Source organism: Botrytis sinoallii (genome assembly GCF_014898435.1).
Source record: "Botrytis sinoallii strain Bc 23 chromosome Unknown BSIN_003, whole genome shotgun sequence".
NCBI classification, from domain to species: domain Eukaryota; kingdom Fungi; phylum Ascomycota; class Leotiomycetes; order Helotiales; family Sclerotiniaceae; genus Botrytis; species Botrytis sinoallii.
The window spans coordinates 835-279,701 of NW_024066030.1; the positions used below are offsets into that span (position 1 = coordinate 835).

Here is a 278,867-nt window from a genome sequence, read left to right on the forward strand (position 1 = left end):
ATAATAATAGGGCAGAGCTGAGTTCTAAGTTTATATACAAATCAATTTGGAAAATTCGAAAATTCGAAAATTAAAAGGAAAAATGTTGTATTATATTGATGTCTAGAGTATAATATTAATTTGAAGATGATAGTATTCTCTATATTGTATTGTTGTAGTATTCGAATAACTAAAAGCTAAAGGGTATAAAAAAAGGGATTGTAGTATGAGTAGAGTAATAGTAAGCTTTATGTTGAAAAGATTTTTCTAAAGAGAAGAGATCTATTATATATTTTATTTCTGTAAAATAATAATTAATAGTAGATATTGAATCTGATTAGAGTTTTTATAATCTTTATATCTGTGTTTAAAGCTAATATTCAATTCTTTGTAAATATTATTGTTATAAAATCGTAATATAATCCTTTGTTATATCTTTGATATCTTTTTTTTTTAATTCTTTCAATTTTATTTGCGACTCAATCTTAGCTCTACAGACTCTCAAAAAAGAGCTGAAGGTTTATAGGATGCATTGCGTACAGGTGTTGAGTCTTCGCATCCCTGAAATAGAATGAAATAGAATGAAATAGAATGAAATAGAATGAAATAGAATGAACTAAACTAAGCTTATAACAACTTCAATATAAATAAATAGCTAGTCAACTACCACCTATATATATATACATACAACTCAACTAACTCCAAATTCCCCAACTATTAAAATACTAATAAATTACAAGATATAATATAAAATAAAAGTATAATATAATATAATAGTATAGAAGAGATCTTCGAATATAAATCTCTAAATCTTAATAATAATATAATAGAAAATAAAAAAGATATATAGAAATAAAGAGAGTAAGAGTAAAAGTAATTAAATAGTAGAGATATAGAGTAACTCTAAAGAATAAGTATAAATTCGAAATATAGGAAAGATGTATTTAGTTAGGTAGATATTTAAGTAAAGAATAACTTACTAAGGTATGAGGAATAGTAGAAAAGAAAATAGAAAAGAAAGAAAAGATATATATCTAGATAGGGAGATAAATCTCGCTTATTTCTTATTTCTTATTTCTTATTTATTTGTTGGTAAATATAACTAGGTAGATACTCGTAGATAGATATGAATAATAATATTAAGAATTTAGCGAGTGAGTTTATTAAAAAGAGTATTTGAGGGAGGAAAGGAATGAAAAAGATAGATACGAAGAGAAAAAGAAAAAAGGGAACAGATTGAGAGGTGAATAATTGAATTTAAAAAGAGAGAGAATATATTATATAGTATCTATGTGAGTGTAGTGTGGAATTGATATGATACGGAAAGGGAAAGGAGAGAGAAATTGTGAATAGGAGTATAGTTATAATATTCGGCTAGGAAGGGGAGGATATAATGAGTAATGAGGAGGAGGAAGAAGAAGAAGAAGAAAATAAATAAATAACAAGTTCTAAATACATAGCTATACAGCTACACAGCTACACAACTATACAACTATACAACTATACAACTATACAACTATACAACTATACAACTATACAACTATACAACTATACAACTATACAACTATACAACTATACAACTATACAACTATACAACTATACAACTATACAACTATACAACTATACAACTATACAACTATACAACTATACAACTATACAACTATACAACTATACAACTATACAGCTATATATTCACACATTTCCATATCTACATCTATATACCTATTCAAATCCATACACCTATACAATATCCTCAAACCATCCATCCTGAAACCATCCAATCCAATCCAATCCAATCCAATCCATTCATCCCGTGCTCCAAAAAGAAAAGAAAAGAAGAGAAGAGAAGAGAAATCCTCACAATTATGTTTCCCTCTGTGATAATATAATATACCTACATATACACTCTCACACTCTCACACCCTCACAACCCACCCCCCTAATCTCCCAATTTCGCAATCCCATCTAACCACGCCCCCCCCCCCCCCAAAGAATTTCTTCATTTAGATTAACTGGCTGTACTATACTATACTGCACTATAATATACATACATATATACATACATACATGCACCAGTACTAAATGCCATCTCATTACTATCACTATAACCGTCGACAACCGAGCATTATATAGTACATTCAAGTTACAAGCCGCAGCACATCCATATAAATCTATCTTCATAGTCACTGTATTCATATCCATGGCATTTTCAATACGAGTACATATATCAGTCAAAACTCTTCACACCACATTCAAGTTCACATTAACAACATGACAGTCAAAGACATACATAACTCAATCAAATCAAGCAAATATCAGCTCTATTAATCTACTAAATTACTTTCATCCTGGATTCAACTACATTTCATGAGTCATAACTCATATGATCATCATCAAACCATTCAGTAAACTAAGGTAAAGAAAGGTAAGGTAAAAATCCTATGCTGTGTTGAAAAGAAAAAGTAGAAATATGCAATCTCACTTTTATTTCCATTCATTCATCAAATCAGTAATTCCATCCCTCCTAAATACAAGTTACACATGTGTAACTTCATTTTCTCGCATAAGAAAGTAAAATCTTCTTGGGTATATGAAAACCATCTATCAATTAGAAAACCATCCGCCGATATAAGAAACCAACCAACGTCCACCAGAGAAAATGCTCAACAAATCCAGAAGATGAAGTTAAGCCCATTTACCAAGAAGAGCCATGATAAATGTTCCGAGTAAAACACAACAGATCATGAATGTAAGTCTCTTCTTATCATGAGTCAAGTCTGGGTTAAACAAGAAATCACGAGCCAATAACTCAACTAAACCAGTGTAGATGAGGATACCAGCAGAGATGGAATCGAGAACACCAGAGACAACATTGGCAGTGAATGAACCAGAGTTATAAGTTCTGCGAAGACCAAGACCGATGGCAATAGCGATGGGTGTGGTGAGACCATAACCTGCGCAGAGAACCCATGGAAGCCAAGAGAAACGCTTGGGGAAAGGAATGGCAGACATACGAGCGCCGATACCAAGACCCTCAAAGGATTGATGGAAGACCAGGACAGGGTAGAGAGTTGCGAATTCATCACCAGCAGTACCAAGATTGAGACCGATGATAACAGAGTGAAAGATGACGCCAAATTCGAGAATCAAGAAAGCACAGATTTGTTGACGGAAAGAACGTTCTTCTGCCATCTCAGAGGAAGTTGTAATCTTCTCAACATCCTTTTCATTGGAGAAAGAGTTGGATGCAGGGCTGTGATCCTTCAATTCTTGAGCTTGGGCGATGTTGTCGAAGAGGGTTGGATCTTGATCACCAGAATGAAGTTGATTGTGTGTAAGGGTTGCGCGACGAGTGGTGTTAGTGCCTGGTTGATTGGTGACAACATCTTCGATAGATGGACCATGTCCGAAGCCATACTTGCGATCAACATATTGTTCAGCAGCAAAGTCCATCATGAAGATGGACAAGACTGAAAGTAAAACAATAGCAGGTACCCAAGAATATTCGGCCCAGCCACCAGTCATTCCAACACACGTGTCGGAACCAATTTCTCCATAGGCGGGATCAAGTAAACTGAAAAATGTTAGATTTCATTGTGTGAAGAGAAGACTTGTTTAGAAGAATAAAAAGAACTTACTGGATGAAAGCAGTTGCGATGATAACACCAGCACCAAAGTAACGAGCGAAGAGGTAGACATAGATATTGATCTTAACCCAGCTGACTCTTGCAGCAATGACGGGAAAGAAGGTAGCAGCCGAGGAGACGATCAAGATAACAAAGAGAGCAGAGACACGACTATGAAGATTGATTAGTAGTTGATTTTAAAAGGATAGAAGGATAGAAGGATAGAGGGTAAAGGACGAAGGATGATAAGAAGGAAGAAACAAGAAACAGGAAACAAGAAATGATAGAAAGTAAAGACAGAACTTACGCTCCCAATTTTCCATTGTACTCATTTTCACCAAGACCGAGATAACAGATGATATCTTTTGGATCAGCTGTGTCTAGATCGACCATATTGGGGTTGAAGTCAGTCATCTTGAAGACTTGAGTGTGATGATTTGGTTTGAAGATGGATAGTTCGGGGAATTGTCGTATCACAGTCTTCCGACGTTGACAATGATTGTTTGAAGAAACAAAGGTAGATCGACTATCAAACAGTTGATATGTAGTCTACCAAGTGTATGAAGTATAAGAGAATGAAGATCCAAGATCGACACTTCAAGAGACGAAGAAAGAGGAAGAGGTGATTGATATGATATGACCGAAAAGGTTGTGATGGTGTATCTGTATGAGTGGATTAAGAAGAAAGTATGTTTTGGAAAGTCTTTTTAAAGTGTGAAGTCGTGCTCGAGAGGGAGATGGGGATCCTTGAATTTTGAGAACCTTGATAGGTAGGTAGGTAGTTGATAACCACTCTTTTTTCTCTTTCTCTTTTCTCTTTTCCTTTTTTGAACTCTGATTTTCACGTGAACCGGAGATATTACTCGGTTGATATGATTTGAAAGAAATCTCTGATCTCTGATGTTGGATGTTGGATATTGGATACGATAGACAGGATGCGTGCGAATGAAAAGCTTTCCAGATGAAATGAGGGAGATGTCAATAAAAACACCTTGTTGGATACCCCCCCCCCCCCAACTCCTGGTAGTGAGAACCTGGATATTTCCTCGTAATTATGGGAAAAGATGTTTTTGATTCCTTGAAAGGAAGGATTAGAAGTTCTTGAATTGTGATTGGATGGAATGGAGTAATTTGAATGATAATACGTATTGTATTGTATGTAATCGATGATGAGAAAAGTTAAATGTGAAAAGGTTAAATAATAAGGGGATTAATAAGATTGAAGAGGGGTAGAGTGAAGAGAAGAGTGAAGAGTGAAGTGAAGAGTAAAGAGTGAAGAGAGAAAAGAATGATGCTTGTAGTGTATTGTATTGTATGTAATCGATGATGAATGAATACCTCGTACACCTTGAGAGTTGATATGAGGTTTTGTTCTCGTATATATTATACTTGAAGTCCCTAGGTACGGCTAGATAATTCTCAAGAGAATCTATTCCGTAGTAGGAAGGTGGAATTGATTGAAAGATGGGATGAGAGTCAAATATATGTATGAGCATGAGCATGAGCATGAGCATGAGCATGAGTAGGTATGAGGTCGATATCTCCTCAATATATGCAGTACTCAAACAGCCCTTCCCTTCCACCTCCACAACCAAAGTCAAGTAACACGACAGAACCACTCATCTTCAGATCTTACGAACCATTCATTACACAAACACACACTCCCACATACATAATACATACAGTCCATGCTGTATCCCGTAAACAATACGATAAACAAGAAAGAGAGAAACGTCCGAAGTTGGTGGGAGGTAGGAGGAGTAGTCACTTGAGTACTGACATATTTACCTACCTAGGTACATATATACTTCCCTTCACTTCACTTCATTTCACTTCTCGTACGCCTTACTATGATACCGAGGGTGGAATGAACACTTGCCAATTACCTAGGTAGGTGGGAGGAATATAAAGATTGTAAGATGAGTGAATCTTTCTATCTTTTCCGTCTTTCTTTCTTCTCTTGATATTCGCGGTGGTGTCTCATTGATTCTTTATCATCATCATCTTCATCATCATCATCGTCATCATCATCATCGTCACCATCATCATCATCATTCCTTCATCCAACAACCGTCTACATAAAATTGCCATGTATAAGATTACCTCGTACCAAGTATGTATCTATGTATGTGGGGCTCTAAAAAACCACCCAGCAATATTTGCAAGGCCATGCCAAGAAGAAGGATCAGCGCACACATGCATAGTAGGTATCCATTCCACCATCCATTCCATCATCCATAAACCATCCATCCATCCATCCATCCACTCACCACTCCATCCGAGAGTAACACAAATCCGACCACATCTTTTTCTTCGTCTCTGATACTATGGATGTAGTTATCGTACCCTCTCCATCGTTCATATGACAAAAGCCATGTTTTTCCCCACGTCCATGAATGAGGCTGAAGATGATATCCATCCATCCTACGTAATATAATGATATGCGAGGTAGGACTCGGGTATAGTATCGTGCATTGGTTTTCGTGGAGGAGGGCGCTAGGAGATGGGTGAGTGGATACTAGGTAGATGGTATTGAACTCGGCGATTTTGAGAATTCTGAGAGATATCTAGTATTCAGATTTCCAAGGTTAGTATGGTGAGTTTACGTAGATATAATCATATAAATCATAATACAATAAACTCATGGCACATCAAATCAAATCACATTATATTACTCCTCAAACCCCTCATTTACTATAGACTTTGATTCTCACTGCTTACCTTTCACCCCTCACTTCTCACCCCTCTCTCCTCACTTACCATATTCTCAATTCTCACTACATACATACTTCAATCCTTACCCTCACTCCTCACTTTTCACACCTCTGTCCTACACAAACATCCTCACAACCATCCTCACAACCATCCTCCTAACCATCCTCCCATCCAAACATCCAAATCTTTCCCCTCACCAAAGCATCCATCACCCACCACCCAATCACTCACTCTCACCACCCAATCAATCACTCCTACCCACAAAACACTAACTACCTACCTAGTACCCTCTCACAAAACCCCAAAACCCTCGAAATCCTCATGAGAATACCTAGTATTATACACCCCATCCTCCTTGTACTACACATATCACATACTATATCCTCGTATCATATTCCTTGTACTACACCATACTCCATATTACAAACCCACACCCACACCTATCTATCTAGTATTTACCCATCTACCTAGGATTTTGTTTCGAACCGATAATGTGATTAGATTCATGAATGTCTAAGGGCGCGTTTGAATCGATTTATTTCAATTTATTTTAATTACCTATGAAATCTAAATTACTAGGTGTCACGGGATCACTTCTGGGAGTATTCAGAAGCTTTACCGCTGAGCTAAACGCCCAAAAGACTAGGAGGTAGAACTGGAAGTTCTACCTTACTCTCACATATATAGCAGGACAGGACAGGACAGGACAGGACAGAAAGGGCTTAGTGTCACCCCGTGACACTAGGTAAATAAACTCAAATGATAGATTTACCGAACGCTTGAGATTACAAAATAAATATATTTACAAAATACTTGAAATTATCAAATAAACCCTGATAATTTACTCGATAGATGATTTTTAAAATTCTTATATATTTATTAAATAAATAAATAAATAAATTATAATACAGCTTTTTAGAGCCTTACAAAGATTAAGATTATTTATCAAAATCTTTATGAAATCTGTATTTTTATTTATCTCTATTATTTTTTAAACGCTACTCAAATATATTCAATGTCGTTTAAATATATTAGTCTGAATACTCTTATCATTTTAACATTATTAGAGATTTCATTAAATAAATCGAAAATCGATACGAACGCATCCTAAGATGTAAAGATTTGTGTTATTATTTATATACTATATATTTCCTATAAATTTATTACTTTTCTCTATATTATATTACTATTAATATCTAGATTTTCATCACTATAAATATCTATAAATATCCATTATACATTCTCAGTATCTATAACCATCACCATCATAATATTTAGATAAGATTCCAATCCTGCGAAATGAATTAAAGATCTTGTATTTCTCGTATATCTTCCCTCTTCCTCTTATGTTTTCCCCCATATATCTTTTCTACCTACCTCCTACTTCCCCATCCATCCATCCATCCAATCCCATTCAATTCAATAAAATCTTCCCAGTCCAATCTCTTATATCCTACTACTACTCAATTCAGTCCAATCCAACCCATCTAAAAAACCCCTCTCTCCCTCTCTCCCTCTCCCAAAACCCTCTTCCATAACCCAATCCCAATCCCAACTACTCAAATAACCTACCTAGTAAGTATTCAACCCATCTTACTTATAACCTATAACCTATAACCTATACCACCTACATCTCTGTTATTCCACCTACACCTCTCTTATTCCATCCTCAACCGAAGTCGAAGTCGAAGTACAGAGTATGGAATATGAAAAATCAGAAATCAGAAATTCGAGCATAGAAGAACCACAAGAAGAAGTAAAGTAAAAGAAAAAGTGAAGGAAAAGAAGAAATAAAGTAAGATCTTACAACAACAAGCGCAATAAAAAAACATCAAACCTCTAGAAAAAAGCTCATCATAAATTACCTACCTACCTACTACCTACCCGAGTAATCATCTCATATCACACCCAGAGAAAACCCCTCACCCCTCACCCCTGACCCCTCAGCAGCATAAAAACAATACATCACAGAGAAGAAATCATATTTCATACTTCATACTTCATTTTACAATTTCATTTCATTTCATTTCAAGTATCATTAAAACCCTCATGAATACATAAATAAATAAACAAATCCCCGAGCCCAAAATCATAAAAACAATTCAGATATCATGATATCATATCCACCCACGCACCCACAAACTACCTACACGACGACCACACGACTACAATTTAGAAGCAGGCGATGATTGTCCCACCGCGGTGATTTCATTATATAGAAGACTGTTTGTTATGTGTTAGTGATTGGTTTTCTTCCCAAAAACATCAAAGAAAAGACAGAGCAGGATAGGATAGGATGTGATGAGACAAAAAACTCACGTAGTCAAGAAATCCGCATAATCCTCCCCAGTAACCTGACTCGAGAAATATTGAGCGGCCAACTGATACTTATTACCCTTTGCTCCCTTACTTGCCAACTGATCCGCCTGTTCCTTGAGTAATCGCAACGCATACGCCTTATCGACTTTCTTTCCCTCGGCCGTGCTCACACCATGCTTAACCCACTGCCATAATTGGGAACGACTCACTTCGGCCGTCGCTGCATCTTCCATGAGATAATTAATCGGGACGCAGCCGACGCCCCGGAGCCAGCCTTCCATGTATCCCAATCCGATATTGAGATTCTTGCGAATCCCCTCTTCGGTAACGGCACCCGGGACATTCATATTCAGGAGGTCATTTTGTCCAATCTTCACATCGGCTCGACGGACGAACATTTGATTGGGGGTAGGCATGTGTTTGTTGAATACTTCGGAAGCGATTGATGCGAGTGCGGGATGCGCGACCCACGTACCATCATGACCGGCTTTGGCTTCGCGGATTTTATCCGCATAGACACCTTCCATGGCCTTGTCATTCGCGGCTTTATCATCCTTGATGGGGATTTGAGCGGCCATTCCTCCCATGGCGTGTACTTGTCTTCGATGACAAGTTTGGATCAGGAGCTTCACGTATGCGTCCATGAAAGGGACGGTCATGGTCACGGCCGATCGATCGGGGAGGACGAAATTGGAATTGTTGCGGAATTTCTTGATGACGCTAAAGATGTAATCCCATCTTCCACAATTGAGACCCGAGCTGTGATCTCGGAGTTCGTAGATAATCTCGTCCATTTCAAATGCGGCAAGAATGGTTTCGATCAAAACGGTTCCTCGGATGGTTCCGCGGGGAATGGCAAGGGTGTCTTGAGAGAGGTTGAATACATCATTCCATAAACGAGCTTCGAGATGCGATTCCAATTTGGGGAGATAGAAATATGGTCCGAATCCACTGGCGATGAGTTCTTTCGCATTGTGGAAAAAGTATAATCCGAAATCGAAGAGACTACCAGAGATGGGCTCGCCGTCGACGGTGAAATGCTTCTCTTCGAGATGCCATCCTCTGGGTCGGACGATGAGTGTGGGGAGTGTACGATCGGTACGGAGCTTGTATTCTTTCTCGCCTATTTTGAAATCGACTTGTCTTCGGACGGCATCGTATAGATTGACTTGTCCATTGATCATATTATCCCACGTTGGAGCACTGGAATCTATGAGCAGGTTAGATTTGAAAGAATATTTTACTACTGGAATACATGAATCATACCTTCGAGATCGGCCATGTATGTCCAAACATTTGAATTCAAAGCATTAACAATCATTTTCCTATCAGTAGGACCAGTGATTTCCACTCTACGATCAATCAATCCCGGCGCAGGTGGTGCTCCCCTCCAAGCATCATTCTCTCGGATGTGTTTTGTTTCGGGGAGGAAATCTGGTAGAGAACCTTTATCCAATTCTGCTTGTCGGATGACTCTGCGTTGAAGTAATTCTTTCCTGGTTCCATTGAAGGATCTGTGAAGGAGAGCAAGGAATGCAACAGCATCTTTACTGAGAATCTTTTTATTCAAATCTGTGATAGATCCGGAAATGTTCACGCCCTGTAACTGAGCTTCGACTTGAGACATCTTGGACAACTCTTTTGATGGGTATATGGATAGAAATGAGATTTGATCTTGTAGGTATATATTCGATGTGAGGATGATATCAGATAGATGTCAAGAGAGATGTCAAATTAGAAAGAATTGAGAAATGCAGAAGATATGAAAGAAAGTTCAACTTAAAACTTCAAAGATGTATGAGGGGAATAAGAGGAAGGATACCTAGCTATGACTATATGAGGAGCTTGGTCGCGGCAATGAGGAGCCACTCGGCATGCAAGTTCCTAAGTCCAAGAGCAGCATGCCATTCGGGTGGAGGGGAAAGATAGCTTTTGGTTAGAAGCTTTGAGATCTAAGCTTGTGAATGTGGGGAAATCCCTTTTGTCGGTTGTCGCCGCCTTACGTTTTTTTCTTTATGGATGGATGTATGTATGGGTGGATGGATGATGGATTTGTTTGTTTGTTTGTTTGTTTGTACCTCCACTAGTACTTCATTCCTGATGACGATAAAGATTCGAGATCTTTGACAAAATAGATGATGTCGATATCGTCTTTTACATTGAGTTTTTAGTCAATGACATTGTTCACTATCAAGTACCCAGGTAGATTCATATATATGTGTGTGTATATATAAACAAATGGTTGAGTAACCAATATCCTCATATCTTCCTCAACAATCAAATCTTCATTTTGATATGATGAGATTCATTCATTTCATTTGACTTTTTTGCATGTGGAGAGACTTTCAGAGAAGAGAACTTCCTTCCAGACCTTCTTCTGCTTCTGATACCAAATCCAGCCCTGCACACCTTGTCAAATGCTGGGCAACAATGTAACCCTGGCTCCTGGCTATCCTCGGGCGATAACCCGTACAAAAGACCGGTTATCTGTTATCGCCTAGACTTTGATAAGCCGAGGTATGTAAATGTAAATGTATTGCATTACTCGATTAAGTCGAGTAACAATGGTCCACGGTCCCGGCATACGAGTACTCAGTGTAGAAATCGTTTCCGGTCTTCCTTCCGCATCTGTCCGATTATCGCATTGGATTTGTATTGCCAATCATTGCTTCTTGATGCTTCCGGGTAACAGGAAACTTGGGACCGAGGTCGGTTTGTTTGTCTCATGTCGCATTCCGATATACGCATGGTTTCATATTATGCCTCCGATCACTTGGTGAGGGGAGAGGGAGAGGGGCGAGGTTAAGGAGGGGATATTATTAACGTGTTCGGTTGTTTGGATACTACCATAGAAGGAAGTGTGAATTCATCACTACATGTGAGTAGATCTCTGGGTTGGATCGACAATAGGATAGAGATACGTCATTAAGAGGCACATAAAGAACCTCTAAAGACCTCTCTTTATCGTACATCCAAGTGTAGGCAAAAGATTATTCCGTGTGTAAAGAAGTATTCCGATTCCAAGACTTCAGTGATGTTTTGGTATAGTTTCATACAATGTTCTATACGACACCTATCAAAAGGATATCTTGGCTTCTCCTATTGATCTATCATTTTTGAGAAGGAAATCTTTGTCCTCTCTTAACCGTCAGTAATGAAGACATCTGCCAGCAAAAGTACTATATTACTTTAAATGCTAGGTAGTGTAAACTAGGTTACACATGGTATGAAATAATATATCAACATCACCACATCGAAGCAATCACAACACCAGCAGCCACCAATCCCACCGATCTATAATTTCCTCCAAATGCAGCTGCCCCAGAACTAGACTCTGTCGAAGTCGACGTAGTATTCGGATTTCCTGCAACTGTCGCTGCAGTAGTCTTCACATCCGTTGCATTCGAACAACTTCCCACAGACACCGATACATTTTTCGAGAAAGTAATATCCGCACACTGTAATGAAGATTCATCAGCAACTCATCCCATCTCCCCCATATCTCTCATCACAATCTCCATAGAAACCTATCAAACTCACATTGTACAACCCCCCACTCGTCCCCGCCTCCCCAGTCACAACCTGAATCGTAGCATTCATCCCCTCCGTCACATTCCACCCCACCCCATCCACCACCAACCCCTCCATACAAAAACTTCCCGTCCCCGTCTCGGCAAAAGTTTGTCGTAAAACGGTATTAAATGCACTTCCGACATGGTTACCAAACCCAATAAGCACCTCGATATTCGCAGATGCATCTTCCATGTCTAGAGCAATGGAACCGCCGGATAGAGGCCAGAGGGTGCGATTGCTAGATACGGTATCTTGTCCTCCGCACGGAAATTGGGACAGTGTGTCTTCGTTAAAACCGCGGGAAGCGGGGTAGGAGAGGAGAAAATGAGCGGTGCTTAGGAGGGGGAGGGAGAAGGCGACCAGCGCGGAGAAGGGGGTAGTGGTGTACATTGTTGATAGAAAGAGAAGAGTGAGCGGTGATTAGGTAGGTGTTTGCTGGATTGAAATTCAAGATATGATTAAATGATATAAGACGATATTGCTACAAAATAGACACAACATACTCTATTATATTTATCCTCACCACCAAAGTCCCCAATAGCAATATAACCGACAATTCTCTCTCACACCCTCCAAAGCACCTGCTCCCACGCACCCGAGAAAATGAGCACATTCAACAAACATGCTCTCTTCTCTCTCTCCATCCCCCCATCCCCCCTCTTCTCTCGAAACCCCCCTCAAAATCCAGCATAAAACTATGCCATGATCAAACAACACCACATCACCACAACACCACACATACCCTAGCTTCTCCCTCATCAAAATCTTACCAAGCTCGCTGCTTGCAAGATAAGAGAGAATAAAGCATGAGGATGAGAGCAAAACAGAGATAATATGAGCATAATATTCTTGGGATCCCATCTCATATCATATCATATCATATCATATCTTATTCACACGACAGAATCATCTCGTGAAGGGTGGAACATGTTCTGTTTCATGTCATCTACCCTGAGTGGGGAAATTTTCTTTCTCAAGGGGTTTGAGGTGCTGGAGGTAGAGGTGCGCTAGTGCGGGAGGTAGGGATATATAGGGATAGAACTAGATAATCATTGGTGGTTTGAATTGGTGGTGTGATCGAAATAAGGTTCCAATGGGATAACATGTTTAATAAATACAATAGTCAAACATGTCGTGTCGTTGATTGGGAATGAGGAAATGGGTTGTTGGATGTTAGATTGGTTATCTAGTAGGTACTGCGAAGTTGAAGTTTGTAGGCGAGGGATTTGGTTTGGTGTGAGGTGAGGTGGGTAAGGTAAGGTGAGGTTGCTGGATTTGTAATGGAATGGACTAGATTGGATCTGTATCTGTATCTATATGTATACATAAATCCGCAGGAAATTCCAAGAACTCTACGATAGACCCCCAAGAGAAGTTATATTCGACGGAAATGGGAAAATCGATTGTGAGAATTCATGAAGATACGATACGATACCTATCCGCGAGGACTCAAATTTAACGTATTCTTGGGTATGGATGGATGATTATCTATAGGTATATATTCATATATATTATTACCTTCTCTGATTGATATTGATGATACCTCATACCTCATAACTATCTAGGTAATACTATTATCTACTTCTATTATCTACTTCTATTATCTACTTCTATTATCTACTTCTATTATCTACTTCTATATCTACTTCTATCCTCTATCCTCTATCTTCTATCTTCCATTTCCCATTTCCAAACCCATTACACCATCTATTCGCACCTTCACCCATCTCCTAATCTCCTCCCTCCCTCACCCCTCAATTTCCATATGCGCGTCGCCTTCATACATACCCGACATATCAACTCTCCTTACCTCGTACCATCACGTATAAGAATTATACACATAATGACACAACATGTCCATCTATATCTTCACATCCCTACCCCCTCCTATACACCCAGTTATCCTCATCCTCATCTTTATCCTCTCCCTCTCCCTCTCTCTCTCCCCCTCCCCATCCATCCAACCCACACCCCATAAAAACCGCAGCACAAAACTCCAAGCAGTATATATTCACAACAGGAGTTTGTAAGACGAGGTTGGTCGTACATCCTGCAGCTGTGACGGGTATTCGCAGAAACTATTTAGTATTGTGGTGTGATGAAAGAAATGATGTGATATGATATAATATAATATGAAATGATTTTACCATAGATTTAGAAATTAGAATGGGAGGGTAGTTCTTTGGAGATTGAATGCGTTTTTCAGATGGTAGGTTGGGTTTGATTGAAGTGCATTGTGAGGACATCATGTTTGTGATCGCCGCGAGATGGGAATAGAGCTTATTTTCAAGTGGGTTTTCTTCTTTCTGATATATGTAATCTGTATGAATTTATACCAGCTCTCGTCTTCTTGATCTTCGTATCGTACCCCTTCCATGCTGATGTTGATGCTGATGCTCATGCTAATAAGCAATACTTATGCCATCTTTTTAATCCCCAACTCCCCTTTCAAAAATCCCAAATCCAGACAAAGAATTATCACATCGTAATCGATCGTATCAGGTAATTTAACAATCATGCTTCATTAACGAGTCATAATACCCAAATTCCTCCCCTTAAGTCAAAACACCAATCATTTCTCTATTTGAAATGATGTGCGCTTTGTCATCCTAAACTCCTCTCCAACCCTCCATCCTTATCTCATGATCATAATCATTAAATTAAATCCCATAAAGCTGCTTGCCTGCCGCAGTACATCTATAGGTTGTTTGTTTGTAATTTGATATGTCTAGTGCTCAAAAGCAATGACATAACGACCTAATGCCAAACTTCCAAGGAATGTACCGCCCAAGACAGATAGGAAATATCCGAGATTCATAGTCATAATTGCGAGCATACTATTTCTCAATTAGTCCATATTCAATAGAAATCAAATAGATTGCGAGAAGAAAACTTACAGTAACCATCCGACACCAGCAATAATAGTATCCATAACCGCTCTCACAGGGTCGACAGTCAATCTCCATGGTCTAACACCCATGCTACGTGTCTTAACAACCATTACATTCTCCTCGACACCATTCTCACTAAGTGTCATATTCTTCGAATCGCTGTCTATGCTTATACGCTCGGATTTGGGGCCCTTCCCAGCAACGGTAACGTAGCGACGATTGGTTTCTTCGGCAAGCCATGCGCTTTCTTTCCAGGCTTTGACGGCGAGAAGTCCGCGGAACAGTGTAGCGAGGAGAACGAGAAAGATACAAGTTCCTGCATAGCCGGCGTCGGTTGTTGGAGTCCACATGGTGGAGTAGAGGGCGGTGGTTTTGGAGATGAAGAAGGTCATTGACATCATGGACATGTCCATTGTGGTTTTGTTGGACATGGTGGTGGACATGGTGGACATGTCCATGTCTGAAGTTGACATATCCATTTTGGCTGAAAGTTGATGGAGAGTTTGATTGGGTGATATTAGAAGTTTTCTTGGGAAAACAAATGTATGGGTATTTGTAGTGATGTTGTATGAACCGCCGGCGGATCGTTTCGTGCAAATAAGTATTAATGGATTACGGTAGTAGTAGCTTGAGTTGATTGAATGCTGATGTTCAGGAAGAGAGGACAGAAACTCTTTAATATAGTTGAGGTAAGAACGATGAGAAGTTATGAGGTAGATATTTGCAAACAAGTGGATCTGAGGCAGTTGGAAGTGTCTGTTTCTAGATTCCTTTGCATGAAAATCCGGGGGAGAAAGGTATGAGGCTCTGAATACCTAGTCCTACCTAGGGATATATTCCGAATAGGCGATGTCGTTGCGAAGGTTTCAGTATGTCCAGTTTGAAGGGTATCTGGAGATCAGATGAAGATGAGGAAGAAGCAATTTGCTTTGGGTGAGTACGGTCGTCAAGGTTGGGTTTGAGTTTGATACTGAGGCTGTCGTTTGAAGTGAATATTCAAGTGAGTGTCAAGCAATCATTGAGCATGTATTGAGAGATATCAATATCAAAACTTTCAAAGGTTACCTATTCCAAAAGAATCATGGCCCGCAATTGAGAAGATTTCGTGGCTCTTTGCATCTTTACCTGGTTTCCCTACCTCTTTTTCACTCTTCTTTCCTCTTTTTGCTCTATCTTGCTCAGATTATTATTCATCGTTGTTTGAACCAGTTCAGAAGGTGGTGTTGAAAAGGTGCCAAGGTGGGTAAATAAAGTGCTCAAACACGCTCAGACTAACTAAATTAAGTTTAAAAGTTACCAAAACTCACTCAATTTGTTGCCGCTTTTAAAACTTTAAATCATTTCTTATCTCATCCCTTACCAATTTCAACCTTTTTTGACCTCAAAGCTTATTCCTAGACAGCTGAAGCACTCAAGAGCGGCATTGGAAACTCATGAAATGTGCTCAAGATCTGCATCACAAACTGTCCACAGCTTCATCATCATGCGAACCGTGATTCTGCGCAATGTGTCGATATCGACCAAAAGAAGAATGGCCGATTGGCAATAACTACCTACCTACCAGTCGGTCTACGGAATACTGGATGGCTTGTTCAATGTGCTCAGTGCTACTCCGTACTTCGTGGAGGTGTCTATGTACCTAGGTACGTACTAGGTAGATATAATTCTCGGATGCATTCAAGGTGACTACTACACTCTTCGTCAAGACCCAGAAATCAGAGATTCTTGAAGCAGCCTTCAGAGAGTTAGACTTTCACGATGCAAACATGGAATGGAGTATCTCTATCATTGAGACTTTTCATGACCGGAAAATCCCATCGCCTGTTCTAGACTCGACGCTTTGTTGTGTGAGAGACTGCTCCATCAGGAAGTCCAAGTCTCCGGGATATTGTTCTGATACAGGCAATAGCAATACACGGTCTGATCTACTTGTGGAATTTGTCCTCACCAGTCTGTATTGAGAGAATTCGAACACACTTAACAGATCATATCAGAGGAGTGAATGAAGATCATGGAATTCCATCTGGCACCCGATCAATGACTTAGGACTACCATCAACCAACCTAAAACAACACCATCGGACAAGGAGATCAACCAAATGCGATGGACGCACTTCAAATTGAGAAATACGGATCTGTATTAATTACAAGTTTTTCGTCGATCTCAAAATTACCAATACAGATTTCGAATGCTTCCAAAGCTCATCCTGGACAATGCTTTCTTCATGGATAATATTCTGTCATGGAAAGACATTCTCTACCTGCCATGCCTTCAACGCTATCCCAAAATCCCCAATTTTTCGGAGTACTCATAGCATTCCCTCGATCAACTTTCTCTTGATATTCCTCTCGACTCTTCAACGCATAGTGATGCAGTGCTATTCGATTTCTCGTGGGCGAATATCGTCTTACAGGTGCCTTGATCCCGTTTTCATCAACAACTATCGCTCCGTCTTTACATCGGACCTGATGGACGGTGTTTGGACCAACATAAAGTGACAATTTGGCAATGGTTTTACCTAGCACATTATGTCCTTCTCCGTCCCATATACAATCAATGTAGGCCTGGCGCACAGACTTGGGTCTGCTTACTAGGCCAGCAGAGGAATGTGTCATCCAAGACACATATACTGCACCGACGTGTTCATCTTCCTCATAAGATTCTAGGAACTCGTTCAAATTTTCTTTTCCAGTCATCTCCAGATATTCGTCGGCGTCTATGAAAGCCATCCAAGTGTGATTGCTCCGGTACTTTTCGACACAAAGTTTGTAGACGTATTCTTGCATGTAGTAGGTATGTTCTGATTTATTGAAGTACTGGAATGTTACATGCTCTCGAGGTATGCCCAAATCCTCCATTTCCGAAAGAGGTGGATCAGAACCATCGTCCATGACGTAAAATCTTTTTATCCCAAGATGATAGTAATGGTGAGTGAAGAATTCGGGTAAGTCTTTTTGCTGATCTTTTACCGCCATGCACACAGAGACATATTCATCATCTCGAGTGTCTTGCTTAGATCCGAGGAATGGTTTCTTCAACCTATGACTGGGTCCCAAGGTTCCTAAACTCGTTGTATCCTCTGAGAGGCTCGCATCTTCTGAATTCGATGTTTCCGTTCCACCAAAGATACCGAGCATTGCCTTGAATTCATCGAAAGTTCCTGCAGAACCTGCATGTTTCGGAGGCGTCGGATTAGGAATTATATCTGTTCCTTCAACTACCTTTGGTGTCTCCGGTATGGCCTCATCATTAAGCTGAATATCCACCAGCATGTAATGAATCATAATCAACGCTGAGATGCATAGAAATATAAATTTCCATGGTACACCGTGTGCTCCCGACAGGAAATTGAAGAACATCTTCGAGAGATGATGATGAAAGATCACAAACCCTAGGGGTGATTTTATGCGGATTGAGGGTTTGAAATGGTTTATCTGGCCCCTTCCTATCTTTATCTTTTTGCTTTTGTGCTGTTGTCTCAGTGGCTTATGCAGGGAGAATATTGAGGAATTGAGGTGGCGTTTTTGATTCATCGTTCTTAAAATAGTTCTCGCTTGAGATTTGCTTTTCTCCTGATCTTTGGTTTCCTTGGTACTTTATCTCAAGCTGTGTGATTTTTTTTCTGAATTGGCAGAACTTACTCCAGTATTACTGTGATTCTGGGGCTCGACGAGTGGTTTTCACAATAGCAAGCACCGTGGTATATACCTTTAATTCGAATTATATTGAAGAGTTTGAAATGAAGTTTTCCTACATAGGACACCACATCCATTGATACCAAATCACATCCGTTAATAATCATAATGATGAAAATGATCCATACTCTGTCCCTAGCTTCGCAGGCGTCATGACCTCCATCCTCACCATTTTTCGACCTTACAGTAAGGAATATGCATTCATAATAAATGCCATTACTCTGGTGAGATGGGCTCCTGCAGTGTTGGCCGTGCGGAATGAGTAAGAGAAGTTGATGGATGGCCATGGTAGTCAGCATTATTCCAAATAATGGTTGAGAAGATATAAAAATATGAATTTATCCATCTTTGAGCGGCACATGCTCGTGTGTTTCCAGTGAATCGCATGTAGTAAAGAGTCAGAGTTGGTAAAGTCAACTTCAAGTGACTGGCTATTACTCATCGAAGTCAAGACCAAATGTATTATGACTCCTGGATTCTACACTAGGCCATACAAAAGTCAAAGAAGTCCATTTCTAACTTGTTAACTTCTCAACTATTACAACACAGGACACCCAAACCTCGAGAATAAAACACGACGACAAGCAAACAAACCATCTATCTGATATTTATCACAATGGATATTCATAGGAAGTTCACGGATAAGGTCAAGACACATCCAAAGTACTTTCAAATATTTCTCGTCATTTTGGTTGTGACGTTCGCAATAATTATTCTCATTGCAGGAGTACTGAAAACCTCTCTCCTAGAGTTACATGCTCCTGACGATGAGTATGATCTATATTTGATTTATTATTTTGAAGGTTGCAGGTCAATAGTTAACGGCAAAAACGACGGATGCTATAGCCTTGGTGGATTGAAACCCCGATCAAGTCTGGGCAGAAAATTGCTAACACTTTCGATCAGCAAATGGTGGACTACCCGCAGTTGTTTCGGAAGATACTCCAATTTCTGGTAATACCCATTTTCGAAATAAATAATCAATATTCTACATCGTTGTGTCACTAAATGTTCCCGCAGGACTTCCAAATCTCAAAATCATCTTCGCCTTATTTTTTCTGAGTGGCCTCGCCCATCTCGCCCATGGCTTGTTCGGCATAAAAGTCCATCTGAATGATCTACATCACCCTAAAATCGAGAATACTATGGCTTTTGTATGTATTCTCTTCTTTCTCCCTATACCCATCTCAAAAGCGGTGTTCTTACATAGTGTAACTAGATATCCTTCTTTACTTTGCTTGCGGCTGCAATAGCCAGTCCATGGATCTTGCTTGATTACAAGTGCCAAATCCAGTCCATTAGCAATGACAACATTACTGTTAAAGTCGGCACTAGCATTATTGGATTGGGGTTCACGGCTGTGCTCTTCAGTCTCGTGAGTAGGGAGATCCTGATTGTGGGGACACTTAAGAATGAGAGAGCGATCCACGCGTTTTCGGATACTCCAAGAAACGGTGAGGATACACGTCGATATTCTCTAGATGACGGGGATTCAATTCAATCTGGACCTGATGATGAGGCTGAACGGTTACAGATCCCGGTCCACAATATTAGGCAAGATCACCTCGGGCCTATTTCGAGAGGGGACCCGGCCTCGAGGGAAATGTCAATGCCCCCTGGAATGAGAATAGTGTCGCCTCCAGATCCATATATAAGGGAACCTCGAGGGCACCCACCTCCACCTCCATCCCCACCTCCACTTCGAGTTGAATACGCACGGGGACCTTCAGGACCTTCAGGACCTCCACCTCAAATGCATGCAGGATACGGACGTGGCCCAGGTTGAAGTTTATGATTATAGAGTTAGTAAAGCAATGTAAAATACCTGGTTTTGATATTAATCTCAGGTTAGGAGTTGGGCGGATATTTCGTAGGATTTAGTTGAAGTTTATGGCTTTGGGATTTTATAGTGAACGACAATGAGCAGTGTATTTAAAAAAGTTGAGAATAGTCTACTTTGAGACTCTTTATGCTTGAGAGCGTTCGAGATGTTGGGGGATTTAATAAACTCGTTGTTTTTCCATCGGCTTTGATTCATATTCATGTATTACGTGAATACTGTTCGAACATCTCATAAAAACATAAGGGCTTTCACGCATTACTTCTTCATTGTGAACAGTATATTCACTAATCTATTTATAGAGGTGTCAAAGCTTGAGCCTCCACCACAAAATAGTCATAATATCGTCATTAAAACATACCTATACATCATCATGCGATTCCAACCATCATCTTCGAAACGTAAACTTTGCATGCGCTGTCAAAGGAGTGTTTTCTCTTTTACCCATTTTTACTCACACTGAGGAGTACATCGACATCCCTGTTATGAATGATACATACAATTCCTTTCTCGATAGAATCTTATTAGAGTTGGAAGGAAAGGGGGCTGGATAGTAGGAATAGGTAGGTACCTAGTTAAAGTCCTGTATCTCCAAGCGAGATTCACTACCTTTATTCGGTCTTACACTTCCTGTTTTCTACTCGCCGTTATTTTGAAGGTCTCTCACCTAGAAGTAGGTGTCTAGAAATAATCCCTCCGCCCGAAGCTTCGTCTAGAAGGTCACTTGAAATGATTACAGTATGTTGACGGATTTTTGAGGAAATTTGGCTGAGGATAAGAACGGCAGATGCACTACCTCTGGGCAGTGTAGGCAATAGTATACTATAATAAAACTGTGGCGCGTATTATTATATTGATATGATAGTTAGACGAGAAGTCTAGACTTGCCCTGCGGGCTTTGAACTGTATGTTGTATGTCGTTTGATATTCACATGATGTACTGAATGATAATGAAGGTTTTGAAGTTCCGAATCGACTATTCTTTCAAGGTCTAGAAAGACAGTCGGAAATGCCGCGGGATACGGTTGATACGGTCTGAGATGTTCAGGATAGCTAGCTCTAAGCTAGCTCGTCTAGATTAATACATTATAAAAGTAATCTATCATAGGCATCAGTCATTCCGGCCCAGTACGGTAAGACTATCAGATACTCTGCGGTAGACCCGGAAATCGACCACATGGTGGATTATTCAGAACATAGATTTAGATTAGCGAAAGTAATTCGATTCAACAAAAAAGAAAACTTTATGAGTGAGCCTACATGAATCAAGAATTCTACACCATCGAAAATTAAAGCCAACCCCAACAAAACGAAAGCATACTGTCACGATGAGACCCCAGCCCCGGTGTCAAAGAAATTCAGCATTGGTTGGGATGCCATCCATCTTGGCCAATATCACTATTATACTTATAATCTTTCTGGGATTCAAGATTAAGCCAATTGTATCATTAGATACGAGAGATCTAAAGCTATTTGCGGGCTCTCCAATATCCGCTTATGATCGGCATGACTTTTATTTTGCACGTGTCTGTAAAAGCAATTATCATACTTCAGATACTCGGAATCTTGTAATTGAGAAAATTTGCCTAGACTATGGTAAGTCTCAGAACAATTGATGTGCAAATATACATACTGATCATCTATATAGAGGGAGGAATGATGATCCTAAAAGATTTCGGAGAAGATTTGCCGAAGAGTGTTTTGGAGCATCTTGAATGGCTCGGTAAGTTTCTGGATTTACTGAAGCTCATACCCTACTGACATTTATAAATTTTTATCTTGACGGAAGCCTGTACACAAACATCACCGTGCTTTTTGTTCTTTACATTCTCGGTTGTATATTTGGTGCCGCGGTTTTCTGGGTGGGCCTTGATACTTTGGAACGTAGTAAGCCTTCCGACAAAGTGGACTTTGACTCAGATGTGAGATTGTACATGGAGATGGTGTGTAGATATTTCTTTATCCTCTCTGAAACATATACTAATTTCAAATATTTAGGCATCATTTCAAGCTCTCATACTTATAGTTACGAACGCCGTTTTTGTATCCGCCTTGGTAGGCCTTGGAGGTCGGTTTCGGTGCACTGATGAGGTGTGTATCCCAGTGCATAGGTCTTGGTTGATGCTTGGATTCTCTACCCTTGCGTTGTTTGAAGTTCTCTTTTCTATGTCAGCGATGGCATATCTGCTGTGTCCAGATTGCAATGAGCGTCGCTGCCACACTCACTGTCTGTTGAAAGTAGCATAGATGAGATTCTATAGGAGCTTCTTTCAAACCAGATAAATGGTGAGTAGTTTTGTTTAAGAGAGAGAGGTTATCTTGATAGGCGTATCATGGTATGCTATGGAATCTTCCCATAAAGATGCAGGGTTAGAGGAGCTTAGACTTCAGGCGTTAGGAGAGAGTGATTCATTTGAGTTGCTTACAAGGATTACAAAGCATAAGTTGATTGCACTCTCGAAAGATTACTCTATGATATTATCTTTTCATACAACATCTTGAAACCGTGATGTCTCCCTAAATCATGTAAAATTGCTTTGTGGTAACGAGTTGACGTTTGAAGAGCGACGACCAGTTATCTCTGATGAACACCGAGACCTGGAATTCTTCATATTGCGCATTGCTAAGTATACAGCTCTTGACTAGAGTGTCAAGGGGGTTGCTGTATAATTAACAGATAGAGTTTTATGAGGGTTCTTGAAACTGAGATTTACTCTGAAAAGTTACTGTTGTGTTTATCTCTAAGGTCGCTGTTTGATAATTTGAGGTTAAAGATACATGATGAGCTAGATACATATCTGCATCGATAAATTAATTGGGTGATGTGCGAGTAAGAGTAAAGTGAGGCCTTGACGCAACATTTAATGATCATTATTTTTGACGCCGAGCAGAGTGAAGGTTTCAAATCAGATTGAAGAGAGCGCCAAGATCAAGATCAAGCCATTTTTGACACTGAAGAGATATGCGTGTATTATATATCTTCTCTGAACGACATGAACGATAATGCTTCGCAACTATTTAGTATGAGGCTTCCTTACTCATCTGTGACTTCTATCGAGATACGGCCCGGATAAGATGTATATATGTCTCCCACTCAACTTCAAACCCCCTGCTTATAGAGCAAGCACAATCTGGCTCTCTCTAACATAATCAATCTCATGCTCCACGTGTGTTCCTTCCTCACATACATTCACAGCTCTCCCTCCTCTCATAGCCAGCATCACCGGTTCACCCATTCTAACTTCCGCTGGGTCTCTGTTGCAATTCATGTACACACCACCATCATCCGAAGTCTCACTACTGTTATCGGGCCTTCTGATCATCCACGCACCCCATCCCCAAGCAGCTGAGGCAACAGAAGCTACTCCAAAAGTAAACCAAATTAATACCAGCAAACCTGTTCCACGATACCCCAGAATTCCAACATCTTCACCTAATTTATTGATAGTCGTAACCGCTCGGTATTGAAGGGCCGTAGTTATGCTATTTCCAACTAAGATGAAGGTTACCGTTAACTATTTTATCTGTTAGTGTTAATTCTCTGTGTTCAACAATGCAGTATAATGTGAATTCTGGCTCAAGATTGGTGATTCAAGCCGAGGAAAACCAGAAGACACAGAACATACGACAGAGAAACCTCCGAAAATCCAAGCAACATCAAATCCCAGGAACGATATAAAAGCTATGATCAACACAATGCCTTCTAGGCAAATTGCAGTAGCATATATGGCGAGTGCCGCATGAAGTTCCGCATGATACGACTTTTTGAACGCATTCTGGATTTCGCCAAGTTGATGCCCAAAGTTGTTGTCTGGAAGTTGAATTTGGACCGAAGAGTTGGGTTTGATGAGTTGGAGATGGACAATGTTGGCGGGTAGAAATTTGACTTGAGGATGTTAAAAAATTTCTTCTTTCATTGGTATTTTGTAGACGAATGGAACATACCGTCAGATGAAGGTTCCGAGCAGGATACATTCTTCAACCTAGGGCTTATACTACGTGTAGAAACATAATTCCCTTCACAGTGAGTTCGAAAATATAGATTCAATACATCGGTGATGGGTAGACTGTAGTTATTGCTCTGAAAGATATTGTCTTTCAACTTGGTAGTATCAAGGGAAATGATGGGGAAGTCGAACAGAAAGCTCTCTTCTTTACCTACGTCGGTGAACATCCCTGTAAGTAAAAGGAGAAGTATTGTTAATGCTGCTGGTAAAACGATATACTTGCGAGGCATATTGACATCTCTGATATGCAACATGTTTGACAAAAAGGAAAATGTGGATTTGTTAGAAAGGTTATATACTGATAGATCGAAGAAGAAAAAGAAAATGTGAGCGGCTATCTACCTTTTCACAATTCACTCATTCAACTTGTTGATTGTGAATGCGGCTTTAAGTCAACGAAAACTGCGAGCATTCACCACTATCTGGTTAATCGTTATCAAGCAAGAACCAATCACTGGAGAAAACGACTGAGTAAAACTATTTTTATCTCAGGATATTAACGAAGGATTGCTTGCAAAAAGTGAGGCTCTCAACCGAAGAATTGAGCAACGCTTATCATCTCACCTCTGCTTTCCTCAAAGTAAAGACGCGAATGTCTTTACGAAATGATCTAGTGTCCCAATAGATGATACTTTCACTGCATTTGAAGAGTCTCGAGTTCCGCAAGTAGCTCGCGATGCGTAATTTGTGTAAGATCACATGGATGTGGGTATTCAGAATTTGGGGATATCATCCCTCATCGTCTGCTTGGTAGAGAATCACCAAGTCTTTCCCTGACGAACCCAGAGAAAGGCCGCAAATACAGAGAGACCAATGGAAGCCAAAAAGCAACGCACTAACGGACCAAAGCAGACGTATTGATGTCAATTTCATAGTGACAGCAAAAGGGCTAAGAAGGCGAACTAAGCATGCCTTTCTAGCTAGCGAGAGCTCTTCTTCTGAGGAGACATCGCCGAGGGATAGGCTGTGTCTGCTCTAGGAGAGAGAGTTTTTCATTTGCATATATGCCCTGAAGGAAGAAGTTAGTTGTTCTGAGCCATGATATATAGGTATCAGGAGATACTTGCTAGGTGGTTTGCTAGGTGGTTTGCTCGGTTAAACATTCTATCGCTGTCATGGTAGGTGGGGATAAATCTCCATGCATATGCATGTGCGTAAGCCCGTATTAAGGTTATATCCGATTCCGATATCCGGTGGACTACGGAGTAATACACCTCTCCACTCTTGATACGCTTTGTCATTTTATCAATCTTGGCATATATGAGTCGAAACCTGAGAGGAAACGTACGCAAGTCAACCAAATATTTTCCGAATCAGACATCAATAGAAACACCCCATAGCGTCACAATGGTTCTCAAAGTTGAGGAATGTAATGATGATGATATGCATCGGGTCTTTGAGATCTTTTGCCAGGCGTTCGGAACCAGACACCCCATGATTGAGGCAGTTTATCCAAATCATGATACTGAGGCTGGTCGAATCAGTGGTGGAAACCGATTCCGGGATATCAAAAATAACGACCCCCACACGAAATTTCTCAAAGTCGTGGATACAGACACAGGCGCTATAATTGCAAAAGCCAAATGGAATATTTGGAAAGGTGTGATCCCACCCGAAAAAGATTTAGATGGCGATTTTTGGGAAACTGCGGAGGAGAAGGAGTGGGCTCAGTATTTGAACCGAGACTTCCTGATCACTCGTCGGGCAGCCATCAAAGAATATGAGGGCCATTTAGTTTGTAAGAGTCTTGAGTTGCTGTTTGTGTTTTCGCTGACCGATGGTTATAGCATTGGATATCCTTGCTGTTGACCCCGCTTATCAACGTCGGGGAGCAGGTCGTCTTTTAGTCAAATGGGGAACTGCAATCGCTGATGAACTTGGATATGCGGTATGTAGAATCTGTCGATCTGAGCATCGACTGGACCCCGCTCTTATTGACAACTGTAGCTAACGTGAGTTCAATTTAGGCCATAGTAGAAGCATCTGTAGCTGGTCGACCACTATATGAATCCGAGGGATTCGAATATGTTAAACATTGCGAAACAAAAATACCAGAAAGGTTCGGTGATCGAAAAGGAGAAGGGTTCATCTGGATGGTGAGGCCAGCGAAGAAGTAGATTTAAGGATGGGGACAATAGGTCTTTTGGCCTCTCTCTCAATGACCTGGATATACATATATATATATATATATAATGTATATATGCATGATCGACTAAAGCTATATGTTGACGTCCAATGAAGTGAGTTTGGTCGAGCACACATATTTTAGGTAACTATGGCGAGTATGCATTTGTATCACGTGTTTCACCAGCCTCTGAGCCACTTTAAAAGACAACCCAAAAAATAACCTTGAGTCATTAGACCTAACTACGAAGAGGAGGGTCAAACGGGTGTTACGATTAGAATCGTCAAAGACACAGGAAGATATGACCACGATTCGTGAATATCCCTTAATACATACCTCCAAATCGAATGCATTCAGTGAGTGCCGACCTGTTAACTTCAAAAAAGGCTAACCAAAGAACATAAAACAGGAGTTAAAAAGCCAATTTATGTCATAAGTTTGACTAAATTTTCTTTGACAGGCATAGCCTTTGTACTGCATCCTAAATAAGACCTCAGATTGCGTTTTTCTAGTCCTGTGATAATGCGTCTAGCTCGAGCTGAGTGATGCAAAGAGACGGCGTTGCCCGACAAAAGTATTCAAAAAGCCTCAAGGTCTTTTCAATAAGATAAACGCGTACCATTTTTCTTACAACGTCTCATCTTGCTTGTTTTTTTGTTTGCTCGTAGTGTTCAATATCTATGGGATACTTTTCACAGTTCTTATTTTGTTAGATGGCAGGCTATTTATGGATCACGCCGCCTCCAATATTCTTGGCTCCGGATTTTACTTTTAACAGAACATTGAGCTCTAGGACAAGAAAAACATCATTGTACCTTTAGTTCAGCGTGGGCAATAAGCGCCACGGTAGAAGCAATCATCATATCCTCTCAAGTGAGAATTGTGGGTTCAGTAAGAATCGTCTCCAAATATCTTGAAACCACGGCTTCACTTGATGGGATGCAAAGGTTTCAAAAGCATCTGATTACATTGTTTAACAAAATCGTCAATATGAGCTCAAATCTTCTGGCTGGAATTCTAGCAGCCCTAAGCATCCATGGTAGCATGATTATTACTACGATATTATTCCCAATGTTTCCAGCCATGAAAAGATTAAAATCTTGATATCTGCCATGGATTAAAACAACCGTCTTTTTCGATCCTGTGTCATAGCAAAGTGTGTATGTCTTTGCCACAGCCATCAATTTGTTACTTAACTTCATTACCAATTCTATCCGTCTCGAGATCCATGACAAACTTTGTTTAGCAATATATCAAATCGACCTATGCCCCTCGAGCTGCTTGTCGCTTGGAAGATTTTCAAATACGTATAATCATATCGCTCTCTTTAGTGATTTTTCCCTCGAACATGGAACACCCAGATTGCTCTGAGTCATCAAATACTCCACCAAGCGTGTACAAATTATTTCTGAATTGTACCCAGACTCCGATTAGCTAACCCATAACTCTTATAACATTTCGCTCCCGTCGCTTCAATCGGCCAAAGGGACAATGAGTATACATCCATTAAAGACCGCTATATCACCAATTATTGGAACAACAGACGTCAAGGATTAAATTAATTATGCCAAGTCCGTGGAACGGCGCGCATGAGCTAGGCTGACAAGTATTTCGCGAATTGGAGGCGAGGAAGACGATATATGCAACTAACAAAGCCATCGCATCAAGCGCCGAGCGAATGAAAAATTTGAGAGCAGCAAAGCAGCAAAGCAGGAAAGAAATCTTGAAATCAACTTGGCCACCTACATGGCCGTTCAAATGCTTTCCAATTCAGCAACCCCAACCTGGCGCGGAATATTGACACCAACAGTTGGTAAAATTGCTGCTTCGATGATTGGCAGGTCTAGGCATTGCAGCTATTCGATTCTCCAATTGATTTCTCCTGTCAGCATCACTTATCGCAATGTTTGAAACAAGAGCTGCAGAAAATGCTACAGAAATATGTACCTACGGCACGGCAAGGCGCAGCAAGGCACCCTAGTAGCACTGCACCCCTCAGTTCATGAACTTAAGCTTTTCCGCCTCTTTTATTGTTCTTGGATTGATTTAAAGCTCTCCTTCATTTCGAGAATATGATATCACGTTTACTGGGGCTGATATGGCTATTTTCTCGCGTTTTTGGTAAGTTGCTTTGTTCTTCATGATCTGAAAAATATTGTGGAAGTCTGTCACTGACTGAAGATTGAAACAGCACAAGATGATGATGCATCTCCAACAGTCATTGAAATAAACTATGGATCAACAACGAAATTGATGAAAATCGCAACGCCTACCGGTACTGCAACTAGTATACCTACCAGGTCGTCTGCAAGTACAAATATAAATACAACTACAACACCCTCGGCTTCATCTACCCACATCTATCGAATAGTAATTCTAGTAGTAACAGCCGTCGTATGCATACCCTGCGGACTACTTTTGCGAAGATATAGACGACAAGGCTATTTCTTTAGACCTCCAAAGAAACCAGAACGAAAACCAAATGATACACATCTTGGGATTGCAGAGTTGCCCCAAGGTAGATATCACGAGACGACGGAATTGATGGCGGAGGATTTGCCGGGGGAAATGGGATTGGGTGGGCATCATGAGACGCTTGAGATGGAGGGTTCTCTTTTACAGCCGAAGGAGATGCCGGCGACGGGATCGACGAGTATGAAGTGGGGGACTACGAGCCCAGAGATTCAAGGGTTTGAGAGGAAAAGAGGGAGTATAGAGATTTCGCCCTGTTGGACTTTTGTATTTGTGTTGGGAAAGAGCGGGATGATAGTCTTGGGCTGGACGATGATGTGAAATTGGCTTTGAGGGCGAACCCGATGGCTCTTCGTATGATTGAATGAATGGAAATACCCAGGACGGAAACACAGGTTTGTAACTAGGTGTGGCGTACGAGAGAATCTTTGTATATAACGAACCAGCGACTTTCATTATTTCCAAGCGAATTCAACCCATCAGGAAAGTTTCGAAATGATCTTGGTCTGGTGATATCTAATGTTGGAGGAGGTACAGCCATCTGTTTTCCATTTGCTATGCCCCACTTTTAAGTTTGTGAACTTGAGAATAACATCATTGATGAGCGGGCGGAACCTTCTCACTATCGTCCTGATTCTCATGACCAATCAAATCGCTCTTCAGGAGTTTTGTTTCATATCTGAGAAAAGCTCGCGAAATATCAAACTCGCTTCGTTAAAGAAGAGGCAACCTCGCCAGGCAAGGTCATCTAATGCCCAAAATCTCAACGCATTGGTACGAAAGACAAGAGTAAAAACTAGTACAAATTTCAACTCTAATCCCCATTCATATATTTCCCATAATCCCCGGTTCTATCTTCTCCAACTCCTGCGATAACTCCATCCAAATATCCTTCTGGGTCGCTATCCCATCGAGTGATGTTGTCCAAGATGATACCCTGATTTCTCGTTAATCCTCAAACTTCACAACAAAACAAAAACACCTGAAGGGGGTACTAACTTCCCAATTTTACAATCATCCAAATACATCCCATTTGTTTCCTCCCCCCCTCCAGCAGCATGCACCAACGTCCTGCTCCCCTCCTCTACACTCCTCGCCATCAATTTCATCGCCCCCCTAACCAAATGCTTCGTAGCTCCTGTCGCATGCCTCATAATCTCCGTATCCACCAACCCTGGATTAACAATGTTCACAACCACAATGCCTCACTCCTCCCCTGCGTCTCCGATTCGCGAAGAGCAACGCGAGTTTCTCGGGAAAAATAGCAAGAGAGATCAGTTTTACTTCACATTATATCGATCTCTCATATCAGCTCTTTCTTTCCACCCTCAACTCTTCAAACACATTCCCTGCTCGCCGTTCCGGGAACGTAGTCAGTTGATGTACGAAACTTCCCGTGAACGTCATTACCCCTCTCGTATCAAATTCTATACTCGTCTCCCTCAATTTTGGCAACAAAAGCAACGCCAACAAGAAAGTATTAACTACATTTACACAAATAGTCTCTTCATTACCCTCTGCGATTTTAAAATCAAAAACATAGATTCCAGCGTTCGAGACCAAGATATCAAGTCTCGGGAGCGCATTTGCTCGATGCGCGAATTCTTTAACAGAAGATTGAGAACACAGATCGAGATTCCATACTTCGAGGATGTCTGGAGAACAGGAGGTACTGTCTATGATGGATTGGCGTGCAGCTTCACCTTTTGAGGAGGAGCGCACGGCTAGGATGACTTTTTGAGCATCGAGACGGACCTTTTATTTTGTTAATATTCATACAATCCACATACATACCAGTCTTTATAGAGGTTAAAAACAAATACATACAACCACCTCGCCGCCTCCAATCCCAATCCACTATTACTCCCAGTAACGATAATAGTTTTCCCTGTAAATTTCTTCTCAGGAACGGGTAAGGTAACTATGGTGTGTGATTTTAAATGATTCAGGAAAAAAGACATTGTAGAAATAGGTCTTGAAAGAGATATTTTGAGCACTGGAGTTGGTAGCATGGAGAAGTTCGAGGGGAGACTTGATATTGATAGCGCATTGATTGGAATCCGTCTGAAACGCACTCGCTCGAGCCCGTTCCCCCACCATTTTGGATGGAGATAGAGGAGAGCTATAGAAAGAAGAAAAATAAGAATAGAGATGAGGAGGGCGAAGAAAGACTGATGAAACAGGATTCTAAGAAAACCTACATGGTATTTGGTGGAATTCGAGTCAATTTCAATATCACGTTTTGTGGAGATGGTTGGATGTAAAAGAATGTAAGGTGGATGTTTTTGATATTGGATAAATTGGCACGTGCACGAAACTTCCAAGTTGATACACTGGTGATAATATGATCATGGAAATGCTTGTCGAGATAAATGGTATTAGCTACAAAAGCTTCTAAATCCACAATATGTATACGCATGCTACTCATGTATGTTCTACCTCTCCATGTAAAAGTCTAATCTCGCTATCCTTCCTTTTTCTCTCTATGCGCCCAAACTCCTTTACCGCCCAATGATTGCCCTATACCAAAATGAAAAACGTACATCCTATCCCCATCAACACGAACAACTCAAAAATATAAAGTATTTGTTACAATATAATACCGAGAAACTGATCTATCAACCTCTCAAGATCATCACGATGATTGCCCGGCCTCTAAATCCCCACCACTTCCACTGTCGCTCTCATCATCACTACTATCATCACTCCAGTCTTCGCTCTCCAAATCTTTTCCCCGGATTCCCCAGCTGAACACGAACCCTACCAAAGCAATCCCACTAAAAACACCCCAGGTGAGGAATCCCCCATTCTTAATCTTTGTTCCCAAAGTAAATAACCCACCACTCAAGAAGGGGCCCGCTGCTCTCCCCGCTGCACTTAGGGTTTGTGCTAGGCCATTCAATGTGCCAAGAACACCATGATTAGGCGCAGAATTTGTAATGAGTAACAGAGCACTGTTAGTCCCTCCCACTGCAGCTACTGTTTTCAATAACAAGACGAACCCAAGCTCAACCCATAGCCATAATTTTCCATTTCCGATGCCGAAAGGTGGAGGAGAATCTTTGTATCCAATCCATGGCATGAGCATCATGGAAATGAAGAAGAGGAACAATCCTGATCTATAAGTTGCTTTATTTCCCATCTTTTCTTTGAGTTTACCAAAAATGCCGATCTGGAAGACAATTGTAACTATTCCTGCAAAAGAGAGTGAAAGACCGATTTCGGAAGGAGAGAGCGCTCGTCCAGCACGCTCGGGAGCCGATGCGAAGATAGATAGAGAGAGTTTGAAGGAAATATTGGAGAGTTGAAAGATAAGATAAGTACCAAGAAGTATTACAGTATCGCGGTTTAGGACTTCCTTGTAGGACAAGTGAGCTTCGTTCGATGAATGGAAGAAGTCGCCCATTGAGAGGAGTGATTCAGCTTCAGAATCGTCGTCGTCCGATGCATCAGAGTCATGAAGCAGTGCACGCTGAGAGGGAGTCCGTGTATAGGTTGGATGTCGAGCTCCTCCTGTGAATTGCCACATCCACGTAAAGAGGCTCTTCATTCGATGCTTCAAAGGAGGGAGATTTTTTGCCTCTTCTAGACTTTCTTCCAGGAAAAATCCCGTCAATACCAAGTCGAGTAATAATATTGATGCCGCAAACAAATTCGGCAGTAAATATGGATAAGGATTTGGATGCCCCTTGTTGAACGGATTCTCTTCGAAGATTAACAATCCACCCAAGGCCGGTCCTGTTATGCCACCAATTCCATAAATGACTGGCAGATAGACAAATGCCTTACTCTGATTACTGCGATCCGTAATCTCTCCCAAACATGTACTGATTACACCCTGATTTCCGTTGACCATACCCATGAGCGCTTGTACCAATACTGCCTGCCATAATGTCCTGCAGAATCCAAAAGCAACAAAGCATGCTGATGTCAAAAGAGTCCCAAGCATTACCACCGGCTTCCTCCCTATCCTATCAGATAACCAGCCCCAGAAAAAATTCGTTGTAAATTGCGCGAACGCAAAACTCGACGCTATTGTTCCGACGTATAAACCTATTTGACTTGGATCGACTTCTGGAAATTTCGACGTCATTTGGGGTAGGTATGGCGATATCGAATTCAAGGCGGTTTGTTCGGTGAGCGCGATGACTGCCAATACAGCGAGTTGTTTTATTGGAAGAGGAGATTGATGTTGTTCATCTTCCGGCTCCCCTTCATTCGAATTCGAATTCGCAGATCCATCGCCACCAGATGATAAAGTTGATGCGACTTGAGGTCTGCCGCGAGACTTGGGTGGTGGGGTGGGGAAGGTGTGGTAGTGAGGAGTGGAGGACTTTCGACGCTCCATCCCGCTGGGAAATCTCGCCCTTTTCATGATGATTGATGTCTCAGATGGCTATCGTGTTGATGTATTCGAGGATAACACAATAGTGGTTTGATTCTTATCAATCTTGTTGGTTGAGGGGTCTTATAGGAGGTCGCGTGCTCAGGTTATGAGCCAAGGTCTAGAACGAACTGGTATTTGGAGGATGGAGGTTAGGTAGGCAACTTGACATCAAGAATAATGGAAACGAATAAATGAAATTGAGTCTTCGAATCAATATCATTGAATTATAACATCGCCTTTAAAGTCAATGAATGAATGAATCGACTGGTTTTTTGTAGTATTCCCAGCAGAAGAGAACAGAAGCAAATTTTGTCATAAGAAAGCCGAGGGAAGCTCTAGCCGCAACTACATCATCACCAGTTTCTCCAATTTCTCACCCGAACTCGCTTACATCAATAATTACTAGCCACCTTGGTCATTTCAGCCACACTCCAGCCTCTTGAAATCAAGCCGAAGTTGGTGCGTGTCCACGTACCTCCAGCTTCCATTAATCAACTCCCTCCGTGCTTTATATAATAAGCATTTCTTTTTTTCTATTAAATGAACTAGAATATGTGTTAAAAGCACTGAGATCACATTCAGCTTCTGCTTATCAATAGAGAAAGAGGCTATCTAAGATATCGAGTTCATAACGTATCAGAAACTTAAGTTGATCCAGAACAGCTCTGGTGGAGTAGATAAAGCTTGCACATCGGCGAGCAACAACCAGTCATTCACTCCACTTGGTCAAGATTATCGTTAGTGTCTGTAGTAGTGGAACGCTATCTCATTGATACATGAACGTTGGAAGATATGGATAAGTGGAAAGTATGTATTACAATAGTCGATTCAACCACGGTAGGTTTAGTAGAGTTGAAAGCTCTGATATGACCTATCTCACGACTGTCAGAAACGTCGAAAACCCGTATGCCCAATTCAAAATCTAATATCAAATCGAGGTTTAACTGTTGATTTCTCCAGTGTAAATCCTCATTACTCACCAATCCCCAGAATTATGGACCGGAAGAATCTCGGAAACTATATGGATGTAGTTGCCATTTCTGGCTGATCATTGATATCGGTAAAAGGGGGGGAATTATTCCGAACGTTCAATAGGTATCTGTGAAGTATTTGTAGAAACGACTCCACTGCAGTGTCCAGCCAATATTTTGCATAACCTATTATTCAATCTCTCAAAAGTACATGATAATACATCTTCAACCATCTTGATATCAAGAACATTAAACACCAGAAGATGTGAGGCAGGGGGGAAACGCAATAAGAAGAGACATCAACAGGAGGGGAAAGCATTTATAATTTCTCTAATATCCTCCGACATTGTTAGTGTTGTCGAATCGAAGAATCCAGAGCCGATACGGAACTCGTGGAAGTAAAGACGCCTCCGGTCAACGTAGTGTTGGCGTGTGGACGGTATACCCATGATGGATCTATTTGACCGCGAGGAAGGTAGCAAACATATGAGGTCGACCAAGATCACGGTAAAATCAAGACTTTTAAGTATATGTGAATTTTCTTAGGTGTATTGGGTCGCAAGCGAAATCCAAACATTGCGAACTTTGGCATGCAGTACGGGTAGTGCGAGTCTTTGAATCATTGCTAAAGCAAAGCCAAGACCACAACGTCGCAGAAGCCAGCTGATATTTTTTGGATTCAACCCAAAATACTTCGAGACCGAAAGGATAGAGCATCGAGTGCAGCAGTGACTGGATTGAGAACATGCTTCGAGGGGGTATTTCAAGGTGCCGATGACTTTCTATGATCACTTAGTAACAAACTTCTGGACATTGATGAAGAAGTGACGGTTTTTCCAAAGCAGTGGATAAATTTCAACAACCATAGTGATATCCTCAGTCTAAATTGTGGTTTCATCATCCTTGGGATGCCTTTAGGCAAATCCGCATGAAAACTTCTTGCAGCCCGCCTTTCTACCGGGCTTTGTGCTTAGACAAATGAAAACTAAATGGATCTTAGGAGAGGTCGAAGTACTGGCGGCTTATGTCTCCCATTTGTGCTCATTTCGTGGACTCTTTGCGTTGTGGACGACAGCATCCAGAAGGTAAGATTGGCTAGGGTATGAATGTTCTTCTTGACCGTATACTCTGATGGGCCATCATGAACAAACCCAATTTTCTGTTCTTCTAGATGAGGTTTTGAGTATGTGGGCTTGTTTGTTCTCGGTTCACACATTTTGACTAATTTTTTCACAATTCATCATTTCCTATGTATGTTTTGATGTGATGTAATTTCTTCTACTTGTGCATCTATACTCGGCAGCACATTTAATAATCATACATATTCGAAATTATCCACGAGACAACCCAATAAATTCCAAGACCACAACCGACTTTCGTTTGGATCAGATCTCAGGATATACTCTCGAGCTCCAAAAACCCCCAGACTCTTGCCCATTGACACTACACGAGTCGCCCGAAATGGCAGTATGATTACGAGTTACCGAAAACGGCGATCAAAGGATGCCGAGACTGAAGGCAAGCCGAGACGAAAACGCCTTCGAACGCCATCAGTTATTCGATCGGAAGCCTACAGTAAATTAGATTAGTGAGGGACATATGCGATGAGAATCAGCTGGGAACTTACCTCTAGTATTGGGTACCAATCTCAATAACCATATCAGTTTGGCGGGTGACCTTGGTTTGCACGTCGTCAGGTAGAAGATAAGCATTATCGCAAGGATAAACGGTGCATCCACTTCGTAACTCGTAGACATCGGCTTGACCGGCTGGGTAAACGAAACGAATACCAGAATTATCGGTACGGTTGTCGATCGCACTGGCATCGTAGTGGGTCTTGCCTTCGAACCCTTGCCATTGAAATTCGGCTTGAACACGGTGGATAGGGTGCACAGCATCATACTTTCTAGCTATAACGGTACCTCCCCAGTTGAGAGGAATTTCAATGGTGAAGTTCTCTCCACCTTTGTGGTGAATGTCCGCAAGATCCTCACACTGAGGGTGGGATGTAAAGGTGATGACTCTGTCTTCCTTGTCGAAAGATAAGAATTCAATTGTGTTGCGAGGGGTGTCGCGGGGGATTGTGCTGCCGGCAAGAGCGGTTGATGCGCTGAGGCCTACAGCGGCAGCGACTACTTTGCTGAATGAAACCATGATTCAGACTCTAGAGCGACTTGATCTAAAGAAAAATGAATCACAAAGGTTAGCTTCATGGGGAGGAAGTGAGTGATGGAACTTGAGAATTACCTGTATCTGAGTTTGATTGATAGTTGTGTGAGGTGGGAGCGAAAAGACAAGATGGACAAAAGAGTTGAAGAACCAGTTTGTACTGAATAGAGTAAATAGAATGGGAACAGTTAACACTTATATAGGTAATCGATTGACTAGGGCTTATATCATATCAAGCAGAACCAACATTGTTACAGTCCATGACGATTGCCTTGAATCAAAGCAGAGTTTCTGTTTGTCTGTAGCCAGGGTAACTAGAGCAGCTCGATATGCACTACAAATGCATCTAAAGATCAGTCTGAGACTAGATTCGTTGTTTGAGGAATTACATGTTTTGAGAATTCCAAGTTGACGATCATGTTAATCGTAGGTCACTTGGCTTGAATACATGTTGGATACATCATAGACTGTGGTGACTTCAAATGCTACTATAGCAACAGCTAGAAAAAAGGACGGTCATATCATGAAGAACAAACTTAATGTCATGGACTAGGTTTTCACTTGCGTAGAGGCTTCAAAGCATATCATTTGATTCAAAATTTAGGTTAAACCCTTTGCGATGATACCTAGGGTGCAAAGGAAAAAAGGAGTAGCGAGGTCACTCACTTCGTCAGTTCATCCAATCACATTGCATACTGTTCAAAAAGGATGTTGAGATATATCAACATATTGACATAGATGAGAACGTCAGATGGCTCAGAATCAATAATCTACATTATCTAGCTACGTCTCGAGCACATACCGTATGTACGCATGTGTTACATATCTAAGTGAGAATTTAACACAACATCCTTGGAATATCTTCTTATATATCATATGTAAGATGTAGCCAGCTGTTACCACATAATCAGACCACGTGCCCATAAAACTCTGGAAGACGAATAGGTTAAAAGTCATATAATCGGAAAGTTTACACTCCCTAGCTCTTTTTCTCACTCCATGCTCAACTTTCTATTGCCTTTAATCTTGACATCACGATATCATGATATACCATCAGCATACCCATCTCAACGAACCATGAGTAACAGTTTCCCGAGTTACATGCGAAACTTCCAAATCTGGACTGTTTACATACTACCTAGGTAGGTAAATATAAGTCACTGATAGACTTTGATCATCGAATCTAGGTTCTATTGGGGTTGATCATGACCATCTAGTCTGTGAGAAAGAACAGATCTGGTATGATTCTGCGACGGCAATGTCGTGATAAACCTTGGTATCTGCCAATCTTTACTAACATGTACTGTATTCTTCTCGGCAAATCACCATCATCTAGTCTGTGAGAAATACTAGATTTAGTATAACTTCGGCGACGACAGTGTCATGATAAATCTAGGGATCTGCCAACTTGTACTAACATTTACTCCGTCCTTTTCGGCAGATCTTAGTGATGAAAAAGTATAAGTCGCTGCTCGTCACCATTTTAGGTCATACTCATATGCAAAAACCATGGTCTTCACTTCCCATAACCTATTTAGTGGCCCTCAATGTTGTCCAGCCGTCGGCGCTTTCAACCTTGCTGCATCATTTATTTGGATCTACCTAATCACAATCCAATTTTCATAGAACCAATCGCTTCTTTATACCCTGTGCATTTTCATTCATACTTCCTCGAACAAGAAATCCTAAATCTGGTCCAAAAAATACTTCCAGTGACGACGATGATGATCCAACCTTCCTACAAAGGTAGAAGTGACGTTATTTTCAAGAAAAATATTAGTAATCTATGTAGTATTTGTAACTCTAGCGCATACAAACTATCAAATCAAGTAACACGCCAAGTCAAACATAGTGCAATCTGTAACAAGTTCCTTGGTCGTCAATCTGTCAATTGTTAGTCTGGAACCTAACTTAAGCTTTTGAAGCAAACGCCGATCCGCTATATTTAGTACTGCAAGCCGCTAAAGAACTTTAGATAATCACAATGAAAATGGAATAGCTTCGATTGAGAGGAGATAAGTGTAGTGGATCTACGAGGACTAATTACGCGAAAAATGCCCCCTTTGGTTTGCAGCTTGACCAGTCCTAAATGGGCAACACAAGAGGCCACGATGCTTTTTAAAGCCTGCAAACTTTAATCTCTGGCACTTTAGGATTTTCCTGGCCTGGATCCAGGTCTAAAACAGAAGATTTAACGCTTTTTGACAAAATCGCTGATCCCAGTCCTGTGAATAAATTTCGGCCTTTCGAAATCTTTCCGAAAAGGTCAAACTCAAAGATCGCTTGCGTTGAAAGAATTATTCTTGTAGGCGTGGAAGGGGTGTCGAATTATGAATAATATGGATCTGGATTATATATCAATCCACTAAAGTCGCACCCTCCATATTTATCCCTAACAACGTGGCCGCTAAATGACATACCTAACACTCGGCCAGACTGACTTGAAATACATGAAGTCTCTGCCTATAACATCCTTTCAGTTCTGGTGGCATGAAATTTATCTTGAGATTAAAATGATAGGAAAGTAAGTCTGTTTCGATTGTGGTTGCACGAGAGTATTTTATTTCACCCTCGCTGAAATGAGCGTTATGTTGGGCATGTACTTTTCAATCTGTCGAACGAATTCGATACTCGCTCTCATGTCATACAGCAATGGAGGGATTTCTCATATATATGCTCTATTAATCACTTCAATATTGGCTTAAAACGGCAGGGATAGATCGCTGGTTGTGAACAGTACAACCTTCTTCATCAAAACCTCAAGCTCAAATTCTACGTCACTTCAAATTTCGACATAAATGTAACACACCAATACTCCAATGAATGATAAATATATTCATTGCAAACTAATTACGAGATAGAGATTAGGTATCGATGACAATTTTCAAAGCTCTTCATTTTTCATATCTTCATCCTTGCGTTCATTTGACTTGGAGTTTTCCCTCATCCTCTGGGGATACCCAGAATAGCTTTTTCAGCCTTCTCTCTTTCTCGTCTCTCATGTATTCATCGAAATGAATCGCAAACTGGATCCAAGTTGCCACCTTGATATGCTTCTGGTGCTAAGAACGCACATTTATCGACTTCTTGTGCAAGATATCTGCAGACATGCATATGTAGCAAGATCGCAACTCGTTGGTTTCCCTTCTCCGTGAGGCGCCATTCTTTCCGTGGACTTTCCTCTGTTTATTGTTAGCAGCGGCTTAAAGTAATTGAGTTCACTTAGACAACGGAAGTTGTTCTACCATCGAGGAAAAAGTCTTGATCTTCTGATCGTCCCTCAAAATCAATATCGGTATTAAGCCAGCCTGAAGTATCAAGCCAGAAAATTGACTTGTCCCCCTCGAATTGTAATTGATCCACTACTGAATGCGTCGCTTGTTCAAGTTGTCCGCGGAAAGGTCTCATCACGAATATCGGGATATCAACTGCTCGATGTTGTGGATAATCATATTGTGAAACTTCGGCCACTGTCCCAGAGTACTTGGGATATGCCAATGTTCTGATTGCTCTGATTAACGAAACGTAGGTTTCCTCGAAAAGCACACTTAGTTCCCATGTCGTCATATTGTAATCTTCATTGTGTACTCGGAACGACTCCCAGTCAGCATTGCCGATATTGAGAATCTGAACATGTTAGCTGCTTATATTTGAAGTGGAAATTGAAGCGGTTACCATTACATCCGGGACATAGGATTGGAAGAGCCATGGTTGCGCGTATTGCCCAGAGCCAAGTGGTCCACTGTAAGCATTAGAGGGTCTAACATAAAACCGGACAACCAAAGAACTCAAGAAGACCTGCAGACGTACCTTTGGAAGAAAACGTCTGCCAATCCTGCTGGACTGCCCCTACCACCGATACAGTCTTGTAGTAGGCACATCCCATCCATTCCAACAGTTACATGATCACTACCAAACATCTCACCAGTCAAGTATTCCCACCCCATACTCCTCCTAATATTCCATTTGCGACATTAGATGCTATCCGGTGCTTTCTTCTATCTAGGCCTGTCATAGAACCGGGTAGATCAGTCAAAATCTCCAACATCTTTCGCTGAGAAGGATTTTCGGGTAATCCATCGTCCACAGCATCTATAGATAGTCCTAATTCCTCATTATCTACATCTCTTTCAGAAAATGGTAGATTTGTGGTCGACATTGGATTATGAACTGGAATCAGTTGTCCATTCTCATCTATCCAGACCCCTAGAAATTGAAAGGTCTCTATCATATCCCTGCCGATCATTGGTGCAATGATTCGAATAATGTGAGGTGATTGGGGATCGAGATCTTTCGTTCGTATAGCCACAAGTGATGTTGCGTTTGGAAGTATAACGTATTCTTCGTCATCAACTTGGGCAAGCAGAGAGATAGGCTCCGCGCTTGTATTGTCTAATAATGGTGGAAATCTAGACGCTATTGTTTTGTTTCGAGCATCTGTCCTCTTAGCATGACCTTGTTGATCTTTGTTATGAAGTGATATTAAGATAGTGCTACTTCCGTTGAAAGCAATATCGAGATAAATGCCTGAGAAAAACTCCGTTAGAAAATCACAGATGAATTAGCGAGAGAGTATACCGGGAAATGACCCATCTTTTCTCGTGCCATCCAATGTCGAAGACCAACGACCTACATACTGTTTTATGTTAGAATACGTTCTGTAAATCTATTTGATGACATACACGTATGTAGGGATGGCTGGCGTCAATGAAGCGAAGTCCTTCTAGTGGTGGCTCTGCTGTAGAAATCTTTGTGTCATATTGATAGAAATGTATTCGCTGCTGTTGTTGGCTCAACCAAAACCAGAAACAAATCATTATTAATACGGTGAGCCATATAGCCTTGTAGAGGTGCTCCAAGTTGGCTTTGTAAAATTGGTGAGGTGGTTCCGACTGCTCCTCTTCGTCATAAGCTAGTGGCGGGCGTCTGAAATCCACTCCGTTCCGCCAATTCTCCATTGAAATCTCTGACCATGGTGTCGTATTATTAGTCGGTGGTCGAAGAGGTGTCTCACTTGTTGCAGTTGAAGTCGCGGTTGGAGTTGATAGAGGGGAGATGTAAACCATTATGAGCAAAAAATCGGTCAAAATCGATCAAAACTGAGCAAAAGAGCAAGATTGTAGCAAAGCAAAGGGCAAAGAAATTTACAGTGATCAAAATGTAGAGATTGTGTTCATGCTCAACGATATCATAACGACAGATTTCAGACTATAGCAAAACATCAAAGGTGGCAGGAGCGTTTCCAGAGATTTTCGTGACTTCTTTCCTCAGACTTGCACTTTCCATATTCCGCAATCACGGTCAACCTCAATATTACCAAGCAAACAGAAGTAAGTTCAAGTAATTTAATGTCTGGTTTGATTCCTTATCTTCTGTTTTATTGTTTCGATCGGCGCGAAATACTGGAATTTGCCAGTTATGAGCTACAGTATACTCATTTTAATCGTTTCTCTTCCTACTTTGCAATTCGTAAGCAATGGCAAGAAAATTCGCGAGAAGACTCATTTTGCCGCTTGCAATTCTTTTCTGGGCTGCTATTATCATCTCGAACCTCTCGCCTTCCCGATATAAACACCAAGTTTATAACCACGAGAAACACAATACCCCCTTGCGAATTCCAATATCTCATCCACTGAGAAATTATTCAAAAAATACGATTCAATCATGGGCCTATTCAGGTAGCGGAAATCTAAACGAGCTCCCGACTCCGAAAGTTACTGTCCCGCGTGCTTTATTACAACTCACTGCGCATTGCTCTGACCCGGTTAATAAATTCACGAACCATCTTAGACTTCCTAATCTACTTTACAATATTTCCATGAGACCCAGGCTTGGGTCCCCCGAGTCAAGAACGTTCTGGAACCCAACAATTTTCTCTCTGCCATATTGGGCAAAGAATCAGTATTTGATCGTGAGCATGGTGTACTTAAAGGACCGTGGCTACCGAGTCAATGTTTTGTGTGAAGCAAATATTTGTCACCCAAAAACTGAAAATCGTGGACACCTCCAAGATAGAATCTGCACAGATGATGATATTGAAGCTCTCGGTAGTAATGGAGGGATGAGATGCGAAAATACGCCTATTGAGGTGACTGTTCCTCCAACCCCAGCAGAAAGTTGCCAGGGGAATCAGGAAGGACTGGCCGATATTCCTGGCTTTCATGATCCTAGGATCTTCTATTCCGGAAGAGGGGAGCCTATTCTTATGGTATCTTCTCAGTATGATTCTCTTTCTTTCTTCCAAAATACTCTTTACTAAATGACTTCCAGGTCGCGATATGCTTGCATCGGACTATGGTCTATTGATCTTCGTTCTGTATACCCCGACCTGGAAGAAATCTTCTCATCACCACCCAAGAGATTCGGAGGACCACTCAAATCTTATCCTGTCCTGACCGAGTTGACACGTAATCCACGAGAGACCCGAAGATCATACGAAAAGAACTGGTTATATTTTCACCAACTCCATCCTCATCATACGTTCATTATGAGCTGACTTCTTCACAACGCACCTTTGCAAAACTTATTGGTAATGGCTTCACCACAACTAATCTGACTGACCCAAACGAGATATCTTGTCTTATCGACGCAACGTCAGAGGAAATAGCTCTCAATAGATACATGGCAAATGCTACTTGGCATCAGGCCACACCTGCTTTAAGACTGATTCTTTGTACTCGTTCTAATAACTCTTGTATGTCAGAGACTCCGGATACCGTTTTTATTGCAGCCATTCATCGTAAACATAAAAACGTGTTGGACCTACCAATCCGTTACGAAAGATATTTTGTGATGTGGGCAGCAACACCTCCTTTTAGTATGCTGGCCATGAGTCAACATCCAATTCTATTCGCAAATGAAACCACCACGGGTTGGACGACCGACGAAAGTTGGGATGACGTTCCAGAAGCTTCGTCCGAAGGTCGTGGTTTTTGGGCAAAGCTCACCTATACCACAACTATAGCGTATGCTTGGAACAGGGAAGATGAGGATCTAAGGGATAAAGGCGTGGGGTTTCTGGATGATGAGATAATTGTTAGTGTGGGTGTGGATGATCATGATCAGGTGTATGGAAGGGTTCTTGTCTCTGAGCTGCTACAGTGTTTGAGAATTTGTCCTAGCTTGATGTGAGGGCAATCAATATGGGACTGAGGAGGATAGGGAACAATCGACATTTCTGTGATTGAGATATGAAGAACTAGATAGATTGGAATGTATGTATCTATGGAGAATGGTTGATTCATGCTAGGTGGAGATAGAATGCAAAATTGATTTCAACACACACTAGTTACATTAATTACCATTTTTCTAGTCTAGGATACTTCAAGGACACAGTGATTCTTCTGAAAATGCTTGTGTAGATACAGCACCTGTGATTATTCGTCCTTTTGACAAATAAATTTGGATGGTTGAAAATGGCACTCTCCTTCCGCAGTGTGAAGGTCATCTTGTAGATACCTCCGGTCGAGGTTTTGGCAAATTCGCTAATGATCTACAACTAGCAGACACGTTTGATATCGATAATTTGACCCAAAGCGCACAAAATTATCGGAACTTCCAAAAGAAGAGTGTGGAGAAGATGAGGTCCTTGATGATTTAATGTTGGCTTCGGAAGTTAGTAGATGTTTAAGGCCATTATAAATTAAGAAGAGTATTATCGGGTTGAATGTGATGCGTAAGGTTATAGCCGCGACAAGCTAACCCTTTGCCTGGTCTGGTGTCAAGAAAAGAATTCTTTGCTTTTCTTGGTGAGGGTCAAATGTTGTTAGAATTGTTGAATATTTTGCGTTGGTGCTGGTCCGCCAACTGTTTGAATCTCTTTCATTTTAGTCAAATTTACGAATGATTTTGCGGGAGTGAATTAGATAAACCCACGATATTTACTTTGAGAAGGATCCATGTGTAGCAAGAGGATAGAACGCATTCACACTTCTTCTTTACATTTCAACACTCTCTTCTCCAATTACCATTCAATGGTCTTCTATTAAATGACTCTTAGGAAAAGCTATTCTTCTGCCGTGCAAATGAAGATACTCATAGCGAAATAATGGCATGGATCGACAACCGAACTAGAGCGAGCTTAAATATTACTTCTGTTGTAGCTCGTATCGACCTCCACGTCTTCGTAACAACCAAAGTCTCTTGGTGATGAAGAAATTACTCTTATATCTGTCCAAAGATCACTTTCAAGACGATGGCCTGACCACTGGAAACCTTTCATATTCGTGGTGATGGGGTGGTATGTTTTGGATATTGGTGTGTACGCGTGAGTACCAAATTATTAGTACTAACCAGACAGTTTGAACTTCTGTGATTTCTCCCTGGGTTCAGAATTTCTTTCTAGTAAAAGTAAGCTTGATCGGAGAGTCATTAAAACACTGTCTACTCATAATTTGCCATGACTAACGTCGAAGTACTTTAAAATGATTCATGATTATCTTGAGAGTCACAAATCACGAAAATATGCGACAAATTATTGAGATCCTTCGGACTCAAAAGGACCTATGGTCTCAATTTTTCTTTTCTCTATTTGATATTTGAATACATCAAAAACATAGCAAGGAAACCCGGCTGTCAACAACGAAAAGCTTAACTATCGATGCCTTCTCCAAGCCTCGACAAAGACACTTCCGGTCCCAAGACCCCACAATCAAGTTTAGAAGACGGAGTAGAGCTCATGGTCCGCGGAACATTCAAGGAATATGTGGAACGTACATTTGGTGAAAGATACATTCTCGAGCATCCAGATCTAGTCTCTCTTTTTGAGCCTTCAAATCCCCGTGAATCGTCCATATCTGTTATTTCACCAGCATTAGAGCTACTTGAGCTTGCTTTCGCGTCACTCACGGAGGCCGAAGTTCAATCCACCGACATTAAAAGCGCTCTTCATACGAAATTTTTCTTTGACGAGACTTTTTCGATACCTTCATCACTTGAAAATACATCGGTGAAAGCATTGGTGCTGGTCATAAAAGCTATAAGTAATGATGGCTTGCCTGTTGAAAGGAAAGAACCCAGAGAGTTCATTAATTTTTCTGAGCCCGTTCGTAATCATCTCATTTATAAGTGTAGTTCCCCGAATAACTGCACGGGGAACACACTGGAATGCATCATCGATTCCGAGGGTCCATCGGTTATCCAGAGACCTACCGAAGACTCACCGGACTATCTTCCTCATCATTCAACCACGAGTAGTGATTTCAAAATAGATTTTGTTCATCCTTGCCACGAGTATACTGAGCTCTCCGACCTGCTTCACGGCACCAATCAAACAGATCGACTCAGTCACCACAACGGGGTACTTTTAGTACCAGAAAATCGGACCCCCAATTATTACAAGTATGTCAAGAAATTGATCGAGAACAAAAATCATGGAATTATTGCAACCTATATGGGGTGCTGTAAGCATAATCCTCGTCTTTGGACGAAGATAAATGACGAAACCATGAGCGAAGAGAAACATAAATTTAACTGTCGTGTTTGCAGTCATAGTTGCGCTTTACTGGATGGTAGAATATGTACTCATTGCAGCAAGGAGAAGGTTTTGCAGAAATTGGATTGCAAAAAGGAGTACGGAGTGCCCCTGACGAGCTATATTCGGCACTGTAGTCCACAGGGACCGAGCGAGGATATACTACGCCACTATTATTTGGACAAAGACGAAGACGGGGTGGTTCAAGAATTGGTGAACTACTCGATAAGCGATATAGGTGTGTATTTTTCAAAGGTTTGAAATCCAGTTTACATTAGAAACCGACTGACTGAAGTCACAGTGGCTGACGCCCTTCAAAAGTCAATCTGATTGAAGAATTTGAACAATTGGAGGATACTATATCATAAGAGAAGCGTTTTAGCATATTGGATTAAGATAGCAGTGAGAATCATGCATGGATGAATTAGGTTTTGTGGATGGCCGTTTAGTTTGTTAAGTAGTCGTTGAGTTCTAACAATATCTCTATCACACGCTTTTTTGTTTCGTGATGTATGAAGTTCGTGAACATATCTGGATACCCTTTTACTAATACGAGGCCCTTGTAAATTACTTGATAGAAAACAAGATAGAAATTTAGCACATTGGAAAGAGAATCCCAAGCCAAGTAATGCGGTCGCACAAAATGGTTTCGGGATGTTTTAAGCTCAGTTGAGGGAGACTCATCACACAGTGCCATGGAATAAGTGGAACTATTTGACTCGCAGTAGAATTTCAGTCATCTATTGACTTTAAAACTAAGAAAAACAACGAAATATCAACCAACCCTTCCGAAAGCCCGTCATACCACGATACCCCCCGTCATCCACATTACGGTATCTCCCAACTCAAAGTATTAGACCCCCCTTGAATCATCAAAACGGTAACCAAAAAGAAATGAAACTCAAGGAAACTAAAGAAAGCGAAAGGAAAGACAAAGGAAATAATCTCTGGGTCCAAAATACCCACTAGATCAACCCACCTCATAGAATTCCTATGCTATGTTGTCTCTGATGCTTCGATCTGCAATTATGTGGCGTCGACATGTGTTTAAACAAAGCTACAGTTTTGTTTGTCGACGTATAATCTTGGCGGGCCTGATCGCTGGGGATTGTGGTCTTTTCTGTGGAATCACCGCAGGAGCCGACAAATTTGGCGTCTCGGATTGTGGTGAACTTTCTTGAAATAGTGAAGCCCATCTGCTCGATGGGGAATTTGGCAAGCTTCCGAAGGGCCTATGTAATCTTTCACTAAGAATCCGATCGACTATCTGAACTTGCTGATTTTCTGGAGGCGGGGTCGGGGGTGGAATTGGAGAATCAGGTGGGGGAGTTGGAGGTGGGTTGTAAGCCGGATGTTTTCGATGCTTACGCATTAGAAGCTTTAGTGCTCTTGTCGGAGTTCTTGTACGTGTAGAAGCCGGTCTAATTGATGCGAGCTTTGCGGATCCCGAATATGATGAGTACTTTTTTCCATTGGATTCAAATTCAGTAGGTCTTGCGGTTGAAAGCTGACGTTGAAGACCTACTGCCTGACCGGCAATTCCACTCATATAATAAAGTCTTTTCTCTTCCACTGAATTTGCACCTGCTTTCATACTAGGATCTATTTCAGATGTATTTTCTGCACGGACTATTGGGTTTTGCGGGCTTTGTCCATCCGAGATTATAGATTCGGTTTCCACGAGAGCCATGGGCTGGAATGAGGAGGATAACGGGAGGATATCTGCACTGGTAACTGGTATAGAGGCCGGTGTGTTCGTGACGGATGTAGATGCTGATCCTTGAACTTCAGAACATTTAGACTGATCTGATACAGTCGTTTGGCTGCTCAATTCTGCTATGGCGAAATCGCTGGCGATCTGTGTGCTGTCTGATCCCGAGATTTTGACACCTGCAATTATAAGATTTCGGCTGTTAATGGGGATATAAGTGAGCTTACTAATATATTCTAGATTATCTAGACTGCTGTTGACATTTTTGATGATATCTATCCCCCTAGAGACTTGTGATGGACTTTCCTGTGAAGTTTTTGTTGGTCTCAAAATTGTTTTTGCGGCTTTGATGGCACTGTCTGATGAGATAGGGCTATCTCTAGATATGAGGAGTTGCGGATCTGCCATAGACTTATCCTTCGAGTCAGTTTGTGAATTTGTCTCGTCCTCGATATGCCGTTCCTCGCTTCGAAGATACTGGTTGGCAATAACCTTGGGTAGCGGTATTATACTTGTTATTTTCTGTCCAGTTGGCTCTGGATCTTCACGATCACGATGCCAAAATGAAGGCTCTGGGCCCTCGAGCACGTTGAAGTTTGGGAAACTGCTTTCAGTGCATTGCCACCGGCAATTATAGCCCATGGAGAAAGTAAGTGCGAATCGTTCGCCTCCTATGATTTCAAGTGATACTCGAGAGTTTCTTGTATTGATATCGCCATCATGGGAACGACATCCGTAGCATTTTCCGTGTCCACATTCTGGATTTGAGCATTTTGTTTTTGGTCTGTAGCATGTAGCGCACGATGTATCGCCACAAGTTAATTCCTGATACCTCCAATATCCTGAAATGGCTTTGTTCTCTGCACCGAGAGCATTGCAAAGATAAATTGGCAGGGCTTCAGGAGCTGCTTCGCAGCGACAGCATTTCCAAAGCATGGAGATGTATCGAGCTCGCATCTTGTTTTTGAGTATGGTATCGAGAGTCATTGTAAAGTTTGATAATCGAAATCGATTTTAGTTGTCGTTGTAAAAGTTGTATGCTCTGCTTCAGAACTGCGGGCAGCGAAAACTATATCGACTTTTGGAAGTAAGATCTTTGACTCATTTTCCGAGGAAATTCATATTAATAATCATTTCCTGCTCAATATTCACAAAAATCCTTGTAGTAAATACTTCGAGTAATGATTCGAGACCTGCATGATTCTACATTAGAATACTGAAGCCCAGTCATATGACGCAAAGTTAAAAATGCGTCATAATGTTAATTAAGGTACACTTTCTTGTGTGTTGATGACTATACGCTCCATGTGAACACTCAAAACCCTTGAATCAAGATTTTTAAACTGCAGTCATTCCAGTAAAGACTTTCTCAATGATTCTTCTCTGACTCGTTCTTTGTTATCTGAATGGACGTTATATGATACGTGTGCGTTTATACCCTCATACCAGTCACACGCGATCTATCTTGCACACTAGAACCATCTATTAAATACGATGTGACAGAATGAAATGAAGGTTGTATTCTGGCCTCTATCCTGATCTGGTGCCTGAAATCCATAGTTCAATGTGGAATGAAGAACGATATGAGATCCCGAAGGCCACATCCAGAATTCACTCGCGAAAGTATTTTTGGGTGAACATGAAGTGGATATTGACCCATCTAATTTTACTATCTCTGCACTTGCTAGATTGTTCTTTCACAAGAAGTACGAGTGACCAGAACTCGATCTATTTAGATTCGCAATCGCTTGTACCATTATTGCATTCTCATTTCATACGGCGTTGTTCTGGAACAACGTTGGTGAATCTTTACAGTACGGCCGTTCTGTAATTGTGAATGATATGCCACGATATTGCAGAATTCTAGCTACTTAATCGGTCTTCTTCACTTCTGCTATCCCTCTTTCATCTTACAACACTTTAAACCCAAAATCCAATTCTTCGATAATCTACAACTCTGTTATTGAACCCTGATCATCCAACTCACCCGATACCAACAAGCTCAATCGTCTCAATCAACTTCATCTTCCAGCGAAACAAAAACTGGAAACACTTAACAAGACACTCGCCATGTGCTATCAGAAGCTCAAGACCATTGTTTCCCAAGACCAAATCACCCCAATTCTTGCCGAATATGTCACCATGAGTGACCTAACCAACCTTGGCGAGTTCTGCGGCCCAGCTGTTGATGCAGCAACCATCATGACCTGTTGCAAATGTGGTCAAAACACTTCTCTCATTGCGGGTGCACCAGGAGCCACCTCTTGCAATAGCTGTGGTCACTATGAATGCAACGACTGCGATTTCAATTAGGTCACCACAAGCATTGGTCAATTTTCCGAACCGCTGAACACGACTAGTGTGGGGGTCCGGAAGAAACTTTGGCTATGGACGGTTTGAAAGTTGGCCTTTCGTCTGATCAACTTCGCTCGCAGGCGTAATGGGGAACGAACTTTATAATAAATGATGTGATTTTTTGCGGGAGTTGGATTTTCTTACTGGGTGGAGTTTGGTAGGAAAAGCGCAAGCGGGTGGGTTTTCAGTTGTCATAGGACTTAACAAGTGTGGGAAGGATGTGGTCTCTCCAGTTGCCTAGATCAGTGTAACAATTAGTAAAGGTTTGTTCTGCGAGCACCTAATACTAAGTGATACTAAGCGCATCAAAAGCTCTCTTGATAATGCCGTGTTGCACTGGTGCATTCTCAGAGCAGAAATAAAGTACCACCATAATTACTTTATACTAAAGTTTCTCTCAAAACCTGTCTGACGTGACATAGTAGCAATCGTGAAATGGGTGATATGATATACACTAAGAATTCGCTTACCTAGACGTACCAGTCGTCTGTAACCATTCTGACGAGAATGAAGGGGTAAATTTCGGCAAATTATTGCGGGTACAGAATAACCATCTTTTCAGAATGATTAGCCTGGCATTAACAAGAATTTATATATCGTATCCATTTGAAGCTAAGTGATGCTATTCGAATCGCTTGAGATAAGGGTGAATAGATTCGAAGTAAGGAATAAGAAATGGCTTGGCATCAGTTTGACACTTGAGCTAGAACAATCAGAGGATACATTGGAACATTTACAAAATACAACGTATGTTGCGGCAGAAAGAACTTGTTTCTAAGATACATATCCAGGGGTATAAAGAATCAAAAAATAAAGTAAAAGACAAACGAGCCTTCTCCGGGTGCCTTGGAACACATGACTTTGCTCTTGGTTCATCCGAAAAATGGCATTATTACAGGCAACAAGGATAATAATTTGACTCCCCATCATTGAAAAGATGAGTTCTTGCACCTCCATCGTCGGAGAGCGAGAAAGAACTTCCTCGGTACCTTCCAGTGGAATCACGAGCGTTCGCAACAGAAGATGAGAACGCGCTCCCAGTGATCCCCAAGAAAAAGTGGCTGTTGAGCATAACTCCCATATCAATAGCACCCTGAAAATCAAAACTCAGTTTGTTGATGGTCTTCAAAGTATTGGCATCCTTCTCTGCCAGTTTCCACTTATGTGTGACGTTCCAACCTCGGGATTTCCCGGCCTCCACGAATTTCATCACTTGATTTTGATCTCCGCAAGCCAAATAAACCAAAGGCTTTTCCTTGCTAGGACTACCATATTTCTGCCATGCGCGATCCAAAGCATCTAGATCTTTCTGAAGCTGAATTTCAAGGGAGCTCCATATTTGATCAGACTCTACTCTGAAATGAACTCCGTAGAAAGGACGACCCATTTGAGTTAAAAGGCGATCGACGACCCGCCGAGGAGGCTCTTTAAACCGGACAAGATATCCCAAGTCATTCCATAACTTGAGATCTTGTCCAGTCGCATCGTCTGTGATTCTGAAAATTAGGAACTGAGGATTAATCTCTATGGCAATTATACCAGCTCCATGATTAAGCTTGTTTCCAGGATTTAACAAGAAAAGTTGTTCTAATTGAGTATATTGAGTGTCAAAGAAATCTTTGAAACCCCTTCCTTTCCAGAAATATCCCTTGAACAGCGCAAGCCCCGGAGCAGTTTTGGCTGAGAGTTCTATTGACCAGCGATGTTGCACAATAACTTCACCAGACTCGATTTCACGAGGCGTGATGATTCGCATCTGTGGACAAGCTTTCTTCATTTGCTCCAGTAAATGAACTTCGTCAAACCATTCGCCATAAGTCATGGATGCCTTTTCATTGAAACGGTTGAGTTCTTGCAAGTTATCTTTATCGCGATAGTGAATCGATGGTAGAATTAGTCCGTGGCCAGACTCCAAGGCCATCTTCAAGCAAACCTTTACTTGAGACACGATTGTTGTCAACCCCGCAAATATGCCACTGCAATCTAAGTACACCTCGTTTTTCGGCCATTCCGTCTCCTCGCATTGTTGTTTTAGAGCTGGAAAATCATAATCTGCCGGCTCATTTACCGAAAATACTTGTTCAAAATACCTTCCAGCTTGAGGATGTGCTGTATATGCGGAGGAATATATGCTTTGGGTAGGTCGCACTGAATTCCAACCATGATACAAGATAACACAAGATATCACAATCAATGGCAAGAATCGGAGCAGAGCTCCAGGACGAACAATCATAGTGTATGGCCGGCATTGAGAAGGAAATGAAGTTGGGGTGAGGTTATGGAGGTGTGGGAAAGCCAATTTTTGGCCTGTTTTGCAATATTCTGGTGGCAAGTAATCTTATCTCACACTTGAACAAAGATTGTGAAGTTACATATGCAAAAGCCCGTCCCCTGTAGATGCATTTTGCCTATTGACCTCGGACGGACTCCGCGGGGTAAACTTGCGAATTTGATAAGGTGGCTTCAGGGGTACATGAATAAAAGCGGCATGAATTGTGTTGACGAACCAATTGTTGGTATTGATTTTAAAGGCACCGCATCAAGGGCTGCAGTCAGACAATTTTTGAGGTAACTGACCGAGCCGGTCTTCGTCATTACAAGGCACAATCCATGACATCTAATCTAATTAAAAAAACGCCTAAACGAGCTGACAATTACATCGATACCCAATATTTGGCTCCATAATTCTACAAACGAGGTGATGGTGCGAGAGTTCTTCTGTATAGCCATTGCGCAAACCTCACACTAGGTTCATCAATCAATCTCGTAACAATCTCCGCAATCCAAATTGTAACAGGGAAGAGGATCAAATGGGGAACAAAGAAGCTCAGCTCCATCCCGAATGGCCCGACTTTCGATATTGGGAATATATTTCTCCACGGTGCCATTTCATCCGACATCTCTTTTGACCAGCCGACCGCGGAGTATAATCTATCGCCCAGAAGTGCCATGATGGGTCCATGCACAAGATAGAATGCGAAAGATATATGACCCATATATTGGCAAAATCGAGTTTCAAAGAAGCTCTTTAGCCATGGGATTCGAGGTATAGATGCCACGAGAAATGTCGCGGCAAAAAACAGGTAGAACCACTTGTAATCAAATACGGCTTGTGGTTTCAGATAGGATAGATAATGCCACCCGGGGGTGTTCCTCAATACCTTCTCATCCAAATCAAAAGTAGGCACACCTCCAAGATACATAGCGGCAACAAAAAGGTTCGAGAAAATGAGCTCTTTCCAAGAATCGAATCTAGAAAAGAAACGTGGCAAGTCATCATTTTCGGCGAGCAGATCAAGATCGCAGAGAAGCATGCCAGCCACAAACATTGAATTGTGAGCGCCATCCGCGATATACATGAAGTAGTATATCAATCCGAGCTCGAGGTAGAGTCTCGCATTTCGTGAGCATCGTGAGAATGCCACGAGAGCCGTATAAATGGTAATGGAACCTTTCAATTCAACTGGTATCGACCACACATGGACATTATAAGTAAACCAAGGATCTCCACCAGTCCTGAAAATGTAGCTGAAGTTCTTGGTCTCCAAGTACCATTTCCATACCTCACCGGTCCAAGTTTTCTCATGTTCAGACCTAGGCAGTGGATAGAGATTAAACATGTGCCATATGGTGAGATATATGAACGTCGTGGCAATTACTGGAAGCCATAATCTTATCCAACGTCTGAATAATGCTGATGCCAGATTATCTCCAAGCTTTGCCAAATCTCCGGATTGAATGAGCATCAATGGCTTTCTGGAGAGGACATATCCTGAAATCACGAAAAACGTGGTCACAGCGAGATGGCCACCGGTGAAGAATGTTCGAACGAAAGGCAATTGAATCGCATAGTATTTCTTCTCATAGCCAAACCCCATCTCCAAGATCCAATTGCCATACGCTAAGGTGTGGGCCCATAGTTCATGATGCAGAACGTATACCAGAAATGCTGCATAACCTCTCAATCCATCGAGCCAGGCAGTTGCATGGAGTGGTTTAGCTGGCGCTCTCGTCCTACTTAGAAATGAAGGCTTTATAAAATCCGGACACAGCTTTTTAGGTTTCCAGTATTTGGTGGGCGATTTGGTGACATTTGGAGACAACAATGGCTGATCTGTTTTGATCTCCTCCATGAATCCATTGTCGAGGATACCTTGATATCCGCTAGGCATTTTCAAAACACCTTTATCATTCACAAGCTTGAAGATTTTGCGAAAGGTGCTGAGAACCAAAATCGATGGAGAAGTTGAAGTTGTAAATGAATCTTAGAGAGATTGTCATGCCAGCATGCTGTGTGAAGCCATGAGCATCCAGAGTTATGCATGTCTCAATTGATCGGCTTTCCACACATAGACATCGTTAGTGCTGCTATTGAGTCGTGAAATACAATCACAAGCAATAATTGACAACGTTTAGTTTTCCTTCGTGAACTTCTTCCCCGAGGTTCGTGCACGTCCAATTATGCGGGGTGTACGGGGTGCAGTCCATATCAAAAGTGGAATATGTTGGAGAAATATTGGAAGATCAGCGGGAAGTTCTCACGGCCTTTTCATCATCTTCATGGGTACCCTCGTACCCCAATATATTGTGTCGTTCGTGTCCATTCACCCCTCTAGTCTGTCGAGTCTGTCTGTTGATCGTGATGTGGGTTGCCGAGAGCTAATCACGGAGATAGCATGGAATATAGGGTTTAGCGTCGGCAAAACCAAACGTTAGAACGATCTGATTGGCGAACGACCGGCAAAGGTACCATCTTCGTAAACTTTTCACCAGTCATTAAATCAAGCTTCTTAGATAGAACCTTCACATGTGTACCGCGGCCGCTACTTTAATATTGTATTGTTACATTCTTTTTGCAGGATTTTGCACAAGTAGCCTGCATTTGCATTTGCATCTGCATGGACATTGACATGGCACTTCCCACCTTATCTTAGTCTGGCCTCGAGCAGGTCTACTGAGTAATAACATTGATCGGCAATTCAAGTTCTTTTGACGGACGGTACTTGATCCTATCTCAAAAATCTTCGCATATTATCGCATTAGTGTGCATATATCCAGGTATTATTGAGCAGGCACAATGAGACACCCCCGAGAGCCCCCTGCCAAGTGCAGCCATCAACTTGCAATTCTTCACTCACAAGCTTGTGAAACCCGAGTTGTTTTTGTGATACTTCCCAATAAGTTTATTTCCATGCTTGACGTCAGGTTAAATTGAATACCACCCTGCACCTCAATCAGTCAACCAACAGAAAGTCCGTCCCGCTTTTTTCACAAGTCAATTATCCAGATCTAATTTGTCGATCTATCGAAATTTCGGAGAGAAAAACCTCGGAGTAACTCTTTCTTCTTTCATCTGATTTATCTCTTAGTATAATCGTTGAAAGTTAACATGCCACTCTTCCTCGCACATGCAGAATGAGTTCAGAATCCAGTGATACAATGATGGAAAAGTTACGAAGGACCAGATCACGAAGTATGCAAACGACCTCTCAATTCGGTGGTCGGCTACCGAAACAGATACAGAGAGCTTTACCGATTTATGCCATTCTCGTCTTGTTGATTCTAATCATCTCAAATGTCGATACTCTGAAATCATCTACAGTTTCACATGCAAAACGGTCGACGCAAAAAATCCTGAAAGGTAGCACAGCCGCAGCATTTCCAAGGAAGATATGGCAGACATGGAAAGTTGATCCACTCGGCTTCGCAGAGAGAGATCTTTTGAGTGCCAGGACTTGGACTCAGTTAAATCCAGGACACCGATACGAGGTCTTAACAGATAATAATGACATGTATTATGTCGAAACGCACTTCGGACCAGATGAGTTGGATAGGCCAGATATTGTCGAGATGTATCGATCACTGAAAGTACAAATCATCAAGGCTGATCTTTTGCGATATTTGATAATGTACGTTGAAGGTGGAGTCTATACAGACATTGATGTTGAAGCGCTCAAGGCAGTTGATGCCTGGATCCCTGATCGATATTCTGTGGGAGATGTAGATATGGTTGTTAGCGTGGAAATCGACCAACCTGATTTCAAAGACCACCCAATTCTTGGTCAAAAGTCACAATCATTCTGTCAATGGACATTTATGTGCAAGCCTCGACTTCCAGTCATGTTGGCACTGGTCGATAACATTCTACTGTGGTTGAATGCTGTTGCTGCAGAACAGAATGTTCCAATATCAGAGATCAAGCTTGACTTTGATGAAGTCATCTCGGGGACGGGGCCTTCGGCATTTACTGGTGCAATTTTGAAAGAAATGACTAGTAAGACTGGGGATCAGGTTGATTGGAGTACCTTCCACGCCATGCGAGAATCAAAGCTGGTGGGAGGGTTTTTGGTTCTCACTGTCGAAGCGTTTGCTGCCGGACAAGGACATTCGGATTCTGGGAATCATAATGCGAGGGGAGCTTTGGTCAAACATCATTACCATGCCTCAGAGTGGCCTCTACTGCATCCCCGTTTTAGTCATCCAATATATGGTGAAGTAGAGAAATGCAATTGGGAGCCTGAGTGTGTTAGGATATGGGATGAAAACATGGCTGCGTATGAAAAGCTGTCACCGGAAGAGAAAGACCAGCAAATCGCAATAAAAAAGGCCTTGGATGAACATGATGCACTTCATGCTCAGATGGGGGCTCAGAAATTTGATCCTAACGCATTGAACTTGCCTCAACAGAACATGAATCCAATACCTCAAGCCGCAATTCCAATGCCACAGCCTGGATTTCATCCGGATGGTTCTCCTGTGAGGAACTTGGACGGTTCCATCATGAGGAATTTGGATGGCTCGCTACCTGTAAATCCAAATGCTCCACCTCCGGCCCAGAAACTCGAGATCAAAGACCTACCCGCTGCTAAGGTTGATCCGGCTCTTCCAATCCAACCTCAAATCCAACCAGCACCCGAAGTCAAGGCGAAAGATACAAAGACAGAAGAAAAGAATACCCCCGCAAACTTACAGGCCAAACCGAAAGGCGAAGTTTTGCTCGGCGCGGTGTGATTCTTTGTGGGTAACGGATCATGCGTGCGGTTATAGATGAGAACACAGAGGCAACAAGGATTTCATGGCAACATGCTCTAGATTTGGGACTTTTGCTTTTCTTCAGAGCTTACCCTAATAGATTTCAGATTTTTGAGGGGGGAAATAATGAGGGTGATAAGAGACACGCCTTGAAAAAGGGCTCGAATGTCTGATGGTTCCTGTTATCTTTTTAAAGTTGGAAGTTAAAGATGGGGGATATTTTCGATCGCTTCAAGGAAGTGATGGCACGTCAGTGCGATTGAAGTTGAAGTTTAATGATTGAAGGAGGCTTCATATGGAAGAATATCTCTACGAATTTTGGATGTCGCTTACGAAGTCATCTGCCACCCACGAAGTATATAGTTTATGTCCCATTTCATAAAATTGAATACCACATTATGTTCACTTGTGAGCCAGCTAAAGCAATTGACTTCTCCATAACTACCCTTTTCGTGATTGAAGATCGTTGCGGGTTTCTACTAAAGTGGGAAATCCGCATCATCACTAGGCACTACTCAATATACTTTGGTCAATGATTGTCTAGTTTACAGATGAGAAGTCAAGCTCAAGGCCTAGAATGTACTGCCGAGTTTGATCATTTGACTTCGACCAATCAACTTGTGAAATGACCTTAAAATAGCACAGATCACGACCGTGCTGCTACATAGAAACAAATTCAAAGAACTACGAACTCGCCAATCGATTTGGAATACTCATTAGTCTTTTGAGATTGGGTCATCTTTAGCTTCCGTCAAGCCACTCACGTGCTACAGAACGTGGGGACATCATCCGCTCGATGCGTCATGAATCTGGGAAAGTTACAGTGTCTTAGAATAACATTTGAGCTGCTGTTAGAAATTGACTACCCGACTCTCTCAATCTATTTCAGGGCTTTTAGCATAAAAGCTATCTCGGGACCCTCTAGGTCACGTGTCTCGTGAGGACGTGAAAATCCAAGACACAGCTTTATGGTACAACATCTTTGAAATACTTCACTTAATGATCAAGCATTACAGGTTCAAGGAAGAAAAATAGAAGTTTGACCCGGAACGTTTGGTCAAAATAACTTTGGGGCCTGGGAGTGCTGCAAAATGAGAAATACATATTGCGGGGTAACTAGCCTTGAGTTGGTGCCATGTAGTTGTGTATAACGCCAAGATATCTTCAGATCAACAATCCGGCAATGCATCTCATGTATGTAAAGTACCAGCGCTAGGTGAGCGGAAGTTGTATTTGGAAAGGCGCTACGATCGAAGTTAGATCCTCCATAAACCGCTCGGATAATGAACTAACATAACCTCAAAATTCCCACCCAATATTCTGCAGATAACAATCAGCCTATACTTTCTATGTGGAAATGATTTGAAGTTATTCTTGTATCTCCCTTTAATAAACAACGTGTCACAATGTTACGATACTTCGTGATTCGCCTCAAATGCTCTAGGCCGTTCAAAATAACGCAATGCTAAGAATTCACCCGATTAATCATCCACTAGAAATCCTATCGAGGAATCCTAAAGGGAAGGTGACGACTTCTTTTGAACTATCCAATACTCAAATCTTCATGGCAATACCATCTAATCAAGGCTGAATCCCATCATCTGACGACGTGTACATCAATACATGCAAGTACATAGAATAACCATCTGCACTGAGGCACACCAAATCAGATCATCAGCCAACGTTATTGGTGCCCAAAAATAATTTCTATGTGATGCAACGGAAGAATGATTGAAGAATAACTCCTATAGGGCTTTCGGTATGATGAGGCTCGAAATTGAGGGCTGTGCAAAGCCTATCATTATTGATTAACGATTTACGTGCAGTAGCGGGGCGATATTGGGGGCTCGTGGATATGCTGAAGATATCTATCCTTAGCACGTCAATGCAACCTCATCAATGCCGACCGTGGATATTCTATCGTGAATCATTATTGCAACCAGAAGTTCAAGAAAGGAAATCCGCAATAGTATTCCGGTAAATGGATTTATGGTTATCGCGCAAATCTCGGAGGGAAGGAACCTTCTCACGGTAGTGCGATTCCGATACTACGTGGGGGACGAAAGTGTTTGTACTCGGCCACCCAACGTTATCCCATCAATCAGTACTCGCTCAAGGTACATCATCGTATCGCCATCGAATCGCTCACATTTGCGAGCTGTTTCGAATGAACAAAATTCGAGAACAACTGATTAAAAGTTGGTATCTGAAACCCATTTTGCCCCTCCATGTTATATCCAACATCTCCACTATCTGACTGCCAACACCACGTTTTAACCACGAAAGCTAATCTTTGTGACACTGTTCTACCACGATATGGATCCTTTACCGCGCCATTAGTCTTTTGTTTTAGACGTGTGGTTTTTGACTACGATCGCAAGTGTGTTCGTTGGGTCTTATTTTGAGGCGTGGCGCAGCCGCAGCGTTTGCAGCTCATCCATCCAGTGATGAACGCTCGCTTCAGCATCCGACAGGATTAACCGGATTTGATGACCTCTCGGATCAGCTTCGTATAGGAGCCACATTGATAACCATAGAATCTGACCTGCATCTTACATGATGCCATGTTTGAGGAATGCGCGTCCGTGAGGTTCCTCTGTATCTTCGTCAGAAGAATCCCTCAAGATGGTGTGGTGCAGTGGGGTGAATATACCCGTACCTGTAGCTATTTGAGGATCCACACATCTTGGGATAAATACCATGGTGGCTTGTGAAGGAGAAATTCTGTATCTGATCAGATATTAATGATGAAGTTAAATACTTCATGGGTCAGTGTGAATATCTAGATGTTCGATAGTTTGTCTGCATCCGTTCTTGTTGTACTCTGTTCGCATTCCATAATCTTTTTTACTGCATCAAAATCCGGTGCCTTTCGAAATCCACAGATCGTGTACCCTTTAGTATCCAACCGCAGCCAACATGTACACATCATTGCCTGGAAGTAGAAATTCCGAGACCCATCTACCCCCTAACATTTCGGCCTCAGAAGAATATACGTCACAGTATGGCCGAACATACTCACCAGAACGATCACTTATTGAGAATGAAGAATCAACAAGTACTTTAAGTCCCTCGCCAGGAGTTTCGTCTCCCGACTCAGAAAGTATTGACATGGAAAAATCCGATATACAAACTGAGCCCGACTCGAAGAAAAGAGGATGGAGATTCTATGGGAGTTTTGCTTGTTTGGCAATTCTCAACCTCGTTTGTGCTATTGATGCCACAATTCTTTCTGTGGCTTTACCTGTAAGATAGGTTTATACTTTTAATTCTTTATCATGTATTGATGATGAGAGGCTAATACTGGTGAATGAAGACCATTGCAACAAGCTTGCACGCCACTGCAATGCAAGCTTTCTGGTGTGGTACATCATTTCTTCTATGCTCTACAGTCTTTCAGCCTACATGGGCAGCTTTCTCTCACATCATTGGTCGAAAATCAGTACTCCTGACCGCTCTATTCCTCTTCTCGGTTGGCACAATCCTTTGCTCCGTCGCCAAGAACATTGAGCTTCTCTTGGTAGGAAGATGTATCCAAGGTATTGGAGGAGGTGGCCTTGTGAGTTTGACTTATGTCCTTCTTGCTGATATGGTCACCCTCCGTGAGCGTGGTAAATGGATGTCGATAATATCCCTTCAATGGGCCATTGGTTCCGTTATCGCCCCAGTTATTGGTGGTGCTTTTGCAGAAAAGGTTACATGGAGGTGGATCTTTTGGCTGAACATCCCCTTTTGTGTTGTCAGTGCTATTAGCATTCCGATATGTTTGAAGCTGAACATTAAGCAAGGTTCTATGTGGACTAAGCTTAAGGCCTTTGATTGGTTTGGATCATTCTTGTTTGTGGCTTCTGTTACTAGTTTTTTGATTCCTCTTACTTGGGCAAGTTACTTGGTGTCATTTCCATCTTGAAAATACTAACATTCATTAGGGAGGTGTCATGTATGCTTGGAGCTCTGTCCGCACACTCGTACCATTACTAGTTGGTGTTGGTGGCCTTATCGTATTCCTCATCTACTCCATCTTCCAAGAAGGTGACCCTTTAATCCGACGATCATTGTTCAACTCCCCCACAGCAATAGTCGCTTACTTCGGCACATTCGTTCATGGAATTTGCGTGTGGTCCATTCTCTTTTACATGCCTTTATACTTTGAGGTCGCAAAGAATTATACTCCTATTCAATCCGGAATCGGTCTTTTCCCAATGACCTTCACTACCGCTCCGGCTGCTGTGGTAGTTGGTCTCATCATTGCCAAAACCGGTCGCTACCGCCCTTCAATCTGGGTAGGATGGGCTATCTCTACCTTAGGACTCGGTCTTCTCATCCTTCTCAAAGAATCCACTTCAACAGTATCCTGGATCTTCTTGAACCTCGTTCCAGGTGTTGGACTGGGCACTCTATTTTCCGCTCAAGGCTTCGCAGCTCAAGCCTCAGTTACCAATACCGACCTTCCCTTTGCCGGAGCTATGTACTCTTTTTTTCGAGCCTTTGGCCAAACAATCGGCGTCGCAATTTCTGGTGTCATCTTTCAAAACACATTCCAGAACAAAATTTTCAAAACATCCTATGCCGTCTACGCAAACGAATGGTCAAAAGATGCATCTGCATTTGTACAAATTGTGAAGGCATGGTCAAATATCGGCGCAGAAGGAGAAATGAAGCAAGTGGTCATTGGAGCTTATGTCGAGAGCTTGAGAATGGTATGGATTGTTATGTGTGCATTAGCTGGACTGGCTTTTGTTACTAGCTTAATCTTCACCAAAGAGATTGCTATGAGTAAAGAGTTGGAAACGGATCAGGGATTTGATTACGGGTATGGGGATAGAAAAGGGAGGGAAAGTAGTAGTTGATTGATTGATTTCATTTACATCCACGTTCAGTCTAAGACTATATAGAACGGCTAAGCCTCTAAAGGTTCTAACAAGTAACTTTTTATTCTATAAAGATAGATATATTCGATTTAGAAAAATGAAAACAAATGTTGGGGATTAGTGCCCACTTATTATATGTATTGTATATAATAAGGAAAAGGAAATATAACATTTAAGAAATTAATAAGAGATTTCTCCCTTTTTCTTTTTTTTTATTAATTATTATTCCTTTTATTTTTGTAATAACTCTTTCTCCCTCTATTATTACATTTTTTCTTCTTTTACTACCTCTCTTTCTCCTATTTCATTTTATATCAAAACTCTAATTAAATACTATATTCTTATAGCTATTTTAATAATATTAATAAATTTAATGACTAACTCAATACCAATTTTAATATAAAATAGAAATTATATAATGATTTTGGATAAAGGTATTTTCTTAAAGATTTCTTTTCTTTCAGCTTTATATATAAGGCAGTTAATAAGGAAATATTATAATACCTTAATATTATTATATATATATTTGTTATTGGAAAGTTTGAAGCGATGTAAATAGGATTTGATATATTTATAATTTAATTTGAATTGAAAGAATGTGCTAGTAATGTTTCAATTGATTCTATTTGATAACTTGATTTTCGAGTCTATTTTCTAAGGAAATAGCTTCAAATAAATTGATGGGGATTGGTTTGATTTGAGTTTGTATTGATTGAGAGTATCAAACTATTAATCTAAAGTATATTCTTTAATAATTATATCTAATAATCTAAAGCTTGTTTTGTTCGAGATAGATTATATTATAATTGCTTTTTTGGCTAGTTTATCTATTAATTCATTTTCTTTAATTAAGGTGTGGTCAGAAACCCAATTTAGCAAGATTTTGATTCCTTTTGCTTTAATAACCTTTACTATTTTGATTATTTTTATTTGATAAACCTATCCTGAATAATCTGAAGGAGTTTTTAAACAATATAAATCGGTTTGATTGTTTGAATAAATCTTGAACTTTTGATTACTATAAATAATAAAATTAATATATTCAATAGCTTTTGTAATTTCAAAAAGCTCTTTATTATATATTAATTGATTAATATCAATATTACTTTGCTCTTAATATAAAATTCGATTATTTGATTATATAACTATTATATCTACCCCAATGCTAATTCCCTTTTCAGTAAAAAAGGTATTAGTATAAATATAAATAATATCCTTATTCCTATATTTGAAGATAATATTATAAAGAATAACAATATTTTCTTTTGACAAAATTGCTAATATTGATTTTGAAAAGGATATCTCTTTTCTATAGGGGAAAGTTAAAGTGAATAATCTTTTCGAATAAGAAAGGGTTGAAGTTTTGGTTTATCGATTCTCTGATTTTATTTAGTTGAATAGGTTTATATCGTTTTCTTTGAGATATAAGGATTATTTCTAAATCGGCTTGATATTGAGCTGAAATTTCTTTTCGATATTGATTGAATATTTTGGTAATAATTTGACTAATCGGAAAGTATATTGTCTGATATTTGAATCTAATCGGATTTTGGGAGATTTTAGACCGACTTTTATTTTTATTAAAATAATTAAAGTTGTTTTGAATATTCCTAATATTTTGCAAAGAACTAGATTTTGAAGTGATTACATTATATTCTTGAAATAAATTTGATCTTTTTATCAAATCATTAAACTATAATCAACTATACTAATTATATATACTATATATAACTATTTAAAAGCTTTAGAACTAAGATCCTTTTCGATATTAGCTAATTGGGCTATTCGATGAAAGGCTTCTTTAGCTTGTGTGATTCGAATATTAATATATTAATTGAATTTGAGATTTGAATCGAATTATATTCCTAACTATCTAATTAGAAATTGAGATATAATTGTTTCAGAATTGAATAGTATGATTGAATAGTTTTTTGTTAGTTTTGATGACGAAAAGTGTATTAGCTTAGTTTTCGCTAAATCAAATTGAATAGAATTCTTCAAATTGAATTTGTAGATTTGTTTTATAGTTTTTTCTAAAGATTTAATATTCTTTTTCTAAATGAATGAATTGGTAATTAGAGCAATATTATTTATATAAAGAGAAACTTTATTGAATTAAATAAAAAGAGATTCCTAATATATATAAAAAAGAGAATTGAGGAGATTGGACTGTCTTATAATATTCCGATTGAAATTGGTTTGAAGGATTCGATTTGGCTATTGAAGGATAACTTTAGTATCTCTATTACAGAAATAAAACTATTCAGAAGATAAAATTCATTAGTAGTCTTAGCTTCTTATAGATATCCATAATCGATTTCTTAAGATATAATCAAAAGCTCCCTTTATATCCATAAATAATATTGAGATCTTCTTATTAGCTTACTTATTTCTTTCGATTTCTGTAGTTAATAATAATATAACATTAATTACTGATTTCTTTTGCCAATCTCCCATTTAGCTCTTATATAGAAGATAAGTAGTTTCCACTAAAAATCCTAATCATTAAGCTAAAATCCTTTCACTAATTTTTCCAAAATAGTTTAAGAATACAATCACTCTATATGCTTTTGGAAATAAGTAATTAGGTTTTAAGGCTTTCTTTAGAATAACTTCAATAGCTTATTTTCAGTATTTAAGATAATATTTAAGATTAAAAAGTTTACTAAAAAAAGTAAAAAAGGTTTATGAGATTGCTTTATAAGTCTTTATATGTCACGGGATCACTTCTGGGAGTATTCAGAAGCTTTACCGCTGAGCTAAACGCCCAAAAGACTAGGAGGTAGAACTGGAAGTTCTACCTTACTCTCACATATATAGCAGGACAGGACAGGACAGAAAGGGCTTAGTGTCACCCCGTGACATTATAATGATTTCTTAAATAATTCTATTTGGGCTAGAAGTCTTTTCTTATATCTTGACTAAACAAGCATTACTTAATTCGATTTGAAAAAGATTAAGCCATTCCTATTTCTTGGATTATTTATACCCTTCCCATTATAGTTTTGAAATAATAAAAGAGAATAGAAATAAAATCGATCTAAAAACAAAGTATTTTTCTTTAAAAGAATTTTCTATTGAAATATCCGGTATCCTTTAATCTTGAAAGTCTTTAATATAAACTATTACTTTGAAAATTGTTTATTTATTTATTTATTTATTTATAGTGATTAACGTCTATTATCTGACCTCCCAAGGGGTATTCTAGATGTACTAAGGAGTGGGCCTACAGGCCGCTAGCGTTCCAGCCGCTCATAGTAGTGTAATGTTAGCTAATCAGAAGCTTGTTGCCTCTAGTATTCCCCCGCTCAGTACCGCTCATAGCGATCCTGCAGCTATTCTGTCTAAGGATTTGTAGTCCTGTTTCAGAGAACCTTATTTCATATACCATCCGGGTATCGGCGGATAATCAGGTCGATTACTGTCGATCGGGAAAGCGCTCGGAACGCTTATGACTATTCAGTACAAGTTTTAGATTGATTGGGGTGGAAAACTCATTCTTGGGGTATTAAAGCAGATTGGAATTTGTATAATTTTATGTAGTTTGAGCATATTCTAATATAGAATCTGGATTTAGCAAGAAGGTCAGTAAAGCTATATTATATTCGCAAAACGCGATTAATATATACTATCACATCCCATTCGGATTGAAGTTGATTTGATACAAGCGACCAATCATTGTATATCCGATTATTAATTAAATATTAAAAAAAATACAGTAAGCTTTTCTCAATCCTGTATATACAAATATTCATACTATTTTTGTAATTAAATCTAATATAATAAACTGCAAAATCACCATATCCAATCCATATCGCTATAAATCTGTATAGTACCCCACAAAGAAGCTTAAGGCTTTTCGGCTTCAAGATATTATATACCAATTTCCATACATTATATATTTCGGAAATCAGACCCCTTTTTTCCTTCCACCATTTGCTCTCGAAGTATCGATATTTGGCACATAGGACAAAGCAGGAGCTGCTGACTGTGAGAAGGCAGGATAAGCCAGAGTCAAGCAGCCCAGCCGTGCCCTGATCAGCGAGGCGATCGGCTGCCTCGTTGCCCTCAATCTCAGTATGCCTAGGGGACCACTTGATTACAATATCGTAGTATTACATCGCTTGATGGCACTTGTAGTATGCCCATTGAGAGGAGGCATGAAAATTGTTTATATATCCTCCTTTTCTAGAAATTTATTCTAATGATTTTTCTTTGTTGTTTTAATAGCTTGAAAATACTTATTTCTAACAATTCGATATTCTTTTTTAAAGTTAAGATTCTCTAAATTTAATTTACTTATTTGCTTTACATTTCCTAACTCTTTTTGAAGATCCTTCAATTCAGATATCCACTATAGTTTAACTCTTTTAATTAAAATAACTTTAAATATATATCTTTCAATTACTTTTTGAATAATCTTCATAAATTCGCTTACTACTTAATCTAAAATTGAATAATAATTATCTTTATCTTTTAAGAAATTTAAGGAATTCTTTTCAATTGAAATGATTAAATTTAAAATAAAAAGAATAAAGGAATATAAAAATTCCAATTTAAATATTGATTCAAACTTTTTCTAATTTACTAGTTTAATATTGTATTTAACTATCGATTTAGTATTAGAAATAGTTGGGATTTCTTTTCCTTTTAATTCGAATATTATTTCTGCATAATCAAATTCTATATCTGAAAATATTTGCTAATTATAAATTTAAAAAAAGATTCCCTTTAATACTAGTATTAAATCAAAAATACTTGAATTAAGAGGATTAATTCAATAGAAAATATTGATTTTAGGCTTATTTAAAAAAAATAAGATCCTAATCTTCAAATCATTTAATTAATTAATCAGCGTTTTCGCTTTTCTTAGAAAAAGGATTTTATTATAAATAATAAACATTGAAATTATCTAAAAGGATAATTTCTTATATAATAAATATATTATATAAATACCTTTCAATTATAAAATCATTCTTTTTAACTTAATCAGCTTTATTATATATTAATAATTTAAAAGATTTTGTTTTTATTTTGATAATTGAAAATTTGTATATCAGAATCTATTAAAGAATCGAAAACTAGATTGATTATAGCTTAAAGAGTTTTTGATATATATAATAATATACATAACCAATGATTAGAATTGAATCTTGATAATATTTATATAAAATTGAAGTATATAATAAATCTTGAATTTGAATAATCGATTTTATTCTTGATAATCCAAGATTCTTAAATCATAATAAAATTAATATTAAGCTTTATTATAAGTTATAGAATATTTTCTATAGTTTGTAAACTTTTGTTAAGATTTATTTAAAGGATTCAAATATTAGTATAGCTTATAAATTAGTATTATCTACTTTTTATTGAATTATTTAATAGATTTTGCAGATTCTTGAATTTGCTATATACTTTTTTTGGTAATTCGAGTATTTAGTAGTTAGGTATCAATAAAACTTTCTTTTGATATTATAGACTATATATAAGTATATTAATATTATATATTTGTCTCTATAAAATTTACAAAAAGAATCCTTTTTATAATATATATTCTAATATTCAAATTCTTGGCATTTTTGATATTATATAGTTAGTTTGGATTTGTAGAACTTTTTTATTCTTGTATTAATACTAATAATATATAATCGTTTCTGAATAATTAGTTTTGCTTCTGATTTTATTGTAAAGCAATTATTATTGCTTTTTTCTATTGATAAGCTCTTTTTGATATTAATATAAGCCAAAAAGGTATTTCTATAGATTTGAAATCTGAGTTAAAGGTTTTGATTTTTTTGAGAATGAGATTTATTTCTCTTGATTTTAAGAATTCTTTTATAGATATTTTATAAATAATAATCTTATACTATTCTTGGTCTTTTTGAATCCTTTTAAATTTGATAAGATTATTTTAGATTGTTTTCTTTTTTAATAAAAATTGTAATATAAAAGAAGTATTTATAATAATTATTATATTATTATTCAATAATAGGGTTATTGTTATTATAACTAGGCCTTTGATTTCAATTTTTTGAAATACTTTGTTTATTTGATTTTGTATTGATATAGGTGAGAAGGAGATAATATTTGTAATTTCTGATTTGATTAGAATTAGATATTTTTAAATGATTTCAATCTTTTTGTTTATTAGAGTAAGCTTAATAGCTTTTCCTTTATTAATTAGATTCTATTCTTCTTCTTTTATTATAATTGTATAATTAGATTTAATTAGTATTATAATAATTGGGATTGGATTTTTGGCTAGTATTTTAACTTGCAATTCGATTTTCTGTATAACTGATTTAAAGTAAGTGATTTGAAATGCAATAATATTGGAGATTGTAATAAGCTTTCCTTTTTTGATATATTCTCTAAAGATTTCAAGAAGGTCTAGAAGCTTAGATTGTTTGTTATATAATTGAGTGAGAATGGATATTAATAATATAAGGTCTTTTGCTTTTAGAATTGCTTCTTTTGGTATAATTGGTTTGTTTTGTATTCTGGATTGTTTGTTCTGATTGTTAAGGGATATTGTAGAGTATTGTTTCTTATTCTGATTGAATATATAAATAGTATTGATTATATCTTGAGTAATAAAGGAATCATTAAATAGATTAAACTTTTCAATTCTTTTTCTAGAACTAGTTGATTAGTTGGTTAGTAGAATAGGGCTAGAGATTTCGAATTGAGGGTTTTCAGAAGGCAAAGGAGGGTTTGAAGATATTGAGATATTTAAAATAATAATAGAATAAGTGTTTAATATAATGAAGGTTTCAAAAGAAGTCTTTATTATAATTATATTTCGAAGTATTGATAGATTATTAAGACAATTTATATTGGGAGTTATATCCTTATTTTGAAGATTTGGAATGAAAATTTTATGTGAATTTTTGTATAAGTTTTGTATTTAAAGTGTTAACAATAATATTATAATAACTATTGATTAGAATTATTTAGGAGTAATTGTAATCAATTTGGTTTAATAGCTATAATCTAAATCGATTGCGAAAGGGTTATATTTCGAAGAAAAAGTTTCCTTCGAAATTTGTTGTGTGAGGGAAAGTAGTAGAACTATTGTTCCTATTACACCGCAGCATAATGGGGATATGGTGGTTTAATGTTTTGAACTAATGAGTTAATAATTTATGATGAATGATATCTCTAGGAGTGACGATTGTTTACTACCAGTCGGAGGTCGTGTTTGACATATGTACACATGGCAACGGGATGAATAAAATAATTGAAAGATACCCTCATTTAAATGGTTTCACTTGCTTACCATGTTGCAGCACATGCCTGCCTCGCAGTCTCTAATATATTAATAATTCTTCAAGTTAGCCATGTGTAGTAAAATGTGAATGAGAATTGTATTTCTTGAACTGATGCATATAGACAAGATTCCCGTCTTGATTCGACGATTTCTCCTTTCTCATTTTTCATTGCTTCCTACTTCCTACTTCACGCTTCACGCACAAAATCATCTGCATATGGAATGGTGTATTATCTGTGTTGCACTTGAGAAAACTATTCGTTATTACTGAGTGTGCCGTGGTGTACAAGCCTGTTATGTCAGATATCTTTCAATGGACACGAAGTGGAAAGGGTAAGGGTGATGATCTTGATTGACATGTACCAATGCCAGATGAGATCACATAATTTATGTATACTTTTTTCTTCTAGTAAAACAATTAATCTATTTTCACCGAGGTGTCGATCTAACTAATGCAATAATGTAAAATTCATTCTTATCTTTTCCCAACAACCCTCCCTCCTTTCCGTTCATCCTCTCCGAATCTTCTTACATGCCTCCTCTAATCGATCTCTCCAACTCCTTGCTCTCCCCACTCTGCTCCACCATACCCTTGAAAACTCCGTCTTCAATCTCTAGCAACTCTCTCGGGCTGCCAAACTCCGCTGCAACTCCATCTCGCATAACCAATATACGATCGAAATCAGCCACTGTGCTCAACCTATGTGCTACAACCAATAACGTCGTGTTTGCAAATTCTTCACGGATACTACGTTGGATAAGCGTATCGGTCGACATATCAACGGCGGAAGTTGCTTCATCTAAAAGGAGAACCTTTGGTCTAGAGAGAATAGCGCGGGCTAGGCAAAGAAGTTGCTTCTGGCCCTGAGACAAGTTGGCACCTGCGGAGGAGATTGGGGATGTGAGGTTGAGGAATACATTTGTATTCTCTTTATTGAGAGGTTCGATGATGGTGGCGGTCATAGAACTGTTTGATGCGGCTGTGGAGGATTCGGCGGGGGTTTCGAGTTCAGGAGCAGGGCTGCTGTTAGCGGAGGGGATGAGGTGGACACGTTGGAGTGCTTCTTTTAGTTGTTGGTCGGAGAATTCATCGAAGGGGTCGAGGTTGGAGCGGATAGTACCGGAGAAGAGAACAGGATCTTGGGGAATAATTGAGAGTCTGGTTCGGAGATCGTGTAGTTTGAGGGTGGAGATGTCGATTCCATCGATCATAATGGTACCAGCTCTAGCCTCTAGGAAACGGAAGAGAGCTAGGGATAGTGTTGATTTACCTGTGACACAATCAGTAATTTGCACGTTATATCATGAGAAATTTACTTACCAGCACCTGTCCTTCCAACAATTCCAACTCGTTGATTTTTATCCACAGAGAAAGATAATCCTTTCAAGATTGCTGGTAATCCTTCGGCATACCCAACCTCTAAGTCCTTTACTTCTAATTTACCTTCTTCCGGCCACGAGGCGCGAATGTTATCTGTTCCGCCCTGAGGTTCCATATCTAATTGTGTATATTCAAATATACGCTCAGCAGCGTTCATGTCTAACTCCGCTGAAGCAAGCAATCTAATGGTATGAATAACGGCTCGTCTATAACTTAACGCAAATGAGAGAGCAAATCCGGCCAATGAAGCATCAACACCATGAGTGGAGACAATAAATGCGGCCACAGACGATGAGAAGAATGATCCCACTAATGCCATACGTAGTCCGAACCATCGATTGAAGAGCCAATTGTGCCAAGTGGCGGCAGAAAACGAATCTACCAACTCATGCATCCTGGATTCGAAGACAGGTGCGTTTGAAAATGCACGGATGGTGCTGAGACCCGCAAGGGCTGACCCAAAGTGTGAAATCATAGGTGACTTTTGGATTGATTCAAGACGCTTAAGAGAGCGTGCACCTTTGATATAAAGGAGTGCAATATAAGTGCAAATACCCAATAGAACCAATGCAATAATGATTATATATGGCGAGACAAAGAAACTAGAGAAATATTAGCGCGACTATTATTGAGTCGTGAACAAAACAACTTACGCAGATACCATAATTCCGACAATCTCCAAGAATGCAGATGCAGTTTGAGCGAAATTCGTGGAGAGTTGAGAATCCATGGCAGAGAAATCTGCAGTGAAACGATTCAAGATTCTTCCTGTAGGAACAGTATCCAACCATCTTAAGGGAGTACGAAGAACGATATTTGTCATCTCTTTGAAAACGTTTCTTGAGGCAGATAGAGATCCTCGATAAATGAAGTAATATCTAGCAGTGGCAACGAAAACGGAAACAGTCGAGATGAGGACATAGCCCACCAGATAGTAGCCTAGTGTGTGGTCTTTAGAAAATGGATTGTTGATCTTCGAGACGAATACTGATGGTGAAAGCTGTTGTTGCATGCTGGTGATATAAGGCAGATGAGTAGAATTGAAACTGGAAAAGTTCATCTCAGAATGTTCATAGGAAGATGTCCATATCTTGATCCACCAAGATCTTCCAATCACTAAAGCTTCAGCGACCAAATAGAAAATGAGAACCAATCCCCAGAAGGGTATGCCACCAGTTGCCATGAGATACTTAGTATACACGCTTGCCTTGACACTTCCTGTTTCCCGTTTCTCATCTTCAATCAACTTTTTAGGTTTGGTGGCTGGTTTATCGGAAGGCTTGTCAACATTTGCCTCAGAAGCATCCACCTCCTCAACAGCTGCTTCCACGTCTTGCTCCGCTTTTATAATGTCATCAAAGTTACCAGTCTTCCTGAGCTCATCAATTGAACCTGCATGCTCGAGGCCTCCATTCTTCGATAACTGAACAGCATAGCTTGCCCGTGGAAGACAAAGTGAGACATGATGTGTTACTAAAATTCTTGTCCTGCCAATCGATAACTCGCCCATAAGAGCGTTGTCGTAGATTTCTTTCCCAACATGTGCGTCGAGTGCCGAGAAAACATCATCAAGTATCAATATTCCGGCGCGAGAGTAGAAAGCTCTTGCTAGAGTCAAACGCCACTTTTGACCGCCACTCAAGCTTATACCTTGGGCACCAACTTCAGTCAAGTCACCATCATCAAACATGTGGAGATCTTTCGTGAGAGCGCATGCATCGAGTACTTTTTGGTATCGAATAGAGTCGAAAGGCAGACCGAAAAGAATATTGTCTTTGATGCTAGCATTTTCTATCCATGGGGTCTGGGAAACAAATGCTATAGCGGAAGGTAAGACCCAATCTGCAGCTGTGGCTTTGCTATCATGTCGCTCAGATGCCTGAGGTGGTCGGGGTACAGTAATATTACCAGATAGGACCTCAACCTCACCCAATATAGCGGAGAGAAGAAGAGATTTTCCGGAGCCAGTAGGGCCTGAAATAACACTCAGAGCATTATTGGGGAACTGAAGATTAAGGTCTCTGAGTACAAATCGGTCTTCTTCTTCTGAGATCTTGGATTTCGATGGAAAGCTGACTGAGACATTCTCGAAAGTAATGGAATCTCCGGGATAGGTATTCTCTGGCTTCTCTGGAGATCGGAGGAAAGAATCGATTCGATCGCAACTGACTTTGGCGTTGGCTCCCATCATGAAGAGAAAAGGGACCATTCCTAGAACACCTTCAAGTTGCATGAACACACCCTATCTCTTGAGTCAGCCAAATAATTCCACATGTTCGTGCGAGGCAATTAATATTACGATGAAGTAACATCAAATGTGCTATGCCTCTCGGCATGTGAAGATTTTGAGGGATGCAAACTGCGAAAAAAGAAAATATATAACATACCAATGCTGTAAATGCAACCGATGGGAGTAAATCTCCGTGAATATAAGAGTACGTAGCAAGAGCCAAGACTGTTAGAAGCACGGGGGCAACATTTGACCCAACCATCATGTATAAATTGTTGATCTTGGTTTTCCAGAGTTTAACAATTTCTTCTTCACGAGCTTCGAAGATCTTCTCACCCCATTGAGTTTCATTGGCTGAAAATTTAATCTGTCGAATACCATTGAGTGCCTCAGTGACTATAGTAGTCTTCTTATCTCGAGCCTTCATTAATTCTCTCTGAAAGCCTCCATATCTCTTTGCAAGAGCTTGATTAATTGGTGCCATGCCTATGATTGCTAGCATACTGTTGAGGTATAAAAAAATCAGCAATTGTCTATCAGAAATAGAATTCGGAGGAAAGCAACTTATGAGGGCCAAGACTTATAATTTACGAGGGGGGGGTTGAAAATGCAGAACGTAGAGTGTGAGAACGAGGAATAGGTATATATGTGAAAGGAAGCAGAACTTACCCAGCAGCCATCGACTCCCAACCAACCAAGAGCCACAGGAAAACAACCGAAACAACGAATTTGCAGAAGAACAAGATGTAGAATTGATTGACAGCGCCAAAGTTACCAACTTGATTTGCATCCACGGCAAACATGTTGACAATATCTTTATCGGTTTCGAGCTTTTTTTTCGTGTCCGCATCTTTTCCTTTCTTCGCTGCTGGTGCATGAGGCCCATGGCCATTCGATGCATCCGGATTTGGAGTACCGTTAGAGTTAGCATTTCCATTGGTTTTTGAGGCGTCATCAATTTTGGGTGAAGCTTTTCCTTTATCCTTTGCTTCATCGTTATCCTCCGGCTTTGGAGGTTCCTTGCAGTCTTTCATCTTCATCATCTTCTCAAAGATAAGGGATGTGAGCGTTGATCTAATGGGAATTGCAAGATCGGACCACATCAACCAATTGATTCGGTTGTCCATTAGTGTCTCAGCAATTGTAGCGGCGAAAAGACCAAACACCCAGATCCATGCTTGGGGATCAATCACATCAAACCCTTGACGAGCCTCGAGATACTGTAGTAATTTCAAAACAGCAAACTGCGGCGCGGCATCAATAACAGATGAAATCATGACCAACCCCCATTGAGTAAGTATGGGTTTACGATACGCCCAGAAAATTTGAAGCCACAATGGAACCGTTGGCTTCAATATTATGGATTTGAAGTATTCTCTGACATCTTTGGAACGAACATGCCCATCCATAGCAGGGAGATCTGATATTTCAATCAATTTTTCCGATGCGATATCAAGGAGCTCGGAACTCCAATCGAAGGCATATCTATTCCATAAAGATTTCTTGAATTGTCTCTCCACAACCTTTCCATCAGGGGTAAAAACATCAGGACGGCGCTCGACGAAAAAGAATGTCACAGTACTGAGTACAGCAGCAATAACTTGTAAGGCTGTGAGAATGAACCACGCGAGGCGGACACGGCCAGGAGTTGGAGGATGGGCCGATAGCACGAGACATGTGAGAACAGCCACTAAAGCGCATGATACAGAATTGAATATTCCTTTCTGGAATTTCAATACAGGATGAGTCTCTCTTGAAGTTTCCAATACTTGAACGAATGCAAAAATCTAGCATTTATTAGCAAAAGGCTTGACATGTGATCCTACAACATTTTAAGCTTACCCAAGATACGAACAATAGCCAAATATGCGTAAAAGCCCAATGCGAAAACTCGCTCTTCACGACTGTGGCAAAAACAGCCAATCCAAACGAAGCCAAAAGTCCCACAATGAGAGAAGTGAAGATGATCACGAATTGACGTTTAGTGGAATACTTTGCCATGGATTCTTCCGTAGCCACCCCATCTTTGTCTTCGTAGAGGACTTCATGATTGGCCACTCTTGGCGATTTGAAGTTCCTAATGAATCGCCATGCAGTTGGGATTGTGAACAGTCCAATGAGTATAGGAGCCGCATTAGACAGCTCATTAATATAAGAACCCATCCGTCAATCCACCTAGATTTGATGATAGAATTCAGTCTTCATCAGGGAGTGTTTGCAGATGTTTGCAGATGTCTGGAGATTTGAGGCCTTGGGTGTGATTTTATATGGAGGCGGTGTGAAGTTAGGCACCCGTGTTGATGACCCGAATTTGCCGCAGGTGAGATTTGCGAAATAAAAGGAGAGGGCGGTATAAATGATGATTTGATGAGTGTAATGCGATGTGGGTTATGAATTTACTTGATGATTAGTATTGATTACTTGCATGATGTGGCTTGTTGAAAATATACATGAATCCTTCAATCTTTCCCACGGACGGACTTAAGTTGTAACTGTCTCCCTCCGACATCCCGACTCTCCGGTGAAGCATCACGTGATTGCGTACTATCATCCGATCTGCTCCATAAATCTTGAAAATAAACCAATCAGGCCGCAGTACCTTGTGAGCGTTGCACGATTATCATTGTGTCAATGGCATGAGTGGTTGATATCGACATTGACATTGGACATTGATTGGACAATATTTGCTATCTGTCGTGGGAGAGCAAAGAATACCTACATCGTTGGATACCTACATGGTGTACTGGTACTTCTTTAATCGTCTAGTCCTTTTGGGACAAGAAGGTAAGAGAGATATGGATGCATTCATGCACCTAGAAACCCCGCAGTGGTGATATGTTCTCCAACATGTTATTATATGTGAAAGGACGGCAAATCAACTCTATTTGAATTCACATTTGAAATAACAGTAGCGTTTCTGCGAAACATTTGATATCTTATTAACAAACAGTGTTTCATTGATTGCGAAATGTCTTCAACTGCAAGACTGCAATCGGCACCAAAAGATGGTAATTGGCATGGCCGAATTGAAGTAGGAGGGGAGTTCCCTCCCGAAACGGATCGATACCATTTATACATTGGTAAATCATTCCTCGGCCCCTCTTCATCTGCGGATCTGTCTGACAGGTTCTTCAATAGGACTTTTCTGTCCATTTGCCCATCGAGTAAACCTCATTCGACATCTCAAAGGTCTCACTTCCATTCTCCCTATATCCGTCGTCAAACCTTATCCAAAGGGTGACGATAAAGGATGGCCCGGCTGGAAATTCGCAACAGAAACCGATCCTTACCCTGGCGCAACTGGAGATCATCTCTTTCATTCCAAATATCTCCACCAGGTATACTTCCGGTCTCAAAAAGATTACAAAGGGAAATTCTCCGTGCCCGTTCTGTGGGATAAGAAGACAAATCAAATCGTTTGCAACGAAAGCTTGGAGATCCTGCGGAATCTGAATACAGGATTTGACAGCATATTGGATGATGAATATAAGAATCTGAATTTCTATCCCGAGAATTTGGCCGCCGAAATCGATGAAATGGGAGAATGGATGCAAAACGAAATCAATACCGGAGTATATAAGGCTGGGTTTGCACCAAACCAAGAAACTTATGACAAAAATGTTGTGCCACTTTTCAAAGCTCTTAATCGAATGGAGGAAATCATCAAAAAGAATGGAGGTCCATATGTTTTGGGCTCAGAAATGACAGAATTGGATTTGAGGTTGTATCCAACAATTTGTCGCTTCGATGCCGTGTATGTGCAACATTTCAAGTGTAACCTTGGAACAATTCGGCACGATTATCCAGTATTAAATGCTTGGTTGAAACATTTGTATTGGGAAGTAAAGGGGTTTAAGGAATCTACGGATTTCAAACATATCAAGGAAAATGTGAGGATCTCGTATATTTTGGATGATCAGAGACTGACACTAATTAGTACACGAAGAGTCATGCGGACATCAATCCAAAGGCCATCACACCGATGGGTCCTATCCCTAATGTTGAGCGTGGAGTAGATGATGATTGGAGTAAATTGGTAGCAGGTAGGGTCGAATTGGAATAAGAAATGAAATATTTAGTGCTTGGGAATTCTTGGTTATGTACGTCGTCCCCCAAAGCATCGACTTCCCCAGAAAATTGTTTCCTAGATCAATGATACTATCTTCTCAAAAGTTTTAAGAGCCCTTTCCGTGATAAAAATGAAGTCCGGTGCATCCTTGGTAGTCATGATTGTGATTGTTTCGCTTTTCATCACCCTTCATTTGCTGTTTTGTCAGCTTGACCTCATAGTTGGGACGTTCGATGGCAATAACAAGACTATAAATTGATTGTAACAAGTGCATATCAGTAACACATATCTACTATTCCCCCAAAAGATTCCCGAGCAGCCCCCCTTCCCCCAAATCCCAAGGCTCTCATTTGTGATCAATGTTTAAGTGACTTATGTTGAGGTCAATGCAAGCGGCAAGACTTCATATGTGATAGACCGCAATGTGATAGACAGCCCAACTCTTATGCAAATAGCAACTCATTAGTTATATGTGGGTGCTTGAGCTGAGTCTTGTATGTCTTAATGACCAAATCATCTCTATCACAACACCGACGGCAAGGTCCATACTTCAGTGAAGTATAAAATGCTTCCAGTGCTCAACATCCCATGGAATAGTCGCCGTGGAACAGAGTCGTCTGAAGACCTAAGTACTTAAATGAACTCTCAGCCCCCACATCTCTTCTTAATATCCCCTCCCCGTACTCCTTTCTCCATCAAATCAGCAATAGGTGAGATGGCCGAGTTGGTCTAAGGCGCCAGGTTAAGGTGATTAACTCTTAACAAACGGTTGTTTACAATCTCCTGGTCTAGTAATAGGCGTGGGTTCGAATCCCACTCTCATCATTAACTTTTTGCATTTTTGAAGGAATTTGATTCCTCTGATACACTTTTATTTATGACTTTTTGGTAAGATGGATGATTTCCAAATCTCAGAAGTGAGGAATAAGAAGGAAATTTTTTCATATGTGTGGATCTGCAAAAAATTTGAGTAGCGCTAGTGAAATTGGAATTGGTGGGGATTATTTTGGTGCTAGGGGGGAGTTGGCGGAAGCGGAGTGGGGTGGGAGAAGGGAACGTCAACTCTTGATTCAGAATTCGAGAATGAGATTTTGGTTAAATTTATCTTTATAATTTATATCATATATAATTCTGTGCCATGAAAATTAAGGTTATCATACTTCGGCGATGACTCTTCACCGGTTTGGGTATGCTCTGAAATCATGAATTTTAAATCAAAAATGCGAAATGTGAAACCTGCATTTGGAGGGCCTCCCGACTTTTTTCTACACTGATTGGGATCTGCAATACTTTATCGGAATGGAAGGGATCTATCTCTGTGTATGAGTTCTATGGGAAAGAAGTAATGAAATAGTCTTACTATATGTTATACGTATAGTAAGTGGGCTTAGGTCCCCAATGTTCGTTTGCACTTCCCCAAATTGTTTATTCCTATTATTGTAAAATAAAAAGTTATCTACTAGGCCCTTAAGGCCTAGTCGTCCTATATAGTCTTAGACTGAAGGTGGACGTAAATTCAATCAATCAATCAATCAATCAATCAAGTAATGAAATACTTGATATTTTGAAAGAGATTCGATTGGAACATAAAGAGTGTGGGGGCGGTGAATTAAGAATCTATGGTTCTTGGGGTTTGTGGTTTATGGTTTATGGCTTAAGGCTGGGAGTGTGGGATGGGATTGAATGAGTTTTTTCTACCAGGTCTGCATAGTTGTAGTTTGGTGGCTGGATGGGAAGGATTTCTGAGATGGGAATGATGAGGATGGATTTTGCTTGTTGAACTTGTGCGATGTGTTTTGAAGGGAGAGGGAAAGCCCTTGTTTGTTCAAAGTGTGGAATGGATGAAATCAAGATGCAACGGTGAGGTATATGAACTCTGAGAACAACCAATAAGTCTACTCGAACAACACGTTTTTAGCAATTCCGAGAACATCTTTGAGATTTTACATAGTAACTTGCTACAGATTGAATAAGGAGATGTTTACTTTCAAGAGGGTTGAATGGATTGGAGTTGATTATGTTTTTTGTCAAGTTGGGAGGTAATTCATTGGGCTAGAAATCTATGATTGGTAAGAAGGATTTCTCTAATTGAATTTCGAACTCATACCATCAACCTTCAATATCTCCTAATGATCCTTGAGTCAGATATAGGCTATGTCTATCGACCGTGATATTAAAAGATCTACGAATAGACAAAAAATCGAGATCCTGAGGCCCTCCGCCAATCATGGCTAGCAGAGCCTAGAAGATTGTCTTGGACCACAAATATCGAACATCACATACAAGTGTTGATTTCAATGTTCATGCGCTTCAATCTATGCAAGGATCAAGAACGGTATGTAGGTATCTTACGAAGCCGGGGGCCTCATTCTTAGTGAATCCATATGTGTAAATACCTACTGTACGGCTACTGTACGGCTACACTTGAGAGACATCGTTAGTTACGGTAATCTCGCTCAAGGGGGTTGTTGTATTGGAAATGCATTCGTTTGGTATATAAGGGAGCTGGAACACTGCCCTAATTTGCTTCTTCTATTCTCGTTACTTTATCTTCTTCACTTCAAGATTACAATCTCAATCTCAATCTCAGCAACGGATCCCATTCAATAAGTCAAACGATAGAGAACTCTCTGTAAGATCTTTGAACCTTCAGAGTTATCTTCTATACTTCGACCAAAGAAATATACACTCAACACTTCTTTACCAATACACATATCAAATCAAACATATCCACTCAGTAATCATGGGATCCAAAAACAGACGTGCCGCCCCAGCCGCCCCCGGTGAATTCATCCCCAAACACCCTTCCGAGATCACAACCCACCCCAACATTGTCCTCACAGGCAACATTCTCACTCTCACAATCGACTACTGCGCACCCGGCAGCCCGATCGAAAAATCCACCTCGATGGAATCTCTCCTCTCCATCCTCCCCGACTACGCACCCTATGTCAAGATCCTGCAACTCAGCATCCATGCTGGAATTCCCCACATGGAACCTCCCAGCGTCTATATTTCTCATGTTGCGGATGTGAAATCAATTGTTGGGGTAGTGAATAAGTTTAAGAAGTTGGAGCAAGTGAGAGTTAGGATGTTGATTGATTATTGCAGTTTCCCGCAGATGAAGTTGGCGGCTGCGATGTTTGGTTTGAGACAGGATGTTCAGCGCATTTTGCAGTATGTGGTTAAGGGGGGGGGACCAGTCAAGGTGGAGCAGGAGGATGATACGATGAGAAGATTGAATGGGGTTTGGAGAAAGGAGTTTTTGTGAGGAGTGGATGTGTTTGGGTGGTGTGGAGAATTGATGGTGAGAGGGAAGATAGTGTTGTAAGGTGGGATTGTTAGGAGATGTGATCCTCATTCTTGATCTTTTGTGCTGGTTCTTAGGGAAACATGGGGCTACTGGGAAGTTAGCGGATATTCATTTGTGCATAGCGGTATTTATGGCTTTGTGTCATTGAAATATGGATGTACCTTTATAGCATGGTGTTGAACCTTAATGCCTTGTATTTAAGGTTACTAGGAATGAGGGGTAATCAGGATCGACAGAGGCTTATAGAAGATTCTAGTCTTGTAGCGACGACGACATTGATTAGAAATACAAGAGATAAAACAGAAGGTTCTAGATAGTCCTGAAAGGCCTATATATACAGGTCCTCTATCATTATAAATAAATAATCAAGTTGAAATCAATATTCAAAAAAGGACAATATTAAATCTGAGTCACCACTCGCGTATATATTATATATCACTTATATATGATAAACCTCTGAACAAGACATGGAGTTTAGGAATCTACTCCCAATGAATATACTTACATCATGATATAAGGTTATATCAATCTTCATTGTTCTTGAATACCAAAAAGTGAAAATTAAAACCCAACATACATATCTCGGGCTATATCCCCCTTAATTATAAAGTGAATGGGATTGGAAAGCTAAAGATACAGAAATACGAACCAGTCTGTCTTATTAGTATACTGTGATGTGAATGTATACTTTCTCTGTATCTCCCCTTTGAAGTGTATAAACTTGTGGAGACTCGAGAGCGAGAGCGTGGAGAGAATATATATGCCGACTCGTTCATTTAGCGACAATACAACATATTCTCAAGAGACTGAAGATCACAAATAGATAGTAAGGTGTGAGATATAGTATGATTGATTGTAGGTAAGTATTGTAGATTACAAAAACGCATGTTTCTAGTCCAATTCTTTCTTAAACTTACTAACCAAGATAGCACAAAGAAAGACATCGCAGAACCAAACAAAAGCATCCTCGTCCTTTTCTACTGCCCCATACTTATATCTGGTAGTCCCCCATGACCCCATTACCCTTACTCCACAATCATCTCCAATCCTCCCGACCCGGAAAACCGCCTCGAATAAACTTCCAACAACTCCCTCATAAAACAACACTCAGCATCAACCTCCCACTTTCCATGTCCCTCAACCGAAAACGCCAAACTCCATTTAATTCTCTCCAATCCGAACAATCCACCCAAAAAATACAGATCCTCGCATTTCGATTCCTGGGGTTTAAGTAATATAGTCATGTGAAGCTCTTTTACTTTATCGAAGTTGTTTAAGGTGTTGATGATAGTTTTGAAATCGGAGATGTGGGACTGAGAAGGCTTTATGGACCATGAGTCGGGATCTTTTTGGGGAGGAGGAGGGAGAATAGAAATTTTGATGTGGTGAGCCCAGGGCGCGTAGTCGGGGAGAATGTTGGCGAGATTTCTCATCAGGGAGGGGATTTGGAGGGGGGTGGGGTGGAGATCTATGGATAGGGTTAGGACGCCGCCCCAGAATAATATGTGAGGATGGTATTGGATTTTATCAAGGGGTTTTAGAGGACGCGAATTTTCGTCGTTCATTGTGAGGGATTTTGGCAAAGGGGTAATTGTGCGTGGTTGTGATTGGCTGCTTTTCTTCCGGACCTTCGATTAGCGATTTGTTCAGCATCGAATGTCGAGGGGGGAGGGATGGTTTCTCTATACCCAGTTTCTCTATACACAGTAAGAGCAGAATAGCTTTGTATCCAATGGGTTATTCTATAGAGATGCGAGACTGTTCATGATGCCGCCGTTACAATGACCGTAATGAGTTTTCACTGATACGGGTTTTGACCTGGCTATTGCGCTAGGAGGTACCGTCTGAGATCCCTGGATAGGTGCCGTAGATTTCATGTTTACAAACATTTCCTCGGGGTCAAATCTAGAAGTTTAAACAGCGCAGCAGCCGTATATTATAAAGATACATCAGCATGATAAAGAAAATATGGTGAGTAGACGGTAAAGTTTGCCAGCAGTTGTGTCATATTATTTCTCAATATTATTTCCTCGTTATTCTCTGCTGTAAACTCATTGATGAGATGATCTCCATGGTACCTTTATTCACTCCTTGATCGTACCTCGCTGATATGAGACTGAAAGGGGGAGTTTGGCAGCAGTACTGTTCCGCCTGTAAAATATAGAGCCGTATAAAGTGAATTCTACCCTAATCCTACTTTTCTAGCAGTATTAAAAATAGCCGTATAAGAGAAAAATTGCGCCAGTACTTGTACGATGAGGTCGTCGTATTATCATTTACTTCTCACATCCAGGTTAAAACTCCCGACAGCAAATACATCGAATTCTAATCCCCTCTATCAAATTTGAGAACAGAACAGACTTTCGACGATCCACGCTTTTAATTATCTCGTCAAAAATATGAATAACTTCCTCCAATCCCTCCACGATAACCTCACCAGAATGCCTCGATTCATTCCTCTTCCTATAGACTGGTCTACACACAACAAAGTTGATGTCCCGTCTTTAAAACAGAATGTTCACTGCAAACATGAAGCACCGGAGGGTTGCGCCTGCGAATTCTGCAACAGCAATGAGAATTATAACGTCGGATGGAGAAGTCAAATCGGCAATACCAACCCTGATGAAGCCACCCGAGAGTGGTTCACTCCAACATCTCCACTCCCTGGACCAATACTGAATAAGGAATGGCATACCGAATCCAACAAGATCTTGAGTCTTTCCATCAATTATTCCGGGGATCAACAAACAGATATGTCCATCATTATTCGCCAGCTCCAGAGCCCAACATACACTTCGTGGACTGGCATTCTCGAACTCATCATCTACCCTGGAGTTTCCCGCAAAGAGGCGCCTCGGGCCTACATCAATCACGTCCAGGAAATAAAGGATTTGGTTCAACAAATCAATATTTCTCTCACTCAAGTCCATAAAATCCGCTGTCAATTCGTTATCGATCATTTTAGTTTTTCGCAGTTGAGATTAGCGGCTGGATTCATCAATCTCGATAATTACAACTGGACTTTGGCGTATATCGAAAGAATTGAAGGGGATAAAGTTATTGAAATTCATAAGAGGGATTCGGTTTTTAGGAGAATCGAAAGTGCTTATAGGGAGGACTTTGCAAACTAGATGGGTAGTTAGGAGTGGCTTGGGTCATGATTCATGTGCACGATAGAAAGAGCATCAAAGTAAGGGTATTGGTCGATGGTGGATTTGTGTGAGGTGATTGTTGGATAATGAGGAGCAGGTCTTATTAAGCTTGCGAGTAACTAGGGAGTCTAGTAGTAGTTGCTGCATGCGGGGTGTGAAGTAAAGGGGAGAGTAGACTGATGAAAATTCACCTACCATGAGTAATAGGAGTCGTTTCAACTCCAGTTTTTTTCTCAAATATTAATAATTGATCATAATGCATGGCTCAATTTTTTGTTCATGTTTCCGTGCCACTTCTTATACTCGGCTCTTTCTCTAATCTCCCTGCTGCTTGACGTAACTTTAAATGTTAAAACTTCCATTCGTGGTATCATTGAGCACAAATTATAATTAGTACTTCTATGTTAATGGGAAAAACGTTTTAATAGTGCCGTTTCGGTATTAGTTGTAAGAATACAACATCTTATCTAGAGCTCTGAGAGCAATTTGGTCAGCAGAATCTCCACTGATATTTAGACCCCGTTGATTGAGCATTTGACGAGTTTCTGCCTAGCTAATATTATGCATCCTCTGGGCTTCTGTAATTTTTTAACTCGGAACTTTGTATGTGTAACTAACAAAGGCGTAGATAGACTTCATGCTATTCTTACTGATTAGATGTTTTCTTTAGGTTTTGCAGCTAGAGCTTGATCGAATGGGTTGATCCCCATATAGTTACCGTCGATCCATTGTAAAGTCTATCTTGTGGGTCCGTGTGGAGGTAGTCAGTTTCTTTGATTTGTTAGTTCCAAAATCTCTTTGTGCAGATACGTACTCAGTTGTCTCTTTGTGTTGATGAAGGACTCCTCTGTATAATTAGACAATGAAATACTTACTTTTATTGTTTGAGAGTATCAGAGATAAGGATTGGGATCTAGAACAAGATAAATTTTAACACCTCAATAACAGCAGTCTAAGGGCTAGTTTGGATATACAAATCCGCACTGGATCTGCTGAATATTCCATTCTTTTTGAAAGCGGATTTTGAATTTATATTTGGATGTCAAATTGCGGATTCTATTAAATAATCTGTATTTCAACAAATTTAGTATATTTCGAAATGGGAAGGAAGTAGATTATTCTAAAATGATATTAAATAATCTGTGTTTTTCATTAAATTTGTATAGGAAAATAAAGGTGCGGATTGAAAATAAAAACTAGAAAAAACAATCCTCATTTTCAATTTAACAAATAATCCATATTTTTATAGACTCTTATAGACCTTTCACTCTATATCCATATAGTATTATAATAATATTAATATTTCAAATATCTAAATTTATAGAATATCTTTATTTTTCTTCAAATCATTTCTGATTTTGATTTAGATTACTTTATATTTCTATTCTCTATATACTAGAATATATATAGCTTAGTTTAAAAGTAGATTCTTTAATATTCTTTTTATTATAGCTTTAGATTCTATTAATAATTTAGATTGTAAATTGCCTTTTTCTTATTTATAATGAGTGATAATAAGGTTAATGATTCTGAATAGTTTATTTCTATTTTGATTTATAATTTAGCTGTTGTTATTAGCTCTTTTTATTATACTCCAATTTCGAAAAAAAGAATTGATATTCCTAATAAATTTAAAACATAATCTTTTCTTGATTTTAAACATTCTTAATGTTGTTAAGAACAATTGTGTATATCTCTATACACTTTTTGATTTTTAATCGAGTTTTGTCACAAAAAAACAAAGCTATAATACTTTTAATATACTTCAATTGATTAAAAGCTATATATATTTCTCTATATTATAGATTAGCATAGAACTATATATAATATAGCTGAAGCCTTTTCTTATTCTGAAAAAACAATCTATAGATACGAAAAACACCTTATATAAATCTACTTATTGGTTTATTCTAATACACTTTAAAATGGTTTTATCAAGTTTTAAATACTATAATGATATTATATTTATTAATAATAAAGCTACCGGATTCAATTATACAATTCGCTTTTCCTCGAATAGCAGAAAATAAAAAATATCATATATATTTTGTGAATTGCCTAGGAGCTCTCGATAGCACCTTTATTCCAGTAATAATACCTTTTGAAGATCGATCTGCTTATTTCAATCGAAAAGGGTATACTGCATAGAATATTCTTATAATAGTTATTTTCAATTTACAATTCTACTATATATTAATTAATTAAAAAGATTTTGTGAATAATCAAAAAATACTTTCAGATATTTTGATTTCAAAAGATTTACAAATTCCAAAAGATTATTATTATTTAGATAATGCAGAATATATAAATACTAGGTAGATTCTTACTTTATTCAAAGGGGTAAGATATTATCTACAAGAGTAATTGGAATTTAATAAGATACCCAAAACACTAGAAAAGCTTTTCAATCTTCGACACTCTTCTTTACAAAATAAGATTAAAAGAATTTTTGAAATATTCAAAATACACTTTTCATTTCTAATACAATAATAAAAATACTTATATATAATTCAAATACATATAGTTTATACTTTATACACTCTATATAACTTTATTCAACAAAATAGCTTCAAAGAAGATCTATTCAAAATTCAATTTGATTATATTATCAATTGTGTTTTAAGTACTATAGATGATATAATAATGAATTCAAGTAGTAACGAATTAGATTCTATTTCGTTATAATTTATAGACTACTTTCGATAAGGAATTACAAAGACTATATAAAGAGATTATTACAAAATAAAAAGAGTTTGAAAAGCGTAAGAAAAAGAAAAGCAATATTGTATTGAAATAGAATTTGATAAGTATATGTAATTAAAATAGAAAATAATTATTAGGGTTTCTTCATTTACTATTATCTTCTGCTATAGCTTTTGGTGTTTCTTTGAATTCTTTAAGAAGTTAAAAGAGATCTTCTTTCCATTTTATATAATAAAATAGATTCCAAGCTTACTTATATTTCACTCCATCTTTAGGAATCCAAAATCCATATCTTTTTAGATTATAGCTCTTATTAGAAATCCACTATTTTTTAGGTCCAAAAAGCTTAATATCATTTTCTTCCTTTAGCTTTAAAATATCAAAGCTTCAAGAAACAAGATTTCTCTAAATAGTATGTTGTTAATAACTGAATATTTTATAAAAAAGTTTATTAGAATATAAATATACTTTATTAATATATTAATAATTTGATATAATAATAAGTAAAGAATAATAAATGAGAAATAACTAGGGAGAAATGGCTAGTAAAAAAAAATCAAAATAAATCTATCTTATTTATTTTTATTTATTTATAGTGATTAACATCTAATATCTAACCTCCCAAGGGGTATTCTAGATGTACTAAGGAGTGGGCCTACAGGCCGCTAGCGTTCCAGCCGCTCATAGTAGTGTAATGTTAGCTAAACAGGGGCTTGTTGCCTCTAGTATTCCCCTGCTCAGTACCGTTCATAGCGATCCTGCGGCTGTTCTGTTTAAGGGTTTGTAGTCCTGTTTCAAAGAGCCTTGTTTCGTATGCTATCCGGGTGTCGGCGGATAATCAGGTCGATTGTTATCGATCGGGAGAACGCTCGGAGTGCTTATAGCTGTTCGGTGTGGGTCTTAGGTTGATCAGGGTGGAGAGCTTATCTTCGGGGTATTGGAGTAGATTGGAATTTGTATAGTTCCGTGTAGTTTGAGTATATCCTAGTATAGAATCTGGATCTAGCAAAAAGGTTAGTAAAGCTATATTGTATTTGCAGGATGTAGTTAATATATACTATCACATCCTATTCGGATCGAAATCGATTTGATACAAGCAGCCAGTCGCTGTACATTTGATTATTGATTGAACATTGAAAGAAATACAATAGGCTTTTCTCAGTCCTGTATGTATAAATGTTTGTGCTATTTTTGTAATTAAATTTGATATGATAGGCTGCAAAGTTACCATATCCAATCCGTATCGCTATAAGTCTGTGTAGTACCCCGCGAGAAAGCTTGAGGCTTTCCAGCTCCGAGGTATTATATATCGGTTTCCATGCATTATACATTTCGGAGATCAGGCCCCTTTTTTCTTTTACCATCTACTCTCGGAACACCGACATTTGGCATATAGAACAAAGCGGGAACTGTTGACTATAGAGAGGCAGGATAGACCAGAATCAAGCAGCCCAGCCGTGCCCTAATCAGCGAGGCAATCAGCTACCTCATTACCCTTAATCTCAGTATGCTTAGGGGACCACTTGATTACAATATTGTAATGTTACATCGCTTGATGGCACTTGTAGTATACCCATTGAGAGAAGGCAACGGCGTTTTCTCGCATTCCCCAGATTATTGAGGTGCTATTAATATATAACCATATTTGTCCCTAATAGAGGCAATCAATAATGCTCAGGAGGCGTTCTAGTCCCCGCTATATGCCAATCGCCTCAATATCAAAAACATGCGACTGTTCGCATATACAGCCATAGCCGGTATCGATCTGTTGCTTGCCGCGATAGATTGCAAAGCCGTACTCCATGCGGTGACCGTGTTTGTTGTATTATTCAGACCTGTCTGAAAACATAGAATAGTCTTCTTGGGGGATTAAGTCCCATCATTCCTTGAATGCTTTCGCGGCATCCTCTTTATCCATACCATTCGTTGGATTAGTACGGCACTCGGGAGAGAAGTGAGGCTATAAGAGTCTGGGGTGCTTGGTGGTAGGAATCGCCTATCCATTCTTTGCAGTTTTGTATTGGGACCTTTCAGAGTACCTGTGCCTTATCCTCTCTTCCTGGTGTACAGCTTTAATTGGTTTATAAATAGATGTTGTGTATTTATTGTCTGAAGCTGAAACGCGAACCTTAATCTGGCTTGCTTTAATGCAACAATTCTAACTGGGAGACTAGCTTCTACAAGGAGTGTAATCATCGGGATCGTTTTGTAAACAGATAAAGCTCCCCATGCCACACTGTGAATCGTCTTGCTAACTAGATCGATGTGTTTCTTGATCCCAGTGCCAACCGGAATATGGCTTGTATTTGGGCGTTGTTTGTATAGCCCATCGAATTATACTTCGGAGCCGAAGAGGGCGATAGGGAGTACACAGGTAATGATCGCTTTTTGCAAGCAGATTGTAGATGGTTCGTGAACTGTATAAGCTATTGATCGGATATGGGATGCAACACATATAGCTTTCGCGGTGTGCGTTTTGATATGCTGTAGGAACGTTAGGCGCCGATCAAAAAAGACGCCAAATTAGTATAAGGTTAATTATACTCTGTTGATAAGCTTTAAAGGGGGTCGGCATAATAATTAGATTCCGATTTATTCTTATAGCCGGGTTTGCAATTTCATGTTTCCTCGATATATGAAATAGCTCAAACTTTTTCGAAGCGAAAAAGACCTTATTCTAATCTCCCCATCATAGGATGTATCGAATGATTCAGCGGAGTATACATGTATTCGTGGATAGATTCTTAGATGTGTGATATATAGCTATATCGTTAGCATATCCGAAACGCTGTGCTCTATCTTGATTGAGAAGCTTAGTAAGGTAGAGGATATATAGGATAAGGGAGAGTAGCAATTCCTAGGGAGTACTGCATGCGACCGGGAAATCCTGTGTTGTGATCCCCTCAAACCTTACACGCACATGTCTCTCAGTCAGGAATAAATCAACAAATCGTAAGAGCGCCATAGGCCAACTCTGCTTCTTTATACATTATAGAAGCTATCTTTTAAGAAATGTATTATAAATGCCTTGTACATTTATTATTACTAGTGTGATCACTTTGCCAATTACTAAAGCAAGCTCAGCATTATAAGTGAAGGCAGCTGTGAGATCAATACCAGCTCTTTTCGGCAGCGCTCCGCAATGCTGAGGGCTGATAACATTGTATCTCATGGCCGTCCATGCAATTTGACTGGCGATATATCTTTCTAGTCCTTTTCCAATACACAATATCAATGCAATCGGCCTTTACGATCTTAGGGATATCCTATCCTTCTTATTAATCTTGGATAGTATAACTATTTCAATGAGTTTCCACTCGTTAGGGTAGTAACTGAACCTAAGACAGGTTGTGAAAATCTCATATATTACATTCTTCGTGCTAGACTAGTATACCTTGAGGAGGCGAACGGTTGCCCGATCGACTCCGGGTAACATACTCCTGACTCCTATTACATATTTTTCCACTTCCTTCGCGGTAATTGTTCTTTTCTATAGTAAGATCATCTAACAGCCCTATTCCTGTAGAGAATCGTACTGTAGATCGTTCAATACTTTGAAGCGATCGAGTACCGTTGTAAAGAGTGCTTCGGCTTTTTCCTAGTATCAGTGATCTCCTGGCCTTCGATCACCAGAGGAGGGGCCTTGAGGCCTGCTTCTGGGGTCAGCTTGTACCAATTCATGACTTTGTATAGTTCCTGATTGTCCTGTACATCGTCCAAGCGCTTAGTCCAATAGGCTCGTTTCGATGCTCGCACGACCCTCTGTAGGTCCTGCTGGGCCGTTGCCATTCCGTCAGCAGTTCCAGTTCTCCTGGCTTGTGTGTTTGTTCGGTGTGCCTCCTTACACTCGTCGGTCCACCACGGGGATGATCGGTAGGGTTTGCGGCCTTTCTGCCCCACAGCTACTACAGAGGCGCTCAGTGCGCTTGTGAGTCTGGTGATCAGTCTGTCGACAAAATAAATCTATCCAGACGAATCTTTTATCTATAAAAAATCCGAAGATTCTTCATCAATTTTTTTGTTTAAACTCTTTAAATTAGTTATAAACTGCTTTATACTAGCTTTCCAAACTCTAATCCAAATCAAAATCCCAGAAAGTCCAATTGCCTAAACTTATATATTAGCATTTATAAAATTAATAAATATTATATCTTTATATTTATTTTAATTCTTGATTAATATTCAAATCTTTTAAATCAATCTTTTCAAGTTTTTTAACTTTATTATTCTTTTTTTATTATTAGATTCCTCTTTTTTCTCTTCCTTTTTCTCATCAATATCGACTTCCCAATTCTCAAAATCTATTTCGGAATTATTTGATTCAGACTCTAATACAAAGTTATTATTATTTTGAATAAGGTTTTTTGCTTTCAATACTTTTTTAAATAAAATTAATTAAAATCAGATTTTCATTTGAATTTATGTATTAGGATTGTTATATTTCGATATTTAATCAAATTTGTATAATCATTTTATTTTGTTTATTCTTTAATATCTTTAAAAAATCAGAAGTTTTGTAAAGCATTTTCAAAACATAGAAAATCTAATGCTTTTTCCTATCTTTCTCTTTTTAACTTTTAGTTTTTTAAATATCATTCTTGTTTTTCGATTGTGTATATTTCTAGCTTTTTGCTTTTGCAAATATTCTTCTTGTTTTTTCTATAGCTTTTTTTATTAGATTTAATTATTACTAGTATCTTTTTGATTTTTTAAAGTTTAAAAGAAATTTAATATTATAAATATAATACTTATTATTATTATTATTATTGTTATTCCTAAAAACACATTGTTTATACTATTTGTAATATTTTCATATTCAAAATAACTATATTCCATAAGAAATAAATAATATAATTAATTGAATTATATAATATATGATATATTAATTTACAAACACATATTTCTAAATATTTAATTTTTCAATACTTATTTCTTTTGCCTCCATTCTTGAAGCTTTTTAGATATACACTCTTTGAATATTTGAAACCTTTTTTATAATAAACTGAAATAATTCAAATCTAGATCTTAAAAGTATTATATTTTAGGAAATCCTATAGCTATAATATAAACTATAAATATATTATATAGGGAAGCTATATCACATATTAATATCAAAAAGAGATTAATAAATAAACAAAAGCTAGGTATAAATAAAAGATCACCTTTTTTTAAAAATAAAAGTATAAAGAAAGCTTCAAAAGCAAAGATTCAAAATACAAGAAAGCAGTCTAAAAAAGGAAAAGCAAAAGTTATTAAAAGAGCTTACCAATAAAAAGCAGAAAGTAAATAAACCTTTTCTTGATTTATAAGCTTCTTTCTTACTAATTGAGTATAGCGATTATATTACAAAAAATTAAAAATATCAAAAATCAATTGAATTGCTTTTAAAAAAAACCCCTTTTCAATGTTTAGTTAAAAAGATTTCGAATCAATTTGTACTTGGTGAAGAATATTGGAAATGGAATGCTGCTACTTTATAGCAATTCAAGAGACAGCTGAATCCTTTATGGTTATTTATTTTGAAATGCGTTTTCTATCCTTTCTATTTATCAATTAAATAGATTATTGATTTAATTTATAGTACTACAACATTATATATTTCATACAAAAAGACAAACTATTAAAGACACAAATAGCATTTTTCTTCAAAGAATAATAAAGCTAGCAACCTTTGTTATTGATGGATATTATACCTTGAAAGACTAAACTTTACAGTTTTCTTACTAGCCGTTTCTCATTAGCCATTTCTCACCAGCCATTTCTCATTTACCATTTCTTATTAGCTAATTACTATATACTTATATTCTTTATTTCATATATCTAGAACTAATGAATAGATATTATTTATACTTATATATTATTAATATCAAATAAGATAAAGGTATTAAAAGATATAATATTAATATCTAATTGAATAAATATAAAGGTTATATTAATAAAAATATATAATAAAGAGAATAAAATAAATAGAACTATCAAATCAAAAGCTATTAGAATTTGGAAGCCATTTTTCATTTAAAGTTTATTATAAAGAAGCGGATAATAAAGATATTTCATTATTTTCCTTTTTATATTATTTTTTAAGTTCTTTACAAATCTTATTCACAAACTCTGCTTGAAATGGGTTTATATGTATAAATATTAGCAGCTCATCATAAGATTAACGAATATCAGACATCAGATATTGTAGGAAATCAATAAGCTTAAAATAATATCAGTCTTTAGGAACTTATATTTGTTAAAATAGTTTTGTGTGATTATATAGTATACTTGGTATTAAAGAGACAATGGATTATCAACTTGAGTATATAAGATACTAGAATAGTTTCTCGATTTATTAAAATCTCTTAAAGATTTATTAATATAAAATAAACTATCTGCAACTTCAGAAAAAACAGTTTTTCGAGATCTTTTCGATAATATATAGCTTGTAATAAATTATTTATATCACTCTATTTCTAATTATAAATCAATTAATAATAAAATATATCTCAAAAATATAAATTCCTTATCTTGTATATCCCAGAGCTATATTTATTCTATCTTTTAATATTTTTATTTGAAAAGGTATAGAGCATATTGAATCAGCAAGATTATCCTCCTTATTCAAAGAAATGATTATTTGTTACATTAAAACTATAAGATGATATACAAATTTACCATTAGCTATACAAGTTTCGAATAGAAATTAAAGAATCGACCAGCTCTTTATATAATAACTTCGATACCAACGATATTTTCGATTATTAGTTTCGCTTACTTGTAAAAGTATTTTCCATAAATGATTAGATGTATAAGACTGTATAATATCATTCTTTTCATTGAATCTAATACCTCAACTAGATAGATTAAAAAGATACCGATACTCTATATAACATCCCTTAATCTAAATCAAATCAATTAAATCAAATAAACAATAAAAAAAAGAGAATATTTATATCGAATTGATTTTCTTTTTAATTTAATTACTAGTTAGATTCTCATTACTATTAATGTATATCTTATATTCTAAAACAATAGCTTATACAAATTGATTATAATAAAATATTCTCTATTTAGTGAATTGATCTGATTATTGACTAGTCTTTTATAAATAACTTTGTATTAAGTTTAAAAGAAGCTTTTCATAAGATTTTTATTTGAACTGATTTATAGATTTCTTCGAAATATCTTCAATCTCAATTTCCGAATCCACTGATTTATCCTCCCTTTCAATAATATCGATAAAGAAATTCTTTTCATTTTCTGAATCACTATAAATGTTATATTTTGGGTTTTAATTAATATTATAGTTATTATCGACATTCCTCTCATCGTCATTGTTCTCATTGCTATCTATATTGATGTTTGTTGAAAGCCTCTCATCGGTTTTGGAATTCTATTATATATTATAAATTAATATAATTAAAATAAGCTTTATTTGAATCAAATACCTGTATGTAGCTTTTCTTTTTTGTAGAGAGTATCTTCTTCTGATTAAAAATGGTATCGTCATTATAAAAAAAGCTGGATAGTGAATCTCTAATAGGAAAAGAGAAGGAGATATCATAATCTCGAAATTGGCTTTGAGATTCGGTTGTTTTTACTATAGATTTAGGCTTTCGTTTAGAATAACGAATTAGGGGAGAGGGACTTTGAGTTCGAGATCTTTTACCTCTTTTTCGTACAGATATAAACCTTCGATTGCCATTGTCATCAATAATTTTCGACTTCCTAAACGCTTTCGAAATGTTTTGAGTAATGATTGCATCATTAGCTATTGAAATAATTTTATATATAGAAAATAGCTTCAAAAATACTTCAAAAAAAGATTTTTAATAAAATCAAAATGTATTTCTTTTCCAATTCTAAGTACTTTTTCAAGATCATTACTCTATTAAAGCTTTTTATATAGTTCTCAATTTTAAATATAGGGTTTTAATATCGAATTGAAATTTAAATTGAATATTCTAAAAAAACCACGGATTATTTGGCGGATTTAACATCCAAACTATAAAACCACAAATTAATAATCCGCTCTTTTTGAAGTGGATTGATGCTACCGCGGAATCCGCGATAGCACAAAGTGCAGATTATTTCAGTGAATTCAGCACGGATTTTACATCCAAACTAGCCCTAAGGACCTTTCTTCTTTTCAGCGGTTTCTAAGAATGTTCTCGAATATGATTATAGATATTAATCTGACAATACTCTTTCTGGGTACTAGATGGGTCAGCTTTGATTCAATAACATTGTTCCAACAGTATTTTTTTTCGGAAGATTTGCTAATGATCGATTAGTTTTCAAGTGTTCTGTGTTCACGGGGAAGGATTGGTTATTTACTCACTTGTTGTTAGTCACTTTGAATTACTCGTATTGTATGTTGAATGAATCTGCATTTATCGATTTTATTAGGCATAGCAGTCTGATGATCTGTGTTGAACAGAACATCTTCTGCTAATCTGTGTTCGACAGAGTTGAGTGATCTCAAACCTTCAGAATTTCTCCATTCTGAGAGGCTTGGATGATCCTGTCATTGTCAGTGAAACACCTCACACACTCAACTTGCGTCCTCGATCTCGGATTTCACTCGGTCTCGGGGTCGGAAGAAACGTAGCCGAAGAGGTCGAGCTCTTCGAATTGGGATCGCGAATCCTCCTCCTTGGGATCCCAATTGCCCCCGAGGGGCAGGGTGGGGCGGTGTTGGATGCTAGGACGTCCTTCGAGAGTAGCGAGTGTGTTCGCTCGATTTTGATCCTGTTGGGTAGCTTCGCGACGCTGGGTTTCTTGGTGGACAGCCCTGAGGAGAAGACGAGCTTGTTCACGACGCCAGTCACTGGTGGTCTCCAAAGGTGCGAGTTGTTCTTGCGAGAGGATTTCTTGTCTGAGGATCTCATCGTTGTGGCGAACTTCGAAATCGGGTTCCTCGGGTTGGGAGCTGTCTCGGCTTGGATCTGGGAGTTCGTCCACCCATCCTACGTATTTGTCAGATTTGAAGGTAGCAGTGACCTCGCGGGCACAAGCTGGGCACTTCAATCTGGAATAACGCATGGTGGGTTTGGCAGCTCCTAGGGTGAGAACACGCCTCAATCCTTTCTTGACTTTCCCAGTCAAAGCGCGTGTCAATGACCTCTTGAGCTCTGCCGAAGGCTCCTCGCTTGCTTGTCGGGTTGCTGCTTCTTTTTCTACAACATGTCCGCACGAATACTTGGTGTTGGTGTATGAAGTAGACATGATGATAAGTTATGTGTTGAAAGCTGGAGTTTTGCTTGTTGTTGTGTTTGTGTAGGGGGTGTGTGTGTGTGTGTGTGAAAGCAGCTGAAGAATTATAAAACAATCAATGCAACTAAGAAGTATATATACTTATTCTGGGATGCATGTTGGGATATTGTTCAGATGCTTTTCAGAAGTTGTGTGTTTTGTAAATGGTAGAATAGGCTAGTCAGAACTACTTGTTCTCGAAACAAATGTGGAGAACAAGGCCGCTCATATGGAGATGGCCTTTTTTGTGGAGTGACATAGAGCATTTGGGTACTCTGTGCTGTTGCCGAATTGTTAAAATTGGAATTAGTATGTCTAATGGCATACTCACTATGAAAATCATTGGTATTGAAGGAGGCTGCGTACTATAAAGTTTTGGGCTATTTCAGAGTAGAAGATATCTTTCAGAGCTACATTCATTATGTAGTGCAAGAGATGGTCCATCTCATGTCTAAAATTTATTAAATAGGTATCATCGAGACTTTAGTAGATTCATGATCTTGTTTCATCTTTATATGACTCTTTGTAACGGTTCCAAATGTCTCTCTATGGCCTGTACGATCAAACATTCCATTGGTCGAAGCTATTATCTGCGGGAGGATAATTATTTAATTGGATCTAGTTACTTCTGAGAAATCTATTGACATTTCTAGAATTTGGCATTTCCAAAATCGTTTTGCCGATGGAGTTACTTGTAATTGGTTTTTCTATAGGGTAGGTAATAATGGAGATTTTGCGGTTGGACAACAAATAACTCAACGGCTACGGCAACATATTGTGATCCAACGAATTCTAGATCTATCTTCATTTATTTGATATGATCTTTTCTGGCGACTATAAAACTTCTTCTTTTGTGCGTGTGAAATCTTACTTTCTCCTACTTTGTTCATTCTCAAGAGCAATATACGGAGATCGGTATTTGACTCAAGTGAACCCACTGGCAAGTCAGATCCCTTCGTAAAATAAATATCACTTAGTCTCATAATGCTAAAGATTCTCTCAGAAGCCATGGCAAACAGGAATACCCAAGCTAAGAAGGCCAATCTTCCTCCAATACTTCCCAAGCCACCTTCATTTGTCGAAGAACACGAGTCGCTCTATTGGTTAGAAGGTACACAATCCTTGCAAATAACCATCGCATACAACGAAGACAACACACAGGAAGAGACTGCTACTTATATGGCTATCTTGACCGACCGTGTAGTTGGATATGGTCCATGGGCGGCTAAAATCGACCTTCTTATTCACCCACGAATCATTCGTCGCTGGGAAAGCCCTACCATCTACACGCAGCATGTTTCTGCGATGATGTCATTAGTCGACAAAATCAACGATTCCTTCACTAATCTTAGCCATATCAATGTCCGACTCGAGTTAGACTTTTCCAACTTCCAGCAAATTAAATTAGCAGCTTGCTTCTTAGCTTTAAAGGCGCACTGGAGTTTGAGCTACTACGTTGAAGACAGACCTGTTCTTTTCGGAATCAACACAGAGGGTTACCTCATGAGGCGCCTTCGTAGTGTATACCACAGAGATTGTATGGTATAAATGATTATAATGAGGGGGCATATCGTTGAAGGAGTTTGAGTATTTGAGGGGGATTGCCATCGAGCTGGAGGCAAGATGTCTTTTGCCTCGGCTTATGTTCTTTTGGGAATCGGCTTGGGCTTCATAAAATCGGCGGAATGGCGGGGCAAATTGATAAATTTTTACGAACTTAGGAAGAATTTCAACAGTTTGTCATGAAAATTGGGAAAATCTTGTGTCTTCTTTGGTGCAATTCTGTTTATATGTATTAGCATATACCATGTGGCACTATATTAACACATCTATCACCTCTCTTTCATTCTTAGATAACGGGTGTATCTCTGATGATTTAGGGTTGCTAGGTGATGGATTGTTTGACCGTGAACTTTAATACTTTCTACGTACTTTCTACGCAGCTCTTCGATCACCTAAATCTCCAAGCTAACAAGGAGTCGTTAGAGACTCTCTTCAACAGAAACCTAGATAATCAAGGCTCAAGGATACGCAAGACACTCTTTCCAATAGAGGCAGAAATACTTCTGTCGGTAAATCTATCTGTTGTGTTCCTAACAAAGACTTGTAAAAACCCACAAAGAATGCTCCACGAAAACAAAGGGAAGAGTTAGAATGGGATAGAAGAGGTAGTAGGATAGTCCAAACAATAGATTATTCTTTGAGCAGTCAACAAGGACCAAGAGCAACAAGGTAGTAATACTTTTTGAACAATTACATTGTCAAGTAAACTCATGGTACAAATACCGTGTGATCGTCATGACTTTACAGATTATCAAACAGCACTACTCCGCAGTATCAAATATCACCAACTATAATTTCAGTCAGCAATTCCGATTCAATTCTACATTATGTCGTCTTCCCACAAGGATTGGTCAATGTTCAACATGGGTTGGTCTTTCCAGATTGGCTCTACTAGAGAAAACATCGAGCCTATTGAACCACTTCAAACAACATCAGAATCTCAGCAAAAATGTAGCAACCAGATTAGCAAGGAAAAGGTAAAGCAGATCGGGAGAGATCAGACTAGCAGAGATCGAGCAATGCTCCATCCCCACCCAGCAGTCAAGCTCTTTGGCCAAATGTTGATTGTTAATGTCAATTTCCATTCCAAAATTGGTCAGGAGTCTACACACGTTCCAACTCTAATGGAAGTACTCCCAGAGTATGACAACTTCACACGCTTTATTCATATCAGATTCCACGACGAACTTTCAGAGACAGACACTGACGAGGGTTATCAACGCAGAGAGACCATCCAAAGTATCATGTCTATGTTAAACGATTTCCAGGACATCAAGCGTTTCACTGCCGTGAGGACGGGTCGACAAGCATAATTTTACTTAGGTGATATTGGTTCTTACACGTGAGCTCTTGAATGTTCTGAATAAAATCGCTAGCTTGACTTCAGACATCGGATACTTGTTTTAAATTCTCAATAATATTCCATTTTTCAATATATAACAATTTCAACTCTACATATGAATGTGATGCACCTCATTTACCAAAATCACGAATTCTATAAAATGAACCCAAATCACGTCTTCAAGTAGAACGTTCTATGAGACCCAATCCTCGTGGATTTAGCCTCCAAGTCTTGAATGCCTAATCTTTTCAAGCCGCAAGATGGTTTTTTTGATCTTCGTCTCCGAATTACATAATCTCAAGAGTGATGAATAAACTACAGTATCGAGCTGATATCGGCTCGCTTATAGGCTTGTCTAGTGAAATTCACTTGAAACCCCCTCTTTACTTAAGCGAAAAAACAGACGGAAATTGAGTATCTTTTCAAAGGACTTTTTTAATAGATTATAAATTCATTTCAAATTAAATGTTGAAATTTTAAAAAAGCAAACGAAAATTTGAGTCTTCTTTGTATTGATAGTAAATAGTTTTATTATTTAATATTATATCGAAAAGAGATCTTAGTTGTTGAAGGTCTTTCGAATGGTAGTCAATTCCCGCCTGTTTTTTTGCTTACGTAGAGCCCCTGCCGTACTATAAACCATTTTAATTAAGCGAACTGGATATTCACCATAGCGCATTCAATTCCTTGAGTTCTAGTAGGGAGCTCTGCTGTATGATATCATATTCTGGCCGTAATGCTGTATATACAGATGGTACTAGACACTAGTCGCAGTCGATTGCTTTGGAGAAAGGCTACTTAAGGGTTCTTCTGTTCTGGAGAAACGATTCCTTCTTCCTTGCTACATCTCCTTAAAAACACCTTTCTCTGATTGACAATCCCCAAAGTTCAACAAAAAGTCAACAATTCTTCATTTTAGACTTCTTCAATAGTCTCTAAATTCGTTCTTATTCAGATTTACCAAACTTATCAATCACTCAACTCGTCATAATTCAAAATGGGAAGCAAAACCCCCATCAGTGACGCAACTCTGGCTATGCGCCCCTCTACTACTGCTTTCTTCGAGAAGAAGAAGGTCGCTGGTAATGTAATTCCAGCCATGCAGCCTGATGTTGCATCTTCTCTCAACAAGAACAAGATCATCAATAACGCAGCTCCTGCTATGCGTCCATCAGCCGCAGCCTTTTTCAAGAAGGATAAGACCGCCAATCCTTTCCTCGCCGCTGCGGCTAAGCACAAGCCTCAGCCGATCGTCGATCTCGATACATTGACCCAGAACCCGGCAATTGCCATCATTAGCAACAAGGAAATCACAATCTACATTGAGATGTGTGGATTCATGGATGATGCACCCACCGATATGGTGGCTCTTTGCGCCGCCTTGACGGAGTATAAGACAATCAAGAAATTGTCCATCAAGATTCATGCTCCATGGCCTCACACTCAGTCCAAGGAGGCCTACAACAACAGCGTTAGCTCTATGAAGAAGCTATTCGCCATTATCGATGGCTTCAATTTATACAAGCTCAGAGTTACGATGTCCGTTGATAAGGATAACTTTCCCCAGATGAAGTTGGGCGCTGCGATTCACGGATTGAGATCCAGTAAGTTCTAGCAGGCTCCTATTGACAGACAAATACTAATACGTGCACAGAGAAGTGGCAGTTGTTCTACCAGGTTTACAATGAGGCTAATGAGATTGACGATGATCCAATTCAAATCTTCCGCGGTAGCGAGTATGATTTGAGACTTCGTGGTGTCTGGAAGAAGGAATTTCTCGCTCAGGCATAGATTACAGATGGTATTACCAGGCCTTAAATGGGGCGGGGGCAGTTTTGGTGTTTCGGGTGGGGGTTGGAAAAAATATTAGTGTTTCGGAATGACTGCGTTGTGCTCTTGGCGGAAGCTCTTTGCTACTTTGTTTGTCATAGATTTAGGGCCCTCTGGGTTGCTGGTAATAGCTTCTTATAGCAAACTGACAGACGTTAACAAAAATTTCTGGCTACAAAGCCATATTTCTCTACCTGCCAAAAAATGTGAATCTGAAAGTGCTTGTATTTGTAAAACCATAATTTTATTTCGAAGCTTGAATGCAAACCCAATGACATAGGATATGGTCACTACTACTTTCGCTTATACATCCTAAAATTGGACGCAGCGCGGACATCTCTACCCAAAACAGATTTATAAGAAACAACGACTCGGTTATCTAAAAACATCGAACTTCATCTGATGAAAACACAACTTCCATTTAATATTCTGATGCGATTTTAGATATTCTTCGTCCCATTCTTCTAATTGCTAGACTCAGCATACTCATGGTAATTGGTTGGTTTTGCTTTGGTTTGTCATGTCCAAATGCTTGTATTGAAAGGCAATAGATAAACCACAGACTGAACCAAAAGTTATACGTCTAACATGCCACCCTTCAGGAGGTAAGAGAATCATCAGGTTTGCAGGCAATTGCTATCGACCCCATGCGGTAAGAAGCATGATCATAGAGCACTAGAGTACAAGAATGCAATTTTATGGGCACAAACAGGCATACCACTAAAACCATATATATCATCCATGTCAGATAGGCAAGATATATCTTATTAGGTGATGAGATCATATTATTTATGTACAAGAGATTATGTAAAACTAATAAATTTGTGCTCGTAAAAGATACAATTGAAAAGCATCGATACTATTGAATGCCCAAAGAGGAATAACAATGATGTCACCGCTGACCGTGTACATATATTCTGTTAATCACAGTGAATATAGCTAAAGGCGAGTCCAAGAAACTTTAACACTTGTTAATCTGGCCGTACCTCCTATTACAGGCTGACAATCAATCGTGTTTCTTTTGCCTCGCTTAAGGTGCTACACTACAGTTACCCATCGCCACTAGACGCTAGCGGCTGACCGTACAGACGGAATTTGAACTCTTAAGGAACTGACGTTTCTCTCCCCAAAAACTCCTTTCTACTTACAACATCATCTTCTGATTAATCATCACTTGACTTCTTCGATTCCAACATCACAACTTTCGATCATCCTATCTCAAACACATATCAAACTCCTTACCCTACCAATACTTCTTCTTCTCATCATCATCATGGGAAATAAAAACGCTCGAGGAAATGCGGCTCAAGCCCGACCATCTGCTGCCTTTTCGCAGAGATTGCCGAGAAGCAAAAGATCGCATTCGATGCTGCGAAGGCTCTTGCAGCTATACCTTTCAACATGAATACACTGCCCGCTCACCCCGCCATTACGATTCTCGGTGACAAGGAGATTGGCATCCGAATTGTCAACGGCACAGATATGACTACGCTCCTCCAAGTCTTGCCTCACTACGAGGCTCATGTCACAAAGATGGCAATCGAAATTCACACCCCTACACCTCACTTTGAGGTTCGTGAAAAGGTCGTCAATCGACTCGAAAAGATGAAGACCTTCTATGCCATCATCAACAAGTTTAGATGGACCTATCTTGATGTCAACATGTACCTTGACACCTATAACTTTCCTCAAATGAAGTTGGCTGCAGGCTTGTGGGGCTTGACGCGCAAGAACTGGAAGCTAACCTACGAGCTCCGCGGATTCGAAGGTGACTACGTAAAAGTCACTGATTATTCTGAGTTCGGCCGTAGATTGTCGGGTGTCTACAAGACTGAGTTTCTAAATCAACCAAAGTCGCCTCGATCAAAGCCGGCCCAACCGAAATTGGCTCACTCCCAACCAAAGTAGATCCTGTTGTTGGTGGAAGTCAGTAATCATCGATGATTCGTGCCGATGCCAGCTCGAAAGTCTTTGGGATATGATTTGTAGAGATCGGGTGTAGTAACGACAGGAAATATCCTTGATGGCTCTTAACTTTTGCGAACTGGCCTCAACCAAGACTGCTTGGCAACAAGTCTAGAGGAAGCTTCTTCACCAAGACACGTTTTGGTATACAGTTGCTGAATTACAAGCACATGGCAGGAATGCCATTTCTTATCTTTTATTAGTTAGTTTTCAGTACAATAATGAACTGTAACTTGCAGAGAATGACATCAGATTCTCTGCAACATTACACCAAAAAATTATAAGAATTCTTCCACACCTATTCAGCCTTGACCTATCTGCAATGTGAAAATTCGTCATACATCGTGAGATAACAAAGCAACATCATCATAGCACTTTTAACAATCTGCAACAAGTTTGAGCATAATAAGATGAGCTCACTGGTGCTCTAACGATCCAATGGGTAGGATTGAAGCAATTGTTGAAGAAAGAGGCATTGACAAAACCATGCAACGAGTGGCAGCAAACCCCAAGGTCTGGGAATAATCTGATGAGTGCATTCGGTAATAAAATAATCATGCAATTCCAGTATAAATGATTTGCTACTAGTAATTCTTCTGCCTCGCTGATGATCCCCTTCTCCATGAACTAGATAGATCAATCAAGTCATCTCATAAAAATCACGTGACAGTGATCGAATGATTGATTTTTCACACCCAGCTCACTCTGAGCTGTTGATACCCCGGTTTTAATTATTAAATGACGAATTTGTTGAGCAAACATCAAGTCATCATGATATGATGGTTACTTAACCAAGTGGCAGCTGATCCACGTGATGGGTTGGTTTCAATCCACAGCGTTTGTCGACCACGACCTGATTTTTGATTGCAGGTTGCAATGTAATAGTTGACCTATCGGACACCATCAAATTCCAGCTTCCAAGAAGGGTATTTAGATATCATGGGTATAGATAAATATTGCCTTGTTCAATCTCAACTTTACCTCCATCGCGAGCGAGAAAGCCGCGCAAGCCCCAAATTCGAGTGGACTGGAGTTACTCCAAAGACGGAAGTCTTAAGGCGCACTTGCTCGATCCATCTCGCGAGCACTTCCAGGGCAGCGGTTCTGTTGCGTTGAAAATTGTTTCTCGTGTGAGGTTTGAAGCGTGGGGGGAGAGTATTTTGGTGGAATCACGTGAATATGGACTTGGTAGACCCTCTGTGAGAGTTGTGATGTACTTTCACAATGATCACCTTGCAATTCTTGTTATCTCAAGCCACTGGAACTTTCTTATTACTTGAGTAGTTAAAGTATGAAATGTGGCTCTTCTACTTTTCTCTTCATCCTTCCAAAAATGTGAAGGCACCCAGCCTTTGACATCCAAAACTCACTTTAAACCACGCCGACATCTTGGTCAATTCTAGCATTCGATCTTCCAAGTGGAATATTAAAGTTTAGCTAGCTAATCTAAAATATCTTTCCATTACCAGAATCCCATCCCTTAACTTAAGAAATGCAATTTATCCCGAAATCCTTATAACCTTACTTTCCCTTTCATCCTTTCTGTCATATGCAGCAACAGCATTCACAACATTCACAACAGCATACACCACCCACAATTGCAGTACTATTTTCACAAGACTTTAGTATGAAATGTTCTCTTGTTTACCAATAGCGGAAAATCGCAAGAACTTACTTTCTTCCTGTATGAGAATGATGATGTCGATTATGACGTCCACCTCCTCTTAAGTTTACTGGAGATTCGGATCCTGGTGATAGAGTCATCTCGTTGATTAGTTTCTAGGAAAGAAAAAGTCAGTGATACCCAGAAATCATGAGACGAGGGATGTTGACGAACTGGTTGTTCGGTGTGGATAGGAGACGGGATTTGTGGTAGTGTCATTGATGCAGGTGAATGAGGAAGTGGCAGTTGTTTCGAATCAGATTGTGATGTCATGGTGAACATTAGTATTTTGGAAAGCTATTCAGATATCTTGGGATGAATGGGGACGAGGAAGTGATTTGGTGATATAATTACAAAGCCACAATGACTGCAAATTATCTAGTATGATGAAAAATAAGCGTCCAGCAAGGAGAATCCACAATTGAAGCCAAGAGACACATGAGTTTCTTGAGGTCTTAAATGAAAGCGTGGTGACTACCAACCATCCATAGCCGCTGGGCTCGTCGGCAGTGCTTCCAACTGTCAGATTACTGGCCAATGATGAGTATTCGATGATTTGAGTATATTTTCCGCGGGCTTTGGAGGATTGTTAAAATTGTTCGCGCTTGGTTACCATCATGCTGATAATAGTTCTGTTCATTCTTGCAGATAAAGGCAGACACATACCTGTCTCAAGCTCTGACTTCCATTACCGCAGGATTGCGTTGGCAGATTGGCGACCCAAAAGCTTGTTGTTAGCGCTTACGTGCCTATCAGAGAAAGGAGGGGAAAAGTACTGGATCAAACCTTTGATCAATAACCCAGAAGAAAATCGCAAGATTATAGAGCTGAGGTGAGTACGCAAGGTTCTTCAAGGGTTTGCAATAGACTGGCCTGTATTCTGGCAATGAGGTGGAAACAATTCCTAGATTTCAATAAGGTAATTCAAATGGCTCGAAAAACTGAGTTATTGTTGAATGTAAAGCAATCTATGAGATAGAGATTATCCTATTCATCTAGCATTCGCTCGATATTTCCATTCTCTCAATCTGGTAATAACTACATTCACTACATTCGTACCCATGATTGACAGCGCCACTATCAACTTCTTCCTCTGTAGGTTTGACCTGCAAATCATCCTCATCGTACCTCTGATCGTATCTTTTCCCGGGACTTTCAATACCTCTCAAATGACCAATGCGTTCCGCTATTCTCTCCGCTAGCCCCCATACCCTCACCCTATTCCTCACTCCCAAGTTACTTTTCTGCAAAAGTTTGACCCGATCATAAACTAGCTTCCAGACAAAACTTGGTGGATTCATAGCGACACAATCTTTAATAAATTGCACATACTCAAAATCGTCTTTTTCGCTCAGTCCTGCGAGATCTTCTCCATATCGTTCGAGGAGCATTTTTCGAAATTGTTCCATCTTGCGTTGTTGAATATGATCGATCTCCCAGAACCATGGAAGCTCCTTCACAAGGAGATGTCTGAACAATTGGTGGTCAAGTTGACGAAATGCGCGACTTACTAGGCGGAGGTTTGCGATATCCTTAGATCCAAGTTCGTATAATATTGTTTGCTTGAGTTCGATCGGAAGCTTGTTGAAATGATCTGTTGAGTTCACATATGGCTGCAACAAATCTCCATTGAATTGTTTCTTGCGCCAAACAGCCCCCTTATTCTTACTATAAGGATTCTGGTGTTTGTATGCCTCTAACATCATGAGGGAAAATCCCGGAATATCATGAGGATTGGCTGCAAGAAACTAACAAGATATTAATTTTTATCTTCATATTTTCGGGATTGAAAACGCACTTCCGAGCCAGGAACATAATTCCACCACTGCTGTTTACACTCCTTTATTATGGTTTCCTGTTTAATATTTTGGAAACCACAATTTGAGCATGCAGACCTCTAGAGAATAACAAGTCAACATTGTAAAATACTATAGTCGATGCCACTTACATGCCAAAGGGCCATGAATCCTTGGAGGTCAACCCTCCCCAATCGAAGTTTTGAAACACATTCGAAGATTTTCCAGCATGAATCGTGAACTGGGACGGCACGAGGAAATCCATGTTTGTCTATAACTTCATAGTTCATAGCCAAGAACGAATCGACACCGTAACGGTAACGGGGCAATTCACCCGGCTGCCAATGATCTTGGGTGGTGATTGACTGATCTGTAATAAAGTAATCACTGCACTTTTCATAGTCTGGTGCATCTTCCTCTTCAGAAATGTTTTCTGGTTTCTTAATGATGTAACGAGATAGCATCATATCCTACAATCGTGAGTATTGAGAGATTATCGGAGAAATTTACACCCACCTTCATTTGTGCCACTGAAATACGATATCCGCTGTAGCCCCCATCGAAAACACAATTTGGGCCAGCAATGTGCTCAGTCAATGGTCCATTTCTGGCAATTTTCTCGCAGCCACTTTCTTCTGATAAATCATAGCAGGTTCTCGCTTCTCTGGCATAATCCATACTAGTCGAATGGCCCCAACCAGCCTCTGGTGGTTCATGTTTTGTGCGGCACCTTGCTAGATTGAATGATACAGCACAGATTTGACAAACGGTCTCGCTATAACCCATCTTTGGATCCAATCAATCCACTGAAGTGAACGAGAAAATAGAATATAGAGGATCTAGAGAGAAGGGGGTCTCTTTCTTATGTTGATTTTCTGGTTGTCTTTTCGACGTGATCATCACTCGACCAAGTATTGATTTGAATACAGGTGCTAGCTCAAAAGTAAATAAAATGTCGAGTAGATTGTGCAGCTCTCATGTCTTATAGTTTTTCGGACTTCGAAAATTGTCTTTTAGTGCCGAGTGTTGCCTACACACAACTACGGGAATCTCTTTCGTCGGCATTACCTAGGCACTTGAGCTTGGTATGGAGCATACAATAAAATGCTGCAATTGACATTATTGGTCTATATAAATTATCACAATACAAACAGAAAATATATCAAAAGATGAGAATGATAGAAAATATGGAAGAAAATCTTTTACAAGATGGAAATGAACTAATAAAGCGATATCGTTCTGAGAGCTCACAAGCTCAAGATCTATCTTTGCGGAGGGGCATGGCCAAACTAGGCCCAAGCGTCCCCTAGTTTCAAAGCCTCCCTCGGATACCGACCGACCCCTCAGAACATCTAAACATTCAGTCTATAACTACAACGTCTTAAGCAAGGAAACTTATTTGCCTCAATTTTGTACGATTTCCTCCCAAATACCCTGAGTAGTCCTATAAACCATCGAAAACCATGGCTCTCGAACATGGAAACCCCGCAGATCTCCTTCCTGTCCACTGGAAATCTCAAATCACAGCCTGGTTTGCAGAAGATACCCCCTCCTTCGATTACGGCGGATTCGTCGTTGGTGATAGCGAACGAACTGCAACTCTATATGGAAAATCGCGAGGAATTTTAGCAGGTGTGCCATTTTTCGACGAGGTATTCGCACAAGCTGGATGTTCTGTAAAATGGCATATGAAGGAAGGAACATTAGTCGATCCTGGCGCATCCGGAAAAGTAGCCGTGGCTACTGTCACTGGACCAGTACGAAAACTTTTGCTAGGAGAGAGAGTTGCACTTAACACACTGAGTCGTTGTTCTGGTATTGCGACGAAATCGAGGGATATGGAGGCTTTGGTTAGGAAGGCGGGGTACAAGGGGATTCTCGCTGGAACAAGAAAGACTACACCAGGCTTTAGATTGGTGGAGAAATATGGAATGATTGTTGGAGGCGTAGATGGGCATAGACATGATTTGTCTAGCATGACTATGTTAAAGGATAATCATATTTGGGCTAGGGGTAGTATTACTGATGCGGTTAAGGCTGCGAAGGCGGCTGGTGGGTTCGCATTAAAGATTGAGGTGGAGGTTGATAGCGAAGAGGGTGCCGATGAAGCTATTGAAGCTGGTGCTGACATCATCATGTTGGACAATTTTTCGGGAGATGGATTGAAGGTTGCTGCGAAGAGCTTAAGGCAAAGGTGGGCTGGGAAGAGGGAGTTCTTACTGGAGTGTAGTGGAGGGCTTACGTCTGAGAATGTGGAAACTTATATCAATAATGGTAGGCTCAATACCTCCCTTTCTCTTGATCATTACTAATTCATACATACAGATATAGATATCATCTCCACGAGTTCAATACATCAAGGCGTACCTCATGTCGATTTCTCTTTGAAAATTGATCATTAGTGAATAGCATAAGGAAACAAATAAATTAAACTACTCTGCAGGATGCATGATATATTATCATCTCATTCATAGCTTTTAATTATGGCCAGACAGTCAATCTTATATTGCAGGTACACAAGCAGAAACATCAAGTATTTCAGCTAGAGTGCTAAGGTGGACCGAATGACAGCGCTGAAACTAGCCTGAATGTCCCATCATGATATTATATTCTTAAAGTCAATGTAAGAGGTGGAACTTCCGGGTCGCTATTTACAGCACCCACTACTTCTTATTATATGAGCTTCGCGTCTTCTTATAGGATAACATATCACACTTTTCTCGTCTTTGAAAGGCGTTGCTTTCTACGAAATTCAAAGTAATTACGGATCTGGTCTTATGATACTCGATATGCACTACATCAACATCGTCAGTCGGCACTAAAGTTCAGGTTTGGATAACAACCACTTACTCATAAATAACCTCCGCCCCCTTTCTCATTCCACTACCCACCCACATTCCACAATTGACCTTTGAACAATATCTCTCATCACCTGTCTCCATCTCGATAAATATCCTAAATTTATAACTATTCGGGTCAACTTGATCAGCTAATGCAGGGTCCGCTAGCTGAGCTAATATTTCAGGTGGACCCGTTCTCCAACCATGCGTTTTGATCGCAATATGTGCTGGAGGATCATCATGAGTTCGGAGTAAATAATTCGTTTCTAGACGGGCGGATCCGTCGGGTATGATCAGCTGGCTATCTTGACCTCCAGGCTATGAAACATTAGCTTCGAAAGGGGAGGGGAAAGGCTGATGTACTAATACGATTCCTGACCCCCATGATCCAGACCACACACCACCTGTGAATGATATCCAATTTCGATGTCCAAATGGTGTTTGGCCAACGGAAATTCGAGGATTTAGGGAAACTGACATACGGAAATCGATATTTAGATTTGGATTGGGCAGTGATAAATCTGGATGAGGGTATGAAGATGTATTGGAATTGGTCTCGGTTTGGTCACCTCTGCTAATCATTAGCATTTACACACTTTTACGACCTTTTCATATATTTATTTGGGGTTAAAATAGAGCCTCAAATTCCTAGAACTTTAAAAGAGTAAAGCCAAATGAAAAATTCCCAGGAATTAGATTAATTAATGTGACTTGGTGGTAGGGTAGCCATTGATGTAGAATAATGCACCAGTGATGTGAAGTGAAATATGACAAGTGCTAAACATATTTCGTGAAACGCTGATAACATACTGAGCAGGAAAGTTCCAATCCCACGTATAGGCCTGATCATCTACTGTTGAAGTCCATCTCTGAGTCGTCGAATCTTGTATTCCAGTAGTAGGAGTAGAGCTCTCTCGGCCTCCATCACTCCTTCGAGAATTACGAGTATTTGGATTGGTACTAGCTCCGAAGTTTCCCGGCGAATTTTGAGGTCCATGTACAGACCAAACGCTTCGTGGAGTTGGAGAATTCATTTCGGATTGAAGTTTCAAAAGATCAGTTTCCTGTTGACGTACCCGTGGACTTGTTTAGTATTTGATATATGTGGTAATGGCGGAATACGGTTTTGGATATAGGTGAAGGAGGAGTATGCTTGGTTGCGGCCCTCGGCTTCCATTTGAGGGGTATAAACTGGGGCAGGTGTGTACTTGTTTGAATTGATCGTGCCTTCCTCGTATGAACAGAGTAGAGTCTAGGTATTTCATGTATAGTTGGATAGACATCTAGCATCGTACACCTCGCATCGTACACCTCGCTAAAATCCTTAGTTTGATGCTATACTTACAACGTCTACTTGCAATTTTACATTTATTCAAATTCAACGATATCAATTCACTCAGTTCAACATGTCCGAGGCAATGGTAATAGGTAGATAGTTGGTGGGGGCTGACATAAGCGGGCCAAGTATTTGCGTCAAATAGTCCGGCTGAAAATCCTCTTGACCCCGCCACAACGTCCATTATAAATTTGAACCAACACTCTCATTCATCAAACAAAGCAAACAAAAGCCCGGTTGGCACAATTGGTTAGCGCGTGGGCCTTTTAAGATAGATTACATCACATGAAAGCCCAAGGTTGAAGAGTTCGAGCCTCTCATCGGGCGTTTGAAGTACACTTTTGCAGATTTTTGCTATTTTCCCCCTTCATTTCCGGTCACACGTGATACTCATCAGCTCTTCTTTTTCCGTACAGCTGTATTCAATACGAAGTACGTTCGTTCGATTGTGGATACGAAGGTATACTTCTCCACAAATTTCTTTTATTCTTCGGAAATTTCTTGAGGAATGTCCCGCTCAGCCTCCACCAGCTAAACCAAAACCTCGCTAAGCATCATTTTTTCTTAAGAATTTTTTGTGAAGCTTTCTTTTCGACTGTCAACGCTTTGAATATCTAAAATGAACGCATCACAATATCAAAAAAATCCAAGCCTGCCCGGCTAGCTCAATCGGTAGAGCGTGTGACTCTTATGATTCAATATCTATGAGTTCTTCTGAAATCACAAGGTTGGGGGTTCGACCCCCCGTTGGGCTCAATTCCCTTCAATAGAAAATCTTTTTGCCTGTGTTTTTTGTGATATACTTTTGCCCTCAATGGTACCAACCAAAGACTCTGTCCGAGGAGGGAGGGGAGTCGGAGTTGCTGCTCACAATATTGTGAACAAATCAATTTTGATCCCGTCCACCCAGAGAGCTATAGATAGCAGAGTGAGTAGCTCTCCCTCTTAGCTTAAAAGACCCACGCTCAACCAATTGTGCAAACCGGGCTTGTGTTTGCTTTGTTTGATATCCGGCGGCCCTAGCGGGCCGCCCGCTCTTTTCAAAAATTCAACTATCTCGAAGCACAAAATGTATACGAACCCAAGGATTGACATTTGATACAAAAAAATGCAAAAAGTTATTCTCTCAGGCGTGAGTCGAACACGCGACATCCAGATTACAATGTACAATTACAGTCTGACGTCATAAACCAACTAGACGACCGAGAGTGTTTTCAAGTAGGCTTGAATGGTCACATTTTGTTGTGTTTGTTGAAGTCGGTTGAGGTTTTGGAATATATATACAGTTTTGTAATTGTCGTGGGGCTTTGAGGCGGGTTTCCACAAGAAGCCATGCTCCCCGCTCTACGTCCATTATAAACTCCATACCTCGGCTTAAGCAATTATATATGTAGTAGCTGCAAAGTAGAACTGGAAATCTAACATCAAGCATTCATTTACTATCAAAGTAATCATAGGCTTCATCCCTTCAATCTGTATAGGAAACTTGCTCCTGAAAATTAGTGAGCTTTTATACTAAAATGTATTCATTACTCGCGTAGAAGCAAATCTTTGATATAAAGCAAATATACCACCCATTTCTCTGGGTTTCATTTTCAGATAACTTTTATTGAATGTAAATTCAAACAAGATTTTCGTCAAATCAATCGGGCTTATCAATCTTTGAAAGCAAGGGAGTCTATAAAAGTATATCGGAGTTTTGAATCAGTTGATGGAGATACAAGTAGATGAATATCTATACAACTCGTACTGGAGAGGCTGTTATAGTTTTGATTTTGATAGATCATTCTACTTCTACTCGGCTCTTGATTTACAGGTTCGATGAAATCCAATCGACAGTACGAACGTATTGATAGAATTGGGAAGCATCGAAATTTCTTTCGTACTCGAAACTGATTCTACATCTCGAATAGTTTTGAGATTTATATCAAAGACTCAAAATTCAAAGAGTAATTATATACTACAACGTCATCTTGTAAACCAAAGACAATCCTGACTCTTGATCTAATAATTCCATTGTTCCTACTTCTCGATAGAATTACTGGAAATAATCTACTACTCCATAATCTCCATGCTAGAATGGATATCCTCAATCATTATATCTTGGATTCCGCTTAAAAATGACTAATTCAAAGATGTCTGTAATGTGATAAATATACATAGACTGAGGTGCAATATTTCATCATGGATCAACTTTCTAGATAGGCCTTCATTTTAGACAAGGTTGAGAATTTGATTGTAAACGCTCAATCTCTTATTAAGTCTAGAGGAGCCAGATATCACGACAAGTAGTAAAGGTATGAAATGAATGAAGTTCAAGATACCTCAAAATTTCAAGTAATCACGATGCGTAGTACATCTAAAGAAATAGAGAACAAATCCACAAAACTATACAAGTTTAACACTCGAGAAAAAGAATATAAAAAGTTACAGAAGCAATGATTTTCCGAGTACCTATATTCATCCATTCATCTAAGATCTTACTAGAGCGATACTAGTCTCTTTGAGTTTCCCACGTTAGTAATCCAGGTATATAATCAGGATGGACATCTTGATATCTGAGAATTCTTAAGTCTCGGTTCGCATTCTTAGTACCTGGCTGACAGTTCTACCATATCATTCAGGTCTTCTTTAGTAATAGTTAAGGGTATATACTACATTCTCCCTGTAAATCAAGCCCCCATACTCCACACTTAATCAAAGACTTCGATGAAGACTGAGATTTCTACCTCGACCGCCGTAGCTCCATATCAGTTCTCTCTACATATGAAGAGTCCTTAGACAACTACATCAAAACAACCCCAAAGAGTTCGGGGGTAAATATTTGATCCGAGTATATGAATGCAGCTGATGAACCATTTGAGATTATTCATATTAGACGGTATGGTTATACTAAGATAGAATCACAATAATGTATCTTAACGGTTTACAGAAATTCAATCGCAGATTGGAAAGATGTGGTAAACCCAAAGTGTTGAATATTTTAATATAGTTAGATAGTTTAGAAATGCGAATATTAAGAGGCATCTGAATCTTCAAATCGAGATAACTATTAGTATATGGTCGACCTGAAATTCAAGAGCCATTCAAAGTTTTGGAGAAATTGAGAAATCAAGATCGTTTTCTTGTCGGGCTGGAAGCTGGGGTTACTAAATCACGTTGGATAGGGAAATGAGTGTTGAGGGCATCGAAATAGGTATTGTATATATACTCACTAGATCTTTAGATATTAGATCATTCGATACCTAGTTATAGTAAAAATTCCGATTTTATCACGCCCGCAGATTGAGTGAGGACTTAGATGAATGATGGATACTCTTTTAAATTGAAACTAGTGTTAATCGCTTGGATTGCAGATGCAAACATTATAATGTATACTTTGCTGTCATCTCACGCTTGAGAATCCACCTCTAATCGATGCTGGCTTATATGTCAAGCAGAAGATGGATATACAACAGAGCCAGAATTTTGAACCCTACGACAAATTTTCGCAAAAGCTGATGCACAATCCCAAAAATAGAGACCCTCAATCGCAGGCTCCCCATCCTTATAATGTCGCACACCAAGCCCATGAGTATACATCAACGGATTCAGGTCGTGCCGAAAAATGAGGATTTTATTAGTCTCGGACCATCTTCCTGTCAAGCTTGCTAATTCTGAACAACGTAATGGAACTCTGGCAGGTGGTATAAACCTAACCACAACTTCCGTCATCTTGAAAAAATCTGCGCGTGAAGGTATCGCTGCGTCATGAGGAAAAATAATATATGTCGGTATGAAATTTCTGTTTCCAGGGATGTAGTCTGGACTGTTTACGTGTATAGCCTCAAAACCGATCTTATTGTAATTTCTAGTATTCCAGCCTGGTACTCTTTGGAGGAATGGGGGGTGATCGAATTCTGCAGCTCTCATCCAGCCTTGCCGTCGTTGAATTACAGTGCTGGTCATGAACTCTGCAAATCCCATCTGGGTGCCTTTGACATCCCGGGGATTGTCTAAATCGAGTGGGTCGGAATTGCTGACATTGCTGACACTAAAGTCTAAATGGTGTATTAGAAGAGAAATTCTGAACTGCAGTCCCTTGTAACACACCATCTCCACGACCAACCCTTTCAAAGAGACTAGGCATTCTTGCCAGTATAATCGACTCAATATCTACCTTTTTGTTGTGAGCCAAGCACATATTCAGGGCAAAAGGATGAGAATACCTATTCAAGTTTGATACTCGTAAATAAATGCTGCAGTGTATTTCTGCCGAGTAATTCTGATGTTTAGCTATGATGTGTGCGAATTTGCTGTGGATTATCGTTGTATTATCTGTTGAGTGAGTGTGTTGTGTGAATAAGACTTTGACTGCTTGAGGGATGTGATATAAGCTGGTATATAAAGTATAATTAAGAGGAAGGGATCGATGCAAGACTTTGACCATTTCAGTTGGAAGGTACAATGGCGGCTACCAAACTAGTTTTCAAGGAGAGGCCCAGAAGGAAGTGCTTTGGAACGTCAATCGAAGCAACTATTGTTCTCAATGGGAAAAATTTGGAAGCATCAGTACTGATCATAAATTATAGGACTTGTAGATCAGGGCTAGAGTTAAACAGCAGCGGAAGAGTCTCTCCATATCTATTGGATTGGTTCGGAGTGGCTGGTAACTGAAATAGTAAAGTGTGAAATATCGTGGAATAGCATATCTCATTCAAACAATGAAATCTTTATTACTGGTCTATGGACTCCAAGTACCTAGATATCGGAAGATCAGGGAGTTAAAAGATGTATTGGAGTAATCAACAGAATTTGGTAACTAGTTCTACGGCAAGGTTTCTGCAAAGTATCCAGTTCACCTAACGGAAAGTATAGTTCCAATATGACCGAACCTCAAAGTATATTTGAAATTCTGTTTCAGTTTGGAAATGCAGGGGATGAGTTATTAGACGATTCGTGGAATATAGCTAGAAATTATTTGATTTGTGGTTTTAGTCAAGAGGTTATGTATAATTCCTGATTCTTCAGGTAGCATAAGGCTCGCAACCGTTAACAATATGTGTCAACAAGCTGGATTTGATAAGTAGTAAAGGAAGAGCATGGGGATACCCCTGTGCTCTGGAACAGACTTGCAACAAAAGCCTTCCATACAGGAGGGCACGAGAAAATGAGCTTTAAGGTTCAATAGTCGAGAGTCTAAATCCTATTCCGCATCATAGTCGGAATTACCTAGACTTTGATAGCTCACTATCAACATCATTATATATGTAGATGGGCAACCAAATATGATACAAAATTGAGGATGTAAGTAATTGTAAGATTGAAAGCATCAGAATCAATGGCGGGAAGTTGTCGCAAGCACGAAGCCACAATCATGAGAGGGCACTTGCATCTGGCAAAGAGTATCCATAATAGAGATTACCCGTTAAGCAGTTTCGAACGGTATTAAAGCGAAACGTTCATGAGATTTGGCAAGAGCTACCCCATAGATGGACTCGAAACTAATCAAGTCTGAGAAAGGGGTGAATGATAGCCACGACCCAATTTGTAGGGGGAAAACAATTGAAAAACTCGCAAGACCCAATATATCATCTCGACCTGTCCGCTTTTCCTCTTAACATTCAGACAGCTTGCTCCAATTGTGATACTCCTAAGTGCTAAATATCATCTAAATCTCGATTGAGGTAATGATTGATCTCTGATGTAAAGATGTCAAGAGTGAAAGATATTGATCTTGGGACTCATTGACACGTGATGCGGCAAAAATGTAGCAAGCGGCCGCATTGCCGCATCAACCTCAATGTCGACTTATTTTCTAAGCAATACTCACTCTCCGTGAGCACTCTGTAAAGATGAAGCGCATTAATCAACTACCAGTGGTGAATGGCTTGAAAGGCCTACGAATCTCTCGTGGTCAAAGTTTAGCTCCATTGAGCCAACGATATATCCACACAACACCACCTTCGCCCGCAACAGTTGCGCCTGCGGCATTCACAGCATCTGGCCCGCCACCAGCCGCGCCAACTCCCAGTGCCGAGCATGTCGATATTCGGGTCGCAAGGAAGAGGAAGCAAGCAGAGCTACTCAAGAAGGGTCAAGATATGAGAGCTGTAGCTAATGGGAAAGGCGGTGGAACTGCGAAACTCAAGAGGTTCTGGAAGGATGTTAATGTACAGGATACGGAAGGTAACATTTGTCAATTCCTTATTTCATTTTAAATAACAAATCCACTAATCAGTGTTGAGAACGCAGAGGGTTTACAGATATTCCTTGACAAACGAGCTCTCCGAAGACCTTCCAAAGATATCCTCACAGTACCACATCATAAACCACATTTGGCATCTGCCATCGCCCTTGAATGGGATCTCCTTGTATCTGCACAACAAGCTTTGAAGACTCACCTTATACCGATGACTTCACTCGTGAATCGCGCTCTCGATATCATAGATGAAGAAAACAAGGGGGGAGACTTAATCAGGACTCATATTGTTACAACCGTAATGCGATATCTCGATACCGATTCACTTTTGTGTTGGGCACCTGAAGCACCCGAAGATCCACCAGGATATGAAACACATGTTGACAGAGTGGAAAGTTTGCGAAGCATTCAGAGGAAATCTGCGGAGCCTATTATCCAATTCTTATCCGAGAAGGTATGGCCCGGGGTAGAACTTATTCCAGTTTTAGATACGAATAGTATTGTACCTAAAAGTCAACCTCAAATGACCAAGGATATAATAAGAGGATGGGTTTCTGGATTACCTCCATTTGAGCTTGCGGGATTGGAGAGAGGTGTGTTGGCTGGAAAGAGTTTACTTGGAGCTGCACGATTAGTGGTTGAATGGAGTGCTGAGTTGGCACATTTACGAGATGAAGCTGCCGAGAAGAAATTTGGAGTGGAGGAGGCAGCCAAAGCTGCAAGCTTAGAGGTAGATTGGCAGACCGGGATGTGGGGAGCTGTTGAAGATACACATGATGTTGAGAGGGAAGATATCAGGAGGCAATTGGGAAGTGTAGTATTACTTGTATCTGGGGTAAGAAATTAGGTTATGTATACCATGACATCTTCAAAGAATGTATACACTATGTTAATGATGAACTCAACGGCAGGAAAAAGCTCAAAGTTTCAATCTCATAATTATGTTGACTGATAAAACGGAAGAAAAGAATTAAGTCCTATTATAGCGCCTTTGACGCCCATCCACTCAGCTCCTATCAATAAAAATTTCATAACCATAGCACAAACTTTCAATGGACGTATTCGTAATGCATAATCACACTTTCTTACTTCCCTGCTCATCAACATATTGAACAATGCAATCTTATGCTCCAATTTTCTTCATTATTCCACTCCGCCGCTAGTTCATTACAACTGCGCCCTCCCCCAAAAATGCTGCCACCAGACCACCACTTACCCATTATCGATGACTTACTTCCAGTGCCACTCGAGTTGTAAAAGTTATGAGTCGTTTAACCTCACAATTCTTGATATCCTCTTCTAGGATCTTTATCGGTCCTTCCCTCGAATTTCTCACCCACCTCTTTGTTCCGTCTTTGCAGTCTTCTTGCGTTCATTTGTGACCTCGAGAACTCCGATAATATTCTAGTAGTTGGTAAAAGACTAGTTCTCATGTTGTTACTATGCATATCCACTGTGCCGCGCTTCTGATCCTTCGATCTCGTTCGAATAAATAACGGAAGCGCCGCAGCTTTCGTCCTTGCAATCGACCCTCCAGCCAGAGGAAAACTCACATCGTTTGCGGATGGATCGAGATGTAAATAACACAGGTTCGCTGCATAGCAGCAGCCTGCCGTCGAGGTTCGAACTTTGGGCTGTATTTTTCTCTTAGAACGTAACTCCTCTATCTCACCATTTTCGAATTCGAGGTTATAGAGCTCAAGTACCTAAAAATTCGATGGCCAGGATAGGTAAATATATGTGATCGTAGATGTAGTCAACCCTTTTGTTTTTGCTATGGGGTAAACTTGTCCGTGTGGTGCGGCAAGTATATGGAAGACACAGAGAATAAAAGCCATCCTATGCTCAGTCTCAATCGTCTGATATCCACCAGTATTGAATGAGACAGACGAAAAAACAATGAACTGATGCTAGGTGTGTTATTGTCAAAGATTACTCATTCGGCCTTGACATTGCACAATAGATGGGAATAAATTTCTTAGGGCTAAGAATTTTGATTTTCAAGTATTCACTTCTTGATCTTGAGCCTTCACGGTCAAGTATCTTTCTACCACCAGCAATGGCCGCTTTTTAGATAGACGAAAATGCAGCCTTATTTGCCCACACGTAGCTAAGTAATATCTCGTCCAAATTTGTGCCTTCTCTTCTCTTCCTTTCTCCTTGTCAAGAAGATCAACAGCAGAAATATTTTCTGCAATCAATACCATCAAACGAGTAATCAAAGAAAGACGCCATCACCACAAAGCCACCATGCCACCAAAGAAGGTTGTGAAAGCCCCTGCCAAGGGCAAAAAGGTCTCCGCTCACCTTGCTGCCGCCGCCGCCGCCGCCACAGTCGTCGCCACTTGCGAGCCCCGTAACATATCCAATCGCACGTTACAGTGCGAAGCCAAAGGCATTCCGTGGTTTATCGGAACCATGCGGGAAAATTTCAACCAGGCCCTCTGCCGTACACAGAAGGCCGTCGAGAGTGACGAGAAGTGGCAGGCCGCTAACCCTGCTCACAAAAAGGCCATGGTCCAGGCTGCGCGCTCCCAAAAGGAGCAACAAGAGTACGTGTTTAACAAAAGAATCAATCAGAAATTGACAAACGCTAACGCATGTTATATAGGAGGGACCTAGGCTATGATTGGCAAGTTGCGGCAAGAAATATGGGCTTTCGGACCAAGGGCAATAACTTTCTTTGGAAAGAGGGCTGTCCGATTTACGGCACCGCAGGAGCCTCGGATCCTACCGAGGAGGAGGAGGAGGAGGAGGAGGAATTGCCTTTCTCTCTCCCAGACAACGAGCCAAGTAAGTCGTCAAACCACAACCTCCGTTGAATTTGTGATATAATGTGAGACAATAAGACTAAACGATTGTCCAGCAACCAAGAAACGCCGCCGGGACGACGAAGACGACGACGAAGACGACCCCAACGGGGATTATACCAAACGGTATATGAGCTGTTCCATCCCTCGCCAAGTACGTATCAAACTACCACCTCTACCTCGACAATCAACAGATATACAGCGCTCAAAACTGATTCTCAATATAGCGCGTTTAAGCTGCCGCCGTCTTCTCCGGTGCTCTGCGGTCTTCGAGTAAGTACGCTAGACCCCAATATCCCTAATCGATTTGAACAATGGACCAGGTGTACAGAGCAGCGTTAATCTCCAATCTATAGAGTTTAGATCTCTGGTGCCGCCCTGCTCCACTCTGTTTTCCTTGGGTTAGTTTGATACCCTCAATCCACCTCAATCCGTTCGAACAATCAACAGGCATGGTAAGATAAAGGCTAGCTACTAACATAAGTAGTTTAGACTGCCGCTGCTGCCTCCGTTCTGTCGTTCCTTTTGATTAGTACGATATCCTTCAGTGGCTGGTTCGATCAAACAATAGACCGCGGACTTTGATCTCAAAGCTAACCTCCCATTTAGGTTTCTCAAGCTGTCGTTAGACTTTGCGCCACTCCGTGGCCGCCTGGTCAGTACAACGCCCTTTGATAACCCCGATCTACTTGAACAATGGGAAGGATATACTGAGTAACGCTGACCTCCGATTTAGCTTGTTTCCTCTGCTGTCGTACTTTTCGCCGCTCCTTTGCCTTCGGGTAAGTACAATTCCCTTCGACTATCCTGATCTAGACAGATGATCAAAGCTGCCCTTTCGAGAAATCAAGCTAACGTGTTGAAATTCAGGCTCTTCATAAAGCTGCCGGAGGGCGCAATATCTGGACTTGTTTGGTAAGTGCATATCAATCTCCCAGATCAATCCAGACAATAGAAAGCTAACAATATATCCTAGGTCGAATATCGCGAGCTGCAGGCTCAAATCAAATTATTTCTCCGCTCTTCCATCATATTCACACGTGCCAAGACTTCTTGACCTGATTTGAATGATATGTATTATGTATGACTAACTGACTGGCTGAAAGCCCGCTAACTACTAGGTATTTATGTACGTGTTCTCTTGCGTATCGTTGCATCTCATGGTAAACCACCCAGCTCATCGCCAAAAGTTTGGCCCGCCAAAAGCAAAAGCTATGAAAGAAGATTTATACTTTACATTCAGATATCCTACACCCTTCCCTATCTCTTCATCTAAACATGATCACTCCTCTTCCTTTACATCATTAAAAATATCTTCAACACCTGTCCATGCTTCTCCAGTAGCAGCCTTCTCTCGTTCGATCCAATATTTATCGTTGAAAGCCCAGTATTCCTCTCCAGTGATTGGACATTTTGATTTCTCAAACCATTGAGGAACGAAAGCTTCACCAAGCTGTTCACGTTCACGTCGTCTAGCACGTTGCTTCTCTTCAAGGCGATTCTTCTCAGTAGCAGCTAGATCGTACTCGCCATCTTCCATGGCACGCTGATCAGGTCTCAATCGAGAATCCGTTGGTGGCAACCAAGGGCGAAGGTTGTCATTGATGTCATTGAATGTGAGAACGAAAGGAGTCAGATTGAATGGGATACCAGCTGGGCGTGGATTAGCTTCCCAGACCAAAAATGCTTGGCTTGGATCATTGACACTGCCTCTGCGGTGAGAAGAACCGGACTTAGGTTCTTCAACAGTTGCCTCATAACCAGGCGTGAAACGAGCATAAATTTTACTGTTCCAGCGACCACCAAGACTGAAACGAGTTTGTCCGTTTGCATCATTGACTCTACCAGTGATATGATAAGCACTAGAAGCCTTCCAACCTCGAGCCTTGAATTCGACGTTGCAAACTTCACCTGTTGTCCAGTTCTTGATTTCCATTGGCCCATAATTGTCGACCACAGGGTTACCAGTGATGATTCCAACGACGGAAGATGTGACTTTTTTCCAGGTATACAACTCTTCTGGTCCTCCAGATGTGGGACGAAGTTTGAGGAACCAAGTACCGAGAGGGTTGATATCAAAAGACTTTCCATAAAATTTAGACTTCACAGCTGATTCTCCATAATAGGTCCATTTAGGAGATTCAGCCCAAGCAGCACCAACTGGTGGATGATGACTGACTTGCTCGATGAAGAAGCGATAATTCTTATCAGGACGAACATATTCGAAAGTTTCGCCAAGAAGGGGATTGAAAGGTTTTGCAACTCTGTCAATGGTTGATGCATACTCACTTGAGGCGAAAGCTGCAACATATACCATGCGCTCGATTGAGTCTGCTCGATCCGCTGCAATATCTAAAAGATCTGCATATTCCATATCTTCACCACATCGATACAGTAATGACGTCGGTTCGTTGAAAGACACAGGAAGTGTCATTTTAGTCATGTCCTTGCCAATCATAGATTTAAGAATACCCTTGAAAAGTATTAGTGATGTCGGAATAAAACGAGCTCAAATACATACCCATAGAGAAATCTTTGGACGATCATCAGCATCCATCTTTAGACGAGTTCTTACGCCATTTTCGTATCCCTTGAAAGCAGAACTGATGTCTAGCCCCTCAGCTTTTACAAGTTCACCCTCCTCTGCCTCTTCAGTTGCACCTGGGGCAGGGCTCGAAAGCGGTAGAGCTTTGACTACCTCGACTTGGCCGGCATCAACGGCGTCGAAGAATTCGTCATCTTCGTCTGAATCTGAATCAGACATATCAGGGATACCTTCAACCATCGATTTCTGTCGTAATGAGCTTTTGCTAGTCGGTATATGTCTTAAAGGAGCGGTCCCGTCATCATTGAGAGAAACGTCATCAAGAGCCTCATCTATCTCGGCTCTTGCTGCTAGTTCACCTCTACTAGCTGGTCGGGATGCTGATCGAGTGACTTCACGAAGTGCTCGTTTTGTCATCTTTCTCTTCTCCTCCGATTCGCCCATACGAGCCATTAATTCATCCTGTTCACGAGCTACTTGAGCCATACTTTCTTCCCACATCCTTCGCATATGCTCTTCCCGATCAAGACGTTGTTGCCAATATGCATCCCTGTCTTTGGATATTTTCAAAAGATCGCCAACAAGACCCTTGAGATTACGAATGGCCGAATCATATGTCGCGGTTGCTTGGTTCGCAACTGGGTCAGAGATGACGAGATTTGGATTTCTGGATTGCTCTACTTGTAAAGCTGCATTGACTTGGCCCATGAGTTCGAGTTGTAGTCGAGCAGATTGAGCCGTGATTTCAAACGCATCCTTATTTGCCGGCATCTCGTGCTCACTAGAGCCATCTCCATATTCATCATCATCATCTCCATCCAAAGGTCCGGTTCCAATGTGACTTGGTATTCTACTTCCGTCGCCGATGAAGCTTGGGTTGTATGATCCATAGTTAGTTTCTTCTTCATCGCCAACACTACCAGCAATGCTGGTAAATGCGACTCGTGGGCTTGCAATCCTGCTAAGGCTAGTCTGTGGCAGAAGCCTGCTACCTTGAATGCTCTCACGGCGCGAGTCCGTATAGACAAGAGATGGCTCGTTGAGACCATTGCTGTCAAAGGTTTCCTTGGATCCACTACCAGATTGCTCTTTCGCTTGCTGTAACAGTTCTAATCTTTTGGCCTCTTGTCTTTCCTCTTCCTTGGCCTGATCTTTAGTCCATTGTATAGAATTATTCAGCGCCCAAAACCACCTTTTAGCCTCAACTTCATGGTTCGCTTTAAGGTGATATTTAACGGATGATTTTCCAATGATTTCAAATTTGGTCTTCTCTGTAGGATCCATGTTGAGTTTTGCGATGCGCATATTAATCGCACCTCGACAAGCAGACCCAGCATCGTCTTGGTGTTTGGAATAACTTAGGATGCCATCTTCCAAGGTGAACCAACGTAATTGATAACCTTTTCGATAATTTGTCCACTTCTTTAGATAGCCTTGCATTTCTCGACCCTCCTTTCCTGCAAGTGCATCTGACGGGTTGGCGTTGACTGCTCCTTGTTGAGATACATTCCCGAGAACAGCTTTCTCTTGAATTCCCCGTTGAGCGGCAACTGCAGCAGGAGACTTCTTTAACATAGCTTTGGTTGCATCATCTTTTGTGTAATCTTGAGGTAATTTTCCTTTTCGGTCGCGACGGAACGGATCAGCACCATGTAACAGCAACACTTGTATGAGCTCAATGTTCTTTTTTCTGGAAGCCTCATGCAGTAAAGTGCCACCAGCTAGTACCGTGATGGGGTCAGACGTGAATTCTCCACCATTGATATCCAAGACTGTTTTGACTCGAGGTTCCTCCAAGATTTCGCCCAATGTCTTATAGTCTCCGTGCGCAACCAGTTCATGTATTTGCTTTATTTTACCATCCACAAACATTGAACGGGAGAGTTGTAGTTGCTGGAAAATATCGGGTGTTCGAGCAAGGTCGAGAGGTAGGCGACCAACATAATTTGGTAAAGAATCGTTGATACCGGGCTGCCCAAGAAGCAAGCGTACAATAGGGCTACGACCTAAGCTTGCAGCAAGGTGAAGAGCCGTGTTCCCATCACGATCCTTTGCATTGACATCGATTGTTCCCGCTCCATCAGATAACACATACTCGATTACTTGTTGTTCAGCACATTGAATAGCTAAGTGCAGGATGGTGGTATCTTCCAAATTGGTTGAAACGGTTGCGAAGCTAGAAATGCTCATTCGACTACCGTCAGACTCACGAATTGCCTTTGATATCGCTGCTGTATCCCCGTTCTTTAATGCCTCAAATATCTTGAACTTTCGAACGGTCTGCTCAATGGACATTGTCTTATCGGGTGACAAAGTAGCCGTGGTCCGCGGATGGACATTAGAAGCTGATCTCATGAGTCCTGTCGCGCTGGTCGACTTCTTCGAAGCATGTCCGAGAGTGGGCTGAAATGGTGCAGCTGGAAGCGTGGGTGAGTGTGCCGTGGTCGCGGGAGACATGGGGGGTTGATAATCTACATTATCGTCGTCCTTCCCCTCTCTCCTGCTGCGCAGAAGGGATAAAGCAGACGATTTACTCCGTTTGTGACTAATAACATGAGTATTAGCAGGTTGCCACTGTTCACAATACGCCCCAAATCATTCGAGACCTAGAAAGAGGGGGTAACGCTTCCCACGGCATGATCAAATCTAATAATTCTTACTTACGTTGACTCGACGGGGTCCGTCATTGTGGACGTTCTTCTCTTATTCCCAGCTCAATTTTCTGCTGCGTCGTTACAGTGTCGAGTTGTGTGCCAACGAGCAAGTCCTTCGAGGGGTAAATGCCAACTTTCTGGCCAAGCTCGAATGCCCGACAGTACCTTCCCGCCCAAGTTTCAAGAACTTTGGTTGGAAAGAGATGAGGCTCAGGTTGGTGAGAGAGCGAAAGAAAAGTTGAAAATTTGAGATTGAAATTTCGAGTCCTCAAAAGACGGTACAAGTACTCCCTAAAATCTCTCGAGGAAGCAATTATCAATTAGATTGTGTAGTTGTTCTGGCCAAAACATTCGAGTTAACATGGATTAACAATGATGTAGCGAATGTGGAGAAATATATCACGTGTGTGTGGTCGGGGCTCGGGGAAACAATTTAGCGAGAAGAGCTTATTTTCATGTGAATGTTCATTTCTAGCATGAACCCTTCATCACATGAAACCATTAGTTAGAGGTGAAAAGTCAAGAATCCTAACTCCTCAGAGAGATTAAGCTAAGTTTCATAAAATTCTTGAATTTTGCTGTTGTATGCAGGTTCTCTAATAGGGGTAAACTTCATTGAACGCTCTTGCTTCAACAGCGCATTTGCCTCACTGAAAAGTTCAAGAACGTCAAAACCATGACAATCATGCTTATTGTATTATAGGAAATCACAAAGATATGGGTTTCAAAATGATAGTTTGACCTTTATTATATGCAGTTTGTTGATTTGTCTGAAATTTGTAGGACACACTGTAACTCTTGGGCTCTCTTGTCAACATTATTGGCATCTGTTTGACATCTATCAATGAGTTAGTTAATGATGGACTAATGTATCTCCATACTTTGATTGAAGTGTTTCAACATTAGTGATATCATTGGGAATCTAGTCAAGAGCCTTTCAACTGTATACCTTCCCACCAAGAGTAAGATCAGACATCACTTGGTAGTAACCATAAGTTAGAAAAGGGATCGTTCTTCTGTTTTTTTGCTTTATATATCTAATATTACTGGATTCTATAAACACTATCCTATTGGCTTCCAATAGATGATTAGCAAAATCGAAATTCACCCAGGCTTCTTTTGTCTGATATTATTTGGAAAATGACCAACATTTTAAATATGATCAGAAGACCTATGGTTGTTGAGGGCTATTCTCACCTTATTTACCGACCCTTTGACTGTTCAGACAGCAGTTCATATATGGTCTATTCCCCATTGTTTGGAAGTGAATCTCAACCGTGTTAATGTTACAACTGACCTTGATTCTTACAGCCTTCAGCTTCAGAAAAGTCCACTGTCAAATTTCATCTCATAATGAATTACTAATATGATAGTTACTTTTAGTCCTACCGACTTCCAAGGGTAATATCATCCCATCATATCTGTCCCAAACTATCTGGATAAGCCAAATGCTCTCTAGTTCTCTTGTTGAAATCTAGCATTAGAAAACATGGTGTCATTGATGTAGTAACCATGAAAAAATGAGGCACATGCACTTTCAGGTGGTAGAGGATTCTTTGGGGTAACGTTTGAATATCTTAATTTGTTTTAACAATTCAAATCCTGGCCTCCAGTCCTCAGTTTAAACGGTGGCTGTCAGTTTGATAGCCACCGCGTAGAGCTATGCCTCTCAGCCTCGGGTAATTCTGAGAATCTTAACCATCTTCTCCCTCTGCCCTAACCCTGAAGTTTGTTTTTCTTTTACAATTGCCTTTTCATTTTATTTTCAAGTTCCTCTCTTCTTTACGTGATTCAGAGGACGACCTATATAGTCGGATTCTTTTTGTCCACCTACCTTCTATACTTGAAAGCTCTTTTCGAATCTTCCTATCTTCAAAATGGAGTCGATTGCAATAATTCAAAGACTTCAACCACCAGAATATGCGTTAGATATTCTTCTGATCTTGCGCGCCTTGATCATCTCATCTCCTTATGGACTCTGGTAGTTATATGGAGCAGCTGGTTCAATGGTAGACCAGGCCACCATCGAACTACAAATTCTTGAGTTATTGGCGGTTTCAGGTGAGCATATTTGATGCCCTCTTCACCATGCGCTCAGCTAATCGTATCAGATAATATGTGCAGGTCTGCAGTGATTCCTGAGGGCAATTATTCTGTCATATCAATGGCATCGGCAAGCTTGTTCCATTTCAATTCTACTTCTACTTCAAGGTGTAAAATCAAGCAAGAAGCAATATACGAACACATCAGCAGGATTTTTGTGTAGGTCACCTTTCCTCCTAGTCTGTGTTCAAGAGCAATTTATCAAGTGGTGGTCCTCGATCTCATCAAATACTGATTTGAGTAGCTGCTGACCACCTACTTACAGTACCATACCTCGAATTTGTGGTCGAAACTAGGAATATCTCGACAAATTTCATCCTGTTTCTGCCGCCAGAAGGAGTTTGGGCTACGGAAGCAAGAATGCAATAAGTCGAAGGAGGCAGAATCGTATACAAGAACTAATATCAAACTCCTCTCTCAAAAACTTTGACTTGAATATCATGAATCCAGGTGGTCATGTGTTGACGATGCATGTACATTCATTGTGGTATCCAGGTATTATTGATCCCCCGATGAAAGGCCTGCTATTTAATACTTCTTACTGCTGTCGGCACACAGAGCTTAAACTATGCTTGCGATGGTGTTGCTTCCTTTCATGTTACAATGTGAACTTTGTGGGCACATTCGTTGCTTCGTGCGACGATGCATTACCTCTCAATGGTTGCATTGGTCTGAAGGATTGTGCTAGATTTTGTGTGAAGTCGAAAAAAGTTGCCTGGCTCATTGTGAGAGGATGTGCTCGGTATTTTGGAGACTTTATGAATGATACTTACCTGGTGTGTGTCCCAGGTTGCCTACATCTGATTGGAATTAAACAATCGAGTCAGAGGTGAGTCGTCAATACTGGTGGACCTAGAGAACTGCAATACTGATCTACGAACAGGTAAAAGGGTCATCACCGATCTGCCATCGATCGCGATGTTAAACTTCCGAATCTTGACATTCGTATCTTGGCATACTACAGGCCTAGCTCATACCACAATCAACACCAGCAACTACTCTAGCAAACATCAACGACTCTCAAACCGTCAAAATATTCTGTCAGATGATTCTCATATGGGAAGGCAGGGGAAGTGGTGAGTATCAAGTGATGATCTATGAATTTGCACTTTTCTAACATAGACCAGGACTCTTCACTCCTAGTACAGACAACGCCGACGCCGCTCTCAGAGGGCCAGCTCATGGTCACAGCGAGCATTCATGCAAACTTTTACTATTGCCGTTATTGACAGCCCAGTTGCGTGCGTCGGCGTTGATCGTTCTTCCAGGGCATGTCTTCCCTTGCTGATCCTGGTCAGCGACACTTCTGGGATATTCTACCACGATCAACACCAGCAAATATGCCCTTTATATCAAGGAAAGTTGAGAGATGGTAGTAACTGTACGCGTAAAGATATTCAGAACCGGAAGACAAGTACTCACAGATTTATAGTTCCATCTTGCTTTGCTTCGCTGACCCCTCGTCCACAACTATCATTCAGGGTGTCATTCTCATCATGACCAACAGGGCGTTGGTGGTACATCCGTTAAGGTATATCTTCTACTGCATCTATACTATCCAAGTTCACAAAGCGTCTGGCTGACATTTCCCATTTAGATTCTTCAAAAGCCATGCTCTACCTCGAAAATCATTAAAGTTTCTAGAACACTCGGGGTCGCGTCGCATCGTTTTAAGACAGATGTTTCTACCACCTAGCCTCCCTCCAAAACAGAAAAAACCCAAGCCCAAAGGAAGAACACAAACCCACCTCGACAAATGCAACTTCTCACTCAACCACCCTTCAAACCACAACCTTGAGTCGTTGTTTTAAAAAAAGATAAGATGTCTTGCATCACTCACTAGTCCATCCACTGTGGAGCGGATTTTGTACGGTTATGAGAAGGTGTATGCGTGAAGTAGTAAGATGATTCAGGAAGTGGGAAATAAGGACGAAGGAGGAGCGAGGAGGATGTTTGTTAGTGGCGAGGTTATATCTAGTATGGGAGAGAGGGATGGGCGGAGAAGCTGGCTTTCAGATAATACATATACAAGAAGTTTAAACAATGTGACAACGCGACTAATCATATTAAAGCCTATATTGCCCACTCCCAAATCTAACATCAGGTGGTGAAGTATCATGATGTAATAATCTTACAATGTGTAATCCCTCCATCAAGTACAAACACCTTGCATCTGTGGCCCGACCGAGCATTATTCCAACTCCTTTCTCCACATCCAAGCTTCCCAATTTTCTAACACCTGCATCCTCAAACTTCTCTTCTCCCCCCTTCTTCCTAACATCCACCCACCCCATCCCAAAAGCAAACAAAACACCAACCCAAACGCGGCAGCTGCAGTTCCCACCCACATCACTCTCTCAACACTCCTACTGTACGCCAACGAAACCCCCTCTCTCCTTCCTTACTCCACTTCACGAATCCCCAACGCACCAGCATAAATGATCATCTTCTGATACGCCCCTAGTACAAAAATCTCAAGATAATACCTCAAGCCACTACTAAAAGCCGACCGATTCAGCGACCAAAACACCGCGCCGCGCAGATAATGAGAGAAGACAAGCAAAGTATTTACGATTGAAATTTCTTCTTTCGTCGCAATGTTCTGTACCGCAATGATGGCTCGGCAGCCGATCATACTCCTGTTCGTGGTGGAGAGCATAGTGAAGCGAGTCTTGTGCCGGTTTGCTGCTAGTATTGAGTCTGTTGTGGTGAAAGATATGTAGGAACCTATTTTGGGGGCTAGGCAGGGGGCTGGTTATTGTAGTTTATATATGTTTGTAGGTATTGCGCTGTTGAGGCACTTTGGTTTAATAGAGCAATATGATTGATTCATCGTAACCTCTGCTTAGTTTCACGACGGTGTATGGAGAAGCGATCGGAATGAATGGGATAGGCGAAGATGAACAGTCAACCATTTAAAGAAGTTCACAGAAAGGAAGAATCCGGATCGGTGAAAGGAAACTAGAATAATATTTAAAGAGAAGAAATAGTGAAAATACATAGCTAGACAGGATCGGATCGAGGTGCTTCTACATATACAATGGTAAAACCAGCTGTTGATGATTTGGAAATCGGATTGCATCGGAGACTTGACTACTCTGTACTCTGCGCTTGTTTTGCTAGGAGACTACTAGGTACTCACATGAACATTCAAGGTGTATGTACTGGCATTGAGAGGTCCGGTGCAGGACAGATTTTGCCATCAAATACATCTAAAAGATGTTTGTATTTGTTCCGACGGAGTTGTGACTGAATTGCCTACTCAGAGGATGCGTATACCTGTCTTCCGATTCTGTCTGGTGTCTAAAATCCCGCACTATGATCGTATTGTAACCCTCTTATAAATAGTATTGTTGGTTTGCTATATGAAAGACTGTGTATACATCTCTGTCACTTGCGACGTTGGGATTTGTAGCAGTGCAACCCATTTCTCATGCAGTCCGAAAATCTAGCAAAGTTGTGCGACTCACATTAATACACAGCATTCGATAGATAAAACCGTATACCCTAAAACTCATTCCCAGACCCACCACATTATAATTCCTCACGTATGAGAGCGTAGCGAAGTCCCCCCAAATCGTGCTTCCTTCTTCTCTTCGCAAGCCCAATTCTCAGCGGTCCCAGGCTTGAATCTCTTCAGCAGATATGCCAGAAAGAAATTGCGCTCAAAAATGATGCGAATGCGAATGCGGCGTGTGAAATAGAGATTCATGGAGGGGATAAGTAGAATGACGAGTGAAGAGTGAAGGCAGACTGAATCGATGAGTCGAAAAACGAAGACTAGTGAGACTAGCTTAAAGAAGTAAAGAAATCACCTAGCTTGGGTACTTGAACGATATTGTATGTGCCAGCTACCCGACTTGAAATTTCAGGTCATTGTCTTTTCTTTGAGCCGCTGGACTTAGTCCTAGCCACTGTTGCTATTGCTGCTGCTGCTTCACCGAAGACGAGCTATGCGAGCTACAATGCTCTCCTCCAAATTCAGACTGAAAAGCTGATAAACTATTATGAAAGATCCAGATATCGACGCGGCACTCCGTAAAAGAAAGGACAAGAGTCGATTAAAGTTCGTATGTAAAGTTGTAGAAACCTGATATATCAATACCGCGTTTGAGACTGTGCTGTATAGTGGATGTGGAATCCGCATACTCCCAGGGTCCATTGCACCAGCATATGGGATTTCGTTCTCCTTATTGCCACCTACATTGCACCTCCATCGTTGAATCCATTTCTCTCCCAATTGCGGGAAATACTTGTTAGTGCAGCTTCTCTTATTCTGTGTCTTGTTGGTATGAAAATGTATTTTCGAATTGAGGTTGGCATCGTGAGCTTCGCTTTGTGCCAATACGTAGTCGCCATCCGGAGACTCGAGAATCTTTCGACGTGGACACATTTTTTGCTGCCAACTCATTTCGAAACTACTTGTGTTCGCAGCGGGAGGGAATTTGCCTTGAAATCGTAAATTCGTGTTCGTTTCATGAAATAGGCATACACCGAACCACTACTTGTTGATTTCTTCTTGATTTCTTCGAAGCCCTGGTATCTAGATTTGGAAGAGGTAAGTTATCAGACTCATCTGCCGGCTTATCCTGAAATTGCATGAACTGCCAGTCTCAAGCTCGACACAATAATGGCTTGATCAGATTGCCATTGTCGGCCCTTCCAAGGTTGGGTGTCTCCATAAGCTCGAATTAGCTCACCTATAGCTCGTTGCAGCTTTATTATTGTATTCAGACCATCGAGGGTGAAATCGATAGCCCAGCCCATAAGAAGTCCATCATTGGACTATCGTTTGCGAACTTGGGCATCTCCTCGCCTTGCGCCTTCCCACATGTCGATTATTTCCAAATCTATATGTTGAAGGATCATCTGTCGAATGCTGTGGTAATTTGCACATCTGCAATCTCAAATTCACTTACGCGGACGAGATCCAACCGAAAGCCACGATGTCGAGTTCGCAGACTCGTGATGAGTACCAATAATTCCTGAGCTCTGCTCAAATGTGTTGAGATCGTGATAAGTCCATCGGGCGGACCTATCAACCTATCAAGGTGGTGTATTTCGAATCTGTCCAACGGGTGTCAAGGTTGTAGCTTCATTTTCGTCTTAGTCACATGTAAATCCGTTAAGTTTTTGCCTGCCTGCTCATCCCAATATTGCGTATCTCTGATCTCGAATTTTCTAACCTGTCGACTTACTCCCGAGTCATTGTGTCGAGAGATACAAATCTCGAGGCAAACGTCACCAGACTGTATCTGCCGGATACCTTGAAGTGCATTGGTTTTCCCACCTTTGCTCTCATCTGCAAAAAGGAAGATCCGCTCACCTAAGCAATAGGGTTGAGTGGATGGATTCGGTTCGTTTTCATCCATTATTAAAACGTCGAATTGCCGTCGTTCAACTCATCCTAAAACTGGGTATTTTTCCAGCCTCGAGTTTTCTTCCCCCGTTCTTTTCATAAATGTATCGTGATAACAATTGGGGAGGTTGAGGGGTAGGTAATTTGACTCATGCCCCACCACCAACCAGCATTTCTTGTTCGTTTCATCTTGTCTCGAGCTTGCTGTGAGATAATGCAGCATCATCCAATGCATACCTTTGAGGAATGAATAAGCTTACCGTCGACATGACTGCGTTTGGATGATGCTCAACCTCCAAAACTGATTCAGACCGTTCATCCAAAGACAAATGAAACATCCATAACCGTATCAAGGATGGAATATGTAGTTCCATTCAATAATCTGATGCCAGCCTTATTGTGCAGGAAATGTCAAGAGATATAAAATTGATTGGCGATAAGTGGGGAGAATGAATAGTTTTTTTTCTTTTCGAAACTCGCATCATAGTCTTCAGTTTCAATTCCCATTTATCCACTGATATTCCACACTTCTCCTCACGTACCATGAAAATTTGCAAGTGAATGGATGCAGGTGATGCAACGATAACCCACTTGTAGTGAGAACACGGTGACACTTCATCAAAATAGATCAAATCTTGAGGCCATGAAGACCGTTCTTGCATCAAGTTGCAGATATCAAAATTGCCCCTCACTAAATTTGGTTGCCCCTCCACCAAAGATATGAAAATGAATGAAAATTTGAGTCAAGGATTCGATCAAGATAGGAATTCACTAACCGCTTGTAAAGATCATTGCCGCCAGATAATCCACATTGATTTCATTGAATCCACTCGGATGCATGAAGCATCAAGATTGAATAGAAATGATTGGTTTTCGTATCATCAAGATAAAACCTAATGCACTCGAGCAACGAAATGGTCTTGTAACTTGTAAGCCTGAGCCATCCTGGGAGCCCAATGGACCCAATCGCCACATTTACCTCATTGCCATTGTGCAAAACCTTCATTTTGTGGCCCGTTTTTGAATCTTTTTCACTTTTTTTCTGCTGGGAACCTTTTCATTTGACTTTCCAGGTTGTTTTTTTGTATGATTTTCATGAGCTATCATACCTAGTACGGGCCCTAGTCATACAGTAGTGATCCAGTGGATGAATATCAATTAAAAGAGTGAATTTAGTAGATCAAAATCAATCCACTTTCAATATTCACCGGACCAGTCATACCGCCGTAATGACTGAAAATTGTGCTTTTTGGCTGAAGTCACATGATCATACCCCACTAACTAGCGTTCAAATTCTATCGCTTAGCCTACCACACACTTGAACTTTTTTTTATAAACCCCGCCATCCTCTCGAAACTCTTCTTCTTCCTTCTTCGTCGCACATACCTGGATTCAAGTAATCATACCTGTGCAGTAAGTTTAAATTCTTTCCATCCGTCCATCTATCGATATCTTCCTCCTCTTCTTCTTCTTCATCAACCTTCTTGAAGATCGATCAACTAATATCATCTTCTTTCAATAGATTCAATTTAAGAAGACAAAACTTCCACAAATAACCAAACACAACCTTAAAAATGGGGTAAGTCTTCCAATCCATCAGAGTTTTCCATCAGGATTATCTCTCAACCTCGATCTATATCCTCTTGAACTCTTTGCTGATACGTTTCTTCTTTGCAGAAAGGAAAAGACACATATCAACGTCGTTGTCATCGGACACGTCGACTCCGGAAAGTCCACCACCACCGGTAAGGAACCCCGAGTGCAGATCTGCCAACTCGATTTATGTATTCTTTGCGAACAACAACTTACATTACATACAGGTCACTTGATCTACAAGTGCGGAGGAATTGACAAGCGTACCATCGAGAAGTTCGAGAAGGTGAGCATTTTTCTTTTCTTTCTACACATCCTTTGTTCGTGTACAGGTTGGGTGCTCAATGCCCCAACCTTATCGCACTGTGCCCCTCGGTGGGGTAAAGATTTTTTTCTTGTACCACTTGCAGAATTTTATTCGTGCGCTCGGACTTTTTTGTTTGGCACAATGAAATTATCTGCGAGTTCCGACACAGTGTGGCACGTCAACCAAATTATGTCATCTCTGGATCACATCAACGTCTACCAAATTCTTCCAACAGTAACTGACAATCATCACAGGAAGCTGCCGAACTCGGAAAGGGTTCCTTCAAGTACGCATGGGTTTTGGACAAGCTCAAGGCTGAGCGTGAACGTGGTATCACCATCGACATTGCTCTCTGGAAGTTCGAGACTCCAAAGTACTATGTTACCGTCATTGGTAAGTTGTCCTGCTGCTTCGCCCTCTGTCTTTCGATTTTCTAACATCATTTCCAGATGCCCCTGGTCATCGTGATTTCATCAAGAACATGATTACTGGTACTTCCCAAGCTGATTGCGCTGTTCTCATCATTGCCGCTGGTACTGGTGAGTTCGAGGCTGGTATCTCCAAGGATGGCCAAACTCGTGAGCACGCTCTTCTTGCCTACACTCTTGGTGTTAAGCAACTCATTGTTGCCATCAACAAGATGGACACCACCAAGTGGTCTGAGGATCGTTACCAAGAAATTATCAAGGAGACCTCCAACTTCATCAAGAAGGTCGGATACAACCCAAAGACCGTTCCTTTCGTTCCTATCTCGGTTTTCAACGGTGACAACATGATCGACAACTCCACCAACTGCCCATGGTACAAGGGTTGGGAGAAGGAAGCCAAGGGAGGAGCCAAGTCCACCGGAAAGACTCTCCTCGAGGCCATCGATGCTATCGACCCACCTTCCCGCCCAACTGACAAGCCCCTCCGTCTCCCACTCCAAGATGTTTACAAGATTGGTGGTATTGGAACGGTGCCAGTCGGTCGTGTTGAGACCGGTATCATCAAGGCCGGTATGGTCGTTACCTTCGCCCCAGCTGGTGTCACCACTGAAGTCAAGTCCGTCGAGATGCACCACGAACAACTCGTTGAGGGTGTTCCAGGTGACAACGTCGGTTTCAACGTCAAGAACGTTTCCGTTAAGGAAATTAGACGTGGTAACGTTGCTGGTGACTCCAAGCAAGACCCACCTAAGGGTGCTGAGTCCTTCAACGCTCAAGTCATTGTTCTTAACCACCCTGGTCAAGTCGGTGCCGGTTACGCTCCAGTCTTGGATTGCCACACTGCCCACATTGCTTGCAAGTTCTCTGAGCTCCTCCAAAAGATTGATCGTCGTACCGGTAAATCTATTGAAGACTCTCCAAAATTCATCAAGTCTGGTGATGCTGCTATCGTCAAGATGGTTCCATCCAAGCCTATGTGTGTTGAGGCCTTCACTGAGTACCCACCTCTCGGACGTTTCGCTGTCCGTGACATGAGACAAACAGTTGCTGTCGGAGTTATTAAGTAATTTTTCCCTTTCTTTATTCCCCCTCTCATCTCGTCGTCACTGTTGCTAACAAATTTCTTCTAGGTCCGTTGAGAAGCAAGAAAAGGCTGGCAAGGTCACCAAGGCCGCCGTCAAGGCTGGTGCCAAGAAATAAATGCAATAATGGAATGAAACAAAATTTCTCCATATTTGCTTTGTTTCGGGTTCACGATGATTTATGGCTAGGATGCAAAACACCATTTCCTTTTACCTCCTCGGTTTACGATAAGATGATTGGGTTTGGGTTTACGCGTAATGGTTTAGCTCTTCCGCGTTCTGGTATCTTACATAGAACATAGTCGTCTAGAATGCACTTCAAAGTAATTTGTTTCCGTCCCGTATAATGTGTGATGTAATGTTCATGTTGATGTGACTGACTTTCTCACTTGCAACCCTCCATATCAACAGTAACGACCAGATGAAGAGAGAGGCAATAAAGAAAGGGAAAAAATTACTTAATAACTCCGACAGTAATGTTTTTCTCTGGTTGCAGGCGACCAGCGTGGCAATGCACCATGTCTTTCAGTCTTGTCTCGAATTTTGTCAATGAAACGTTGGAGCTACCTTGCCCATTTAGTAGTTTCCTGGGCTCCATTGAATCAGCACATTGCTGATGTGTTTACTTCACCTCCGGCCAGTAGATGTTTGTACTGTTATATCATGAGGGTAGGACCATAGGGCGACAAAATTCAAGCAATCTTCGAATGAAAGAAACTCATCTAGTTTTCTTGATGGTGTAGTCTTGCCAATCGACTTCGATCCAAACCATAGTAACATGTTCTCGAGAGGATAATCTCAACGATGTAAATATGTGTATTGTGGTGAATTTGAATAGTGAGGTGGTGAGATGGTGTCGAATTTTATTCGCGGGGTTGATCTTCGCTTGTATCATGGAGGGGAAGCTATAGAGTCGAAGAGTAGAGTCAAAGTTCTGGTGATGATCTCGCTGGGCAAGGTATCTGTAATTCTGATTTTTAACTTTCTTTCGGATTTAGGTTTTCTTTTTGTGGTGTTCTGAATTTTTTCGGGCAATTTCTGAAGTTGGAGATCTGCTGGGCGAGGTTATTTTTCCTTAGCGATAATTTGGGGCTTGCTGTTCATAATGACGTTTTCTTTTTGTGCTGCACACAATCTTTACAGCATATCTCTCAAGTTGGAGAGCTGGTAATAACCTCGCTAGGCGAGGGAGGTCATTTGTATTGTTAGCGACAATTTGGGATGGGATTTGGTGGGCTTGTTGGAGTTGCTGGTGGGTGCTTTGTTATCTGTTGGTGTTGGTGCTGGTGCTGGTTTGGATTTGGGGGTGTGGGAAGGGAGTGTGGGAAGGGAGTGTGGGAAGGGAGTGTGGGAAGGGAGTGTGGGAGGGGAGTATGGAAGTGTGTAGGTTGGTGGTGCGATGGATGTTGTGAGTGGATGGTTGGAGGGGCTTCTGTGGTTCTATTTGAATCTATGGGGGGTTGATTTGAAGCGTGGAACGAGGTGCATGACTTGAGGGGTTTTGGAGAGGACATGAAGGAGTGTGAAGGAGAATTATTGAGGGGGTTGATTTGATTTGGAGGGTGGATGGTGGAGCGTGGAGCGTGGAGCGTGGAGCCTGGAGTGGAGGTGTATAGTTTACACTCTAGAGGTGAAATTTTATTCGATTGAGGTTTGAGGTTTGATGATCAATGTTTTGTATTTATGGAGGTCTTGGTAACTAGTATTATCTTGCACGATTTTGGATTATATGCAGCGGGGTAGCGCATATCCGTAAAGTTCTCTTTCGTTCACTACTACATACTTCCTGTCTTTAATAGTATACCACATCTTAGCTACCAGTCAATTTGGATTAAGTCTGGCTGGCTGTCTTGAGGGGAATTGAAGTTAAATCATGGCATGGTCAAAACGGGTTTCTAACATGCATAAGTATAATGTGAAGAATCTATCGTGCTTGGATCAGATATCTTGTGGGTGAGCTGGCTGGCGCCCGTTCTGTTTTAGAGACCTTGTGCCTGAAGTGGGAGTGAGAATGGGAGTGTAAGTATAGAGGGAACCTTTTCGTGGCTCTCTTCCGGGGTGTCCCAAAGTCCGAACTGCAGTCCCACAATGAAGATTATCGAATCCCCCAAAATCAATTAGAACATTCAAACTATTTGAGATGTTGAATTTGATTGGATCATTGAATCATATTCAAACCTCCAATCACTCTTAGATATTCAAAATCTCATATTATTGGACTGCAGTTCGGACTATGGCTACCCTGCTCCCCTTCCCCACCCCTTTCATTTAAGGCTTTCTCATTGTTTCAATTGGTTTCATACAATCACTCCACTCTTATACTCTTATAACTACTATATACTTTGATTCACCAGTGGATGTATGAAATGATAGGACAATCCTCAGTTCTCGAAATTTTTAATAAATTAATCTTTAATTGGTTTATATCATCATCCTTTCTTTCATTATCAACCCTCGATAGCCCTAGGGAGACGAAACCCCTTACGATTTCCCCAGATAATTCCTCACGACCTCATTCTCTCAACCTGTTCCACAGCCTCCGCATCACCTCTTTTCTTTTCTTTTTTGCGTCGCGAACTCTCCTCTTCCTGTTCGCTTCCAATTTCCACGCAGGGTCAGTTGCTCTCTTTTCTCTACGCAGCTGATTTTGGTGTTCCTTGACTCCAGGTTTCGCGTTTCGCGTCTCGCATCTTTCGTTTGTCCTTTTCTTCCTGTTTTTTCTCCTCAGGCCATTGTCCCTTAAGTTTCTTGCGTCTAGCCACGTGTCCTTTTTTAGCCTCGTCTGCATTGAAAGTCTCGCGGTACCGTCTAGTATTGTTGACGAGTCTGAGTTGTCTCATCTCTGAGGAAGTAGCGATTCGGAGACCATCTGTCAAAGACTATATAGCAGTCAGCATCCAAACAATCTGCCGATTTTATAGATGAAATCGTGGACTTCTTACTAGATGTTTTGGATTGAGAGATTGTTGATGTGGTAGATTCAGATGTCGAGCTGGTATGTTTTCTGATGGAGGTGCTTGAAAGAGAACTCTTCGATGTAACTATCGACTTTGGTGGATGTTGGAGTTTCAATCCGAGTACCCTTGACGAAGAAATCCTTAATGCTGACCTGTCTCATGTTGAATTTGAACTCCGATGATGATTGAACGATGATTTCAAGATGGTAGAAGCATCTTCGTCCTCATATCTGAGAAGAAATCGTATATTTACATGTTGATTTCTAGGGGAGGAAGGTACAAAGTTGAGGAAAAGCACTTCGAGGAAGCTGCATCTTCCCCCCCTTTAATTGAACCATTCCTCCGTCTTGGGGTTATGTTATCAAATGTACAAATCAATTGTAACCTTAAGGACTCTCAAATATTCATTTGATTGCTTCGAGTTTTAATCAAAAACATATATAACCCCCTCGACGGAGGAATGATTCAAAACCATAGCATTTTAAATCATTCGAGAACATTAGTTAATAGGTAAACTTGCCTCACAAGGTCACATAAAAGTTCAAAAACATCACCAATAGTGAGCATAAAATGGAGAAACAAAGTTAAATTCATTGAATTGAACGATTTTGCTCGCGTTGCGATGCGAAAAATCAAAGTATTAAAAAGCATCAACTATCCCTTCCTTCACCCGCTCGCTTTTATCTTTCCTCCACCATGGCATTGAATATTAAATTGGTCTCTTATCCTTTTGATGCATCTACTCCAACATTGAGTTTCTGTTGATTACTACTTCCTAGGTTCCTTTGTCTTTGACTCGTGATCTTTTGGTGTGACAGGTGGTAAGGGCCAAGCTACTTTAGATTGGGTTCAAACTGCCCATGAGTGACTTGTGGACTGGATTGTGCTGGTTCTCCAGAATGTAGCTCAAAATTGGCTCAAACGCTTCCTTTGAATCAATCTCGTCGGTAACCAGTTGGGTTAATATGCTCGACACGATTCCATTAATCTTCTTAAACTCTTCAGCGTCAGGAAAGCGACGAGCCATCTCTACGAGTGCTTTTGGTATCGCACTAGACCATTTGGAGACGGCCAAGTTACCAACTTCGACAGCGTCCTGTGCGTTGAGAGATAATAATATACCAACACCGAAAGCGTCAACCAAAATTGATAATTTCTTTCCGTGCGCTTTGAATAATTGGAATTTCTTCACCAATTGATCCTGTTCACATAATTAGCAAATTATTTTGAAATTGGGGTAACCTTGCAAGGCAAGAAGTACTTACTTTTTTAGCATCAGGTAAAATCTTCCATGTATCTTCACCAGCTACGTTTATGACAAAACGAAGATATGCCGATCCTTTAGCAATGTTTTTTTGTAACTACCATCCTTTCCTTTGCGACTGGCTACTGGATGATCTTCGTTTTGGAAATATTTCTCTGCTCCAAGATGAATGAAATAGTATGCTAAGAGTTGCCTTGTTAGAGTCATCTCGGCCTCTCCTTTGGCCAAAAGACCAAGGATTACAGGAAGCTTTGATCCATTTGGCTTAATCGTTAATGGACGATGAGCTTGAATTTTTCGAACTATGATTGGCACAAGTGCGGAAATTCGAAAAGATTTCATCTTGTTGGTCAAGTACGCAGTTCCAGCCTTTGTAGCAGATTCCGTAATTGCACTTCCAGACCATGATAGAAGAATAAGCAATCTTGCAACTACCGTGTCTTCGTAGTCATATTGATTTAATCTGAAAGATGAGATTTCCTTGATAATCTCTTCTTTTGTGTCCGGAATAGCAAGCGACCACTTTGTGACATCTGCCTTAGGCTTGCGAGGTTGGAGTTGGAGAGGTTCTTCGGAATGTTCCTTCAAATTTTCATTTATTTCATGGGTCTCACGTATGAGATTATCCATTTTCTCCAACAAATCCTCCTCGGGCAAATCTTGAAAGGTATCGTCATTTTCGGCTTGCATGAGGAGTTCCTTCACAAAGGCATCAACATCTCCTTGGTAGCCAAATCTTTGCACTCGGATACGAAGATAATCTTCTGTCAATTCTGGAATATCTTCATCGGGAACGGAATAAGCATCCGACGATCCGGCACTGTCGATAACGATTTCATCGGATGTGTTGGTACGTTGTTTGGTGGCCATCATCTTGGAATTTCTTCTCTTCTTTGTAGGGGGACTTCCTGATTCAACTTTGGCGACCCATTTTCCATCCTCAAACTTGCCTAAAGCCTTCTTGATTTGTTCTCCTGTTCTCTTTCCAACTTTGCTAAACTTTTTGATGATCTAGAACAATTAGCAGTTATTTTAATAGTCCCAAAAGAAATATATACCTCTTGATCCTGCAACAGTTCGTTCATCTCATCAGGTGTCAACTCCCAGAATTGTTGTTTAATTTTTTTTAAATTCATCGGAATCATCATCACCTGTGCGAGATTTTCTTTTGACAGCTTTAGGAGCAGATCCGGCTTTAGCAGCAGGTTTAGCTGTAGGTGGAAGCTTGGGTGGCATTTTGATATATCGAAGGGAAAGCTTGCTAGGCATGATTAGCTTACTTCAAATTAGATGTTGAAATTAATGATCAGGTAGGTAAGCTTGTCAGGCAAGTTTACATTGAAGTCAATGGGAATAATGAATACAAGGTAGAGGTGAACATACATCGAATGTGTTGAATGTAACCTTGCCAAGGCAAAGGTAGGTATTCTCGGTTGGAGGAAAGTTTTGATTTCAATGAGATCTTGCTGAAGCAAGATTAGGGGATTTCGATGAGGTCGATTAGTAAAAGATTGTATAGGATTAGAAATCGAGATTAGGAGATTGATAATAAATAAAATATTAATATAAAAATTGAAAACTAAATAAAAATTACTTTAGAATTATATGATATCTTATAATCTTAAAATATTAATACATATAAATATTAATATTTCAATTTATAAAATAAAAAATAAGTTTTATATTATTTTTGATTTTTATATTCATATATAATTTAAAACATTCTTTTTCAAATTAAATAAACTTTCAATAAACTTTTAACTAACTCTTATTACAATCTTATATACAAATAATAGAAACATAATAATACAATTTTCAATTATATAATTCTTCAAAAATTTATATCATTTCATTTATGTTTACTTCAATTCAACAATTTGTAAATAATCTCATCAAACAAATTCATTTCAAATAAACTCAATCCTTTCTTTAAACTTTAATTATTACAATCACATTTATATTATCTTAAAGAAAACTATTTAGATTAATGCCCACTTATATCTATTAACGAAATAGTATTTTAATAAAAAACACATTCATTATAATCATAAGATACTATATACTATCGATTAGTTCAATATCTATTCAGTATGTTCAAGTATAAATAGACTTTGAATATTGTGATTTCTTCCCCGATTGATACAAGATGAGATGTCGACAGATGAATGCATTTCAGACATCACTCGATGGATTAAACAAACGAACAATCCCACTTACAACGACATCGCCATCCTCGACGGATCGTCTACAAGCCTGATTCAATATACACACACGCCTTCAACCCCTCTCGCTCAACAAATCGAGACAATCATAAGCCCGAGGATGGCGAGGTTCGACAAGCTGTTAAAGGAAAATTCGTTCCACTAACAAATACTTATGATAGTGGAATCTTTGTCGTTTGTAGCTTGTTGATTGAAGCTTCCGGTGGAGAATCACTCGATGAGATTGATGAAGACGGCATTGCTCATTTTCGACTGGAGTTTGCGACTTTGATTACACGATCGGCACATGCTAATGTTCTTGCTGGTAAGGTTCAGGTCAAGGCCTCGAACTACAAGAAGTAAAAAAGGCAATGCCTAAACCATCACCATAACTTCTACTTGATTCGATTGGGAATTTTCATTTGATTTTATTTCTTTTTAAATACTCGTACAGGTTTGCTTTATTCTTGAATGAGGGGAGGACGGATTGAATACTAATGGGGGGGGGGATCAATTACTTTTTTTCGAGGATCGTCACATGATCATTTTTATTTCGGGTTGCATTTCGGGTTGTTTCACCACTGCGAAGGATGAGAATTGCTTCGGCAAACTTTTTAATACATTATGATCTTTAATTATGCGGTACTGCTGCAAGTTAGTTTCCTCATTCAATAAGTCCTTGGGGTAACTTTTGGTTTAAATCAATACGATGGAATTGAGTGGACCATTCGCTTCCATTCATTTCCGACCACCTCCAATTCTTCTCTTTCTATTTTCCCTCTCTCTATATTCAGGATCATTGGCCCTACGTTCTCGACGTCTCTTGTTCTGAGCTTCTTTGAAACCAGGCTTGTTATCATGTATCTTCCTCTTTGCCTTGGCGTCCTCTTTTTGATCTTCTGTTTTTGCTTCCTTCAGTTCTATCCTTCTTGCTAAATGTTGCTGCAAGAAAAAAGATGGATTTAAATATAACGTGTTTTATCACCAAGTGGATCATATCACCGAGTGGATCACTTTCACCTCAATTTACCACTTTAAACTTATATTATTTAATAACAATTGAATCAATTGATTAAAACTATTAAGAATCTAATAATCTAGAATCTATTATATTGTTTTGATAAGTTCTTGAATTATGACCTGATTTTCTATACTTACTATAGCATCTATTAAAGGATGCTTCCCCAATAGGATTTCCCTTATTTTGACACTTGTCGCATTGAATCTAAATATCAACCTCTTGCTGAGATAATATATCAAGAGCCTTTTATCCAGTAAGTATTCCTCCTTAACGTAATTGAGTTTTTTTTGTATATCAATGTTTACTTAATGTTTCATTTGCTATTCGAAGTGTACAAATCTTTGTATTTAAAAGTGTATTCTTATGAGCTAATCTCTTTATACCCTTAGCTAGAGCTAGTACAGTCTCAAATATAGATGTAGGAGAGTTTGATTAATGACAAGTTATTCGAGATTTAACTAATATTAATTGAGAAAGAGCTTCAGTTGGGTTGCGAGGGGTTTGAGAGATCCATTGATCTAGATCGAAAGAGGGGGGGGTAGGTGTACAAATTCGAATATCTAATTTCGAAAGTACGGCTTCAGGGTTAAATGGTATTAAATCTGTTTCTCGAAACTTTGATTTCATATTTTGAGAGGTGATTGATTTTTTGTATATAGTTTTAAAAGCTATAAAGAATTCAATTTTCGAGATATGATTAATATGTGCCTTGATAAATCTATTAATTTGATTACTATATAAATGTTTCAGATTACCAAAACAATTTATATCAAATGGTTGAGTTAGATAACTTGAATACAGTAATAAATATAAATATATGATATTGTTCTCTTTATAGTATACTTGAAAAGCTTTTGATTTGTAGCTTTCATGCCTATTTAGTACTAATATTTGATATTTGCTCTTTTTTCGATTTTTAATATACTCATCAAAGTATTTCAATTATTCTAAATCTGTTTTATTATTTATTCATCTATTAGATATAGATTTAATAATCCAATCCATAGGAAAATCGATTTCGATATATCAATTGGAAAAATGAACCTATCCTTGAATCACTAGAAATAAGGATATAGTTTTACCCTTCCCATTATTATATATAATCGCTATAGCCCACTCTCTATTGCTTAATTATATTGCCTTGCTTCTATCATTTCGTTTAATATTAATTACCATCATTCCGAAGCATATTATACCCATTATAAAGCCTGTTTCATCGAAATTGTAGAAATCGTAATCGAGAATATCATATTTCACTTATATATTCGAAACTAATCGAAACCACTTTTCAATAAACTTAGAATCTTTATAAAAAGCCTTTTGAAAGTTATAAATACAATTAAAACACATTTTTAATTCGATTTGATACTTTATAAATCAATACATCCAAAACTTTCCAATACACTTTGCATCTCTTGATTTAAGAATATAGTTCGCTATATCTTCCACCATTCTAAGTTTAGGTGAAAATTCTTTTGAATCTATATCAAATATATATTGAATAATCACTTTCTCTTCTAATTTTATAAGATTATAACAATTTGCTCGAATTTCGATACAGGGAATAAAACTATTCATTCTATAATTGAATATTATATATAATAAATTATATAGCTTAGCAGTTTTTCGAATATTAAGTTTTTTGTCTTTTTGAATAGCTTCAATAACTAAAAGTATTCGAGCTTCTTTATTATTCGATTGCATTTCAATTGATTAATAAAACGCATATTGAAGTGAGAGATCAACAATTGAGGTGAAAGTGATCCACTCGGTGATAAAACACGTTAGTTGAATATTATATAATATAAAGATTTGTGGATTCGTAGAAGCAAATCAAGTGATTATGTATTCCATTACATAATCATATATTCCTATAATGTGGTTTATCAGCATGTGCACCATATCAGTATGTGCATTACTTTTACCTCAATTATTATTTTTCCACTTCAACATGCGATTTATTAATCAATTGAAATGCAATCGAATAATAAAGAAGCTCGAATACTTTTAGTTATTGAAGCTATTCAAAGAGACAAAAAACTTAATATTCAAAAGGCTACTAAGCTATATAATATATTATATATAATACTTATCCACAAAATGAATGGTTTGATCCCTTATATAGAATTCCGATCAAAAAGTTATAATTTGATTATTTTGAAAGAGAAGGTTATTATTCAATATATATTTGATATGGATAATAAAGGATTTAGTTTTAGAATAAATGATATAGAAGATATGGCGAATAGTATTCTAGAATCAAAGGGTAATAAGAAAGTTGAAAAGCTTTAAGCGAATTGATTTGTATAACAATATTTGGATTTAAAGATGCGTTTTATTCGTATTTATGATTTCCAAAAAGCTTTTTGCAAAGATTCAGAGTTTATTAGAAAATGATTTCGGTTGGTAGCAAATATGCAAGCCAAATATAGCATTCTCGATTGCGATTTCTATAACTTTGATAAAACCAGCTTTATAATGAAACAAATATTATCACATATAGTAGTCACTAAAGCCAATCGATACAATAAAAATAAAGCTATACAATCTAACAATCGAGAATAAACTATAGCGATTATTTGTATAAATGAAGAGAGTCACAATATACCTCCGTTTCTACTAGTTAAAAGCGAATATCACCTCTCAAACTGATATACTGAAAGCGGTTTACTATACAATTGGATTATAAAACCTACTCCCAATGAATAAACAGATAATGAAATCGGTTTTGAATGGATTAAGCATTTTAATAAACATATTATAAATAAAAAAGTAGATGGATATTGTATACTAATGCTTAATAGATATAAAAGTTATCAATCTATAGCTTTTCGGAAATACTACCAGGAAAACATATTATATTATTTGGTTTATTGCCTCATTTTTCGTATTGTAATTCAATTATTCGATATCAATTGTTTTAGTTCTTTAAAGTATTCATATAATTGATAAATCGAGAATTTTATTAAGGTATATATTATCTATATTATCAAAATCGAATTCTTTTAAGCTTTTAAAACTATATAATACTAAAGTAATATCAATATCAAATAGGAAAACTAGATGTCCGTAAAGCTAGGCTTATTCCATTTGATCCGAAAGCTGTATTTTCAAAGTTAGATATTCGAATAAGGACTTTATCAAATAGATCAATCTCAACCGATTCTAGAATATGATAACTCAAATACCTTATAATCCTATTGAAGCGTTTTCTCAATCTACTTTAATCAAAAGTCATATTGTACAATATCTAAGTAGTTCCTCTATATCTATATTTGAGATAGTTTATAGCTTTAACTAAAGATATAGAGCTCCTAATTTATATGAATACACTTTTAACTACTGAGATTCATATCTTCGTAAAGCGAATGAAGCACTTAATAATATTATAGAGTTTAAAAGGCTTTTATACGAAAAGAAGGAGCCCTTTCAATAGAAAATGGATATGATATATTGGAGCAAGAGAATGTAGATGATTAATATAATACAATAAGTATATAAATAATAGTTTTCAATAAAAAGACAATCTGTTATACAACAATATAGTAAATGCAATAGTGTTTCATATAATACACAAACTTGTCAATTGGATCCAGCATTAATTGATCTTTAGATTGTATATAATTTGATTCTATTTTATAGTATTGTTGTTATTTTATATTAATATAATATAGATAATTGAGGTAAAGTGGTGCACATGCTGATATGGTGCACATGCTGATAAACCACGTTATGCAGGCCTTTTTTATATTTGTAAATTCATAAAACCCCTTCTGATTGGTTATAAGTCACCACCAACGCCAGGGCAGGGTCGTTTCGTGTCACCCGCGAGGGGATACAACACTATGCTTCGAACTTGCTCCGAACTATTCAACATTGACCGTTTCATTCCCCTTCACGAGTCGGCTGCGCTAAAGAAAATAGTTTCGATAAATATTCAAAGCCAAACGCCTCATATACATATATGGATCCCTCAAAATGCCTCGCTAAATCAATCATTTCTTCCCGAATCTCAATTCGTCATCACATTTACCTCTACAATCGTAAAGTCTCTGACCTTTTATTAATGAATTACTTCCCATACAGCCACCAAACAAATCCACCCAGTCCCAAAAATACAACCACAAGCTGCACAAACAAGCCACCTTCATATCTTTCTCCCTCTTCTCCATTCCCGTTCCCATTCCCGTTCCTACTCCCGTTCCTAACACAGAATCTTCCTCCCTCCAAATCATTAGTCCGAGAATTACTATTGCGTATCCTTGCATCCCAATGCGAACGATCATAGCGTTCCACTGACGGAAGCGCAACGTGGTAAGTTGGGCGTGGAGCACGGGATGGGACATTCGTATGGTATTGTTGATGTCCTGTTGGCAAAGGTGGAGAAGGCAATGGAGAGGGCGGAAGATGAGAGGGGATAGGATATGGTTGCTGGAGGAGAGATTGGCGTTCGTTCGCGAGACTAGTTGCACGGCTATAGGTGTACCATCCTGGTGACGGGGTTGTGGGAACAGTATGTGTTTGTGGAGTTATTTGGACAAGGCTGGGGAAATCTGTAGATGGGATTGGTTCGGAAAGACTTCTCTGATCTAGAGGTCGTGTTGTGCTCTCAGAGTTTTGATGCGAAACCAATGTATTCCCTCTGATTTCCTCCCATGGATCTCTGAATGTAACTCTCGGTCTCTTCTGCCCCTTTCTTCTCCTCTCAGCATTCGCATTCCCTTGTTTCCCCTTCATGACCACCGTATCCATCCATTCTACTTTATCCTTATCCATCTCAAATCTCCTCATCAATTCCAGATAGCTCGTTTTACAAAGTCTTGTATCGAAAGCTCTGGAATCGGGTTTAAAGCTAATAGCTCGGAGCGTTGAGAAGGGGATTGGAAAAATATGCTCAGTAATAATGAATGAGGCTTTATTCATTTCTCCTGCTTCAAGATAGAGCTTTATCTCAGGATCGGTATCCAGGTCTCCTGTATTTTGAGGGGTTTGAGATATGGCGATGCGGGTTTTCTGGTTGTACTTTTGACGGGGTTTGGATGTCCTCTAGCGGTGATGATATATTGTTAGCTTACCCTCCACATCTACCTTTATTTTCTCTTCAAACAATAACTTCGAACAAATAAAAAGGAGATTCTCTACCATAGCAACAGAACAAACGTCTCCTTCATGCTCCAAAATCACAACCGGATGATTATACCCCTCATCATCCAAGCATCTCCCATTACAACAACTTTTCCCACGGTTACAAACTAAATCTCCATCGCTTTCCAATTTGGACGGAAGCCATACTATACAACCGACACAAATGTCGTTTTTCTTCAAACTTGGACGAATACCGACCCCAGAATGTGTTTCGCGGGGTGGACTGCGTCGGGATATGCGGGTTGCATGACGACTGCGCGTGCGAGGCATTTAATTAATTGTAGGAGATCGGAATCTTGAATTCAATTTCGAGATATGGATAAAATCAAAACGATAATAAGATAGAAGAAATGTAACACAAATATATCATCAAGAAAGAAAGCAAGTGACGCAAATCCCCATTTATCCCTCCCCGCCCCTGTACCACCTGTGCGCCCAGCTGTGCGACATCGACAAGCCGCACTGCATATTCAGCGCAGAACGTGGGGGATTCCTGGCCAATGGAAATTTGTTTGTGAGTAATGAATGGATGGTATTTGATGGTGGGTTTCTGTGCCACTGTGACCTTTTTGGAGACCATTGTGTATGGCTTTTCGTTAGGCTGAATTTGGGGAGGTTTGGGGGCTAAGGGGTCGGGAGGTTTGCGAGGGGGTGAGACGTGATGGGGATGGGGCTTGGGCTGAAGAAGGTGATGAAATATTTCTCTCGCATTGAGAGGTTAATTGGTTGCAATATTCTCTAGGGTAAGGTTGGGGATTTTCGAGGGTGAATGGATTGTTGCGACGAGATTGAATGCTTAAATATGACGGCGATTGGCATGCTGCCCTTCAAGATAGTATCCGCAATAGCCTGCATACCGCCCATTTTCTTGTCAAACTTATTGATAAAGTTATCCCGGTTGGATCTCCTAAAAACATTGATATCATCTGCATCACGTACATCGACCAGCGGAGCACAATCCGACTCAGACGAAGTTAAGCTTGTAGGAGTTAAACGTTGATATCCAATTCCTCGTGTTCCTTCTCAAGGGCTCTCCTTGGGTCTTCAACGCCTTCATCTGAACCTAAGCTCAAGAGATCTAAAGCTATTACACCAGATTTATTAACTATACTCCCCTATAGTGGCAGAATTCGTATTTGATGAATAATTGCTTTATTAATTATAATAAAATCTTTAAAATTCAATTATACATCGAAAAGATCATTTTTGAAGTATTGATCAAATTAATTTTATTTTTGTATTCGATGAGAGGAGTTTATTTTAAAGCGATTTAGTAAATTTCTTGAATTTTATATTTGGAAAGATAATTTTAAATTTTAGTTTGAGGTAATTATTTTTATATATAAAAAACTCTATCTATATTAAAATCAGATTGTATTTCTATTTATTTAATATATTTTATATTTCGTAGTATAGTGATAAAGCTTTTAATTAAAAAAATAAATTAAAGATAATAAGAGTGATGAATAGATTTCCCTTTAGATTTTCGACTAATACTTTTTGCTTACTGTTGAGTTTTTATTTTTATTTTTGTTTTTCAATTTTTTATTATTATTATTATTATTATTTATTTCTTTAATATCTTTTTAATTTCTATATATATATTCGTTTACTTTATCTATAACTCTAATATTCAAAAAATCTAAGGTCTTTTAGAGCTCTTGTCTTCTTTTTTTAGAATAAAATTAATAATAAACAGATTGCAAAAAAACTGATTTATATTATTACTGGATAAAGTATTTATTTTATTAATAACGAATAAAATATTAAAGTTATTAAGATTTTATAAAAGTTCTAAATTTATTAGTTGATTCTCATACAATTTGAAAATCGATATTTTGAAGCTTCTAGATCTCAATCTAGAAAAGTCCTAAAAATCTAAAAATTTTCAGAATAAGCTTAAAACGATCTAAATTATATATATAAATTTTTATTAAATTCTATTATATAGTGATAAAGCTATTTGTGTAAAACAAGGGTATTCACTTTAAAGAAATGACTTTAATATAATAGCTACTGTTACTTTACTAATCTGACAAATTGATTTATACAAACAATTATTCAACAATGGATACTAGCTATATTATAATAAATCATATTGAAGGAATCTTACAATACCATGGTATCATTAATGTGCGGTTGTAAACGATCTGTTGTACTGCCGAGCGTGTCGGGTTGTGATTCAATCACTCCAACAACGACAACAACGATTACATCGATAATTAAAGTGAGTAGAGATGATGATATACAATTTATCTACAAAGTAATAATCAATCAATTTTATAAGGAGAACGGAAAGCAATGAGTAACCCTAAAAATTGTAAGTGCAATTAATGCATACATTAAAATCTTGAACAAGACGGAATTGAACCATACTGATACACTAAGATCTACATATATCAATAGTATAATCAAGATTATAAGATAAGCCGGGCCTATACAAAGAATCTCTATACCAATTACAAGAGTAACCTCAAAGGGAATTGCTAAATCCTATACTGATATACTCAAGACTGGGGGGGCGCCTCAAACACCAAAAAGCACCAAGGCAAGCACGCCTAAAACAATAAAAACGATACAGGAGTATAAACAACAAAAGCGAAATAGTTATACAATTCTTATAAAGATAGGAAGTGGGTAATAGATAATTGTTAATAACTCTTTTGAATTACAACTGAAGATTATAGAAACAATTCCTGGATTAAGACTCGAATTAATCTTTTTGTTTTATTGTAACAAAACAGAATGGATTCTAGGATATAAAACACTAAAGGAATACAAGAATCTTTTGTGAAACGAAAATCGTATACAACTGATTATTGTGTTTGATATAAATAATACTCAAACTACAAAAATCTGATATAACTATATTATACCTCAAATCCTTTACAATATGTTGGGCACACTTACAACACTTCCAAATATAATTATTCGAGAAAAAATCAAAACATAAGTAGGAAAGGAATTAATGTAATATAAAATCTTTAAGTATAAAATGAACCCTTTTACAGAAAGGGTCAACTGGATTGTTAGCTTTAAGAAAATAATAAAACTATTCTGGCTATTTAATATTAATAAATACTCAAAGCCCCTTGATAGATTGCAATACCCTCAACTATAACAGCATTCCAATGAATGCTAGCTATACTGTAACCTGTATATGTATTATCGCCCGATTTGTTGTTTTAAATATAGCGAACTGATTGTTAAATATATTGATGGAAAGATTTATGAGCAATATCAAAATGATATTTAATATACGGGATGCCTAAAATCCTTTTGATCTGTACACAATAATTGCCCTATAATATTACAATCAGTCAATAAAAAACTAATCAGGCTTACCCACCAACAAATAAGAAAAATCAGGACTACTAGCTGAAGGGAGACTCAGGAAGTATATAAGGAAAAGGTACCTATTCCAATACCAGCCAAACAACCTCAAATGATTATCCCTAGACCCCCTATATCGGGAGCCTGTATTATTGTCTACAAAAACGAATAGCAATTAGTAAACCAATCATTCAAACAAACTTGATTAGGGGAGAGCTTTTCCAATAATTTAATTCACACTCCAAACCGTAACCCTCCACATCACATTAATAAAGGGATAAACTATAATATAGTAGCTATAACTGAAAAAGCCTTCTTATCTTTTAACTCTAAAATAAACGAAAAAAGTAAATCAAATACTAACAAAACCATCACTATTTCTGTATAAGTTGTACAATTAATACAAACTCAATAAGAAAAAAGAGACTTACAATTATATAGACGAATATGGGATACAAACATTCCAATCATATTACCCTCCTATAGGTTACTGAAAAAACTGATATGGATATTATCTGTATCCAAAAACCCCGACTATATGATAATTCAATAATCCAAAATCATATTGTATATAATCGATATCAGCCAATCAACACTTAGAGAGTAATTGATAATCCTAAATATAAACCACAAATAATCATCTATATACAAAAAGGAGACAATTTGAAGGTCAGACAAATAAAGCAAACCAAAAACAAAAATCTACTTTGAATTAATATTAATAGATACTCGATCCTCAATGCCTATTATACCTCGCTTGATCCACTAACAATAGAATATATACTCGAACTAGAAATCGTTCTAGGGATTGGTACAATTATTGGAAATAACTTTAATGTTAAGTATAATCTGTAAGAACCCAGAGTAACAATTACCAATCAAGGTAACATGCTTGTATAATAGATTACCGAATAGGAAATAGAATATATCGGAATTTTTGATACCCCTACACATACAAGAGGATATATTCTGAATCTGACCTTCTCCAATCTAATCATCGTTACAACAATAATCAATAACAACCTGTATAGCAACTCTGATCACATTACTCAAGTCATTACCATCTCAAACAAAAGAACCTCTAAATACAAGCAAATGCACATCCGGATACACAATTCAAATTTACCCTGCCTGATAGACATAATAATCAACCACTTAACAAATCTCCAGAACCTAAATCCCCAATCTATCTACAATATCAATAAACTGATCATTAAACTCATAAATACACTAAGCGCCTCTGTAATAACTATGGGGCAGAAAGGCCATAAACCTTACCAATCATCTCTATAGTAGATTGACAAGTATAAGAAGGCACATTGAATATATATACAAGCTAGGAAAACTGGAATTGCTAATGGAATAATAATTGTTTAACAAAACCTATAAAGAGTCGTACAAGTATCGAAACAAGTTTATTGGATTAAGTATTTGGATGATATACAAAACAATCAGGAATTATACAAAATCATAAACTAATACAAGCTAATTCTAGAAATAGATCTTAAGGCCTTTTTTCTGGTAATCAAAGGCTAGAAGATTATTAATATTAGGGAAAAAGCCAAAGTACTTTTTACAATAATATTCGATTGCTTTAAAGTATTGGATGATTTATAGTATAATTCTTTATAGAAACAGGATTGTTAGATAATCTTACTATAAAAAAAATAATTATTATAGAGGAAGTGGAAAAATATATAATAGAAATCAGGAGTACATCACCCGGAATCGATCGGGCAATCGTTTGCCTTCTCAAAGTGTGTTAGTTTAACACAAAGAATATAATATATAAGATTTTCGCAATCTGCTTCAAGCTCAGCTATTACCCTAACAAATAGAAACTTGCTAAAATAGTTATATTACCCAAAATTGATAAAAAGGATAGGATGTCCTCGAGATTGTAGAGGCTGATTATATTGATATTATATATTGGAAAAGAATTAGAAAGATATATTGCTAATCAAATTATATAAATAGTTATAAGATATAATATTATCAGCCTTTAGTATTATAAAATATTGTTAAAAAAAGCCAATATTGATCTCACAATTATCTTTACTCATAATACTAAGTTTGTTTTAATAATTAGCAAAATGATTATACTAATAATAATGAATGTATAAAATACTTATAATATACTCTTTAAAAAATAGCTTCTACAATATATAAAGAAGTAGAATTAGCTTATAGCGTTTTTGTAACTTATTAATTCATTTCTAACTAAAAGATATATATATATAAAGCTTGAGAGAATTACAATACAGGATTTCCTGGTTGTATACAGTACCCCCCAGAGATTACTACTTTTCTTTATTCTATATACCCTCTATCTTGTTAAGCTTCTCAATCAAAATAGAGTATAGTATTTCGAATATGCTAATAATATAGTTATATATCACATATCTAAGGATCTATCTATGAATACATGTATACTTTATTGAATTGTTTGATATATCCTATAATAAAGAGATTAGAATAAGATCTTTTTCATTTCAGAAAAGTTTGAGCTATTTTACATATTAAAGAAATATAAAATTGTAAATTCAGCTATAAGGATAAATTGGGATTTAATTATTATACTGATCCTTTTAAAGCTTATTAATAGAGTACAATCAATCTTATATTAGTTTAGTATCTTTTTTAATCAATATCTAACATTCTTATAATATATTAAAACATATATTGCGAAAGTTATATATATTGTATTCTATATCCGATCAATAGCTTATATAGCCTACAGATTATTTATATCTGCTTGCAAAAAGCAATCATTACCTATATATTCCCTATCACTCTTTTTCAAACTCCAAAATATAGTTTGATAAGCTATACAAACAATACTTAAATAGATTATATTCCGTTAGCATTGAGATTAAGAAATATATCAATCTAGTTAGCAAAACGATTACAATGCAATACAAAAAGCTTTATCTATTTATAAGATAATCCAAATAAACTGTACTTTTTGTAAAAGCTGGTTTTTTAGTTAGACTTATTGTATTAGAGTAAAATTAGATTAAGATTTATATTTCGATTTCAGATAGTAGATATACAATACATACTTGTAAACTAATTAAAGATATACATCAAAAAGAAGAATGAGGTATAGGTATTTGAAAGATTCTATATAAAATTGTAAAGAATGGGATAGGTAATCCCTACTATCAAACGCCTCCAAACTCTTATGGTTTTATTTTTCTCTCGAATACTGTTATTGATTTAATAAATGGTATGGATAAAGAGGATGTTGCGAAAGTATTTAAAGAATGGTGGGATTTAATTCTCCAAGAAGATTATTCTGTATTTTTAGACAGATTTGAAACAATACAACAAACACAGTTATTGCATAGGGTATAGCTTTGCAATCTATTGTAACAAAGTACAGATTGATAGCGGCTTACAGCTGTGTACACGAATAGTTGTATATTTTTGATATTGAGGTAATCGGCACATAGCAAGAACTAGAATGCCTTTTGAGTATCATTGATTACTCCTATTAGAAACGAATATGGTTATGTATTGATAGCATCTCAATAATCTAGGAAATGCGAGGAAACACTACTACCTCCTCTCAATAGTTATACTACAAATCCATTAAATGATATAATACTATGCTATTGTACTCAAGTGGTTCCCTGGGTATATTGAGATTGAGGGTAACAAGGTAACCGATCATCTTGCTAATCAGAATATGGCTGGGCTGCTGACTCTAGCTTATTCTGTTTCTTTATAATCAGCAGTTTTTACTTTATCCTACATATCAAATATTGGTGTTTGAAAGTAGATAGTGGAAGAAAAAAAGAGGTTTGATTTTCGAAATGTATAATACATGGAAACCAATATATAATATCTCAAAACCAGAAAGCCTCAAACTCCCTTGTGAGGTACTACACAGACTCATAGCGATACGGATTGGACACAATGACTTTGTAGTTATTACATCAAATTCAATTACGAAAATAGTATAAATATCTATATATATAGAATTGAAAAAAGCTTATTGTATTTCTTTCAATATTCAATTAATAATCAATGTGTAATAATTGGCCACTTATATCAAATCAATTTCAATCCGAATAAGATGCAATAATATATATCAATCGCATCCTACAAATACAATATAGTTTTATTAAATCTTCTCGTTAGATCTAGATTCTATATTAGGATATACTCAAACTATGCGAAACTATATGAATTCCAATGTATTCTAATATTCTAAGATAAGCTTTCTATTTCAATTAATCTAAAACCTATACCAAACAGTTATAAGTGTTTCGAGCGCTTTTTCAATCGATAGTAATCGATTTAATCATCCGCCAACACCTGGATGGTATACAAAACAAGGCTTTTGAAACAAAACCATAAATCTTTAAACAGAATAGTTGCAGGATTGCTTATAAACAGTACTGAACGGGGGAATACCAAAGGCAACAAATCCCTGATTAGCTAATATTACACTATTATGAGCGGCTGGAAACGCTAGAGGCCCATAGGTCCACTCCTTAGTACATCTAGAATACCCCTTGGGAGATCAGATATTAGATGTTAATTACTATAAATAAATAAATAAATAATAGCTACTGTTAAAAGGAATAGAAGTTACCAGCGCTAGCACATGATGAGATTAGTAATATGGTTACTTAAGCCTATTAGATTAAACCAGGTAGGTTAGATATATTAATCCCTTATAATATAGGGATCAAAATCAATACACATTGTAATATAATCAATATAAAGGCCTTTTTCATCTAATCTTCTAATAGGTTATAAGATCCGGTTAGTATAGCCTCTGAATAGAATTAATATAATCAATATTACATTCAGTTTGCGAAGCTGAAGAATGTATAGTATTATCTTATATCTAGTTTGCAAAATTGAAGAGTGTGTAGTACTATCTTATAATTAGTATATAGTATTACGATTAATTATATTATTAACTTATAAAATTAAAGAGTATATAATATTATCTATATCTATATATTTACAATCATAAATCTATATAATATTATTTATATAGAAAAAAAAGGAAAAGAAAAACTCTGCAAATTTTTTGTTATAGATATCAAAATAAACAATATCAAGGAGCAAGTTAAATGTATTCCAATTTTTATTAAGAAATTTATGAGAAATAATTTCAATAATGAAATATAATTGAGAGGAAAGGATTGATTTTATATAATGGAATTTATGTTTCAGGATTATATAAAGATCAAAGAATTGAATAGAGATTGATAGTATTAAGATTTTCTTAATTATTAAAGATATTATGATAATGTATATCAAACTCAATATTGAAAAGAAAAACTATATATTTAAAGAATAAAGTTAATATATTTTTATATAACGTAACGTATGGGGAACTCGGACATATGGGGAACTCGGACAGGTACCTTTACACCAAATTTTGTATGTAAAGGTACTTAGAGCAACTTTTTATATCTTTATAGATATTAAAGATAATTTATTTTTTTTTGATAATTAGGCTTAACATCTAATAAAAATATAGTATTAAAGTTATAAACAGTTTTTAATAATATTGTTCTTGAATTAATACGATTTTAAAAATTCCCATAGTAATTTTTGTTAGATAAAAACGAAAATTTGAAAGAAACTTTAATATCTTTATTAAAAAAAATTATATCTCTATAAAATTTTGTCATATTAAATATTTATATGAATATATTATACTTCAAAATATCAAAACTATATCTCTAGTATTTCTAGAGATATAAAAAGTCGCTCTAAGTACCTTTACATACAAAATTTGGTGTAAAGGTACCTGTCCGAGTTCCCCATATGTCCGAGTTCCCCATACGTTACGTTATATATAGATTGTTTAATAATAATAAGAAGTATTAGTCGACGAATATATAGTATATATTGTGACGGAAACGGTGTTGTAGACCACGTGGATCAGATCATGTGATGGTCAGGTATTCATTATATAGAATACTCCGGAGCGGAACAACGATAACCGGATCGGCCGCAGGACCGATCACCGCTCCCGTGATCGGTACCCGAAGATCACCAGTATATAATCCGATCTCTCTCTACGAGAAGAGATCAGTTCTAACTGTAGATGAGGAGATATACACCTTCTTATACTTATACCATTATGTCCAATCATTCCCCTCCATCGTGATATGCTATTGTCCTGTACGATATATATATTATAGAACTATTTGAAATCCAAATACTTGAGAATAAATAATATTATAACAAATTTGTATTTAATGATAATCTAGATATTTATTTTCAAATTCTTAAATTAATCAGAAATAATTATTATTGAAATTTGGAATAAGTTTAAGGAATATTAATATAAGTTTGATATATTAATTCTATATTTAAAATTTTATATAAAAATCAAGCTTTCTTTTTAGTTTTTATAAAAAATCTATTAATTGATTATTAAATAATAATTAATGTTATAAGTATATAAAGTATATTAATAATTGAAAATAAGATCAAGTATTTTATAATAAAAAACTCAATTTTCAAGAAATAGAATAAGCTTATATTATTAGCAATAATAAATATATAATTTCAAGATAATAAAAAGATTATAGAGAATTAAGCCTATCAGTAAAGCAAGAATAAGATATTGAATTCAAAAATCTATATCTATTATTTATATAAGCAAAAGAATATTTCTTATATAATTATAAAGATCTTATATTTATATAAATATTAATTCGAAGATATTATAAAATTGAGTACAAAAAAGATATAAAAAAAAACAAATAAAATATTTTTTATTAAAAAAAAAAGTAATCAAACTTATCTTATAAATAATAAAAATCTTTTAATCAATCTCGATTTATTAAAAAATAAAGAAGAATTAAATAATGAAGAATATTATATTTCCAAAGAGTTTATTTGTAAGATTACTCTTTTCTGTTAATATATAGATACTAGTATATCTTTATATATATCTAACCAACTTTTCCTCTTTAAAGATATTAAAATAATAAAAAGAAAAACGATCAAAGTTGATGAGGGAGTTATATATTATGATTAAATAGATATTATTATAATAAAGATTAGAAATAACAATATGATTTTATTCTTTAAATATTATTTATTTATTTATTTATTTATATTAATTTACATCCGAGGGGCAAGCCGCAGGGGCTCGCCACAACCTCTCAGAGGGTATTAGGGATAGACTATATTAGTAGGGAAGCCAGTATAGTTATACGTTCCGTTTTCCTACAATTATAATGCAGACTAGGGAAATAGTAGTTAGAGATGCTATAAACGCTTCTGCTGCTTATCTCCTATTTACAATATCGATATTATTCAACTTACTTTATATTGAGTAATCCAGATTTAAGATTAACTATAAGGTTTTGTATAATCATTCTTATTTAATATAATATTGTATACAGCAAAGAAAGAGAAAGCAGCTTTAGGGGGATACAATTCTGTTTAACAATAAATAGGTGGGAGATTAGAAGATCTCCAAGATAATTAAGTTGAGTTGCTTAGAGTAATCAGTAATTATTAAGAAGATTATGAAATCGATTAAAGTTTTTATAAATAAATAAAAATACTTAGTTGTATTTTTGATATTCTGTAAGATTATACTGGATTTATTTGACTAGTTTTCAAACTAAATACAAGAGTATTAGCAAAGTATTAAATACTCTAGCTTTTTATTATACTCATAAATACATTCTAAAATAATATTATTATATCGAAAACACTAATAATAGGATATAAAATCCTTGTATCCAATCCTAATCGCTAATAATTGTTAAAGAATAAAGCAGGGGAGTACGAATTCCTTGAGCTTTTTGATTTGATAACTAAAATACCAGCAACAGTATCAACCAGTAAGAGTGATTTTATTGTGCTTCCATTATCTCTACTCTGCCATTCGTTTAAAGGTTCTTGCCATTAAACTTATATTACTAATAATAGAACACAATGAGTTATCGTCTTCGATATAATCAATACAAACACCACGATTAGCAAGCCGATCATAATTAAAATAGTTGTTGAGAGACAAGTCAGGAAATATCACATATACTCCTTATTTATTTCCTCTGCTCCGGCAGGCTTAATTCTATCAAACCCTGTACTTACAGGAGGCTTCCATCACGCTGATAGCGATACGCGTTCCTGGTGCACCGAGCGGTTCCTTAACCCAAGGAGCGCTCCCTCCCCAAGCAGTCATCAATACCTCAGGGGCTGGTATACAGCCCCTACCAATTATAAGATCGCTTACAAACTCTGCTCTTGATATAATCAAGAAACGATTCAAAAGGATTGATAAAATAGAGGGGAAGAGATAAAAAGTGATTGAGATATTTGCGGTGCTAGTAGATAAGCTTATATAAGGATTCCAAGATCAATAATACAAACTCGCCGCAAAGTTTAAGAGTATAATCATTTCTGTTTTGCTAAGAGTAATGAAGATTATTCTTGATTAAGGGAGAAAGCTTGTAATAAAGTAATTATAATCAGAAAGCAATATATAGAAAACCTATATTGATATATTAAAAACTCAGATAAGGCTTGAAATAACAAGTCTTATTACAGATTTTATTAATATAATACACTTTGCTTTTAATAGAAGTACAAATACTAAACACTTAGAAGTATGTAGATTCAAAAGGGAGAATAATCAGATCGAGAAAACGATTTTTATAATAACTGATAGGGAAGCTCTACTCTTAAAGATTAGTCTCTTTCTATTAAGATTCAGAATAAAAGAGATAGTTGCTGGGATTATATTAATAGAGATCCTCTTTCTTTAGAAGAATAATATAGATTGAATATTAAAATATAGCTTTAATATTAATCGGAAGGAGATTATGAAAACAGAAAATGTTAAGTGAGTACTTAAAACTTTTTATATAATAAATATATATAAATTAGAAAAATGATTTATGTATATAGTCCTATAAGTACTATACAATTTCTATTATATTGAAAATACTTCTGTTTCTATATCTATTAAGCTTATTAAGGAGAAGATTACAATTCAAATCGGCAAATAGTCAATCAATTACAGATTGGTATGTAGTGGGGTCAATCTGATTATTAAAAGAGCTATTTAAATTATTAGCTTCAATATTACAGTATTATGATTCCGATTATTCAATAATAGCTCCTACTTGATTCTTCTAAACAAATCCCAGGAAATTCAACTTTATAGTATTAGCTGTTTAAAATATTGTAATCCCTTTATCTGTAATAAAGCCTCAAGATATTTAATATTGTTACGGATTGGTTATAACTCTACTTAGTAGATTTGATGTTGATCAAACTACTTATACCCTTTTGGGGTTACATGGCTTAGTGGTAGAGTACTTGGCGCTGTGACAGTTAGTTTGATTTTACCCGAAGGCTTTTCGTAATAGAATCTGATTAGTCAGAGAAAAGCGATCCCGCCCACTTTTAAATATGTAATCAATTTCTACTATTAGAATCCTTAACAATCCTATTCCGGGATAGAGGACGAGATCCCGCTATGCCTATTTTGGGGTTGAAAGAGGAAGTAGTATCACGGATTAGTTATAACTCTACTTAGTAGGTTTGATGTTGATCAAACTACTTATACCCTTTTGGGGTTACGTGGCTTAGTGGTAGAGTACTTGGCGCCGTGACAAATATATAGTAAACTAAATACTGAGTATAAGGGTACATTTGTATATTAGTAATATATTAGAATAACTCAATATACTAATTGTTATAGGCTTTTCCATGCTAACCATTTCAATTACCCAACTGCTCCTAGGGTTTATACTAAACAATGGATTATTCTGACTATAAAGGAACTGGCCACAATCAGAATTGTTGGTAGAAAAGATTATGAGATATTGCATAGAGCAGATATAGATAAAGCAAATCATATTTCTGAATCACTTTTGTTTTCTAAAATAATAATCACAGAAACCCCGGTTACTCTAGAAACAAGAATTACAGTATATAAGAATGAACGCTTCAGTAAATATCTATGTAAACTCAGTACAAGTTTGTTGATTATATTAATTATACTATGTATATGTCTAGCTTATAGCCAAAGTTAGCGGAATCTCAATATAAAAGCTTTAGTAGAAAAAGCCTTCATTTTAATAGATCTAGAGATGAATAATATAGAGATCTCTATAATAGTAAACATTATATCTAGATCCTTTTTATAAATAATATAATCGATAAATATATTTAGAGAAATAAAGGTCTCATTATCGTTTAAGCAAATATAGACTAGGGATATGCAAATCATATTATACTATTATAGCTAGCAATTGAAGCTTAGCTAAATATAATCTGTTTATAGAAGCCAAAACTATATTAAAATTCAATTATGCAAAATCACAATGTATACAATCGATATCAACTGATCGATAACTAAAATCTCTAGGGAAACTTAAAGGAGAACGAATAAGGCCCTCAGATTATAACATATATACAAAAAGGTGTGTATTTGAAAGTAAAGCAAATAAATCGACTTGAAAACAGAGACCTACTCTAGATACAAGTTAATGGATACTCGATTTTGAATATCTATAAAGCTCTGTATACTTTGGATATTATTAATTATATTATACACTTAATTCCAAATAAATATATGATTATAGAAAGGGACTTTAATACAAAGTACAAACTATAGGAACTAGGGGTGATTATAGTCAATCAAGGGGTGCAGCTTATAATATAAGCAAATAAGCAAGGCATGAAATTTATAAATACTCTAGATATATCTACTTATATAAAAGGATATATATTAGATCTAATCTTCTCCAATATATTATTCGCTTATACAAAGGTGCTGGAAGAATTCCACTGTGAATTTAATTATACTACTCAGATTACTAATCTAGTAAACCGTAGAATAACAAAATGGGACCAGTTTCATTACCGGATAAAGGAGGCGGATCTACCGAGATTAGATAAACTAATAGCTAATCAGTTAGCTTATTTCAATAATATAGATATCCAAATCATAACCGAGATTGAGATCTATGTTAATAAGCTTGTGAAAGTGCTAAACAAGTTGATCCAAATGATTGACAAGATTGATCGAAAGATAGGGAAAGCCTTGCTATAATGGATGAATAAATATAGAGAAGCTTATCAAGCACATATAGAAATATAAAAGAAAATAGATCTAAAAAAGAAAACTCATGCTATACACTTTTTACAAAAAATAATACAACAAGCCAAGAGATTCTATTAGGTAATACATCTAGATGGAATCAAGAACAATAAAGAACTCTATCGAATTATAGAATAGTATAAATTAATCTCTGAAAATAATACGAAATCCTTTTTTCTAATAATCAATAAACAAAAAATCTACAATACAAAAGAGAAAGCAAACACTCTATTTACAGCAATTCTGGATCGATTCAAAACAAACAATAATCTTCCAAACAATCCACTATGTAATCAAACATACAAGAGAACCCTCCCCTAAAAAAGAACAATCTTGGCTAAAGAAATAGAAAAACATCACACACAACAAATTTCGAAGGAAACTTTTTCTTCGAAATACGACCCTTTCGCGATCGATTTAGATCATAGCTATTAAACCAAATTGATTGCAATTGCCCCCAAGTGATTCTGATTAGTAGTTGTTGTGATACTGTTGTTGGTACTTTAAATACAAAACTCATATGAAAATTCGTATAAAATTTTTATTCCAAACCTTCAAAATAAGAATATAACTCTTAATATGGATTGTTTTAATAATCTATTAATACTTTGGAATATAGTTATAATGGAGGCTTCTTCTAAAGCTTTCATTATACCAAATACTTATTCTATTGTTATTCTAAATACTCCAATATCTTCAAGTCTTTCTTTGTTTTCTGAAAACCTCTAATTCGAAATCTCTAGCCCCATTCTATCAACTAATCAATTAATTGTTTTTGAAAAAAGAGTTGAAGAGTTCAATTTATTTAGTGACCCTTTTATTATTTAAGATACAACTAATACTATCTATATATTTAATCAGAATAAGAAATGTGGTTTTATAATACCCTTTAGCAATTAGAATAAACAATTCAGAATATAAAACAAATCAATTATATCAAAAAAAACAATTCTAAAAGCAAGAGATCTTATATTATTAGTATCCATTCTTATTCAATTATATAACGAATAATCTAAGTTTCTAGACTTTCTTGAAATCTTTAAAGAATATATCAAAAAGGGAAAACTTATTATAGCCTTCAATATTATCACATCTCAAATCACTCACCTCGAATCAGCTATACAGAAGATCGAATTGCAAACTAAAACACTAATCAAAAATCCAATCCCAATTATTACAATATCAATTAAACCTAATTATACAATTATAACAAAAAAGAAAAATAGAATCTAATCAGTAAAGGAAAAGCTATTAAGTCTATTCCAATAAACAAAAAGATTGAAATCACTTAAAAACACCTAATCCTAATCAAACCAGAGATTATAAATATTATCTCCTTTTCACTTATATCAATACGAAACCAAATAAACAAAGCATTTCAGAAAATTGAAATCAAAAACCCGATTATAATAGTAGTAACCCTATTGCTGAATAATAATATAATAATTATTACAAATACTCCTTTTACATTACAATTTCTATTAGAAAAGAAGATAATCTGAAACAATCTTATCAAATTCGAAAGGATTCAAAAAGACTAAAAATAGTATAAAATTATTATTTATAAAATATTTATAAAAGAATTCTCAGAACCAAAAGGAATAGATCTTATCCTTAAAGAAATCAAAACCTTCAACTTGGATTTCAAGTCTATAGGAATACCTTTTTGGCTTATATCAACATCAAAAAGAGCTTATCAATAGAAAGAAGCAATAGTAATTACTTTTGCAATAAAATTAGAAGTAGAGCTAGCTATTCGGAAACAACTATATATTGCTAGTATTAGTATAAGAATAGAAAAGTTCTACAAATCCAAACTAACTATACAATGCCACACATCAGCGAGCTTAGATCGTACTAAGCCGCACCTTCCGACTACGTAAGCTCTAGTATCAGACACAGCTACAGTCGTCGCAAACGGCGTGAGCGCCATGGCGACTACCCCTACGAGGGCGCCGATCGCGACCGATCCCCGGTTCACTCGCGACCGATCACCACCCTCACCCTTACCATTCAACTACAGCAGCACAAGCGCCTATAGCGCAGAAGCTGCGAGAGCCGCTGCATCAAGCCCGCGAGCAACGAGAGGATCCTCTATTGCGGTACAACTTAATGCTCTCGACGAGCAAGCGCGACTCAAACGCGAGGTCTACGAAGCGTTCGAAACAATGCTTCACCAATTCGAAGCCGATAGCACACCAGAGAAAGCAGCCTTCAGCAAAGAAGTATGCAATATAGCAATAAACAATATCAAAACTAGGTTATCACAAAGTGCGATACAACCCATAGCTGGAAACAGGAACAGCAACAATCCAAACCGCACCTACGCGGATATCACAAAGACCCCGAAAAACTCGAGCGCGTCTACGAACGCGAACGCGTATATGCAAGGGCAGGCCAACAAGTGGAGATCGGTTAAACCCCGGAAAACCAGAGTGGATACCCGTCTACTAGCAGCAGGAATTGCTGCACCGATAGTAAGCCGCCCGAGCGCCTACATATTAAGAAAGGCGATTGATGAAGCTATCCCTAGTCTGAAAAATACCGATATAGCAGCTATTACCCCTACAGCTACTGGTTGGGTAGTACACACTGCCAGCAGCACTATACACAATAAACTCCTTGAAGCCGAGAATGTGGAAAAGATCAAGAAGATCCTAAACTGTAATAGCCTAGAACAACCTATAACCTGATACCGCTACATGCTAGAGGGGGTTTCAACTTCCCTTTGTAGCCTAAATGGAGATAGAATATTTGTCACTAAGGAAATAATAGCCAAGGAAGTATCAATATAAATAGGCACTCCCCCGATCGACTGTCGAATTACCATCCGAACAGCCGACTCCTATAAGCAGACCTGGATCGTCAACCTATCGAGAGAAGTCTCTCCCTTCAGACTCTTTGATAACTCCAAACAAGCTCGATACATTAAGCCAAAACAGCGCATCACTCACTATAATCCAGGGTGTTAGAGTTTCTATAACCTAATAATATACAAGAGCACCCCAAGATGTAACAACTACAGCATCCTATAAACAAATTATAACAGTTCATTTAAGTTTAAATATAAAACCAAAACTGAATACACAAACTACACAAAACTGTTCCAAGCCGGGTACAACAGTTATCCCGCGATACCATGTTGAATCAATAAGAAAGTCGTGCGCCTCACGAAATCCAAAGTCCACGAGATCAAGAAACACAGTCGAAAAACTTGTCTGACCGCTGAAGCACTAGTTAACAAAACACCTGCCTCGATTGCAACGGCCCCCTGGAGTGTTGCAGTAGAGATATCCCCTTCGATCTGCGGGGAATGTATCATTGCGTATAAAAATCTGAACAGCTCCGAATATGCCCCTCAGAACACCTCCCTGACTAGTAGCTCGTTCGAGGACCCCTACCGTCCTAAAAGGAAACGCCCAAATAAGAGTAGCCTGAATGAGAAGATACTCTTTAACGCCACACTATTGCAATATACTAGTATAGATATCAATATCGATCTGAATGAGTAGCCATTCCTCTCGGTATTATAGCGCCAATTACCAGACAGCCGCAGCCCGATCTATACGGATCGGCTGGGCAAATGTACAGAAAAGATAGGAGCGTATATCGCGATACTGTAAATAACATACGAACAAGATTTGGAGATCCTATGCATACAGGAACCCTCTACATACCCTGGAACTCGGACCCAGAACCATCCGGGGTATAACCTCTTTGCACCAATAGATAGCTGGGACAATTTGGATGGCCCCGAAAGAGAGAGGGAGAGACCAAGAACAATAATGTATATACGCAAAAGCAAGCGACTACATACTCAACAAAGACGCGTTCAATCATGCTGGGATCTTTTCTGAATAGAAGTAAACAGCGTGCAGATTATTAATATATACCGACAACCAGGCATCAGGGAAATGGTGGACCTAGTAGTCTCTATGGTGTTCCCCGATCGCACAATAGTAGGCGGCGATTTCAATGCCAAGCATAATCTATTCGAGCCTAATATAGCCTCGATCGACCAAGGAGCTCTCCTTACAGAATGGTCCATTTCGAGTGGGATGGACTTTATCGGGATCCCAGGAGTCCCTACCCACGAAGCAGGTCACACGATTGATCTGACCTTCTCTAATATCCCGTTCGCTAGCACTATCGTTGATACTAATCTGAAAAGCGGCTCCGACCACGAAACACAGGTAACTACGATCCCGAACCTCACCTCACCCATTGCCAAGCCCTTTGATTGTGTGATCAGTGAGAGAGGCCTTTTAGTCTTTCAGGGGATCATAAAGAATGGAGTTCCCCACTTTCCAAGCTCAGCGAATATGCTTGCCGGGCAGGTCAATAAATTAATAGGAATACTGGATTCTTTATTTGAATCGGCAATTCGCTTAGCAGGAAAGGAGAAAAGCGCTTCCGAACGCTCTATCCTCTAATGGATAAGCGAATGCAGAACGGCACATCAAAACTATAGAACAGCTAGAGCTGAAAGCACCAACCAAACGGAACAACGGCGGTGGGGATTGATGACCACAATCAGAAAAGCGAAACGCTAGTATTGGCACGGGATTATTGATAGGGTCAACTGCGATAGAGATCTATACAAAGTAATAGACTAGCACAAGTTCACTGTTAACCTTAGAGCACCGCCCCTGGTTGTTGATGGCATAACAATTGAAGACATTGTGGAAAAAGCCTGGGTTCTACAAAAGAAGATCCTCAAACGCTTTGATAGCAGTGACAATCTCACGACAAACCCATTCCGGCCAGGCCGCATACCCAACAAACTCCTATGGAATACGGAAATGTTCTTCAAAGAAGTGGAAAAGAGTGTTATAGGAGTCTCGAGCACCTCACCGAGGCCTGATCAGGTCACTATTCGCTTTCTGAAGGCTTACTGAGATTCCATTGGATTGGTGATTACTGGGATCTTCAATAGATGCTTGCAACTTAGCTACTTCCTAAACAGATGGAGACGGGCAGAGGTGGTAATGATCCCTAAGATCGGAAAGAAAGACAAATTGTCAGTACAATCCTAGCGACCGATAGCCCTACTCTTATGTATCTCAAAGGATCTGGAATGTATAATCACTCGATATATCTTATAGACCACAATAATAACAGGTATACTCAACCCCTAGCACAATGAAGCACTCTTTAAGCAAACAGCAATAGACCTAGTCACTTTGTTTGTACACAATATCAAAGAGGCCTTTACCCGCAAACAAGAAGTCATGATGGTTACACTGGATATATAAGACGTGTTCGATACACTCCTGCCGAATAGGCTATTAGAACACATACGCTAGCAAAAGTGGCCCCGCTTATTCCTGTAACTAGTTCAAGCCTTTCTAAGCAACTGTTTAGTGAGAGTTCAGCTGGAAAACGCAACTACAGAATACAGCCGCATCAAGTGTGGCACCCCGCAGGGCTCCCCACTTTTACCTATACTATATGTTCTGTACCTTGCTGAGCTTTTGAATCAAAATATCAAGCTGCGCTTTGGGTATACTGATGATGTCTGTATCTACTGTGTATTTAAGAATGTTCACAAGAATGTTGGTTTTCTCAAACACGATCTCCACCAGATTTTCCAATGAGGTGAATGAAACCGTATAGTATTTGCACTGGAAAAGCTAGAGATAATATACCTCTCCCGGAGGAGAGAGGTGTATACCCTGCATCTGGAGGTGAACAATGAGATAACGATTCGCCTAATCAGCGAGACGGGTAATAAAACTATTCAACTAGTCCTACACTGGCTGGAAGTTTGATTTGATTGGAAGCTTTTCTTTAAAAGACATATAGCAGAATAAGAAGCAAAAGCCTGCAAGGTCGCAAGACATATCAAGGGCTTGCACAGACATGATACGGTTTGCTAGTTGCAACACTGCGCAAGGCGATGATTATCTACATCCTCCCCACTGCCCTCTATGGATCCGAGATATAATACACAGGCTGAACAAAGCCAAACCAGGCAGGGGGAGCCGCCCGTAGCATAATGGTAAGCACAAGGCTGGGTAGTCACATCACCAAAATCGATCGAGTAATCGTCCTAGCAGCAAAAGGAGTTCTATCCGCTTAACACACGACTTTGATTATTACAATCCTGAGAGACTCTGGACTACCACCCGATGAGCTAGTACTCGAATAAATACAAATAAGATTCGCGCTCCAACTCTACAAAGTAGACGAAAACTATCCACTAGCGATTTATCTAACGCGAACACCTCAACACAAGATGAACAACACCAACCTCCATAGACTAACCGGATTGATCCCGAAAGCACCGAGATCAATACTCTCCCCACCACACTTCTCCGTAGGGAGCCGCAAAGACCCCACAGAAGGTATGAAGAAAGAAGTAGCCGTATTTGAATTCATATAATAATGGAACTATCTGCCTAATAGCTATATCACAGTCTTTTCGAACGGCACTGAACAGTATTACCGAGAGCAAAAGATAGTCGGCTACGGCTATGCGATCTATCGGGGACAATTTCCAGTAGCATCCGGCCATAAGGCAATCAATCCGCTCTTGCACATCTTCGATACTGAAATAATAAATGCTCTAAAAGGTTTGGAGCACGCTATCCGACTAGAACCGGCTGGGCAGATCACTATGTGCATCGATAGTACCTTAGTCATTTGGTGTATCAGAGACAATGCCTCCGATTCATCCCAATAGGCGTTTCTATGCTATCATAAGATTATGAGGAACAGGCAAGTAGCGATCCGATGATTGCCTGAACATACTGGAATTCTTGGAAACGAGAAGGCTGATCGGCTCGCCGATCTGGGCGTTCGCAGCGGTCGCATCGAGAACGATAACTCATCGCTCCCCACTATCAATGGGATAAGCTCAACAGCCAGAACCCTCAGACGAGAAACAGAACAGAGATAGTGGAAGCGAAATAAGATTACCCTCGCTAGCTGATACCGTCGCTGGCACCTCAGCTATCAAGTCAAAGAACCTAAGAAACTTGCCCTCCCCCGCTCTATTCTTCAGCAACTAGTGGCGCTCAGAACCGGATACGGAGACTTCGCATCCTACCACCAATGCTTTCAGTACAACAATGCCATTTCAGAATGCTCCTGTAAATACAGTAAAGAGCCTGAGCACCTGATGCTCTGCCGACACTCTCACACCCAATTCGATAACTGGCCGAATAAACCCGGCTTAATCCGCGAGATACAAAGAGTGCAATCGACTATCTCTCTCTTTTTCTGAAGACCCCAATAGACTTTGCAATCTTTCTAGCGATCATCAATCACTTCGAGTAACCATGCTCAATCTCTCCGGAGATCCTCTGATCTCCCACTTTCACATTGCCAACCAGGCTGCACCCCCTCTGAAGTTGCTTTCCCCCCTCCACCACCGCGTACAAACTATATTAAACAAAAACTGACAATATAGGGCCCTCTGACCAGCCGCAAACCTGAGTTACCCAGTATGAAGTGGGTTGAATAGCATTGATATTACAAGCGGGAGACAAGTGGTAGGAGTGTGCACAGCGCTTCTGGCCGCTTCTCCCCAGCCTGCATCACAGCCGTAGAAGAACGAAACGCATGGCTATGCTGGCACCCCCGCTAGCATAGTCCATCCCTAGTACCCCCTGGGAGGTCGTGGCGAGCCCCTGCAGCTTGCCCCCTGAATGTAAATTAAAATAAATAAATAAATAAATAACTATACAATGCCAAAAATACTAAGGATTTGGATATCAGGATATATATTGTAGAAGAGATCCCTTTTATGAACTCTGTGGGGGTAAATATATAATATTAGTATATTTGTATGTAGTATATAATATCAAAGGAAAGTTCTATCAACACCTAGTTGTCAAATGCTCGAACTGTTAAGGAAAGTATATAGTAAATTCAAGAACCTATAAAATCTATCAAGCAATCCAACAAAAAGCAAATAACATTAATTTATAAGTTATATTAATATTCGAATCCTTCAAATAAATCTTAATAGGAGTTTATAAGCTATAAAGAATATTCTACAGCTTATAATAAAGTTTAATATCAACCTTATTATAATTCAAGAATCTTGAATTATCAAGAATGGAATCGATTATTCAAATTTAAGATTTATTATACATTCCAATTTTATACAAACACTATTAAGATTCGACTCTAATTACTAGCTATGTATATTATTATATATATCAAAAACTCTCTAAGTTACAATCAACCTAGCTTCCGATTCTCCAATAGATTCTGATATACAAATTTTCAATTATCAAAATGGAAACAAAACCTTTCAAATCATTAATATATATAACGAAGCTGATCAAGTTAAAAAGAATAGTTTTATAATCAAAAGTGTTTGTATAATATATCTATTATATAAAAAACTATCCTCTTAGACGATTTTCAATACTTATCATTTATAATAGAATCCTTTTTTCAAGAAAGTAGAAATGCTGATCAACTAATTAAATGATTTGAAGATCAGAATCTCACTTTTTTAAACAAATTTGGAATTAATACCTTCTATTGAACTAATCTTTTCAATCCAAATGTTTTTGATCTAATACTAATATTAGAGGGAATCTTTTTTCAAATTTACAATTAGTAAAACACTTTCAGATATAGGATCTAATCACACAGGAATAATATTCGAATTAAAAGGAAAAAAAGTCCCAACTATTTCTAACGCTGAATTGATAGCTAGATATAATACTAAACTAATGAATTAGGAAAAGTTTGAATCAATACTCAAATCGAAATCCTTATATTCCCTTATTCTTTTATTTTAAACTCAATCATTTCAACTAAAGAGGATTCCTTAAACTTTTTGAAAGATAAAGATAACTATTATTCAATTCTAGATTAAGCAGTAAGTGAACTTATGAAGATTATTCAAAAAATAATTGAAAGGTATATATTCAAAGTTATTTTAATTAAAAGAGCTAAATTATAGTAGATATCTGAATTAAAGAATTTTCGAAAAGAACTAGGAAATGTAAAGCAAATAAGTGAATCAAATCTAAAGAATCTTAGTTTTAAGGAAGAATATCGAATTGCTAGAAATAAATACTTTCAAGCTATTAAAACAGTAAAGAAAAATTATTAGAATGAATTTCTAGAAAAAAAGAATATACAAACAATTTTCAAAGTAATAGTTTATATTAAAGACTTTCAAGATCAAAGGATACTGAATATTTCAATAGAAAACTTTTTCAAAAAAAAGTATTCTATTTTCAGATCAACTCTATTCCTACACTCAAACACACACGAGCTTATAACAACCATATCTACGGATATCCCGAAATCATATTATACAATACATACCAGCGCGATCGCTGTAGCGTTCCGAGCTGCTTGGCTCGAGAATGCTGTTATAGTAGAATCAAAGAGGGTCGGCGAGCCAGTTGTTATCTATAGGGACAGTGGGCTCCCTAATCGATCTCAATGATTGTTCTTCAACTATTGTTTCGAAAAGAGTGCGGATTAGCAACAAAAGTGTTAGTCCTCTTTCAAGCTTGTTTGAAAGTGGTCAGAATATTATTGAAATAGCTATGAAGATAGTTATTCAAAAGAAAATCGATATACAACGGAAGCACACTGTAGATAAGGCTCTAGTATTTATTAGCTTTGAGACAATCCTTGTATAATTTGCAGTGCAATTTGCGGAACAGGATTTGAATCGATTGGCAGGAGAATTGGTATATAGAATATTAATAATTATTATAGATAATACAAAAGGGATCTTCAATTCGAAATTAATAATAAAAAGCGTGAAGCCAACTATACAAATGTATACAGGGATACTTCAAACCCTCAAAACTACAATCACTATTCCCTTTAGCTCAACTATAGAAGCAAAGGCTACAAACAGACCCAAGCAAGTGATCAATGAAATATCGAAATTAGAATACATAAATAAAAAACTTTTTCTCCAATTTAACAAACAAATCAAAATAGAATCGTCCTTATGAGAAATCAGATAGGCATTAGTAAAAGTGGTTCTAGAAATTACTATTCTAAGGGCTAGAGCTATTGCAATAATAACATCCACTCAAACTGGGTGGGTAGTTTATAACTTCCCTAGAAGCCCGTATAATCCTTTTTGCAAACAAGCAACAGGCTATAGCAGCTATTAAAGCTACAGATCTTGCAATCAGTAAGCTATAATATATATATATAGCATTAGGGGTCCTAATGATCATTATCGATCTCCTGAGAATATTTATAGAGATTGGGGAAAAACAAATAAAAAAAGAAATCTAATATTAGATGGGATTATGTTCAATATGGGTAATAAGATTCAAACTTGGAGTAGATAAGCAGAATCGGATTATCTAGATATTATCCTTTCAGAAGCAGTCATTTTATTATAATCTATTTAATAAGATCCGAATATTCCTAGCAAGTAGAAGATAAGCCTTAGGAAGATATAATCTAGAATGTTAATAATACTATGAAAACTGAAAATGCAAAAGAAAAGCGGTATACAGAAAGTACGCATACCCGCTATTTACTTATAAGCCAATTGAGGATTGTAATCATTCAATATAATATACAGAATACTATAAGCCCTTCCCAATAAACCATAACAACTGCCCCATCAAGCCCCAGCGAGTAAACAACAAGATAGTACACCCGAATCAAAAGTAGATCCAGATTATTCGATAAGCAAGGGAAATTAGTACTACTATCGCCTCAACACTAATAGTAACAGTTTAAATACTAGTAATAATATAAGGAAGAAAAAGGAAATCTAGAATAGATATAGTCTCCCAATACAAAGATAGCAGCAACTCGAAAAGCAATACTGGAAGAGAGCAAGTAAATGATATCTCGAGAAGCTTAATAAATAAAAAGCGGGATATACAAGATTAATGTATTATTTATAATAGGGTAGTAAAGATTAATAAGAATCTCAATCTTGAAGTTTTAAGTAATTAGGCTATAATTAGGGGATATAATATAATAATGAAAGATCTATATAAATAGATCGAATTTACTATCTATTACCTAGATAAACATACGGAAAAGCCTTGTACTATATATAATAGTATTACAGCAAGCGTTTAAGAAAAAGATTAATATAATATATATACAAAAGCTCTGGGTATCTAATATATATATTCAAATATATAATGGATATTAATATCTATCCCTATTATTATTATTATTATTATTATTATTATTAGTAATTTTCAACCGGGCCGTATAGGCGAGCCTCCCAGGGGGCATTACGGTTGGGCTAACTGCGGGATAATCTCTAATTTACATGATCCCCTTCTCCTAAAAATGAGGTTTCAATACCCTTAGTAGCCTTCCAAACAATAACTAGCACACTTGCACTTTTGTCTCCGATCCTCTGAGCGTCTCCGTACACGCTTTCCAATCTTTTATATAATGTTTTGATTGAAAGCTGCTTTATCCTGTAAGAATAGCTTTTGTATGTATTCTAGTGCAGTGCAGAGTATTGCATATATCGATTTTGTTTTTTATAGCCTTACTATATCGATCGCCTCCTATTCTGTATTTATATTCACCCAAATCGATCAATCTATTTCCATTTTCTCTTTCTATTCTTCTGGTAGCGTTTTAGGGCATATGCTTTTGTAGAAGTCTATTATAGCAATAAATTCAGCGAACTTGGCTGGTATATGCATTAACTGTTTCAGTAGTCGTTTTTGAACCGCCCGATTGCAAAGTGGGTATTTGGGCCTGATATTTAGGGGCCAGGTTTTGTAGGTTGCAAGGACTTTACAGCAATACATAATATGCTCAAAGGATTTGTATACACCACATAAGCAATGAATCATTGCTTCCTCATATTTAAATCGTTGATGATAACTTTCGAAATTGCTATGTACTAAGTGAATCGCTAATATATAGTAGAGAATAGCTTGTGAAAATTCTAATTCATTAGGGTATTTATTTATACTCCTTGGATTTCATTTCTGGTATTGTTTGGAGAGCATTGGTTTCTGTTTGATCCACCACACCTGTGCTACTGATTCCATAACAGTTTTTGTTATAAAATGGATACTGCTTGCTGTAGATTGATTCGTATATCCTGAGGCTGATTTTCTTGTTTCTTTATTAGCAAATACATTTATATGCTTATTCCCTTTGATCCCTGTGTGGTCTGGCGATTATTTGATCTGGATCGAGTGTGTTTGCATCAGTTTGTGATATTTGAGGAAAGCCCACTGCGATGTGATAGAGGTTGTATCTCTCATTCCCTATATCACCAATGTGCTATCGATATATATACAGATTTCTATTTGTTTTATACTAGTAATATTTCTGATTACTGCTTGGAGATCTTGGTATACCCCAATCGCTTCTGTATCGAATACATGAGAGTTGTGATGTAATTCATTGTTTCCTTTGTATACTACTGTTTGTTCTCTATATATGATATATTCATATCCTACTTGCCTACCATCCTTATCAGTCTGTTTCGATTCATCAGAGAATATAGTGATCTGATTGTGTATACGTTTATTCCACCATTCCTGAAATTGCTCTGTTGCTACCTCTTTTATAAGGCCTTTAGTAGAATCCGTTCGATATTCTGGTGTGTAGTGAGGCCCTACTAAAATTGTCTCCTTGATTCGGGGAAGGTATTGGCTGATTACCTGGACCTTTATTCTGGCTGGCTGCAATTGGCCTTTCCTATTGTCGGAGGAGTAGATGATTCTTATCCCTCGATAATAAAAAGAGTGTTTTGGATTAATAGTTTGGGCATGAAGGGCTGCTTTCCATTTTATTTATTCTAATACTATTTCTGCTGGTGGGAGAGTGCTGTCCCTCATTATCACTGTATTTGGGATTGTTCGCCAGACTGGGAGGACTCTTCTAATCGCTATTCATAGAATCTTATTGATAGCTAGAATTGCTTCTCCTAATCGGATGTTTATTATTACTGGTATCCCATCTCGGTGCTATCCAGTGGTTTTTGTTTATCCTATATACCATACCTTTGTTCTATAGAATAGGGCTAGGTATAAGCAAGTGATTACTGCTTTCTGTAAGAATGTTGTTAAGGGTCCATTTGTAATCCAGGCTAACCCTTAAATATAATAAGCCAATTTCCAGTCTTTAGCTGCTTGTGTTTCGATATACTATTTGAATATAAGCTTGCGATCAAACCATATGTCTAGCTATCGTAAAGCTGATTCTAATGTAATCGAAGAGATAATATAATCACAGTTTATTTCGCATATCAGGTTGATAGAATACTTATACCGTGTTATATGGATTATCTCTATCTTTTCGGATACAAAGATTATTTTGTTCCTAGTTTTCCAGCGGAATATGCTTTTCACATTTCTTGCTAGCATTACAATGTTTTATTGAATGCTTGCCAATAATCAGTATAGACAGATATTGTTTGTATACCCGAATCAGAATTTAGGGTTTTGCTGGAATAGCTCTGCAAAATAAAGTATATAAAGGATTGGCGAAAAGGGTAAGCCTTGTGGGGTATTGCATTCTATTGTACTGTAGTTAGTTATTGCTTCGTTAAGTTTAACCTTGAGTTGCCTTTGGGTTAAAAAGAAATCGATCAGAGCGATTAGATTCTATAGGAACCCCTGTTCCCTTATTTGTTTTAGAAGTCTGTTTTTAAGTAGAGTATCAAACGCTTCTTGTATATTTAGTATAACCATTGTGATCTTGTAGTCTTTGTTGAACACTATTTCTACATTATAAACGAACGATGCTACTAAATCTATAGCCGATCGTTTCGGAAGAGCACCACAGTATTGTGGGCTGAGTATTTCTTGTGTTAGGGTTATCCATACTAGATGTCTTACTATAATCCTTTCCAGGCCCTTCCCAATACAAGAGAGGAGGATAATAGGCCACTATGATCGTAGGGACGTTTGGTCTGTCTTCCCCACTTTTGGTAGCATAACTATCTCTGCTTGCTTTTATACTGTAGGGAAGTGATTGAACTGTAGACACTTGTTGAAAATGGTATATAGAACTAGACTTATTTCTGTCTAGATAGCTTTCAGTAGTCTTATTGTGATCTGGTTTGTCCTTGGGGATGTATTTGAGATCCCTATAGTGTTATGTTTCATTTCCTTTATAGAGATGGGCTTCTTCTAGGGTAGTTTTTTTCTATTTTGATTGTATTCGGAATCTGGGAGATTGTTGGTGGTTTTGAAGTGTTACAGAATCTCTGAGTGTAGTAGCTTGGTCTTTTCTTTATCTGATATAGCAATGTGTTCGTCTATTATGATTGGTGGAGAGTGGTATGTGGGGCTCAGGTCGTGCTATTTGATTATTTTATATAGGTTTCGATTTGATTTCATTTTATTAAGGAATTTCCTTTAGTACTTTTTTTTGGTTTGTTGTATGTACGATAAGAATGTTCTGTATTTTGTAGAGTAATTACTATTGGTTGTGTGGTTTTGGAGGTATATATCTCGAGCAATTGTGTAGTCGGGTATTCATCAGGGGGCCGATTTTCTTATCTTCCGATCCAGTCTTCCTGTTGTTTTGATTACCTGTTGTAGTATCTTCTGTATATTTTCAATGGCTCGATTCAGGGTTATACTTGTGATTGCTGTTTGTGCCTTTCGTTTGATTCTCATTATGTTAGTTGATATTATTTTTTGAAATAGAGGTAGGTTTTCCTTCCTGATGTGATATGTGTATTGGGATCTTGGTGCTAAACTCGCTCTTTGTATAATGGTGAGGAGGGTATTGTGATCGAATCCGTAATGTATATTAGCCCTTATTTCTGTATATGTTTCTGGGATATTGGAAAAGACTAGATCGATTACGTGTCCTGTTTTGTGTATCACTTGATCCGGGATGTTTGTGAACTTGAGGCTTTTATTGTTAGACCATTCCGTGAGCCGATTGTCACTATGCGCTGTATTCATACCTGGCTCGAATAGTGTGTGGTGAGCATTGAAGTCTCCCCTAATAATCGTGTCCCTAGTTGGTATTAGGTCAAGGATCATCTTTAGAACTCCTGAGGTATTTGGTTCTCTATATAGGTTTAATAGTTTAATTCCGTTTATAAAAAGCCATATATAATCTCTATGCTCCTTTCCTGCTAATTGTAGCACTTGTAGTCTAATCTCAGTTCTGATATATATCATTATTCGTAGGCATCCCTGCCCTTTCTTGTATGTTCCGCTTCCCCTCCAGGAGGTCACTGGGGATAGGCATTGGTATTCGTTATGTATTTGAGTGTGTGTATTGGATACTCAGAGCTTTTATATATATATTATATCAATCTTTTCCTCAAACGCTCGCTGCAATGCTACTGCATGCGGTGCAAGGCTTTTCCACATGTTTATCTAGGCAATAGATAGCGGATTCGATCTATTCATATAGATCTTTTATTGTTGTATCATATCCCCCAGTTATAGTCTGATTATTTAAAGCTTCAAGGTTGAGATTTTTGTTAATCTTTGTTGTCCTATTACAAATAATACATTGACCTTACACATCCCGCTCTTTATTTGTTGAGCTTTCTGAGATATTGTTTGCTTACTCTCTTCCAATATCACTTTTCGAATTGCTACCATCTTCGTATCGGGAAACTGTATCTATTCTAGATTTTCTTTTCCTTTCTTACATTATCATCAATATTTGAATTGTTATTGCTAGTGTTGAAGCGATAGTAATACTAATCTCCTTTGTTCGTTGGATAATCTAGATCTGCTTTCGATTCGGGTATACTGTTTTACCGTTCACCCGCTGGGGCTTGGTAGGGCAGTTGTTATAATCCACTGGGAAGGACCTGCGGTATCCTGTGTATTGTATTGAATGATTATAATTCCTGGTTGGTTTATAAGTAGATAATAGGTGTGCGCATTTTCTATATACCGTTTTTTTTTTGTATTTCCAGCTTTCATAGTATTACTGATATTCTGGATTGTATCTTTCCAAGGCTCGTTTTCTACTTGCTGGGAACATTCGGATCTTATTGAATAGATTATAATAAGGTAGCTGTTCCTGAAAGAATAATATTCAGGTGATCCGATTCTGCTCATCTGCTCTGAGTTTGGATCTCGCTACCCGTACTGGATGTAATCCCATCTGATACCAGATTTCTTCTTTTATTTGTTTTTTCCCAATCTCTGTAAGCATTTTCAGAAAATTGATAATGATTATCGGGACCCCTGGTGCTATATATGTATACCATGGCTTACTGATTGCAAGATCTATAGCTTTAGTAACTGCTATAGTCTGTTGTTTGTTCACAAGAAGGACTATACAGACTTCTAGAGAAACTGTGACTGCTCACCCAGTTCGGGTAGATATTATTGCTGTAATAGCTTTAGTCTTTAGAATAGCAATCTTTGGGATCGCTTTTACTAACACCTATCTGATTCCCCATAAGGACGATTCTATTTTGGTTCGTTTGTTGAATTGGAGGAAAAGTCTTTCGTTTATACATTCTAATCTCGATACTTCATTGATCACCTGCTTGGACCCGTTTGCAGCCCCTACTTCTATAGTTGAGCTGGAGGGAGTAGCGATTGCGGTTTTGGGGATTCGAAGCATCTCTGTATACGTTTGTGTAGTTGGCTTTATACTTTCTATTACTAGCTTTAAGTTGAAGATCCCTTTTATATTGTTTATAATAACTATTAGTACTCTGTATACCAATTCTTCTGTTAATCAGCTCAGATCTTGTTCCGTAAATTGCACTGCAAACTATACAAGGATTATTTCGAAGCTAGTGAGTATTAGAGTTTCGTTTATAGTGTGCTTCCATTGTATATCGATTTTCTTCTGAATAGCTGTTTTCACAGCTATTTTAATAATATTCTAGCTACTCTCGAACAAGCTTGAAAGGGGATTAGTACTTTTGTTGTTAATCCGTGCTCTCTTCGGAGTAGTAGTTGAAGAGTGGTTATTGAAATCGATCGGGAAGCCCGCTGTTTCTGTAGGTGACAGTTGGCTCGCTGGCCCTCTCTGATTTTGCTGTGATAGTATTTTCGAGTCAAGTAGCTCGAAGTGCTATAGCGATCGCGTTGGTATATATTGTATAATATGATTTCGGGATATCCGTAGATATGGTTGTTATAAGCTCGTGGGCCTTGGATTTATTAGTATGGGTATAACAATCTCTGAATATCTATCCCTAATGACCTTCTAGAGGGGGAATGGGATATATAAAGAAGGGCAGGGATACCTACAAGTAATGATATATATCAGAACTAAGACTAGATTACAAGTACTACAATTAGTAGAAAAGGAGCATAGAGACTATATATAGCTTTTTATAAACGAAATTAAATTACTAAATCTATATAGAAAATCAAATACCTCAGGAATCCTGGAAATAATCCTTAACCTAATATCAATTGGGGATACGATTATTAGGGGAGACTTCAATGCTCATCATATATTATTCGAGCTAGATATAAATATAATGTATAATAGTAATCGGCTTGCAGAATGGTCCAGTGACAAAGGCCTCAAGTTCACGAACATCCCGGATTAAGCGATATACAAAGCAGGATACATAATCGATCTAGTCTTTTCCAATATTCTAGGAATATATATAGAAATAAGGGCTGATATATATTACAGATCCGATTACAATACCCTCCTCACTATTATATAAAGAGCGAGCTCAGTATTGAGATCCCAATATATATATCATATTAGAAAGGAAGACCTATTTCTATTTCAAAGAATAATATCAGCTAATATAATGAAAATCAAATGGAAGGTACAGATAGCAGTTATAAGCATAGTCCTAAATCAAGCTATTGAAAACATATAGAAGGTATTACAATAAATAATCAGAATAACAGAAAGACTAAATTAGAAGATAGGAAAATCGGCCTTCTAGTGGATACCTGACTATATAATCGCTTGAGATGTATATCTCTAAAACTATATAATCAATAGCAATTACTTTATAAAATACAGAGTATTCTTATTATATATATAATAGATCAAAAGAGAATATTAGAGGAAATTCTTTAATAAGATGAAATCAGATCGAAATCTATATAGAGTGATTGGATGGCATAATCTGAATCTCATATATTGCTCTCCACTAATTATAATAAGCGAACACATTGTTATATCAAATAAAGAAAAGGCCAAGTTGCTATACTCAGAGATTCTGCAATACTTTAAAGCTATTAATAATCTTTTGAACTCTGAATATAATCAAAATGAGAAAAAATTACTCTAGGGGAAGTTTATCTTTATAAAGGAAATGAAATATAATACTATAGGGGTTTCAAGTATATCCCTAAGAATAAATTGGATTATAATAAAACTATTAAAGATTATTTGAATAAAAATAAGTTTAGTTTTATATATCATTTTCAATAAGTATTTATAGCTTAATTACTTCCCTATAATATAAAAATAAGCAAAGATAGTTATATTACCAAAAGTAGAAAAGATAAATCGAATATCTCTATAATCATAGCGGTCTATTACCCTTCTCTTTTATATTAGAAAAAGCCTTAAAAGAATTATAGCAAGACATCTAATATGGATAGCTTTAATATAAGAAATACTCAGTCTATAATATTATAATATTCTTTTGAAATAATTGGCTATAGATTTAGTAATATTATTCATTTATAATACAGAAATAGTACTTAATAAAGGCTATAAGATTATAATAATTATACTAAATGTATAAGAAGCATTCAATACTTTATTTAAAAATAGATTTCTAAAACGAATAAAAAAATAGAAGTTCCTATAAAATCTAATTGTTCTAATCAACTCTTTTTTAATCTAAAGGTAATTTAGAATTAGATTTAACAAAGTAATAACTGATTATAATATAATGGAATACAATATCTCACAAAGCTTACCCCTCTCACTAATTCTATATATACTTTATCTTACAAAGCTACTCCAGCAAGACTCTAAACTCTGATTCGGGTATATAAACAATATCTATTTATATTGATTATCAATAAGCATTCAATAAAATATTACAATATTAGCAAGAAATATAAAAAGTATATTCTATTAGGGAATTAGAAACAAAATAATCTTTGTATTCGAAAAGATAGAAATGATTTATATAATATAGTATAAGTATTCCATCAATCTGGTATACAAAATAAACCGCGATTAAATTATCTCTTTAATTACATTAGGATTGGCTCTATAATAACTAGATATATAATTTAATCACAAACTCATATTCAAATAATATATCGAAATGCGAATAGCCAAAAGCCGGAAATTGACTTATCATATTCAAGGGCTAGCCCGGATCACAAACAGACCCCCAGCAGCATTCTTATAGAAAACAGTGATTACTTGCTTATACCTAGCTCTATTTTATAGGATAAAGATATAATACACAGAACAAACAAAAACTACTAAATAGTATCAAGACAGGATACTAATAATAATAAGCATCTGATTAGGAAAAGCAATTCTAATTATTAATAAGATTCTATAAATAGCGATTAGAGGAGTCCTTTTAGTTTAGCAAACATACGGTGTATCTGATAATATACAGACATATCTAACAAGGGACGATTCACATATACTCCTTATTTATTTCCCCTGCCCCGGCAGGCTTAATCCTATCAAACCTTATAACCACAGGAGGCTCCCATCACGCCAATAGCGATACACGCCCCTGGTGCGCTGAGCGGTTCCTCAACCTAGAGGGCGCTCCCCCCCCAAGCAGTCACCAATACCTCAGGGGCTGGCATACAGCCCCTACCAATTATAAGATCGCCCACAGGCTCTACCCTTGATACAATCAAGAAACAATTCGAAAGGATCGATAAGATAGAGGGGGAAAGACGGGAGGTGATCGAGGCATTTGTGGTGTTAGTAGATAAGCTTGTATAAGGGTTTCAAAACTAACAATACAAACTCGCTGCGAAGTTTAAGAATACAATCATTTTTGCTTTACTAAGAGTAACGAAAACTACCCTTAATCAAAAGAAAAAGCCTACAATAGAGTAACTATAGTCAAAAAGTAATACACAGAAAACCTATACTGATATATTGAAAACTCAGATGAGGCTTGAGGCAGCAAGCCTTACTACAGGCTCCACTAATACAATGCACTCTACTCCTAATGGAAGTACGAATACTGATTGCTCGAAAGCATACAGATTCAAAAGGGAGAATGATCGGATCGAGAAAACAATCCTTATAATAGCTGGCGGGGAAGCTCTGCTTTCAGAGACTAGCCTATTCCTGTTAAGACTTAGAATAAAAGAAGCAGTTGCTGGGATTATACTAGTAGAGATTCTCTTTCTTTAGAGGAATAATATAGGCTGAATATTAAAGTGCAACTCTGATGCTAGTCGGAAGGAGATCATGAAAACAGAAAATGTCGAGTAGGTATTTAAAACCCTTTATACAATAAGTATACATAGATTAGAAAAATGGTTTATATATATAATCCCACAAGTACTATACGATTTCTATTACATCGAAGGTGCTCCTGCTTCTATACCCATTGAACTTATCAAGAAGAAGATCACAGCTCAAACCAGCAAGCAGCCAATCAATTACAGATTGGTATGTAGTGAGATCAACTCGATTACTAAAAGAGCTACCTGGATTATTGACTTCAATATTACAGTATTACGGTTTCGATTATTCAATAATAACTCCTACTCGGTTTTCCTAGATAAACCCTGGGAAATTCAATTTCACAGTATTGACTGCTTAGGGTATTATAACCTTTTTATTTGTAATAGAGCTTTAAGATACTCGATATACGGTAAACTAAATATTAAGTATGAGGGTGTACTTATATATTAGCAATACACTAGAGCAGTTCAATACGCTAATTATTATAAGCCCTTCTGTACTAGCCATTCCAATTGCCTAGTTACTCCTAGGGTCTACACTAAACAATGGATTGTTCTGACCACAAAGGAATTGGTTGTAGTTAGAGCTATTGGTAGAAAAGACTATGAGATGCTGTATAGAGTAGATATAAACAAAACGGATTACACTCCTAAATCACTTCTATCTCCTAGAGTAACAATTACAGAAACCCCGGTCACTCTGGGGACAAGGATTATAGCATATAAGAATGAATGTTTTAGCAAATATCTGTGTAGGCTTAATATAAATCTGCTAATCGCACCAACTATGCTATGTATACATCCAGTTTGTAGCTAAAGCTAGCGAAATCTTAATATAAAAGTTTTAGTAGAAAAAGCCTTCATTTTAATAGATCTGGAGATGAATGATGCAGAGACTTTTATAATGGTAGACATTGTATCTAGATCCTCTCTATAAGTAGTATAATCGATAAGTACACTCAAAGGAACAAAGGTTTTATTATTGCTTAGGCGAATATAGACCGGGGACACGCGAATCATATTATACTATTACAGTTAGTAGCTGAAGTTCAGCTGGATATGATCTGTTTATAGAAGCCAAGATTATACTGGAATTCAATCATGCAAAATCACAATGTATACGATCGATATCAGCCGATCAATAACTGGAACCTCCAGGGAGACTTGAAGGAAAACGAACAAGGCTCTTGGGTTATAATATATATACAAAAAGATGTATATTTGAAAGTAAAACAAATAAATCGATTCGAAAATAAAGACCTACTCTGAATACGAGTTAATGGATACTTGATCCTGAATATCTACAAAACTCTGTGCACTTTGGATATTATTAATTATATTACATACTTGATCCCAAATGAGTGTACAATTATAAAAGAAGATTTTAATGCAAAGTACGAGTTATAGGAACTGGGGGTAATCACAGCCAATCAAGAGACACAGCTTGCAATATAGGCAAACGAGCAGGGCATAGAGTTTATAAGTACCCCAGGTATACCCACCCATACAAAAGGGTATGTGCTAGATTTAATCTTCTCCAATATACCATTCGCTTATACAGAGGTGCTGGAAGAACTCCACTGTGGATCTGATCATATTACTCAGGTTACCAATCTAGCAAATCATGGAACAACAGAGTAGGATCAGTACTACTATCGAATAAAGGAAGCGGATCTGCTGAGATTGGATGGACTAATGGCCAATCAGCTAGCCCATCTCAATAATGTAGATATCCAGATCACAATCAAGATCGAGATCTACGTTAGTAAGCTTGTAAAAGTGTTAGATAAATCGATCCGAGTAGTTGGCAAGATCGATCGAAAGGTAAGGAAAGTCTTGTCATAATAAACGGATGAGTGTAGAGAAGTTCATCAAGTATATATAGAAACACAGAGAGGAACGGACTTGGAAAGAAAGACTTATACTATATACTTTTTACAAAAAGTAGTACAACAAGCTAAGAGATCCTATTGGACTATACATCTAGATAGGGTCAAGGATGATAAAGAACTCTATCGAATTATAGGATAGCATAAGTTGACCCCCAAAAGTAATACGAAATCTCTCTCCCTAATAATCGATAAATAGGAGATCTGTGATATAAAAGAGAAAGCGGACACCCTATTTATAATAATTCTAGATCGATTCAAAGCGGACAATGATCTTTCAAACAATCCACTATACAATCAAATATACAAGGGATCCTTCCCTGAAAAAGAACGATCTCGGCTGAAGAGATAGAAAAATACATTATAGAAGCCTTGTGTACTGCACCAGAAGTGGATTGAGCTACTGTGTGCCTCCTTAAGGTATGCTGGCCGAGCGTCAAATCACTAATCCGGGAGATATTTGTATCATGCCTAACTCTAAATTACTACCCAAAAGGATAGAAGCTAGCAAAGATAGTAATAATTCCCAAGGTAAACAAGAAAAACAAAATATCACCGTGGTCGTAACGACTAATAACCCTGATCTCCTGTATCGGAAAAGGTCTCGAATAGTATATAGCCAGCCAAATATCTTGGACAGCTTTAAGACATAAAGTAATCAGCCTATAATACTGTAGAGCGCTCTCTAGAAGATCAGAAACAGATCTAATAGCTGCCTTTACTCACAACACGAAGCTCGCATTAGCAACTGACAATATAATTTCGATTGTTATTATAGATGTATAGGGAACTTTTGATGCTCTCTTGAAATATTGACTCTTGAGCTGAATGATCAAATAAGAATAGCCAACTTTGCTACTCAAGTTGATAGATTCATTCTTTACAAATAAAAAAGTCAAAGTAAGATTTGAAGGCATTACAACTAAAAAATATTTAATGACATGTGGTACCCCTTAGAGATCCCCACTATCACCTATACTCTATATACTCTATCTTGCTGAGCTCCTCAATCAAGATACGAAATTCCGTTTCAGCTATACAGATGATATCGCGATCTACTACTCTTCCAAGTATCTCTCTACAAATACTAGAATTCTGTAACGACAAGTATAGCAAATCATTAGATAGAGTAAGGAGAATAGAATCCTATTTGCCCCTAAGAAATTCGAACTACTTCATATTACCAGACAACATGATACCACTAATCCACCATTGGTAGTGAATCCAGATCTGATAATCACTCCAGTACCGATTGCAACGAGTGGAAGCATTTAGCCTATTCTGAGATGGCTGGGCATCTTCTTCGATCGCCGGCTCTCGTTCTTACAATATATCAAAACACGTACAGCGAAAGCTATGAAAGTAGCTTCGCATATCAGATCGATTGCCCGCACTATATATGGGCCGCCAGCTTCCTTTTTAAGAAAAACAGTGATTACCTGCGTTCTCCCAGTAGCACTATTCGGCACGAAAGTATGGTACACTAGTAAATATAAGTCTAGCCTAGGTTAAAGCGATCCAAATATAAGTATAGGTATAAAAGGTTATCTTTATTGCATTAATAGAATAATCAATACTGCTGCAAAAGGAGCGATCCCAATATACAAGACTACACCGATCATAGCTCTTATCAAAGAAGCGGGCCTATTATTGGGGATAGTCGTGTTAGAACATGCCAAGTTGCGATTCGTATTTTATTTAAAAACAATCGACAATCAACATTTATTAGTAAATCATTTGAAGCCAGTAATACAAAAATGTGGATGAGGAGTAGGTACAGCAAGAGAGCCTCTTACAAGAATCCAACAGCTCAGCCGTTTCATTCTAGAGATGTAACGTTCGAAACTACTCCGCTCGCATTTCTCGAATAGCTGCAGAACGGATCCAATGAAAGGATTAATCAAAGAAAAAGCAGCTCAAGCCTTCAAAGAGTAATGACAACAACTCCCATTCAAAGACTATACAATCTTCTCTGACAGATCAGAACAAACTATTGATTGCAAACATTATATTGGCTATGGATATACAATATATCGCAATAGCACTCAAATAGTCTTCGGATTTAAGCAGATCCAAAGCAACTCACATGTATTCAATACAGAAGCGATAAGAGTATAACGCGGATTGAAGTATCTAATTATTATACTTGAAGATTCCTTGAATAACCAGATTTGAATGTGTATTGATAGTATATCGGTTATCTGGGGTATACACGGAAACGCATTGCCTATAACATAATAGACCTTCTACAAATGTTACAAAGCAATAAAACAACTCAATGTTAGAATAAAATGGTCATCTGGATATATAAAGATCAAAGGCAATAAGGAAATAGATCGTTTAGTAAACGCAAGCACAATTGGATCTATGGACCAGGCAATCGATAAGCTACTAACAATCAGTGGGGTCTAAACAATTGTCTGTCAGAAGCGTTTACACATAGAATCTATTTAGTAGAAAAAGATGAACTCCTCTCTCTCCGCTAACTACAAGGAATGGTCTCCTAGATACAATATAAAGAAACCAAAGGAATTAACTCTACCAAGAGCAGTCTTATATCGATTAATAGCTATGAAAACAGGCTACAGCGATTACACTGCTTACCATTAGCAATTTGGTTATCAAAATAACAAGCTGGATTGCTTATACAATAGCGCTAAGGAATTATATTACTTCTTTAAATGTACTATAAACAACCTAAAGCGTTCAGACTGGCCTTTTGCCCCTGTAGAAATGCAATCTAACAAGCAGGCGATTATATATATCAAGAAACTCTTATATACACCTAGCAAACTCACTCAACTGATTACCGATTTAGAGTTCTATATTCAGATCTGTCCTAACTATTAAAGGACTCTTAAAAAGCAATAATCTTTTTAACAAAGCTTACTGCCCATCCCTTATAAACTCATTATTCAACTGATTACTCGAATATACTACACTCTAAAAACCACAAACCTAATATATAATACAAGAGCCCTACTGTTCGGCTAAACAAATAGTAATCCATTCTCGCTTTTTTTTTTCTACCATAAGAATCGAAGCCTACAACAAGTCTATCCACCCGGAAACCAAGCTCTGCCTTAACAACAACCCGAATCAGATGTTCCCTTCTGGAAATAGAAGCGGATCGCACCCGCAAAAAAGCGAATAGCCCCTGGCATTGAAATTAAATTGCTAAATTCGGTTGCAACGATTACGCTGCTCAAATAGTTCCTTATCTTAGCACGTCTAAATACCCTTAGGGAGATCCAAAACAGACGTTAATTAATATAAATAAATAAATAAAATAATAGTTTAGCAAACAATCCCAAATACAATAATAATAAGGAATAGCGTTTTTCTATTAGCAAAAGTAATATTAAAATAAATAAAATAAAGAGCAGCTCTTTATGCTTAAACTATTAATTCAAAACATTCTCTTTATTATTGAAGGATAAGAGCCATCTACTCCTCTAGTAACAGGAAAGACTAATTACAATTAGCCAAAACAAAGATTCAGGTAATTAATTAATATCTTCCTTGAATTAAGAAGATGACTTTAATAAAGCCTTATTATATATTAGAATATCAAATAGATCCTATTAAAGGTTTTATAAAAGAAATAGTGATAGAGTAGTTTCAAGAATGGTGGAATAAGTATATATATGATTAGATTATTATATTCTCTAATAGATCGGAATAGATCGATAAGGATAGTAGGTAAGTAGAATATGGATATATTGTATATAGAGGATAGATAGTAATATATAAAGGAAATAATGGATTATATTACAATTCTTATATATTCGATACAAAAGCGATTGAGGTATATTAAGATCTTTAAGCAGTAATCAGAAATATCATTGATATAAAACAAATGGAAATCTGTATATATATTGATAGTATATTGGTGATATGGGGAATGAGAGGTATAGCTTTTATTATATCGCAATAGGCTTTTCTTAAATATTACAAACTAATGTAAATGTACTTGATTCAGATCAAATAATCGCTAGGTCATACAGGGATTGAAGGAAATGAGTATACGAATATATTTGCTGATAAAGGGATAAGAAAATCAGTTTCAAGGCATATGAATCGATTTATAATAAATGATATCCATTTTATAATAAAAACTATTATGGAATTGGTAATACAGATATAGTGAATCAAATAGAAATTAATGCTCTTTAAATAATATTAGAAATGAAATTCAAGGAGTATAAACAAATGCTTTAATAAACTAAAACTCTTATAAGTTATTTTTTATTGTATATTAGCAATCCGCTCAGTATATAGCGATTTCGAAAGCTATTATTGATAATTTAAATACAAGAAAACAACAATCCATTGCTTATATAATATATACAAATCCCCCGAGCATATTATGTATTGTTACAAAATCCTTGTAATCTACAAAACCTGGCCTCCAGATATTAGACCCAAATACTCACTCTGCAATCAGACAGCTTAAAAACGACTATTGAAATAGTTAATACATATATTAATCAAGTTTGCTGAATTTATTATTATAACAGATTTCTATAAGAGTATATATTCTAAAATGCTATCAGAAGAATAGAAAAAGGAAATAGAAATGAATTGATCGATCTGGATGAATACAAATATAGAATAGGAGGTAATCGATATAGCAAGACTATAAAAAACAAAATCGATATATGCAATATACTATATTATACTAAAATATATATAAAAGCTATTTTTATAAGATAAAATAATTCTTAATCAAAATATTATATAAAAGATCGGAAAATGCATATAGAGGTATTTAGAGAATCGAAAACAAAAGTGTAAGCATACTAGCTATTATTTGAAAAACTATTGAGAATATTGAAATCTCATTTTTAGGAGAGGGGGATTATATAAATTAAGATTATCCCGCAGTTAGCCCAACCATAATACCCTCTGGGAGGCTCGCCTATATGTCCCGGTTGAAAATTACTAATAATAATAATAATAATAATAATGTTGAAAGGTGTAGTTCATGTGATCATGGAGCAGGGGGAGCTAGCCCCAATTAGTACTAGTAAGAGCTCTATCCTATATAGAGCTCTTCCTCTTGAAAGTGGAAGAACATACTTAGTATACTAATCCTTCTAATGCTATCACTTTCTATTCTATGCTTTTTATCTTATTCTCTGTAGAGAGTTATACTTAAAACAGGTTATGAGCTCGGGTTTGCATCTGGGTTAGAAATTATTGGCAGAAAGGAATATGTAGAGGTGTAAGAGAAAAGGTAAAGGTCTATACAATCAAGAGAGAGGTAGAGGTCTATATAACAAAGAGAATAAATCGTAGAGGTGTAAGAGAAAGGTAGAGGTTTAAATTAAATCGAAAGAGTTGTAGTAGAGGCTTCTTATTAATACGAAATCGAAATCCCTGAAAAAGATGTATTCATTTTGTGTGAAAACTTAAATTATGTTAAGGGAGAAAGCAAATAAATATCTTTATATTGTGATATACTAAAATTAAGATTGACAATAATATTTGCAATTATGGGAGACAATTCCGATAGTAGATAGTTAAAGATTCCAATATTGGATAGAAAGAACTGACGATATTGGTTCAAGATGATAAAGCTGTATTTTGTAAAAAAAGAATGGGGTTATGCTATTATAAACAATATGGCTGTGTGCAGAGCACTCTATGTAAATTCTATTAAATTGATGGATGTGATATATAAAATGGAGAAGGCCTAAGCTGGTGTAGAGCTTTTTATTGTTTAGTATATTAGTGATGTGGATAACAAACTTATCGAAAACATTGGTGAGTTTAGTGATAAGTGGGTTAAACTGGAGGCAAAGTATAAATATGTTATCTCTCAAGAATTGCGAAACAAGTTTATATGATTGATAATATGGAAGCTGAAGGAGAGTGCTATAGTTGAAGAAGGCTGGGGCGAGATATACTTTATTTGAAAGGAAATAGTTGAAGTAGAGGTAATACAAAAGGATTTGTTGATTGAGGATATTATTCTAGGATTCTTTATTTAAGGATTATTGAAATGTTTCAATATTATTATCAAAGCAATTGATGCTCAAAACCTTGACTTCACAATTAAGTTTGAGAAGATCCGAGCTGTGGATGAAACAGTTATTTTCAGAAATACTATTTCAATAGATAAGGATGAAGATACAAGTATGGCAATGATTATATAAAACCGCCAAGATCGTGAACGATATGATAGAGGCTATCGCCGAAGTTTTGAGAGAAGACTCTGTAGTTCAAGCAAAGGAAAAGAATGCTTTTATTATAACAAATCGGATTATATTGTATAAGACTGTTTATATAAGGAAGGTATCCAAATCTATATTAAAAACAATTTGATTAAGAAGTCATTATCCTTATCGAGATATTAAACAAGCTCAAATTGGAAAAGCCATAAGTCTTTCCCTAACAATTTAACTTTCTATTCTATATACAATCGCAATTATATTGTAATTAAAACCTCGGATAAGGAAGAATCTTATCATTATCCAAGTAAATCCGTATATATATCCTTTCATAGCAATATCAGAGAATGGATTGCAGATATCAGCTGTTTATTGTATATAACTAATCAATCCTACCTTTTATCTAGTTTAAAGCCACTTTCCAGGTTAAGACAGATAAAGATTGAAGGGGAAGAATTGATTGCGAGAGAGTATGGAATGGTAGAGATAAAGTGGAATGGAAAAGTATATAAGTTGAAGGTGTTATATATTCTAGAACTAGGAGTAAGCTTGTTATCTGTAAAATCGTTTTGTAGGGAATTCAATGCTAAGGAAATCTTCAATAATAAGAAGATATATTTTTATAAAAACGGAAAAGTCCTACTATTTACAAACAATTTTTATGGAATTTATGTGATTGCTAATATTATTATCAGTGATTTTGATACTGCACTTTTAGTTGTAGAGAAGGATGAGGAAGTTCCACTAGAAGTTGAGGATATTGTTTATAGTGAAGACAAGACAGACAAGGCAGATACCCAACAACGAAACCGCCTGAACCGGTATTGGCTATAATATTGTCGCTTTGAACATATAGGATATAGAGTCTTAAATAAACTATATCTTATTATAACTTTGAAGAAGGATATCAAGTTACCTACAGACCTAAAGCCTTGTGAGATATATATAGTAATAAAGATAAAGAAGCATTATAGTACAATTCTCTTAGAATATAAAAAATAACTATTAGTTCTTATATCATTAGATATATCGGGATCATTTTCAGTATTATTCTGAAAGAAGCAATATTTTGTAGAGATAATCTGTAGTTGGACAAAAAAGGTTTGAATAATATATCTGGAAAAGAAAAGTGATATTATTGAAGAATTCGAGAAATAAAGAGTTGGTGTAAAACGAGAGAATGGATTTCTAATTAGAGTAATACATATTGATAATGTTTTAGAGATCGAGAAGGTATTATAGGAATGGCAAGACAAGCTGGGTATGCAACGATAATCGATATATATGTACACCTCAAATCAAAATGGTATAGCTGAATAGGCAATTCAAACTACCCAATCGAATATTCATGTAATACTTAAAGACTTAGAGATATTAATTGAATTTTGGGATTATATAGCAAAGACAAATGCATATACTAGAAACAGAATATATATAGAATTATAGATAAATGAATTCGAGGTTAGATAAAGATGTAGAGAGATACCTATCAGCCAATAGCAGAATATGACTGCACAAACAAAGAAAAAGTAAGTATCGCTATACGAGATATAAATCGAAATAATATTATCAATAGCATATATCAAAATATAGGAATCAAAATGCTATTTTCATATCGATCTAGTATCTTATTTCAATAGTGCTTATTAAGATAAGTTAGTGAATAAAGTAAGAATAAATATATTTGTTGGATACAATAATTATATAACAAAGCAATTATGGATATATACTCTAGATAGATATATAGTGATAAAGATAAGTAATTATATATTCTTTAAAAAATCATTAGAAGATAAGATAAACCTGAAATTATACTTTATCATTTTAGAGGAAGAATTTATAAAAGGATAGAGAATACAAAATATTTTACCAAAATAATAATTAGTAGAAAGACTTTACAAGATTATAATTGAAACTGCAGGTATAGCATTATAGAACCTATATCTACTGAACTAGTTGAATATAATTCAGAGAATAAAATCCTAAATCTCATTGAGATACCTATATCAAGATCAGGAATTATTCCACAAATCGTTATTCCGCATATAGTACAATCATTGAATACCGATCTAATAAATATAACCATAGAGATTGAAAAGGATATCGGATTAACAATAAGAAAGAGATTAAGAGAATAAGACAATGAAGTTGACTTTTAAAATATCAAGTGTTTATATGTATTCCTTATTATTATTATAAACTTGAAATTGGATTAAGAGTTCTTTATAGAATAACAAAGCAAAGACTATGCATTTATTTCAGAAATAATTATTACAAATGCAATGATAAGGGATATACTGATTCCGAAAATATATAAAGAGGTAATAAGCAATCCAACCTATAACAAATAGTAACAAGCAGCTATTGATCAGAAGATCAAGGAATTGGAAAAGAATAAGATATGGCGATAAATCTATAATAATGAAATAAATAACTTAGTTAGTACAAAATGGGTATTTATAACAAAATTGAATATAAATGGATTATTGGAATGATTTAAGGCTAGATTAATAGTAAGAGGTTTTATATAAAAGTATAGAGTGGACTTCTTTGATATATTTGTATTTATGGTATAATCAGTAATAGTTCGTTCATTTTTATCTATTATAGCATTATAGAATCTTAAGGTATATTATTTTAATATAAAGAATATGTTTATTGAGACAAAGCTAAAAGAAAAGATTTTCCTATCTGTACTACAAGGAGTTAATATTAAACAAGAATACATTTTTGAAGTCCTTTATAGTTTATATGGATTAAAGCAAGCAGCTTGTGATTAAAACAATCTTATAAAGAAACGATTTATCAAATGGAATTTTATATAAAGTCTAGCTAATCTGTATTTGTTCATTCACTTTGATAAAAGGATTATAATATTACTGTATATTGATAATCTTCCTGTTGTAGTATAGAATTTAGATGATATATTATAGTTTAGTAAATAACTTACTTTTGTCTTTAATACCAAGAATCTAGAGGAGATCGAGAATTTAAAGCTTTTAAATATAAGAATTACTAAAAACAGAAAGAATAGAACTCTATATATCAATCAAAAACAATATCTCGAGAAAGTATTAAGTAGATATGGATTTACAAAGAGAACATTTAGATTTATCTCAATATCAATAAACAATTACAAAGCACTTCGATCGGCTTGAGAGGATGATAAACGAGCAGATTCTATTAAGTACAGCTATATAATTAGGGAATTGATATATATAATAATATACTCAAAACCTGATATAGCTTTTGGCTTAGGAAACTTAGTTAATATATAAAAGATCTAGTAGAATTCTATATAAATTAATTGTAAAGAGTAATGTGTTATTTATGAATAACGATTAGTTATAAACTATGTTTCGGACCAGGGGGAATTCAAAATCTAGTGATCTATTCCGATGCAGACTACGCTAGCAATATGGTTGATAGAAAAAGTATATTGGGAGTAGTTGCACTTTTAGGAAAAGGATTAATATTCTGGATAAATCGAAAACAGAACTTTGTGTCAACGTCAATAATTGAATTAGAGTATATAGCTTAATTAATTGTAGCAAAGCAAAACCAGTAATTAGCTTAAATACTTCGAGATATGGGATACAGAAAGTTTGTTGTAAAGAATGAATCTATTGTTGATATAAAGGGAGATAATCAAGGGGCTATAGCCCTAATCAAGAATGTACAATTAATTGACAGATCAAAGCATATTGATATTATATACCATTATGTATGGGATCTCAAGCAGAAAGGAAAGATCGATATTAGCTACATTCCCATAGACAAAATGGTAGTAGATAGATTAATGAAATTATTGACCAAGGATGTATTCAAGAAGTTCGTAGAAATGCTGGGAATGACAAATCATCACGATTAACCCAAGGGGGAGTGTTGAAAGGTGTGGTTCACGTAATCATGGAGCAGGGGGAGCTAGCCCCAATTAGTACTAGTAAGAGCTCTATTCTATACAGAGCTCTTCCTCTCGGAAGTGGAAGAACATACTTAGTACACTAGTCCTCCTAATGCCATCACTTTCTACCCTATGCTTCCCATCTTATTCCCTGTAGAGAGTTATACTTAAAACAAATAACTCTATTCCTACCCCCTTCTATTACTTCAAAACCATAATGAGAAGAATATAAACAATCCAAGAAATGAGAATAGCCTAATTTCTCTCAAACCGAATTAAGTAATACTTGCTCAGCTAAAATACAAGAAAAGATTTCTAGTTTAAATGAAATTATTTAAGAAATCATTATAAAGATTTATAAAGCAATTCTATAAACCTTTTTCATTCTTTTTAGCAAACTTTTTAATTTTAAATATCACTCTAAATACTAGAAACAAGCTACTGAAGCTATTTTAAAGAAAGCCTTAAAATCTAATTATTCACTTCCAAAAGTATATAGAATAATTGCATTCTTAAACTATCTTAAAAAAATTAATAAAAGAATTCTAGCTCAATAATTAGGATTTTTAATAAAAACTACTTACTTTCTATATAAAAGCCAAATAGAAGATTAGCAAAAGAAATCAGTAATTGATACTATACTATTATTAACTACAGAAATCAAAAGAAACAAACAAACTAATAAGAAAACCTTAATACTATTTATAAATATAAAAAGAGCTTTTGATTACATCTCAAAAAACCGATTATTGAATATTTACAAAAAGCTAAAACTATCAATAAATCTTATCTCCTAAATAGCTTCATTCCTACAGCAAAGACAACTAAAATTATCCTTTAATAATCAAACCAAATCCTTCAAACCAATTTCAACCGGAATATTACAAAACAGCCCAATCTCCCCAATCCTCTTTCTTATATATATCAAGAACCTCTTTTTATCCAACTCAATAAAGTTTCTTTCTTATATAAATAATATTGCTCTAATCACCAATTCATCCATTTGAAAAAAGAATATTAAATCTTTAAAAAGAGTTACAAAACAAATCTACAAACTCAGTTCAAAGAATTCTATTTAATTTGATCTAATGAAAACTAAGCTAATGCACTTTTCGTTATTAAAACTAACAAAAAACTATTTAATCACACTATTTAATTCTAAAACAATTATACCTCAATCCCTAATTAGATAACTGGAAATATAATTTGATTCAAATCTCAAATTCAATTAATATATTAATATTCGAATTATATAAGTTAAAGGAGTTTTTTATCGAATAACCCGATTAACTAATATCGAAAAGGGTCTTAGTTCTAAAGCCTTCAGACAGCTATATATAGTATGTGTGACTAGTATAGCTGATTATGGTTTAGTAATTTGATAGAAAGATCAAACTTATTTCAAGAATATAATACAATCATTTCAAAATCTAGCCCTTCGTAAGATATTAAGAATATTCAAAACAACTCTAATTATTCTAATAAAGTAGAAGCCGATCTAAAATCTCCCAAAATCCAATTAGATTCAAATATCAGATAATACACTTTCCGATTAGCCAAGTTATCACTAAAGCATCCAATCAATATTGAAAAAGAAACTTCAGCTTAATATTAAGCCGATTTAGAAGTAATCTCTATATCTCAAAGAAAACAATATAAATCTATTTAATTAAATAAAATCAAAAAATCGATAAACCAGAACTTCAACCCTTTCTCATTCGAAAAGATCATTTACTTTAATTTCTTTCTATAAAAAAAAAATATTCCTTTTAAAGTCAATATTAACAATTTGTTAAAAGAAAATGCTGCTATTCTTTATAATATTGTTTTTAAATATAGGGATAAGAATACTATTTATATTTATATTAATACCTTCTTTACTGGAAAGGAATTGACATTAGGATAGGTATAATGGTTATATAGTCAAATAATCGAATTTTATATCAAGAGCAAAGTAATATTAATACTAATCAACTAGTATATAATAAAGAGCTCTTTGAAGTTGTAAAAGCTATCGAATATACTAATTCCATTACTTATAGTAATCAAAAGTTCAAAATCTATTCAGACAATCAAGCTGGTTTATACCGCCTAAAAACTCCTTCAGATTATCTAGAATAGACCTACCAAATAAAAGTAATCAAAGCAGTAGAGATTATTAAAACAAAAGGAACCGAAATCTCGCTAAATTGGATTTCTAGTTACATTTTAATTGAAGGAAATAAGCTAGCAGATAAGTTAGCCAAAAAAGCAATCACAATATAATTCATTCAAACAAAACAAGCTTTAGACTATTAGGTATGATTATTAAGAAATATGCTTCAAATCAATAGCTTGATATTCTCAATCAATATGAACTCAGATCAAACCAATCCCTATTAACTTATTCGAAACTATTTCCTTAGAAAATAGGCTCGAAAATCAAACTATCAAATAAAATTAATCGAAACATTACTAATACATTCTTTCAACTCAAATTAGGTTATGGATATATTAAATCCTATTTATATCGCTTCAAACTTTCCAATAACAAATATATATATAATAATATCGAGGCATTACAATATCTCCTTATTAACTGCCCTATATATAAAACTAAAAGAAAAGAAATCTTTAAGGAAATACCTTTATCCAAAATTACTATACAATTTTTATTTTATACTAAAATTGATATCGAGTTAGCTATCAAATTGATTAACATTACCAAAATAGCTACAAGAGCATAGCATCTAGCTAGAACTCTGATACAAAACGAAACAGGAGAAAGAAAGGTAGTAGAAGAAGAAGAAGATACAATAATAAAGGAAAAAAGAGTTATTACAGAAATGGAAGGAATAGTAGTTGAAGAAGAAGAAGAAGAAGGGAGAAATCTCTTACTAATTTCTTAAATATTATATTTCCTTTTCCTTATTATATACAATATATATAATAAGCGGGCACTGATCCCAACATTTGTTTTCACTTCCCTAAATCGAATATATCCATCTTTGTAGAATAAAAAGTTACCTGCTAGAGCCTTTAGAGGCCTAGCTGTTCTATATAGTCTTAGACTGAACGTGGATGTAAATGAAATCAATCAATCAATCAATCAATCAAATAGAAAAACATGTTATAAGAGTTTTATATACTATACCAAAAGTAGATCAAACCATTATACACCTCCTTAAAGCATACTAACCAAACGTCAAATTACTAATCCAAGAGATATTTGTATTATACCTAGCTCTAAATTATTACCCAAAAGGATAAAAGCTAGCGAAAATAATAATAATTCCCAAGGTAAGCAAAAAAAACAAACATCACCACAATCATAACAACTAATAACCCTGATCTTCTATATCAGAAAGAATCTTAAATAGTATATAACCAGTCAAATATCTTAAACAACTTTGAGATATAAAGTAATTAGCTTATAATACTACAAAACGCTCCCCAAAAAATCAAGGATAGATCTAATAGCTGCCTTCACTTACAACATAAAGCTCATATTAGCAATTAGTAATGTGATTTTGATTATTATTATAAATATACAAAGAGCTTTTGATACTCTTTTGAAATATCAACTCTTGAGCCGAATAATCAAATAAAAATAGCCAACTTCGCTACTCAAATTAATAAACTTATTCCTTATAAACAGAAAAGTCAAAATGAAACTTAAAGACATTACAACTAAGAAGTATCTAGTGATATATAATATCCCTCAGGGGTCCCCACTATCATCTATACTCTATATACTCTATCTTACTGAACTCCTCAATCAAAATATGAAATTCTGTTTCAGCTATATAAATAATATCGCAATCTATTACTCTTCCAAGCATCTTTCTACAAATACTAGAATTCTGTAATAATAAGTACAGCAGATCATTAGATGGAGTAAGAAGAATAGAATTCTATTTGCCTTTGAAAAGTTCGAATTACTTTATATTACCAAATAATATAATACTATTAATCTACTATTGGTAGTGAATCCAGATCTGATAATTATTTTAGTACCAATTACAATGAGTGAAAGTATTCAGCCTACTCTAAAATAGCTAAACGTTTTTTTTGATCACCGGCTCTTGTTTTTATAATATATCAAAATATATATAGCAAAAGCTATAAAAATAGCCTCGCATATCAGATTGATTATTTGTATTATATATAAGCCGCCAGCTTCCTTTCTAAGAAAAGTAATAATTATCTACATTCTTTTAGTAGTACTATTCGATACAAAAATATAGTACACTAATAAATATAAACCTAATCTAAGCCAAAATGATTTAAGTATAAATATAGATATAAAAGGTTATCTCTGTTATATTAATAAAGTAATCAATACTACTATAAAAAGAGCAATCCCAATATACAAGATTACACTAATTGTAGCTCTTATCAAAAAAACAAACCTGCTATTAGAGATAATTACATTAGAATATATTAAACTGTAATTCGCATTCCAATTAAAAACGATCGATAATTAATATTTACTAATAAATCGTTTAAAGTTAGTAATACGAAACACAAACAAAAAACAAATACAACAAGAAAACCTCTTACAAGAATTTAGTGGCTTAGCTATCTCATTCTAGAGATATAATACTCAAAACTACTCTACTCGCATTTTTCGATTAGCTATAAAACAAATCCAATAGAAGGATTAATCAAAGAAAAAGCAGTTTAAGCTTTCAAAAAGTGGTGGTGATAATTCCTATTTGAAGATTACACAATCTTCTCTGACAGATTAAAATAAATTATTGATTGTAAACATTATATTGATTACGGATATACAATATATTACAATAGCATTCAAATAGCCTTTGGATTTAAGCAGATTCAAAGCGATTTATATATATTCAATACAGAAGTAATAAAAGTATAGTACAAATTGGAGTATCTAATCACTATACTTAAAGATCCCTTAAACAATTGGATCTGGATATATATTAATAATACATTGGTTATTTGGGGTATACATAGAAACGCACTGCCTATAATGTAATAGGCTTTCTATAAATATTACAAAGCAATAAAACAATTCAATATTAGGATAAAATGGTTATCTGAACATATAAAGATTAAAGGTAACGAGGAAGTAGATTGCTTAGTAAATATAAATATAATTGGGCCCATAGACCAGGTAATCGATAAGCTATTAATAATCAGTAGAATCCAAATAATTATTTGTTAGAAGTATCTATATACAGAATCTATTTAGTAAGAAGAAATAAACTCCTCTTTCTTTATTAACTATAAGGAGTAATCTCCTAGATATAATATAAAGAAATTAAAGAAACTAATTCTATTAAGAATAATCTTATATTGATTAATAGCTATAAAAACAGGCTATAGCAATTATACTACTTACCATTAGCGATTTGATTATCAAAACAATAAGCTGAACTACTTATACAATAATACTAAAGAACTATATTATTTCTTTAAATATATTATAAACAATCTAAAGCATTCAGATTGACCCCTTGTTCTTATAAAAATACAATCTAACAAGCAGGCAATTATATATATCAAGAAACTCTTATACACATTTAACAAATTTATTTAACTAATCATTGATTCAGAATTCTATACTCAAATCTATTCTAACTATTAAAGAACCTTAGAAAGCAATAATCTTTTCAATAAAGCTTACTATCCATCTCTTATAAATTTATTATTCAATTGATTATTTGAATATATTATATCTTTAAAAACCATAAACCCAATATATAATATAAAAGCCCTACTGCTTGGTTAAACAAATAGCAATCTATTCTTGCTTCTTCTCCTCTATTATAGGGATCGAAGCCCATAACAAGCCTATCCACCCAGAAACCAAGCTTTACCTCAACAATAACTTGGATTAGATATTTCCTTTTGAAAATAAAAACAGATCACATCCGCAAAGAAACGAATAGCTTTTGGTATTAAAGTTAAATTACTAAATTCAGTTGTAACAATTATATTGTTCAAATAGTTCCTTATCTTAGCATGTCTAAATACCCTTAGGGAGGTCCAAAACAGATGTTAATTAATATAAATAAATAAATAAATAAATAAATAAATAAATAAAAATTAGCAAGCCGATTGGTCTTCTTGTTTCCAAGGATTCCAATATATCCAGGCAACCATCAAATCGCCACTTATCTGTTTCTTATAATCTTATAGTAGTACAGAAATACTTATTAGAATAAATTGAAAGCATTATTCCTAATATACTAGATAATTGAAATACTATCAATATATATTATAATCTGCCTAGCTGATTCCAGTCGAACTATATATTTCAAACCTTTTAAAACATTTATTACTTCGATATTGAAGATATATAAAAACAAATTGATTACTTTATAGTTAAATGTTATTAAAGATTGTTTTTAGTAAATTGTATAATTATAATCAATTATCTTTTACCCTCAATAATATTATTTAATATTATTCGAGAAGATTGTGATATAACTATTGAGCAGATAGTTCTATTATATAAATTCAAATACAACTATTTCTTTCTTCATACCTTTTATAAAATCAATATAATTCTTTGTAAAAAAATGTGGTAGGGAGAGTACTAGTCTTGATATTGTTGGAATCAATTCGGCTAGTTTACGGAGGTTGGTGTTGTTCGTCTTGTGTTGTATTGATTGTATTAGCCGAATAACCAGTAAATAGTTTTTGTTTATCTTGTAAAATCGGAATGCAAATCTTATCCATACTTATTCGAATAATAGCTTACCAAACAATAATCCCAAGTCTTTTAGGATTATAATAATTGAAGTAATATATTAAGCGGATAGGACCCCCCTTATTACCAGAATAATCACTCGATCGATTTTGGTAATATATCTATTCAATCTTGTGCTCATTATTATTCCACAAATAACTCCCCTAGCCTGGTTTGGTTTAATTTGGTTTATATATTATACCTTCAATCTATAAAGAGCAGAAAGTAAAATATAAGTAATCACTACCTTATATAGTATTATAGCTAATAGGCCATATCAAGTCTATATGAATCCTTTAATATATCTTATAATCTTGTAAGCTTTCACTTTACATTCTGTTATATATCTTTTGAAAAAAGCTTTTAATCAAATCAAACTCTTAATTAATATAAAGCAAGTTGAATAGCTTTATTATTTGTTTTATTAATAAAACGGATTGTTATTTTGTTATTTATTTCCAAATATAGAGTATATACCTCTCTTCTTTAAAGAAATATATTATCTCTAGCTTTTTTAATACAAATACTATATAGTTTTTGTTTGTCTTATTAAAAGATTTAATAAAGATTGTAATTGAGGAATTTAATATTCTTATATATATTCTTGAATATATAATAGATGCAAATATTATTAGTATACCCGAAGTATAGTTTAGTATTTTGATTTAAAGTTTAGTGAAATATAGAATATATAATACAGATAAAAGCGAGGAGTCCTATAGGATACTGTACTTAATATAACTATATTCTGTAATTACATTTTCCAATCAAACTCTTACTAAATAATCACTTAAAAAAGCCTGAACTAATTACAAAAGGAAGCAGGGTTACCCTTATTAGCATATACATTCCAATAGTTTGTTTAACAAAAGTATATCGAACATACCTTATACATCCAGTATAATCATTATAACTTCTTGCTTACAAACAAAAGCTTCTTCAACATTATATACAAACAAAATAATCAGATCTATTACTATTTATTTAGAAAGCACTCCTCCATATTGAAAACTGATTATGCTTCCCATCATTATAGTTCATAAGATTCGTTGGGTAATTATATATTCCAAATCTTCGAAATATATGAGAGTAGAGCTATCAGTTATCAAAATTGAACTAACGATTTATTCTTCTTTCTGATTTTAGGAATTATTATTATTTCTATATATCTTTATCTTTTAGAAAAACAGTTTAGTTATAAATATTAATTGAAGATTCTAATAATTATTAATCTAATAAAGTCTTAGTAAGCTTTTAGAAAGTAGATAATAATCTGATTAGATTTTGGTGAGATGCTTGAAATTCTTATAACATTTTTTTTCATTTTCTTAAAGGATATTTTTGTATATTATAGGAGTTTGTTGAATATATAGCTTAATCAGAATAGATTTATTATAAGATTGTTATTATTATTAAAGTATTTAAGAATCTCTTTTTATAGAATCTAGGTTTTTCTATAATATCTTTGATTATTATATTATCAACAATTAGCAATAGAGTTTTGAGATTGATAACAAATTTATACTAACCGATTACTTTATACAGATCTTTATTATAATTTATTTTATTAATAATTCTATATTAATATTATTGTTTTGCTTTCCTAATTATAATTATTAATCCCTATTACTAATATTCTATCTGATTAATACTTTATACTCTAATTATTCTATAGTTTTGATATACTGTTCTATATTTATTTATCCATCAAGAAATAAATTGGCCCAAAACACTTTTTTCCTTTTCTGTTAATTAAAATGCTGATTCGAATAAGGAATCCAATATTCCTATTAATTCATTAACCTACCTAATAGGCATATTCCCTAAACTTAAAAGATAGAGAACCCCATTCTTTATAATTCCCTAAAAGATTGAAATACCTTTTTTCCTTATTGTCCAACCTAAGGATTTAATAATAAGCAGGGTAGAGTTCGGGATTGTAATTATCTATATTTCGTGATCAAAGTTGCTTTTCAGATTATTATCAACAATAGTATTGATAAAGGGGATGTTAGAAAAGGTCAGGTCGATTATATGGCCTATTTTGTAAATTAGGACCCCTGAGGTTCCAATAAAATCCATTCTGTTTGAAAGAGATCATTCTACAAGGAGCGCTTCTTGGTTAGTCCAAAGCTATATCAGGTTTAAATAGATTATACTTAGTATTAAAGTTATTGCCTATTACTATATAGATAGGGAAAGCTATAAAAACTACTAAATCCATTATCTCCCTAATACCCAGCTATCGATATATATTAACAATCTGCATATTATTCATTTCTATCCAAAAAAGATTCCGGTATGATTATGTATATCTTTGCTGTGCGTGCAGCCACCTGCTTTTGTGTATATATGTTATTGTTTTTGGTCTCTCCCTTTCTTTTTCGGGGCTGTTTGGGTTATCCCAGCTATCCGTTAGTGTAAAGAGATTATACCCTGAATGATTTTGAATTTGGGATCTAGGGTATGTTGAGGGTTTCTGTATATACAGGACCTCCAATTCTTGTTTGTATACCATTTGTAGGATTGCAACATACACTCCTGTTTTCTTCTGTACATTCGCCCAACCAATCCGTAGAGGATGGGCTGAAACTGTCTAACGGCTGGTGCTGCGATGTCTAAAGGAGTGGCTACTCATTCAGATCAATATCGATATCTATACCAGTGTGCTACAATATCGCAGCATTGAAAAGTATCTTTTTTATTTAAACTGTCTTCATTTGGGTACTTCCTCTTGAAGCAACAAGGATTGTCTGATAAGCTGCTAATTGAAAGAGTACTCTGAAGGGTATATTGAAAGCTGCTTAGATTTTTATATACTATGATATGTTCCCTGCAAGAAGGAGGGGGTATCTCTATAGCAATACTTCGCAGTGTTATTACAATCGGGGTAGTTGATTTATCGGTCGATATCTCAACCGCTAATCAAACTCTTCGGCTATATTTCTTGATTCTATAGACTTCAGATCTTATAAAACATATGACTTTCCTATTAACTCAACAGAATATCGTAGAACAACCATTATATCCAGCCAGAAATGGTTCTATACAATTAATATATTCGGTTTTAGTTTTACACTCTAACCCAAAAAGACCCTTATAATCTATTCGTAAAACACCACAATTATTGTATCTTAAGATACTCTTATATATTACTGGATTATAATAACCCTGACACCCTGGATTATAATAAATGATATACTGCTTTAGTATTATATATTGTGCTCATTTAAAGCTATCAAAAAAACTAAAGAAAAAAGCTTTTCCTGGTAGGCTAATAATCCAAGTTTGCTCATAAAAGTCAGTTGTTTGAATAATAATTCGGCAATCGATCGGAATAACCCCAATTTACATTAATATTTTTTCAACTATCATTTCTTTAGTAACTAATATTCTATCTCCACTTAAATTATAAAAAAAGGTTAGGATTCTCTCTAATACATAACAATACCAGATCGTAAATTGTTCCAAACTATTGCATTTCAAAATCATTTTGATTTTCTCTACGTTTTCTGATTCTAAAAGCTTATCGCATATAACACTGCTAGCAGCATATACTACCCACCCAATAACTATAAAAGTAATCACTACAATATCGATATCTTTCAGATTAAGAATAACTTCGTCGATCGCCTTTCTCAATATATAAACATTAAAACGATTTATTATCGATATCATAATACCTACTACTAGTATCCAAATATCCAACTTAGTTTTCCAGAATTTAATCAATCTCCACTTACTGATTTGCTTTTATATATATATAATCGCATTCAAAAACACACTCGAGTTTTTCAGGATCTTTGCAATATCCACATAAATACAATCGGAGCTCTTGCTATTCTTGTTTCCAATTATAAATCCTATTATAATTGTGCCAAACTATTTTTAATATTGTTTATTACTATATTATATATTTCTTTACTAAAAACTACTTTCTCTAATATACTACTATCTTCAAATTAATAAAACATTGCTTCGAACACTTCGTATACCTCGTATCTGAATTGCGCTTACTTATTGAAAACATCAAGTTGAATTACAATAAAGAATCCTTTCAATACCAATAAGAATAAAACAACAATTCTTATAATATCTTCACTTTACACATTTATATTATTATTGTTGAATAATAAAAATAAAAATAATAATCAATCACAAATAAACTAAAAATCGATTGCAATCAGCACTCTCATAGGAATAATCGCCATAGCGTTCACACCGTTAACAACAATTATAGCTATATCTAATACAAGAGCTTATATAATAAAGGGGTGCGGCTTAGTACACTCTAAGCTCGCTGTTGTCGTTTTTGTTTAATTAGCATATAATACCTGTCTTTAAAATATTATATATATCAGAATTAGAAGTAAACCTTCTCTCCAATAAAAGAATCTGTAAAGCTAGATTCAAGGGTGAATTCAACTCAGATTGTATATACTTTCGAAAAAATGAAATAAATATTATTAAAATAAAAATGAATAAAGGGATTTATATAATCTCAGAAATTATAAAAAGATATAAAGATATAGTTTTCCAAAGTATAAAGATTAATAATAATATCAAATCAAATAAATCTATAATAAAAGCCTCTTCAAATAAAACCAAAAAAATCTAAATATTTATTTATTATAATATCAGTAATTCAATTATTTTAGTTCAAAAAAGATTCAGAATCTTTATAAAATTATAACACTAAACAAACCAATCAAAATTCTATCCAAAATCTCAATATATAAAATATATATTCTTACTAAAATAAAGAACTTGATTCCAAAGCAACTCAATCCCTATAAAACAAAAAAACAAAAATTTATTTATTTTGATATTGTTAATCCGTTTTCAAAATCTCTACAAGAAAATCGTTACTTTTTATTAATCATAAATAGCTGAATAAAAGTAAACTGAATTCTAATTCTAAAAATAAAAAATAAAGTTATATCAAATCTAAAAAAATAGAAAACTGAATTAGAATTTGATATAAATAACAAGATACTCACAATTCAAATTAATAATACATTAGAACTGATTTAAGTTATCAAAAAATAAAATTTCGAAACTCAATCAGAATTGATTACTATAATATTATCTCATCAGAACAAAGCTATAGAAAGGAATATCAGTATTACTGAAGCCGATATTATTATTATTATTATTATTATTATTATTATTAGTAATTTTCAACCGGGCCGTATAGGCGAGCCTCCCGGGGGGCATTACGGTTGGGCTAACTGCGGGGTGATCTTCTAATTTATATGATCCTCTTTTCCTAGGGATGGGGTCTCAATACCCTCAATAGCCTTCTAAGCGATAGCTAGTGTATTTGTATCTTTGTCTCCAATCCTCTAAGCGCCTCTATATATGCTTTCTAATCTTTTATATAATATTTATTTGAAAACTGGTTTATTCTATAAGGATAGCTTTTATATATATTCTCTTACAATATAGTATACTATATATTTCAATTTTCTTTCATATAGCTTTTCTAAATCTATCCCCTTTTATTCTCTATTTATATTTGCCTGGATCGATCAATCCCTTTCCTTCTCCCCTTTTATTCTTCTGATAGTGTTTTAGGGCATATACTCCTATAAAAGTTTGTTATAGTAATAAATTTAGTGAATTTGATTGGTATATATATTAATTATTTCAATAATCGTTTTTGAACTGCTTAATTATAAAATAAGTATTTGGACTTGATATCTAGGGGCTAGATTTTATAGATTGCAAGGACTTTGTAGCAGTATACAATGTACTCGGGGGATTTGAATTTATTATATAAGTAATGGATTATTACTTTCTTATATTTAAATTGTTAATAGTAGTTTTCGAAATCACTATATACTAAATGGATCACTAATATGTAATAAAGAATCACTTATAAGAATTCTAATTCCTTAAGGTATTTATTTATATTCTTTAAATTCCATTTCTGATATTATTTGGAGAGTGTTGGTATTTATTTGATTTATTATATTTTGTACTGCCGATTCCATAGCGGTTTTTGTTATAAAACGGATATCGCTTGCTATAGATCGATTTGTATGTTCTGAAGTTGATCTTCTTGTACCTTTATTAGCAAATATATCTGCTTACTCATTTCCCTCGATCCCTGTATAGCCTAGCGACCATTTGATCTGGATTCAATATATTTGCATCAGTTTGTAGTATTTAAGAAAAGCCTATTGCGATATAATAGAGACTGTATCTTTCATTCTCTATATCATCGATATACTATTAATGTATATACAGATTTCTATTCGTTTTATATTAATAATATTGCTGATTACTGTTTAGAGACTTCGATATACCCTGATCGTTTTTATATCGAATATATAAGAGTTATAATGCAATCTATTATTTCCTTTTATATACTATTATCTATTCTCTATATACAATATATCTATATTCTATTTGCCTATTATTCTTATCAATCTGTTCCGATCTATCAGAGAATATAGTGATTTGATTATATATATACTTAGGGCTAGTTTGGATGTAAAATCCGTGCTGAATCCGCTGAAATAATCTGCACTTTGTATCATCGCAGATTCCGCGGTGGTATCAATTTATTTCAAAAGAACAGATTATTAATCTGTGGTTTTATAGTTTGGATATCAAATCCGTCAAATAATCTATGGTTTTTTAGAATATTCAATTTAAACTTCAATTCGATATTAAAACCCTATATTTAAAATTGAAAACTATGTAAAAAGCTTTAATAGAATAATAATCTTGAAAAAGTATTTAGAATTGGAAAAAAAATACATTTTGATTTTATCTTTCTTTTTTCTTTTCTTTTAAAAAAAGAATCTTTTTTAAAGTATTTTTAAAGCTATTTCTATATATAAAATTATTTCAATAGCCAATAATATAATTATTATTCAAAACACTTCAAAAGTATTTAGAAAATCGAAAATTATTAATAATAATAGTAATCGAAGGTTTATATCTATACAAAAAAGAGGTAGAAGATCTCGAACTTGAAGTTTCTCTTCCCCAATTCGTTATTCCAAACAAAAGCCTAAATCTATAGCAAAAGCAATTGAATCTCAAAGCCAATTTCGAGATTATAATATCTCCTCCTTTCTTTTATTAAAGATTCATTATTCAGTTTCTTTTATAATAACAATATTATCTTCAATCAGAAAAAGATACTTTTTATAAAAAAGAAAAGCTATATATAGATATTTGATTTAAATAAAGCTTATTTTAATTATATTAATTTATAATATATAGTAGGATTTCGAAACTAATAAAAGGCTTTCAACAAATATCGATATAGATAGTGATAAGAATGATAACAATAAGAGGGATATTGATAATAGTTATAATATCAATCAAGATCTAAAATATAATATTTATAATAATTCAGAAAATAAAAAGAACCTCTTTACTAATACTATTGAAAGGGAGGATAAATCAGTAAATCCAGAAACTAAAACCAAAGATATTTCAAAGAAATCTATAAATCAGTTTAAATAGAACCCTATGAAAAGCTTCTTTTAAATTTAATATAAAATCATCTATAAAAAACTAATTAATAATTAAATCAATTTATTGAATAGAGAATATTTTATTATAATCAATTTGCATAAGCTATTATTTTAGAACACAAAACACACACTAATAGTAATAAGAATCTAACTAATAATCAAATTAAAAAGAAAATCAATTTAATATAAATATCCTCTTTTTTTATTATTTATTTGATCTAATTGATTTGATTTAGATTAAGGGATGTTATATAGAGTGTTAGTATCTTCTTAACCTATCTAGTTGAAATACTAGATTTAATGAAAAAAACAATATTATATAGCCTTATATATCTGATCATCTATAGAAAACGCTTTTACAAATAAGCGAAGTTAATAATCAAAAATATTGTTAGCATCAAAGTTATTATATAGAGAGCTGGTCGATTCTTCAATTTCTATTCAAAACTTGTATAGCTAATGGTAAATTTGCATATTACTTTATAGCTTTAATATAATAAATAATCATTTCTTTGGATAAAGAGAATAATCTTACTAATTCAATATACTTTATATTTTTTTCAGATAAAAGTACTAAAAAATGGAATAAATATAGCTCTGAAATATATAAGGTAAGGAATTCATATTTTTGAGATGTATTTTATTATTAATTGATTTATAATTAGAAATAGAGTGATATAAATAATCTATTATAAGCTATATATTATTAAAAAGATCTTGAAAAATTGTTTCTTTTGAAATTACAGATAGTTTACTTTATATTAATAAATCTTTAAGAGATTTTAATAAATCGAAAAACCATTTTTAGTATTTTATATATTCAAATCGATAATCCATTATCCCTTTGATATTAAGTATATTATATGATTATATAAAATTTATTCTAGCAAATATAAGTTTTTAAGAGCTGATATTGCTTTTAAGCTTATTGATTTCCTATAATATCCATGTCTGATATTTATAATCTTATGGTGAACTGCTAATATTTATATATATAGATCAATTTTAAGTAGAGTTTATGGATAAGATTCTAAAAGCTTAAGAGCAGTACGAAAAGAAAATAATGGAAATACCTTTATGATCCATTCCTTTACAATAAGCTTTAAATAACGAATAACTTCCAAATCTAATAGCTTTTGATTTTGATAGTTTATTTTCTCTATTCTTTTATTATATAGTTTTATTAATAATAATCTTTATATTTAGTCAATTAGATATTAATATTATATTTTCAATACCTTTATCTTATTTGATATTTAATAATATATAATCAAATAATATCTATTCACTAGCTCTAGATATATGAAATAAAGGAATATAAGTATATAGAACTGACTAATAGGAAATAAACAAATAGGAAATAATTGTAAGAAATGGTTAATAAGAAATGACTAGTGAGAAAACTGAGCAATCATCGATTTAACACACACGAGCTTATAACAACATATCTACGGATATCCCGAAATCATATTATACAATACATATCAGCACGATTGCTGTAATGCTTCGAGCTGTTTGGCTTGAGAATGCTATTGTAGTAGAATCAGAAAGGGTCGGTGAGCTAGTTGTCTTTATAGGGATAGTAGGCTTTCCGATCGATCTCGATAACTGTTTTTTAATTATCGCTTCGAAAAGAATGCGGATTAGCAACAAAAGTGCTGGTTCTCTTTTAAGCTGTTCGAGAGTGGTTAGAATATTATTGAAATAGCTATGAAGATAGCTATTCAAAAGAAGATCGATATATAATGGAAATGTATTATAGATAAGGTTTTAATACTTACTAGCTTTAAGACAATCCTTGTATAATTCGTAGTACAATTTGTAGAACAGGATTTGAGCTGATTAACAGGAGAATTAATATATAGAGTATTAATAATCATTACAGATAATACAAAAGGATCTTTAACTCGAAGCTAGTAATAAAAAGTATAAAGCTAATTATACAAACATATGTGGGGATACTTCGAATCCCCAAAACCGCGATTGTTATTCCTTTCGGCTTAATTATAGAAATAGGGGCTGCAAATAGATTCAAATAGGTGATTAGTAGAGTATTGAGATTAGAATATATAGATAAAAGACTTTTCCTCCAATTCGATAAACAAATCAAAATAGAATTATCCTTATAAAAAATCAGACAGATATTAGTAAAGATGATTCTAGAGATTATTACTTTAGGAGCTAGAGTTATTATGATAATAATATTCACTTGAACTGGGTGGGTAGTTATAGTTTCTCTAGAAGTCTGTATAGTCCTTTTTGCGAATAAGTAATAGGCTATAGTAGTTATTAAAGCTATAGATCTTGCAATTAGTGAGTTATAATATATATATATAGCATTAGAGATTCTAATGATCATTACCAATCTTTTGGGAATGCTTACAAAGATTAGGAAAAAACAAATGAGAAAAGAAATCTGGTATCAAATAGAATTACATTTAATATGAATAGCAAGATTCAAGCTTGAAGTAGATGAGTAGAATCGGATTATCTGGATATTATTCTTTCAAAAACAGCCATTTTGTTATAATCTATTTAATAAGATTCGAATATTCTTAATAAATAAAAAACAAGTCTTAGGAAGATATAATCTAGAGTATCAGCAATACTATAAAAGCTGGAAATATAAAAGAAAAAGCAATATACAGAAAGTACATATATCTATTATCTATTTATAAGCCAATCAGGGATTATAATTATCTAATACAATATATAGAATACTATAGGCCCTTCTTAATAAACTATAATAAGTATCCTATCAAACCTTAGCAGATAAACAATAAGACAATATATCCAGATCGAAAGCAGATTCAGATTATTCGATGAGTAGGGGAAATCAGCACTATTATTGCCTCAGTACCAACAATAATAATTCAAATACTAATAATAATATAAGAAAGAAAAAGGAAATTTAGAATAAATGCAGTCTTCTGATATAAAGATAATAATAATTTGGAAAATAATATTAAAAGAGAATAAGCAAATAATATCTTGGGAAGCTTAATAAATAAAAAGCGGGATGTGTAAAGTCAATATATTATTTATAATAAAACAATAAAGATTAATAAGAATCTCAACTTTAAAGCTCTAAATAATCAGATTATAATTAGGGGATATAATATAATAATAAAAGATCTATATAAATAAATCAAATTCATTATCTATTATCTGAATAAATATACGGAAAAGCCTTATACTGTATATAGTAATATTATAATAAGCATTTGAGAAAAAGATTGATATAATATATATATAAGAGCTTTGGATATCTAATATATATATTCAAATATATAACAAATACTAATACTTATTCTTAATAATCTTTTGAAGGGAGAGTGGGATATATAAGAAAGGATAGGAATATCTACAAGTAATAATATATATCAGAATTGAGATTAGACTATAAGTATTATAATTAGTAGAAAAGAAGTATAGAGATTATATATAGCTTTTTATAAATAGAATTAAATTATTAAACCTATATAGAAAACCAAATATCTTAGGAATTCTGAAAATGATTTTTAATCTAATATCAATTAGGGATATGATCATTAGAGGAGACTTCAATACTCATTATATACTATTCAAGCTAGATATGAATATAATACATAATAACAATCAGCTTATGAAATAATCCAATAATAGAAACTTCAAGTTCATAAATATCCTAGATTAAGCAATATACAAAGTAGGATATATAATCGATCTAGTTTTTTCTAATATCTTAGAAATATATATAGAAATAAGGACTGATATATATTATAGATTCGATTATAATACCCTTCTTATTATTATACAAAGAGTAAATTTAATACCGAGATCCCAATACATATATTATATCAGGAAAAAAGATCTATTTTTATTTCAAAGAATAATATTAGCTAATATAATAGAAATCAAACAAAAGATATAGATAGCAGTTACAAGTATAGCCCTAAATCGAGCTATTGAAAACATATAGAAGATACTACAATAGACAATCAGAATAATAGGAAGACTGAATTAGAAAATAGGAAAATCAGTCTTTTAGTGAATATCTAATTATATAATTACTTGAGATATATATCTTTGAAATTATATAATTAATAGTAATTACTTTATAAAATATAGAGTATTCTTATTATATATATAATAAAGGGATACGATGACTCTCACCTGTACGTGGTGTATTCTACAAACCTTTGATCGTGCGATCGGAAAGCTAAGTAGAGTCAGCTGGAGCTGGGTGGTGGTTGTATACTAATCGGAGGCTGTACTGGAAGCGAAGGTACACACAGCTGATTACTAGAGGGTAATCACAAAGATGCTCGAAACAGAGGACTACCAGCAAAACGAAATGAAAATCATTCGATAATGGAAGGGAGATAAAGTGGGATTGATACGAAACTATGTTTTTACAAATCTATGTAGAAAGCAGAACCAAAGCATATCATGGCAGAGTGTTTGTAAAGCGAAATTAGTTTTTGAAATAGCAAATAATGAAGCTTTTATAATATAGCTGAGTTTGACTAAAGCTTGTGTTGGAAGCAGGGCTGATATCCTTAACTTGATGAACGAAAATCGATAGAACACTTCTGGGGTGCTAGTGTACAGAGTTTTCACAATCCAACAATATATACGATTTGCGGGTATACTGAATCGGATATTTACAAATGGTGAGGGGAGTAGTAGGAAGTATATAAAGGCTAGGATAGTATCTATTGGGGCTGGCGGGAGTATATATGGAGTAGGAGGAGGGATATTTTTAGTACCTTATCTTTGAGTACACAGAAGCAATATGGTGGTGAAGGAGCTCCGGTATAGGAAGGATGCTTTTAGTAAGCTACATTTGATAATACTCAATCGATATTATGGCGGTGGAGGATTTCAGGCAGAGGCCAATCCTATGATATATATATGCAATGCGCTTTTAGCGTTCTACTTTCAATTACAAACTATATATTGGGGAAGTGGATTTTACAAGCAGAGCTTTGGTTAGTGGGTTGGAAACACTATAGAAGGGCTGCCTAGCTAGGGGTTTGAAATAGTAAGCCTGCGAGATATAATTAGCCTTATTGTACAGGAGAGATTCGGCAAGGTAATGCGAAACGGTTATTAGCCGCGAGGCGTAGTATATAATGATAGCGATAGCAACACTATCTATATGGTTTGAGAGGACAAATGTGTATATCGATCTATAATCGGATATTATAGGGTAAAGGGCATAATGGAGATATTAGATAGGCTTAAGGAGCAAACAGGAATGGAGACGTGAAGGAATGGTTTTTGGTTCTGGTCAGAACTTCCGAAGGTAATTATACAATAAGTGGTTTAACATAGTTTAGAAGATTCTATAGAAGTCTAGTACTAGTGGCTTTATCACAAGTGAGCCGGGAAAGCGTCTGTAGGTGTAGCGAACCTACTTTGTATTATAATATATTCTAGAAAGTAGTTATAATATAATTCATTTCTGTTGACGCTGAGGCGATCGGCGCGTGGCGGGGACTAGAACGCCTCCTGAGCATCATTGATCGCCCCTATCAGGGACGAATATGGTTATGTATTGATAGCACCTCAGTAATCTGGGGAATGCGAGGAAGCGCTGCTGCCTCCTCTCAATGGGCATACTACAAGTGCTATCAAGCGATGCAACACTACGATATTGTAATCAAGTGGTCCCCTGGGTATACTGAGATTGAGGGCAACGAGGCAGCCGATTGCCTCGCTGATCAGGGTACGGCTGGGCCGCTTGACCCTGGCCCATCCTGCCTCCCTACAGTCAGCAGCTCCCGCTCTGTCCTACGTACCAAATATCGGCACTCCGAGAACAGATGGTGAAAGGAAAAAAGGGGCCTGATCTCCGAAACGTATAATGTATGGAAACTGGTATATGATACCTCGGAGCCGGAAAGCCTCAAGCTCCCTCGCAAGATACTATACAGACTCATAACGATACAGACCGGATACAGTGACTTTGCAGCTTATTATATCAGATTTAATTACGAAAATAGCACGAACACCTATATATATAGGATTGAGAAAAGCTCACTGCATTTCTTTCAATATTCAATTAATAATCAGACACACAGCGACTAGCTGCTTACACCAAATCGATTTTGATCCAAATAGAATGCAATAGCATATATCAACCACATCCTACAAACACAATATAGCTTTATTAATCTTTTCACTAGATCCAAATTCTATACTAAAATATACTCAAACTATACAAAACTACACGAATTCCAACCTACTCCAATACCCCGAGGATAAGCTCTCCACCCCAATCAACCTAAGACCCGCACCGAACAGCTATAAGCGCTCCAAGCGCTCTCCCGATCGATAGTGATTGATCTGATCATCCGCTGACACCCGAATGGTATACGAAACAAGGCTTTTTGAAACAGGATTACAAACCCTTAGACAGAACAACCGCAGGATTGCTATGAGCGGTACTGAGCGGGGGAATACCAGAGGCAACAAGCCTCTGATTAGCTAACATTACACTACTATAAGCAGCTGGAACACTAACAGTCCGTAGGCCCACTCCTTAGTACGTCTAGAATACCCCTTGGGAGATTAGATAATAGACGTTAATTACTATAAATAAATAAATAAATATATATAATAAACCAAAAGAGGGTATTAAAGAAAATTCCTTAATAAAATGAAATCAGATCGAGATCTATATAGAGTAATCGAATAGTACAACCTGAATCCTATATACCACTCTCCACTGATTATAATAGATGAATATATCACTATATTAAATAAAGAAAAGGCTGAGCTATTACACTCAAAGATTTTATAATACTTCAAAATTACTGATAATCTTCTGGACTTGAATATAATCAAAATAGGGAAAAACTATTTTAGAGAGAGCCTATCTCTATAGAAGAAGTGGAATATAATATTATAGGGATCTCGAATATATTCCTTAGGGATAGATTGGATTATAATAAGACTACTAAGGCTATCTAAACAAAAATAAATCTAATTCTATATATTATTTTCAATAAATATTTACAGTTCAATTACTTTCCTATAATATAGAAACAAGTAGAGATAATTATACTATCAAAAGTAGGGAAGACAAATCGAATATCCCCATGATTATAATAGTCTATTACCTTTTTCTTTTATATTGAAAAGGGCCTTGAAAGAATTATAGTAAGATATCTAGTATGGATAATCCTAATATAAGAAATATTCAGCCCACAACATTATAATACTTTTTCAAAATAATTGGCTATAGACTTAATAATATTATTCATTTACAATATAAAAATAGTGTTCAACAAGATCACAAGATTACAATGATTATATTAGATATACAAAAAGCATTTAATACTCTACTTAAAAACAGATTCCTAAAACGAATGAGGGGATAGGGGTTTCTATAGAATCTGATTGCTTTAATTGACTTTTTTTTAATCTAAAAACAATTTAGGGTTAAACTTAATAAAGCAATAACTAACTATAATATAATAGAATACAGTATTTTATAAGATTTATCTCTTTTGTTAATCCTGTATATACTTTATCTTGTAAAGCTATTTTAGTAAGACTTTAAATTCCGATTCGGGTATACAAACAATATCTATCTATATCGAATATCGATAAGTGTTCAATAAAATATTACAATATTAATAAGAGATATGAAAAACATATTTCGCTAGGAAACTAAAAACAAAATAATCTTTATACCCAAAAAGATGGAGATAATCCATATAATACAACACAAGTATTTTATCAATCTGACATATAAAATAAATTGCAATTATATTATCTCTCTAATCACATCAGGATCGGCTCTACGATGATTAGGCATATAGTTTGATTACAAGCTTACATTCAAATAGTATATTGAAATGTAAGCAGTCAAAGGCCGGAAATTGGCTCATTACATTCAAGGGCTAGCCCGGATTACAAACAAACCCCTAACAATATTCTTATAGAAAGCAGTAATCACTTACTTATACCTAGTCTTATTCTATAGAGTAGAAATATAATATATAGAATAAACAAAAACTATTAGATAGTATTAAAACGGGATACTAATAGTAGTAAGCACCTAATTAAAAGAAGCAATTCTAGCTATCAATAAGGTTCTATAAATAGCAATTAGAGAAGTCCTTCCAGTTTAACGAACAACCCTGAATATAGTAATAATAAGGGATAGTACTCTTCTACTAGTAGAAGTAATACTAAAACAAATAAAATAGAGAGTAGCTTTTTGTGCCCAAACTATTAATTCAAAATACTCTTTTTATTATTAAGGGATAAAAACTATCTACTTCTCTAATAATAGGGAAGATTAATTGTAGCTAGTTAGAATAAAGGTCTAGGTAATCAGTTAGTGCCTTTCCTGAATTAAGGAGATGACTTTAGTAGAATCCTATTATACATTAGGGTATCGAACAAATCCTATTAAAAGTTTTACAAAAGAGATAGCGACAAAGCAGTTTTAGGAATAATGGAATAAGTACATATACGATCAGATCATTATATTTTCTAATAGATTGGAACAGATTGATAAGGATAATAGGCGAATAGAATATGAATATATTATATATAAAGAATAGATAGTAATATACAAAGGAAATAGTGGATTGCATTACAACTCTTATATATTCAATACAAAAGCAATTGGAGTATACCAAGGTTTCCAAATAGTAATCAGAAATATTATTAATATAAAACAAATGGAAATCTATATATACATCAATAGCATATTGATGATATAGGGAATGAGAGGTATAGTCTTTATTATATTACAATGGGCTTTCCTCAAATGTTATAAACTAATGCAAATGCATTCAATCCAGATCAAATGATTGTCAGGCTATATAGGAATCGAAGGGAATAAGCATACAAATGTATTTGTTAATAAAGGGATAAGAAAATCAGCCTCAGAGCATACAAATTGATCTACAATAAGCGATATCCGCTCTATAGCAAAAACTGTTATGGAATTGGTAGTATAAATATAGTGGATTAAACAGAAATTAATACTCTCTAAACAATATCAGAAATAGAATTTAAGAAATATAAACAAATACCCTAATAAACTAGAACTTTTATAAGCTATTCTCTATTGTATACTAGTGATTTATTTAGTATATAGCGATTTCGAAAATTATTATCAATAATTTAAATACGAGGAAGTAATAATTTATTATTTATGTGGTGTATACAAATCCCCTAAGCATATTGTATACTGCTACAAAGTCCTTACGACCTATAAAACCTGGCCCCCAGATATCAAATCCAAATACTCATTCCACAACCAGGCAGTTCAAAAACAATTACTGAAATAGCTAATACATATATCAATCAAGTTTGCTGAATTTATTATTATAATAGACTTCTACAAAAGCATATACCCTAAAACATTATCAAAAGAATAGGAAGAGGAAATGGAAATAGATTAACCGATCCAGATGAATATAAATACAGAATAGAAGGTAATTGATATAGTAAGGTTATAAAGAACAAAATTGATATATATAATATACTATGCTATATTAGAATATATATAAAAGCTACCCTTACAGAATAAAGCAGCTTTCAATCAAAACATTATATAAAAGATCGGAAAGTATGTATAAAGGCATTCAGAGGATCGGAAATAAAAGTGCAAGTACATTAGCTATCGCTTGGAAGGCTACTGAGGGTATTGAAACCTCATTTTTAGGAGAGGGGGATCATGTAAATTAAGATTATCCCGCAGTTAGCCCAACTGTAATGCCCCCTGGGAGGCTCGCCTATACGGCCCGGTTGAAAATTACTAATAATAATAATAATAATAGTGAGAAAACTGTAAAGTTTAGTTTTTCAAGGTGTAATATTCACCAATAATAGGGGTTGCTAATTCTATTATTCTTCAAAGAAAAATACTATCTATATTTTTAATAGTTTGTCTCTTTATATAAAATACATAATATTATAATATTATAAATTAAATCAATAATCTACTTAATTAATAAATAGAAAGAATAGAAAACGTACTCTCAAAATGAGTAATTATAAAGAATTCAGTTACCTTTTGAATTACTATAAGAATAATAGTATTTCATCTCTAACACTTTTCATTAAGTGCAAATTGATCCGAAACCTTTTTAACTAAATATTGAAAAGGAGTTTTTTTCAAAAGCAATTCAATCGATTTTTGATACTTTTTAATTTCTTGTAATGTAATTGTTATATTTAATTAATAAGAAAGAAGCTTATAAATCAAGAAAAGGTTTACTTATTCCTTACTTTCTATTAATAAACTCTTTTAATAACTTCTGCTTTTCCTTTTTTAGACTACTTTCTTATATTTTGAACCTTTGCTTTTAAAGCTTTCTTTATATTCTTATTTTTAAAAAAAGGTAATCTTTTATTTATATCTAGTTTTTATTTATTTATTAATCTCTTTTCAATATTAATATGTGATATAGCTTTTCTATGTAATGTATTTGTAGTTTATATTATAGCTACAGGATTTCCTGGAATGTAGTGCTTTCAAGGTCTAGATTTGAATTATTTCAATCTATTGTAAAAAAGGTTTCAAATATTCAAGGGATGCATATTTAAAAAGCTTTAAGAATGGGGGTAAAAGGAATAAGCATTGAAAAATTAAATATTTAGAAATGTATATTTGTGAATTAATATATTATGTGTCGTGTAATTCAACCAATCATATTATTTATTTCTCATAAAATATAGTTATTCCGAATACGAAAATATTATAAATAGTATAAATAATGTGCTTTTAGGAATAACAATAATAATAATAATTGTTGGAAATCATATGTGTAGCATGTGTGTGGCACATGCACACCACTATAAAACTCCTTTTTCGGACTTCCTGAATATATAAAACCGATATATATACTTCAAGATATCACTTCTTATGCGTAACTTGCTGTTTATTTCTCACAGGTTATGAGCGCTGTGTTATTATAAGCTTCATTTTATACTTCTGTATTCCCTGAGTCTCGAGTTCTTATTCCTCTATAGCTATCCCTACTCTTGATATTATGGTAAGCAAGACCATTATCGATACAGTTCAAACAAAATGGGGAACACTAATCACTTTTAATAATTATAACTGGATAGACTTTTATAAAACTATTCGAACTGTTATGATAGCAGTATCTGTGCTGTCCCTGTATACGGGGAGAAGCATAAGACTAGTGAGCGGTCGAGCCGATATCGCTGAATGGGATAGAAAAGCAGGAATTGCATTTTCTATTATCAATTCCTGTATTATTCCTATATATCGCTCTCAACTTATGTATATAATCGATGTAGAAGATATTGTAGGAATCTGGGTGAAACTCTTAATATTCAATAATAATGTGAACCTTCAATATGCTTAGAATTTCTGGTAATAGTTTATCTGCAAGCAATTCGATTCTAAAACAGAAACAATTCAATTCTTTTTCAATTGACTTCTTGACTATTAATATAAATTATCTATAACAATATAACCTTTATTCGAAATAGAGATCTATTCTTATCTTTTGAGTGTATTACTAAATACAGAAATCTAGTAGATATAGTGAAACTTTATTATATTATTAAATATGAATATACGAGATACATTATATACTATATAATAAGCTAAGAGAATTCCTTGAGGTACAATAAGTTATTTAGCAATAGTTAATATTGTATAAGGAAATATAAAAGAAAGAGATAATAAAAAAACTCGAGAAAGGGGTGGAAAAGGATATGGAGAATATTATAGGAATAAAAGAAAATATATGTTTAAGAAAGGCAATAATACTTTATTAAGTTTTAGTAAAGCTATCAAAACTAGATCTTATACTTGCAAATTCTGTAAGAAGAAAGGATACTGACAAGATGTTTGTTGGGAATATAATAAAGTTAGAAAAGCCTAATATTCAAATAAAAATACTAAGAATAATGATTTTGTATAAGTAGTTATAGCAGATGAATATACTAGTTCCCTATATCTTAATACTACAATGCATACCAAAATCCAAAATAATATATGGATTTTTGATTCGAAAGCCTTTTATTACTTTACTAATTCACTTGCCCACAAGCTTATAACAATCATATCTACGGATATCCCGAAATCATATTATATAATATATATCAATGCGATCGCTGTAGCACTCCGAGCTACTTGACTCGAGAATGTTGTCGCAGCAGAATCAGAAAGGACCGGCAAGCTAGCCGTCACCTACAGAAATAGCAAGCTCCCCGATCGATCTCGATGATTACTCCTCAACTATTGCTTTGAAGAGAGTACGGATTAGTAACAAAAGCACTGGTTCCCTTTCAAGCTTGTTCGAAAGTGGTTAGAATATTATTGAAATAGTTGTGAAGATAGCTATTCAGAAGAAAATCGATACATAACGGAAGTGTATTGTAGATGAGGTTTTAATACTCACCAGTTTTGAGATAATCCTCGTATAGTTCGCAGCGCAATTTGCGGAACAGAATCTGAACCGACTGATAGGAGAATTAATACGTAAAGCACTAACAATCATCACAGACAATACAAAAAGGATCTTCAATTCAAAGTTAGTAATAAAAAACGTAAAGCCAATTATACAAACATATACGGGAATACTTCGAACTCCCAAAATTGTGACTGTTATTCCTTTCGGCTTAACTGTGGAAGTAGGGGCTGCAAACAGGCCCAAGTGGGTGATCAATGGAATATCGAGATTAGAATACACAAACAAAAGACTCTTCCTCCGATTCGACGAATGAACCAAAATAGAGTTGTTCTCATGAAGGATCAGACAAATGCTAGTAAAGGTGGTTCTAGAGATTGTTACTCTAAGGGCTAAAGCTATTGCAGTAGTAACATCTATCCGAACTGGGTGGGCAGTCATAGCTTCCCTAGAAGCCTGTATAGTCCTTCTTGCGAACAAGCAACAGACTATAGCAGCTATTAAAGCTACAAATCTTGCGATCAGTGAGCCATAATATACATATATAGCACCAGGGGTCCTGATGATTATTACCGATCTCCTGAGAATACCTATAAAGATTAGGGAAAAACAAATGAGGGAAGAAATCTGATATCAGACGGGATTATGTCTAGTATGGATAGCGAGATTCAAGTTTGGAGTAAATGAGTAGAATCGGATTACCTGGATATTATTCTTTCAGGAGTAGTTATTTCGTTGTAATCTATTCAACGAGATCCGAATATTCCCAGCAAGTAAAAAACAAGCCTTGGAAAGATATGATTTAGGGTGTTAGTAATATTGTAAAAACTGGAAATGCAAAAGAGAAGCGGTATGCAAAAAGTGTGCACACCCATTATCTACTTATAAGCTAACCGGGGATTGTAATTATCTAATACAATGTACAGAATGCTGTAGGCTCTTCTCAGCGGACCATAACAACTGCCCTACCAAACTCTAGCGGGTGAATGGCAAGATAATATGTTTGGATCGAAAGCAAATCTAGATTATCCGATGAGTAAGGGAGATTAGTATTACTATTGTCTCAATACTAGCAGTAATAGTTCAAATATCGGTAATAGTGCAAGGAAGGAAAAGGAAATCTAGAATGGATGCAGTCTTCCGATACAAAGATGGCAGCAACTCGGAAAGCGATACTGGAAGAGAGCAAGCGAACGATATCTCGGGGAGCTTAATGGATGAAGAGCGGGATGTGTAAGGTTAATGTATCACTTGTAGTAGAGTAACAAAGATCAATAAGAATCTCAACCTTGAAGTTCTAAATAATCAGGTTATAACTGGGGGATATAATACAATAATGGAAGATCTATATGAATAGATCGAATCCGCTATCTATTACCTGAATAAACATGTGGAAAAGCCTTATATTATATGTAGCAGTATTGTAGCGAGTGTTTGAGGAAAAGATTGATGTAATATGTATATAAGAGCTCTGGGTATCTAATATATATATTCAAATATATAACGAATACCAATGCCTATCCCCAGTAACCTTTTGGAGGGGGAGCAGGATGTACGAGGAAGAGCAGGGACACCTACAAGTAATGATATATATCAGAACTGAGATTAGACTACAAGTGCTATAATTAGCAGGAAAGGAGCATAGAGACTATATATAGCTTTCTATAAACGGAATTAAACTACTAAACCTATATAGGGAACCGAATACCTCAGGAGTCCTGGAGATAATCCTTGACCTAATATCAACTGGGGATATGATTATTGGGGGAGACTTCAATGCTCACTATACACTATTCGAGCCAGGTGTGAATACAATATATAGTAGTAATCGGCTTGCAGAATGGTTTAACAATAAAGATCTCAAGTTCACAAACATCCTGGGTCAAATGATATATAAAACAGAATATATAATCGATCTAATCTTTTCCAATATCCCAGGAATATATACAGAAGTAAGGGCTGATATACATTGCGGATCCAATCACAATACCCTCCTCACTATTATACAAAGAGCAAGCTCAGTACCGAGATCCCAATATATATATCGCATTAAGAAAAAAGATCTATCTTTATTTCAAAAAATAATATCAGTTAATATAATAGGAATCAAACGGGAGGCACAAACAACAATCACAAGCATAACCCTAAATCGAACTGTCAAAAACATACAGAAAATACTACAACAAGCAATCAGAATAATAGGAAAACTGGATTGGAAGACAGGAAAATCGGCCCCCTAGTGGACACCTGACTACACAATCACTCGAGATATATATCTTCAGAACTGCACAACTAATAGCAATTACTCTACAAAATACAGAGTATTCTTATTGTGCATATAATAAACTAAAAAAGAATACTAAAAGAAATTCCTTAATAAAATAAAATCAGATTGAGATCTATATAAAGTAATCGGATAACACAATCTAAACCTTACATACCGCTCTTCACCAATCATAGTAGGCGAATACACTATTATATTGAATAAAGAAAAGGCCAAGCTGCTACACTCAAAGATTCTACAACATTTCAAAACCACCAATGATCTCTTAGACTTCGGATATAATCAAAGTAGGGAAAAATTATTCTGGGGGGAATCTATCTTTATAAAAGAAGTAAAACATAACATTATAGGGATCTCGAGTATATCTCTAGAAACAGACTGAATCACAGTAAGACTATTAAAAACTATCTGGACGGAAATAGGCTTAGTTTTATATATCATTTTCAACAAGTATCTACAGCTCAATCACTTCCCTATAGTATGAAAGCAAGCAGAAATAGTTATACTACCAAAAATGGGGAAGACAAACCAAACGTCCCTACGATCATAGCGGCCTATCGCCCTCCTCTCCTATATTGGAAAAGGCCTAAAAAGGATTATAGCAAAACGTCTAGCATAGATAGCTCTAATATAAGAAATACTCAGCCCACAATACTACAATACTCTTTCGAAACAATCGGTTATAGACTTAATAGCATTGTTCGTTTACAATACAAAAGTAGTGCTCAACAAAGGCTACAAGATTATAATGGTTATGCTAGATATATAAGGAGTATTCAATGCTCTACTTAAAAACAGACTCCTGAAATGAATGAGGGGACAGGGGTTTCTATAGAATCTGATTGCTCTGATCGATTTCTTTTTAATCTAAAGGCAATTCAGGGTTAGACTTAACAAAGCAATAATTGGTTACAACATAATGGAATGCGGTATTCTATAAGGCTTACCCCTCTCGTTAGTTCTGTATATGCTTTATCTCGCAGAGCTACTTTAGCAAGACTCTAAACTCCGATTCGGGTATGCAGATAACATCTGTCTATATCGATTATCGGCAAGCGTTTAATAAAACATTGTAATGCTAGCAAGAAATGTGAAAAGCATATTCTATTGGAAAACTAGGAATAAAATAATCTTCGCATTTGAAAAGATGGAGATGATCTATATAACATGGTATAAGTATTCTATCAACCCGGTATGCGAAATAAACTGTGATTACACCATCTCTTCGATCGCACCAGGATTGGCTTTACAATGGCTAGGCGTATGATTTGATTGCAAGCTTATATTCAAACAGTATATCGAAACGCGAGTAGCCAAAGGCTGGAAATTGGCTTATCATATTCAAGGGCTAGCCCGGATTACAAACGGATCTCTAGCAATATCCTTATGAAAAGCAGTGATTACTTACTTATACCTAGCCCTATTTTATAGGGCAAAGGTATAGTATACAGAACAAACAAAAACCATTGGATAGTATCGAGACAGGATACCAATAATAGTGAGTGCCCGATTAGGAGAAGTGATTTTAGTTATCAATAAAGTTTTATGAATAGTGATTAGAGGAGTTTTCCCAATCTAGCGAACAACCCTGAATATAGTAATAATAAGGGACAGCGCTTTTCTATTAGTAGAAGTAGTATTAGAATAAATAAAATGGAGAGTAATTCTCTATACTCAAATTATTGATTCAAAATACTCTTTTTATTATCGAGGAATAAAAACTATCTACTTTTTTGGTAGCAGGGAAGGCCAATTGCAGCCAGCCAGAATAAAGATCCAGGTAATCAGTTAGTGCTTTCCCTAAATCAAGGAGACGACTTTAGTAGAGCCTTATTATATATTAGAGTGTTGAACAGATTCTATTAGAGATTTTATAAAAGAGTAGCAGTAAAGCAATTTCAGGAATGATAGAACAAGTATATATACAATCAGATTACTATATTCTTTAATAGATCGGAACAGACCGATAAGGATGGTAGGCGAATAGGATATGGATATGTTGTATATAAAGGACAAACAATAGTATATGAAGGAAACAATGGATTGCATTACAACTCTCATATATTCGACGCAGAAGCGATCGGGTATACCGAGGTCTCCAAGCAGCGATCAGAAATATCACTAGTATAAAACAAATGGAAATCTGTATGTGTATCGATAGTACATCGATGATATAAGGAATGAGAGGCACAGCCTCTATCATATCGCAATGGGCTTTCCTCAAATATCACAAATTGATGCAAACACACTCGATCCAGATCAAATGGTCGCCAGGCTATACAGGGATCGAAGGAAATGAGCATACAGATGTATTTGCTAATAAAGGGACAAGAAAATCAGCCTCAGAGTATACGAATCGATCTACAGCAAGTGGTATCCACTTTATAACAAAAACTACTATAGAATCGGCAGCACAGGCATGATAAATCAAACAGAAATCAATGCTTTCCAAACAGTACCAGAAATGGAATTCAAAAAGCACAAACAAATACTCTAATGAACTAGAACTCTCACAAGCTACTCTCTATTGCATACTAGCGATTCGCTTAGCACACAGCGATTTCGAAAGTTATCACTAACGATTTAAATACGAGGAAACAACGATCCATTGCTCATATGGCGCATACAAATCCCCCGAGCACATCATGCACTGCCGCAAAGTCCTTGCAACCTACAAAACCTGGCCCTCAGATATTAGGTCCAAATACCTACCCCGCAACTGGGCAGCTCAAGAACGACTACTGAAACAGCTAATGCATATATCAGCCAAGTTCGCTGAATTTATTGTTATAATAGACTTCTACAGAAGCATATGCCCTAGAACGCTATCAGAAGAATAGAAAGAGGAAATGGAAATGGATTGACCGATCCGGGTGAACACAAATATAGAATAGGAGGCGATCGATATAGCAAGGCTATAAAAAACAAAATCGATATATGCAATACTCTGCGCTGCACTAGAATACATACAAAAGCTACCCTTACAGAATAAAGCAGCTCTTAATCAAAACATTATATAAAGATCGGAAAGCGCGCACGGAGACGCTCAGAGGATCGGAGACAAAAGCGCAAGCGCGCTAGCTATCGCTTGGGAGGCTACTGAGGGTATTGAGACCTCATTTTTAGGAGAGGGGGATCATGTAAATTAGAGATTATCCCGTAGTTAGCCCAACCGTAATGCCCCCTGGGAGGCTCGCCTATACGGCCCGGTTGAAAATTACTAATAATAATAATAATAATAATAATAATACTTTACTAATTCTATTGAAAATCTCTTTAATGTTATACAATAAAATACTCTACAAAAAATCAAAACTACAAATAATGTATATTCTATAAGCACTGTATACAGAACAGCAAAACAACACAAGGGACGATTCACATATACTCCTTATTTATTTCCCCTGCCCCAGCAGGCTTAATCCTATCAAACCTTGTAACCACAGGAGGCTCCCATCACGTCAATAACAATATGCATTCCTGGTGCACCGAGCGATTCCTCAACCTAAAGGGCATTCCCCCCCCAAGCAGTTATCAATACCTTAAAGGCTGGTATATAGTTCCCATCAATTATAAAATTATCTACAAGCTTTGCCCTTAATACAATCAAGAAACGATTTGAAAAAATCAATAAAATAAAAAGAAAGAGATGGGAGGTAATCGAAATATTCGTAGTACTAGCAGATAAGCTTGTATAAGAGTTTCAAGGCTAACAATACAAACTCGCTATAAAATTTAAGAATACGATTATTTTTGCTTTACTAGAAATAATAGAAACTATTCTTAATCAAGGGAGAAAGCCTATAACGGAGTAATTATAATCAGAAAGCAATATACAGAAAACCTATACTGATGTACTGAAAACTCAAATGAGGTTTGAGGCAATAAGCCCTATTACAGGCTCCACTAATATAATACACTCTGCTTTAATAAAAGTATGAACACTAATTGCTTAGAAGTATATAGACTCAAAAAGGAGAATGATTGGATCAAGAAAACGATTCTTATAATAGTTGATGGGGAAGCTCTGTTTTCAGAGACTAGCTTATTCCTATTAAGATTCAGAATAAAAAAAGTAGTTGTTAGGATTATATTAGTAGAGATTCCCTTTCTTTAAAGGAATAATACAAACTGGATATTAAAATACAGTTCTGATACTAGTTGAAAGGAAATCATAAAAACAGAAAATATCGAGCGGGTATTTAAAACCCTTTATATAACAAGTATGTATAGATTAGAAAAATGGTTTATATATATAGTTCTATAAGTATTATACGATTTCTATTATATCGAAAATGCTTTTGTTCCTATATTTATTGAGCTTATCAAGAAGAAGATTATAGTTTAAATTGGTAAGTAGTTAATCAATTACAGATTGGTATGTAGCAGGGTCAATTTAATTATTAAAAGAGCCATCTAGATTATTGGCTTCAATACTGTAGTATTGCGGTTTCGACTATTCAATAACAGCTCCTACTTGGTTCTTCTAGACAAACCTCGGGAAATTCAACTTTATAGTACTAGTTGCCTAAGATATTGTAACTCTTTCATCTACAATAAAGCCTCAAGATACTCGATATATAATAAACTAAATATTGAGTATAAGGGTATACTTGTATATCAGTAATACACTAGAGCAGCTTAATACACTAATTGTTATAGGCCTTTCTATACTGGCTATTTTAATTGTTCAGTTATTCCTAGAATCTATATTAAATAATAGATCATTCTAACTGTAAAGGAACTGGCTGTAGTCAGAGCTGTTAGTAGAAAAGATTATGAGATATTGTACAAAGCAGATGCAGATAAAACGAATTATATTCCTGAATTATCTCTGTTTTCTAGAGTAATAATTGCAGAAACCCTAATTATTCTAAGAGCGAGGATTATAGTATATAAGAATGAATGTTTTAGCAAATGCTTGTGTAGGTTTAATACAAATCTGTCGATCGTATCAATTATATTATATATATATTCAGTTTGTAGTCAAAGCCAATGGAATCTCAATATAGAAGTCTTAATAGAAAAAGCCTTCACTCTAATAGATCTGGAGATGAATAATGTAGAGATCTTTATAATAATAGATATTGTATTTAGATTCTTTCTATGAATAATATAATCAATAAGCATATTCAAAGGAATAAAGATTTTATTATTGTTTGGGCAAATGTAGGCTGGGGATATATGAATTATATTATATTATTATAGCTAGTAGCTGAAGCTTAGCTGGATGTAATTTGTTTATAGGAGCTAAGATTATATTGGAATTCAATTATACAAAATCATAATGTATATGATCGATATCAGCTGATCGATAACTGGAATCTTTAGAGAGACTTGGAGGAGAATGAATAAGGTCCTCGGGTTATAATATATATACAAAAAGGTGTGTATTTGAAAGTAGAGCAAATGGATCGATTCGAAAACAGAAATCTATTTTGAATATAAGTTAATAAATACTCAATCCTGAATGTTTATAGAGCTTTGTACATTTTGAATATTATTAATTATATTATATATTTAATCCTAAATGAATATACGATTATAGAAGGAGACTTTAATATAAAGCATGAGTTGTGAGAATCGGGGGTGATTACAGTTAATTAAGGGGTGCAGCTTATAATATAAGTAAACGAATAGGGTATAGAGTTTATAGATATCCCAGGTATACCTATCTATACAAAAGGATATATACTAGATCTAACCTTCTCCAATATATTATTTGCTTATACAGAGATACTAGAAGAATTCCACTATGGATCTGATTATACTACTCAGATTACCAATCTAGCAAATCACGAAATAACAAAATAGGATCAGTATTACTATCAGATAAAGGAGGCGGATCTGCCAAGATTGAATAGACTAATAGTCAATTAGCTAGTTTACCTTAGTAATATAGATATTCAGATTATAATCGAGATCGAGATTTATGTTAATAAGCTTGTAAAAGTGCTAGACAAGTTAATCCAAGTGGTTAACAAGATTGATCGAAAGGTAGGGAAAGCCTCATTATGGTGAATAAATGAGTGCAGAGAAGTTTATTGAGTATATATAGAAGTATAGAGGGAAACGAATTTGAAAAGGAAGATTCATATTATACACTTTTTATAAAAAATAGTGCAACAAGCCAAGAGATCCTATTAAGCTATGTATTTAGATAGAATTAAGAATAATAAAGAACTCTATCAAATTATAGAATAGTATAAGTTGATCCTCGAAAGTAATGCGAAATCCCTTTTTCTAATAATCGGTGAATAGGAGATTTGCGATATAAAAGAGAAAGCGGATGCCTTATTTATAGTGATTTTGGATTGATTTAAGGTGAACGATGATCTTCTAAATGATCTATTATATAATCAAACATACAAGAGGATTCTTCTCTAGAAAAGAATGATTTCGGCTAAAAAGATAGAAAAGCATATTATAGAAGCCTTGTATACTATATCAGGAGTGGATCGAGCTATTGTATATCTCCTTAAGGCATGCTGGCCAAGCGTCAAATCACTGATCCGGGAGATATTTGCATCATACCTAGCTCTAAATTATTACTCAGAAGAATGAAAGCTAGCGGAGGTAGTAATGATTTTCAAGATAGGCAAGAAAGACAAAACATTATTGCGATTGTGGCGACCAATAGCTCTGATTTCCTGTATCGGAAAGGGTCTCGAATGATATATAGCTAGTCAAATATTTTGGATAGTTTTGAGATATAAAGTAATTAGCTTACAATATTGTGAAGCGCTTTTCAGAAGATTAGGGACAGATCTAGCAGCTGCCTTTATTCACGATGCGGAGCTTGTATTAGCAATTAGTAATATAGTTTCGATTATTATTATGGATGTACAGGGAGCTTTTGATGTTCTCTTGAAGTGTCGACTCTTGAGCTGAATAATCAAACAAGGGTGACCAATTTCGTTGTTCAAATTGATAGATTTATTTCTTATAAATAGAAAAGTCAGAATGAGATTCGAAGGCATTACAACTAAGGAGTATTTAGTGGTATGCAATACCCCTCAGGGGTTCTCACTATTATCTATATTCTATATGCTCTATCTTGCTAAGTTTCTTAATCGAAATACAAAATTCCGTTTTGACTATACAAATAATATTGCGATCTATTACTTTTCCAAGTATCTCTCTACGAATGCTAGGATTCTGTAATGATAAGTATAGCAGATCATTAGATGGGGTAAGGAGAATAGAATCCTATTCGCCCCTGAGAAGTTCGAACTATTTGATTGATTGATTGATTGATTGATTGAATTTACGTCCACCTTCAGTCTAAGACTATATGGGACGACTAGGCCTTAAGGGCCTAGTAGATAACTTTTTATTTTACAATAATAGGAATAAACAATTTGGGGAAGTGCAAACGAACATTGGGGACCTAAGCCCACTTACTATACGTATAACATATAGTAAGGTTCGAACTATTTTATATTACTAGATAATATGATATTATTAATCTATTATTGGTAGTGAATCCAGATCTGATAATCATTTCAATATTGATTACAACAAATGAAAGCACTCAGTCTATTTTGAGATAACTAAGTATCTTCTTCGATCACCGGCTTTCATTCTTACAATATGTCAAAATACGTATAGCGAAAGCTATGAAAGTAGTTTTGTATATCAAATCGATTGCTTGCACTATATATGGGCCGCCAGTTTCCTCTTTAAGAAAAACAGTGATCATTTATGTTCTCCTAGTAGCATTATTCGGTATAGAAGTATGATATGCTGGTAAATATAAATCTAGTCTAGACCAAAGCAATTCAAGTATAAGTATAGGTATAAAAGGTTATCTTTATTGTATCAATAGAATAATCAATATTGCTATAAGAGGAGTGATTTCAGTATATAAGACTATATTGATTACAGTTTTTATCAAAGAAGCAGGCCTGCTATTGGGGATAGTTGTATTAGAATATACTAAGTTGCGATTTGTATTTTGATTAAAAACGATTGATAATCAATATTTGCTAGTAAATCGTTTGAAGTTAGTAATACGAAAATGTGGATGAGGAGTAGGTATAGTAAGAGGGCCTTTTATAAGAATCTAATAGTTTAGCTGTCTTATTCCAGAGATATAATACTCAAAGCTATTTCGCTTATACTTCTTGAATAGTTGTAGAACAAATCCAATAGAAAGATTAATCAAAAAAAAAGCAGTTCAAGTCTTCAAAGAGTAATAGCAACAACTCTTATCCGAAGATTATACAATCTTTTTTGATAGATCAGAATAAACTATTGATTGTAAATATTATATTGGCTATGGATATGTAATATATTATAATAATATTCAAATAGTCTTCGGATTTAAGTAGATCTGAAGTGATTTATATGTATTCGATATAGAAGTAATAAGAGTATAGTATGGATTAGAGTATCTAATTATTATACTTAAAGATTCCTTGAACAATTGGATCTGGATGTATATTGACAGTATATCGATCATCTGGAATATATACAGAAACATACCGCCTACAATATAATGGGCTTTCTATAAGTATTACAAAACAATAAAACAACTTGATATCAGGATAAAGTGATTATCTGGATATATAGAGATCGAAAGCAATGAGGAAACAAATTGTTTAATAAATACAGATACAATTGGGCTTATGAATCAGGCAATCGATAAGTTACTAATAATTAGTAAAGTTCGAATGATTATCCATCAGAAGCGTCTATATATAGAATCTATCTAGTGGGAAGAGATGAACTCTTCTCTTTCCATTGGCTACAAAAAGTGATCTCCTAGATACAATACAAAAAAGCTAAAGGAACTAATTCTATCAAAAGCAATCTTATATCGATTAATAGCTATAAAAACAGGCCATGGCGATTATATTGTTTATCATTAGCGATTTGGTTATCAAAACAACAAGCTGGATTGCTTATGCGGCAGTGCTAAAGAACTATATCACTTTTTTAAATGTACTATAAACAATCTAAAATATTCAGACTGGCCCCTTATTCCTATAGAAATACAATCTAATAAGCAGGCAATTATATATATCAAGAAACTTTTATATATACCTAGCAAGCTTACTCAGCTAATCACCGATTTAGAGTTTTACATTCAGATCTATCCTAATTACTAAAGGACTTTTAGAAAGTAATAATCTTTTCAATAAAGCTTACTATTTATTCTTTATAAATTTATCATTCAATTAATCATTTAAATATACTATATTTCTAAAAACCATAAACCTAATATATAATATAAAAGCCCTACTACTTGATTAAACAAATAGCAATCTACTTTCGCTTTTTCTCTTCTATTATAGAAATCGAAGCCCATAATAAGCCTATCCACTCGGAAATCAAGCTCTATCTCAATAATAACCCGGATCAGATATTCCCTTCTAGAAATAAAAGCGGATCACACCCGCAAAGAAGTGAATAGCCTTTAGCATTGAAGTTAAATTGCTAAATTCGGTTGTGACAATCACGCTGCTCAAATAGTTCCTTATCTTAGTATGTCTAAATACCCTTAGGGAGGTCCAAAACAGATGTTAATTAATATAAATAAAAAATAAATAAATAAATATATATACTGTATATGTGATTTCCAATAAAAATAAAGGAAACTAGCCCGAATTAATACTAACAAAAGCTTTATTCTATATAGAACTCTTCCCCTCAGAATTAACCATATTATACTAAAATATAATAGTTCTTTTGATATCCTCACTTTCTACCCTATGCTTTTTATTTTATTCCCTAAAGAGAGTTATACTTAAAACAGATTATTATAATCTTTTTAAAGAAAACATATTTTTAAATTATTAAAATAAGATTGGATAAAGATATATAGAATCAAATTATATTAAAAAAAAATATTTATTTATATCAAGAAGAATATTAAATAAAATAAAATAGATTTCAAGAATAAGAAATATAATAAAGAAATTTGAAAAAGGCTTATTAGTTGATTATTCTTATTAATAGAGAATTTCAGGGATAATTAATACAAATTGATTTGGTTTAATGATACTGAGTAATGTAAAGAGAAGAAAAATGAAAGGGTTGAGAGTGATAGTGTAGATAATGGGGGTTGACGATATGAAGGGGCAAGGGAGGGGTGAAATGATGAAATAGAGAAGAGAGGGTGAGGAGCAATCTGACAAACGGGTGTATCTTTGGGAGACACTAATTACACTCTAGTATATTCCCGAGTTGGTAATGTTTTGAATGAATGCCGACCTAGATGTAGCTAGTGTATATCACACGATAAACTATTGAAAGTTATCTATTTTAAATTCGATATTATTTTAATTGCACTCTCAGTCAAGATACTTGCCCCCCCCCCCCCCCGAGTTTAGCGGCCTCCGCCGCTTTCAACATCTATAAGAATCGCGCTCCCCTCTCCTCGACCTCCTCCCTCTTGAATTCTCTTCCAACACCTCCTCGTTTGGTTATTCAGGCTCGCTGTACATCGTAAGCCCCTTCTCATATTGACCCACTTCCAATTTCCTCCCTACATCAGCCTCGCCGTAGCTGGAAAACAACGACTGTATTACCCATCTCGAACCACAAATGTCGATTTCCCACCTTGAACTCAATGATCTTTTGGCTGTTATGATGAAAATCAATTAACTTACTCATATTTGCTGATCAAGGGACGTAAATAAGGTGGTTTGTCTTCTATTCTCACCGGTGCATTGTCGCAATCACCACAACAATCGCCTCAGTAACCCCAACTGCAGTACTCTCTTTCTTACACTGGGGCCTGATTGCTTTCACTGCGATTTAGCCAAACGAAAAAATGCCTCATTAATAGCATGGGGGTGCTCCTGTCTCACTGCGAGTAGGGATAGCTCACGCGCCGAGGGAAGGATCATGTTAAGTTTTTGCATGGTGAAATGATGATATACGCTGTATGCCTTGGACTCAGGCTGGTTCATGATGAGAACAGCCGATCCTTACTCAAGATTGCGACTTACCAAGTATCGACGACGAAACGCTTGTTCGAGGCCTGGGTCGCTCTATCGGTATCTATAAGGGGTCAAGTCGTATGACCTCGGAACAAGTTCTGTTCGGGGCGGTGGCCATCTCTGAAAGATGGACCTCAAATTGAGCTGGGAAAGATTATTAGCTCAATAACCTACTTCTAACAGGATATTGTTTGTACTGGCGCCAGAGTGGAAGCACGATTATCTGGAGCTGCGCAATCTCGTTTCTATAAGTGGATGGTTCTATTTGCACATTAGGCAGCTAAGAAGGTGGCATTGGAAATATGCATGCTCTGTCTGTCACTGATGATCTAGGAACAACACCGAGAATGGTCAATTGTGAATATACAGAGTGGGAATGTACAAGATGCTTGTATTCTACGTTGAGAATACAAGGTTAACGATGTTAGTCCGGCGACGTTAGGGACACGTCTTGCGCGAGGGGGAGGGAAGGTGGGGGGCGTGTTGGGACTGAGGCGTTCGCATGATGGGAGTGCGCGGAGGCTTGCAGAGGGCAGCTCTTCTGGCGACCGGTGTCAAGCTGCTACCGCTAATTTGACAAATATTGAATTCTTCGTTCAAGAGACGAAGTTTCCCAGGTTTGATCTTATCTGTAGATGGTGTGAAGATGGACCCCGCGAAGGTTCAGGCCATTATCGAATGGGCTCAACCTACGAATGCGAAAGAGGCCCTTCAGTTTATAGGCTTCACGAACTTTTATTGTCGATTTATAAAAGGGTAGTCGAGGATTTGTCGGCCATTGACGAGACTTCAGACAAAGGCCAGCAAACTAGTGGGCTCTACTGGATGACAGCTGTCAAGAAGCATTCGTCGCTCTGAAAGAAGCAGTTGTTTCTGCGTCAACTCTAGCACATTTTGACAGGCGTAAGAAGTCAGTTGCTGAATGTGACGCCTTTGATTACTTTATAGAAAAAAAGGGACATTATCGCAGATCGGGGATAATGGAGAACTTTACTCTGTTGCATTTTTCTCCAAGAAAATTATTTCTGTTGAATGTAATTATGAGATATACGATAAGAAGTTGTTAGCAATAGTCCGTTGTTTTGAAGAGTAGCGAGAGGATATTCAAGGCACTGAGATTCCGATTGATGTGCTTACGGATCATAAAGCACTTCAACATTATATGACTACAAAGAAGTTGAATCGAAGGCAAGAAAGATGGGCTGTTCTTCTTGCTGATTGTAATTTCCAAGTTACATATCAACCGGGTAAAGAGAATGGGAAAACAGACTCTTTGAGCTGCAGATCTCAAGATTTTCCCCAAGGAGAGAATAATGAACGGGTTATATACCAACGACATACCGTGCTTGGTCATGACAGAATACACCCTGATATTCAATGCCAGGTCTCCGTTATGGATGTAGCGGAGTCCCTACGAGACGGGCTGCAGGGTGATTTAGTGGATCATTTATTTGATACACAACAACGAGACGCTTTTTGTATCAAGGTGTTTGAGATGATAGAGAGTGGGGTGCGAAGTAGCTGCGATATATCTTTGGCATTCTGTTCACACCTCGATGATGGATTGCTGTGGTACAAGCATCGTTTTTGGGTACCAGAAGTTGATTATTGGTGAACTAAGTTGATTGTAGAGGTTCGCGATCAGCCAGCGGTAGGACACCCGGGAGATGCGAGGATATTGGTTATTCTGAAAGAGTAGTTTTATTGGCCGAGAATGGACAAAGATGTTTCTCGTTACGTTTGAAATTGTCATACTTGTTAGAGGACAAAACATTCGCGAAAGTTATATCAAGGGACGCTCATGCCGTTAAGTATCCCTATGTAATTGTAGCAAGATATTTCTATGGATTTTGGAACAGGACTTCCTGTAGATTCGAGGTTTAATGCTATTTTGGTGGTTGTCGATTGTTTCACGAAAGAGAGGCATTATATTCCTTGTTTTGCAAAAGATGAAGGTACTTCAATACCCTGTGGTGGCAGAATCCGTGGTTGACGAATAAATTATTTCGTCAATTGTATTAAAAATTTCAATAGTCAATATTATATTGAAAAAATGGGTCATATAGTATTAATGTGATTGATTTTTATATATGTATATGATTAGAAAATTTTACTTTCAAAGGGACTTAGAGAAATTTTCGAAATTTATCGATTTTTCGAAATTTCTTGATTTTCGAAAGTTTTAGCCTAAGGCTATTTGCAAGTAAAAAAGCTTACTTGTAATTAATTTCGATTAATAATCGATTATTAATCGAATATAACTATATAGATTAGAGTTGACTGATATTCTTGTTTAAATAGTCCATTCTGTACTGTATAGTACAGTGGTAAAGCTTTTGATTGAAGAATAAATCGAAAGTGAAGTGAGTGATCTGTGAACAGACCCCCCTTTAGACTTTCGGCTAACGCCCTCCACCCACCCTTTAGCTCCCCCGCTCGCTCTCCTCTTCCTTTAGCTCCTACGCTCACTCCTCTCCTCCTCCCAGCTTCTACGCTCGCTCCCCTTCTGTCCAACTTTCCTAAGTTCCTTCAGCTGAAGGGCCTTTATTTTCTTTATATTTATTAAAATTCAATAATAAACGGTTCTCATTTTGAACTGGAAAGATTCGTCGATGATGAAATATGTATTTCGTCAGGGACGAAAAAAGATTAAATTCAATAATGTACGTATCAAATATTTATATAGGGATTTATACTGACATTTTTTTCGTACATAGGTATTAACTTTGCCACCACAGGGATAGAGAAAATAGCGGAATTGTTGGTCTAGTATGTGTTCTGTTTACATGGTCTGTTTGATACTATATTTTCGATTGTGGATCGTAGTTTATTGTAGAGGTATGGAATCGCTTCTTATGTATTTTACAAATTAGGAATCATAAGTCTATATCTCACTATCCGGAGTTGACGGGTAAACAGAGAATGCCAACACAGAGATGGAACGGTATCTACAAGCTTACGTCAATTATCAGCAGGACGACTATGGATCTTGATAAGCTCTTGGGCTTGCTTTTAAGTATTTTGGTAATTAAACATAGTATCTGTTGGTATTATCTTGGTGGTGATAATGAAGTCTTCATAATAGGCTTAATTGATAATATTATATTGAGTATATGTATTCTAATTTAGAAGCTATAAGAATTGTTATAATATTGGCAATTTAGAAAAGTGCTATGTATATGTATTCCTTTTGTAAATAATCATTAGATGATTATTTATTTTAGGGAAAAGTAATAGATTCGGTTTGTCGAGAATATACCGGTATGTTGAAATCAATCCTTAAATAATGTTAGAATGTTAACACCATTTTTTTCTTGAAAAACTTACGTGTAGCGATTTAATTTTTCCACAACAAAACAATTGCTAATAGCCCGAGGACCAATGGAAGACCTGCCAATACAATGTACATGCTTTGAATATGTTTCTTGAGCTTTTGGACTTGGATATCTGAGGCCTGGGCTTGAAGTCCATATTTCTCCTCCTTGCAATCACGTAGTTGATTCTTTAGTTCCTTATTGCGGGCAACTTTATGAATGAGTTTTTCCTCCAGTGTAGCAACTTTTGTGTTAGTTGTAGTGAGTTCTTGACGAGCTTGGATGGTCTCTTGACGAGCTTGATCTATTTCTTGACGAGCTTGGATGGTCTCTTGACGAGCTTGATCTATTTCTTGACGATGCTCTCCAGTAAGTTTTTGTCGAAGTTGAACTATTTCTTGACGATGCTCTACAGTCACTTCTCTAACGTTGACCATATCGTCGCTATCAGATTGATATTCCTGATTCGGATCAAAGATATCAAAGATCTCTAGGATTCGGATCGGATCAAAGATCTCTAGGATTCGATTCGAATTCGATAACTTGGAAGTGTTAGTAGGCATGGTTTTGTAATAAGTCAAATCAAATACAAAATAACAAGGACGTTTTGATAGAATGAATTTGAGATTGTTTTTTTGAATTTGTTCAACCATGGTTATCATTGTTGGTTATATAAGACATACCTAACAGTAGTAAGAATAATGAAAACTTAGCGCTCGAGAAGTATGGTTTTCAAAAAAGTGGTCACCTGACAATGACAACTTTCTTTCTGATTTTATAGGAACAATTTTCGACTAGTTTAAACTATTCAGGTTTGTAAGTGAATTGTTTTGATAAGATGAGCTGTATTAGTTTACGCTAATTTCAAACTTAGATCAAGAAATCATACAATTTCTATCTAAATCAACCACTCACAACTGAATTTTTCTAAGGAACCGTACTATACTGTATTACAAGTCACAATAACCTTAGATGAAAACGGAAAGAGTTCAATACAGTACAAATGCCTACTATAGATATAGGGGGGCTATCTACATACGACCGTGTAAATCTACATCATGATAAGGAATTCGCTATCAATTTTTGTAGTTCCCTTAGGTAGAGTAAATTCTCCCAATAAGAAAAGACAGCATACGGAGAGACTCGAACCCGCTTTTGTCTTTTCATTCGTGATAATCTTGGCTCCCGCTTTATCACTATCCTCTCTTCCACTGCCGGCAATGATGTAATCCTATTTTTCTTCGATAATATAGGCGGTGGCGCTTCGTCATCGTCGCTATCGTGAACTTCAACAGGTACGTCGTACGCCTGATGCTCCTGGAAGAAATCTCGGTCGTGTTATGGATTGCGGTATATGGATATGTGATCCCAGAGATATTAACAAGTTGATGCCAATCGGCGCAGTTGGAGAGATTGCCTCTGTATGAACAAGGATGTTCACTTCAAAGGATTCACTTCAATACAATGGCTACTGCATAAAAGGGATTAAGCGAAAGCGAAAGAGACTAGCTCTTTCAATAGTGCCTATATAAGGCCTACTACTTTCGTACATAGCTAGCTCTTTAGATTGAATACAAATAGACATTTAGGGGCCTACTGATAGTGGGAACCACATCTTCCGCATCTCATCTCAAAGCAACAGCCTCACTTGCCACCGGATATTTAAATGATCCAGAACAGTCCGCCAGAGCATTTATCGAAGCTCCAGCTTGGGCTCAGACAGATGACGCATCTGCCCCTCGAAAATTTTATCGTTCTGGAGACCTGGCACGCTATATTGGTGATGGTTCTATATGGTTCATTGGCAGAATGGACTCTCAAATTAAGCTTCGTGGACAACGCATTGAGCTCGTAGAGATCGAACTGCAGCTCATCAAAGCTCTTCCCCAGGACACCTACTCTGTGGTATAGATGGTCCATCCCGCCAATGGAACAGCACAACCACTCTTGATTGCCTTCATCAGCATTGGGCGACAATCTGAAAGACCTCAGAAGACTACCATCAACTTGTCTTCAAATAAACGCCTCAGCGCCATCGTTCCTGAAATCACTAAGAAGCTCAGCTCAGGCTCCCTCGTTATATGATGGCCACCGCATGGCTGTTTTTGGAATAGATGCCTTTCAATGGTAATGGAAAGACTGATCGCAAACGCCTGAATGCAAGGGCATCGGAATTCTCCATGCAATTATTCTCGAAGTATGGTTCAATGCCTGTGGATCATCAGCCGCCCACAACCCCGACAGAAAAAGAAATGCAGAGAATTTGGAGTCAGGTGCTTAAGTTGAAGAGAAGTTGTATTGGAATTAATGACAAACTTTTCCGTCTTGGTGGAGACTCAATCACGGCTATGCGGTTGGTGGCTATGTTCCGCGACAATGGTTTCAGAATCTCTGTGGACGAGATTTTTAAGCACCCGACAATCTGTGAGCTTTCAGCGGTTGCAAGAAACATAGCGCCAGAGGCTGCTCAGGAGACCAGATTGCCTTTATCTTTACTACCAAATCACTTTCTCGTCGACGAAATTCGACGAGAGGCAGCTGAGGAGTGTGGTGTTCTCTTGGATAGCGTCGAAAATATTTACCCTTGTACTCCTTTTCAGGAAAGCTTGATGACACTTTCCATCAAACAGAAAGGAGCTTATATGGTTCAGCTTACTTATCGAATTCCAGAGTCAGTCGATCTTGGGCAGCTCGAGATGGCATGGCGAAATCTGCATGCGCATCACGACATTCTCCGGACCCGGATTATTCAGATATTAGTTGATTCGATGTAAGTTGTTGTCAAAAGCAATATTTCATGGACCACCTTCACGGACGGGAAAGTTCAGCTTGCTGAGTATCTCACACAGGATGCATTGGATGGGATGGAGTATGGTCAACCTCTGAGCAGATTTGCTCTCATACACAACAACGCCAATTCCATATGCCTAGTATGGACGATATCTCATGCCTTGTATGACGGCATCATATTGCCATTGATGTTCGAGAATTTGGAGGAGTATTATATAGGGCAAGTTCCAACGCGGACCGCACAATTCCAACGTTTCATCAAAAGTATGTTAGACGTGGACCACGAGAGGGCCGAAGTCTATTGGGTATCGCAGTTACTGGTTGCTTCTGCGAAAGAATTCTGCAAAAGGCCAACTCCTGATTACGCACCCATATCCCATCACAAGCTCAAGAAATCCATCATCTTTACAAAGGAAAACGGTCTTAGAGTCACGAAGGCGATCATAGTTCGTACAGCCTGGGCCTTAATATTGGGCCATTATTCGAATACCAGAGATATAATTTTCGGCATAGCAAACAGCGGGCGAAGTGCTTCAGCTTCTGAAGTAGCGTATATAGATGGACCAACCTAGGCAACTGTACCTGTGCGGATGAAACACGAGGATCATGATTTTTTGATCGACTATCTCGGGAGAGCTCAACAGCAATCTGCCCAGATGACCACGTATGAGCATTACGGTCTTCGAAGAATTCGAGAGTGTTGCGGGGAGGCAAAAACTGCTTTGGAATTCCAAACTTTCTTGATTGTTGATGGGAAGCCAGATAGACGTTTCATGCAGAGTCGTATTGGGCTTGAGTATTGTCCTAGTGACCAGATAGACTTTTATTCTTATCCTGTAAATGTTGAAATCTTTCTGCAGGACAGTGGTGCCGATGTGGAGATCCATTTCGATGGTACTATGATTGCGCCCTGGCAAATCACTCGGATTGTCAGTCAGCTCGAGTTCGTCATTCAGCAATTGTGCCGAGCGGATGTAACCAGTAGAATTCGGGATATCGAGTATGTCAGCGCGGCGGATTTTAAAGAGCTTTACAAATGGAATTCAGAGGTCGGACCAGCTATTATGGAGACATTGCATGGCCTGGTCGATGAAGCTGCTCAGCGAAACCCTCAGGGCAGGCTATAGCTTCTTCTGCTGGATGCAGACTAGAGGGCGCACTCTCCTGTAATGAGACCAAGAAAGCGAGAAATTCAGAGCTTAGGATTCACAGATTTTGGCTATCGAACCCCTCCAGCTTGCGTCATCCTCTTCTCCTCTTCTCACTTTTGGCCTAGATTTTACAAAGCAACTTGCTGTATGTACCATGGTTTACCCCTCTATGCCCCTTTCACTCCACTGGAGGTCGATATTCACCTAATATATCAAATCATGATACCCTTCTCTGCCCCAACGTAACAAGGAGATCCTTGGAGAAGGACATCCTGGATATGTGATTATATAAACATAAACTTTGCAATCAGCATGGATAGTAACTAGCTACAGAAAGAATAGCAAACAATTATTAAACGAGAATGCGCTCAGCAACGCCCAATCGAAAGATTTAGCCATCGATTGTGAGCAGAACATGGAAAGGAAGTGAGATCACTTCAGCGCCTTACATGATACTTTGCTGTCTCTGAATAGCATTCTCGCCAATACATAGTAGCACTGTCATTGTTATCCTTCACCGTTATAATATATACGCTTGATATCTTCAAGAAGATATTCACTTATTTTGCCTTGTAGTAGGAGTTGTTCCGCTTCGTGCACCAACCCTTTCATTATAACATCGCACCTATTCAATTTCCCCCAGCAAGGGAACACCCCTTTGGTCAAAAGACTGGCATTTCTAGGTCGAGTTTGAGGGTGGTTAGAAGATTCTCATCTTTCTTAAATACTACACACGTTAAACTTTCTCCGTAACTTATACAACCCAAGTACCAATCAATTCAGCACTAGTTAAGGAATTCACTCTTGAGCTTTATATAGCACTTACTCGTCATGTACATACAGCTAACTATGCATTTCTGCGATGTGCAACAAACCCTTATAAGCGAGAAGATAAAAGTGATCACAAGAGGAGGGCCATCTTATGGCGAACCTTTTTATAGTAGAGCCAAGTTAAGATGGCTTTGTGCTTCATTTGATACCACACGATGCATTTCGTATATTCACACAAATTTGGGGACCTCACACGAACAGTAAAGCTTATCATTCATCAACTGTATTTTAAGCAATCACAAGCTATGCTATGCTATGCATGTATTGATTGTTCGCATCATCATCAGAAACTCGCAGCACAGGATATCCGCTTTTCTGCATGCTCAAACACATTCTCCTTGCCACATTTCGCTTTTTTTTTACTCTTTCAAATCCTTCTCTACTTGATCCCTACAAATGGGATGATAGAAATCCTTGTTCTTCTCAAAGGTTTCAACGGCCAGCTTCCTATCAACAACGACCAATTTCCTGTAAAGTGTTCTAACGAACTTCATTCTACCGACCTTACCCAACAACTCTGCAGTAGGTTGATATACTGATTCATCCTTTGCAGCTAAGCCAACGCCGAAATAGCGGGAGCTAAGTTCGACGTTTTTGGTGTTCACAAGATCATAAGCTTTACCCATTGCTTGACTTTGAGCTGGGGTGAGAGGAGTGGTGACGAGTTGGACTTGTTGAAGGAAGACAACTACTTGGTTTGCGGCCCAACCTTCAATGTCGGATGGGGAGGGTGTGAAATCCTAAAAGGAATTAGTTCATGTGTAGTGATGTAGTTTAACACATTATTTACCTTTGACTCCCATTTCTTCGCTAGAGCATAGCATTTATCGACCAAGCTTGTGTCAAAATCTGGCTTTGAGGGAAGACCTGGCTTGTAGAACCAAGAATCCCAATCAACTGACTCGAGAGCTTTAGAAGTAGCTGAATCAGAAGCAAAGAAATCAAGAAGCGTGGCCTTGAAATCATAAGAGTCGAGAGACTTTTTCTTCCAAGTGGTGAAATAATGTGGGATGAATTTATCCCATGATGGTTTACCTACAAGTCTCTCAAGATAGTAGAGGAAATGGAAACCCTGAATACGTTAGAATTTTAGCCCTAAATTTAAACCATCGGAACTACCTACCTTCTCATATGGAACACTGCTGAAGGCATCATCTGGGTCCTTACCCTTCAGATCAACGACCAATTTGGTGAATTCATGATCTTCGCCATAGAGCTTGACAGAATCCTCTGTATTTAGATATTAGCTTTCGAAATTTTGCATCCAAAAGTATGACTTACCAAGAGCTTTCCATCCAATAATGGAAGAAAAGTCTCTATATGCTTCACCATGCACAGCAGCAATAATTCTTCTTTCTAAATAGACTGTCCATCCCTCGTTCAACCAGCTATATAAATGTTAGTTGAATAATCTCCATCTGCAAGAAATCCTCCATTTTCGTAAAAATGAGAGCAAGCAAAGCAATCTGTGAAATTCTCAAAACCTACAAATGTTCCCAACTAGCATTGGAGACCAAGTTACCACTCCAACTATGAGCCAACTCATGAGCAATCACATCAACATTCTCTCTATCTCCACTAATGATAGTAGGAGTAGCAAAAGTAAATACTGGATTCTCCATGCCACCATAAGGGAAACTTGGTGGTAAGACCAAAACATTGTATTGGGTCCATTCGTAGGGGTAGACAATTTTCTCTATAGTCTCAATAAACTTCTCGGTATCTTTCTCGAGTTCCCACTTAGCACCGATGAGCTCTTCTGGACCAGTGGAAACGAGGGAACGTGGGCCGATAGATGCAGTAGCAATATCACCTGATGCGAGAGCAAAGAGATAAGATGGCATAGGGATTTCCTGGTAAAAGGAATAGAGAAGGGTTCCGGATTCGCCATTTTCGCCATGAACAAATGAAGTTGCACCACGGGGCAAGCCACTGGCAAGAACGGGAAGAGGAGAGCGAATTCGGAAATCATATGTGCTCTTTACATCAGGAGTGTCTTGACATGGGAAGATCGAGCGGTTATGAATGGCTTGGCATTGAGAGAACATGTATGGGAACTTTTTGTTCGAGGTCTGAGCGGGAGTGAGCCATTGGAGAGCTGTGCATTTATCGGTAGTTGATAGCGTAATGGCGAGTGCAATGATAGTACCCTTTGCTGCTCCGCCTGGGATCTTCACAGAAAGAGGACTGCCGAATGGTTCAATGCGTTTTTCGAGAGTCCATTCACCAGTCTTATTCTCGTCAACGGCAACATTTTGCACATCAACGAAACTAGTATCAAGGATTATCTCTTCAGATTCCTTATCCGTGATGGATTCAAGCTGTAGTGTAACTGTGCCATGAACTCGCTGTTTCGTGAAATCAATCGCTAAATCGGCGATTGTATGCTTCGTTCTCCAATTGTTGTAATTCGACAAGGTGTTTGGATCACGTGGCATGTTGATGGTAGAAACTGAGGCCATCGTACGAACTGTCACCATGGTTTGACGGGCTGATACTATTCGAGGTGCAGATGTGATGATACCGCGTCCGATAGAGAGCAAAGTATTCATATATCGAGAACCCCTATTGGATGGAATGAGGTATTTCAATTGCCGGACCAAACTTGAGCTTACTGGCGTTGGTCGGTGAAGGTCAAAGATTTCTTTCTGGGTTTGTGTTGAATGTATTTTGGTTGGAAGGTGGGAGGGGTAATCACGAATGTCGGGCCTAAGGCCTCAAACGTAAGAATGACCTCGGGATCTACACCATCACATGATATGCCGTGGCTTCCTATTATGGCTAGCACCTTCCGATAATACCGTTTGTTTTCTTCCCTGTCTCCTGAACTCCGAAAAGGCACAAATCTTTTTCGTTCACATCACATTAGCCGGTACACGCAGAGTTTGACCAACCGAGAGGTGCGTAGATCTAGGAACAGATCTAGAAGGATTTGGAAACCGGCCTGAAGGATCTATCTGTCAGATTCAAATTAAAATCGAACTTTAATCTCCATTTGCCGTGTTTCATGGCTTTCAATTGTTGTAGAGAGGAGGATTTGGGGGTTTTCACGATGTTTCCACATGGTGAATGAGTACGGAGGAGGTACCAAGGTATAGTGTTGTATGTGTCATACTCCAAACCCCCGAATACGAAAGAAATTCACGAAAAGTCTCATCCAGAATAGATCGCAGAAATAGCATCGGCTATATGTACAATTATCACGTTACAAAGGAGCTTTATCAGGAAGAAACACGGTCTGGAAGCTCTCTATTGCAGGCTGCAAGCTGCGGCTGGTCGCATCGCAGCGATCTGTGGTTCATTCCAATTATCCAAATAGCCACAGGATGTGGTAACTACGTACGGCAAAAGGTGCCAGAATTAGCGAGGTGCTTGAATCAAATTATCCCATCAAGCTTCCCATCCCCGGCCGGGTCGAGAACTTTGTACCTTCCTCACTCATATCCAGATCCGGGCCCCCCCCCGCCTAATCTCAGAGATATGAACTACAATCAAATCTATTTGAAATACTTGATAGCGATAAAACAGGCTTGGGGGAGAACAATAGTGGAAACTGATGTGTAGTTTGAGTTCTGGAATGGTGGAGGGAGCGAGCATCTTCAAAAATCCAAGGCAAGGTATAGACATGATAAGGACGAACAGGACTGAAACTTGGGATTCTCGTGGGTGGATCCTGGTGGCAGCTCAATTGCCACATGTATTGCTGGATTATAGTTTGATGTGACGATACATCAATGGACCTGGGGTATATTAGATATGTGAATAATGATAAAAATGGATAGTTGCAGTTATGTTATAGGGGACCACGAGGATAATAGTTTGAAGGGGGGACTTATGGAGCTCTCCCAGGGGTCTAGGAAGAATTTCCACAGAACCCAAACAATTTTGATAATATATCCAATTATGAATTATTATCTTCGAAAATTGTGTCAACGATTTGAAGCATCGAATACGCTTGATAGCAGATACAAAACAGATTGATATGTAAGTACAAATGCAAAGAGGAGGGGGAACTTATGCGTACATCAAGTCATTCTTGGCATACGTATCAATCGCAGTCACCCACGAGTTTTCTAATCCAAAACCTCATTGCGCCTTCTCGCACAGATATCAATCGCAAAGTAATCAAAGTCTCCCAAATTATGCTTGATAACCATTCTCCACTTCCTCCAATACTGCCGTTCCCACTTTCACTCCACGGTACCTGAAGACTCACGCGAGCCACGTTCTCAAACATACATCGTAGTAAAACGCAGCTCAAAGAGTCCGTATTTGAAAATTTCATTCCTATTCATCCTCCCACATAGCCACAGTTCTCCACCATCCTCGTGCTTCAGAATTTACTTGGTTTACTGGCGTGGTATCGAAAAGTCGGAAGTTCCTCAGCTATTTTGTTGACGCGTTTCGAACGATAGGCTTGGCACCAATGGATATCCCTTGTTGACCCCGATTTTTCGGGGTGAGAGACTAGACTGGTTACAGCTGATCGACTTTTCCATTATGCTGGGAGGTATTTATCCTGAAGTTTCTGGGATATTTCGTTATCGGTGTTATTACTATAGGGCGAGAGGGCCAAGTCTTCAGGGTTCAACGCTGAAAGTAAGGTTTAAGCACGATATGTTGACAAAAGTTAATATTTGTCTTTTGATGAGATTCATATAGAATTTCGCTGTATTGCTCGAGCCACTTTTGTTTTCCCATGTAAAAATTCGACGCATGGAGGGGCGGGGAAAGCTTTCCTGTCTGCAAAAGGTCAAGATTGTGATATAATCATACGATTTAGACGAATCTAGATACCTATTCTCCGAATCTTTCTCAATTTGGATTGAAGAATTTTACATAGATGCATGATGTACAATTCAAAGGCCTTTTTTGTGCATGATATTCATTGTTGACACTGACAGATGTTTCGCTATCTACAAACAAAGTGTCACTGTAGAGAATCACACCACGGAGCTACGGAGAATTAATGATGAATTATTGGTAAACATTATGCGTTTCTAATTTGGTATCGTGTTGATCAGAATGAGTTGGACGTAGGAAGGACTAGACTAGAGATTCCATTTCTTGATGATGTTCCTTCCCGCAAGCAAGAATTCGTGAAAAGATACGAAAGGAGGATCTATCTCATGGCACCTTCAATATTCATTTGTATGATGGGCTATTGTCCTCGTTACAGAAGCCATGTGCTGACGGTTACGTGATAGACCAAATATAGTACTTCCATTCCGTCGTGAGAACCATTGAGACTCGATCACGATATCTAGGGTAGTATAGAGAAAGCGATGCAGTATAGATTTGGAAAGTGCTTCCCAAGGAAACACGGTTTCAGAATCATGTGAAAGATGGGATTTATTCATGGCGAATCATGAGGATGATTCAAAACAAACCTGGAAGCATCGTTCCGTCCCTCATTTAGAAATGCAAGTGGGGTTTGAATCATGAAGTTGAAGTTGAAGTCATTTGCTAGATATCAATGCGAAGCATGCATGAAATGTGGCGGTGGTCAATCATCCTATGTAGATCTGACTCGCAAATTCGTGTTTCGCGTGATCTGTAGGATTGTACCCCTTTATGCATTGGAACCGCATAAGACGAAAGATGAGATGAAGATGTGAGGTTCAAAACAAATGCAGGAAGTTAGAAAATGACTCCTGACTTAGAAAGTATCCGCATACAGAGATGTGAGGAGTGCATTGCTGCTACTGCGAAGTCGCACAACTTCGCCGTTCTTCATACCGGTTCTTGGTAGGTAATCATGAAGCCTGATATTGACAAGGGAAATGAAGAGATGGAAAGATGGAAAGATGAAAAGATGGAAAGATTAGACGAAAACACGCACCCCGAGGATTAATGAAGTTGTTGATCAAATACTTGTTGGGCATCGCATATAGGTTGTGTAATAAAATGTCACCCTTTATGGAGTCTATTTGTTGTATTATAGGCATTGAATCAAGAATAGGAAGTACCTGGTGCTGATAATATATGTACTATTGACAAGCTTTAGGGTTATAAACTATGGTATATAAGTTCTTATTGGTGACCGTTATACTGATGTACGAACTTGTGGGGAAAACCTGGTCGACGACGTTTAGAAAATATTAACTTTTCGTTTAATGTTTCGTTACTCATTCCGGACGGCTTCTTAGATTGATGTGATACCCCTTTTATGATTCTTATCAAATTTTTGAATCAATCAACTAATTGCCTAAACTTTGATTGACCTCAGAATGACGTTCAATCACACAATTCCCGCGTGGGGTTTCGGAAGGGAAATAAAGTAAATATTTAAGCATCGAGATTTTCCCAATTCTCCACATTTGCACTTTCCAGCTCACACTCAAGCTTTCACAATCCTGACCACTTCTCGTGGCAGAGAGCTCCAAAGCTAGAGGTATACATCTATCCAACGGGATATTTGCAAAACACTTCTAAGGAGAATTATCCTAGAATAGCAAGTTATCCGGATGAGCAACAAGGTAATGACTTCCATTTGTAAGGACATCTAGGTCATCATGACCAATACGGAAATGATATGAAGAGTTTGAACAATTCCTAGTCAATCATGATTGGCCCATATACCGGACTGGTGCCGAAAAGATTTAGATTCTTGTATCAAGGAGGTTTGAGAGTTTCTTCTCCACAAATTTTGTAGTCTAGAGGTTGCGACTGCACAGACAAGTGCGGAATGAATTTCTGAATAGAGACATTTGTCTACCCTACTGTGAAGTCTTCACCGGCTCTTCAAACTTATCAACACACACGAACGGATGCACTCTTAGATGCAATTAGATTATTTTCGGTGAGATCATCGAGATGACGGAGATTAGGAACGTTAATCCAAATTTCTTGTAAATCTCTTAAGTCTGTGAGACAGTTGGGGTAGCTTGAAATTTATGATGATTGAGAACATAGCAAACAAGTCAAGATGATATGATATGACAGGCGAGTCATAAGGATAAGACTAACTTTCATATAGTCTATTAAGTTTGTGATTAAGTGGCGGAAGCAACTAAAAACTGAGTTTTCTTATGACAGAAACTTCCTTCTGGAAACAAACTTAGTCTCAAGAACTTGAATAATGAAGCTTTTGACGAGAATGCATTATCAAAAATCAGCGTTAGCAAAACGAGCAAAGCAATAAGAACCTCGGTTGACATCTATGATGATAAGATAACAGAACAAACACCAGGATCCTTTCCATCTGTTCCACAATCGGATTTCCCTTTCGAAAAAACATGATATTTTGTTTTGAAGTTCTATCAGTTCGTTCCAAGATTCGATGTGGACCCGATACTTGATTATCATTATAGCGATTATGCCTGTTTTTGGAGCGTTAAGACGAATTTCTAGGGTTCAATCTCCAAACGAGATTCTCCACATCGACCCCGAAACTAGAAACGATCCACTGATTCACGGGTACTTGAACAGAATAAATCAAAGATGTTGTTCCGATTGCTAGGACTCTCAACCCTAAATCGACGTCTGTGCAAATACATCGCCAACTTGCCAAGGTAGCCCAATCTTCTGATACGAAGCTTCTTTCTCATGTGTCCCATGATGATCATCAGAACTAGCAGGATGAAAGCAATCTATCAAACTTCCCGGAACTTACACCGAGATAATCAGTATAACCTTCGATTAACTTCAGAATGACATCAAGTCATCGTGTCAACATTATGAATCTCGAACTTCCAATCCTGAATCAGCCACCCCCTCGAGTAAGCAGGTACATATGTACCACATGATTCACCACTGATCATCATCGCGAAGCTCTTGAATCTTCATGTCTTACGGCTCCCTTATTTTTGAACCTCCTCCCTTTTCTCCTACCTAGCTACCTAGCTAGTATAAGAACCTATGAATTCTTCTTACACACCAGTAGATAGCCCTGGGCATAATCCTACATTCCTTGCAATTATCATGCAGTCAACGACTTTTCTTGCCTATTTTTTCCTAGCTTCCATGTGTATTCCTAGTTTTCCATGCAGTTACATGGCTGTCATAAATGTGCACGGGGCAGCACGGACCCTTGGTTGATTCCGTCGAGGTAAGCGAACTACTATCCTGTCAAAAGCTCCAAGCGGTTTCATTTCATCAACGACCCTTGTTTTGTCACCAGCACCCTCAAACACTTGCCAAAATCACAATTTCGCCTCTCTGCACTAGCCATTCTGCACAGTGCCTTGGTACAGTACCATTGAGTGAAAGAGGCAAATAGGCAATTCCGAAGTTTAAACTCATCTTCCTCCGTGCTTTATCCGGCATCATATGCACTTTCCCACATGGCTTGGTGCTTACTAGCCCCTTCTTGTCATTGTGCCTGTCTCAGACGCTAAAACAGTCGATTTTCACTCTATAGTAAGAGAAGAAAAGAAAGGGCACTAACGGGCCCTGCTGCACACTACCTTATAGACTGGGGATAATATATTAGGAATATTACATATCCCCACTTGAACCCTCGCTGGGTCGGTCCAAGTGTCTGGCACTCCTTGAGTATATGTTAATCCTGTCTTTTCCGTCTCTTAGAGTCTTCAAGTGGATCGAGTCCATTTATATGTTTCTTTCTCCGCTATATTAATATATATGCCACATTCCTTCTTACACAATCGAGCATAGAACTTTCTTTCCTACACCCATTGAATCGGAAAATCGAGCCAGGAGCTTCGAAACGGATCAATTCCTAATATGGCTCATGTTTCCGAATACTTGGTCGATGCTACGAGCAGTGTCGGCTTAAATAACTTAATAGCTCGCGAGATGGGGGTATCTTCACCTCAAGACATTGTATGTACTTCTTTTCGTGGCCAAGCTGGTTCTTGCTCACATTATATTTAGCCTTCGGATTCCCCAGTTATGGAAGAGAAAGAAAAACATATTTGGCGAATGCACCAACCTAGTGAAGCACCACGAAAATACAGTATATTTCCTAAAGATAAGCTATCGATTGGCTCAGATCGACAAAGTCCAGAACCCTCATTATCATTGGCGATAGGAGAGAAGCACAACGTTCAAAAGCCCAAAGAACTGAACAAACGAAGAAAACCAAGTGTCACCGAATTAGGACCAATGACTACTGTATATGAGGTTTCGATGGATTCTCGTAAGTACCTTGAACATCTTATAAGTACGCTTGAAAATAACGTTGAATAGCTACCATTCCAGGACGACCTCCTCTACACGAAAGATCTTTCAGTGCACCAGGTGGTAAATGGAGACAGCATACATATGGCGAATCTTTAGTTGCATGTATTGAGGGACCAATTCTAGATGAGAACGCAGAGATTGAAAACGAAATTAATGAACTCAACGTTTTGAAAAGACAACGATCAAATTCCAACTGCCGTTCGAAATCACCCAAACCATTTTCACCAAAATCTTTGGCTCCTCTATATATCCCATCCAGAGATGCTCCAATGCCACCAAGAATTCGTACTCAGTCTTCACCAAGTACACTTAGATCACCAGTGCCACCACAAGTGCCACCAAAGTCTGCTAGAATGATGGAGCAATCTCCATATCATAGATCTTCTCCTTTTACCCCTTCATCATCTGTTAGTGCTTCTACAGCAGCAACCACTCCAAGTTCTCCACAAGAAGGACGTTCTTCTCCAAAACCTTGGATGAATTTACTCTCCGGACGATCATCTCCGAAACCGGTCAAAGACGCCTCATCCATCATGCAGCAGAGCGCAAATTCCAGCTCAGTCACTCTTCCACTTCCAACCCCTCGACGAACCTCCCCCGGTCATTTCCGCAATCAATCAGAGAACTTCGTCCAACAGCCACGAGCCGGAACTCTGACTCACGATGTACCTCATCGACGCGGAGGATCTGAATCTAGTCCCTCAATAATGGATCGAGGAAGACCTAAGAAGCGAAGTGATGGATCACCCATCAAAGCATTGGCCCCCAAGCTCTTGCATTCAAAACGAACTCCTACTTCCGAGGAGCAAATGGCTTTCGAACATTTACCCCAGGGTGTCAAAGCTGCTCAAGCAAGTTCGAAATTGACTAAAACGGAAATGGAGACACTTAGATGTCAGGCTATTGGCCAAGTTTGTCGCTTTGAGGTTCTCAATTCAAAAGATGTGGATACTCTTTCAAGAGTATGTTTTTTCTCTCTCCTTTTTCCAACATTTTACTAACCAACCCAGGAACTTCGCGCTCTAGACGAACGCTGTCTCTACCTCCGCAAAACCCACCGTTCCCTCCGTGCCGGTCGTCGCAATCTCCACGATCGCATTTGTACCTATCTCCGCTCACCCCGCACCGCTAAATTCTCCCACGATGCCATTCTCAAACAAGAAGAAGCACTATCGGAACTCGATTCATCAATCGATGACTGGGTATCCAAGCTCGATCAAGCTGAGAATAGACGCACACGAGTGCGTCAAAAGTTATTGGAACATGTTGCCGCTGCTGTCTTTATGCCCGTTACTGCTCCTTCAGTTAAGAAAGATTATAATAGTGTTAATACCATTACACCTCAACGAAGCCCTATCAAGGGAATTAGTCCTGTGCGAGAAAGTCATCGCACAGTCGACGTTATGACTCCCCAACCCCAACTTTCCGAAGCGGAACTCAGAGAGAAGAGAGAATCGAGACGCAAAGCAGTGGAATCTATTCGCATCTATGCTGACTCTGATGTTTTTGCTCTGTTGGCCGATGTGGAAGATGAGATTAATCGAATGGGTGATCCTACTTTGTCTTCCTCTTCGGATGAGTCCCATGAGAAGCAAGTAACAGCTCAACCACAAGTCCCACGAAAGGAAAAGGCTACTGAAGCTTCGCAAGCTGATTCCCATTTCTCATCTTCTGCACCTGCGGCGCCAATGTCGCCTTTCTTGCTCAGACCAATGGTTTTTACCATGCCTGCTGGAAAGCAAGGTGTTAAGGTTTAAATCTTCACCTACCTACCTGACCTATCTTTGTGCTCTTTTATTTTTGCTGGCGATTCTCCCACACTTCTTGGTGTTGCCCCTGCATTAATCTCGCGGGCGTTTTGCTTTCCGTGTAGAAACGTATAACGACTTTCACGATTCACATCGTCTGTTATGATACGGCTGTCTTTCTTTTGGGTACTCTAATTTTATTGTGTTTTTCCTTTTTGTTTATACTCGATTCTATGATACCAATTTTATTTAATTCTTAAAAGGGGAATGTTGGCTTGGGGGAGATGTTATACTATACTGTCTATCATTTGGATTTCCTTTGTATTATGGGATGGATGGATGGAAAGATAGAATGTGTTAGGACTTTCCTATTGGGAGAATTTGGGGTTGAATGGATGGGAATTGAAAGGAACATATGGAGCTACAGAGACTAGGTAGCTATCAAAAAAGATTTGAAGATAGGTAGGTATTCATAAGGTCTCGAAATGAGATAAAATGAGAGTAAATGAATTCCTCTTCAATACTATATTAAAACTGCTCTATTACCAAATGAAAATCGTGAGAATCATGTCAAAACCTCTTCCTCTTTTCTACCATCCTCCCATCCTCCTCAATCCAATATTACTCAAAGTTCTCCCCTCTATAACTCCACTCCCTTCTAATTTTTCCCCATTCCCCAACATCAACTCTGTAATCACCTTTCCCATCTCCCTAGTCGGCGTAATTAGATTCTTACCCACAGCCCTTACCACTGGAGTAAATCCTATGTCTACCAGCTTCAAGAAACCCGTTCTCTGCGGCACAAATTCCTTGACCTCTTCATGTTGAGAAGAATCCACTGCGGCTGGTCTCACATTGTATACTTTGAGATTCTCACAACCTTTTTCCGCAGGAAGAGCAAGTAATTCGGCTTCAGTTTCACCTTTTACGACTCCGAACATGGGAGTTAGCATACCAGGAGATGTGGTTGCGCCTTCACCAGATATGTAAAGGAATTTGAAGGGTTTGGGCGAGGAGAGGGAGGGAAAAGCTCGAGCGGCGCGGAGGGTGTAGGTTTTGGTTATTTCGATGTATTTTCTACGATTGATTCGTTAGCATTGTTCTTCAAACTGATAAACACAAATCCTCGCAGAGTACGAATGAAGACTCACTCCTTATCCATTCCCGCACTACTGATACCCAAAGCCCAAACACATCCCTCTGCTCCCTTCAATTGCTCCAAAACCGTCTCCGGATAATTCTTAAAATCAGAGTGGATGATGACAGTTGCTTTCTTGCTATTTGCATGCGTTTCAGCAAGGGGAACAGGGTTTCGAGAGAGGATTGATATTTTGGTAACTGAGGGGTGTATGAGCATCTGGTGGAGAATACCAGAACCGACGAGACCGGTTGCGCCGGTTAAAATCAAATGCATGATGCCTTTTGAAAGAGAATTTATGGTGGGAATGGTGGTGGGAGCTGTAAGAGAGGAAGATTGAGCAATTGGAGTGAGAAAGAAAATATATTGTGATATGAGGAATGTGTGAATGATATACGATTTTACTTTACAGGTAGAGACAAGAGCTGACGAGGCTACACGAGGAGGCTGTTATGCGGAATTCTTGACCCCGCTTTTGATGATCAGAAGAGAAAATGATTGGATGAACGGGGGAAACTAGTGCGAGTAATATGCAACTTGCTGACACGACCAATTATATTCCAGAATCAAATGCAACTCGCTGACCCAAATTAATTTGGTTTGATTGGAGGCTCATTGGCGGCGTGAGACTCACAATTCCTATCGTCAAAGACGAACGCCCTACGAAATGAATGGACAATGAGAGTCTCGCTCCCTGATAATCACGGAAGTCCTGTCCAAAGGGCCGCAGAAAGTTGGCAATAGTTGGCATGAAAACGTCCTTCATGTTGTTTACCCATCTCAGATTCAAGCTAACTTTTGGTGATGGAGATATGTTAGGTGAGTACGATGGTGCATTTACGTTCATTGCAGCGCCCAATCCCTTCTGCATGCTTCACCACACTCAAAACCAGCAGAAAATCGGCACGTAGACGATGGTGCGTCGGCTCAGTCAGAGAGATCTCTCTTCCAGAGCATGGAATTCGTACCCTAGGGCCGACACAATACCGTGGAAGTCAATCACATTTACATGGAGGAGATTGTGCTATCTGTTGTCCGAAACGATCCGCAGATAGATTCGGGCGTCGGGGTGAAATCTACTCGAGAGACATAACATCCTCTTCAGTATTCACACACACGGACACCATGCGAAACGATCGCAGGATTGATAACCATGATTGACTCTCTCAACTTCATCGTAACCAGGAGACTTTACTATACAAGCACGACTACTACTCCCACGAAACGATTCACAGACGACGGGGAAAGAGGAGCATGTATGGGTGTTTCTCCAAGAAATAAGAAGTATACATTCTAAACTTCTGCGAACATGGATTTGGAGCGGGACGATTTGGTGTAAGGATGAATTACCCTGATTGCCATGCATCCTCATATTTCTATACAAGAACTCACTTAGTTTATTACAAGGTAAGAAGATGTTACAACCCCCACGGGAAGTAACTCGTTTCTTCATCTGAAGAAAATGTAACCAGGTGGGTATCATTTGTCTCATTTTCCCACCACGTATATCGTCATCTCACCAGCCACCACTGGTAGGGTTTCTGGCTTTGTACCTTGACCTGTTTCTGTTATTTGGTATCCAAGAAGTCCCGGACCTGGCAAATAAGAATACAACTAAGCTCGTATGCTTTAATCTTCTAACAATCCCATTTTGATGATTATCAATACGAGCTTCTTGAAGTCTTACAAAATATTATATTTTCAATGAAGATTATCAAGCCTACCCCACGAGTCCACGACCAGGAATGAAGTAGTGGTGGGGTAGTGAGACCACCCCAACTCTAATTCACATATAGTTTCATGCATCTACAAGCCCAAGTCAGATCCTCGCGGGCATTTATAAGGCGCAAAGATCCATTTTAAAAAGATTTATCTTGGGGTGCATTGTGCTGCAGAAAGTGGAAATGAAGGGATCGGCGTCGGCGATCTGAAACTAGGAATCTAGATAGGCGTTCCTGATGGTATTATGCGGCACGGTAATCCTCACATCAATCGCTTCACAATCCTGCATCAGGAAATAAGGCCTTTGCGATGCGCATGTGGTAGCATTGCATTCTTCAATTGTTGAAATCGCAACGATATTGGTCACATTTGTTGCCTCGGAGCGGGATCAATGATTTCGCCCGTTAAATTCGCTTCCGGACCGTTTTCGATATTGTCCGAAATGTTGAGTGTTTCGCTGATACACATATCATAAAACGCAACGCACAATTATCACGTTTCTCGGTGTACGGGAAACACTTTTGAATCTGAGGGGTGCACGCCTTGGGAGATTGCAGGAATTTGGTTCATCCCCTGAAATACCACTTTACAAATTTTTCATACAGCATACATGGATATTTTGGTAATGGGCATTTCTTACGTTGATGGATGACTCGGTATCTGGTCGGTGAGACAGGTCGTCATATAAAACAAGGGAAATCTTGGTGGTGATTGGAGTGTAGTTGAGGAGGATTGTAATCACGTTTGTTTGTTTTTTAACCTTTTAAAGGTGCATCAAGTGGTGATTATTAGAGGTTTTACTTGTTGGTCAAGTGTTTAATGTCAGAGTCATCGGAAATTTGCTATCAGGGTGCTCGAGGGGATATGCTGGAATGAGAACATCGTTGGGCTTAACTTAGGTAAGAACATTAGGGAGATAGGGCACAGAAAATATAATCACAAGTATTGAATTGCTAATAGAAGAGGGGGGAATAGAATGAACATGCGGATGATGCCATGAAGATACAAACCGACCGACCTTGACAGACCCAAAATGTTATGATGTATCTAGTAACTACCTAGGTAGTTCCAAACGCAAAGAAATTGGAATCGATATGCATTAAGAAGAAACTGGCCGCGTAAGATTGTGTCAATTCTGAATATCATAAGAATAAGAAATAAAAGCTGGCTTCCGAAGCTAATTTAGGAAGGGCACTCGACGAGGAGTCTTCTTTCTTTTGAACACGATGCCTTCACTTTGTGACTGATTGTCTATATACTTAAATAGTGACACCATTTTGGGTTTCATTTTGTGATTTCAATAGGACGTGTATCTCAAGTATTGAAACTAAATCCAAATATACTCTGCCATTTTCTCGTCGTGTTGCTTAGTCAGCTAACCAAATCATGCATCGATAACGTCAATAGCTCTTGCTTGCTCCACCCACTTTCCGTTCAAGAGAATCAAATGGCAATATATCACAATCATTAGTCGTTCCGTATTGAGATATGTCAAAAGCAATATAACTCATAATACATTCCTCGCGTTTTGATTGTACTCCTAGTGCCTTCAACTGGGTTTTCATCAAAAGCAATATGTTGCATATGCTGTCGTTTGCCACTTCATCCGGCTGAGAGGACTCCAACCTCCTCCGCCCATCCTCAAAACTGAAGTCACATGTGCAACCTGAGCTCCCTTTGCATGTACTCACTTAATAAGCGATATTGATCTCGACTCCATCATGCTTCGAGGTTGCCTTGGACGGCCATTTGCGACGTTGAGCACATCTTTGGTTACACGTCATCGTAGGCACCTCTTCCCATACTCGCCAAGCACGTTGCCATGGGCAGTCTTGAGTCAGAAAGCTGGTCTACCTCATGGTACTGTTCTCTGCATCAGAAAATTGGCGCATGCTGCAGCTGCAGCGACGGAAAGTGTTCCTGATGAGACGGTCGCTGCTGTCCGGGGTATTGGACCACCCAGGACGTTGTTACCACCATCTCCTGAACAACAAATTGCTATTGACACATTATTACATACTAAAAAGAATATCATTGTTGATGCATGTGCTGGTTCTGGAAAAACGACCACAATCTTGCACCTTGCACAATCTGCACCTGACACCAGATTTTTAGTATTGGTTTACAATCGGCGCTTGATGTTAGAGACAAAACAGAGGATAGAAGATTTGGGCTTGACCAATGTGACAGTTCAAAACTACCATACACTCGGAGCTAGGTACTACACGTCAGAATGTGCTACCGATCAAGGTCTCAAGCGAGTTGTGGAGGATGACATGAGTATCTTTGAAAACATGGAACTTCCTGAATTCTCGGTCTTGATTCTGGATGAGCAGCAGGACATGACACCGATATTGAAACGATTCGTGGATAAGGTCTTACGTGACAAAGGATTTATTGGACCTGATCGACAGCCTAAAGCAGAACAATCGTTGAGAGTCGTAGTCTTGGGAGATAGACGTCAAGAAGTTTATGGATTTAACAATGCCGATTCGCGCTTCTTGTCCATGGCTGATCGTCCTGAAGTTTTTGGCTATATAAATGACCAAGAATGGATCCTGGCGGATCAGACTGCCTCAAATCGTATGACACAATCCAATGTTGACTTCATCAATCAGCAACTTCTCAAAGATTCCAGTGGAAAGCCCATGCGGGCAGTAAAATCCCATGATGCATCAGGTCGACCCTATCCTCAACCACGCTATGTTATATGCGATCCATATGATGACTTAGTGCACGAGGTACAGCGACTTCTGGAATTTCCTGGCATATCTCCAAACGATTTAATAGTCCTTTCTCCATCGGTGCGTGGTATCTCGCCTGCAATCTATCTCGCTAATGATCTTGCACTCCGAGGAATCCCCGTATTCAGATCAGACTCGGATATATCAGAAATCGCACCTGAAGTTGCTCATGGAAAAGTATTGATCTGCACTTATCATCAAGCAAAGGGAATCGAGCGGAAGGCCTCGATTGTTCTTGGATTTGATCAGGCATATCACAGCTACTTCAATAAGGTCTCCGAAGATCCCATTGCTGTCACCAATCCGCAATACGTAGCAGCTACTCGGGCACTTGAGCATCTTGTCCTTATTCATGCTCATACAAACGCACCCTTGCCCTTTGTGGACCTGGACACTGTGGATGAAACATGCGATTTAGTCATGACTCGTGATCTGGATATTCAACCCCCAGGCCCTGAAAGACAAGTGCCTATGTTCGGCGTCACTGCATTGTGTCGAAATGTTTCAGAAACTCTCATAACAGACTGTCTAAGTCGTCTCGAGTTCAAAATGCTTGCCGAACCGACTTACGGAACCTCGCCTCCGTCTTCTGAAATACAAGACATTTATGGTCTTGTTGAAGCTGTGGCAGCAATTACTGGAACAGCTATTCCTGCTATTTACCAGTGGCGCCTGAAAAAGAGGTCGGCCATACTTGCGGAACCTTTAAAACTTCTCGAGCCACCTAAGAGGCCAACGAAACGACGAAACCCGCTACGCGAGCTCCCGAGAGAATTTTATGAGAGAATCGAGCACATAAAATACGCGTATGAAACTGGAGTTATCACAACCGGTGATTTGTTATACCTATCAAACCTTGAGATGGCAGCAAAAGATAAAGATATTACCAAGCTATTGAGCATTCCATTGATGGGGTACACATGGATAACAGAGACTTATTGTAAAGATATTCATTATGTCCTAAATACGCTACCAGGCGACGCCAAAATTTCAGGACGAGGTATATTTTTCGAAAGCTTGAGGTATCGCAAATTCCCCCTTATCACCCACGGTGGTGGGCCTACAAGACCGTTGAAGAAATCAGGAGTCATAATCACTGGCGCCATGGATATATGTCGACCCAAAAAAGAGATCGCTGCAGTCTGGGAAATCAAGCATTCAGATTCCTTGTCTCCAGAGCATCTACTACAGGTTGCTTTGTACATGTTACTTCTCGGGGGAAAATCATCAGGGTTCCTCGTTTCTGCACGTACTGGTCAGACGGTGCAAGTTCTTCCCAAGACTCCGGATTCGCTTATGCAAATTCTGCAATTACTTGTGGACTCTAAATCTGGGGGCGAACAGTCGAGATTGTTAAACACATACTCGGATGAGGAGTTTTTGGAAGAATGTAGAGCGGATTTTGGGGGCTTGGTGGGAAAATGTGCATTGCCGGCTTGGTTTGCTATGAAGCCTAGTGTGTCTAGGTTTAAGAAGGGAGTGAGAAAACGGAAAGACAAAATAGATTGATTTGACGGATGGAGTGGCTAGGGCCTCGGTGATACTTGATATGGAGGTTGCAAAATGGATGGTGGTAATAATATAGATAGTAACTTTAGAAACCATAGAGAAAAGTAGAAAGAATCCAGTACAAGGTATAAACCATAATAAACGCCCTTCATCAGTTTCTTATATACTCAATGTTAAGATCAACCCTCTACGTAGATAGCTATGTATAATACCTACATGTAGTTGGATATCTACAGGAGGGCAAGTATTCAAGATCGATGAAATGAGAAGGAGTGGAGCATGTGAAAGAGACTCGATTGTGCTGCGTATGCTTGAGATGACTTGGTTATTGAATGAACTGCGCTTGCTTTTTTCTCGATGGAAGTGAAAGGAGTCTCGAGAAAGTTCATGGGAGTAATACTGGGTTAATTTGGGATGTGTATCTGGATGTTTATAATGAGTTGGTATAGAACCATGGATGGTTGATAGCCACTTGTATCTCTTTCCATGTGTCTATTCCCCTTCCCTCTTTCAACATATCATATCATAGTTCGCACGCATCATCTTGAACATTGAACAGAAATTCTAGCTGTGTCATTTCATGTAATTAAGTAAAATGTTGATGAAATGTTGGATGGAAATTGTGTAAATCGAATGGATCTAGATACTGTGGTAGACTTGATATTTAAGATATACTTGGTATTTTAAATGTTTTCAATCTTTTGGATTTTTTATGTTGTTTTATTGTCTGAAAGGGATTTGATGCTTTTGATGTTTTGGATTATTTGGACATTCGAGTTGATTCTGTCTGATGTCTCAAGTTATTTCAGCATCTCGAATGATTCCAATAGTCCACTTTGCTTCAATATCCCAAGTTATTTCATTGTTCGATGTTAAACTATTGTTTTAATTCTTATCAATTTCTCAAGGTATATGAGTTTACTAACTCATGTAAGTGTCCCAAAGTATAAGCGCATCAAATCAAATCAATGTACCAGAAAATTTCAGTATCTCAAGTGAGTTGAATGCACAAACTGAGGTCGATTGCATATTTGGACAAGATGCTACAGCTCATCCATCTCACTTTTCGTTATTCGAAACTCCATTTGGAAATTCGATTGCGTCTCTGAGTTAAATGACTCAACTCCACTCTTCATCAATAGAATGAAACTTCATTAGTCTAGCTGTCTTTTGAGCCTAGAAACTTCCTTTTGCACCTTGCCTGCTTTGTTAGAGCTAGAAGCCGACAATCCAACTTTCCATCCGGATTAAATACCTCAATATACAATCCTTCGTTCGCACCTGATGTTGATTTATCTCTTTGAAGACACCTCAGCTCACACAATTCTTCACTGTTTGAATTGGGTTGCGATCATCATTTTATCCATTTTTTCAGATTATGTTCCACACTCTGCAAAACTAAGACATGCCTTTGAACATGAGATGGATTATGAGAGCACAAGACAAGGTTAACGGGTACCTGAAATCATGGCAGATTGTCTCTTGGATCCAAATATTACCATCGTTCACATATCAGAATGGATATCACTCTCAAGAAAGTACCAATCGACGATAGTGAAATTTTGTCAACTTCGGATCTCCAAGCGAGCCCCTCATAGGCTTCCAAATCAATTCTCAGCTAGTCGATACTAGAGAACTACCCCGTCTCTTGACTATGGTGAATATCATAATTAAGGACATAATCAAGCTGGGCTGACACGGCATATATGTTAAGGGTTCAGAAGACGGGAAAATTCCCTACAACTTTAGAAGTCTCGCTGCATGTGAAATCTCTTATTGAGATAATGATCAACATACCCATACTTGCCAGACCCTAACCGAATCAGTTAGGAAGGGCACCTAGGTAGAGGCGCCAAGTAACTGTCACAAATCAGCCAATCAGCCATTCGACCAACAGTTACGAAAAAGTCCTCCTCATTCTTGTTAAGCTCAAACAAATGCTCAAACCAATATGCGCATCTCGATACTTGTATCCATTCGCCCTTGCCATTGAAAATTGTTAAGACAGTCCACCAATCGACGAAACCACCTCACCATTTTGGGGCTTGGCTGGCGATATGCGATATTGGCATTTGTTTCTAGGATCCCAGCCGAAGAAGTTATCCTTTCGCACACTTTCTCCAACATACTTTTCCAACCGTCCAGTCTAAATGCTACCTATCGATACTACTTGGCTTTTTTTTTTTTTTTTGGAGAAATATAGGCATTAAATTTTTTGTGAGTCCTCGGCTATGTTACTGTATCGTGTGCCTCAATTCCGATCAGAAGGGCTAATCATTTTCCATATGTGTTGAGTCAGACTCCGTACTCTACTACCTAGATACAAGATGGTCAGTGTAATATCCAAGACCTGCGATATCTCGATTGTAGATTGGAAGGCAAAACTCGAGGGTGGCGTCTACATATGCAGACTGGCGGAAGTCATCAGTATCAGATGCAAAGATCCTTCTCTGTTCTCTGACGACATAACTTTCATAGGAATATAGATCATACCTCTCCACGAGGAGATTACCAACTCCTTCACAACAGAAACAGAGATATAGAGATCGACAGAGAGGAATTGTTGAATGAGCCTCGAAATGCTGGACGAATGTCTATTCCACAAGGGATATCCGCTAGACCTTGCTTCTTTCGTAGTTAGTGCAGTTCACATAATCGCCTCCGTTGCCCTCTGGGGTAGACACAAACTCTGCGACAGGTAGCTGACACCCTTTCAGTCCTCATCATGGCTTTTCCCTCGTGATTGGTGTACAGATTCTTCTCCCTCTGTGGCTTCATATCAAATCTTTCCTAGGATATAACCATTTTTCCTCCGTGAACACAATCTTGGGGTACACTGCCACGCCTTACTTTGTTCGGCTTTCTAGGCAAAAGACTGATTTAAACTCATCTGGTACGATTCGTAACATCTTATTCAGCCAGGTGTACACCTTGAAACTTGACCTCGAGGGGATCTCTCATCTCAACCATCACATGGAAACACCTCTATTCAGAGCACTGAGAGAATTCAGTGATTCCGGAGGTCGAACAAAGCTTTTCTCTAGCCAGCCAAGGCTTCTCTAACTCCAACGAATCTCCACAATTCGGAGAACAGAGGAACGAAAGATACATGAAATACGGCTTCTTCCATGAAGCCTTCTCACATTCCTGCCATAGTAGGCATTATCAACCCAAATCAGTGCGTCACATGAAGCCCTTGGTGATGAATAAAGTTCAGGATTACCCAATGAAGCACTATTTTCGTAACTGGCAAGTACGTCATTGTATTTCAGTTCGTTGCAAATCTAAAAATTAGCGGCTCCCACAAACATTTAAATATTACCACCCCTTCATTTTCGAGCAAGAACATCGATATCATCATTTCGTGGCAGACTAGCATCAAATAATTCGATTACATTATTCCTACCTCCATAACCATAGTGGTTTGAGTTTTCTAACGTGTGAATGAACAGGGAATTCGGTGAACGGCTCTCATCTTGGAAGTTTATGGCATCAAAATTGAAATATCACAATTCGATTATTAACAAAAGTAATCATAGTTGGATTTTGAAATACAAATTCGATAAAAGGATTGACATTTGCCCGGTTCGTTTTGCAAGTCGGCATTAAAAACTGCTGGCTCCTCTAAAATGCTTTCAACAGAAACACTTGAGGTTGTAAGACACCAAACTAGCATCTGGGCAGTAACGACTCGGATTGCAGTCGTTGACGCGGTTGTCTCAGCACCTGTCGCTCTTCCATCATCTACAGAATACTGTAGTATCATTCATCGCCAAGATACTAATTTTTGCCCCGGTGATTACGTCGGGTTCATGATATGCCTTGTCGGTTTTTTCATTGGACTAATCATAAATATTTTCGCTTGCTGTGAAGCGTCGCAGAACGATGTCAAGGATTTGATCGGTTGGTTGAAGTATCGCCCAAAAGAGGAGTGGGAAGATATTATAGATTCGCGAGCCGAGGCTTCGGGTAACTGGACAGAATGTTTACCCTACCAGGTGCATCGTTTGAAGAAAAAGAAGAGATCATTGCTTTCCATCTGTATGTTATGCATTTTTATAGAAGATTCTGACGATATGCGCTAACGGTCGTATGGCAGTTCGGGGAGCTTCAAATGCAATCAAACAGGACAATGATGTTAAAGATTACATACGAGGCGTGAGGGAAATTTCGGGGTATCATTAGACAGCAATGATTTATACTGGTTGATGATAGATGTCATCCATCTCTGGATATTATCAAGGGAGAGCTACAATAGAAGAATAGAATAGTTGGTTCACCAGTGGGTGTATAGACTGACGGGACACTGTAAGAAAGGACTTGTGAATATCTCTTAATATATCAAGTTCTGTATCTTAGAAATTCTAACAATTGTTTGTTAGAGATAAAACAATCAAAATACAAATTCTGATATCAAATAATTGAAGAACGAATTTGTTAAAAATTTCGAAAGTTAGGAAGTGTTCCGTTAACCCATGATGCACCCACTGGTGGTTTAAACCTGGTTTGTACACATTCCATAAATTCCATCTGATTGAAGTCTTATACCAGAATTTTGTCCCTGGTTTCCACACTGTGATATCATATCAAAGGCGTAATCCTAAAGGTCGATTCGCTGTTGCTCTCACGATACTCTCAATTTTTTGCAATCGATGTCGGTCAGTCTCTCATCATTCTATTTTCCATAAAAAGATAGAACTCTCATATCTGCATTGCCATTCTCAGCTATATGATTGCATTAGATTACTCTGGAGCGTGTCATGAATCGAATTACATTCACAAGAATTTACATTAGAATGATGGATAGCCGTGGACTATGTGTTGTCAAAGTCTCATGAATATGGACCTGTAGAATAACTTGTGCTTAGCACACGTCAAAAGCATACTTAATCATTACTTACGTCCTACAATGCCAAATAGCAGACATGGACCAGCAAAAAGGAAAAAGAAACATACAACAGTGGGGATTCGCTGGTGGTCCACCCACCCAACTACTAATCCACCGATCTGAAGCTTGTGTATGGCAGAGCGGACGGGATGCCCAATTCTCTTCAGTCTATGGTCGTATGTGTCAGGAATCGGCGTTTGTGGGATTATGTACAGAATGATAGCGCACATGGGCGGAAGCGAGGGAATTTCACTTGGATCACGTGATACATGATCAGGATTCCTCGATCCTCAAGAGCTCTGAGGAACTTTGGACAATTCAGAGTGATATGATAGTAGACTGAATTGACCATATTTTTGACTTGTTTAAGACTTTGGAATTGTGAGATGAGATCACCACGGCGGAATTTCATCAATGAAAATGCGTCTATGATGAGCTACTGAACTTGCAATTTCGACGGGCTGTGATTGTATGTGTATAATGAGAGAGAGGCCATACTTTTCCCAGCTTGTTTGGTTCTCGTTACCAAGTTGTGTATTAGTCAGGTTTGGTTTCAGGTTCATACAAACATTCTCACCTTCGTGGAGCCTAATCCAAGGCCAAAATTTCCTGGGGTTTAGATTATCCTGCGATGACAAAGACATACTTTTTTGTCTCAAGAAATGATTTGGAACTCACTACTTATCTCTAACTCACATTCGAATTGAAAGCGATGGATAGCAAATGGAAATATTCACAATAAATATCCATCTATCCCTGTCTTTTGGATGCATTCTCCAAGCCGAAAACCAGGAAGTCCAAATGTAAGTAGAATATTCCTAGTATGAAATTCGGTGTTTTTCCATTCGCTCTAACCAATTCCAAATTTTGCAGATGTGCAACAAATCATCTTCTTGATTTCAAATATCCCAAGTCTGGAGTGGAAGGCCATCGGAATCTCCGGGCATTCAGGATGTTGAGACATGCAACAAAACCCAAATTTGCCACCAAGATGTCAATTACAAATATTCTCGAAATGAAATGTGCAACAAGAGCATCATCGAAGTACCATACCATGAGAGTGGATATGGATTCCATTGGGAAGAAGAACTATGATCCTTCAATACAACCCTTTTCAATTATGTGCAAGATTAGATAAGAGAATGGAGTAGGGAAGAGAAAAACGGTTTGATATGAGGGAGTGATGATGGGCATTCAAGTAAATTGATTGATTGATTGATTGATTGATTGAATTTACGTCCACCTTCAGTCTAAGACTATATAGGACGACTAGGCCCGATGAGCCTAACAGGTAACTTTTTGATTTACAATATTGGTTATGATCTTATTAGGGAAGTGAAAACAAATGCTGAGGAACAGTGCCCGCTCATTATATATATTGCATATAATAAGAAAATTCTGACAATCAAGAAATTATGAGGAGATCAAGCCCCTCTCTTATTTCCTTAACTGTTTCTTCTTCATTATCTTCTTCTCTCTCCTCTTCCACTACTACTCCTTTCTCTATTACTTCTTGTTCAAAAGTCCTTGCTAGATGCCAGGCATTCAAGTAAAGACAGCATGAATACTAAAGATACAACAACAATACACTTCGATGCGACAATAATGAATACTTATTCATGCGACAACGAGTGATCAAAGAGTACAGACTCTGGTAAATACCGTAAAGCCCCAAGTACTCCGCGACACAGCCTCTATAAATATCCTTGCAAGTTATGAAAGGCATTTCATGTGATGAGAGCTATTGAGTATGGTCAGAGCAAAACCTTTCCTCATCCCCACCAAAAATCATCGCATGAGCCAGCCCCACTATCATCTCGCTTAATCCCCCCTAAGAAAAGTTTTTACAAATTTTTCCTGTTAATTCCCCAAATATATTCTCAAACACAGGATTCGTCTTCAACAAACCATCAAGCAAAGCCTGCCCGGCTAGCTCAATCGGTAGAGCGTGTGACTCTTAATCACAAGGTTGGGGGTTCGACCCCCCCGTTGGGCTCAATTCCCAATAAAAAAGCTTGATTTTTTTGCAATTTTTTTCTTTGGATTTTCAAGAGAAAAGTTGATTATTATTTTTGATTGATTTTCTGAGTGGGGGAGAGGGATTGAGGGACTAGTAGTCTACCCAGGCGATGAGTTGTGGAGTGAACTATACCAATGACACTAGTTGCCGTCTAGTGTATATTTAGTTTTGCCTACTCGCCATCTTCTGACCCGCTTTATCGATCAACGTGAGGGTTCTTAAAGTAGAGGGGAGATATTTAAAAAGCTTGAGATAACTCCTCAATCTTAAAATCTCTGCAGACTGTTAGCAAATTGGATCAGTCTCAGCCTTATAGCATAGATCAACGAGGATTGAAAATGGTACTTCGAGGGGGGGCACTAGGGCCAGTATACGTGCCCCTGTGTCTTCCCGAATGTGTTAGTTTCATGAGTCATTAGCACACATCTACGATGGTTTCCTTTTTGGGTTTCGAGGAGTAGATGTGTGTATCACCATCCATCCTCTCCTTTGGCGCTTTGTTTCGTCTTTCTACGGCAATTTCGCCCCTCTCTCCATACTCCTAGCTTACATGCGCTACTAAGCGATGCATTAAGGAAAACGAACTCCAAATGACTACCTATAAATTCTTACATTCCAAATAAGATTCTGGATCCAATGTCTTTAAGGGGAGCGGCGTTATTAATCAGAATGCGACCCTCTTCAAAATGAAAGAGGAGGTCAGGAAATCAGTAATAAATCAATATATCATCTCAGATGCAAATTTCTAATACATGACAGTAACGACAAAGTCTTTTCGAGATAGAGAGATGGGATGTATAGTGGATATTTAGCGACAGCAATAACAAGAACCAAAAAATACTAGATGAGGAAACATAAACTGCTCATCCGAATTAATACGTCAATTATGGCGATAAAAAATACTGCTGAAACACCTGTTGTTCATTCATGTTGCTGTTTTACTTTTCAGTAAAATTAGAACCGGCTTAAAAAGATGACTGTAAGCGTCTACCCTACCTTCTCTAATCCGAATTTCGATTTACTACTGTGATTCAAATATTGCTCAAAAGCATATATTAAGGATGTGAATCACCAACCACATTCTTTTCTTTCTTCTTCTTCGATACAGTGATCTTCAAAGCATATTAGTAGAGTGAATTTCTTTTCTCGAGCGCCTATTACTTACCTCTCAAAATTAACCGAGATTTGAATTTTAAAATACATCTCTATATCAAAGACCACTCTCAAAGATTAATTTCTAATCATTTTCCAAACAAATGGGATATACACAATACAAGGACCTCGGGAGTGGAAGCTGATAGAGGCAATAAGAGATTGGCAGGCTGAGAGACACAATATTGAACGTATACATCGCTAGATTCGAACAGATGTAATCCATAAGAAGCAGGCGAACAGTTCATGTATGCTTAAAACTGAGAACGACAGTAATTGATAGTACCATTACTTATCCGACAATGAAATTAAATGACGGCAAAGAAAAGTCTTCTTGTCTCATCTTGTTACTCGCAAATCTTCTCTCGCCCAGAAGGTAATCTAATCTTGTTACCCTCCTACTATCGACTTGTGTTCATAGTACACTATAGAAACTATAGCAACTGCATTTCCATCCATCATTTTCCAAATTAATCAGGTCTATAAAAAGCTTGACTTATAAGTTGGAAGCTGCTGGTGGTTATAGTGATATGGATAGCAGCTTGTAGGCAACGAAACGATATTAATGAAACAGTATAATTGATTGCATTGTAATTTCTCAATCGATTTTGGACAATAGAATAATCCGATCCTGCCTCCAATCCGAACTTTCAGACTCGACAAGGAATCATACTTTGATCAACGACAGCATTAACCGTTATACCAGTCTACACCCGACAGTAAGCTCGTAAAAGAACAACAAAACTATATCATACTCCCCTCCCATTCCTCTATTCTCCATCCATATTTCCCTCGTCTACAGATAACCCTAAGTCGAGAGCGAGAATAGCCTTCGCATTTCATGGTATTTCTCGCATTAAGAAATCAACTCCTGTCATGGTATTCGTTGCCTTTGTCCTTGTCTGTTAAAGATATCAAAAGAAGAAAGATGAGTGTGATATATATAGTCTAACTGTCAGGGAGCGACCACCTGACAGGGTTTATATAGTAGATCCACTGTTCCGAACGCATTCGGAACACTCCACGCTTTTGTGGGTTAGTAGTAAAGTGGATCAAAAAGATTTAAAAGATTTAAAAGATTTAAAAGATTTAAAAGATTTAAAGATTTAAAAGATTTAAAAGATTTAAAAGATTTAAAAGATTTAAAAGATTTAAAAGATTTAAAAGATTTAAAAGATTTAAAAGATTTAAAAGATTTAAAAGATTTAAAAGATTTAAAAGATTTAAAAGATTTAAAAGATTTAAAAGATTTAAAAGATTTAAAAGATTTAAAAGATTTAAAAGATTTAAAAAATCTATATAAAATATTATAAATTCTTTATTATTTATTATACTTATTTTTTATATAGGGCGTACGTACCCTTCGGGCACGTGGCCGTCTATACTAGCCATTTTAGCTAGTCTTTTATATAAGTTAGAAGCTTCGCTTCTTACTTTCTTTTATGTGACGATTCAGTCCCTTTCAGTTCCTTTCTCATCACTTAGCTTCTAGGACCTTAGCCTAGCACATAACTCATTGATGTATATAGTCCGGAGTCCTTATAATTCTCTTCTTATTCTTTCTTTCTTTTTTAGTTTTAGATTCTAAGGTAGAATTGAATTCTTTTATAATAATCCTTTATATTATCTAAAACTCATTTATATAAGCCTTTGTTAATAATAACATACCAAATAATATCTCACCTTTTCCTAGGAAAACCCAAGCATCGATATTGCATGGACTAGAAAAACCTATACCAGAAAATAAGGAAACATCTCTGAAAAATGATTAATTAATAACAATCCCCTAATCCTTATACCAATTCTTCAAGAAAATCGAAAGAGTTACAAAGAAGCGTATTTAAGCTTCTCTTTATAATTCCAAAGAATCCAATACGATTACAGTCTTTCAAAGCAAAGGACTACCGCGTACTCCTTCTTCTCAAACAAAAGCTAGTCTTTCTATTTCAACCTCAAATCAGTTTGTTATTCTTGATAATAACGAAAAAGATTCGAATTCCCCTACTCCTAGAACAATTATACTATAAAAAGGCAAAGAATCAGATAAAGAAAAGCCTCCTGCCTAGGCCAATAATCTTCTCAATCTTATTACTCAGCAAAATACTATTATTGCTGAATTGAGATTGGAAATCAATAATATTCATACCTCTCACCCTTCTAAGAATAACTCTTGGAATCAATCCTCTGCTTTTCAGGAAGTTCTATATCAGTCAGTCTTTGATACGATTAAACTTATGGATCCTATGAAAATCACTATATACCCTTTGTACAAAAAGGATACTCATCTTATTCCTAATTCAATCTCTTTTTAATAATCTATATTTGATAAGTAAAGCACAACTTTCTCCATTTTCTATAAAATAAAGAAAATCCCTTATTTTACAGAAAAACTTTTGGATAACAAAATCTTGAAGCCCAAATTATGGAAATATCTAATTGAATGTAATTTGGAACAATATGTATATACTTTTATTAGTGAAAGGCAATGTAGGATTTATATTGTTGCTAATATCGAAGGTATAGCTTGTAATCACTTGCAGCTTTTACTCTTTAATCCATCTCCCAAATATAATACATAAGGATTAATTAAAGCCACTATACAAGTTACTACTAATCCGACCAAGTAACAAGTAATATTAGATTAATATGAAACATTAAGATAAGGCATAAATCAGTTATTTTGGGAATTCTATCAAAATTTCGATAATTAGCTAATACTACCGGAATTCAAGATAGTTTTATTCTTTTCAATAGCCTTCGGAATCGAATTAATATCAGATTAGTATATACTTACGTTATAGAGTTTGCTAGTTTTCGAAATATTAATGATTATATAGCTCTCCTTCAAATTCATGATGTGAATTATCGATTTATTAAAGCTAGGGAATATGCAACCGTGTCAGCCACCCGATCGAATCCTGCTAGCAATTGTACAACTACTTCACAACAGTTACGCTCTATGCCTAAGACTAGTCAAGAGATCCCACAATATTCCGTGAATACCGTTTTACTCCGCTTACCATTGAATTACCGATTCAATATAGTTTTCATCTTGAATAATCCTTATCATAATTCCCAATCTTGGAAATCTAATGGTCTAGTGAGAAATTCGATTCCAGTTCAATCCGATTCCCGAATTCAAGAGATTATTAATATTAATGAACTTTTTGGTGAACCTATCGGTAACCTTTCTGATATCTAATAATTAATGGATTTCGTTTAGGAAGAAGAAATAATAAATATAAAGCTCTTAAAAAACAAACTTTAGGAAAAATCTCCCTTTTAGAATATTTGAGAGATATGAGATACCTTGATTTACAAAAGTTAATGGGAGATCCTTATATAACTATTCCTTATATAATTTTGAAGTAAAAAATTGCTTTTCAAGTTTAAGCCCTTATTAACTTTGGAGCTAATAGCTATACATTTATTAACAAAGTCCTTCTATGATAAATCTTTTTAGTATTCATTATCTTTATTACTAAACTATTTGCTCTAATATCTATCAAAAAGTATAATAGTATTGCAGGTAAATAAATTATTGATTGATTGATTGATTTAATTAACGTCCACCTTCAGTCTAAGACTATATAGGACGGCTAGGCTCTAATAGCCTAGCAATGCTAGTGAGTATCTACAATAGATATGATCAATTTTGGGGAAGTGAAAACAAAAGTTGGGGTGCTCTGCCCGATCTCTATTCGGAGTGCGAATAGAGACAACTTGGTCTTCCTCTACTGAGACCCTTCCTTCCTCCTTCTCCCCCTACCCCTAATACTATTGAAGCATTTCAATATCCAATTCTCAATTTCTTCAATATCCAAATCCAATTTGCTATCCCTCCTTTCTATAAGGGGCAAGAGCTATCCCCTCCCGAGTTGCCTCCAGCTATAATAAAGAGTCCTCTTGCTAGTGGAAGTGAGGTAATATAAGAAGGCATCACTTTATCTTATTCCTATTCCTTTTAAACTAGCCTCTCGTATGCCTTCTTCAGCTTGATATCCTCCAGCCCTTATTAGATGTGTATAGTCGAAACTGTCGAAAAAGTGGGGGCAGAGCCGACCCAAGCCCTATTGCCCACACACAAATCAATTCGAAAAATTCGAAAATTCGAAAATCGAAGGAAATCGTCGTATTGTATTGTATCGATGCCCAGAGAGTATAGTATTGTATTGATGGCGATGGCATTCTCTGTATCGTGAAATCGTATTGGATGCTAAGATCAGAGGGTATAAAAGGAGGTGTTGTACGAATCGAGCGCTCGTTGTTGTAATAATCGTAGTATAATCCTTCGCCTTCTGAAGCCTCCCTTCTTCCAATTCTTCCGATTCCATCTGGGACTCAATCTTAGCTCTGCAGACTCTTAATCAAGAGCTGGAGGTTCGTAGGATGCACCGCGTACAGGTGTTGAGTCGTCGCATCCCTAAACAAATTATTTATTACACTTGTTTTACACTTATAATTAATAAATGTATTCAATCATATATTCCTTTTCTGATTACTACTTTTCAGAATAATAATGTTATTTTAGGACAATAATGGTTAGCTAAGCATTCCCTTTTTCTTAATTACAAAAAGCAGAAACTGCTTTAGCTCCATTCTTATTCTCCAACTCTTTCTTTTGCTTTCAATCGTATTCTTTTTTAAAAAAACCTCAAATCTAAGCCTCTAGATTCAGCGATGCAATTAGATGTTGAGCGAAGAGATCAAAAGTTAGATCAATATTAGAGAAAACGAAAATCCCCTATTCTTAATAATATACATTATTCTTTGAACCTAATTTCATAAATTAATTCTGATTATAAAATCACCCTTTCGGACAATTCAACAGAATTCAATATATCCCTGAATATCCAAGCATTAGAAATTCCTTCTCAAGAAAGCTCCAAAGTCTTAAAACCTTTAAAAGAGAACTTCGAAAAGATCTTAAAGAAGATATCCTCGATTCTGACTATTACTAACAATACTTTTAAGAAATCAATAACCAGAAGTATTAAGCGAATAAACGAAATTCTAAAGAATCTATCATACAAAGTCTTAAAGGATAATTCATCTATACCTACACCTCGTAAAAGACACTTTTCTACTCCACATTCCTCAAATAGCTCTAAAGCGCCTAATCGAATTGCTCTTATTACAGACCCTACATTCCATTTAACCTATATACATCAACAAAACAATGAATTATTCATTAGCTCTTTCCATAAAATTAGCAAATTAATCGATTAACATTCTGAAGAGAAAAGATCAATCAAATTAGTTAATATTATATTATAAAACCTTTGTTTTAGTCTATTACAACACTATATAGCTATACACTCGTTACTAGCCTTATTATCTATACTAAATACAGAACCTTTCATTTCACTAGAATATAAAGATTATGCCAATATATTCTCGAAAGTCGAATCGGATATACTATTACCATATTGATTATATGATTATAAGATTACTCTTAAAAATAATAATGAAAAAGCTTTCAAATATAGCCCTCTTTATAAGATATCTCTTAAAGAGCTTGAAATAGTCAAGAAGTATATTACTAATAACCTTTATAAAGGCTTTATTGAATCTAGTCAAGCTCTGTTTACAGCCCCTATTCTCTTTATGAGAAAAGCAGATGGAAGTCTTCAACTCTATATCGATTTTCGCATATTGAACTCACTTACCCGAAAGGATCAATACCCTTTCCCTTTGATTAACGAAATCCTTGGCTGCCTTATTGACACTAAGATTTTCACCAAACTTGATATCCATTAAGCATTCTATCGAATTAGAATGGACCCTCAATCCGAAGAATATACGACTTTCCATATGCGCTATGGAGCCTACAAGTGCTGTGTTCTTCCTTTTAGCCTAACCAATAGTCCTGCTACCTATCAATATTATATGAATGATGTTCTTTTTGATTACCTCAATGACTTTTGTATAATTTATTTGAATAATATTTTGATTTACTCTTCAGATCCTTTGGAATATCAGATCTATATGAAAAAGGTCTTATAATACTTAAAAGATACTAGTCTTCAAGCTAATCTAAAGAAAAGCAAATTTAGTATTATTTGTATTAAATACCTTAGCTTTATAATCTCTATAAAAGGAGTTGAAGTAGATTTTGAGAAAGTTGTTGTTATATACAATTGGGTATATCTGATTATAGTTAAAGGAATTCAATTCTTTTTAGGATTTTGTAATTTTTATTACTAATTCATATACAATTTTGATATATTAGCTAAATCTTTAATTAATCTAACCAAAAATAATATTCCCTTTTGATTTGATAATGACTGTATATATGCTTTTAATGTTCTTAAAAACTCTCTTACCTTTTTTCCTATTCTATAATATTATTAATAAGACCTTGAATATATATTGGAAATAGATGCCTTAAATGGAATAGTGGCGAGTATTCTCTTATAAAAGCATAGTGAAGACTAGCTATCTATAGAATTCTATTCGAAAATTATAGCTTCTGCTGAATTTAATTATAAATTTTATTTATTTTATTTATTTATATTAATTAACGTCTGTTTTGGATCTCCCTAAGGGTATTTAGATGTGCTAAGATAAGGAACTATTTGAGCGGTGTGATCGTTGCGACCGAATTTAGCAATTTAACTTCAATGCCAGGGGCTATTCGCTTCTCTGCGGGTACGATCCGCTTTTGTTTCCAGAAGGGAACATCTGATCCGGGTTGTTGTTGAGGCAGAGCTTGGTTCCCGGGTGGATAGGCTCGTTGTGGGCTTCGATCCCTATGGTAGAGGAGGAGAAGCGAGAGTGGGTTGCTATTTGTTTAGCCAAGCAGTAGAATTCTTGTATTATATATTGGGTTTGTGGTTTTTAGGGTGTAGTGTATTCGAGTGATTAGTTGAGTGATGAGTTTATAAGGGATGGGCAGTAAGCTTTGTTGAAAAGATTGTTGCTTTCTAAGGGTCCTTTAATAGTTAGAACAGATCTGAGTGTAGAACTCTGAGTTGGTGATCAGCTGAGTGAGTTTGCTAAGTGTATATAAGAGTTTCTTGATATATGTGATCGCCTGCTTGTTAGATTGCATTTCTACAGAGACAAGGGGCCAGTCTGAACGCTTTAGGTTGTTTATAATGCATTTAAAGAAGTGATATAATTCCTTAGCACTACCGCATAAGCAGTCCAGCTTGTTGTTTTGATGACCAAATCGCTGATGGTAAGCGGCGTAGTCGCCGTGGCCTGTTTTCATAGCTATCAATCGATGTAAGACTGCTCTTGGTAGAGTTAGTTCCTTTGGCTCCTTTGTACTGTATCTAGGAGACCATTCCTTATAGCTAGCAGAGAAAGAGGAGTTCATCTCTTCCCACCAGGTAGATTCTGCATGTAAACACTTCTGACGAATAATCATTCGGACCCCACTGATTGTTGGTAGCTTGTCGATTGCTTAGTCCATAAACCCAATTACGCCTGCATTTGCTAAACGATCTACTTCCTCATTACCTTCGATCTCCATATATCCAGATAACCACTTTATCCTAACATCGAGTTGTTTCATTGCTTTATAACACTTATGAAAGGCTTATTATATTATAAGCAATACATTTCCACATATACCCCAAATAACCAATATACTATCAATACACATCCAGATCCAGCTATTCAAGGGATCTTCAAGCATAATGATTAGATACTCCAATCTGCACTATGCTTTTATCGCTTTTATATCGAATATATATGAGTCGCTTCGGATCTACTTAAATCCAAAGGCTATTTGAATACCATTGTAATATATTGCATATCCGTAGCCAATACAATGTTTGTAATCAATAATTTGTTCTAATCCATCAAAGAAAATCGTATAATCTTCGAATAGAAGTTGTTACTATTACTCTTTGAAAGCTTGAACTGCTTCTTCTTTGATTAATCCTTCCGTTAGATCCGTTCTGCAGCCACTCGAGAAGTACAGGCAGAGTAGCTTCGAGCGTTGCATCTTTGGAATGAGATAGCTGAGCTGCTGGATTCTTGTAAGAGGCCCTCTTGTTGTGCCTATTCCTCGTCCGCGTTTTCGTATTACTGGCTTCAAACGATTTATTAGCAAGTGTTGATTGTCGATCGTTTTTAAACGGAGTGCGAATCGCAGCTTGGTATGTTCTAGTGCGACTATCCCCGATGGCAGGCCCGCTTTTTTGATAAGAGCTGTGATCGGTATAGTCTTGTATATTGGGATTGCTTCTCTTGTAGTAATATTAATTACTTTATTAATACAACGAAGATGATCTTTTATGCCTGTACTTATACTTGGATCGCTTTGGCTTAGGCTAGGCTTATGTTTACCAGCGTATCATACTTCCGTGCCGAATAGTGCTACTGGGAGAACGCAGGTGATCACTGCTTTTCTTAGAGAGGAAGCTGGCGGCCTATATATAGTACAGGCGATCGATCTGATATGCGAGACTACTTTCATAGCTTTCGCTGTACGTGTTTTGACATGTTGTAAGAACGAGAGCCGGCAATCGAAGAAGATGCCCAGTCATCTCAGAGTAAGCTGAGCGTTTCCACTCGTTGCAATCGGTACTGGAGTGATTATCAGATCTGGATTCACTACCAATAATTTAATTATAAAGTTCATAATAAAGAGATGCTTTTTATTATAAAGTCCTTTAGATATTAATATACTGAATTCACTAGTACATTACATCAGATTTGTGTTTATACCGACTATAAAGTATTAGTCTATTTTATAACTACAAAAGCCTTAAACTCCCAGCAAGTATAATAAGCCAAACTTCTGACGGATTATAATTTTGTAATATACTATTGTTTAGGAAAAGACAATTTATTAGCTAATACTTTTACCCATTATATCAATAAACTCGATAACTAAAATCAAAAGAAAAAGTTATAATATTATTAGCAATTTCTAAAAAACAATCAAATCGATTCTCTTATCCTAATTCACAAGCTTCAACCAGATCCTGCCGAAAAAGCTCTTATCCGAACCCTAAATTTAGCTCCGATTTTCCTAGTTCTATGAATTATTGATTATATTCTATTTGCTAATTACTATACTTCTTCTTTAAAAGCCTTACAGAAATAAGTATAGAAAAACAATAATCATTTTAGCCTCGAAGATGAACTACTATTATATAAAAACAAACTAGTAATTCCTAATATAGATAACCTTCGTATTCTCTTAATTTGAAAAGCCTATAATAATATCTCTATCACACATTCAGGTATCCGAACAGATATATCTAATAAAGGACGATTCACATATACTCCTTATTTATTTCCCTTGCCCCGGTAGGCTTAATTCTATCAAACCTTGTAACCACAGAAGGCTCCCATTATGCCGATGGCGATGTGCGCTTCTGGTGCGTTGAGTGGTTCCTCAATCCAGAGGGCGTTCCCTCTTTAAGCAATTATCAACACTTTAGGGGTTGGTATATAGCCCCTACCAATTATAAGATCGCCTATAGGCTCTGCCCTTGATGTAATCAAGGAACGATTCGAAAGGATCGATAAGATAAAGGGGGAGAGACGGGAGGTGATTGAGATATTCGCAATGTTAGTAAATAAGCTTGTATAAGGGTTCTAAGGTTAATAATGCAAACTCGCTGTGAAATTTAAAAATACAATCATCTTTGCTCTACTAGGAGTAACAAAGACTATTTTTGATCAAGGGAGAAAGCCTGTAACAAAGCAACTACAGTTAGAAAGCAATATGCAGAAAACCTACACTGATACACTAAAAACTCAGATGAGGCCTGAGGCAGCAAGCCCTACTACAGGCTCCACTAATATAATGCGCTCTGCTTCTAGTGGAAGTATAAACACTGATCGCTCGGGAGCATGCAGACTCAAAAGGGAGAATGATCGGATCGAGAAAACGATCCTTATAATAGCTGGCGGGGAAGCTCTGCTTTCAGAGACTAGCCCATTCCTATTAAGACTCAGAATAAAAAAAGTAATTGCTGGGATCATACTAGTAGAGATCCCTTTTCTTCAAAGGAATAATACAGGCTGGATATTAAGGTACAGTTCTAATACTAGTCGGGAGGAGATTATGAAAACAGAAAATGTTAAGCGGGTATTTAAAACTCTTTATACAATAAGTATATATAGATTAGAAAAATGGTTTATGTATGTAGTCCTACAAGTACTATACGATTTCTATTACATCGAAGATACTCTTACTTCTATACTCATTGAGCTTATCAAAGAGGAGATCACAGCTCAAACCGGCAAGCAGCTAATCAATTACAGATTAGCATGTAGCGGGGTCAACCCAATCACTAAAAGAGCTACCTGGATTATTGGCTTTAATACTGCAGTACCACGGTTTCGACTATTCAATAACAGCTCCTATTCGGTTTTCCTAAATAAACCCCAGGAAATTCAACTTTATAATACTAGCTGTTTAGGGTATTGTAATCCCTTCATCTATAATAGAGCTCCAAGATGCTTGATATATAGTAAACTAAATATTGAGTATGAAGGTGTATTTATATATTAATAATATATTAGAGTAGCTCAATATACTAATTATCATAGGCTCTTCCGTGCTGGCCATTTCAATTACCTAGTTGTTCCTAGGGTTTATACTAAACAACGAATTGTTCTAATCGCAAAGGAACTGGTTGTAGTTAGAGCTATTGGTAGAAAAGACTATAAA

At 37.1% G+C, this 278,867-nt stretch overlaps 48 protein-coding genes across 48 annotated transcripts; 23 read left to right on the forward strand and 25 right to left on the reverse strand.

The window, feature by feature from the left end:
• Positions 1–2,266: 2,266 nt before the first annotated feature.
• EAF02_001885 (uncharacterized protein) lies at positions 2,267–4,930 on the reverse strand. The gene is made up of 3 exons (XM_038897933.1): positions 3,913–4,930; positions 3,618–3,776; positions 2,267–3,553 (listed from the first exon to the last, which is right to left on the reverse strand). Exons 1-3 carry the CDS (start codon positions 4,017–4,019, stop codon positions 2,665–2,667), a joined length of 1,155 nt encoding a protein of 384 aa, XP_038761625.1. The 5' UTR covers positions 4,020–4,930; the 3' UTR covers positions 2,267–2,664.
• A 3,555-nt stretch (positions 4,931–8,485) lies between these two features.
• EAF02_001886 (uncharacterized protein) lies at positions 8,486–10,266 on the reverse strand (the record flags this gene model as incomplete). The annotated part of the gene is made up of 3 exons (XM_038897934.1): positions 8,486–8,543; positions 8,640–9,849; positions 9,906–10,266. 3 exons carry the CDS (start codon positions 10,264–10,266, stop codon positions 8,486–8,488), a joined length of 1,629 nt encoding a protein of 542 aa, XP_038761626.1.
• A 1,506-nt stretch (positions 10,267–11,772) lies between these two features.
• On the reverse strand, positions 11,773–12,885 carry EAF02_001887 (uncharacterized protein). Its single transcript, XM_038897935.1, has 3 exons — positions 12,716–12,885; positions 12,180–12,647; positions 11,773–12,097 (listed from the first exon to the last, which is right to left on the reverse strand). The coding sequence occupies exons 2-3, from the start codon at positions 12,600–12,602 to the stop codon at positions 11,885–11,887; spliced, it is 636 nt and encodes a 211-aa protein (XP_038761627.1). The 5' UTR covers positions 12,603–12,647; positions 12,716–12,885; the 3' UTR covers positions 11,773–11,884.
• Positions 12,886–13,778: 893 nt separating this feature from the next.
• EAF02_001888 (uncharacterized protein) lies at positions 13,779–16,229 on the reverse strand. Its single transcript, XM_038897936.1, has 2 exons — positions 15,110–16,229; positions 13,779–15,049 (listed from the first exon to the last, which is right to left on the reverse strand). Exons 1-2 carry the CDS (start codon positions 15,580–15,582, stop codon positions 14,941–14,943), a joined length of 582 nt encoding a protein of 193 aa, XP_038761628.1. The 5' UTR covers positions 15,583–16,229; the 3' UTR covers positions 13,779–14,940.
• Positions 16,230–17,325: 1,096 nt separating this feature from the next.
• EAF02_001889 (uncharacterized protein) lies at positions 17,326–18,462 on the reverse strand (the record flags this gene model as incomplete). The annotated part of the gene is made up of 1 exon (XM_038897937.1): positions 17,326–18,462. One exon carries the CDS (start codon positions 18,460–18,462, stop codon positions 17,326–17,328), a length of 1,137 nt encoding a protein of 378 aa, XP_038761629.1.
• Positions 18,463–19,414: 952 nt separating this feature from the next.
• On the forward strand, positions 19,415–20,584 carry EAF02_001890 (uncharacterized protein; the record flags this gene model as incomplete). The annotated part of the gene is made up of 4 exons (XM_038897938.1): positions 19,415–19,649; positions 19,705–19,752; positions 19,819–19,952; positions 20,018–20,584. 4 exons carry the CDS (start codon positions 19,415–19,417, stop codon positions 20,582–20,584), a joined length of 984 nt encoding a protein of 327 aa, XP_038761630.1.
• A 3,167-nt stretch (positions 20,585–23,751) lies between these two features.
• On the reverse strand, positions 23,752–24,899 carry EAF02_001891 (uncharacterized protein; the record flags this gene model as incomplete). The annotated part of the gene is made up of 3 exons (XM_038897939.1): positions 23,752–24,153; positions 24,265–24,524; positions 24,584–24,899. 3 exons carry the CDS (start codon positions 24,897–24,899, stop codon positions 23,752–23,754), a joined length of 978 nt encoding a protein of 325 aa, XP_038761631.1.
• A 1,006-nt stretch (positions 24,900–25,905) lies between these two features.
• Positions 25,906–26,916, forward strand: EAF02_001892 (uncharacterized protein; the record flags this gene model as incomplete). The annotated part of the gene is made up of 3 exons (XM_038897940.1): positions 25,906–26,383; positions 26,433–26,533; positions 26,613–26,916. The coding sequence occupies 3 exons, from the start codon at positions 25,906–25,908 to the stop codon at positions 26,760–26,762; spliced, it is 729 nt and encodes a 242-aa protein (XP_038761632.1). The 3' UTR covers positions 26,763–26,916.
• Positions 26,917–28,782: 1,866 nt separating this feature from the next.
• Positions 28,783–29,732, forward strand: EAF02_001893 (uncharacterized protein). Its single transcript, XM_038897941.1, has 2 exons — positions 28,783–28,891; positions 28,962–29,732. Exons 1-2 carry the CDS (start codon positions 28,843–28,845, stop codon positions 29,561–29,563), a joined length of 651 nt encoding a protein of 216 aa, XP_038761633.1. The 5' UTR covers positions 28,783–28,842; the 3' UTR covers positions 29,564–29,732.
• A 41-nt stretch (positions 29,733–29,773) lies between these two features.
• On the reverse strand, positions 29,774–31,203 carry EAF02_001894 (uncharacterized protein; the record flags this gene model as incomplete). Its single annotated transcript, XM_038897942.1, has 3 exons — positions 29,774–30,179; positions 30,569–30,997; positions 31,066–31,203. The coding sequence occupies 3 exons, from the start codon at positions 31,201–31,203 to the stop codon at positions 30,057–30,059; spliced, it is 690 nt and encodes a 229-aa protein (XP_038761634.1). The 3' UTR covers positions 29,774–30,056.
• A 674-nt stretch (positions 31,204–31,877) lies between these two features.
• On the reverse strand, positions 31,878–33,617 carry EAF02_001895 (uncharacterized protein; the record flags this gene model as incomplete). The annotated part of the gene is made up of 1 exon (XM_038897943.1): positions 31,878–33,617. The coding sequence occupies one exon, from the start codon at positions 33,615–33,617 to the stop codon at positions 31,878–31,880; it is 1,740 nt and encodes a 579-aa protein (XP_038761635.1).
• Positions 33,618–36,229: 2,612 nt separating this feature from the next.
• On the reverse strand, positions 36,230–36,754 carry EAF02_001896 (uncharacterized protein; the record flags this gene model as incomplete). The annotated part of the gene is made up of 1 exon (XM_038897944.1): positions 36,230–36,754. One exon carries the CDS (start codon positions 36,752–36,754, stop codon positions 36,230–36,232), a length of 525 nt encoding a protein of 174 aa, XP_038761636.1.
• A 3,021-nt stretch (positions 36,755–39,775) lies between these two features.
• On the reverse strand, positions 39,776–41,835 carry EAF02_001897 (uncharacterized protein; the record flags this gene model as incomplete). The annotated part of the gene is made up of 7 exons (XM_038897945.1): positions 39,776–39,951; positions 40,015–40,396; positions 40,445–40,511; positions 40,580–40,689; positions 40,719–41,296; positions 41,348–41,405; positions 41,452–41,835. 7 exons carry the CDS (start codon positions 41,833–41,835, stop codon positions 39,776–39,778), a joined length of 1,755 nt encoding a protein of 584 aa, XP_038761637.1.
• An 851-nt stretch (positions 41,836–42,686) lies between these two features.
• On the forward strand, positions 42,687–43,900 carry EAF02_001898 (uncharacterized protein; the record flags this gene model as incomplete). The annotated part of the gene is made up of 3 exons (XM_038897946.1): positions 42,687–42,988; positions 43,040–43,157; positions 43,340–43,900. 3 exons carry the CDS (start codon positions 42,687–42,689, stop codon positions 43,898–43,900), a joined length of 981 nt encoding a protein of 326 aa, XP_038761638.1.
• A 1,468-nt stretch (positions 43,901–45,368) lies between these two features.
• Positions 45,369–46,571, forward strand: EAF02_001899 (uncharacterized protein; the record flags this gene model as incomplete). The annotated part of the gene is made up of 2 exons (XM_038897947.1): positions 45,369–46,479; positions 46,543–46,571. The coding sequence occupies 2 exons, from the start codon at positions 45,369–45,371 to the stop codon at positions 46,569–46,571; spliced, it is 1,140 nt and encodes a 379-aa protein (XP_038761639.1).
• Positions 46,572–47,298: 727 nt separating this feature from the next.
• EAF02_001900 (uncharacterized protein) lies at positions 47,299–48,939 on the reverse strand (the record flags this gene model as incomplete). The annotated part of the gene is made up of 1 exon (XM_038897948.1): positions 47,299–48,939. The coding sequence occupies one exon, from the start codon at positions 48,937–48,939 to the stop codon at positions 47,299–47,301; it is 1,641 nt and encodes a 546-aa protein (XP_038761640.1).
• Positions 48,940–50,022: 1,083 nt separating this feature from the next.
• Positions 50,023–50,265, forward strand: EAF02_001901 (uncharacterized protein; the record flags this gene model as incomplete). Its single annotated transcript, XM_038897949.1, has 1 exon — positions 50,023–50,265. The coding sequence occupies one exon, from the start codon at positions 50,023–50,025 to the stop codon at positions 50,263–50,265; it is 243 nt and encodes an 80-aa protein (XP_038761641.1).
• Positions 50,266–51,199: 934 nt separating this feature from the next.
• EAF02_001902 (uncharacterized protein) lies at positions 51,200–52,540 on the reverse strand (the record flags this gene model as incomplete). The annotated part of the gene is made up of 1 exon (XM_038897950.1): positions 51,200–52,540. The coding sequence occupies one exon, from the start codon at positions 52,538–52,540 to the stop codon at positions 51,200–51,202; it is 1,341 nt and encodes a 446-aa protein (XP_038761642.1).
• Positions 52,541–52,994: 454 nt separating this feature from the next.
• EAF02_001903 (uncharacterized protein) lies at positions 52,995–54,479 on the reverse strand (the record flags this gene model as incomplete). The annotated part of the gene is made up of 1 exon (XM_038897951.1): positions 52,995–54,479. One exon carries the CDS (start codon positions 54,477–54,479, stop codon positions 52,995–52,997), a length of 1,485 nt encoding a protein of 494 aa, XP_038761643.1.
• Positions 54,480–55,722: 1,243 nt separating this feature from the next.
• EAF02_001904 (uncharacterized protein) lies at positions 55,723–57,318 on the forward strand (the record flags this gene model as incomplete). The annotated part of the gene is made up of 1 exon (XM_038897952.1): positions 55,723–57,318. The coding sequence occupies one exon, from the start codon at positions 55,723–55,725 to the stop codon at positions 57,316–57,318; it is 1,596 nt and encodes a 531-aa protein (XP_038761644.1).
• A 2,940-nt stretch (positions 57,319–60,258) lies between these two features.
• EAF02_001905 (uncharacterized protein) lies at positions 60,259–62,189 on the forward strand (the record flags this gene model as incomplete). The annotated part of the gene is made up of 3 exons (XM_038897953.1): positions 60,259–60,585; positions 60,656–61,189; positions 61,269–62,189. 3 exons carry the CDS (start codon positions 60,259–60,261, stop codon positions 62,187–62,189), a joined length of 1,782 nt encoding a protein of 593 aa, XP_038761645.1.
• A 7,629-nt stretch (positions 62,190–69,818) lies between these two features.
• On the reverse strand, positions 69,819–75,485 carry EAF02_001906 (uncharacterized protein). The gene is made up of 6 exons (XM_038897954.1): positions 74,937–75,485; positions 73,764–74,881; positions 73,252–73,597; positions 71,518–73,106; positions 70,805–71,466; positions 69,819–70,754 (listed from the first exon to the last, which is right to left on the reverse strand). The coding sequence occupies exons 1-6, from the start codon at positions 75,255–75,257 to the stop codon at positions 70,012–70,014; spliced, it is 4,779 nt and encodes a 1,592-aa protein (XP_038761646.1). The 5' UTR covers positions 75,258–75,485; the 3' UTR covers positions 69,819–70,011.
• Positions 75,486–76,062: 577 nt separating this feature from the next.
• Positions 76,063–77,157, forward strand: EAF02_001907 (uncharacterized protein; the record flags this gene model as incomplete). Its single annotated transcript, XM_038897955.1, has 3 exons — positions 76,063–76,174; positions 76,233–76,984; positions 77,032–77,157. The coding sequence occupies 3 exons, from the start codon at positions 76,063–76,065 to the stop codon at positions 77,155–77,157; spliced, it is 990 nt and encodes a 329-aa protein (XP_038761647.1).
• A 2,749-nt stretch (positions 77,158–79,906) lies between these two features.
• EAF02_001908 (uncharacterized protein) lies at positions 79,907–80,434 on the forward strand (the record flags this gene model as incomplete). The annotated part of the gene is made up of 1 exon (XM_038897956.1): positions 79,907–80,434. One exon carries the CDS (start codon positions 79,907–79,909, stop codon positions 80,432–80,434), a length of 528 nt encoding a protein of 175 aa, XP_038761648.1.
• A 2,483-nt stretch (positions 80,435–82,917) lies between these two features.
• EAF02_001909 (uncharacterized protein) lies at positions 82,918–83,607 on the forward strand (the record flags this gene model as incomplete). The annotated part of the gene is made up of 1 exon (XM_038897957.1): positions 82,918–83,607. The coding sequence occupies one exon, from the start codon at positions 82,918–82,920 to the stop codon at positions 83,605–83,607; it is 690 nt and encodes a 229-aa protein (XP_038761649.1).
• An 11,289-nt stretch (positions 83,608–94,896) lies between these two features.
• Positions 94,897–95,544, reverse strand: EAF02_001910 (uncharacterized protein; the record flags this gene model as incomplete). Its single annotated transcript, XM_038897958.1, has 1 exon — positions 94,897–95,544. The coding sequence occupies one exon, from the start codon at positions 95,542–95,544 to the stop codon at positions 94,897–94,899; it is 648 nt and encodes a 215-aa protein (XP_038761650.1).
• Positions 95,545–96,555: 1,011 nt separating this feature from the next.
• Positions 96,556–97,119, forward strand: EAF02_001911 (uncharacterized protein; the record flags this gene model as incomplete). Its single annotated transcript, XM_038897959.1, has 1 exon — positions 96,556–97,119. The coding sequence occupies one exon, from the start codon at positions 96,556–96,558 to the stop codon at positions 97,117–97,119; it is 564 nt and encodes a 187-aa protein (XP_038761651.1).
• An 842-nt stretch (positions 97,120–97,961) lies between these two features.
• EAF02_001912 (uncharacterized protein) lies at positions 97,962–98,447 on the forward strand (the record flags this gene model as incomplete). The annotated part of the gene is made up of 1 exon (XM_038897960.1): positions 97,962–98,447. One exon carries the CDS (start codon positions 97,962–97,964, stop codon positions 98,445–98,447), a length of 486 nt encoding a protein of 161 aa, XP_038761652.1.
• Positions 98,448–99,473: 1,026 nt separating this feature from the next.
• On the forward strand, positions 99,474–100,267 carry EAF02_001913 (uncharacterized protein; the record flags this gene model as incomplete). The annotated part of the gene is made up of 2 exons (XM_038897961.1): positions 99,474–100,080; positions 100,131–100,267. The coding sequence occupies 2 exons, from the start codon at positions 99,474–99,476 to the stop codon at positions 100,265–100,267; spliced, it is 744 nt and encodes a 247-aa protein (XP_038761653.1).
• Positions 100,268–101,707: 1,440 nt separating this feature from the next.
• EAF02_001914 (uncharacterized protein) lies at positions 101,708–102,214 on the forward strand (the record flags this gene model as incomplete). The annotated part of the gene is made up of 1 exon (XM_038897962.1): positions 101,708–102,214. The coding sequence occupies one exon, from the start codon at positions 101,708–101,710 to the stop codon at positions 102,212–102,214; it is 507 nt and encodes a 168-aa protein (XP_038761654.1).
• A 1,590-nt stretch (positions 102,215–103,804) lies between these two features.
• Positions 103,805–104,207, reverse strand: EAF02_001915 (uncharacterized protein; the record flags this gene model as incomplete). The annotated part of the gene is made up of 4 exons (XM_038897963.1): positions 103,805–103,813; positions 103,868–103,877; positions 103,947–104,050; positions 104,109–104,207. The coding sequence occupies 4 exons, from the start codon at positions 104,205–104,207 to the stop codon at positions 103,805–103,807; spliced, it is 222 nt and encodes a 73-aa protein (XP_038761655.1).
• A 660-nt stretch (positions 104,208–104,867) lies between these two features.
• On the reverse strand, positions 104,868–106,889 carry EAF02_001916 (uncharacterized protein). Its single transcript, XM_038897964.1, has 4 exons — positions 106,247–106,889; positions 105,883–106,200; positions 105,733–105,831; positions 104,868–105,682 (listed from the first exon to the last, which is right to left on the reverse strand). The coding sequence occupies exons 1-4, from the start codon at positions 106,514–106,516 to the stop codon at positions 104,930–104,932; spliced, it is 1,440 nt and encodes a 479-aa protein (XP_038761656.1). The 5' UTR covers positions 106,517–106,889; the 3' UTR covers positions 104,868–104,929.
• Positions 106,890–107,193: 304 nt separating this feature from the next.
• EAF02_001917 (uncharacterized protein) lies at positions 107,194–108,132 on the forward strand (the record flags this gene model as incomplete). The annotated part of the gene is made up of 2 exons (XM_038897965.1): positions 107,194–108,004; positions 108,056–108,132. 2 exons carry the CDS (start codon positions 107,194–107,196, stop codon positions 108,130–108,132), a joined length of 888 nt encoding a protein of 295 aa, XP_038761657.1.
• A 373-nt stretch (positions 108,133–108,505) lies between these two features.
• Positions 108,506–109,604, reverse strand: EAF02_001918 (uncharacterized protein; the record flags this gene model as incomplete). The annotated part of the gene is made up of 4 exons (XM_038897966.1): positions 108,506–108,524; positions 108,581–108,888; positions 108,934–109,141; positions 109,381–109,604. 4 exons carry the CDS (start codon positions 109,602–109,604, stop codon positions 108,506–108,508), a joined length of 759 nt encoding a protein of 252 aa, XP_038761658.1.
• Positions 109,605–113,338: 3,734 nt separating this feature from the next.
• Positions 113,339–114,035, reverse strand: EAF02_001919 (uncharacterized protein; the record flags this gene model as incomplete). Its single annotated transcript, XM_038897967.1, has 2 exons — positions 113,339–113,946; positions 113,999–114,035. The coding sequence occupies 2 exons, from the start codon at positions 114,033–114,035 to the stop codon at positions 113,339–113,341; spliced, it is 645 nt and encodes a 214-aa protein (XP_038761659.1).
• Positions 114,036–115,740: 1,705 nt separating this feature from the next.
• On the forward strand, positions 115,741–116,934 carry EAF02_001920 (uncharacterized protein; the record flags this gene model as incomplete). The annotated part of the gene is made up of 2 exons (XM_038897968.1): positions 115,741–116,074; positions 116,141–116,934. 2 exons carry the CDS (start codon positions 115,741–115,743, stop codon positions 116,932–116,934), a joined length of 1,128 nt encoding a protein of 375 aa, XP_038761660.1.
• A 1,403-nt stretch (positions 116,935–118,337) lies between these two features.
• Positions 118,338–119,954, forward strand: EAF02_001921 (uncharacterized protein; the record flags this gene model as incomplete). Its single annotated transcript, XM_038897969.1, has 9 exons — positions 118,338–118,639; positions 118,699–118,880; positions 118,954–119,023; positions 119,125–119,170; positions 119,254–119,352; positions 119,507–119,556; positions 119,634–119,679; positions 119,768–119,812; positions 119,874–119,954. The coding sequence occupies 9 exons, from the start codon at positions 118,338–118,340 to the stop codon at positions 119,952–119,954; spliced, it is 921 nt and encodes a 306-aa protein (XP_038761661.1).
• A 225-nt stretch (positions 119,955–120,179) lies between these two features.
• On the reverse strand, positions 120,180–124,129 carry EAF02_001922 (uncharacterized protein; the record flags this gene model as incomplete). The annotated part of the gene is made up of 3 exons (XM_038897970.1): positions 120,180–121,370; positions 121,419–123,987; positions 124,107–124,129. The coding sequence occupies 3 exons, from the start codon at positions 124,127–124,129 to the stop codon at positions 120,180–120,182; spliced, it is 3,783 nt and encodes a 1,260-aa protein (XP_038761662.1).
• A 9,003-nt stretch (positions 124,130–133,132) lies between these two features.
• On the forward strand, positions 133,133–135,086 carry EAF02_001923 (translation elongation factor EF-1 alpha; the record flags this gene model as incomplete). Its single annotated transcript, XM_038897971.1, has 6 exons — positions 133,133–133,137; positions 133,236–133,303; positions 133,379–133,437; positions 133,713–133,851; positions 133,908–134,949; positions 135,017–135,086. 6 exons carry the CDS (start codon positions 133,133–133,135, stop codon positions 135,084–135,086), a joined length of 1,383 nt encoding a protein of 460 aa, XP_038761663.1.
• A 3,677-nt stretch (positions 135,087–138,763) lies between these two features.
• EAF02_001924 (uncharacterized protein) lies at positions 138,764–140,274 on the reverse strand (the record flags this gene model as incomplete). The annotated part of the gene is made up of 4 exons (XM_038897972.1): positions 138,764–139,126; positions 139,191–139,231; positions 139,291–140,200; positions 140,248–140,274. The coding sequence occupies 4 exons, from the start codon at positions 140,272–140,274 to the stop codon at positions 138,764–138,766; spliced, it is 1,341 nt and encodes a 446-aa protein (XP_038761664.1).
• A 5,750-nt stretch (positions 140,275–146,024) lies between these two features.
• Positions 146,025–147,826, reverse strand: EAF02_001925 (uncharacterized protein; the record flags this gene model as incomplete). Its single annotated transcript, XM_038897973.1, has 2 exons — positions 146,025–147,457; positions 147,500–147,826. 2 exons carry the CDS (start codon positions 147,824–147,826, stop codon positions 146,483–146,485), a joined length of 1,302 nt encoding a protein of 433 aa, XP_038761665.1. The 3' UTR covers positions 146,025–146,482.
• Positions 147,827–237,408: 89,582 nt separating this feature from the next.
• On the reverse strand, positions 237,409–237,948 carry EAF02_001926 (uncharacterized protein; the record flags this gene model as incomplete). The annotated part of the gene is made up of 1 exon (XM_038897974.1): positions 237,409–237,948. One exon carries the CDS (start codon positions 237,946–237,948, stop codon positions 237,409–237,411), a length of 540 nt encoding a protein of 179 aa, XP_038761666.1.
• A 1,246-nt stretch (positions 237,949–239,194) lies between these two features.
• EAF02_001927 (uncharacterized protein) lies at positions 239,195–241,302 on the forward strand (the record flags this gene model as incomplete). The annotated part of the gene is made up of 4 exons (XM_038897975.1): positions 239,195–239,290; positions 239,500–240,155; positions 240,276–240,621; positions 240,748–241,302. 4 exons carry the CDS (start codon positions 239,195–239,197, stop codon positions 241,300–241,302), a joined length of 1,653 nt encoding a protein of 550 aa, XP_038761667.1.
• Positions 241,303–242,353: 1,051 nt separating this feature from the next.
• EAF02_001928 (uncharacterized protein) lies at positions 242,354–244,709 on the reverse strand (the record flags this gene model as incomplete). Its single annotated transcript, XM_038897976.1, has 5 exons — positions 242,354–242,897; positions 242,948–243,229; positions 243,281–243,387; positions 243,439–243,545; positions 243,646–244,709. 5 exons carry the CDS (start codon positions 244,707–244,709, stop codon positions 242,517–242,519), a joined length of 1,941 nt encoding a protein of 646 aa, XP_038761668.1. The 3' UTR covers positions 242,354–242,516.
• Positions 244,710–250,845: 6,136 nt separating this feature from the next.
• EAF02_001929 (uncharacterized protein) lies at positions 250,846–253,061 on the forward strand (the record flags this gene model as incomplete). The annotated part of the gene is made up of 4 exons (XM_038897977.1): positions 250,846–250,944; positions 250,996–251,260; positions 251,311–252,266; positions 252,315–253,061. 4 exons carry the CDS (start codon positions 250,846–250,848, stop codon positions 253,059–253,061), a joined length of 2,067 nt encoding a protein of 688 aa, XP_038761669.1.
• A 581-nt stretch (positions 253,062–253,642) lies between these two features.
• On the reverse strand, positions 253,643–254,466 carry EAF02_001930 (uncharacterized protein; the record flags this gene model as incomplete). The annotated part of the gene is made up of 2 exons (XM_038897978.1): positions 253,643–254,129; positions 254,204–254,466. 2 exons carry the CDS (start codon positions 254,464–254,466, stop codon positions 253,643–253,645), a joined length of 750 nt encoding a protein of 249 aa, XP_038761670.1.
• A 3,167-nt stretch (positions 254,467–257,633) lies between these two features.
• EAF02_001931 (uncharacterized protein) lies at positions 257,634–260,165 on the forward strand (the record flags this gene model as incomplete). The annotated part of the gene is made up of 1 exon (XM_038897979.1): positions 257,634–260,165. The coding sequence occupies one exon, from the start codon at positions 257,634–257,636 to the stop codon at positions 260,163–260,165; it is 2,532 nt and encodes an 843-aa protein (XP_038761671.1).
• Positions 260,166–263,794: 3,629 nt separating this feature from the next.
• On the forward strand, positions 263,795–264,350 carry EAF02_001932 (uncharacterized protein; the record flags this gene model as incomplete). Its single annotated transcript, XM_038897980.1, has 2 exons — positions 263,795–264,206; positions 264,265–264,350. 2 exons carry the CDS (start codon positions 263,795–263,797, stop codon positions 264,348–264,350), a joined length of 498 nt encoding a protein of 165 aa, XP_038761672.1.
• Between the last annotated feature and the right edge of the window lie 14,517 nt (positions 264,351–278,867).

Bases quoted from the DNA above. Each gene is read 5' to 3' on its own strand.
- EAF02_001885 (XM_038897933.1), bottom strand. From the start codon at position 4,019: ATGACTGACTTCAACCCCAATATGGTCGATCTAGACACAGCTGATCCA. The intron at 3,777-3,912 runs GTAAGTTCTGTC...CAATCTTCATAG, and splicing joins TACAATGGAAAATTGGGAGC to TCGTGTCTCTGCTCTCTTTG. The intron at 3,554-3,617 runs GTAAGTTCTTTT...AACATTTTTCAG, and splicing joins ATCGCAACTGCTTTCATCCA to TTTACTTGATCCCGCCTATG.
- EAF02_001887 (XM_038897935.1), bottom strand. From the start codon at position 12,602: ATGTACACCACTACCCCCTTCTCCGCGCTGGTCGCCTTCTCCCTCCCC. The intron at 12,098-12,179 runs GTGAGTTTGATA...TCTTCATTACAG, and splicing joins CGAGTGGGGGGTTGTACAAT to TGTGCGGATATTACTTTCTC.
- EAF02_001888 (XM_038897936.1), bottom strand. From the start codon at position 15,582: ATGGATATGTCAACTTCAGACATGGACATGTCCACCATGTCCACCACC. The intron at 15,050-15,109 runs GTAAGTTTTCTT...ATTGAGAAATAG, and splicing joins GCTGGTGTCGGATGGTTACT to TATGCTCGCAATTATGACTA.
- EAF02_001893 (XM_038897941.1), top strand. From the start codon at position 28,843: ATGATATCACGTTTACTGGGGCTGATATGGCTATTTTCTCGCGTTTTT. The intron at 28,892-28,961 runs GTAAGTTGCTTT...AGATTGAAACAG, and splicing joins GCTATTTTCTCGCGTTTTTG to CACAAGATGATGATGCATCT.
- EAF02_001906 (XM_038897954.1), bottom strand. From the start codon at position 75,257: ATGGGTTCTTATATTAATGAGCTGTCTAATGCGGCTCCTATACTCATT. The intron at 74,882-74,936 runs GTAAGCTTAAAA...AATAAATGCTAG, and splicing joins GGCTATTGTTCGTATCTTGG to ATTTTTGCATTCGTTCAAGT. The intron at 71,467-71,517 runs GTAAGTTGTTTT...ATATTTCTCTAG, and splicing joins GTCGGAATTATGGTATCTGC to TTTCTTTGTCTCGCCATATA.
- EAF02_001916 (XM_038897964.1), bottom strand. From the start codon at position 106,516: ATGGGTTATAGCGAGACCGTTTGTCAAATCTGTGCTGTATCATTCAAT. The intron at 106,201-106,246 runs GTGGGTGTAAAT...TCACGATTGTAG, and splicing joins TTTCAGTGGCACAAATGAAG to GATATGATGCTATCTCGTTA. The intron at 105,832-105,882 runs GTAAGTGGCATC...GTTATTCTCTAG, and splicing joins GATTCATGGCCCTTTGGCAT to AGGTCTGCATGCTCAAATTG.